Source organism: Sceloporus occidentalis, unplaced genomic scaffold (assembly GCF_023333645.1).
Source record: "Sceloporus occidentalis isolate IW3139 unplaced genomic scaffold, rSceOcc1.0.p SCAF_255, whole genome shotgun sequence".
NCBI lineage: Eukaryota > Metazoa > Chordata > Lepidosauria > Squamata > Phrynosomatidae > Sceloporus > Sceloporus occidentalis.
Window position 1 is genome coordinate 103817 of NW_028317235.1, and position 288358 is coordinate 392174.

The 288358-nt window shown below is 42.7% G+C and overlaps 2 protein-coding genes across 2 annotated transcripts; one reads left to right on the forward strand and one right to left on the reverse strand.

The window, feature by feature from the left end:
- Positions 1 to 29508: 29508 nt before the first annotated feature.
- On the forward strand, positions 29509 to 41821 carry LOC149275957 (queuosine 5'-phosphate N-glycosylase/hydrolase-like). Its single transcript, XM_089504084.1, has 4 exons — positions 29509 to 29845; positions 34589 to 34848; positions 35249 to 35444; positions 41589 to 41821. Exons 1-4 carry the CDS (start codon positions 29509 to 29511, stop codon positions 41819 to 41821), a joined length of 1026 nt encoding a protein of 341 aa, XP_089360210.1.
- A 39330-nt stretch (positions 41822 to 81151) lies between these two features.
- LOC149275958 (hyccin 2-like) lies at positions 81152 to 200118 on the reverse strand. Its single transcript, XM_089504081.1, has 10 exons — positions 200068 to 200118; positions 192480 to 192581; positions 184425 to 184604; positions 183992 to 184072; positions 124361 to 124476; positions 117931 to 118026; positions 117671 to 117787; positions 116189 to 116276; positions 97964 to 98123; positions 81152 to 81744 (listed from the first exon to the last, which is right to left on the reverse strand). Exons 1-10 carry the CDS (start codon positions 200116 to 200118, stop codon positions 81152 to 81154), a joined length of 1584 nt encoding a protein of 527 aa, XP_089360207.1.
- Between the last annotated feature and the right edge of the window lie 88240 nt (positions 200119 to 288358).

The following is a 288358-nucleotide window of genomic DNA, read 5'->3' on the forward strand; positions in this document are numbered from 1 at the left end:
GTTTACATGAATTTACATTTACTGGTAAAACTTTTTTCCTATAGGGTCGTTATATTCAGGCTTTTTAGAAATAAAGGTAAGGCAAGTGATTTTGAAACATTTAGTTTGTAATTAGACAGTTAACTATATTGATTGATTAGTAGCATAAGGCCACCTAATGATGTTACTGCATCCTGGAATGTTAAGAGATGTTTATTTTATGGATCCCATCTACTCCACATCCTGTAATCTCCTGACTAAACCGAATATCTCTGGCAAGGGGTTCTAAAGAAAAAATATTTAAAAGAGGGGCTTCTGACATGTATCCCCAACTAACCCTGTCAAAGGCCTTCTCCGCGTCCAGTGACAGAGTCAGTTGGGGAGCCCCCCTTGCCATCGCCTGTCCCAATATGTTTGCTAATGCTCTCACATGGTTAACAGAGGATCTGCCAGTTACAAATCCCGCCTTTTTTAATCTTTGGGCCAAAATTCCTGTATAAATTTTAAGATCTACATTCAATAAAGTTATAGGTCTATAGCTACAGATCTCCTTTGGGTTTTTTCCTGTTTTCAAATTGGGTATTATATTGCCTCTTAGTAGCTCAGTAGGAACAGTCCCCGTGTTCATGAATTCATTAAAGGCGGCTGTCCATACACATACACTGCCCATACACAGTCACACACACACACACACACACACACACATATATATATACACACACTAACATACGCCTGTCCATAATACACATTTATACTGCCCTCACCACACACCCCTGCCTTTATACACACACACACACACACACTCTATATATATATATATATATATATATATATATATATATATATATATATATATATATATATATATATATATATATATATATATGTGTGTGTGTGTGTGTAAAGGCAGGGGTGTGTGGTGAGGGCAGTGTATAGATGTGTATTATGGACAGGCGTATGTTAGTATGTATAGATATATACACACCAGCTTACAAACACACAAATACCTATACTGCTCTTACACACACCTGACCATACACATACACTGACCTTACACACACACGCAAACACACACACATATATATATATATATACATACACTGCACTTACACCCCTTTCTCCCCATCTCTTACCTTTCTAATCCTCTATCTTCCATCCAGTTGTGGGAGTGTGAGGTCTGGCATTTCTGACCTCTGCTTTACTGCTCCCTTATCACTACGCGCCGGGATATGACGTCATCCCCGCGCTCGGCATCAATAGCCGGCGCATAGTGATTAGGGAGCACGGAAGCTCCCTAATGTTGGGCTAGTTGGGGAGATCATGATCTTACACCTACCTCGACGCGGCCCTGAAGACCGGCCCAGGGGGGGGCATCTTCTCCGCTCGCCCCTCCCCTAGAGATACGCTACAGTTTTAGGGGCTTCGTGGGGAATCGTGATTCTCCGGCTCGGTAAGTTTCAGTACCCGACGTATAAGACGACCCCCGACTTTTGAGAAGATTTTCATGGGTTAAAAAGTAGTTTTATATGCCGGAAAATACGGTAATCTTATTTTTGATTTCTTCAATCTTTTCTATTAAGTGAGTTAACGGTTGCTAACTAATGTATAGTTCCGAGAGAGATGATTCTGCCGCTTTTCTCATTTGAGCCCCCATTTTGATAAAATGTCCTCTAATTACCGATTTATATGCGCACCATAAAGTGCCTGCTGATATCCCTTCTATATCATTCTCCTTAAAATATAACTGTGTGATTTATTTTACATATGCAATATCTGGGTCCCTCCTCATTAAATTGTCGTTTAGTCTCCATTCCGAACGCAGATTAAATGCTAAATCTTCTATATTGACTGTCACTAAATTATGATCAGACCACTTAATTTCGTGAATTCTTGATTTCAAAACCCGAGTCATCAAACCTAAGTCTCTGATCGCTAGATCTATTCTCGAATACGCTTTATGAGATTTAGAAAAACAGGTATAGTCCCTGTCTGTATGATGGATGGTTCGCCAGATATCATAGCGGGAGTGGCATTGTATAAGTGCTTGAAATCTCTTAGCTTGCGACATAACATTTTTATCTTTCGTTGTGCCTTTCTGGGTCATTTTATCAGAACTAGGGTCCAATATACAATTGAAATCTCCCATAAATATAAGGGGTCCCTATTTAATTTTCATTACCTTTTGGAAAAGAGCTATAAGAAAAGGCACCTGAAATCTATTTAGCGCATACACATTAACCAATGTCATTAACTTTTAATTTATTTCAGTTACCATTATGATATATCTACCATCCGGATCTTGTTCTACACCTTTAGCAAATATAATTGCTACTCCCCTTTTTTTTTGTTTTCAATGAAGCCTCAATTAATATTGGGAATCTCTGCATTGTCATGTTTATTTTATCAATTAATCTCCAATGTGTCTCCTGGATACAGAATATTTTTATCTTATCGCTCCATAATCGATTAAAAGTATTGATTGTTTTTGAGGGGAGTTTAATCCTTGAGCATTAATCGTGGCAAATCTAAGCATTACATTCAAATTGATTCATTTTTATTAATATCCTGGTGATGCCTTGTGGTCGACGATTTACCAAAGGGAAATTTATACTAACATATACAACAATTATACAACATTTAAAACATTTAGTATTTATCCCACATTTAGAAAGGGTTATATACGTCCGCATGTGTTTCTCATTGCAGACACAAAAGAGAGAGAAACACAGCGAATGTTTGCATCACACAAATGGCAGTCGGAGGATTTTGGGGTACTGCTAATAGGCATAATTTACCTCGTAAAAGAGAAGCGAACTAACGAGAGGAAAAAATACAAAAACTTGCTTCAAATACTTATTCAAAAGTTCAGTGACATATATCAACAATGAACAGTGTTCATTTATGGTACCTATCCCCTAACGGAAATATTAAATTAAATATAAGTGTTATTATTAATTATACTTAAACCCTTACAATGTATATGTCTTTTCAGTGATTATCTGGTTCTATTACTATTACATCAATCAGCAGTGAACAGTGTTCATTTACAATTCATACCCAAGAAGAGACTAGATTATTACATTCAGATAATTATGCTTTCTGTTACTCACCTGCCCTCGGCTCCCATGTTGCCGCAGCAGCCTCCACGCAGGAGAGGGAGACCCCCCTCCCGCGCATGGCCATCTCCGCAGCAGCCTCCACGAGGGAGAGGGAGACCCCCCTCAAACGCACGGCCACCTCCGCAGCAGCCACCACGAAGGAGAGGGAGACCCCCCCTCCACCGCACAGCCACCTCTGCAGCAGCCTCCACGAGGGAGAGGGAGACCTCCCTCCACCGCACGGCCACCTCCGCAGCAGCCGCCACGAAGGAGAGGGAGACCCCCCTCCACCGCACGTCCACCTCCGCAGCAGCCGCCACGAGGGAGAGGGAGAGGGAGACTTCCCTCCACCGCAAGGCCGCTTCCACTACCTTCCTCTGAAGTGCCGCGCAGGAGAGGCAGACCTCCTGGTACACGGCTTCCTGCTGCTGCGCGCCCTCTAGTGGGGAACTCGCATACTGCGGGAATTTATGAAGGGAGATTACGCCATTCACAAGATGGCCGCGATTCACTGACACCGGAAGTGATGTCATGAGGGGCTGATGGGAGATTCAGACTTCCTCTGCGGTTCTCCATTTAAACCTCTGACCAGTTTCACCTTGCCTTCTGATGGTCGTCTATGCCTTGTGCTAGCACCCAGATAGCGTTTACCTTCTTGATTCCTGTGTTTGACCTCGGCTTGCCTGACTACGTTGTTATCCTGTATCCTGACCTCGGCTTGTTTATCGTTTATCCTGATCTCCTTAATCCTGACCTCGGCTACGTATACCGGCTATCCTGTTCTCCAGAATCCTGACCTTGGCTTGTCTGAACTGCTCTGTCCTGGAGTCCTACCTGACCACGGTGTCTTCAAACCACTTGTATGTGACAGAATCAGAAGGCCATCATGAGACCCGCTTCGGTGGGACTTCAAGGTTCCTGTGAGAATCGTCTGGATGAGATGGATCATCGTCTGGATCAGTTTGCCCAGGTGCTCCAGACTCTTCTTCAGCGCACTGATTCCGGACTACAGATACATTCTCCAGCAGTAGCGTCCCCACCGGTTCCTTCTCCTACTCCAGTTCCTGTGGTTCATGTTCCTATGAATCTTCCACTGCCACAACGTTAGGGGGGGGGGGATCCTGCTACCTGTCGGGGGTTCCTGAATCAGTGCGAAATACATTTTGAACTTTCCCCTTACGCCTTTGCTTCTGACCGGGCTAAGGTTGGGTACATTATTTCGCTCCTCACCGACAAGGCTTTGGCATGGGCATCTCCTTTATGGGAGAGGAGTACTCCAGTAGTTTGCTCCTACTCGGAATTTGTCTCCGCACTACGCTCCGTATTCGACGTGCCAGGCAGGAGGTCTACCGCTTCTTCCTCTCTGTTTAACATTCGTCAAGGGGAGCGTCCTCTGATGGACTATGCTATTGAATGTCGCACCCTTATGGCGGAAGTGAACTGGACTGGTGAGGCACTTATTGCAGCTTTTCTGAATGGATTATCAGAGACTTTGAAGGACGAGATCGCTGCTCGAGATCTTCCCTCCGATCTGGATTCTGTAATTTCATACGTGACTCAGATCGACCTTCGTCTCCGCGAGCGTCAGGTGCAACGGGACAGTTTGAGAGCACGTGAGAGAAGACCTGCTTTGGGTATGCTGGGTCTGTCCTCTGTTTCTAGCGGCACTCGGATGATGGTGCCGATTCGGGTATCCTGGCCTGAGGGATCCGTTTTCACAGAGGCTTTTTTGGACTCAGGAGCTGCAGAGAACTTTATTGATGCCTGTTTTTGTGTACAGCAGCTCATTCCCACCATGCCTAAAGACACGCCTGTCAGTCTTGAGGCCATTGACGGCAGACCGCTTCATCCGGCTCAGGTTACTCAGACTACTATACCGGTGACACTCTCCGTAGGCATGCTTCACAACGAGAGACTTCAGTTCCTAGTTATCTGCTCTCCCTCTACTCCAGTCGTTTTGGGTTTCCTGTGGTTGCAGACTCACAATCCTACCATCGATTGGACGACAGGAGAAATCACTTCTTGGAGTCGAGCCTGTGGGGAACACTGCACCGAACCCATTAGACTGGCCATGGTGTCTACTACGCCGGAGATTGTCGCGACAGCCCTTCCCAGTCAATACCGAGACTTTGCGGATGTGTTTGACAAGAAGGAGGCTGAAAAGTTGCCCCCGCACAGACCTTACGATTGTCCCATTGATCTCCTTCCGGGTACCATGCCACCCAGGGGCCGAGTCTACCCCTTGTCTGTTCCTGAGACTAAGGCCATGGAGACATACATCGAGGAGAATCTGAAGCGGGGTTTCATCCGTCGGTCAACCTTCCCGGCGGGCCCTGGTTTTTTTTTTTTTGTCGAGAAGAACGGGGAGCTGAGGCCATGTATTGACTATAGGGGCCTGAATAGGATTACGAGACGCAATTCGTATCCTATTCCCCTCATCTCCGAACTCTTCGATAGGTTACGTGGGGTCCAGATCTTTACCAAGTTGGATCTTCGTGGGGCCTATAACTTGGTTCGCATCCGTGCCGGCCATGAATGGAGAACAGCATTCAACACACGTTCCGGACACTACAAGTACCTAGTCATGCCGTTCGGTCTGTGCAATGCTCCGGCGGTGTTTCAGGAGTTTATCAACGACTGTCTTCGGGACTTCCTTCAACAATTTGTCGTTGTTTATCTGGACGACATCCTCATTTACTCTGCGGACTTACCCACCCATCGCGAACAGGTTCGTCAAGTATTGAGTCGTCTGCGACATCACGGCCTGTTTGCCAAATTGGACAAGTGCGTCTTTGAGACCCGCAAAGTGACTTTCCTGGGATACGTTATCACTCCTGAGGGGTTCGATATGGACACCTCTAAGGTACTGGCGATTAAGGACTGGGCACGGCCTATAGGCCTCAAGGCACTTCAGCATTTCCTTGGTTTCGCCAACTACTACAGATGCTTTATCCGTAATTACTCAAGGATTGTTGCACCTCTCACAGACTTAACCAAGAAAGGGGCCAATGTCTCAGAGTGGTCCTCCGAGGCCATCTCTGCGTTTGCTCTTCTCAAAGAGAAGTTCACGTCAGCCCCGGTGTTACGGCATCCCAATCCTCTTCTGCCGTTTGTTCTGGAGGTGGATGCTTCTGAGTCGGGAGTTGGAGCTATACTCTCCCAACGGGCTTCCTACAGCGGACCACTGCATCCGTGTGGCTACTTCTCCAGGCACTTTTCCGCAGCTGAACGGAATTACGATGTCGGGAACAAGGAACTGTTGGCGGTTATCCTGGCCTTGGAGGAGTGGCGTCACCTGCTGGAGGGGGCTTCTGTACCTACGTTGATCCTGACTGATCATAAGAATCTCCAATATATGGAGTCGGCCAAGTGTCTCAACCCTCGTCAGGGCAGGTGGGCTCTCTTCCTCTCCCGCTTTCCCTTTGTGCTGATTTACCGTCCCGGTTCAAAGAATCACCCGCTCTCAAGGTCAAGCTCTGGATTCCTTGCCTCCAGGGATTTTGTATGTTCCTCCCAGTTTGCGGCTCCCTATCCTACGCACGCTTCATGGTGCCAGAACCTCGGGACATGCGGGAGTGGCGCGCACCAAGGACTTACTTTCTCGGACCTTTTGGTGGCCTCACTGGGGCAGGGATGTTACAGCTTTCGTCCAGTCCTGTACTAGGTGCGCAGCCAATAAGTCCTCTCATACTCGTCCTGCTGGTCTCCTTCGACCTCTTCCTGCTGGTCTCCTTCGACCTCTTCCTTGTCCCTCGGTTCCCTGGACTCATGTGGCCATGGACTTTATTGTTGAGTTGCCTCCGTCCAGGGGACATACTGTGATCCTCGTGGTGGTGGACCGTTTCTTGAAGATGGCGCACTTCATTCCACTACGGAAGTTACCCAACGCCTCCACCTTGGCTGATATCTTCATCCGAGAGATTGTTCGGCTCCACGGAGTGCCATCTGAAATCGTGTCGGACAGAGGCACCCAATTCGTAACAAGGTTCTGGCGTGAATTTACTAAGTCCTTGGGCATCACCTTGGCCTTCTCCTCGGCTTATCACCCTCAGACGAACGGTCTAGTGGAGAGAGCGAATCAACATCTGGAGCAGTACCTGCGTCTCTTCATCAATGACCATCAGGATAATTGGGTCAATCTGCTGCCGTTCGCAGAATTCGCACGGAATAACACGCTCCAGGAGTCTACCAGGATCTCTCCGTTTTTTTGCCTGTATGGTCTCCATCCACAGTCTCTCCCAGAGACGTTGCCAGTTTCTCCTGTTCCGGATCTGGAAGAGAGGCTTGCTTCCATCCGTGCCACCTGGGCTTCGGTTCACTCTGCACTGGAACGCACCGCTCAGCTCCAGCAACGTCAGGCCAACAAGAAACGTTCTCCCAACCCCTCGTATCAGCCTGGCGATAGGGTTTGGCTGTCTACGTGGTTCCTGAGACTCCGGGTCCCTTCCATAAAGTTGGCTCCACGGTTTATTGGGCCATTTCCGGTTTTACGTCGGATTAATCCAGTGGCTTACGAGCTCTCGCTACCCAGAACGCTTCGCATTCCTCGGGTATTTCACGCCTCGCTATTGAAACCTCTGGTCTGCAACCAGTTTACCCGAGGTGCACGTTCCACGGCTGAGACTGCCAGAAGGGCTTCGGAGGGGCGCACTCCTCAGGTCATCCTCGATTCCCGGCGGCAGCAAGGCAGCCTACAGTATTTGGTGCAATGGAGAGGTCTCGGTCCTGAGGAGCGTTCCTGGATACCAGCGGCACGACTCTCCGTTCCGCGATTGATACGCGCATTTCACGCTAGACGCCCTTCTCGCCCTGGTGGTCGCCCTTTTGAGAGGGGGTACTGTTACTTACCTGCCCTCGGCTCCCATGTTGCCGCAGCAGCCTCCACGCAGGAGAGGGAGACCCCCCTCCCGCGCACGGCCATCTCCGCAGCAGCCTCCACGAGGGAGAGGGAGACCCCCCTCAAACGCACTGCCACCTCCGCAGCAGCCACCACGAAGGAGAGGGAGACCCCCTCCACCGCACAGCCACCTCCGCAGCAGCCTCCACGAGGGAGAGGGAGACCTCCCTCCACCGCACTACCTTCCTCTGAAGTGCCGCGCAGGAGAGGCAGACCTCCTGGTACACGGCGTCCTGCGGCTGCGCGCGCGTGCCCTCTAGTGGGGAACTCGCATACTGCGGGAATTTATGAAGGGAGATTGCCTTCTGATGGTCGTCTATGCCTTGTGCTAGCACCCAGATAGCGTTTACCTTCTTGATTCCTGTGTTTGACCTCGGCTTGCCTGACTACGTTGTTATCCTGTATCCTGACCTCGGCTTGTTTATCATTTATCCTGATCTCCTTAATCCTGACCTCGGCTACGTATACCGGCTATCCTGTTCTCCGGAATCCTGACCTTGGCTTGTCTGAACTGCTCTGTCCTGGAGTCCTACCTGACCACGGTGTCTCCAAACTACTTGTACGTGACACTTTCAGTATATATTCTTTAGAAGAAAAAAAAAAACCACATTATCAGTCAACAGTGAACAGTGTTCATTTATAATACTAATAATATTAATATTAATTTGATATGTGTTCTCATTAATTATACTTCCACCCTTTCGATTTATATGTCTTTTCAGTGAATATCTGGGTTGAATTACTATTACATCAGTCAGCAGTGAAAAGTGTTCATTTGCCAATTCATACCCCATTAAAAAAAAATGACCTTACTATTAAAAAGTTCGTTAACATCGATCCACAGTGAACAGTCTTCATTTATAGTGCCTTTCCCATAACCAAAAGGAAATATTCATTAGAAATAAATATTATTATTAATATACTTAACCCCTTCAGGACCGGCGTTTGCATACTGCGTCTTCCCTTGAAGGCCGCAGTTTTTTAAAAAAAAAATATTTTAATTCCATGCTCGTGATTCGCTTCAAAGCGATCACGTGCATGGAATTGAGGAGGAGTGGCTGCTATGGATCGCTGGGGACACCCAGCGGTCAGTAGCAGCCGCCGCTCCCGTTCCCAGCATTCATAGCGACGCTAGATTGCACATCATCAATGACGTACCTGGTACGTCCCGGTCTGGCGGTGACCTTTGACCAGGAAGTACCAGGTACGTCCCGGTCTTGAAGGGGTTAAATCCTTTCAGTGTAAATATCTTTTCAGTGTTTATCTTCAATTCAATTACTATAGCTTCAATCCACAGTGAACAGTATTTAGCCTCGATTCCCCTGGGAAAAATATCTAACAAAATAATTATTCTTTCAATGTAGACGGGGAAAAAAAAAAAATAATTCCATTCCTGCTCTTATTCCCCTGCTCAAATTAAACAGTGCCTCCATCACTCCATCAATCATTGAGCATTTAGCCAGATTAAATCTTATTTAATAGCATCCAGTTCTTTAGTTTTTCTGGAGAGTCAAAAGTCCAGTTTTTATAGTCAAAAGTTAAAGTAATCTTTCCTGTAGGGAATGTTTTTCTGTCTTAGTGTAGCCGTAAGTTCTACATATTGTCGCCTCTGTATTCTTGTATAATATGATAGATCCAGTAGTATTCTGATGGAATCGTAAGGACAGAGTAAAGTTGCATTTCTTGTCTTTCTTAACCCCTTCGTGACAAAGGCTGATTTTACTTTTTGTACCCTTCGTGACAATGGCCGTTTTAAAATTTCTGCGCTGCTCGTGTTTAGTTGTAATTTTCTTCTTTCCCGTTTACTGAACCCACACACATTAGATATTGGTTTTTTTCAGGACAAGAAGGGCTTTCTTTAGATGACATTGTTTTGATTGTATCATATTATTTACTATTAAAAAAGTATAAAATATGGTGAAAAATTTTGAAAAAAAATTACTGTTTCTAACTTTTAGTTGAAAAATCTTTTACTCATCTATAAAAGGCAATGAAAACACCAGCCTTTGTCAAACTTTATGGTAGTCATTTTTTTTGCATTTGTTTTTTCACACACATTTTACTTTAGGTATGAATAAACAGGTTCTGGTATATGTCACTATCATAAAACACCCCAATATGTGTTTAGCAACATATCCTGAGTACAGCGATACCTCACATGAATGATTTTGCCTGGCTGTTTGGGGGCAAAAGGGCCACATTTGGCACATGCGCATTTTCAATGTTGAACTTTGACATTTGGGGATCCACTGCCCATGCCATATTTGGTACATCTTTGAGCTGGGCCATTTCAGTATGCCCAATAAAGCCATATATTTTTGAAAACTAGACACCCCAGGGTATTTCAAATGCTAGTATTTTAACTCTTTCCATGCACCATATCTACCACCAGTCTTTGTCAAACTTTGTGGTAGTCATTTTTTTGCATTTGTTTTGTCACACACATTTTACTTCAGGTATGAATTAAAAAGTTCTTGTATATGTCACTATCACAAAACACCCCAATATGTGTTCACCAACATCTCCTGAGCGCGGTGATACCCCACATGAATGATATTGCCTGGCTGTTTGGGGGCAAAAGGGCCACATTTGGGGCATGCGCATTTTCAATGTTGAACTTTGGCATTTGGGGATCCACTGCCCATGCCCTATTTGGTACATCTTTGAGCCAGGCCATTTCATTATGCCCAACAAAACCATATATTTTTGAAAACTAGACACCCCAGGGTATTTTAAATGCTGGTATTTTAACTCTTTGCATGCACACATTTTACCACCAGCATTTTTTCAAAGTTTGCAGTAGTATTTTTGTGTGTGTATTTTTCCCACACACACCTACTTTATGTATGAATTTACAGCTCCTGGTATATGCCGCTGTCACACGACACCCCAATATGTGTTCAGCAACATCTCCTGAATGCAGTGATACCCCACATGCATGGGTTTGTCATTTTTGGGGGGAACTAAAAGGCCACATTTGGTACGTGTGCATTTTTTCTAATTGGAAATTAGATGTGTGGCCATCCTTCCCCCCGTGTTAATTGGGACATTGTTGAACCCGGTCAATTCAATTTACCCCATCAAATCATACATTTTTTTAAAGTAGACACCCCATGGGCATTTAATATGCCAGTATTTTAACTCTTTCCATGCGAGAATTGTTTTCAGCTAATGTGCTAATTTTAGGACTTGCTCACAAAAATATATTTTTTATATATATATTTTAATTTTTTTTTGTCTTTTTTAAAACATTTTTAACATTTTTTTTTCAACTTGAAGGTTCCCCTGATAGTGACATCAGAGGGAAATTATTTTTACATTTTACAGTTTTTTTACTAATTATTATTAATTTTATTTTATTTTTAATTTATTTTTTCTAATCACACTGTGATTAGAAAGCTGGGCTCCATTGACTTGCATGGTTGAATGCAGTACCTGTAATCAACCTGCAAGTGGAGCCAGAGTTCTCTAGAGGGTCAGGAGACCGTCTAGCGAACCTTTTCATCTTTATTATTTTTTTTCCTGGGCCGCTGCCATCTTGCTGATGGCGAAGATCACCGGCAGCTGCGGCTGTGACCTCTCTCCGGAGCGGTCACAGTCCATCAAGAGGTAAGTGTTTGGTGTCGCTGGATGCCTCCTGATCGAGGCATTCCAGCGACACCATTTAAGTTTAGGAGGTGATCTTTGATCGCCTCCTAAACGCTTTTAAAACGGGCGTCCGCCGCCATACATTGTATGGCGGATGTTGACGCCCCGGGGAGGGGCCAGACATGGCCCCTGATTCCAATCATGGCGTTGCTGAATGCCTCGAGGTCGATCCCATTACATTTGATACCAAGCATATCCATAAATTTCCCTATATATTCTTGGAAATGTTCATTCATAATTGATTCTTGGATTCCTCTGAATCTGAGGTTATTTTGTCTACGACGATCCTCCTGATCAGCTAGTTTTTGTTCAAGGAATTTTATTTTAGTATCAGTCTGTTTGATGCTATCCTGATGAATTTCAACTTGCATTTCTAAAGATTCCAATTTTTCCTCATTTTGTTTTACTCTTGTTGTAACTGCTGTTAGACTTGGGCACCAGGGGGCTCTTCGTGTTCGTCTTCGGAGAAAAAAAAACCTTCGTATTCCGCGAATATTCGCCCATTCCCGTCTTCTTTTCGGGCGAATATATGTGGACATTCTTCGTGCTCGTTCCATCTTCGTTTTCTCCCGGCTGCGTAGCAGGGGTTAATACGGGGTTAAGAACACATCGGAGCAGCAGCAGCAGATGCGTTCGCGCTGTGAAGGTACGTGTGTGCGACACTATTGGTCGCCGGAAGGGGGCTGGTCTGGCATCAACAAATGAATTGCAGAACTGCAGAATGCACCTCATTCGTTGATGGCAGGCGAGCCCCCTGCCGAAACGACCAATTGAGTTGCACACATGTACAGAGGTGTACTGTACACAATACACATTGGCCGAAACTGAGGGCCAAGTTCCTCCGAGCAGTTGTCTTGTCTGAGACCTAGACAAATGCTCCAAGGAACTTGGCCTCCTTTTTATCATACACAGTCACACATCCATAGATGTTTAATAAAAGAATAGGGATTATTTTACATTTTTAAATTGTAATACATGCCTAACATTTGCTACCTATTTATAATGGCATACTTTGCAACAACCCAACTTTTACTGGACAGGACTGGAAAAAAGCAGGACTGCCCACAAAAATGTTGGGTGTGTTGGCAGGTATGCGAATGGAAAAATGTTGGACAAGAACTAAAAAATAGCTTAGGGTTAATGTATGGTTATTTTTAAGATTATTAGCAGTGCACTGTTTTGGCTAAAGATGTATTATGTCTAAATAATTTAATTTTAATGGGTTTATTTAATTTTATTTTAAAGTTATATTTATTATTATTTAATTTATTATATTTATTTAATGTTGTAGTGCTACCCTACCCAGCTATACCTATGTGCACTGGCATACCTAGTTTAGCTAAATTTGATGGGACAGGAAAAAAGCAGGACTGTCCCTGAAAAAGTTGGGTCTGTTGGCAGCTATGTGGATGGAAAAATGTTATAGGGTGAAGTTTGAGTTACAGTGTTAATGCTAGTGAGTGTAGAAGTGAAGGCCAGGGCAAATAACAGGAGGAAAGGTCCTTGTGATTTGTGAATTGTACATGTGTGTGTTATGTGTGTTATGTGTTATGTCACTGTGTTATATGTGTTATTGTGTGTGTTATGTTTGGTAGGTTGTGTATCAGACGGAAAAAAATGAAATGGAAAAGGAAATGGAAAAGGCGAATGAGTGGGCAATTGGCGACCCACTCACCTATTTCACCCCAGGGCAAAGCATCCAAACAACTGTCAGTCCTAGACGTTTGGCAGCGGACTTCCAGAGCTCGGACACTAGGCCCTAGCGTAAGCTGGCTACTCCGGCGGAGGTAGCAGGCGTTGCCACACCGCAAACAGACGCAGCCAGGGGGAGAAACTACCTTGAACATTTTGGACATTTGAGGCATGACACTAGCCAGGAAGCGAACTGGCAGAGAAGAGACGCTGGCACCACCACCAGCAGCAGCAGCATTGGGAAAGGCGAATGAGTGGGCAATTGACAACCCGCTCACCTGTTCCACCCCAGAGCAAAGCATGAAAGTCTGTCAGTCCATTGCATTTGGGAGCGGACTTCCAGAACTCAGACACTAGGCCCTAGCGTAAATTGGCTACACCGGCGGAGGTAGCAGACGTTGCCACACCACAAACACGTGCAACCAGGGGGAGAAACTACCTTGAACAAATTAACTTTCCAAGCTAAGAGTAGGGTAACCCAACTTGGGCAGATTGAATTTAAGAAAGGCAATCTGCTACATCAGATGAGGTGCCATGCGTGAGCACTGTGGACTCAGTATGTTTCCAGTAATAGAAAACACGCGCTCACTTTGAACAGACTTGATTTGGCGTGTTGGCAGACATGATAGAAACTGCTGTGCAACCCATGAGAGTGCAGGCCACACACTCTTCTTTTCATCCCAGTAGCTAAGAGGATCAACATTAGGTGCAGATGGAACTTCACAGAGGTAAAGTTTGACCATTTCAGCAGCACTACTCTCCTTTCTGCTGCTAGCTCTGTCAGATGGTCCAGCTATACTCCCAAGTGCCTCTTCCCAAAACGCAGCTGCTCCACTCAGCTGTGTTGTTGTGATGCTTGTGGCACTGCTGCTGATGCTGCTGCTAGGAGTAGCAGACCACATAATCTCTTCCTCCTCCTGCACCTCTCCCTCCTCGGACAGCATTCCCATTTTATGCTGCCTGTCACGCACCTTGTTGACCAATTGCTCCCGGTAGCTACTGAGAACATTGAATTTCAAAGCTAGCTTTCCCTTAATTCTTGGATCGCAAAGGCACGCTAGCATCATTTTGGGACTCTCTTCCATGCGTTTGCGAAGGTGTACTTTTAGCAGATCCTTCAGCTTCCTGGCTATGGCTGCTACGTCAGGATATAGAGTGCCACCTTGAACAGCTTCACGGTTTTCAAGGAACACATCTTGCTGCCTAGATAGGAGAACACTGGGATTACCTGGGCCAGACTGGCATTGTTTTGAGCTTAAATTTTCAGTGGCATTTTCCCTGAATGGTTTAAGGACTGCCACTAGCTGGGCGATCACTGTCCAATCCTCCCTATTCAATGGAGATGTAATCCCAATAATATGCTCTGAAGCAAGATTATGGATTGCCCTCTGCTGCTCCAAAATCCTCTCCAGCATGTCTAACGTGGAGTTCCACCGTGTACTGACATCCTGACGTAGACAGTGTACGGGAAGACCTGACCTCTCTTGCTCTTCCCTCAAAAGTTGGCTAGCCTTAACACTATGGTGAAAATGCCCAGCGATCTTTCTGCAGCGGGACAGAACTACTGCTGCCACATTAGTTCCTTCTGACATTGCTGCCTTCACTACAAGATGGATGATGTGGGCTGCACAGCGCACACCAACAATATGACCATCTCGTAGCGCTTTCACCATATTGGCACCTCCGTCAGTTACCACAAAACCAGCTTCAACATTGGTGCCTGCCTCTGCTCCCACCCAAGGCCTAAACATTTTCCTCATCGCATGCAGAATATTTTGGGAAGTGTGCTTTTCATCCATCATTTCTGCATGGAGAAGGAATGATCGGTAGCCTGCTGCAGCAGCTTCCTTGGGCACACCGGGCTTCCACCAGTGTGCTGTCAAAGAAAGAAAGGCATGCCGCCCACTAGGTGCACTCCACAAATCTGTTGTGAAATGAACACACTGACCAGCAGCCTTGGAAAGCTCCTATTTCACTGCTGAAAAACAGGACCGATACAATTAGGGGACAATGTTCCTGCTGAAAGTGGAACGTGACGGAACTGTATATTGTGGAGCCACAGCCGCCATCAATTGTTTGAAAGGCTCCCCTTCAATCAGCAATGAACTGACCAATAAGTCGCGTTACTTTATTGGCCTGCTGTTTGGACATTGACCTTTTGGATTGGAATGCCACAAATTGTTCCAGGGTGGGCTGGACATGCAGTGCTCCAACCTGCCTTGGTCTCTGGCTGCCAGTACTAGCTGCTGCTGCTATTGGCTCAGAAGCAGCTGTTGGGGTTTTTCCACGGCCACCAGCTATGCTGCCTGCACAGCGTTGTGTTGAGTGCTGAGGTGATGCTTCATGCTAGCACTGGTAAAATGGCCAGACACTTTCCCTCTGCTTATTAGCTTCCCACAATGTTTGCACTTTCCATAGCCCTTCTTCAACATTTTCAAAGTGCTCCCAAATTGGGGCGCGCATAGCCTTGGAGTGTGCCTTGGGTGCTGCTCCTACTGCTCGGGGTGGATGAACAGAGGCAGAACTAGTGGTGGTGGGACTGGTGGTAACAGTACTGGCCATAGTGGGACTGCTAATTGCTTTAAATCTAGGTTTGGTAGGTTTTGCTGCTGCTGGTGGTGGTGATGATCGTAGCGGAGAAGGTGGAGGCTCAGGGGAAAATTGTGCACTAGTCATTTGGACACTGCTCCCTGAGGAATCTGATTCCTGACCACTCATCTCCTCTACTTCCTCTGGCTCATAGTCCTAGTTCTTCATTAGCCAGATTGAATGGAATTCCTGCTAGGCTGGAGCTAAGTCTGATATCGTCGTGAGACTCGTGACTAGTAGTAGTGCGAGCAGGAAGAACAGACTCTGCGCTTGGCCTCTCAGTCTCAGGCTCCTCTGCTACCTCGCTAGGTGGAGTTCCACTATGTGTAGCCCTCTGTCTAACTGTCTTTACAAAAATATTGTAAGGACTTGGTGGCTTGCTAGAGGTACTAGGAGGACATGGCGTGGCGGTACCGGTGGGAACAGTAGGCGCAGCACTAGTGGTGGTAGAGGCGGTAGAGGTGGGGGTGGTGGTGGTGGTTTTCCCTACGAAGGAATGAGATCGCTTTGTTTTGGGAAAACCCCTCTGAGTCTTGCTGCTAATTTGGCTCTGCTTGGTACCTTGCATGCTGCTTGTGGATGGGGAAGATGCTGCTTGGGGCAAAAGGCACTTCTTTTTACTCACTGGGCTAGTAGAAGTACTAGTTGTGCTACCCTTTAACTTTGAACGTGCTTCTGGTGCTTTAGGCTTTCCGTAAAAAACCATAGAGCTTGTGGGCCTAGCCGCACTACTACTGCCTGCTTTTGGTGCCTTTACTTTACTTGATGATCCTTCAAGCAATGCTTCCCCAAATGATAAGCGAGAGCTTGGCCTACTTAGCAATACAATAATTGGCCTACTTCCATACAATAATGTATGGAAACATAGCAGATACAGATCAACAGAATTTGACACACTATTTTACATCCAAACAACTATAAATCATTCTTTTTTATCACATTATTAAAATCCCAGAAATCAAAAAAGTTAAAAGGCCCAAATAAATTAAGGAGATTAGACATAATGGAAACTTCAACAAAACTTTTAGCCATTAATGCATCACAACCATCTTAGCGCTGCATCACCAAATGAACACCTCATCACAGATAACACGATGCATACAGATGCATATAACTAAGCTGAGTACAACTTGGTCTGTGAAGGCCTGTGAAACCAAAGGGGAATAGCGTCCTGTATAATGAAATCAAGAATTGAGTTTCACAAACTCTGAACCAACATCTAACTTTTAATAATATATTCAGATTGAAATAACACAAAACCTTTACTTTTCCTCTGATTTCTAGGCCTAGAAAGTTTTGTCCTCTGAAGTGACCACAAAATCTGGATAAATAAAAATTACAAAGTTCTATTTAACCCTCTACAGCAAGTAAAGTGCCAGGAAACAGATGACCAAACACATACACCAGGACAGGCTCTGCTGCCACATGGACCCCCACATCAGGATGGGATAACCATATAAAATGCCTTCCACATTGCTTTGCTGTTTGTGTGTATTGACCATTGTGTATTTGTGCCCCCCCCCAGCCACCCCCCTTTGTGCATTTTTGCAATACACTCTTGTGTATTGATTTATTTGATGCCCCCAGCCAGCCCCCCCTCCCTTGTGTATTGATTTATTTGATGCCCCCAGCCAGCCCCCCCTCCCTTGTGTATTGATTTATTTGATGCCCCCAGCCAGCCCCACCTCCATTGTGTATTGATTTATTTGATGCCCCCAGCCAGCCCCCTCCCTTGTGTATTAATTTATTTGATGCCCCCAGCCAGTCCCCCTCCCTTGTGTATTGATGCACCAACCCCTTGTACTGGTTAATATAATGACCCATGTGTATTAACCCCCCCCGTTTGTGTATTGATATATGTGACATCTTCTAACCACCCTGATGTCTAATTATGTCCCCAGCCACCATCTTTTTGTATTATTTAATTTTTCCAATGCAGCCCCCCTTTGTTAATGTCCCTCCTTCTGTCACCTCCACTATTTATTTAAAATAAAATACTTTAGTTTTTGCTGGCCTTCATTCTTCCACTGTAACACAGCAGACTGCTCTTCTCCCTCATGCTCTTCTCCCTGTCAGGCAGTGACAAGCAACTGTTCCGTAAGAGCCCGCCCCCTTCAAAGGGGCGGGACGAAGAGCCTCAGTCAGTGATTGGCATGCCGGCAATCCATTAAGCAGCCAGCGGAGGCGGTTTTACAGCTGCTTTGAAACTGTCAGCCGCATCGGCTGCAATTGGAGCTTAGTGTTCCGGCACACCGGGTCAATGGTATAGCGTTTCAATTGGGGGGGCACACTGGGGGGCACAGCATAATGTAGGGGGGGCCATGGCCCCCTCTGCCCCCCCCCTGGCGACGCCACTGGGTGGTGGTGGTGGTTGTTGTCGTCACACAGTCAATTTTTCTTGAAAAAAAATTAGAAATAAAATAAAATGTCACAGCAAAACAGTTAGCTTCACTGCTTGCTGAAACACACAGCACTTATGCGGCTGCACTCACTAGCCCAACAAGTTCACTTCACTGATGGACTGAGGTGAGCAAAACACTAAGGGTACTTTTAATAAAATTTAAATAAAATGTAAAATAAATGAGTAAATCTTTGCAAAACAGTTAACGTCACTGCTTGCTGATCAAAAAAGAACACAGCACTTATGCGGCTGCACTCACTAGCCCAACAAGTTCACTTCACTGATGGACTGAGGTGAGCAAAACAAATGAAATAAAATGAAATATTATTAATTAAGAAAAATTGACTTTGTGCTTTGTTTTAGCAACAGCAAGAGACCAACTAAAGAGCTGCAGCACCAGTACTAATAAGATTAGCTGAACTATAAGGTAGTAGTATTTAATTATTAATTTTATTTATAGCTAATTTAATTAACTTAAGATAAGAATTATAGAATTATTGATATTACTGAATGATTTTAGATTAGACACTAGTAGATGTCTTGAATGTCTACAGTACACTCTACACTAGTATACTATTACTAAGTAACTATAGTATATATAACTGACAAATATATATATAATTTTATAATGTATTCAATTATTAATATTACTGATTTTAGATAAGACACTAGTAGATGTCTTGAATGTCTACAGTACACTCTACACTAGTATACTATTCTATTACTATACTAACTATAGAATATATAACTGACATATATATATATATATATATATAATTTTATATGTATTCAATTATTAATAATCTATTAAATTATTTATAAATTCTATTATTTAATTTATTTAAGCAGGACAGGCAGTAGGCACTAGTGCCAGCCCAGGGAAAGGGCACCCCAGTGCCAGTGAGGCACTGGGTGCACTGTCAAATCAACAGCACTACACAGTTGATGACAGACAAATTAAATTAAAAGATTAAATTAATAAAATTATTATTAAATATTAATTCAGTAGAACTGAGTGAACACAGTACACTGTGAGAAATGGCAGGCTGAGGCTTACCAGTCTCACACAGAACGGAACAATCTCTCTCTGTAACGCTCGGATGCAGCACAGCAGTGTTGCCAAAGCAGTCACAGCGAAAAATGAATGGATCTCTCAGGCAAGCTCTGGTCTTGTAAAGGCGGTTTCAGAAATTCAAAAAACAGCAGCACAGGCATTGGACAAGACCCTTAGCGTGACGTCACAAGAGTGAGCTGATTGGAGAGACGAGGATCTTCGATTCTTCGTGGTTGTGAGTCTTAGTCTTCTCCTACCTTTTGCTGGCACTGTATTCTCTTCGGCGTGTCTTCGGCACGAACAAAAAACGGCCTCTTCGTGCTCGTTTACATGTTCGCCCGAAGACGAATGCGCAAGTCTAATTGCTGTTAAATCAACATTTCAGATGGTCTTGTATAAACTGTTTCATGTCTGATGCTGATGATGAGATATATATCTCCATCCGTCTGGTTTAATCCAATAGGATTTTCATCTAGGTTAATCCCTTTTTGATCATGCTTAGGTGGAGGAGTAAAAAAGGACAATCTCTTCTCTGTTTTCTGTTCTTTTCTGTCTTTCCTTGTGGTTTTGTATTTGCAATTTTTGGAAGCCATTATGTAGGACGTACTCCTTGCCAACGTTATCAGGTCTATGTAAGCTAGAGTCCTAATTAATATAGTCTTCATTCTTTGTATCCAAAAATCAAGGGTTTTCAGCGAAAATGTAATATTAACTTCAAGCCAAATATGTACATATATTTTGGAACATCTTTACATTATATAGATAATAATGTCTCTTTTAGAACAACTTGTCCGCCCTTAAAGGTTATAGACTATTCATAGCCGAAATATCATATATGTTTAAAATTATAGTACCGTATTTGCCCGATTATAAGACGACCCTGATTATAAGACGACCCCCCAAAATCTGAATATTAACTTAGGAAAAAAAGAAAAAGCCTGAATATAAGACGACCTTAAAGGAAAAAAGTTTTACCAGTAAATGTTAATTCATGTAAACTATTTTTTTAAATAAAAGCTATGATTGAGAAAAATATTTTTTTTGTTTTTATTTCCTTGTGTTTTCCAACCTGTCCCCCAGTTACGCACATCTGCCCCCAGGCTTGCCACACCAATATGGCACTGTGGTCCATGATATGCCTTTTAACCCTCTATATGCCACTGTGCCCCATGGTATGCCTTTTGACCCCCTATGTGCCACTCTGCCTCCAGAAATGCCTTATACCCCTATATCCCATTCTGGCATTTAGGGGGTTAAAATGCATATTATGGGGAAGAGTGGCATTAAGGGAGTTAAAAGGAATTGAACAGAGCACTCTGCCTCCAGAACTGCCTTATACCCCTATATGCCACTCTGGCATTTAGGGGGTTAAAAGGCATATTATGGGGCAGAGTGGCATATAGGGAGGTATAAGGCATTTCAGGAGGCAGAGTGCTCTATTAAATGCCCCCTTAACGCCACTCTCCCTCCTGAAATGCCTTATACCTCCCTATATGCCACTCTGCCCCATAATATGCCTTTTAATCCCCTAAGTGCCAGAGTGGCATATAGGGGTATAAGGCATTCCAGAAATGCCCTATGCCCCCATTTAACACACACACACACACTTACCGGTGCTTCCAATTTCCTGCTGTATTGCCGGGGCAGCAGGTTGACGTCTCCTTCCGCTGCAGCCGGAAGGAGGTGGAGTTGGCAGCGGGGGTTTGTCTGCGTCCGTCACGGATACCTTCCCCGGCTGTCAGAGATCAGAGTTCCCCGCACCGGTGCGGTACTGGTGCGGGGAACTCTGATGTCTGACAGTCAGGGAAGGTATCCGCGACGGACGCAGACAACCCCCGCTGCTAGCCACACCTCCTTCCGGCTGCAGCGGACGTTGTCTACGCGGATCGCGTAGACGTCAACTCGCTGCCCCGGCAATACAGCAGGAAGCACCGGTAAGTGTGTGTGGGGGGGAGACAGGAGGATCCAGGTCCCCAGCAGCGGTGCGGGGGATCTGGATCTTAGTCTCATAATCAGACCTCTGAGGTCTGATTAGAAGACGACCCCGATTAGAAGACGAGGGGTATTTTTCAGAGCATTTACTCTGAAAAAAACCTCGTCTTATAATCGAGCAAATACGGTACTTCACTTCTAACCATATATATTCATTAATTAGTTTTATATCTAGGAGCCAGCTAAAAAAGTTAGGAGCCAGGACTTTTTTTGCCCCAGCACTCACACTTTGCCCCAGCACTCACACTTTGCCCCAGCACTCACACTTTGCCCCAGCACTCAGCAATCACAGTCCTGTCCAGACATACCCAGGTTTCAGCATGTACTGGTTGACTTGGCATGATAGGAGTACATGCTGAAACCTGGCTTGCTGCTGGCGGGTTAGATCAGGAGACTACTTAACTGCCTCTCCCATTAATAAGTGGAAACAGGTGAGTACTAGGAGAGTATCTGTGAATCTCCGGACTAGATTCCCACCTGCTGTTCTTCGGCTGCTCACAAACTGTGGAGTGGAGCACTGGCCCGCCCTACTCTCCAGGTGCTCTACCCCAGGGACCCAAAATACACGATTAACAAACATCAATAATTTCAGACATCTCCCTGGGGCTGGTAAAAGACTACTGAGGGTAACCCCCTGCAAAATATAAGGGGATATATGCACTCCTTCCATTATTATCCCCTGCTTTCTGTCACAATATATATATGGTATATTTTTTTCTACATGGGGATTATGGGTGGTATAATATGCTTACACATTCTAAGTAACATATTTGACCAGTTTTATAAGAGTGTGGTTATAAATAATTTTTATATATGGTGATTATGGGTTGGATATCATGGTTACATATCCCAAGTTACAAATTTCACCATAAGAATATGGTTAAAATTATTTTTCTACATGGGGATATCTAGTGCCCCTTTTTTTTTTTAAATTGCCACATATCTTTCTCCATCTGTGTCTTACACTGTACTGGAGAGTTCCAGCCTTTTAGTTAACTAGGCAACTTCTCCTGCCAGTCACTGTATTCAGGTGGAAAAGTTCAACAGTCCCAGTGATGTAACAGGAAAAATGGGAGGTGCTACATGTGCTAGAAGCTACCACTAGCTTCCAGTGATACTCCCAGGAAGAAGGGGAATCTGCCTATATTCTAAGCAAACTAACTTTTTTTGTGGCCATTCTAATAAATAATATTATGGCCAACCAACCATTTCTAAGAGACATGCAAGATGATCTTACCAATCAACAGGTTATTGACCTGTGCGATCTGTAGAAATGTCTTGGAGCTCTTTGGACATCCCATCTGTGCCCTGGAAATTCCTGATGGAAAAATTGTGAATTTAGCAGCCGAGGATAGAGCTAGTAGTTACCCAGGTGCCTTGCTGGAGTAATAGGCACCAACAATGCCGTCTTCAGTGACAAAAACTTGAGAGACTTCTTCCAGAGGGTACAGAATAGAGAGTTAGTAGAATCAAAGTCAAATCCCAGGAAGGAAAATGAGACTGGGGGGTTGACGAATAGTTGCCGCCTTAAAGAAATGCCTGATCAGAACATACAAGGCCAAATCCAAAAGGAGAAAAGACAGAGGGACGATACTTGCCCTTTTGAGGTTGAGACATAAAGACCTGCTGAGAATCCGCCTTCCAAAAAACACGAGGACGGAACTAGTAGAAATCAAAAACCCTGCATCGCCAGGAAAGGAATTTCCTCCAAACCCGAAACCTCTGAATAAGGAGGACCTCAGCCATATCTTGGGAAAGTCCATTATCTCTAGGTATAATCCTTGCCAAAGCTAGGCCGTCAATATGACCATCTGAAGGAATTCTGTTCTCCACCAGCTGGGCTGAAACTGGCAGCTCCCAAACTCTTGAGGCCATATTGTTTAGCTCTGAGAACTAAGTCTGTATTGGTCAATATGAGATAAATGTGAAGACCCTCGCCTAGTCCGTTCGAATCTTGAGGAGGACACGTGGGATCATCGCCACCGGCGTAAAAATGTAAGCCATCCTGAATCTCCATATCACTGACATACTGTCCAACACCAGAGGGTTGACCCATGAATACAGAGAGGCTAAAACCCAGAAGCTTGCTGTTGTCTCTGGTTGCCACAAGGTCGATTTTTGTGGTAGCGTCGGATTGGATTCTTACAGCCTTCCCTTTTAGCCAAGGACTGAGCTACTTGAGGGCCAGAAAAAATGCTTTCAGTTCTCGATAATTTGAGGACTGGGTAAGATTGTTAGTGACCACTTGCCCTGCCTAAAGAGGTAACCAAAATGTGATTCCCCCACTCTATTTTTGAGGCATCTGTGGTCAGAGTGATCCACTGACGTTGATGAAAGCAAAGACCCTTGCTGAGATGATCTGTCTTCTTCCACCAGTTCAATTGGGCTAAAAATGTGCTTGGACACTGAAGTTGATTCCAGATCTTCTTTCTGGGACAGATACCTAAGGATGTCCCGTTGAAGTGGCCTTATATGTGCCTTAGAGCAGCTTACTGCAGGGAAACAAGTCATCAGAATGCCCAAGATGCTCATAGCATTTCTGAAGGACCAGGTTGGATTTTGTTGCAAAGCTGACACAACCCTTCTTACTTTTCTGATCTTTGATCATGGAATAAAAAGCCGTAAGGAGTTTGAGTCCACTATCGGCCCCAAGAACTGCATACTTGTGGAAGAAATAAGGTTGAATTTCTCAGTTTATGATCAAGATATGTTTGTATGAACCATTGCAGCCGACTAACAATTCCATCAGAATTAGCCTAGGCTCTTGTTTCTTAGGATGTTAATGAAACATTTTGTCCTGGCCTTGTCTACAAAAATTCTGCACCTTATAAAATTGTTGAAAAGGTCTGGTGTTTTGTATGGGCACCTCCTGTTCCATCTGGTCATCTGGGGAAGCGCACTCTTGCATCAGACATGTGCTTAATGAGCTCTGCCAATGGGGAAACAATGCCGTCCTCATGAGAACGAAGGTCAGAGCTGAAATGACTTAGATGAGCCAGTCGTCCAGGTATGGGATGACCCTGATACCTTATTCTCTGAAAGTTGAGAGACTCAAACTGGAAATGGAGAACTCTCGCCCCGTTCCTTACAGCGAACCTGAGGAATTTACTGGATGCAACTGGTCACCATGCAATCTCCTTGTTCGGTAGTTGAGTGACTGTGAGGATAATTTCCATTCTAAAATGCTTGTATAGCATACAGGCCTAGGCCGTCTTTAAACTGGACTGAAGGATTCATCTGGTTTGGGACGGATTCTTTTGGAAGGGTGGCACATGAGACAAAGTTTTAGATATCCCATGTCTGCAGGTTTAAGACGGTTGAACTGGGCAAGCTTCTCTTGCAACTCTTTCACGTTCACTAACTGGCTTGAGAAACAAAACGATACCAGTTTCAAGTTCTAAAAAAAAAAAAATTCCACAAGAATGTGGCTTGTGTTGGCCGTTAAAGGCAAATCGTCTGCACTTTGTTCCCTACTTGGTGACAATGCGTTTATTGCCTCAGATTATTTACGTCTGCAATGATCTTTAGGATCCAATTGTCTAAACAGCTTATGCCTTACAAATGTTAAATCAAACAAGGCCGACTTAGATGCTTTATTTGCTGTACAAGATCGCAGCCACAAAGCTCTCCTGGCCACTGATGACAGACTCATATTTTGGGCTGAGAGAGCAATTAGGCTCAATTTCCTAAATTGGCTATATACTTCTGTATCCAGTTCACCCAACAGGAAGACCTCCCATCCAAGTGCTAACCAAGCCCAACCCTGCTTGGCTTCTGAGATCAGACTAGATCAGGTGCATACAGGGGGTATGGCCATAGGCTCTAATGCCTGTTACCAGAAGCCTAGAGCTCTAGCCACTGAAGCTCTAGACAATGCTACCTGCACTTGAATCCTGCTTAAAATGCTCAGACCGACTATTCCCTATGTATGCGATCCTGTAGTTCAGGCAACATGCAAAATCCTTTGGATGCTTCTCACGGACTACCTCTTGTAACCGCCTGGAGAGTTCTTTATAAAACTTCCAAAGCTCTTGTGGAGGAAGGGTAGTTTTATCCTCTGAATCCTCACAAGACGAGTCTGAATTAGTAGATTTTTAACACCTTGTATTCCCAGGTGGAACTTAAACAGGCCCAAGCCTGCTTAGCTACCGAGATCAGAGAAGATCAGGCGCATTAAGGGTGGTACGGCCGTAGGCTAACTCCCTGGAAATCTCTCCCGAGGACAACATATTGAGAAACCAACGTGTATGAGACTTATCAAACTTGGGCTCCAAAGCATAAACAGACAAAGTCTTGAATGGTTAAAAGGTTGCAAGGTGCAAGGTTGTCTAGAAGCCAACGCCCAAAACTGCATGTCCTGTTTTCTTTAGCAAAAAGTTAAGCTGAGCAAGGATTGCATAACTCTTTTTTGCAGCCATCCAGAAATGGGGTGGCACACTCAGTGCACGACATATATTTGGATTTAAAAGGATCCTTTATCATTAGACAAAAAAGGGCAGAGGCTTTTTTAAGGTTAAGATAAATAAATCTTACCTTAAAACGCCTTAATCCGTGTGGGGGGCTGGTGCCACGGATATCCAGTACTGACAAGCCTCACTGCTGTCAGACTGGACTGCACAGCTTAAATTTTGTGCCCTGAAGATTGGATCCGCGCATGCTGTGTAACACGATCAGATCTTCGGTGGAATGCAAAGCCTCCCAGGTGTGCGTTCCACCGCTGTGCTCATGCTCCTTCCCTTGCCGGCTTGAAGAGAGAAAACTCATTCTGTTCCGTAACATCCGCCGATGCGGATGTTACTACCTCACTCTGCTCACCACCCGTGGAGAAATTGGAGGAGGGATCCCCTGGACACAACCTGTGTGCCCCCACCAAACTACACGTCCGTCCCTGACAAGGAAGAACTTGCTGTGTTTGGTCCGGTGTGCTCTTATAGGTAAGGAGGAGGAGGAGTTAGGGAAGGGGGAGGGTTTTAACTCTTTGTATTTCAGATCCTTGTCCCTAAGGAAGAACACCACCCATCTGTACTGCCACTATATGCCAGGAAAGTAATTATTACCCTTTTACTATCAGAAACAGGTCAAATGTTTTCCTTAGCATATGTAATCATTACATTCCACCCATAATCCCCATGTAGAAAACCCCTTTTTTGAGGACTCCACTTAGACCTACTTAGACCTACTCTACTCCCAGTGTTTGCAGATGGTAATGTATAAAAGATTTCATAAATGATTAGGAACAATAACAGTGAGAGAGTATATTTTAAAGCCCATTAATATAATAAACTCACGGTTCGCTGAGTATAGTTCTGTGCTTGTGCAGCCAATCTCCAGTTAGTCGTTACAGCCTCTGCAGGACATCTGCACAGTCAGTGAGAATATATCTTCATTAAAACTCACTCGGGTTAGAAGACGATTATTCTGGTCTCCTTGGAGCCTGTTCTGTCTCCTCCCATATATGTCTCCCAGCTTGGGATTTATGGATAGGGATCAACCAAGGGGTTATGCGAATCAGCAGAGAGAGAGCCCACTGTGCAGCCGCAAACACCACCATGTGGGTCTATAACTGCCCCCTTGGGAGCCGCGTCGACAGCCAAGCAGTCGGAATCGGATGTCCACGACTTCGGCAACATCAAAGGGGAAGCCGGAGGGAGAGCCAAGGGTACAGCCAATTTGACTGTTGGAGTTGGGTCAGTACGTAGGTGCCGCGAACAGCCGCCAGTCAGCACGCACACCCCGCTCCCGCATTATACTGGCTGCACTCGCTGGCCCGGCGACACGCCCCAAATGTAGGTAGCTACGTAACTACATCCACCCCCCCCCACCCCTAACTCATCAAATTTTGATGATCACCTCCTAAGCTCTTTTAAATCAAGTGTCCGCCGCCATATAGTATATGGTGGACATTTAAAACCCTGGGGAGGGGGCCACATGGGGCCCCTGTTCCAGGTTTCAGTGTTGCTGAATGCCTCAACATTGAGTTATTACAGCAACACCGTTTAAGCAATCGCTTTCTAAGCTTATTTAATGCCATGATATGCCAGGCAAGTCATTGGTCGTTAAATGGGTTAAGGGTCAGCACATAGAAAGTGCTGGTTCATGCCTGCGCTTTTACCAGTGCTGTACTTGTGACAAGCTTGTGCTTGGTTTTTGCCGAGAATGGGAGTTATTAATAGTGTGTGGTAGGGAGGCTATTCAATGCCTGTTTGAGTCTGGTGAGCAGCAGGAAACACGAGAGCCGCGGGTAGCAGCATGAAAGAGCTGCTGAATAGTCGTCTGCCCTAAATAGCCTTTACGTGCTATTTATTTTATATTGAATGTATAAAAAAAAGTTTGTCATGGCTTTTATTGGCGTGCAAGTTACTCTCTGACTAATAATAAAAACCCACAAATTCTGACAAACTCCAAGCATTGATTATGCAAGAATGGGCTGCCATCAGTCAGGATGTGGACCAGAAGTTAATTGACAGCATGGCAGGTCCGATTGCAGAGGTCTTGAAAAAGAGGGGTCAACACTGCAAATACTGTATAAACGTAATGTAATTGTCAGTAAAAGCTTGTAATTATACTTCAGTATGCAATAGTAACATCTGACAAAAATATCTAAGAACGCTGAAGCAGCTAACTTTATGAAGAACAATACTAGTGTAATTCCCAAACCTTTTGGCCACAACTGTACATATGAATACAGTTCCCGTCTCTGTGCTCTAACTGAACTCTACCTTCCGAGAAAGCAGAATAAACTACGTTATTTAATTGTTTTTACTTAAATTGGGTTTTATACATTTTTGATCCATTCAATGTGGTACCGGGCCGTACTGAAGCATCTGCTTTAAATATAATTTGGTGGGGGCAGCGTATTACCAGTCTGGGGTGGTTTTTTATGGTGTGTGTTTAATAGTTAAGTGAGTGACCAAAGGGCTAGTATCATTAACCCTTGGACCCTATGTGTCCGCACATTATTGATAACACAAACCAGTAAAAGGCATCTGCCACTTAAGGAGTGCTAAGGAGATTTTCTCAAAGGCCGGAGTAGAGGAGATGAAAAGGGAGATTGGCTGTTTTAGTAGTAGATTGGGCATGAAAAGCCTAATATGTGTTTAAAGGTGAAGTGAGGTATTCTGGTTTAATGTGCACATCATGTTTGTTGGCTTCTGAAAACAGAGACCTTTTCTGTGATGTATTAAGCCCCTTAACATTGAGAAAATATCTTTAAGGAGGCCATAATATAGGCGTCAAATGTGAAATTATGAACACGTTAGAAATAAAAATAAACCATATAGTTCTAAAGAGTACCAGAATTTTGGGAGATATTAGTGTAATAAAACTTTTGTTTTTGTAAGTCTATATCATTTATGTGATGTACTATTTGTTATGTCCTATTTACCTGTTGTAGTGTGCTATATAATGTGATGGCACTGTATAAATTAATAAATAATTATGGTAAATTGTGGTATTGAGTGGCACCAATAAGGCATTTCTGGGGGACAGCGTGGCATATAAGGGGGTATAGGGCATATCTGGGTGGCAAATGTGCATATCTGGGTGGTAGGTTGGCAAATAAAAGGCAATTAAAACAAAAAATGGATTTTACTCAATCATAGTTTTTGTTTTTTTTGTTTTTTATTAAATATGAATTTCTTTTTACATGTGGATTAATATTTACTAGTAAAACTTTTTTTCTATAGGGTAGTCTTATATTCAGGCTTTTTCTTTTTTTCCTAAATAGTCATATCGTCATCTTATAATCGAAAAGTACGGTAAATGTAAAAACAGTGGTCAGTATATCAGATTGTAGTGGCAAAGATGTATACTGTGGAGGAGGCATATGCCTTATTGGATCTGACACAGTTGAATGATGCTAAAATGAAAATACATTTTCAGTGGCATCTAGTTATGAATTCATCTTATGTAGTTAATGCTAACTATATTTCTGCTACTTAATAAAAGTAAGCATCTGAAGGGTGTGTTTGATTAGACCACCATGTTAATCATTGTAAAGGTCCTGTATCATATACAGGCAGCAACACTGTAATCCCTGTGTACCTTCTGTATTTGAAGCATGGGTCAGGTAGGTGGCACTTTGAAATCGTTATAGTGCAATAACTGGAATAAAAAGATTTACCTTTTTAAAAAATATTTTTTATTACAGCATTATATAATGTCAGCACCACTTCAACCCAGAGATGCTGGTAAATTCATTGCCGAGAACAGCAAAGATGTATTTGTGGATTCAGAGGGCATTTGCAAGCTTGCAGAGAAATTGTTTGAGAAAATCAACAGAAAAGAAATCACATTGGCTGGTTGGAAGTCCTTGCATGAGCTAAACCCACAAAGTTCTGGAGAAGATGCTGTCAACTGGGTGTTCTTTGCGGACACTCTAAATTTTTCTTTCTGGTCTGAGAGTGAAGAAAAAAAGTATCTAGTCAAGTACAATGGAAAGGAGTACAGTGGATACTGGTCCTTATGTGCAGCTATAAACAGAGCCTTGGATGAAGGTTGGGCAACAAGCAGTAAATGTCATTAGTAAACGCTGTTTTTATCTTTAGCGATGTTACCACAGCATAGATGTATCTACACTAAGTAGAACACTGAATAACGTATTAATTATAGTAAGTGATTTATTGGAAGTAATATGTGAATTGGGGTACTAAGCTTAGGTTGCAAAGGATCACTTAAGCTTTCAAGACCTGTCTATGTCTGTTTAGTATTTTTAAATGTGCCTTAGAAAAAAAAAACCCGTAACTATTTTGTGTACAGTATGCTGAAAAATATAATACAAGCACCACACATGCCCCCATTTTTCTGTTGAGTATATGTTTGGTTCAAAGTGGAAAAGAGAGAGAGTGATATTCAGTGCTTGAAATACAAATGCCAGATATCTGATATAACACAACTTAAACAGGTATAATACCTTGGTCCTGCAGACCCAACACTCTGACCACAAGTGTTTAGTATAGTAGGTTGAAAAAAGACTTCAGTCTATCAAGTTCAACCTTTCACACATACCTAGTTCTAAAGTTGATCCAAAAGAAGGCAAAAAAAACCCTACTTGGGGCAATTATCAATTATACCACAACAAGGGAAAAAAAACCTTTTTGATTCCATGGCAGCAATTAAATTACTGCCTGGATCAACTTTCTAATTACAACTGTCCTTTTAACAGTTGTAGCCCTTTATGTTATGCTTAACCAGAAAAGCATCCAGACATTTCTTAAAAATATCCACAGAGTTATATAATACAACATCCCTTTTGCACCCTGTCACTAAGCCAATTTCTAATCCAAACACAGGCATTTTCTCCAAGACCTATTTGTCTTCGCTTATACAATAACCACTGGTGTGGAACAGTGTCAAATGCTTTTTCAATCTAAATAGACAACATCTACAGCAACACCCTGATCTATATGTTTACCCACAACATCATAAAATGCAATTAAATTGGTCTGACATGATCTGTTCTTCACAAAACTGTGCTGACTCCTACTGATGATATCATTGTTCACAATATATTCCTGTATGCCATCTCTTAATAAACTCTCAAACAATTGCCCCACCACAGATATTTAGCTTACAGGTCTGTAGTTCCCAGGCTCAGATTTGGATGCTTTTTAAAAAATGGGAACCACATCAGCTTTTCACCGATCCTTTGGTACAATTCCTGACTGGAAAGAATCAAAAACTGTGATCTGGCTATTTCTTGACTAACTTCACGTAGTATCCTCAGGTGTATCCCATCTGGCCCTGGAGCTTTGTCTACTTTAAGTTTACTTAAATGTTTAAAAACTTTATCTGGAGTCAGCCATTCCCACGATTGATTTAAGGTTTCTGTAGTGCTGAATTGCCAATCAGCAGGTAGCGGCTCTTATTTGTTATATACAGATGAAAAAAGGCATTTAGTATTGCTGTCTTTTCCTGATCATCACTAATTAACTTACCATCGCCAGATTTCAAAACACTTTCATTGTCACTCCTAAATTTTGTGGCATTAATGTACTTAAAAAATCTTTCTGGATTTGTTTTGCTCTCCTTATGCATCTTCTCATTGTTAAATTTAGCCAGTCTAATAGCCCTTTTGCAGGCTCTGTTGGCATCTTTATACTTGTACAGTTTAAATGCCAATTTCTTTTTTGTATTACCTAACCATTTTATTTATCCACATTGGTTTTAGTTCCTTTCCTATATGTGTAGAAATATATTTTTGATATGTGAGTTTAAATATACTCCACTTGTCCTCTGTATCTCTTTGGACAAAGAGGTCATCCCAATTAATTATTTGCAAACATGTCCTTAACTAGTTAAAATTTGCTTTTTTAAAGTGTCTTGGTGACAGTTAAAAGTCACCACAATATATGTGAAGATTTAACAATACTTAAATTTATCTAAGTGGACTCTTCAGTAGGTTCCTTCAGAAAGCCCATGGAGCCCCTTCTGTGGAATGGAATGGAGCTTCTTCCTTGTACCGGTATAACAGAAGAGGACCGGATGAGAGAGAGTTGAAATAAGTAACAACTTTAATATAAATTTTAAAAAAAAGTAGTATTTTACATAGGAAAATGCTTGAAAGCTCCTGTGGAGAGGACCGGAATCATGCCAAGCTGTAGAGTGACAGCTTGATTCTCACAAAATTCCTTTGTGTCCACTTCCTCAACGGGTATGTTCAGCACAACGTGTTTCGGCTTCCTCAGGTGCATAATCTCTCCTCCTCCAGTCTTCCTGTTTATTGAACCATTAACCCCTTCTATACCAATCACTTGATCAATTAAGTCAATTAACCCCTTCTGTACTAAACCACTCAATTAACATAAAGATACATTTGATAAAACATAAGAAATACCCACAAATACATAATTTAAAAAATACATATATTAAATATTAACCCCATTTAAAAGATGTAATTTAATAATAAAGGGCTGAAAGTTTTATTGTAATATGCTAATGTTAAGATTGATGATCTAAAGTGCAAAATACCTCAGCCTCTATCTAAAATATGCAGTAATTTTCACCCCCCCCCCAAAAAAAAACCCAGAATATGCCTGTAATACATAATTACATAGTTAAAGTGCTAGTGCATACTACAGGCTTCTTGTACAAATAAAAACATATATGGCATATAAGCTCATAAAGTACTGCATAACGTACAAAAGGCCGGTAATTGTTGCAAAGTACTGGTGTTGCAATGGTTAACTTAAAGTGCAAACTACTTCAAGGTCTACCTCAAATGCACATAGCCTCCATACACATAGCAGCATGAAACTTAACTGCTCAAGTTATCATAATATAATACTTAAATCAAAAGAAATGTAATAAAAAAGGGGTGGGGGTTGGTGTTACATTGTTACATACAAAATTTATACCATCATAGCTCTTGCTGCATATTGCAAGACTGCAACATCGAGCTCTGAGCTACAGTTGAACACATCTGTCTAATACAGCAATGGTAACTAACTAAAAAATAATACTGCATAGTCAAATGTATAAATATTATGGGATGAAATTCTTGCAGAAAAAGGGAAGAAGTGGAAAAGGTAGTATCAGAATTCAAAAGATCATAAGAAATTAAACAAATGGATGTAATGTTTTTAACTGGTATTCCCACCACATCTCCTAATAAAATCATTGACAACATGAATTCCCATAAAACTCAGGTCTCTAGGATTGCATTGATGGTAACTGTTAAAATGAGCGGACACACTATGTTTTACCACACCCTTTCCTGATATTTCGCACATGTTTACCAATTCGGACATGTAGTGGTTTAATGGTGCGGCCTACATACTGTAGTCAACGCAACATATAAATAGGTCAAGGTATTTCAGTGCCTGAGATGTAGTTAGATACTGCAAAAACATTTAATACAGTCCGACATAAGAGGCTACTGTACATATTGAAAGGGATGAGAAATTATTACTTACTTATAATAACAATGTTAATTATATATATATATTATGATTAACAGCAATTTTAGGCATACCCAGATTCCAGCATGTACTGGTTGGATGGGCATGATAGGAGTGTGATTGCTGTCAACAATTTTTTTTGTCCAATTTTGGTGTGTTACTTACTTTTAATAAAAGTGTAGTTAACACACCAAAATTGGACAAACAAATTCAACAATATGACTTGGCAATCACACTCCTTTTATACCCAGGCAACCAGTAAATGCTGGAACCTAGGCATGATGGGACTGTGATTGCTGTTAGCAATCACACTCCTATCATGCCAAGTCAGCCAGTACATGCTGGTACAGGGTGGCTGTAAGTGATGTGCAGGCCCCATACTACTGGCAGCATCAATACACAAGGGGGCAGCTAGCCAGGTTCCAGCATGTACTGGCTGACTTGGCATGATAGGAGTGTGATTGCTAACAGCAATCACAGTCCCATCATGCCTAGGTTCCAGCACTTACACATCCATGCTATCATACACACACTCATTCATTCATATACTCATTAATTCACAGATTCATTCCCTCAATCATGCATACTCATTAAAACACCCTCTTCACCCCCTTACCTGCACTGCAGCTCTCTAGATGCCGCTCACAGACTTCAGCAGGGGGCGTTCTCTTGTACTGCACAGAGGAAGCAGGACTGGAGCAGAGTCATGTGATGTCACGTGAACTCTGCTGGGTTCCGCTTCCTCTGTGCAGTACAGGTAAGTAGCAGGGCCGCAGGATCTTGTGATCCCGGTTGCCCTGGCTGCCGATCTCACGCGGGCCGCATGTTGGACGCCCCTGCTCTATTGGGTCCCTCTTTAGATAAATTTAAGTATTGTTTAATTTTCACACATATTGCGGTGTAAATTTTACGCAGCACCTTATTTTTGTATATTGGTTTCAAACACCAAAGCAATTAAGCTCTGTGTTATTTCTTGTGAACCGACATAGTTAATACTAGTAGTAATAAGACAGATATTCCAATGATACATTGAAAGCCATTCTACAGAAATATGTAGAAATTAAGAAATGAATTTAGGACTGGCTTGCTTTGGTGCATTGAACTAAATTAAAAAAATATATTTTAAAAAATGAAAGCTATTGTGGAGCTTTTAATTGGAGCTTTATTTTATAATAAAGGGTCTTATTAGCCAACAAAATTATTTCCATAGCCTGCCATATAAAATGATCAAGAAGCTTGGCCACCATGGTTTTCTGTCTTTGCTGGTTTGTCAAGCAATGGTCTGCAACCTGGCCTAAACTATACTAGGAAAAAAAACTAACCTAATTTATTGTATTGTAGGAATACCAATCACCAGTGCCTCCTACTATTCCAATATTACCATGGACCACTTAAAACACATATTACGCTCCGACTCCGATTTTCCAATTCCGATGATAGAAGAACGGCTGGAAATCCTTCATGAGAGTGGAAAGATCCTTGTAGAAACGTTTGGAGGTTCCTTCCTGAATGTTGTAAAGATGAGTGAAAAGAGTGCAATGACGTTAATGCATTTGGTGGTGAAGCATTTCCCATCATACTGTGATGAGGCGACCTTTCAGGTTATACAGACCTACTTTACTTAATGATGGTATTCTATGACAGGACATGATAGGCTGCTGTACTATAGCTGTTGCGCCAAAATACTACTCGCTCACGCAGTGCTTCATAAACATACCAATTAGACCACACCGTTTGCTACAAAAAAAATTACAATATAAGCAGTTTCCATGGCCACTAGGGGTAGAGAACCAAATGGGTCCCATATATAGAGATGTTTTACTCAAATTTTTATACAGACACACTAAAAATATTCTCTAAAGGTGCCACACCTTTAGAGAATATTTTTAGTGTGTCTGTTTTATTCTACATAAAAAACTAAGGGAATACACAAGAAACTTTTTTTCCAGCAGTGAATGTTCTGTGTTGCCTGTAACAGTTCCTTGTCTGTGTCACCTCCAGGGTGAGAAGGTGGCCTTCTACAAACGTGCCCAGATTCTTGTTGGTGACATATGGGGGGTACTAGAAGGCAAAAGTGATGGCTGCTTCTATGACATTTCTAAAATCACCATGTTTGCAGACTACAGGATTCCTCAAGCCTTGGTTCACTTTGGAGTCATGAGATACTCAAAGGAGCTGCTGCAAAAGCTAAATAAAGGTTTTGTATTTTTCATTTAGTAGTTTATCCTACCCTTCCTCACATTGATATCTTGGTTTATTTGTCTTCATTACTTTACTTTGCTAAAATGCATTTGAAATGTCATTAGAAGTTGTAAAGAAGACAGGGAACTAAGGACAGGGAAATTAATAATTTTGCAGGATTGGTCAATATAGATGTACAGCATTTGCCCTTCTCTGTCCAAGTGATGTGATGTGAGAAATAGGTCAAGGTATTTCAGTGCCTGAGATGTAGTTAGATACTGCAAAAACATTTAATAGTCCCACATAAGAGGCTACTGTACATATTGAAAGGGATGGGAAATTATTACTTATACCTGGATTCAAGGCTTAATGTTAAAGTTCAGAAAGTTGTTAGGTCTCCAGCTGAACAAAAGTGGTAAGCGGAGTACCTCAAGATTTAAGGCATAAATATTGGCCATTTATTGCTCACAACTATGTCAAAATACCTCAAGTTTGACAAGTCCCATGTTATTTTTCATGGCTGTATTGCTTACCAGGTAGTTTATTTATTGGGACTGCATTTTGTTTTAACCTAAAAGATACTCTTAAGCAATTTTAAGCCTTCTCTGGACACCATTAATGAGGCATCTGTGTGACAATAGTGCTGCTCAATCATAAGGTTTGGTCAGAATCTGCAAATATGCACAGTACAAACATACCGTATTTGCTAGATTATAAAACAAGGTTTTTTTCAGAGCAAATTCTCTGAAAAATACCCCTCGTCTTATATTCAAGGTCGTCTTATAATCAGACCTCAAATAAAAGTCTGACTATATGACTAAGATCCAGAGCCCCTGTAGATCTGCAGGAGACCTGGATCCTCCTCTCTAGTAACCTCTGCTCAGAGGCGTATCTACTGAAAATAGCGCCCATGGCAAGCACTGAAATTGTGCCCCTGTCCAAATATCTAAAACCCATCTTTTAGATCACTTTCATACAAAAAAAATCAGCCGAGAAATACAAGTCAAGCTTGTTAATCTTTTATTTTTTTCTTTTAAATTAAATGTTTTGGTTTGTGCAATAAAAGGGTACAGCAAGAAAAAAGGGGGTAGGGGTAAAACATAAGTCAAACATTCCTGCAGATGCACGTAACCACCATACAATTCTGGGAAATATATGAAATGCAGTTCTAAATCCAACCATTCTCCCTAATGTTTAAACAAAACAACTGTACCCTAGGGTATTAGTTTGTTTTATGAAAACTCCCCATATATACGCCTAAGCTCATTAATCTTTTAATTAACAAATTATTGCACTACATGAAAATTACAAGTGCACCTTCCTTGCTTTCACTGAGGCAAATTGGTCTATGATGTGCTCAGTCAGTTTTTTCAGTTTCTTCTCTTTCTACACTCAGCAGAGCAAGATCACAGAGTCTGTCTTGACCCATGGAGGCTCTCAAATATGAAAGCATTAGTTTTAACTTACTAAATGATCTCTCACAGCTGGCGATGGAAACTGCAATGGTTAACATTATCTGAATGGAAATGCGAAGATTATGGAAGACGCTCTCATTTCCATAATGAACAATAAATTCGAGAAGATCTGTAGGACTTGATATCTTCATGTTGGCCCGACTTGACAGCAACATTCTGCAATCTAAAATTTCTTCATATAGTTGCTGTCCATCAACATCACAGCTGTAGAATTCACCCAAATATTCGCACTTCTTTTTTAGGTCGTTATTGCAGGCACCATAACACAGTACCTTGACATCAAGAAGGAACCCAAACTTGGTGTCAGTGTCATGCAGACGGGTAAACTTTTCATCCATTTCTCTGTGAAGACGGTCAAACGTTCCTTTCATGACTCTTTCCATTTCCTCCTTGGCAGATAACCCAGCATCTCTTGAGTTCTCATCAGGCATACGTTTCTTTCGCCTCTGACGTCTTTCAACGTCAATATTCCATTCTTGACAGAGACCAAATCCTTTTTCCAGTAACTCACTGACCAACACTTCTCTTTCATCATCAAAATGATCTCAGAGGGCTTCCAAATCCAGGGCAGCATTGTGGAAGTTCATGCTAGGATCCTGCAGCCTCTTCTGAATACGGTCAATGCAGATGAGTACTTTGTTCCAAAATCCCAGCAACGTCAAAAAATCATAACTCAACATGCGGTTATACAGCTGCCTTGTATCACTTCTTGTTTCACTAGTCTCGTCTTCATTGTCTATCATATCCTGGAGAACTTGAAGAATCTCTTCAAGGTAGTTGTTGATGGGTTTCACTGTTTCTGTCCTTGCACTCCACCTAGTTTCAGACTGCGACTTAACTACTACAGGCACAGATTTTTTGAGTTTCTCCCAGCGCAGTGTTGAACGAGAAAAGAACGCGTAGAGAGCTTCAATGGTGCCAAAAAACGTAACCATCATTGCATCTTGCTTGGCTGCATGTACACCCACCAAGTTGAGTGAGTGATTGATGCGAGGTTGTGATGAAAAGGTTGTTTTTCTCTCTTATTCTTTGATGAACACCACTTCTGTGTCCAGCCATCACAGCAGCGTTATCATAGCACTGTGACCGACAATCTTGTAGTTCCATTTTGTCCTTCTCTAGCTGTTTCAAGATGTCTTTAACCAAGCTCTCAGCATCCTTTTGGTTTATCTGTATAAAACCAAGGAAGGACTCTCGAACATGTACTGTTTTCCTCTCAAAATCAACTTCCACATACCTCACTACTTCTGACATCTGCTCACGGTGTGCCTGATCAGGAGTTGAGTCAAACATGGGACCATAGTACTTGGCTTTATGAATGCTTCTGAGTAAACTCTGGTGAACGGTGGATGCCATCATGTGAATGAATTAATTCTGGACACCTGGTGAAAGATACGATGTGGATCCAGGATGACTTTCCACATGAGTGAGCTGTTCTTTCATGACAGGGTCAAAAATGGCCAGTAGTTTCAGTAAGCCAAGGAAATTCCCCACATTGGAGTCATCGTCCAGGTGAAGTGACTCCGTGTCCTCGTAAAGCCAGGTTTTGAGTTGCAAGGAATTTTATGCAGTGAAGGATTCTCTGCAAGATGTCACGCCACCTCTACTTTTCCTTCTCAATCTGTGACTGAAGTTCCACATTAATAACTCCTCTGTTTTCAGCTAAATTTCTTTCCACTGTGTAAAGCACTCCCGATGATTCTTAGCATTTTCATGAACACTAATCCGTTCAGGTGCTTTCCACTGATTGAATCCACTTTCTTGCTCCAATGAGGATTGATGGTCTGACCGGGAAAAGAGAAGACAGCACATACAAAATGCAGACTTTTTAGAAGGGGAATAGACCAGCCATGGGCGAGTCACTTCCTCACCACAACCATTTTCTAATTTCCTTGTGAACCAAGTTTTGTTCATTGAGCGATTATTTGATGGTTGAAGTGCTTAGAACCCAGCTTTATTACTTCTGTTCTCAATGCGTGAGGCAAAATTGCTTTTCCAGTATCCTTATCAAACTTTAGGAGTCCATTACCTGGCGAAATTGAATCTGATGACACTGAACCTACTGCTAATGCAGTAGGTTCAGTGTCATCAGATTCAATCTCGCCAGGTAATGGACTCCAAGTTTTGATAAGGATACTGGAAAAGCAATTTTCCAGTATTCCATGATGGTGTATGTATGGATAGCTTTGAAGATCTTCACAATGTCATACCAGAAGTGATTGAACAGCATGACATTTCAAATTAAATATGAAAAATATATATACAATTATATATAAGTGATTGTAAATAATGCTGCAAACACTAATAGTATGACCCCAAAATACCAATAGAAATAATAAAGAATATAATAGTGTTGCGCCTATAATTGTAAAAGTGACAATCAATTGATTTACACCAAAATAATGTGCAGTGAAAATAAAAATAAAAAACAATACTTATATTGATTTTCCAATCTCCATTCGTTGTATCAGAATCATGTATCAATATGTAGAAACAAAAAAGAAAAAAGATCATAGTGCTTTCAACAAATATATGTGAATCAGGTGTATCCTCTATATGGTGTTTCACTCACATGGGGATGAGCAATGAGTTTGCTCTGACTTATTGAAATATACAGCAAAGGAGTTCCGGCTCCGTTTTCGTTTATCGGGTTGTTTTGGGAAGTTCTCTCCGAATCCCTTCTTCGAGCGTTTTAGCCGTCCACACAGCAAGAACACGAATCAAGCAGTGCAAGATAGAAAGGCAGGGAGGTGAGATATAAATCCGTATTTAATATTTAAAAAAGATGCAGCATGCTTACATTTAAAAAAACAATCTGTAGCACGTCTGAGTCTCTCCGTTCCTTTCCGAGACGGGCGACTTGCAGGTGTAGCGCAATGACGATCCAACACGCAAACGCGTTTCGCCCAATCAGGCTTCTTCAGTGACGTGTTGGTTTGTTCTCTCCTCCCTCCTTAAGTCCCGTGTGTGATGTGTTAATTGTCTCTCGTTAATTATATATAGTGTCAATTATCTCTCTGTGACGTGTTAATTGGCTCTCGTTACATTGTATCAGGTTAAATTATTTTAACGATTTTGATTTATTTAATTTTTTAGACTAGATTACCTGTTAAAATAATAATTTTTGCCTTTTCTAATATATATATATTTTTTTCTCCTCTTTTATAGGATGTATATTCTTATAAATATACATATGTATTTTATACATCCATATATATATATTTAAATTTGATTAAAAAATCTTTTATGGATATATATCATGGAGAAGAATAGATTAATGTGTTAATTATTGTATTGATTATTATATTTATTTTTATATATATATTTTATATTCTCTTTTATATTTTGATATGTATTTATTGTATATTACAGATATTTATATACATATTTAACTTATATCTATTGATCATATATATATATATATATATATATGTATGGATCATGAAATTAAGGTCTAAAGAAGTTATGAGATTTATAATTTTATATGCACTTTATGATTGTTATGATTTTATATGCACTTTATGATTGTTTTTATAAATTTAAGAGATTACATAAATATTCAATATGTTGGTAGATTAGAATTAATCCTATATTACATATTTTACACTAATGTATAAATATACCCTTAATTGATTGACTAATTCACTCTATTTTATACGGGTTCGCTATATGTACTACCGCTACCTAATCTAATTTAACCTGATACAATGTAACGAGAGCCAATTAACACGTCACAGAGAGATAATTAACACTTGATACAATGTAACGAGAGCCAATTAACACGTCATAGAGAGATAATTGACACTTGATACAAAGTAACGAGAGACAATTAATACGTCACACACGGGATCAAGTACTTAAGGAGGGAGACGAGAACAAACCAACACGTCACTGAAGAAGCCTGATTGGGCGAAACGTGTTTGCGTGTTGGATCGTCATCGCGCTACACCTGCAAGTCGCCCGTCTCGGAAAGGAACGGAGAGACTCAGACGCACTACAGATTGTTTTTTTAAATGTAAGCATGCTGCATCTTTTTTAAATATTAAATACACATTTATAGCTCACCTCCCTGCCTTTCTATCTTTACTAATAAAACCTTTTTCCTTATAGGGTAGTCTTATATTCAGGCTTTTCCTTTTTTTCTAAAATAATATTCACATTTTGGGGGGTCGTCTTATAATCAAGCAAATACAGGTATATACAAAATAGGGAAGAAAGGTAAAAAAAAAAGCTGTCTTTGCTTACACTAGGAAAAAAGGTGGATGTGATAAATACAAATCTGGATGCTGCAAACCATTCTCTGATGACCCATTCATCAATAGCACTGATCAATGGATAGTTGAAAAAAAAAATACTATTACCCAAAAAGAAGATGACTCATGGAAAAAAATTGTTTTCTCTAAGATCATGAAATAATGTAGGTTAGCATTGTTCTATTTGTTCCAACAAACTTCTTTAGTCTGCAGGCCTGGCAGCTGACATTAATTATACGTTGTTGATCCAGTTTGATTGCCATTTTGGAGTCAGGAAATAATTTTTGACCCACTTTGAAGCACAGTTGGAAATTGCTTCAATGATGGGTTTTTAACATCTGGATCAGCAGGAACAGAAACATTTATCTGGTAAATGAAGAGCATGCATAATTTTGCTCAACATCTTAAGACTCAGTTCTTACTGTCTTACAGGTTGGCTTTTCCAAAACGGTGATGTGGAAGAAATAGAGATCCGTGGTTGCTCCATCTGGGCTGTGGAGCTTATCTGTGAACACATACGAGAACTTTTTAAGAAAAAAGGGAAGAAAATGAGCAATGAGATCAACCCTGTTTTGATTGATCACTTCCTTTGGGACAATGCTCGTGATAACAGAGTGGAGATAAACATTATTCCCCTTCACAGGGTGCGCTGCATCTACTATTAGTTTAACCTGAAACATGATCCCACTTATTCAGTGCTTGTGTATGCAAAGTTTGGGATAGTTCTAATGCATTTTTTTCTCTTGTACCAAGAAATTCAAAACTATGCATAGGGAGTGGTTTTATGAAACCTACAGAGCGATGATTATAAATTGCATTTCCATAGCAACCAATGCACTGTTCCTGCAGTTAGCGCCACATTTAGAATTGTTCATTTAAAATTGAAATCTTAGGCTTTTTAGCAGCTAACAGTGGTCTGTGATTTAACTGATCCTTCATTAAAAATAACAAATAAAAACCTTTGTAGTCAACAAATCACTTCACATTGTTCAAATCATTTGCCAATCATACTGCTTTAAAAAAAAAAAAAATCCTTTAAAAGTGTTTTGTAAATTGGCTGGACAAAGGTGAGAAACATTAACAGATAACAGGTTAGTTTACAGTTCTGATAACACAACATATGTTGTTTAACCAGTTTATTTGGTTTGTTGATAATGGGCATAACTACATTCCCCAGTTTATGGCTAGTACCCAATAATAATGCTCCTGATTAATCAATCCGTAAAATACACTGTACTATACCCTGTGAATCAAGTAATTGATTATGGTTAAAATTAAAATGGCTTATAAAACGCTACTTCTTAAGGGTGGAATTGGTCTGTGGAGTTGCAACCGATGGGGGGGGGGGGATACTTCTCTTCTTAGTGGGCGTCAGACTAAATTGTGCTTAAGAAGTCCTATGTGGTTTCTTTTGAGACATAAGTCCAGTATGCTTTCAATACTTAAATGAGCAAAATGTTATCACAAATCATCAGCATTTAATTGTTACCCAGTGTTACATTTTAACTATACTTTTTATTTCAAGTATAATTTTCTAAAATGCACTTAACTGCACTTTGTGTGCAAAAAAATCTGAGCATTCAGGCATTTCTTTGTTTTTTTAATAACAAACTTCTGGTACCAACCGCTTTCACAAACCCAAAACTCTGAACAATTATAGTGGGCTGACTCATAAGTCACAAACCTGCTAATTGTGTCATATTTTAGTGTTATATCTTGTTGCAATAACACAAAGCAAAAACTTTTGCAACCAAAAACTGTACACTATTTACTTGATATACCGTATTTGCTCGATTATAAGACAAGGTTTTTTTCAGAGCAAATGCTCTGAAAAATACCCCTCGTCTTATAATCGGGGTCGTCTTATAATCAGACCTCAAAGTCTGACTATGAGACAACTAAGATCCAGATCCCCCGCAGCTGCAGGGGATCTGGATCCTCCTGTCTCAACAACCCCCCCCCCCCCCCCGCCCCACTTACCGGTACGTCAGAGTCCCCGGTGTGCAGCTGGGGCAGCGCGTAGACCACTTCCGCTGCAGCCGGAAGGAGGTGTGGCTACCAGCGGGGGTTGTCTGCGTGCATCGCGCAGACCTTCCCCGGCTGTCAAAGATCAGAGTTCCCCGCACCGGCTGACTTGGCATGATAGGAGTGTGATTGCTAACAGCAAGCACAGTCCCATCATGCCTTGGTACAAGCATTTACTGGTTGTGCGTGCCCGGGCCGTCATATTGCGGCATCATCTCATTACACCAGGGGCTCTACAACAGGTACAGCTAGAAGGGAGAGAATTGTTCGTAGTCATACATGCTGATGTTTTTTTCCTGTTAGCCCTGCAGATGCATAGTTTAATCAGTGAAACAATCCGCAGAAAAAGCTCATCTGTGTAGGGTCATAAGTTGGTGATTTTAAAACCCCAGTTCAGTGACTATCCTACTTGGAGGTTTTGCAGGAACTAAGCCAGAAGTGTCCAACTTGTTATAAAAATCCCAAAATAAACCTATAGTAATATCAATTTAATCCTGTGTTACTTTTACAGTGATTGTTTTACTGTTAACTGACTGTACAATCTTTCTACTGCTGTACTGACTCGTTTCCTTCTCCACTGACAAGCATTACATAATGAATTAAGTGAAAAATCCATAAAGCTCAACTTTGCCGTTGATCCAAAAGAAAGGAAAAAAAAAAAAACACGTTAAAACTATTTGTAACTGTGCCTCAAAAAGGGAAAAGGGGAAAACAATCTTTCTTGTGTGATTTCTCACTGGATGAACAGCATGAAGAATTTGATAAGTAAAAGGTGCTAAAACAGAATAGTGCTGCTTCCTGTAAAGTTCTTTGCAAGCTGCAAATGTGTGTGTGAAAATATAAAAGAATCCTTGTGAATTGATTTTGATTTTATTGCAGTAATTGCAATTATTTTTGAAATTTCCTTTTCAAGCTGGAGACACCTACAAGATTTTGCTAATGGTGCATGCTAGACATATTTAAAACTGTCTTGCTGGAACCTGTCAAACACTGTTCACTGTTACAATGTTTTCACATGTAAATAGCTGCCAGATACTGTAAATACATGTACACACATCTGAATCATTCAGAATTAACTATACTACCGTATTTGCTCGATTATAAGACGACCCTGATTACAAGACGACCCCCCAAATCTTAATATTAATTTAGGAAAAAAAAGAAAAAGCCTGAATATAAGACGACCCTATAGGAAAAAAGTTTTACCAGTAAATGTTAATTCATTTAAACAATTTTTTATAATAAAAGCTATGATTGAGAAATACTGCCCCCCAGTTATGCACATCTGCCCCAGAAATGCCTTATACCCACTATATGCCACTGTGCCCCACACTGTGCCCCATGATATGCCTTTTAACCCTATATGCCACTGTGCCCCATGATATGCCTTTTAACCCTATATGCCACTCTGGCACTTAGAGGGTTAAAAGGCATATTATGGGGAAGAGTGCCGATCGAGGTGTTACTGAATGCCTCAACATCGAGGCATTACAGCAACGCCGTTTAAGTGAAGAAAGTTATCGTTGATCACTTTTTAAGCTTATTTCATTTAATGACAGTTCAGGACCGTCAAAAGTTGTTAAGTGACCGTTTTTCCGTGACGGCCCTGAACCGTGAAAGGTCGCTAAGGGGTTACTGATAAATGCAACCAATAATAAAAACCTTTTCACCACTGCTCCATGGGAACTGTTGTATTTTTTTTAACTCCTACTTAAAATAGTCTCTTTTGAAGTAAGCTATCTCTATGTAGAAGCAACTCAAGTGAGACAATTCAAATTATTATTCCAAAACACTAACACATGTTGTCTTCTAACAAGAACATTTAGTCAAGCATGGCACAATGCCATCAAAACACTTGCATCAAATGGAATTACAGAAACTGCATTATTTTATATGTGTCAGGTCTGCCCTTATGCAATAGATAGTATATTCTATTGGGCAAAGATTGTGTTCTGCGCTGCAATTCATTGACATTTTTATTTGTTGGGTTTAGTAAATGCATGCATTTTGTTTCTTTTGCTGTATACATTAAATACAAAAATAAATCACTCATCTCAGAGTAGCTTTATAGAATGCATGAATTTTTTGAAAAAAAGAAGACAGAATTGCTGCAGTAAAGACTTTATTTGCAACAGGACATTACTGAAAGATAATTAAAATAAGAAATATACAGACAAAAAAAAAAATCTGCCCGGTCTTCTGCATTTGGCCACATCTTTTTCCAAAGATGTCTCGCAGGTGTGATGTGGATGACATCACACTTGATATTTTCTCTGGCGAGACATCTTTGGAAAAATCTTTTGGCATGCCTTATCCACCCATGGCAGTGTTCAGCTGTTATGTTTTGGCATGCAGCATCCATTGCATCCAGGAGGGACATGTGGTCCTCAATGGGGTTGAGGAAAGGAAAGTTAGGGGCAAGGAAAAGGGACATCATCCTCAGATGGGCATCAAACCAGGCTGTGACTGCACAGGAATGGTGGAATGCCACATTGTCCCATGTGATCACATATATTGGCACGTGGTCTCTCACCTGTCCCATTTCTACCTCTGGCACCAGTCTTTCGTGCAGGTCTTCTAAAAAACTCACATTTATGAAGGAATGCACCAATGTTGGAGCACATGGCGATGTTGGCTCCCATCTGGCCCAGCACAGTAACTGTGGCCCTTTTGCCAATTATGTTTCTTCTGCAAGCCAGCCTTGTCAATGTAGATTATTGTTTTCATTGACCTCCAAATCCATGACTCTCTGAAAGTAATAAGACACAGTGTGTGTAAATGCTTTGCTGTATACCTATTGTATGCCCTACTGTACTCCAGGTTTATAGAGTAGTTTACTGCAAAACACTATCTATAGTACAGTAATCACTGTATTGCATAACCTTACCTGGATTTATTGGCGACGGAGTTCTTTGATGCGCTCACCGTTTCTTTCAAAATGAACTTTGTATGGGTGTTTCATTCTCACTCTGTGTTTAGCTAGAGTTTAAGAAATTGATTTAATGCTGATTGCTGCTATGTTCCCAAAGACAAGATTGTCCTCTAACTCTGGACTGAATGTCCTTCAGTTTTATTTCATTGTCAGCAATTACCATGTTAACAACAGCAAGTTCCTGTTCTTCATTTAGGGGCTTCTCTTTGCCCCCTGAGGCCTTAGAGAGATAGAGAGAGAAAAATATAGTTACATATTAAAGACCAGAAGCATACAGTCACTGTAATACATGGTAAAATTATTTACACTTTGCAGCAGGAGAAGACCTTATCCCATCTGTTTCTCGTAAACTCCGGACAATGCATGCCACTGTGTCCCAGCTGAGATTTTCTGTACTTGTTCATCAGCCGCTGTGTATGATAGCTTGTGGTCTATGATAGTAACACTTATTTCATCAGTTACCCTAGCTCTGGCCCTTCTTTGAGCACTATCCCACATTCTAACTCCTCTCCCTTGTCTTGGGACTTTTCTTCCTCTCCCTCGTGCAGGCATTTTTCTTACTTTCTTTGTGTTGCTCTTTATTGTTCCTTGTTTGTTCCCACACAATATCAGCCCAAAGAGGTCCTCTTTTACTATATACCATAAAGAACCTCAACACATGAGTGAGTTTCCTAGATGGGAATCACCTGTGATTAATTTCCATAACTTCAATCAGCGGTTTCTCTGTAGCAATACAGGGGATATATGTGTTTCAGTTCACAATATGAACAGCTGTTCACTTTGACTTTAGCCTATAAGTTAGGTTTAGAACATGATGTTATCTGTTCTGACATATAGCGTGAAAGCATTTGTAAATTTGGCAGTGGTTGAGGTTGTGTGTAAAAGAAGTTCAAGCATTTTATATTTGTGTTAACTATTTTGTGTCAAAGTAACCATAAATGCATTAATTGTATAGCCTAAATAGGTGAATGTTGTGTTAACTGTGTTAAGTTTAGATAAATTGTTAAAAGTATTGAAAAATTGACAAAGTGATAGTAAAAAAAACCTGTAATTGAGACATTGTTGAACCCAGCCAATTCAATTTACCCCATCAAATCACAAAACCCCGTGGGCTACATGCCAGTATTTTAACTTTTTCCATGCAAGAATTGTTTGAAGATAGAGCGCTATATGTAGGACTTGCTCATGAAAATATTTTATTCTTTTGGCTTTTTTTTTCTCTCTCTTTTTTGGAACTTGAAGGTTCCCCTGTTGGTGACATCAGTGGAAAATTATTTTTACATGTTACCATTTTTTGTTTTATTTATTTTACTAATCACATTGTGATTAGAAAGCTGGGTTCTGCTGAATTTGTGAGAAAATTGTTGTATTGATACGTAAAAAAAAAGTTGACTGACGCATCCACAAATATAATTTGCTATTTTCTATTATGCCAAGTCATATTGCTAATTTTTTTGTCCAATTGTGGTGTGTTACCTACTTTTTAGTCATTTTCGGTTTTGGCTAAGTGAACCGTGAATGTTTTGGTCCAGAATTTTCATTTTGGTGCATCCCTAGAATAAATAGAACTATTTCATTTTTAATTTTCCTGAATTTGTAGTCACAAAACTTTCTAGGCCCAGAAATCAGTGAGAGGAAAAGTAAAGGTTTTGTGTGATTTACTTTATTTTAATCTGCATATTTCATTAAAGGCCATATTTTCTCACAGTGAAAAATGAGTGCGGCCCGCGCACGTATACAATTCTGATGAGGTGGCCCACTGCAGAAAAAACTTGGACACCCCTGCTCAAGACCCTCCTGAGAATCTGGCTCCACTTGCAGGTTGAATACAGGTACTGCATTCAACCATGCAAGTCAATAGTAATTACCATAGTAATTTTTTTTTCTCACAAATTGTAATTTAGTTATGAATATAAAGGTCCTGGTATATGTCACGGTCAAACAACACCCCAATATGTGTTCAGCAACATCTCCTGAGTATGGTTATACCCCAAATGCATAGGTTTGCAGATTGTTTGGCTGGTAAAAGGCTACCTTTGGGACATTTGATCATTCTGCCTCTATCTCCTCTTTGGAACATATTTGAAGCCGGCTACTTCAATTTACCCCATCAAACCATATATTTTTGAAAACTAGACACCCCAAAGTATTTCAAATGCTGGTATCTTAACCCTTTTATGCATGAGATTCTACCACCTGCCTTTGCCAAAGTTTAATTTTGTATTTTTTCACATAAATTGTACTTCAGGAATGAATTCATAGCTCCTGGCATGTGTTGCTGAACAACATGTGTTCAGCAGCATCTCCCGAGTTCAGTGATGCCCCACATGCATGGGTTTGTCGGGTTATTTGGGATTTAAAATTTGGGAAGTGCGCTTTTTTTCTCCATTTTGGTCAGTCTTTGCATAGGCATAGAAATCTCAACATAGAAAGAGTTAAAATAAAAGCATTTCAAGTACCCAAGGGGTGTCTAATTTAATAAAAAATGAATGGTTTGATGGGGTAAATTGGAGTGGCCGGGCTCAAAGATAGGGCATCTTTGAAGCCGGCCAATTAAATTTACCCCATCAAACCATATAGTTCTAAAAACTAGACACCCAAAGGTATTTCAAATGCTGGTATTTTAACACTTTCCATGCACTCATTTTACCACCAGCCTTTGTCAAACTTTATGGTAGTACATTTTTTTTTTGTATTTTTTTCACACACACGTTGTACTTCAGGTATAAATTTACCGCTCCTGGTATATGTCCGTGTCAAACAACACCCCAATATGTGTTCAGTAACCTCCTGAGCGCAGTGATACCCCACATGCATGGGTTTGTTGGGTTATTTGTGAGGTAAAAGGCCACCTTTGTGAGGTGTGTATTTTTTTGCCTTTTAGACATCTGATCCTACTGCCCCCATGTCCCATATTTGGGACATCGTTGAACCCAGCCAATTCAATTTACCCCATCAACTCATACATTTTTTTAAAACTAGACACCCTATGGGAATTTATAATGCCAATATTTTACCTCTTTCCATACGGAATTTTTGTGAAGATAAAGAATTGTAGGACTTCCTCATTAACAAAAAATTTATTTTTTTTGGTGACAGTGGGGATTTTTACATGTTACTATATTATTTTACATTAATTTTTTTTTTTTTCTTCCAATCACTGATTAATGAGCTGGGCTCCATTGAGCTTGCATGGTTGGATGCATGGTTGAGAGTTTTCAAGAGGGTCTGGATAGACCCTCTGTGAACTCATTCAGTTTTTTATTGTTAATGCCATTGTGTGAATGACGGTAACGTCATTTGCATGATGGCACTTGTGGTTGCTCTTCGGAGCAATCACAAGGCTATCCGGGTAGGGGGGTTGTGTTGCTACATAGGATATCGAGGCATGCAAGCAACACAGTTTATGCTTAGGAAGCAATTACGATCACTTCCTAAGCTTTCCTCCCCGGATCCACAGTCAGGCCTAACTTGAGAGGCTTCCGTGGATGCTGCAAAGCCGCCGATCGCGGCAATGCAGCTATTTAACGGCAGCCTGTACGTGGCCAGAAAAGAGAAACAGAAAAACTGCTCAACAAAAATATATATTTTTTGAAAGATGACATCCCAAGGTATTTTAGTTGGGGCATTTTAACACTTTTTATTTAACCATTTTAGTGCCAGTCTGTCCTAAACATTGCAGTAAAATTTCATTTTTTTAATTTTTAACAAACCCATTTAATCCGAACACAGTATTTCAGTATTTTTTTTCCCCTGGGTACATAAAATGACTGAAACAACTTGTGATTTGTATTTAGAAACACCCCCCGAGTACAGTAAACTGTCCAGTTTAAGGAAATATATAGTTTTAGGGGGTTAAAATGAAATATGGGATGTCTACGTGTCTCAGATGAGACCTGGAACCAGCAAACCGATCTGTCAAAATTCCATGTTTGGAAACTGAAATGAGCATGTTCCAATTTTGAACCCGCAGTGCCAAACATGGAATTTTGACAGATCGGTTTGCGCATTTTATCAGATTACTTGTAAGTGACAGGTTTAGGCCGCTGACATTAATCAGGAAGACCAATCAATAATCAGCGACTTAAAATTATGTATTTTTTTTATTAATAATTTGTGTTTTTTCATAATTACCCCAGATGACCCCTCTCTTTGTAGGGCAGGGTCATCCAGGGGCTACCACAATGATCCGATCACTCCTATTGTCCAGGAGTGATCTGTTAATCATCAGCCCAGCCCAGCATTTGACCTGGAAGCACCCTGGACTTTCAGGTCAGTGCTGTTATTTTTTTACTTTTTTTATTATTTTTTAATTTTTTTTAAATTAATTTTTACTATTTTTTTTTTAACTCTTTCAATGCTGATGCTTTGACGCACAGCATTGACTGATATTTAGTCCTCACAATCTTGGGGACAAATATTAACCCCTGCAATGCTGTTATGGGGTCATACACAATCGCGGCATTGAAGGGGTTAATTGAGCAAGGGAGGGGTGGGGGCTGGTCTCCACACTCATGTGGAGACTGAAGAACCCTGTCTCCCTGAAGCTGCCTCTGGCAGATAGGACACAATCTCCCATAGACTGGAGATTTACGGGAGGAGTCTTGTGGGGGGCTCGTTTGTGCTCGTTTTTGGGGATGACGTACCTGGTACGTCCCGGTTAAATGGTGATGTATGACCAGGAAGTACAAGGTACGTCCCGGTCCTGAAGGGGTTAAATAACTATTTTTCCTCAGTATATATTAAGGAGGAACCTATGGCAATGGATATGGCAAATAACTATTGCAAAAAAACTTGCAGACAAATTGGGATTGGATGACTCAGGACAAGGTGCTGCAGAAACTAAAGAAAGTTAATGTCAACAAAGCTCCGGGGCCAGTAATTAAGGAGCTAAGTGTGGAAATAAGTGAACCTCTGTTTTTTTTTGTAACATTTTATTGAGGACCAAGGAGATGATATGATCACATGAAGAACATACGCAACCAGCAGGGGGAATACAGCATATCAGGATCGAAGACATGGAACATAAAAATACAGATCCACAATGGTTTTTGTAGAAGGCATAGGCTGCCCAAGGTAGAGTTACAACGTTGTCGACATACCGAACATTTCGGAGAAAACTCATAGTGGAGGTATTGTAAGGAATTACAAAAAGTGGTCCGGTTTTTACATTTAAAGGCAATGTTGTGAACCGAACTGTAATAAAAGAATCTAAGAAAACAAAACGTATCGTACTCTGTAGTAATGCGTTCGGTGGTGTAATAATAAGAAAAAAAAAAAGTACTAGACATGGCATACCCAAAAGTAAAACAAGTTGGGAGGCGGTTAGAAGTGTGTGGCGTAAACGGAGCTGTGCACCCAGGGAGACCATACCCGGTCATAGATATGTGGTGTGTGATTTGCCGTGTGTGACATCTTTTCCATGATCCTGTGTTTCTCCAAGGTGGAAATGACTTCTAAAAGTGAAGGCGGGGACGATGCCTTCCACTTTTTAGCAATGCACAATTTAGCAGCCAGGAAGACATGGATAACCAGTTTCCGAACGGGAGAGGGAGGGGGATCGTCAAACATATGAAGGAGGGCAAGTTTAGGACGAAAATCTAAATTAATCTGACACAATGACGGTAAGAGGGAAAATATGTTTCCACAGGGGCTGTAATATCGGGCAGCTCCACCACATATGGGTCATAGAACCCACGAGACCACATCCCCTCCAGCAAAGGTGAGAGTGGCCAGGGATGACATGGGACAGGCGTGGGGATACCACCTGCAGCTTATTTTCTTTTGAAGCTCAAGGTGATTTGTGCAAAACGAAATGCCCCTCATCATGTCCTCCGCCTCAAGCCAAGACTCGTGTGACAACTGTAGCTGTAATTCCTTCTCCCACGCCACCATATGGGGAAGCTTACGGGCATAAAAACGTTGCAATATGAGAGAATACCAGCACCCTTACAGAAAGGAGCGACCGCGCACAATGATAGAATAGGGCGAAGTGGCTGTGTATGTTGGGTCAGAGAGCCAGACGAGGAGTTGAGAAGGTGACGGATCTGGATGTATTTATAAAAATCGTGGTGGGGAGGCCATGACGAGATGTAAGGTACGAGAAAGGATGCAGGTCGCGGCCACCATAAAGGTCACCCAAAACCCGGAGAGTGGGCCGGAGCCAGTGGGCAAGCCTAAGGCCAGGTATCAGTAATTCGAGAGAGCGGAGTGGCGTGAGAAAGGTAAGTTTGGTCAAGGAGGGCAGGTGTTTGGAGACGGCGCCCCAAGTTTAGAAAATAAAGTAGGGGAATTATAGGCCTGTTAGTTTAACTTCTGTTGTGTGTAAACTGTTTGAGGGTTTCCTAAGAGATGCTATTTTGGAGTATCTCAATGAAAATAAATGTATGACTCCATATCAGCATGGGTTTACAAGGGATCGGTCCTGTCAAACTAACCTCATCAGCTTTTATGAGGAGGTGAGCTCAAGACTGGATCGGGGTGAATCGCTGGATGTCGTATATCTTGATTTTTCCAAAGCATTTGATACGGTGCCACATAAAAGGCTGGTACATAAAATGAGAATGCTTGGGCTGGGGGAGAATGTGTGTATGTGGGTAAGTAACTGGCTCAGTGATAGGAAACAGAGGGTGGTTATTAATGGTACATACTCTGAGTGGGTGACTGTTGCTAGTGGGGTACCACAGGGGTCAGTTTTGGGTCCTATTCTTTTTAATATATTTATTAATGACCTTGGAGAGGGATTGCATAGTAAAGTATCAATCTTTGCAAACGATACTAAGCTCTGTAACGTGGTTAACACAATAGAGGACAGCGCACGATTACAAATGGATCTGCATAGGTTGGAGGCTTGGGCTGGGATGTGGCAGATGAGGTTCAACACAGATAAATGTAAGGTTATGCACATGGGGAAGAAAAATCCAGGCTGGGAATATGTATTAAATGGGAAAACACTGGGGACGACTGACATGGAAAAGGACTTAGGAGTTTTAGTTAACAGTAAATTTACCTGTAGCGACCAGTGTCAGGCAGCTGCTGCTAAGGCAAATAAAATCATGGGGTGCATCAAAAGGGGCATAGATGCCCACGACAAGGAAATAATTCTACCACTGTACAAGTCACTAGTCAGACCACACATGGAATACTGTGTACAGTACTGGGCACCTGTGTACAAGAAAGATATAGTGGAGCTGGAGAGGGTTCAAAGACGTGCAACCAGAGTAATAAGGGGAATGGGAGGACTACAGTACCCAGAAAGATTATCAGAATTGGGGTTATTTAGTTTGGAAAAAAGACGGCTTAGGGGGGACTTAATAACTATGTATAAATATATAAGGGGGCAGTACAGAGATCACTCCCAGGACCTATTTATACTCAGGACTGTATCTATAACAAGGGGACATCCTCTACGGCTGGAGGAAAGAAGGTTTCTACACCAGCACAGACGGGGGTTCTTTACAGTAAGAGCGGTGAGATTATGGAACTCTCTGCCAGAGGAAGTGGTGATGGTAAACTCAATAAAAGAGTTCAAAAGGAGCCTGGACGTGTTTCTTGAAAGCAATAATATTACAAGTTATGGATATTAGATTAATAGGGACAGAACGTTGATCCAGGGATTTATTCTGATTGCCATATTTGGAGTCGGGAAGGAATTTTCCCCCTGGTATGGGGCAATTGGCATCTGCTTCATAAGGGTTTTTTGCCTTCCTCTGGATCAACACAGTAGGGACACAATATGTATATAGGTTGAACTTGATGGACTTTGGTCTTTTTTCAACCTTATGAACTATGTTACTATGTTACTATGTAGGTGGCAAAGCCGGCAGAGAGGGACGTGAAGGGCCCTGCACCCACAGGAGTTGATCTAAAGTGTAGGGAAATAATATAGTGTTCTCCTGGTGTACCCAAGTCAGGGAGTCAGTGCGAGCATAAAATGATAAAACGTGTGAGAGAGCACAGGCCATGTGGAAGCCCCAAACCCCCTCGCAGCCACACGAGTACGAGCAGCCACCCTGGAGGTGGCTTTCACTTTGAAGTGCATACAAATTTTTTGAATCGTGGTCAATAGATTAGCCGGGGGGTGGACAGGGACAGTACAGAAAACATAAAGACGTTTGGGGAGGGCTGTCATCTTGAGGGCGTTCACACGACCCAACCAAGATAGTTCATACTTCTGCCACCTAAGAATGTCCGCCCTAACACTCTTCCAGGTAGCTAAAATGTTGAGATGATTCATGTGATGGATACATTTGGGCAGCTTGATTCCCAAGTAAGAGATGTGAGAACGTTGCCATGTGAAATCATAGGAAGCAATAAGGTGAGTGCGCTCGACCGGGTCCAGATGGAAACTCATAGCTTGTGTTTTGGGTATGTTTATTTTATGGTAAGAAACATGAGAGTATTGAGAGAAGTGGCGTTGCAGAGCGGGCAGGGATTGGGATGGAGAAGTAAGGGAGACCAGAATATCATCCGCCAAAAGACCCAGGACACATTGGGGTGATTGGGAATGGGAAATCCCGTAATTAATTGGTCCGACCGGATGGAAGCCGCCAAGGGCTCTAATGCTAAAATATAGAGTAGAGGGGATAAGGGGCATCCCTGATGTGTGCCGTTGGAGATACCAAACGGAGAAGACAGGAAACCCAGCATGGAAATGTGGGCAGAGGGAGAAGAATAAAGTGCCATGGCCGCTCGTATAAATTCGGGGGGAAAATAAAATTTAGACATGGTAAGTTCAAGGAACTTCCAATGGAGCCTGTCAAAGGCTTTTTCCGCATCATATGATAAGAACAAACCCGGAAGTTTTTTCCTGTTGGCTTCCCATAAAATATTAATAAACTTACGGGTGTTGTCCGAGGGTTGTCTGCCTGTGACAAAGCCAACTTGGTCAGGATGGAGGAGCGATGGAAGGAGGGGAGACAAATGATTAGCTAAGATTTTGGCATATATTTTTATGTCATTATTAAGGAGGGAAATGGGCCTGTAACTGGAGCAAGCGTCCATGGGTTTACCGGGTTTTGGTAAGGTGAAAATGTGAGCTGTTAAATTCTCACAAGGGACAATTCCAGAAGCCATGTAGGAGCGAAATAAGGAAAGTAAATGAGGGCCTAGTATCGGTAAAAAGGTGCGGTAGTAAATGGTAGTGTAACCATCTGGACCCGGTGCTGAGTTCTTTTTAAGTTGAGCCACCTTAACACACTCAACCTCGCCCAATTCTATGGGAGCCGCCAGAGAGGCAGAGCCATCCAGTGGGAGAGAGGGCAAGGGGATAGGGGCAAGGTAGGAGGCTATGTCAGCGTGAGAAGGATGATGTAGAGAGGTGTCGGTCTGTAGATTGTATAACTTGGCATAGTAGGATGCAAAAACTTCCGTCATTTGAGAGGGATTACTAACATGTAGACCAGAGGGTGCGTTAATGTAATGCGGTCTAGAAATGGCCGTGGTATGGCGGAGTTTACGTGCTAACAAAGTATCGGCCTTGTTACCCTTGGCATAGGATTTTTGCTTAATGCGAAGAAGCATGTGAGCTGTAGTTTGTGCATTAAGGTCCGATAGCTGTAGTTTGATACGTGTAATGTCGCGTGTGAGGGAATCCGTCGTATGTGTTTTTTGTTGAGCATATTTAGGTCATATAGTTTCCTCAATAAGAGGAGTTTTGAGTCAGATCGTTGCTTCTTAACATAAGAGGCTAGGCTAATAAGTCTACCTCTCAGGACCGCTTTGTGAGCGTTCCATAAGGTATCGATAGGAGTGTCAGGGAGGGCATTGTCCTGAAAATAGTCAAGTGTGTGTGGATTTGTGACCTATGGTCTTCGCTGTGTAGGAGGGAGTCGTTCAAGCGCCAGGAGCCGCGTCCTATGAAAGGGGAATCCAGTTTTTAGAGTGAGCAAGACAGGGGCATGGTCGGACCAAGAAATGGTCCCTATGGTACAAGAGGAAACAGATTGTCCAAAAAAATGTAATCAATATGGGAATAAATATTATGTGGGGCCGAAAAAAAGTGTAATCCCTTTCCAAGGGGTGCAGGACCCTCCACGTATCAAAGAGTTAATGGGAATGGATCAAAAAGGACATGTCTGACCCAAGAGTGAGTTTGTGTTTGTCGTGAGTAGTGTTGCTTCGTGTAGTGCAGTCTAATGCCGGGGAGAGAGCAGTGTTGAGGTCACCGCAGAGGACCACCCGACCTTGTTTACAGGCATCTAACTTCCCCAAAAACATACGAAAAAAACTAAGTTGTGATGTGTTGGGAGTATAGAAAGACACGAGAGGCAGAGCCATCCAGTGGGAGAGAGGGCAAGGGGACAGGGGCAAGGTAGGAGGCTATGTCAGCGTGAGAAGGATGATGTAGAGAGGTGTCGGTCTGTAGATTGTATAACTTGGCATAGTAGGATGCAAAAACTTGCATTGTCATTAAGTTTACACACTAATATCAGGTATCTGCCCCGCGGATCCACATGTTAATGAATCAGAGAGAAAGCAAGACGGTTGGAAATTAAAATGGAGACTCCGGCTGTTTTGGATGTTGCCATTGAGTGGAACTGTGTGGTGAAGTGGGGGGAATATAACAGAGGCCTCGGAGATTTTTGTAAATGTGTTTCCCGAACACAGAGAATGCTAGCGTGAAGAAATTTGGCCTCATTCCACAGCAGGGCACGTTTAAGGCCTTTGGCATTTATAGAGAAAATCTTTATGTCAGCCATGGTGCTGAATAGAAGGAGAAAGCAATATCATCAGCCGGAGTTTCAGAGAGAAAAAAAAACAATTTACCATATAAGCAAATTAAAAGAAAAATAACAGGATCCGAGGGGGAGACACCCCACCACTTAAAGAACGCCAAAGAACAATGCATTACAGTGCACAACCGTGGACACGACAGGAAGAGTACTTGCAGAGTAACGATAAAGTAAATAAAAAAAAAAAAATGAACCAGTAAACCAGAAACGGAAATCGGCTCATGGCCAAGAGCAACGTACAGTAGAAAACCGTGCTAATGATATAAATAGCACAGGGGGGGCACTAAACAAGTTGGGGAAATAGGACCCACGGCGGCTAACCAGCCCAAAGTATTAGTGGGTACGTGTGTGGTGTAGTGAGTGAAAACGTGTGAAAATAATAAAAAGAAACTAAAAAAAAAACAAACCATAAGAGCGAAGTGTATCAGTGTAAGGCCGATTAGGCTATGAGGTCGAGAGAAAAAAACACATAAGAGTCAAGAGACCAGGGGTTACCTGTCGACGAACGCCAGCAGATCAAGCGTTAGTCGACCAGTCCCGTTTCAGCTTCTTCAGGGTGGAAGTGGTTTTCAATGGAGTGGTAGCACGAGCTGGATCCGGTGCGGAGGGCAACTCTAGACCCCAAGATTTCACGCGGGCCAGGCCATCCTCAGGTGACTCAAGGACGGTGGTAGAGCCGTTCCGGGATACTACCAGGCGGACCGGGTACCCCCACCTGTAGCGGATCTGGTGCGAACGAAGAATGCTCGTGACAGGGGCGAAGGCTCGGCGTAGTTGAAGCGTGAGCTGGGAAAGGTCCGTCAGGAGCTGTACATCTTGGAACCTGGATGGTAAGGTGGGTTGATTGCGCGCCGCTTGCATGTTCTTGTGCTTGACATTGAAGAAATGAACTCTCGTCAGAACGTCACGTGGAGCGGATCCTGGAAGGTTCTTCGGATGGGAAACACGATGAAGACGGTCCAGGCGAATGTCGGCAGGTAAGGTATCACCAAGAAGAGCGGCAAAAAGGGCTGTGACATATTCATGAATATTGCCTTGATCAATAGATTCCGGGATGCCCCGGAGACGGATGTTATTGCGTCGCGATCTATCCTCCAGATCCATAATTGTGTGACGGAGAAGTTAAAGCTCATTCTGCGTGGACACCTGGCCATCAGCAAGAGCATTATGGGCATCTACAAATTCCTCCAAACTGCGCTCCAAGGCATCCGTCCGGTCTCCCAGGCCATCCAAGTCTCACCGCAGGGAAGAGGCTATTTCATGGAAGTCCTGGCGTAGCTGATCTCTCATCTCACGAAGCAAGTCTTTCATCGTGTGTGAGGTAAGTGGCTGTTGGAGGTCGGTAGGCTCCTCTTGGGAGGGTAATGCAGGAGATGGAGGCCTTGAGTGTGATGCCGAAGCGCGACTCATGGAGGCGTCCGAGTCCTCATGCGTTAGGCCCGAATCTCGCGCGGGAGTTTTCTTCCGCGATTTGGGCTCAAAGAAACTCAGCATTTTAGTCGATTTCCTCCCACGGTGAGTCAACATAGACGGACAAACTTAAAAAAAAAAAAGAAATAGGTGGAAAAGTGCACTAAATCGTGTGGATGTAATGCGATAGAGCTGGCAGGTCACAGAGCACCAGCAAAACACGTCCGATCAGGCCGCCATGCAAACCACGCCCCGTGAACCTCTGTTTTTAATTTTCTGGGATTCTTTTCTTTCAGGACTTGTACCAGAGGATTGGAGGAAGGCAGATGTGGTTCCTATATTCAAAAAGGGCTCAAATTTTTTGCCTGGAAATTATAGGCCAGTGATCTTAATTTCTATGGCTGGGAAAGTATTTGAAGGGTTATTAAGGGATAAGGAATTAATTGGGAAGAACAGTGTTATTAGCAAAAATTAGCATGGTTTTATGAAACATAAGTAATGTCAAACTAACTTAATTGTATTCTACAAAGAAGTTAGTAGAAGTGTAGATCACACAATAGGTTAGTATTCACAGAGTACACAGAGTTGTCATAAATGGCAATTTTTCAAGCTGGACAAAAGTGGTAAATGGTGTCCCTCAGGGTTCTGTTCTGGGACCAACTTTATTCAACATATTTATAAATTATCTTGCAATAGGAAAGTCATGTTTCCGTGTTTACAGATGACTCTAAACTCTGTAAAGTAATACAATGTGAGCAGGATATTACTTTGCTGCAGATGTTGTAGGTGTGTTGGTGCGTCAAGTGTTTAGGAAAATTGTCATAGTGTTCGCAAAAAACTAACACGGGGGAAGGATGACCACGTCAATTTTCCAATTTGAAAAATGCACATGTCCAAAATGTGGCCTTTTAGCCCCCAAACAATCTGACAAACCCATGCATGGGGCATCACTGTACTCAGGAGATGTTGCTGAACACATATTGGGGTGTTGTGTGACAGTGACATATACCAGGAGCTGTAAATTCATACCTAAAGTACAACGTGTGTGGGAAAAATACACTCAAAAAAATACTACTGCAAACTTTGACAAAGGCTGGTGGTAAAATGTGTACATTGAAAGAGTTAAAATACCAGCATTTGAAATACCCTGGGGTGTCTAGTTTCTTATAGGGCACATTGAATCGGACAGGCTCAAAGATGTATCTAATGGGCATGGGCAGTGGATCACCAAATGCCAAAGTCCAACATTGAAAAATGTGCGTGCCCCAAATGTGGCCTTTTTGTTCCCCAAACAGCCAGGCAAACCCATGCATGGGTGGTATCACTGTACTGGGGAGATGTTGCTGAATACAGATTGGGGTTTTGTATCACATATACCAGGACCTGTAAATTCATACTTTAAGTAAAATATATGTTAAAAAAACCCACAAAAATGACTACCACAAAGTTTGACAAGTACTGGTGGTAGAATTAGTGCCTGGAAAGAATTAAAATGCTAGCATTTGAAATACCCTGGGGTGTCTAATCTTCATAAATGTATGGTTTAATGGGGAGAATTGCTTTGGCCGGCTTCAAAGATACACAAAATAGCACACGGGGCAGAATTACCAGATTTGGAGAAACAAATTGAAATAGCAAAATGCTACTTGTGCTTATTGCTCCATAACGTGCAGAAAAAATATATATTGGGTATTTCTAAACTCAGGACAAACAGTAGAATCTATTTGGCATGTTTTTTCATTAGTTTTTATGGATGAGTAAAAGATTTTTCAAGTAAAAGTCAGAAAAAGTCCAATTTTTCTCAATTTTCTCCATACTTTTTTTTCTCATAGTAAATTATATGATACAATGATACAAAATAATGATATCTAAAGAAAGCCCTTCTTGGCCTGAAAAAAACAATATATGTGTGGGTTCAGTAAACGGGAAAGAAGAAAATTATAGCTAAACATGAGCAGCGCAGAAATGTTAAAACAGCCATTGTCACGAAGGGTGCAAAAATATTTTATCTTAACAAGGAATACAAAAAGGAAACAAGGAATCAAAAAGGATAAGGAAACAAAAAGTTCACAAATAAGAAACCTGTTTATTTGAAGAAAAAATATACTCTTTCTTTTAGTTCTATCTGCAATATTACTATACCAATAAATGTATTAGACTCAGATTGTTTAAAAGATGAAAAACAAAGGACTTTTTTCTCTGATCTATTCAACTAAATTTGCTTGATTGTTTCCTGGAAACTAATACAATATAAATTTTAAAATGAGTGTCTTGTACACATGCAAAAATTGACTAAACAATGGGCTTGGTGTGATTTGTTGGTGTGACAAGATGTGCATACAGAAAAGGTCAAATCATAGTGACCTTCAAATCATCAGGCATACAGAAAAGGTCAAATCATTAGAACATCATAAACACGCTTAACATAAAACGCTACCTAGTGTGATGTCCACAGCAACAATTAGAGAGAGTACGGTATTTGCTCGATTATAAGACAAGGTTTTTTCAGAATAAATGCTCTGAAAAATACCCCTCGTCTTATAATCGGGGTCCTCTTATAATCAGACCTGGTCTGACTATCAGACTCTCTGCAGGGGACCTGGATCCTCCTGTCTGGTAACCTCCCCCCCCAAACTTACCGGTGCTTCTGACTCCCTGGTGTGTAGTCAGGGCAGCTGGTAGACGTCTACACGATTCACGTAGGCAACTTCCGCTGCAGCCGGAAGGAGGTGCGGTTAGCAGCACGGGTTGTCTGCGGCCATCGCGCAGACCTTCCCCGGCTGTAAGAGAGAATTCCCTGCAGCTGGGGAAAGTCTGCGCGATGGCCGCAGACAACCCCCACTGCTAACCGCACCTCCTTCCTCCTACGAATCGCGTAGACGTCTACCCGCTGCCCCGACTACACACCAGGGAGTCAGAAGCGCTGGTAAGTTTTTTTCGGGGAGAGTGTTAAATGGGGGATATAAGCCATTTCTATAGGCAGAGTGCTCTATGATATGCCTTTTAAACCCCTTGATGCCACTCTGCTCCAGAAATGCCTTTTAACCCTCTATACGCCACTCCACCTCCTGAAATGCCTTACATCTCGCTATATGCCACTGTGCCCCATGATATGCCTTTTAACCCCCTAAATGCCAAAAAGTGGCATATAGGGGTATGAGGCATTTCTGGAGGCACAGTGGCATTTAAAGGGTTAAAAGGCATATCATGGGGCACAGTGGCATATAGGGGGTATAAGGCATTTTTGGGGCAGTGTGGCAAGCCTGGGGCCAGATGTGCATAACTGGGGGGGCAGGTTGGAAAATAAAAGGAAATAAAAACAAAAAAAAATATTTTTCTCAATCATAGCTTTTATTAAAAAAAATAGTTTACATAGTTTACATGAATTAACATTTACTAGTAAAACTTTTTTCCCATAGGGTCGTCTTATATTCAGGCTTCTTTTTTTCTAAATTAAAATTCACATTTTGGGGGGTCATCTTATAATCGAGCAAATACGGTATATACATACAAGCATACTAATAAACATTAACAGTAGTTTTGTATCTAGGTGCAATCTTACTAGCAGCAATATGCTTGCCTGTGAAGCTGTTTTTGTGCAAAACAATGATGACAGCACATGTTTCCTTGCAGGTAACCATGGTTAACAGAGGAAGAACAATGATTTCAAGCACTACCCTCCTTTTAAAGTTTGAAATGCAGTGAAAATGTTTTTTGGGGATTAAGTTAATTTGCATAGCAAAGGGGCTTTAAAATTAATCTTAAAATAAGATTGCACCTAAATCAACCATTTATCAGATCATCAAGAACTTCAAGTAGAGAGGTTCAATTGTCGTGAAGAATGCGTGAGGGGACCCTTAAAAAGTCCAGCAAGCGCCCGGACCGTCTCCTAAAGTTGATTCAGTTACGAGATTGGGGCGCCACCAGTGCAGAGCTTGCTCAGGAATGGCAGCAGGCAGGTGTGAGTGCATCTGCACGCACAGTGGTGTAAAGACTTTTGGAGGATGGCCTGGTGTCGAGAAGGACAGCAAAGAAGCCACTTCTCTCCAAGAAAAACATCAGGGACAGACTAATATTCTGCTAAAGGACTGCATTGTTTGGAGCATCCTAAAAAAGGATTATCAGGAGAAGACAAGGTGAGCGCTACCATCATTCCTGTATCATGCCAACAGTAAAGCATCCTGAGACCACTCATGTGTGGGGTTGTGTTATAAATATTAAAAACGTGTCTGTATCTTACTGTAATTACTGAATATTTACTGTATGAATATATATATATATATATATACACTGTTATGCTATCAATAACCACTAACTATTGAGTGTAAAGTCCACACTCCTTGTTTTCTGCAATTAACAATATTTATTAAGAGAGGCTAAACAAATTAACAATACATATACAAATTACTATAAATTAGTATATGCTGTTACCAAACTATCTATTCATTGATTGAATGGAAATAACAAAGAAACAGCAGGATAAGCCTGTAAACACGTGATACAATTACCACTCCCTTGTGATCATCTCCATGCAGACTCAGAGAGAGAGAGCGTTGGCAGGACTTTATAAACACAATAAGTCCTCCTTCTGCTGGACACTCCCCTGGTAACCTATCTTCTCCAGTGACCCTTAGAGACCAAGGTGAAAGAAAAGGGAAAGGACATTGCACTGGGGAAGGGAGTGGAAGGTGACCAAATGTCCTAACTGATTTGCCATGTGCTCTGCAGAGAAGAATTTCCATTAATGTTTGAGACCATTTTAAGGTCTTGTATAGAGAGGCTTTGCCCATTGGATCTCCGCATCGTAACACCATTTCACTTCATTGGCATACAGTTGGTTGTCAGTCATGCCTTCCTTTTTACAGGTTGCTTTTCAGCCAAGGGCGTGGCCTCACTCACATTTTTTTTTTTTTTTATTCTCCGTTTATTGAGCAGAGTAAAAATACAGAAATCACTAACAATATACATTCACAAAGATCAGAATGGCTTAGCAAGAGGGCGGAAGGTACATAGGAACAATCCAGATGGCAGATCCAGCAGAATAACCGCCAATAAGAGAGGACACAAAAAGTATACATAGGCAGTCCAAAACAGAAAGTCATCCCCCTATCACATAAACGACGAATCAGATATTGTTACATGAATCTCCAAGTGTGTAGTACAAAGGAAAGGCGCCACCCGTCCAGACCAGCGCAGTGACAATATTCAGAGAGTCGTGCAAAAGTGAACCCGTGGAGCATTTGGTAGCATTCGAGTACACAGAATCAATGGAACCAAAAATAAACAACATAAACGAAGAACCAATAAACAAACAAAAAGCTCCTCTAGTGGTTGCTCCAGGTAAGCATTAATATAATGAGCCAGTGGAATGCCAAATCGACAATGTGTGAAGTGGAGAGACATATTGCAGAGTTACCTTGCTGATGTATAGTGCCGAAAAAGAAAAAGCCGTATATGGAAAAGAAAACATATAAAAAAAAAAAAAAAAAAAGAGACCCAAAATGTCAACTGTCAATTGTCCCTACCGGTCCCAATTGACAGTGTAGAGCAGTCACCGGGAGGATGCGGAAGGGTGGGTGTCTGGGAGGTGCTGACCCAGGATGGTATGTTGGTAACCCTTCCCCCTGGACGTCCACACCATTTCCTCCATTTGTTCAATAAAGGTTATTTTTTGGAGCCATAAAGAAATCGGTGGAGTTGTGGAAGTGTGCCACAGGTATACACAGGTATCACAGCCTTGGCAGCATTTAAAAGGTGTATGGTAAGTGTACGTTTATAAGCCTGTTGTTGGAGTGAGTTAAGGTGCAATAACCGCCTCTGGCTTGCTCAATAAATCCATACCTCCCCACCCACTTCACCACCCTCAAGACTACCTGCCAGAAAGATTTAATCGTCGGAAATAGCCGCCAAATGTGGTACAAAGTCCCCCCTGTCCGCCCCACATCTCTCAACAGACATCAGAGACTGCAGGGTGTCCTGTACCACCTCGTCAAAAGCTTGTGTGAGCACTCCTGGATTCTGCTGGAGATGGAGCCCTTACGAATAGCAAACAAAACTTTATCCCAGTCCTGAGGGGATGGTGAGATAGAGCGATCCCCCTCCCACATGCTCATAAAGTAAGGTTTTGACCTAGAAGCAGAGTCCAACAGGAGAGCCTAGAGGACCGGCAGTAAACGCGGAGTCTCTGAGTTAAAGGAGCATAGAGATTCAAAAGTGGATAATGGTCGTGACATGAGGGGAGTCCTGGGAATTGATGTTATAAAGTGTTGAGTTTGTAAATAGAAAAGGAGTTCGGCAGAGGTCAAGGATTGCTTGCCATAAAGGCAAGTTTGTCGCCCACAAACAGAGAATGAAAGCGAATCATACACCACGGGAGTGAGAGCTGCAGCGGGGATCGATGAATAGACATACTGAGGGGCAAGTTAGGATTGGGAACAATCGAGTAGAGGGGACATGGGCTGGAGGTCAATGTGCCCTCCCTCACAATCCTACTAAAAACCCTCAACGTAGAGGAAATAGTAAGCGAAATCTTAGTGGCGAAGTGTTTCTTGGAGTCCGGCAGCCAAGGAAGACAATAGAGAGAAACGTGTACGAACGACCCCTCAATTTCCAACCACTGCTTGGGGATTGAAATAGACCATTCCGTAATTCTACAGAGGTGGCCCGCTTGCCAATACTTCTCCAGATCCAGTAACCCCAATCCACCCTTAAATTTAGGTCTAATTAAATGTGCGTGGGATAATCTAGGGGATTTAGAGCACCAAACATAGGATCGAAATAGCCAATGACATTTCTTGTCAAAAAATGAACGGGGGAGAAAAATGGGTAGGGTCTGGAACAGGTATAAAAATCTGGAGAGATCCTCCGCGCGCTAATGGACTTCAAAGAGGGCATATTAGTCGTGGGGGGTGACTTCAATGTGGCGCCGGATCCTCGCGTGGATTCCACTACGCGCCCATCTGGGGCCCTGCCGCCTCACGTACGGCAATTTAATTAGGTTCTAAGGAAATATAGACTTGTGGATTGCTGGAGGGCGTTCCACGCGGGGGAGCGCGACTTCACCTGCTACTCGGCCCCACACCGCTCATATGCCAGGATTGACCTCTTCCTGATGGAGCACTACCACCTTGGTCAGGCGGACGGCTGCACTATTGGCTCGGCAGCGGTCTCCGACCACTCCCCGGTGACTTTGAACCTCCGGTCTCTGAGCAACTGTCGCACTTTTTTCGAGAACACGCTGACTCGGAGGTAAATTGTCCCACGGTATGGGAGGCCCACAAGAGCACGATTAGGGGTGTCTTTATCGGCAAGGCTTCCTACCTTAAAAAGCTCCGGCTGCAGGAGATCTCCGATCTTATGCGGCGTATAGCCGCGCTGGAATCGGTTCACAAGCGCTCCTGTGACGAACAGACTTATCTTGAACTGTCTGACTTAAGGCGCCGCCTGACCACATTGCTTAACTATGACGTCCAGAGGACATTTCTGCGTACCCGCTCTCTCTTTTATGAACACGGGAACAAAAGTGGGCGCCTCTTGGCCAGAGCGCTGCGGGCTAGACAACAAACTCTTTATATTGATAGGATTCAAACGCCTGCCGGATTGGTTACCAGCTCCCCCGCTGATATCGCGGAGTCTTTTTGTCATTATTATCGCTCTCTGTACAATCTTCCATGCTCCTCCACTGATGCCCACCGTGCCACCCTTATCCGGGCCTATTTGGACGAACATGTCAGTAGTAAACTGACTGCAGAGCAGTCGGAGGCATTGGAGGGGGAGATTGGGGAAGCTGAGGTGTGGGCCGCGTTGAAGTCAATGGCAACGGGGAAGGCGCCGGGGCCTGACGGTCTCCCATTGAGATATTATTGTATCTTTTGGGAGCAGTTGAAGACCCCCTTCACAACGCTCCTCAATGCTATCCGGACGGGTGAACTTTTGCACCCGCACTCCCTGATGGCGACGATCACTGTCTTACCAAAGGACGGCAAAGACCCGCTGCTGTGTCAAAGTTATCGACCCATATCTCTCTTAAATGTCAATCTGAAGATATTCGCCAAGGTGTTGGCTACTCGACTGCAGGGAGTGTTGGGCTCATTGATACACCCCGACCAATCGGGGTTCATCTTGGGGAGGGAGGGGCGGGATGGGACATATAGAGCCCTCAATACCATACACTTTGCCCAGTCGACGGGCCAGAGGATTCTTCTCCTGTCTACGGACGCGGAGAAGGCGTTCGACAGGGTGGCCTAGGACTTCATGTTTCAGACACTCCGGGTCATGAGCTTTGGTCGATCCTGGCTCCATTGGATTATGTCTCTTTATTCTGCCCCGTCAGCATGTATTCACCTGAATAGGGCCCTCACGGCCTCCTTCCCCATTCGCAATGGCACCCGCCAAGGGTGCCCCTTGTCACCCCTGCTCTTCGCTATCTCTCTGGAGCCCTTCTTGCAGGCTATCCGGAATGATTCCAGCATTTAACCTGCTCCGGCCGCGAGCTTAAGGTGTTCGCTTATGCGGACGATCTGCTTTTCTCGGTTTCTCAGCCGGTTGTTTCGCTTCCGCACATCCATGATGCGTTGGGGGTCTACGGCTCCCTCTCCCATTTCAAGATTAATGCAGACAAATCTGAGGTTCTGGATGTTTCCTTGTCCACTGCGGAGTCTCGGGATGTGGGTGTTTCCTTCCTGTATAAATGGTGTCGAGACCATATCAAATACCTGGGAGTGTGGCTCCCATGGGACCTTTCGTTGACTTACAGGGTGAACTTCCCAAAGCTCCTACAACGGCTGCAGGCTGACCTCACCCGCTGGGCCCTCCCTCACGTATCATGGCACGGACGAGTTAATGTGATAAAGATGAATGTCCTCCCATGGGTTTTATATCTTTATCAAACCTTGCCAGTGACGGTCCCGCGATCGTTCTTTACGGATCTGCGCAAGTTAGTGACTAGATATATCTGGAGGAGCGGCCGCCCCAGACTCAGCTATAACGTACTTATGCATCCCAAGGACAGGGCTGGCCTCTCCCTACCTGACTTCTTCGGCTATTACTGTGCCGCTCATTTGCTACGCTTCCTCGAGTGGAGGTATCATCCTGTTCCTAAGATCTGGGTAGCCATGGAGCAGGCCGATACCCAGATCGGCCCGAAGCTCTCCAGCCCTCCCTTAGCTCCAATCCCTTCGTGAGGGCCTCATGGGGGTTCTGGCGTAGGAGGCGGATTAGTGGCGCTCTATCCTCCTATCCATCACCGCTGACCCCTATCGCTGGAAATCCCGATTTTGTCCCGGGTCTGGAAAGGGGTTACCTTGCTTCCTTGGAGTTGTCTCCTGACGCCAACATCTCTCTGACGTGGAGTGGTTCGGCCCCCTTGCCTTTTGAGCGGGCGATCCCCACGGCCCCACGGCCCGAGGCGCTTTGCTGCAGCACTTTTCGCTACGCCCAGCGTCAAGGCGCTTCCGGGCAAGCACCATCTGTCTAGAGCCTTAACTCCTTTCGAACAACTTGCCAGGCGTGCCTGCCTCCCTAGGGGAGGGATTTCTATCATTTACCGTCTGCTCCTCGAGCAGGACTCATTGATACCTCCTACGTTTATGGGTAGGTGGTAAACTGAGCTCGGTGAAACTCTCTCAAATCGTCAGTGGGAGACGGTCTGCATCCTAGCGCACAAATGTTCTATCGCCTCGCGATACCAGGAGACGGCTTATAAAATACTGACGATGTGGTATAGGTCTCCGGTGGCACTCAGCAGGATGGGACTGGTGGGTGATCCGACGTGCTGGAGGTGTGAGGTGTAGAGGGGTACCTGCCTACATGTCTGGTGGAGTTGTGGTCGCCTTCAGCCCTTTTGGGCTGGTGTGTTCCGTTGCTTGGAGGAGGTCTCGGGGGAACCGGTTCCGCAGGAATGGGTCTTCTTCTTCATTCGGGGAGATCTTTGGGTCAAATGAAACGCTCGGTCATCCGCCATCTTCTCAACGCGGCCCGTAGCCTTATCCCGCTTTGTTGGCAGCGCGCCGAGGTCCCTACTTTGCATCAGTGGGTGTCCCGGGTGGAGGAGATACGGGGCATGGAAGAACTGGTCCACCTGGCCACCGATAGGATGGAGACTTACACCGGGACATGGGCATGCTGGCTGTCCTTCCAATCCTCACCTGTTTTGGCCTCATTGCTTCGGCAATAGATTCTTCGCTAGCTGCTTACCTTTTTCCTCCTTTCCTGCCTGCCTGCTCTCTGATGCTTTCCTACACCTCTCTTGTCCCCTCCTTCTCCCCCCTCCCCTCACCGATCCTCCACTCCCCCCCCTCACCGTTCCCCCCCTCCACCGATCCCCCCCTCCCTCCCTTTGTTTTTTTGTTTTTTTGTTTTTTTGTTTTTTTGTTCTTTTTTCTTTTCTTCTCCCTCGCCCGTCTATGTTCTCCTCCTTTCTGTCTTGTGTGTTACATGTTTGTCTTGGTCTGTCTCCCATACTTTTTTATTTATTTTTATTTTTTTCTCGCGATATCCGGGGCGTGCAGCGACTTGCATTTTGTGTTTACTTTTATGGGCTCACCACTCCGCATTGCTCCACAACTCCTGTTTCTTGTCTCAGAGGAGAGGTGCGGTCTTTGCAAGGCTCCTCTGTATGATCACCTCTAGTCCTCCAGCCCCTACTTGCTTAGGGGACATTGTCTTTTCTGATATCGCCCTGTTTACATTTAGTTTTTTCTATTTGTTTTGATGTTTATTGTACTTTATTCTAAAAAACTTCATAAACTTTCATTTACCTAAAAATCTGGAGAGAATATTCATTTTAATTACGGCCACCCTACCAAACCAGGAAACATGGGTGTAGTCCCACCTCCGTAGGTCAGCAGATATGGTAGTGAGTAAGGGGGCAAAATGTAATGTATAGAGAAGGGAGAGGACCCTGGGAATGCGCAGACCCCGGTAAGTGAGGGCTTGGTCGCAGACCCTGAAGGGGAATTTATGGGTCAAATCTGTCAATAGCTCCGTCTGAACGTTACAGCATAATAATTCAGATTTAGAGCGATTTATTTTATAGTTGGAGAGTGTGCCAAAGATTCGTAACTCCTGTAGCATGTGGGAGAGGGAGTCCAGTGGGGTTGAGTTAAGACAACGCATATCATCAGCATAAATTGCCAGCTTATGTTGGACTCCAGCTATAGGAATGCCCGTTATAGAGACGTTAGCGTGGATAGCATTTGCCAAGGGCTCCATCCCCAGCACGAAAAGAAGAGGCGAAAGCGGGCAGCCCTGCCTAGTGCCATTCGACAGGGTTACCTGGTGAGACACAAGCCCGTTGACTTTTATCAGCGCCGTAGGGTTGTGATATAGGGCCCTAACCCAGCTCAGAAAGTGATGACCAAGCTTTAGTCGCTCTAGCACCCGAAAGAGATAAAGGCCAGGCCACCCTGTCGAAGGCCTTCTCCGCATCCAGTGAGGTCAGGGTAAGAGGGATCTGGTTATGAGTAGAAAGATTAATAAGGTCAATTACCTTGGTGGTATTGTCCCTAGCCTCCCTGCTGGGGACAAAGCCCACCTGATCTCTGTGGATAAATTGGGGGATGTAAGGCTAATAATTTAATATCTGAGTTAAGTAAAGAAATAGGGCGGTAGCTGCCACATACATCAGGAGGTTTATTAGGTTTCAAAATTAAAGAAATAGGGGCTGTGTTGGACCGTAGGTCAAAATGAGAACCCGAGGTAAGGGAGTTAAACACGTTCGCTAGATGTGGACCCAGAACGGGGAGAAATTTTTTGTAATATGAAATGGGAAGGCCATCTGGACCCGGACATTTGCCCTGTTTGGTGGATTTAACGGCGGCCCTAACCTCCTCGAGCGCAATGGGGGAATTAAGGAGCTCCGATTCCTCCGGTCTTAAAGGGCGTGGAAGATGCTTATCCAAGTAAGAGTCCAGAGCCGACATATAGTTGGGAAAAGACTCCTGAACTGGAGGCAAATTGCACATATTGATAATATTTGTGGAAACATTCCGTGATATCAGGAGTGGAGGAGACATGGTTGCCCCTATCGGTGCGGATTCGTGCTATAAAATGTCTGGCAGCTTGGGTTCTGAGCACCCTAGCCAACAGTTTACCGGGTTTATCCCCATATTCATAGAAATGCCTTTTGGTCAGAAGATATTGGCTTTTAAGGCATCTATTCGTGATAGAGGCCAATTGGGATCGTAAAGAATCGAGCTGGGTCAAAATAGAGGGATCACGTTGGAATTTGTGTAGTCTCTCCAGGTCTGTTATTTTCCTAATTAAATCAAGAGTGGTGGCCAACGCTAGTCTCTTAAGCTGAGAACCGATTTGGATAAATTGTCAAATGAGGGATACTTAATGGCTCGCATGTAGGAACATCAGTGGGCCGGACCGCGTGTCATAGAAAGGTGGTGGAGACTGTCGAAAAAGGCGAAATTACTCAGCTGCTTCCCGAATCTGCCTGAATATTCCGTCTGCGACGTTGGTGACGTTGAGGAAGAGATGACCAGCCGGTCTTTGGTAGCGGTGCAATGGAAGACGACCACTCCGGCAGGTCCAGCGGAGGAAGATCCAGGGAGCTCAAGAAGTCAGGTAGGTCTGTAGGATGGCTTGAGTACCCTTTTGAGCGATGAAGGCGAAAGGGAATCCCCACAGCCTCTCGTAGCATGGAGGTGAGTGGACGCAGCAGTGGACGCAGCATCCGCCTGGTTCGAAGCGTGATGGGTGAGAGGTCTTGAAAAATGGAGATGGTGTGTTCCTCATACAGAATAGGCAATTTCGATCTGCATTTTTGTAGAATCAATTCCTTCGTGCGGTATTCAAGAACAATTGGGGTATCCACCGGTCTGTCCAGGATCTTGTTAAAGATGGACGTGAGAGTGGACATTATGTCCGCAGTAGGGATAGACTCTGGAAGGCCCCGGATGTGAAGGTTAGGCCTCCGTCCTCTATTATCGAGGTCCTCCATCTGTCTGAGTAGTTGTATGATCGTATCCTGTTGATGGGAGACCGTTGTAGTGATGTCGTCGAGTGTGTCGTGTATCTTCTCCCGTTCCTCTTCCAATGCTACCACGTGGTCACCAAGTTGCGAAAGATTTTCTTTTATTTCTTGTAGTTCTTCGCGGACCCCAGATGCAGAGCGGAATAAGTCTGACATCTCAGCCTTGGTAGGCAAGTCTTTCATTGCTTCCTGCCATGTCGGGTTCGTCTGAGAAGGGAGCAAAGTGTCGGAGTCGGCCACGGAAAGGAGATCCAGAGCGGGCGCTTCGCGGACTCGGAGGCGGCGACGCCATCTTGTCAGGTAGGCCGCATTGGAAAAAGTTTGAAAAAAGGACCGGACTGAGGTGCTGGAGTGTTTCTTCTTAACCCCCAAGGGTTTGGGAGTATTCACGGCCCTCAAGTGCTTGCCCATGTCCAATTTAAACACCTTTCGGTAGTGTAAAAGAAAGAAAGCCTCGGAGCTCAGCAGCTACACGTGTTGCTCCATTGAGTGCTCGCCACGCTCCCCCTGCCTCACTCACATTTTTGCCATGAATAAAGAATGGTACCAATGAATCCTTCAAGAGCAACTTCTCCCAATCAACAGTTTGGTGACAAAAAAATCCCTTTTCCAGCATGATGGCACTTACTATACAACCTTACTGTAAGGCAAAAGTTACTATAAGGCAAAAGTGATAACTAAGTGGCACTGATTATATAATGTGATGGAGTGTGTGACGGAACTGTCCATCACTGGGGCCCCTGGAGAGGACTGAAAACAAGCCTGCTACCCACAGATTATGGACCCTGTCTCCCTGCCCTGGCGAGTGGGACTGTTGTCCTCATTTGGGACCCGAACTCCCCAGTACTGGTTAGTGGGACAGGTGCGTCTTGCCAGCCCCCTTATTATAAGGCAAAAGTGATAACTAAGTGGCACTGATTATATAATGTGATGGGGTGTGTGACGGAACTGTCCATCACTGGGGCCCCTGGAGAGGACTGAAAACAAGCCTGCTACCTACAGAGGACCCTGTCTCCCTGCCCTGGCGAGTGGGACTGTTGTCCTCATCTGGGACCCGAACTCCCCAGTACTGGTTAGTGGGACAGGTGCGTCTTGCCAGCCCCCTGCATCCACAACTCTAGGAGCTACGGAGCTGTGCTCCCCGACTGAATTGGTTGGGTTGGGTATTCTACATGTACCCGTTTATCAATGTTAATTTATGTTAATGAAGTTCTGTGGATATATGAGTCTATGTTTTACAACAAAAAACTGTTCATTCCTGCTGTACTCAATTCAGGGTGTCTACTTATTGGGGACACATACCAGGGTTCCAAGGTGTGCATGCTGGCTGGTGCTGGAAGTGATTCCGGGGACAACACCTCTCTTGGTGAACCCGTTACACTGGCGGCAGCGGCAGGATTCTCCTTGCAAACGTATACCAGAAGCAAGCTAAAGATGGTTCCAGCACTACAGGATGTGTTGGTGCGCAGCAGAGTCATGGGCTACCTGAATGCCTGGATGGAGGCTCTCAGAATGGACCAGGGTGTCCAGGGAATAGTCCTCCCATCCTCCAAGGCCTGGTACGTGCTACCACTAGATTGGCGAATACTGCCCTTTATTGGCACAGTGGTGTCCAGAGCTGAAAGATGACTACCTGTCAGAGGGCGATGACTTTGGCGGCCCGGGATTTATAATAAAAAGCTTACAGGAGGACCGAGAATTTAGGAGCCCATGGAAGTATTGTTGCGAGGAGAGCCGGGAGTTCAGGGAAGGGATTCTCGCAGATCTGCCCTGTTACCTGCCAGACCTGTGGGCCGTTTTGGATTATTTGGTTTACCAAGAATGGATCCTGGAGCAGGTCTACAGAGAACTATTTGACTGTGCTCAGCGGTGTGCCCCAGAGGAGATGGATCCTGTGAGTATTATGCCCCCATCAGAAGCACAAACAGGCGGGCAGAGTGCAGCAGGCCTCTGCCCGCTCCCTTCCCTCACTCCCTTCCCTCACCGCAATATGGCCCAGAAACTGACCAAGACCACCCCCTGCATGTCCCAGCCAGATCCCCCAGCTGAAATGCTGGCATCGAGGCAGAGCGCTGCCGTTACATACAAGAATGGGCTGCCATCAGTCAGGATGTGGCCCAGAAGTTAATTGACAGCATGCCTGGGTATGAAGGGTCAACACTGCAAATAGACTCTTTACATAAACCTAATGTAATTGTCAATAACACACTTATGAAATGCTTGTAATTTTACTTCAGTATACCGCAGTAACAGCTGACAAAAATATCTAAGAACACTGAAGCAGCAGTGTGAAGACCAATACTTGTGTCATTCTTAAAACTTTTGGCCATGATTGTACAATCAAGAATTTTGATTTGCATAAAGCTGGAAAGGGTTACAAAGTAATCTAAAAAAGAGTTTGCATATTCGTCAATCCAAGGTGTCAAGAATGCGCACTACTCCAAGCGGGCAACTGACTTATTTTAGCTGTAACTGCCTCTCCTTGGACCATGCTGTTCCCTAATGCTCTTGAAACACCTGCCCCTCGTTTGGTCAATTAAGGCTTAATATAAACCAGGCATCAGCCTAGCCTCATTGTGTTCCTGGCCCTGTATACTGAGCTACTGCTTTGCTGCATTTGATCTGTCTCCTGTGTATGACTCTTGGCTACGTCAACGATCCAGTTTTGTGTACCAGACCCCGGCGTGTTCCAGGCGTACCTACCTGTCCAGCTGCTTCCTAGGCGTACCTACCTACCTGCCCTGCCTGAGGGCTTCCTAGCCGCGTGCCCTGCCTGAGGGCTTCCTAGCCGTCTGCCCTGCCAGTGGGCTTCCAGTTTCCTGCCTGTTTTTCTCCTGCTCTCTCTGAACACCTAAAGATGGATCAGCCGGCCTACATCCATGTTCTGAACCTGCCCCTGCATCGAGACTCCTACCTGATCCGGCACCGAGTGCCCTGACAGTAAGAGGGTCTAAATCACTATCTGTCTTCACTAGACCGAAAAATAATGATGAAACCTCCCACTTACACACCTCCCACTCTAATATAAAGACAATGCTACCACCAAATCAAACCTGGTTAAAACGCTCAATTTACATTTAATCTACTGTCCCCAAATAGTTTATAAAAGATACCGGAACATACAGATTAGCCATGATTAGCTATGCAAACTACGGAGTATTAAATAAGTCTCTTTGAGGAAAATGTGGTTCTTATATCAGACAAAGGCAGGAACTTAATAAATGAATGATTAATTATGAAATAAAAAAAAATTCACAGTACATATAAAAAAGATATTACCAATTTAATCACACCAACAGATAAAAATAAAAGGTTACTTTATACCTGTTGCCTGCAGGTCAGATTTCAGGCCGGCCTCTGAGATGAACTGGGCGGAAAGATAGGAGCGGCTACGAGATAGGGCCACCTTTTGGCAAAGGTTTTTTCCATTTACAACACCCTAAATCAAGTAAAGCTTGATATATTGAAGTGTGGATTTTCTATATAAAAGGTTATATTGTCAGATTCAGACTTGGAGATACCCGAACCTTGTTTGGTGTCATTCTGCTAGGAAAAATGGGGGCACCTCAAATGTACATACGAGGACCCCCAGACATTAAGCCCTGGATCTATAATTAATCTTTTAAATAAAACCTTTAGTAAAAAAAGAGTTCATAACTCTCGTTTGTTGAAGGGTTCTTTGCAGGGTCATAACGGTGCCTTTCTGGCTAGGAGAGGTATCAAATATGCCACCTGGTCATGGTTTAGACAAAAGGACTCCCATAATAACATGCCAATTGACTGTATTAAACGTCATGTATGGTTCATTGGGTTCACACCGTATCTCATTTAAACTCTTGCCACTCCACCCTCGTACCATCTCTGCCTGAATGGGGAACCAGTGCATGTATCTACTACACACATAATTACAATTAACTGTCTTCCAAGGTTAGACATATTGTTTATAAATGAAGACAATGTAGTATTCTGGCTACTATCCCTAGAAGTGGGCGCCAGTGTAAATGATACACTGCAGTTGATAAAAATGATGGCTTGTGCACATCTTCCAGAGAGCTCTTTGAATTATATTGTTATCTGATCTTCAGGGAATTTACTAAAAATACAAGTTGCTCCATTTCACCTGAAGGTGTGTAGCCTGCATACGAGGACCCCCAGACATTAAGCCCTGCATAAAAACAACCCCTCAAATAGCCACCTTTTTAACCCCTTCGTGACAATGGCTGATTTTATTTTTTCTACCCTTTGTTTTTACATTTCTGCGCTGCTCGTGTTTGGCTGTAATTTTATTCTTTCCCATTTACTGAACCCACACAAGTTATATATTGGTTTTTTCAGGACAAGAAGGGCTTTCTTTAGATGTCATTGTTTTGATTGTATAATATTATCTACTATAAAAAATATAATATATGGTGACATTTTTTGAAAAAAGGACTTTTTCTAACTTTTACTTGAAAAATCTCTTACTCATCTCTAAAAGCTAATGAAAAAACCTGCTAAATAGATGCTAAATAGATGCACTAAATCTACTGCCAGTCTTTGTCAAACTTTGTCGTAGTAATTTTTTTGCGGTTCTTTTTTCACACACATTTTACTTCAGGTATGAATTAACAGGTCCTGGTATATGTCACTGTCATAAAACAATACGTGTTCAGCAACATCTCCTGAGTATAGTGATACCCCACATGAATGGGTTTGCCTGGCTGTTTGGGGAGAAAAAGGGCCACATTTGGGGCATGCAGATTTTTCAATGTTGAACTTTGACATTTGGTGATCCACTGCCCATGCCCTATTTGGTACATCTTTGAGCCCGGCCAATTCAGTGTGCCCTATAAAACTTATATTTTTGAAAACTAGACACCCCAGGGTATTTCAAATGTTGGTATTTTAACTCTTTGCATGCACACATTTTACCACCAGCATTATTTCAAAGTTTGCAGTAGTATTGTTGTGTGTATTTTTCCCCACACACGTACTTTAGGTATGAATTTACAGATCATGGTATGTCTTTCTGTCACCCCAATATGTGTTCAGCAACATCTCCTGAGTACAGCGATACCCCATATGAATGGGTTTGTCAGGTTGTGGGGGCTAAAAGGCCACATTTGGGATGTGGGCATTTTTCAAATTGGAAATTAGATGTGTGGTCATTCTTCCCCCGGTGTTAATTGGGACATTGTTGAACCCGGCCAATTCAATTTTCATACACTTTTTAAAAGTAAACACCACATGGACACTTTCCATGCGAGAATTGTTTTAAGCTAAAGCGCTAATTTTAGGACTTGTTCATAATTTTTTTTATATATATTTTTTTTATTTTTTTGGCTTTTTTTATTTATTTTTTAAAAAAATTTTTGGAACATGAAGGTTGCCCTGATGGTGACATCAGTGGGATTTTTTTTTTAATTTTACTATTTTTTTAAAATATTTTTTTATTATTTATTTTACTAATCACACTGTGATTAGAAAGCTGGGCTCCATTGACTTCCACCTATCTACCACCTCTGCCCCTTCTCACTGCCTTCCCCCCTCCCCCCCTCTCCCTACTTCTCATTATCCTTACTTACCTTGTTGAGTCCTGCGGGGGGGGGGGGCGGGAGGCGTCCGTCTTCCCGCTCTGCTGTGGTGCACGCTTCACAGCATGAAACGCCGTCACCGCAAAGGAGTCACGGAGAGTGAGGGGCACCGACCCGTTGCTGATAACCTCACGAGCGATCCAGCCCGGGACTTAAATTAAAACATTGTTTTTTTTGTTGTTGTTTTAACTTTATTTAACATCCTCCATGTTAAATAAACTTAAAAAAACAAAAACGATGTTTTCATTTAAGTCCCGGGCTGCCGCACACACCTAAGGCCAGCCCTGGTCATGGCGCGTCCATGGCGCGTTCGGTGTTGCTGAATGCTTCGTAATCGCGGTATTTCAGTGACACCATTTAACTCTTTTAAAATGGGCATCCTGATGTTGATCGCGGTGTTGCTGAATGCCTCGACGCTGAGCGACCGTAGATAACTTTCTGTACCCGTTTGAAGTCATGTCGGTCCTGGCGCGTCAGTTGTCGTTAAGCCTTTGTTTTTGAGTGACGTGCCCGCACCATCAATTGTCATTAGGAAGTTAAATTGTACCTTTAGCTCCTGATCACCAAGAAGCGAAAGGTAAACATCCCAATAAAGCCAGATCCTACAGCTATACACTAATAGAGGAAGAAAAGGGGATGATCAAATCCAATGAGAATAGTGGTGCTTTGAATATCATAACAAGATTTAGACTCCTTTAATCTGTTTAGAATTTTTAATTCAAAAATCTAAAATGTTTTACTTGGTCCAAATATATCAATTCCTTTTGATTGATAATGTTGTACACTAGATAAAATTATTTATGTACCCCACACAAAAAGAATGGTGAGAGATTTACTGCAGGTGTGTTTTATCTCAAGTTGAGTGAGTATCCTCGTTTACATATCAACACCATGAAGAATGTTTGTGCAAAATCACTCATGTGATATAATGTGTTACATTTAAGGGTTAATTCAAAATAACAAAGCAAACCTTAAAGTTATGTGGAAGAATAAAGGATGAACTCTATCCCATATTTTGTTCTCCTAAAAGTACACGTCCACACTATTATCTCATAACACCGGTTCTGGCAGGAACTAGGTACCAGGTTCTTTTGAACAACAAGTATGCATTGCCCACCCTCTGTCCCTCTTATTTTGTAAATATGCTGCTTGTAAGGACATATTAGTATGTGTTGTATTATGATTGGTTTAGAATAGGATGTTATTTCCGGTCTTTGTGATAAGCATATATTTGTATCCATAATGCGCCATTAGATCTTATTATACATACGCTCCTGTGTCTGATTTTTCTCGAGCCGCTCGATAACGATATCTATATAATTTGGAACCCCAAGGTATAGAAGTACTTGGAAATTCTCCAACAGTTATGCCACAGCTCTTAATGGAACAGCTCTGTACACCTATGTATTGCTTCCTGAAACAACAGGCCAATAATTAATTTAGATCATAGTAGAAAATTCAGAAATTAAATTCCTTTGAACTGGCATTTTCATCTGTGTTCTTCTCAAAAGTTCACGTCTATCTCATGTTTGTTTAGTTTATAGCAGGGGTGGGGAACGCAAAATCATTTATTCTGGCCTGTGGGGCAAAAGAGGCAGCAACTGCGGTCGCGGGGGTTTGCAACTGTGACCGAGCTCACCTGTGATCACTTTTGCATTACACTGCTTAACTATGCGTTGCTTGCTTAGTTGGACCGCCCTGGGGAACCAGGAACCGAGCAAAGTTACATCAATTTACGCCACTTCACATGACCCTGCTGCATTCCTGCTTCCCCTGGCCAGTAAAAGAGAAGTTGTTCACACAGAGTGCGAGCAACACAGAGGGAAGCAGCGACCCCTGCGGAAGTCTGCGAGCAGCACAGGGAGATCTGCAGTTCAGGTGTGTGTGTGTGTGTGGGGGGTGAATGAGTATCTGAATGAGGGTATATTTGTGAATGAGTATGTATGGATGAGGGAATTAATGAGTAACCGTGAATGAGCGAATATTTGTGAATGAGTATATGTGTATGCCTCATGCTATCACACACATATTCATTTATTCACAGATACTCATTCATTGCCTCAATGAATGAGTATCTGTGAATGAATGAATATGTGTGTAATAGCATGGATGTGTAACGGGGGGAAGCATGGCACAGTGAAGCAATTGGGAAGCAGGGATGGCACAGGGAGGCTGTTTGAGGCAAAGATCTCACAGAGAGGCTCTTTGGGGCAAATATGCTTCCAGTCTGGGTGCTAGGCAGGTCCTTTGGATGTAATATGGGTGCCAGGGCTGACATGATACTGCGGTATAGTGGGGGCTGGCTGGGTGCCATAAATACACAATGTGGGGCTGGCTGGAGGTATCACATAAATAATAAAAGAGTTGCTGGGTGGTGGGAACAATATGCAATGTGGAGCTAGCTGGGGGGGCATACACAAGGGTGTGGGGCAATGGGGCATTAATTCACAAGGGGGGGTCTGTCTGTGGGCATTACATAAATCAATACTAAATGGAGGGCTGTCTGTGAAATAAATATACATTACGGGGCTAATTTTTAAGTTTATTATTTTGTATGCCCCCAAATGATGTTATAAATATCCAAATGACCCTTGGCAGAAAAAAGGTTTCCCCCCCTGGTTTATGTAAACAGCTCTGTACACTTATTCATTGCTTCCTCAAACAACTGACCAATAATTAATTTAGATCATAGTAAAAAATATAGAAATTAAATTCAATTGAACTGGTGATTGTGTCTGTGTTCCTCTCAAAAGCTCTATATCATGTCTGGAAATCTGATTCAATAGGAAAAGAAAAAAAATGTGTGGCTGCACAATACAGCATTTAGTTTTTTTCTGCATAGATGCATAATAGATTTTTTTATCTTGCTAAATTATACACACATACTTACTCAGTAACATCTCACAAAAAATGTCCTACAGTGAAGATTTTACCTAAATGTATAAAACTAATAATCCTTTGTATGCAAGTTTCTAGTAAAACTGTTTTATAATGGCAGCCATAAGGGGGGGGGCCTTGATGGCACATTTTTGGCATGTGTGTGTGTGTTATGTTTTTGTGCACCTACTGAAAATGCCACAGTGGAGCTGGATCCTAGAAGATTATAGCTTACACATGCCCTTGAAGACTTCAGTGGTCTTTTGGAGGAGAGACCTAGAAGATCTAGCCTTCCCATAATAAAAAAACAAACAAACAACTGCCTTAGAATTCATTTCACGTGTTCTAATTATGCCCCTCTTCTCTTGCAGTACCTCCAAAACATTGGAAAGCTTTTGTTGTGATTAAGCACATATTGAGCATGCAAGAAAATGCTGACTAGTTTTGAACAGATGTCATGATCAAAACACCTGTTACAACAATTATACAGCATTAGGAGCATATAGGTCAATACGATTACATATGTTTCAGCGATCACAGATGATACATAAATTGACACCACATAATATGGGGCAGATCATCTTAACAAGAGGTCAGCTACTGGCAGGACATCAACCATAAACAGTACTAATACCTCTATGTCACCTCTTCAGAGTGACCATACAGATTCACACAAATATTATGTATCCATACCAACAGAAGGGAAATAAACTGGCCCTGTTCTTGGAACCGTCTAAGCAAATATATACTGCCACATACAGAATAGGTTGGTATGTGCCTAAATCTCACAGCTGATTGAGAGGAATTAAGATTAACTTCAGAGGGAGGAGCACTAAACGGCAATAAATTGCAAAATCCGCTAGCTTCCCCCTTCAAGAATCAGGTAAGTTTATTATACTTACCCCTACTTACAAAATAAATAAAGGAAAAAGGGATGTGGAAGAAAATAGTTTGGGAAGACACTTTGTACAACTGCGACACCAGCAGGCTCCCTAATGCATCAGAAAGACTCTTCTGCCAGTTATCCTTGGGCAGAATTTAACCCCCAAAGATAAAGGGTGAAGGAGAGACACATACCATGGGTAATTTAATTTTTTAGGAAAAAATGTTTTGGCAGATAAACTTCTGGTTGGAATAAAAAACAACATACCATTAGTCTAAAAAGCAACTTGACGTATATAGCTAGAACCACTATACTAAACAAAGCTTAAAAAAGATTAACTTAATGGGATCTTTACTCGTATGTGACCCAACAGAAAAGAAAAAGAATCACTGATTTTTGCATTTTTCTATTTCTCCGACAGAATTGAAGATTTTGCATTGCTTTCACTATAATATATATATATATATAAATATATAGATATATATATTATTTATCTAAAAGAAATAGGGAATCAAGTATTTTAAAATAGGAATTATTTGTTTCCGTGCAAAGATGCACCACTTATTCTAGGAGTACAAAATTACACTTGGGAAATTAACTGCATATTAAAACTAGGGGATCGAGACTGTTTGGTCAAAAGGGCAGCAGTAGACAGGAGATCTTTATTCTCTCCTGTGTGGCCTAGCCGGTCCTCCTGAAGGCTAATAGTAGAGAAACGATTGGTACTTCCAGAAGTTAGATTGGTATCACCCTCACTCCCACCACTACAACCAGTTTGACTGCCATTTAAATAGTCAAAAGATTTAGTGGATGAGGTGCTGGAGGTTCTAATTAAACTTAAGCTATTGTTTTTTGGCCCCATATGACCAGCTGGAAAGCTCAAGCGCTTCTTCATTGGTGATAACTCTGTCCCTTCAATTGTGGTATCTGGAGGCTTGGAAATGTACTTTTTAGGAGTTGAATCCCAAAGATTTTCAGTAGGCTTTGCTTGTGTGGATTGTTCTCTCTCTTTGATTGAATACACACTACCACCTTTTCTTGAGCCATTTCCCTGAGTTGATGAAGTCTGTTTGGATCCCATTGGCTGGTTGCTAACCAATACACCAGATGCAAAACCATCATCAGCATCACTCGGGTTCATGAAGTCCTCTCCACCAACTGTGCCTCCCAGACCTGAAAGCAAAAGTATTTTATTGTAAAATGCACTGAATGTTAACCATTGCAGGAAATTTGAACAGAACTTACTACATTGAATTGAATTCAATTTTGTGCTGTGTACTTTATTATGCTAGGATCCTTGGGCGTTTGTTCATCTACAATAGCTTCTGATCCTTTGGGGTTTGTTTATAATGGACAAAGGTAGCCCATGATTTTCAAAACGATAATTATGTGATGACAACCAACTAATTCCCTCAATGGTGAACAAATGTCATTTTTTAAACCTTACTCTTTGCACGCAGACATTCACCACCTGCCAGGGATAAGGATCCAGGTTCCCTGCAGTGCTGCGGGAGATCCTCCTCTCAGTGAACGTCTGCCAGCGGAGGTTTCCAGAGAGGAAGATCCAGGTCCCCTGCAGCGCTGCAGGGGATCTGGATCTTAGCCTTGTATTCAGACCTCTATTTGAGGTCCAATTATAAGACAACCTCGAATATAGGACAAAGGGTACTTTACTCTGAAATCTTAATCGACCAAATACGGTATATGGAAATTCTAATGGCAGCTTGGTGGGAATATAATACTATTCTTAGTTCCACAAAGACCTCTACTGAGTATTAAAATACTCAGGAAGGCCACAATGCATTCCTTGCTTGCTAAAAACTGCTATCTAAAATTAATATCACACACAGAAGCTGTTTTTGCTTTATCCTAATAGGTCATGCTTAAAATGAAGATGCATTTTTCTCTTCAAGTGTGATTGTCTGGTATGCACAGATTAGTAAAAACATCCTGTCTGCCTCTGCCTATGATATGACTTGCTGTGAGGTGCATAATATAGATTTATACAGATATGTTTATGTGATGGGACCGACCTGTACCCCGACTGGGTACACCTGCCAGCGCTGCTTCCTTTTCCCCATAGCCACCAAGAAAACAAAACTTCAATCGTCAGGTGGAACTAGCAGGAAAGACAGCAGGAAAGACCACTCCCCATGAACCTCGGTGGCACTGTAGCATTGCAATACAGTTCTTTACTGTACTGACAAGGACAGCACCAAGACTTACCCCAATAACAAGATAGAACTCCTATTGAGGTAAAACAGGAACTGACTTTATTTGGAACAGCACAGATATTTATACACACAACATAATTGGATCAGGAGTAAAATCCTATCAACTACTACACAGCCAGGCTCCTCCATACAGTTCTATGGCCAGCAATGCCCACCTGACAAAAAGTCACTATTTCAGGGTGATCCTGAGGGAGCGGCCCCAATCCCGGGTATCAATTTAGAGCTCAGGGTCCAAGGATGTTGTGTTCCAAAAATCAACTATCTGGCATCGAGACCCTGAGCGACAGCATCAGAAATGTCCCCGGGAATAGTCTGCACTGTAACAGGATCAGAGTTCCATTGCTGTGGCTGGGTAAACCCGGGTCTTAAAGATGGGTAATAAAACTAGGGTTCACAAATTAGCTCCCTCTCAGTAACTACCTCCAAGTGTTGCCCATCATGAGCATAGAGTAACCCCAAAAGAGTGATGTGGTGGGACAATGGATGTCTGTAGCGACTCGCTTCTAATTGTCAGCATGCATCGCCACAGTTCCTAGCCGCAGTACAGTTCCATGAATTTGTGGCTAGGTCCCGGTCAGGCGCATGGAGCGTTTCAAGCCATATAGAGACCCATAGCCGGCTAGTCCATGGGAGTATGGTTAGGACAGACCAGATGGGGTTTTCCGGTCACCCTGTGCACCCTAATGAGCACAGGTTGACATAGACCCTGGGATTTCCTAGGGTGACAGATTCCCCAGGAATCCATCAGTACCCCCTCCCAACCTCAAACCTACCCCCATGTGTCCTTGGGGTAACCGTGACATTTTAATTCTAGCATAATGATCAGGAACAGTATTACGGATGGAATCCATCTAATTAATTCATGTGGTAAAGCACACAAAACTAGCATTTTTATTTACATATGTTTGTGCTCAAGCAGCAGCTAACAAATAACTACAGTGAAGGAAAAAAATATTTGATCCCCTGCTGATTTTGTACGCTTGCCCACTGACAAAGACATGATCAGTCTATAATTTTAATGGTAGGTTTATTTGAACAGTGAGAGACAGAATGACAACAAAAACAATATAGAACAACGCATTGCAAATAGGTCATAAATTGATTTGCATTTTACTCAATGAAATAAGTATTTGATCCCCTATCAATCAGCAACGTGTCTGGCTCCCAGGTATCTGTTATACAGGTAACAAGCTGAGATTAGGTGCACTCTCTTAAAGGGAGTACTCCTAATCTCAGCTTGTTACCTGTATAAAAGACACACGTTCACAGAAGCAATCAATCAGATTCCAAACTCTCCACCATGGCCAAAATCAAAGAGCTGTCCAAGGATGTCAGGGACACGATTGTAGACCTACACAAGGCTGGAATGGGCTACAAGACCATCGCCAAGCAGCTTGGTGAGAAGGTGACAACAGTTGGGGATCAAATAATTTTTTCCTTCACTGTACACTAGAATGTTAAATTCTTATTTTCCTTGTGTATTCTCCAGCAGCACTAACAGAGAGATGTATGTAGCTCCACTTCCAAGAAGGCTGGAACAAATACTCATTGTAATAACAAAGCCAATTTAAGGTGTATACACCCATCAGCCATAACATTGTGAGCACTGACAGGTGGATTGAATAACAGACAGTCATTATTATCTTATCTTATTATCATGGCACCATGGGATATATTAGGCAGCAAGTCAACATTTTGCCCTCAATTATTAGAAGTAGGAAAAATGGGCAAGCGTAAGGTTTTGACTGACTTTGACAAGGGCCAAATTGTGAGGGCTAGATAACTGGTTCAGAGCATCTCCAAAACTACACCTCTTGTGGGGTGTTCCCAGTATGCAATGGTCAATACCTATCAAAAAGAGGTCCAAGGGAGGAAAAGTGAACCTGTGACAGGGTCATGGGCGGCCAAGGCTCATTGATGCACGTGTGTGGGGGCAAATGCTGGCCTGTGTTGTCAAATTCAACAGATGAACTACTGTAGCTGAAATTGCTGAAACAGTGAATGCCACTGCTGACAGAAAGGTGTCAGAATACACAGTGCCCATGGTGACTCCTGTCCACTGCCTAAAATGGGCAAATGAGCATTAGAACTGGACCACGGAGCAATGGAAGAAGGTGGCCTGGTCTGATGAATCAAGTTTTCTTTTACATCACGTGGATGGTTGAGTGCATGTGCGTCGCTTACCTGGAGAACACATGGCACCAGGAAGCATCCATGGAGGCCCCACCTCGCAATTTAAAGGATCTGCTGCTAACGTCTTGGTACCAGATGCCACAGTACACCTTCATAGGTCTAGTGGAGTCCATGCTTCGATGGGTCAGGGTTGTTTTGGCAGCAAAAAGGGGACCTACACAATATTAGGCAGGTGGTAATAATGTTATGGCTGATCGGTGTACACACACACAAAAAGATTTAGTGAGACAAACAATAAGTACTGCAGGAGGATACACAAGGGAAGGAAATAACATACCCTTGTGATCCCTGGCAACACAAAACATATTAAAGGTGGGAAAAATAAATCAAGGTACCACCAACCGCAAGACTCTTTTGTCCACAACAGGAGACAGACCAAGTCTTTAATGTTTGACAGCTCAAGATGGAACAAAAAGCACCCACCAATTCAGCCCAAGATGTGCCATTTAACGATTCAAGTGAGTTTTAAGTCGGATAGTCCGCTGATGGAAGTTCTCTCACAAATAAATTGACAAGTGAAGCTTGTCATCCAACTAGATGACTTGCATCAGGGCTTAGAAGAAGCTGGCTGATCACTTCTGGTTAAACTCTTGGTGAAAGGTCTATATGGGCTTGTCCTTGTGCTCTCTGAATTTGACACTTATTCTTAAATGAACCAAAACTAGACTTAAATCTAATTGCCATGAACTCTTTAAATAGCCACTCTGTGATCATGATACACAAGTAATGCTCGGCTTGAAATGCCCACGACAATCACCTGGTGACATGGAGAGGAGCCTGCCCAAGGGCGCATACCTTGGTTTTTATAGGCAGCCTGCAAGAAAACTCGCCCAAGATCCTTACTAGTACTTATAAGATGCCTCCCGTTTGCTCAATCAAGAGCAAATAGGGAGACAGAATGTTGTTTTCCCATGGACCTTAGAAAATGAAACGGGCATGACCTCCTCCATGTAGAACAAATCATTTAGGCGAGCAGTTGGGAGGGGGAAATATTTAATGAAGGCAGAGCTTTATATCACTGTCAGTGCTGCTCGATAAATAGTGTTTGCTAATCAAACTTTACAAGACTGGGGATATTCCCTTATGTAATTGGTTAGAAAAAATGGAGGACTTCCGGGAGGTGGGCCCTAGAGATGGCTGCTTTTTAGTCAAGCTCCTCAACCTTGAATCTTATCCGTTGGCATCCTTCTGTCTGTTATTTTTCGTGGAGGGCTCACTACCACGTATCCATCGCGACTATTATTTGGAGTAAAAACTGTTTGTGCCCCTGGGGTACGCACCTCATGTGTTGCACCAGGCCTGTTGTGTGTCTCATTCCTCCGCACCAACTTTTACCCTACATTGTTGGGTTTGAGGATCCGGACTGTGAATCATCTAGGCCCAAATTCGTGTGCATACTTACCTTGGATTACGATCCTTTCGCTCGGAGTCCCTGCCTGCCACAGCCGTTCAGATTGCCCTGCTGGGGTGGATCTTGGCGTTCGCTGCGAGGTCGGTGACAAGTGGAGTTGTGAAGGAGCTGGTCTCGCTGGATCAGACAGAGGCTGGAGGCAGGTGCTATCTGCTGAGTCATCGCTGGCCTTGCGGTGAGGTGCGTGGGGATCCCGAAGTCTGCTGGAGTGGTTAGGGGCTTCCACCAGCTGCCTGCGGCCCTGTGCGGAGGGGAGCGGAGCACGGTGTTTGTGGTGGTCCTCTGCCTTTTCCTGTGCCTGGTTATTATCTTGCACTGCATTGGGGCTCCGCTACATGTGGTAACAGAGGCTGTGGAGATACTGAACAATAGATACGTCTCCTGTATTGCGCTGCAGGCTATCATCGGTGTTGCTGGAGTCATCTTTCTGCACCTGGTGGGGTCCTGCCAGCAACTTGTCAAGGGGCACCATTGTTTGGCAAGATTTGAACATTCTAAGACCTTTGCAAGTCTGGGTGGCGGCCAGGTAGCGCCCGACTGAGCAGTAGTTACTGCATGTGACTGTTGGCATTTCCTTGCTGTTTTCACCATTGGATATCATCATTAGTTAGGCAGGGGTTAAGGCTGGGTGGTCTGGGCAGGGTTTGGGAAGGGTGTAAGGCAAAAAAAAAAAAAAATTTGTTATTTTCTGTCTTTCGGGGTTGTGTTAAGTTTAATCTGTTGCCACCTTGATTGGCTTAATACTTTTGTGTTTATATGTGGTGTCCTACCCTATCAAAGGGTGTGTGGCCTTGATTAATTTGCTTGTCCTTCTGCTTTATTCCTCCTTGTGGTATCCTCTTATTTCTTACTACTGGGGAGGGGTCCTCACGAATAACAGCTGTGGCACAATACCCCTTCACTTTGGTACTCTGTACGGAAATCTTTACTCACACACAGTCTATCAGGCTGCAGAGACGGCTCAGACACGAGGAGGGTAAAATAAAAGGCTGGGCCTGTTTTTATTTTTCACCACAGGCATAACAAAAATAAATAAATCAAACAAAAAGCCTTGCTCTCATGAGCACTAACTTATACAAGGTTCTCCAACCTAACTGAAGTTGGACGGCTACTTAACTGCGTCTCCCATTAATTACTAGAAACAGGTGAGTACTAGGAGAGTAACCGTGAATCTCCGGACTGGATTTCCACCTGCTGGTCTTGGCTGCTCACAAAATGTGGAGTGGCGCACTGGCCCGCCCTACTCTCCAAGTGCTCCACCCCAGGGACACAAAATACACAAATAACAGATATCCAACAGTTCTATTATTAACAAAACATCTCCCTGGGGCTGGTAAAAACTATTGAGGGTAACCACACTGCAAAATATAAGGGGGTATATACACTCCCTCCATTATCATCCCCTGCTTTCTGTCACACAGCATACACATGGAAAAATATATGGTCCCTCTGACTAAAATGTCCACTCGGCAGGGCAAGGCGAGGGATAAGTCTGCAGTGGCACTCAAATCTGCCCCTCTTCCTGGCCCGCTGACGGCTCAAGAATCTTATTAACATCATCTCTCCACTCTTAGATACTAAGCTTGAGAAATTGTCTCACTGAGCTGGTTTCCCAAGGGCAAAGAATTACTACTGTAGAGTCCAGGGTGTCTGACATACAAGATGGCTACATCACTTCGATCTCAAGACAATTGATTGAAACCTTACAGGAACGTGTAGATGATCTTGAAAATCTTAGTAGACGTAATAATCTGCATTTGGTTGGCCTGCTTGAAGAGGTTAAAGCTGCAGCATTGCATGATCTAGTCACGAGCTGGCTTCCTAAATCTTTGGATAAACTTCACAGAATTGGGGCGCAAGGATATGTGGAAAAAACAAAAACAACAATAATAGTGTAGTAAAAAATATACACTTAATAGTGTAGGTGTACAGTGCACTCACAAGTGTAGCAGTATGGGAAGCTCATCAAAAGACCATGGGACTTGAGTTCTTATGATCTGGAAATGTATAGGCAGATACCCAAATGGTGCAATATTTTTTATCCAAGTTTTAATAATAAAAAGTAAAACACTTACAAAATTGGTGGCATAACTCAAATGATGTTATGCAAAGCCAGCAATAAAGTGTGAAAATCCCGAAATTCGAACGATAATCAGACGTCCACAGTTGAATCAGGATCCAGAAATATCATAAAAATAATTGACACTAAAATATGAAAATCTCAATGCGTTTCGCCGTATTAATAAACGGCTTCATCAGGAGAAAAACAAGATAAAACAGTCCGGGGTAAGAGTCCATTTTATATAGTTTCCTGGTGGCGTGGTAACGTCACTCCGTTACGTCGTCCCACTGGTGTAGCCCCGTCAGTACGCTCTGCCGTATCTCTGATTATCCGGCTTGTGTTGCGGCATTTGTAATTGTTAATAAAGCTGTTCCGTTGTTCACATAAAAAAAGATGAGGGAAATGCTTCTCCTCAGACCGCCGCTGTTCCGATCGTGTGAAGGTAGACAAGCCACTCAGGGCCGGCCTTTGGGGTGTGCGACCTGTGCGGCCACACTTCAGGGGGCGCCGCGGGGTCTGCCGCCGCCGCGGGGTCCGACGCCGCCAACGTAGCGTACCGCTGCCGCCAGCAGCGTACCTAGCGGGTAATGTCCGCCGCTGGAGGACCAGGCTCGCAAGGGAGCGGTATCAGAGGTCTTTAACAGACCTCCGGCTCCCTTGAGTGATTTTAATCCAGTTCCGATACCGCTCCCTTGTGATCCGCGCGGCAACAGCTGCTGTGCACTGGGGTTTGTTGTCAGATCCCGGCGCACAACACTGAAGCCGCGCCCACTGCCGTCCGTGCCCTCTGACCCGGAAGAAGACAGAAGAACTGAAGAAGAGGAGCGAAGAGAAGGAAAAGAGCTGTAAGGAGAAGAGAGGAAAGGTAGGAAAGCATTCAGTGAGAGTGAGAGTGGATTGGTATATGTGTGGATTAGTGTATGTGTGGATTGGTATGTGTGTGGATTGGTATGTGTGTGGATTGGTATGTGTGTGGATTAGTGTATATGTGTGTGTAATAAATATAAATCAACTATTAATCTCCAAGGACAACAGCTGGATCCCAACACAATGGGATTCCTCTTGAGTAAACCAGTTTCAAGGAATTACACTAGTGGCGAAACCCAAATGTCCAGGAACTCACAATACATCAAAGAGCTATCTCTCTACCAGGTGGGAACAATAAACAGGAGATACAATCTACAATCTCCTAAAACAAAAGGACTGCAGGAGATAGTATCTGGGCTGGAGACAAGCATGTGTTTGTCCTACAACAAAAGGAGACAATATCAACATTCCAGAGACCCACCCTGAATTTGCCCTGAGGCACTGTGGGGGCAATCTAACTTCATGGACAAGAGCGGTCTCTACAGGCAGCTGGTGCAGGTACAAGATTGTGCCTTCCTAAGGATGAGTGGACACAAACTAAGAAGATGATTGGCTGGGACTGTTTGGGCATAGTGGCTATAAAGGTGTTGTGTGAGCAACAAAGACAAGAGAGAGAACCAGAAAGAAAGAAGGAAGGATAACATCAAGGTGACAGGGACACCCCATCCTTACATGCACACATAGAGTCATTAGCATAGTATAGTTAGTCATAGAGCCTTGTATTTCAGACGCTTCTCTATATACTCATATATATGTATTTGTTATTTTAATAAACCCATTGTTTTAAGCCACTGGTGTAAGTGGAGTTTCATACGACGAGGAATCTGTAGTAGTTATATATCCCGGGATTTAAAGGGGCTTTTCTACAGTGTGGATTGGTATATATGTGTGGATTAGTGTATATGTGTGGATTGGTAAATGTGGATTGGTATATATGTGTGGATTGGTATACGTGTGGATTGGTATACGTGTGGATTGGTATACGTGTGGATTGGTATACGTGTGGATTGGTATACGTGTGGATTGGTATGTGTGTGGATTAGTATGTGTGGATTGGTATATATGTGTGGATTGGTATATATGTGTGGATTGGTATATATGTGTGGATTAGTGTATATGTGTGGATTGGTATACGTGTGGATTGGTATGCGTGTGGATTAGTATATGTGTGGATTGGTAAGTGTGTGAGAGTGATGGGTGTTATGCTGTACCATTTCCAATGTCTTTTTCATTATCTAATTATGCTCTAAAAGTACATCATAACTCCCATCATTCTATACTGTCCATACAGAGCTGGGAGGCAGAGGCCTTGCACCCCCACCGCAGGACTCCTGAAAGGTAAGTGAACTTCAAAGAGGGAAAGGGTAGATAGTTAGGAGGGGGTAGATAGGGAGAAGGGAGTGAGACAGGGGAAAGGGGGTAGATAGGGAGAAGGGAGTGAGAAGGGGTAGATAGGGCAGAAGAGAGTGAGAAGGGGTAGATAGGGCAATCATACTCCTATCATGCCAAGTCTGTGAGTAAATCCTGGAATCTGGGTATGCCTGGGCATGATAGGAATGTGATTGCTGTTAATCATATATATATATAATATTATTTAATTGTTTTGTCCTATTTTGGTGTGTTACTTACTTTAAATAAAAGTGTTAGATTTTTTTGTGGTGTGTGGGGGGTCATATTCGGTTTTGGCCAGGTAAATGCTGCACTTTCGGTTTCAGTCCAGAATTTGTTTCGGTGCATCCCTACTACTAAGCCAGACAATGAAGTGGTTTTGTTACAAGTTTTTATTCCTTTCTTTTTTTGGGATGGGGGGGGGCGCCAGAGGAGTAGTCCGCACAGGGCGCCAGAACACCTAAGGCCGGCTCTGAAGCCGCTCACATAAAAAGAAAAACGGAGTACCGGACGAGAAAAGGGGTTTTAATAAAGCGATTTTAAAATGTTTCAAAGAGTTTGTGGATAATTAATAATATAAACAATAGAATAAGCAGCCCATGACAAAAAGGAGAATGTGGGTGTACATATAATTCTTAAAGATATACACATGATTAGAGGTGCAGACAGGTAAGTGTAAAAAGATAGTAATACAAATGAATAAAAAATAAAAATATATACAGATCTTTTAGTTTTTAATTATTTTAAAATTATATATAAAATTAATTTAATTTTAAAAATAGTGGCTATTTTTAAGATTAAATCAATTTTACATATAATTTTAAAATAATTAAAAACTAAAAGATCTGTATATATTTTTATTTTTTATTCTTCGCCTTTTTCTTATAACAGAAACTGTTACTATTTCAAGATTTTTCTGCAGCAGTGACAGCCAAGCGACATCAGTACTCTGAAGTTTGTACAGAGCTTTACAACAAAAGGGTGAAACTTGCTCTTCTTTATCCGGCAAAGCTCAGAATTACTCATGAGGGACGTGCTTATTTTTTTGACACTCCAATGGCGGCTAAAGAATTTCTTCGTGATTGTGCCAGGTCTTCTTCCTCTCTGCCTGTAGATTCTGCGGTATGGGAGGCCCTCCTTACTCATTATCTTTCTCATTCTAGTTCTCTGTCTCGCTCATCTCGATCTGTCTCCCCTAGGTCTAGGGACTTATAAAGGTAATTGGTATATGGGTATTCATCTTCATGCCCGCCTTTATCTGCCTGTATGCACATTTTCGATGGTTATGTGTTAATTTTCTTTTCCTTTGTTGTTTTGTTGTGTTAATTGGCGCAAAGTCAAATGGCGCCATGTTTTGGTTTATAGATAAAAAATGGGAGAAGCATAGTATTGTACAACTGGTGATGTGCACTTTCGTTATGTACATTGACCGTTGGGCGTTCTGGGGTGCTGGCTGGGACTCTCCTGAACCACAGTTTTTAGGTTTGCAATCTGTTTCATTACTTCAAAAACGAGGCATTGGGTGAGGGCCTGGTTTCGTTTACCATGATGCAATCAGATAGTAGTAATGATATGTTGTCTTCAATGCGTGTTGTATCTTGGAAGTTTTAAACATGCCTGTTAAATGCAAAAAGGTTCTTGCTCATCTTAAGCGTCTGTGTCCAGATGTTATTTACCTCCAAGAAACCCATGGGTGTGACCCTGAAAAAAATACTTTAAAAGCTCCATGGCTTCGTGTTTGTTACTCTGCTAGGTAGACCAGGAAATCTAGGGGTGCCTCTATTTTACTCTCCAAAAGATTGCCCTTAGTTGTTGAGTCTGAAATTTGTGATCCGGAAGGGAGATATGTTATCCTTAAGGTTAAATTAGTTAATGACACTCTGATTTTTGTGAATGTTTATGCACCAAATTCTGATCAGTCTACTTTTTTGGCCAAGGTATATACACTCCTAGTGGGAATTTCAGCCGTCAATGTGATTTTAGGTGGTACTTTAATTTAGTGGCTAATGCAACATTGCATGTATCCGGCTCTTCCTCTCGGCCTGTCGGACTCTCCTCCCTGCCCATGCTGGATCACTTTCATTGATATATTGATATTGATTGGTATATGTTTTACTCTCACCCGCATGACTCCTTTTCTAGACTGGATTACCTGTTGATTCCTGATTTACTTCTGCACAGGCTAAACCTGCATCATGCTCAGGTTGGTCAGATAGTAAACTCTGATCATGCTCCCATATGTCACAACTTACCTCTCCGGAGAAGCCTTGTCCGGGTGCCGTTCCTCGCATTTGCGGCATAGCAGCAAACCTAGTGTAGCTGCTTCTAGCCACACGTCTCCTAGCAACCTGCGTGTGAGTCATAGGTGGGGGCGTGCCCAGGCTGGGAGATGACTGGGGGTGTTGCTGCCTGAGCAATCTCCAGTGCAGTTCCGGGGGCGTGGCTTGGTGTGGCTCCTAATTTAAAAGGCCTGTTGGTCTGCTGCACTTTACCCTTGTGTGGTCTTTGAGTCTGACATGCTGCAATTTGCTCCTACTCTGATTACTACTCTGTGTACCGAATCCTGGCTTGTCTGATTAACTCCTCTGTGTACCGAATCCTGGCTTGTCTGATTAACTCCTCCGTGTACCGAATCCTGGCTTGTCTGATTAACTCCTCTGTGTACCGAATCCTGACTTGTCTGATTAACTCCTCCATGTATCGAATGCTGGCTTGTCTGATTAACTCCTCCGTGTACCGAATCCTGGCTTGTTTTCTACACTCCGTTTTGCAGTTCCGGTGCTACCTCCACTGTCTATGCTACAGCCATCTTCTCCTCAGAGACTGCCTATATTATTTTGCCTTCTGGCTGCTCAATATCTCTTCTGCCCTTGGTGTTCCCTTTGGGCCTTCCCATTCGGTATCACTCAGGGTGAAGTTGCGGCTTTTTCAAGTTTTGGGGTATAGGTACACGACACCATATGGATGGATATTTGTTTGGCTTCACCATATCGGGTTTCCCGGAATTGGAGGTTTCCTAGTCATCTATGTGCTTCAGAAGCATTTAGAACGTTCTTGATTACTAAATGGAATGACTATGTTGATGATAATCATAAGCATATGGAAGACCCCAATTTATTCTGGGGTGCTTCGAAACCAGTTATGAGAGGGCACATCATTGCTTATGTTGTGGGACGCAGGAGGGAGGCTGAAGCTAAACTTGCCCAACTAACCGATGATCTTTCCCGGGCATATGTTGCCCATAAAACCCTTGGTAGATGTCAGGAACCACTTTTTCGCTGCCTGAACCATGGCTTTTTTTTTATACCTGTGGCATTAAGTCTGCTACCACTAGTTGCCACCCTCCGCCCTCTGGAGCACTCAGAATTCTTTACTAGGATCAGGTGTGCCTTGTTACCTGGGTTGATCCCTAGTCAATACATCCAGCTGGGCCTTGTTACCTGGATTACCCTGCCTCTATGAACCTGCCCTGCCCTAACGACCCTGATATAATGCTTCAGGTATTCCAGCAAGCTAATATTCTGAAATTGTCACCTGAGGATCGTGAGCGTTTGGTCGAACCGTTCATGCCTCTTGAAATTTCCTCTGCCATTAAATCCCTCCCGAACGGTAAGGGCCTGGATGGCCTAGGAGCTGGGTAATATAAGTACTGAGTACTACATATTTACCGGCACGTCTTGCTGAAGTTTATAATGGATTTTTGAATGGGAGGATTCCTCCTAAGGAATTTAAGCCTCCCGTATTAAGAAAAGGAGCCCAATATGCAGGATGACCGGAGGAACGGAGAAGCAAAACAGGTATTATACGTATTATTGAACATTCTGCTGAATTTGAGGGAATAAAGGTGGGAAAAATTTGAGCTAAAGATTGCTGCTTTTGCTGCTGATCTTTTATTATTCCTTTCTAATCCCAAAGCGGCGATGCCCCACCTTCTTAATTTATTTCAGCAATTCCATTAGCCTATGGGATTTTTAATTAATTATCTTAAAACTGAAGCGCTTCCCATTTTCCCTCATGCTAAGCAAGGTTGGAGGGGGACGTTCCCATTTAACTAGACTCAATTCCCCACTTTGAAGTATCTAGTCCTTACCATCCTGACGAATTTGGTACAACTGTATAAATTTAATTTTACTCCGTTATTGCGTCAAATGGAGAGCTCCTCTAAATATTTGGTCCAAATTTAACCACTCCTTTTTGGGTAGGTGTCACCTGTATAAAATGGCTTTTCTTTCCCAAGTTACTGTATTCAATTCAAATGTTGCCTATTACCTTGAAAAAGAAAGATATCCAATATCACAATACACTGCTACATAAGTTCCTATGGTGTAACAAAAAAACTAAAATTGCGATGGTTAAACTCCAACAACCAGTCCGTTATGGGGTGTGAACCTTTCGAATTTGCTGGATTATAATCTGGCATCTAATTATCGTTTTGCGGTGGACTGGCCTCGACGCATTTTGGGCCTAGAAGATGTGGTTCCACCCTTTGGTTCATAACCCGCAGTTGCAGCATGGCAGGGAGGATGTTGTCTTTCGACATCTGTACAATTCCAGTCCAAAATATTCACCCTATTCACTATTTTCATCTTTGCAATTATGTTAATACACTCCTTCCTTATCTTTCTGGGATCACCAACACTCTGGGTATTCACTTTTGTATTACTGTGGAATGGGCAATTTTTGGCATATTTCTGGCCATAGTCCCCCTAACAGAGCGAGCGTTAGATCCCTCCTACTCATTCTTTCACCTGTAGCAAAGCGGGCAATACTGTCGCATTATTACCAATGGTCCTGTCCCGCTTACTTTCTATTCCAAATGGATTGGCTTGATGCTGTTCTTCATAAGGAGAGTAAGGTTGTTACTATTTTAAACGTTCAATACAACAGAGCGGTATTGCCTTCAAGTTCTAAGAGGCATCCGTCCCATAACGGGATTTTAATGCCCGTATATGTTTGGGGGTGCGGGTAGTAACCTGAGGAAGGCCAAGGTTTGGGGATTTGAGGAGTTGCAGGCACAATGGAGCAGGTTGTTTTTTGGAAACCACCGATTTGTGGTGCTAGGCTGTCTGGGCAGGGTATTGTCCATCTTTATGTAATCATGCTCTTATCAAGATCTGTGTGTGTGTATATAAGTTGGTGTGCTTCTACCTCAACATTGGTTCTGTCTGATACCTCTGTATTGGTATTGCTGTTTGTTATGCATATACTGCTGTAAATCGCAATATTGTCAATAACATGTCCTTGTTTTTTTTTTTGTTTTCGTTTTACTTTCTTTTCTGTTCTTGCCTTATTGTACTGGATTTGTGGATCTATTGTACATGACGGTATTTACTCTGTCAGTATGCCTTTGTAATACTATATTATTGCATTGTTTGACTAGGGCTTCTCCGAATAAATGTAAAAAAACAACACATGAAACAGCACATATATAGAACAACGGAATAAGACATACAAACCCGTAAATAATGTATGGAAACATAGCATAGCAGGTATAGATCAACACATTAACACACAAACCCAAATTTGCATGTATAGATCAATTGAAATTCACATGTGAAGGTATAGATCAAATAAACAGAATCAGACATACAAATCCTGTATTCGCAGGTATACAGTAATGTATGGAAACATATGGAGCATTGCAGGTATAGATCAACAGAACACACAAACCCAGCACTGTAGGTATATATCAACTGGAAATCACATGTAAACTCAGCACTGAAGGCATAGAGCAAATAAACAACACATGGAAACAGCATTGCAGCTATTGATCAACTGACTAAGACATACAAACCCTGTATTTGCAGGTATACATAAATAATGTATGGAAACATAGCATAGCAGATATAGATCAACAGAATAACACACAAACCCAACTTTGCAGGTATAGACGAATTGGTATAGTTAAACCCCATAAATTACAGGCATAGATCACAGGTTGCACACCCCAAAGCCAGCCCTGGCATCCCGAAACAGCCCAGCATGAGTCAACTTTGTCCCCAAACAGCCTGGTCTGTGCCATCTTTGTTCCATAAATACCTTGCCTGTGCCATCTTGGTCCCCAAGACTCAACACACTGCTTGTGCCATCTTTGCCTTTTTACAAATCAATTATACATCTATGATATACACAAAGCCGTTTACAGTCACTCACTCACACTTTCATTCACATAATTCATTCACACAATCATTTATTCTCTCACTCATTCACACAAATCATTTACACATTCATTAATGCATTCTCACAAATTCATACTCTCACTCATTCACACACTAATTATTTCATTCTCTCACTCATTCACACAATGCATCCATACATGTATTTATTCATACTCTCACTCATTCTCGCTCTTCATTTATTGAACTTCTCTCTCTATCTACCCCCCTTTCTCACTCACCCCTTTTACACTTCTTACCTTGCAGAAGTCCGAGGCCTCTGGCTCGCCGCTCTGCTCTACTGAGCTAGAAGCTTCGCGGAGGAGAGTGAAAGGCACAGAGCGGTTCATGAGTGACCGCTTGGCGCCCCTCTCTCTCCTCCATGTCAAAAAAAAAAAAAGGGCGGCGTTTCAATAGGGGAGGCCACTGATTCCGTGACAATGCATTGCCCTGGATTGAGGCTGCCCGGGACCAGGGCTTTAAAGTCTCATTGCGGGACTGTCCCGGGCATTCCCGGACATGTGGTCAACCTAGACAGCTAACTTCTTTCCATGTTTTCACGGATATAGGGCTGCAAAGATAATTGTCTGGACTCCCTTATTATTTTATCTGTTTATACCAAAATCAGTGACTTTGTGTTGTTCAGGAATTGCTGGCTATGGTGACCGATTTGTGGTGCAGGGTATTGTCCATCTTTATGTAATTATGCTCTTATCAAGATCTCTGTGTGTGTATATAAGTTGGTGTGCTTCTACCTCAACATTGGTTCTGTCTGATATTCAAGGTAATATGCTATAACAGCTATTGTTCAATGAGCTCTGTATTTCAAGTTCCTGTCCTTGGCTTAAGGCACGGCTTCTGACAGTGTATCCGTCACACACGTGATTCAATTTCTTAACACATGAAAAGGTATAAAAATATGAACACTTTGCATAACCTATGTAAATCATGATTGCTGTATAGGTATAATTAATGTAGATATTTATATATATATATATATATATATATATAATATATATATATATATATGTCCTTATCTAGGGTATCTACCAACTTTAAAGAAACAGAGTTTAATAGTTACCTTCTCTCCTCCATCTGTGTCTGCGGATTGAGGCAGTGGTGATAGCTGTTCGAGATATTCGAGGAACTGTTGGGGTAACCTCCACCTTTAAGACTTTCTGACCTTGCTGTGAGGTGTCTGGGGCATCAAACGACAGTGAGTTCTTCATAGCATTTGCAACCTAAGACAACAATATGGAGGTTGTAATGAGAAAAATGTGGTCATTTCATAACAAATCTATACTACAAACAAAAAAGGAAAAAAATATCCCTACTGAATAATAAAACTTAACATTAAACTATACTAAAATACTTTTTTTTCTTCTCCCTCAGCCAGTAATGCCACCACTTTAGATTTTAGTTAGTTTTGTAAAGTTACTTCACTGTAAAACTTGACCTATCGAAGGTTAAGTGAACTCAGTCACACAATTCAAGCAACACCATTAGTTTTCATTTAGATAGGGAGTAAGGGTCTTTAGTTGCAAGTCAAGCTTATTTCTTCTATACACAGTGTCTCAATGTTACTGTGCATTAACCCCTTAAGGACCAGGCTGTGTTTTACCTTTTGTACCATTGGGACCGAGGCTGTTTTAACACTTTTGCGGTGTTCCATGTTTAGATGTAATTTTTTCCTCACTCATTAAGTGAACCCACACAAATTATATGTTGTTTTTTTCAGGACAAGAAGGGCTTTCTTCAGATACCATTGTTTTAATCCTATTATCTAATTTTTCATTAAAACAAAATTATAAATTATAAAATATGATGAAAAATGTAAAAAAAACCAAACACATTTTCTGACATTTACCCCAAAAATCTTTTACTCATCCAAAAAAGCTAATGAAAAAACATACTAAATAGATTCTACTATTTGTCCTGAGTTTAGAAATACCCAATGTTTTTATGTTTTTTTGCTTTTTTTCTGCACGTTATGGAGCATTAAGTACAAGTAGCGTTTTGCTATTTCAAAACCATTTTTTCCAAATCTGGTAATTCTTCCCCCCATGTGCCATTTCGGGTATCTTTGAAGCCAGCCAATGCAATTTACCCCATCAAGTCATATATTTTTGAAAACTAGACACCCCAGGGTATTTCAGATACTAGTATTTTAACTCTTTCCATGCACCATATCTACCATCTTTGTCAAACTTTGTGGTAGTAATTTATTTTGTGTTTTTTATCGCTAAAATTGCTTCTCAGGTATGGATTTAGAGCTCCTGGTATACATCACTTTCAAACACCCCAATATGTGTTCAGCAACATCTCCCGAGTACAGTCATACCCCCCATGCATGGGTTTGTCCGGTTGTTTGGGAGGTAAAACACCACATTTAGGAAGTGCACATTTTTTAACTTGGAACTATTACATCTGGTCATTCTGCCCCCATGTCCTAATAGGACCATCTTTGAAGCCGGCTAATTCTATTTACCCCATCATACTATATATTTTTGAAAACAAGACACCCCAAGGTATTTCAAATGCTAGTATTTTAACCCTTTCCATGCATGAGATTCTACCACCAGCCTTTGCCACACTTTGTGGTAGTATTTTTTTACACAAATTGTACTTTGGGTATAAATTTATAGCTCCAGGTATACGTCACTATCAAACAACACCCTAATATGTGTTCAACAACATCTCTCGAGTACAGTGATACCACCCATGCATGGGTTTGACTGCTGTTTGGGGTTAAAAGGCCACATTTGGGAAGTGTGCTTTTTTTTCCCCTACTTTGGTCAGTCTGTGCCTATGCCCTATATTTGAGCCTGGCCACTACAATTTACCCCATCAAACCATATATTTTTGAAAACTAGACACACCAAGGTACTTAAAATGGTGGTACTTAACCCTTTCCATGCATCGGATTCTGCCACCAGTCTTTGCCACACTTTGTGGTAGTATTTTTTTTGGTATTTTTTTCACACAAATTGTACTTTGGGTATAAATTTATAGCTCCAGGTATACGTCACTATCAAACAACACCCTAATATGTGTTCAAGAACATCTCCCGAGTACAGTCATACCCCACATGTATGGGTTTGTCTGGTGTTTGGGGATAAAATGCCACATTTTGGAAGTGCGCTTTTTTTTTTCCCCCATTTTGGTCAGTCTGTGCCTATGCCCTATCTTTGAGCCTGGCCACTCCAATTTACCCCATCATACCATTCATTTTTTTAAATTAGACACTCCTTGGGTATTTGAAATGCTTTTATTTAAATTTTTCCATGTCAGGATTTTTGGGAAGATACAGCGCTAATTTTAGCACTTGCTCATAATAAACTTTATTTTTTTATTTATTTTATTCTTTTTGGATTTTTTTTTTACATTTTGCTGGAACTGGATAAGTTCTGATGCATACTAATTTTTAAATGTTACCATGTTTTTTTTAAGCTTTTTCTTTTTTTCCTTTTTTTTTATTTTTATTTTTTTAAAATAGTGATTAGAAAGCTGGGCTCCATTGACTTGTATGGTTGAATGCAGTACCTGTATTCAACCTGCAAGTGGAGCCAGAGAAAAAAAATAATAAAGTTGAAAAAGTTCACTAGATGGTCTCCAGACCCTCTAGTGAACTTTTTCAACTTTATTATTTTTTTTCCCGGGCCGCCGCCATCTTGGAGCGGTCACAACCCGCCCTGGAGTAAGTATTTGGTGTCGCTGGATGCCTCCTGATCGAGGCATTCCAGCGACACCATTTAAGTTTAGGAGGTGATCGTTGATCGCCTCCTAAACGCTTTTAAAACGGGCGTCCGCCGCCATACAATGTATGGCGGATGTTGACGCCCCGGGGAGGGGCCAGACATGGCCCATGATGCCGATCTCGGTGTTGCTGAATGCCTCGACATCGAGGCATTACAGCAACACCATTTAAGCTTAGAAAGTGATCGTTGATCGTTGGTACTGTGCAATCTCATTTGCCTAGTTGCTGACTGGCAGTTATTTCCCCAGACTCCGTTGTCACCTGCTAGTCCCCCAGTCTGCTGGCTCTGCCATTTTCCAGGTCTGCTACCAGCTCCCCAGTCAGCTGTTAGTCCTGTTCCTGATGGCACCTAAGAAGAACACTAAAGGTGCAGACAGTCATCTGCAATCAGGGGCATCTTGCCTGCCCCAATCTGACATCTAAGCCTGAACTTGTACCCGGATTCACGATAGAATGTTTCAGCCGCAGGTCCTAGGTCCTAACTCTGTTCTGCTATATTACGGCACCACAAAGGAGCAAAGGTGCTGAAAGATCTGAGATTCCTGTTATCATAGCATACTAGCAAGGGATGGCTTTAACCCAGACCTATGGTATGAAATGCTGGAAGAGAACGCAGAAAAATAGTAGAATGAGCAAACCAATTACGCTCCAAATAAATATTTAAAAGACTAATCTCAATATGTCCACTGTACACCGGCAGCTGAAAAGAAAAAATGCAGGCAACTCTAGCTGTACAAAAAGGCTGAACACAAACAATGAATCTAAACAGCATTCAATGTATGGACAATATAAAAAGATAAACCAGCCTCTAGGGCTGTATAGTACATAAGTGAAAATAAAGCAATTAATCTAAAATAGTATAAATTGTCAATAAAAAAGAGTGGTGTATATAAATAACTATAAATGGATTGCTGAGTGATACAACAAATGATGACTGTGGAGGTAGCATGCAGACTATGTCGGACACCATAGGAGCATTATAACATAATTATATTAAAAATATAAATTCCAGTCATTATGGGTGTAAAAGGAGTTAAAGTGATCTGACATAACTAAACAAAATTTGGACAACTGAATTCACATGCTCACAGAAAGGACAGGAGGAGACATATTTAAGTGCAAATGTAGCCCCCCCCCCAAATCAAAGGGCAATTGTAAATCATGTATTACATTGTCTGTATGGCCAGATTGTAAATAATGTGTGATAGTGTTAGTATTGTTTTTTGATGTTGTACCCTAGGATTGTATCTATAGGATTGTAAATTGTATGTATTTCTTTTGAGATTAGTTTATCCATAGGATTGTAAATTGTATGTTGTGTGATAGTGTTAGTATTATCTTTTGATATTAGTTAACCAATATTAATGTACCTTTGATCCCACCCTATAAGAACTCCCTGTATGTCCTTAGTTTGTTACAATCTTTCCATCCTTGCTGCAGTTAGTTACAATCTTTCCATCATTGTTGCAGTCACAACTTCATTCCCAATGTAACCCAGTGTGTGTTAGCCTTCATAGGCTTCATCACAGCATTAAACCCTCCATTTTCCTATCAAAGAAGCATTTTCCTGTGATTATTCGAGCTATGTGGATTTAAGCTATTTACCCCTAGATGAAGGTGTGTCAGCACCTAGAATCTCCTTTTTCCCCAAATATATCCCATTTCCACATGCTTACAAAGCAACTGCTTTGCAAAATGTGATTCACAAAAAAATGTGTGTGACACAATATGTGAACATACAAGTTAAATCACAATATAATAAAATATAATCTCACTACACCATGAGTCCAGTAAATTTTCCAAAAACCTAAAAGACATTAAAAAAAACCGCCACAGCAACCTAGTGCGGTATGTAGGTGCAAATAAGCAGAATTGGCAAAAACTTGTTGGAACCCACTCACAAGTGAGGCTCCTAACAACAAAGGAGCATAGGATGATAGCCTAGAATGGCATACTTGCCGCTACCAGCGTGATCCGGTACTAATATTCCCAGGGAATGATGCATGTCCATGGTGGGTCTTATTAAATATGTATAATAGAATATAGTGGAGGTAAAACATACACGAAGACGAAGACACACAACACGAAGAATCTTCATGTATGTCTCCGTCGACTAATCTCCCTGGTCTCTTCCCCATCTAGCTTACCTTATCTCCGCAGCATGGCAGGGGTTGACGGAAGCGGAAATCCATAGCTTCGGCGTCAGGGGTTAAGGGGCCATGCGAACGACTTGTCTGGCATCAACCAATTGGTTGATGCCATAGGAAGAGCATGCAGGTGACCAATAGGCTCACTTGCACGGCCTTTTTAACTCCTGATGAGGAACCTATGGATTTCTTCTCCCGTTAACCCCTGGGATGCTGCAGCGATAACGGGAGCAGAAATCCGTAGGTTCCCCGTCAGGGGTTAACTTGGCTGGCAGAGACCACTGGTCTCCCTGCTATAACAGTTGAAGGTCTGTACAAGCGACTTTAGTTGCTGGGAAAGGATTTTAGAATAGAGTATTTATGGTATTAGGCACAGGAGTTTTGGCACTAATTAGAGGTCTCCCACAAAATATTCAAAGTCCCGTTACGTCACTTCCTGTGCGGCCATCTTGCGTGTGGCGTATTCGTAACCTCCCAGTATAAGGCAATGCAGTTTCCAACGGCGCCACTAGGTGGCTGGAAGAGGAGTGAGTCTGGACAACGAAGCAGGAACTGTCTCCTGGCTGAGGCTGCCGGGGTCTCAGTGTAGAGGCAGGAGGTCTCCCTCGCCGTCGCGGCGGCTGCTGCTGTGCACAATTTTTTTAACCCCCTGTAGAATGTTGAAAAATCCCCTTTGCTATGTATTGGGCTGATATTTGGGGCACTATATCTTTAAATGTCCACAGTAAAATTGCACCATATTCTCAGAATAAGAATAAGGGGGGTGAGATATGTGCAGTGTAACTGTATTGGTCCAATGGGGGGAATTTCTTAACCCCCTGTAGAATGTGTAAAATCTAATTTGCTATGTATTGGGCTGATATTTGGGGTGCTATAGCTTTAAATTTCAACAGTAAAAATGCACCATATTCTCAGAAATAATAGTGGTGGGTGTGTGTGAGATATTTGCAGTGTAACTGCATTGGTCCAATGGGGGGATTTTTTTTAACCCCATGTAGAATGTTGAAAGATGACGGTTGCTGTCTACTGGGCTGATATTTGGGGCACTATAGCTTTAAATTTACACAGTAAAAATACACCAAATTCTCAGAAATAATAGTGGGGGGTGTTTGAGATATGTGCAGTGTAACTGTATTGGTCCAATGGGGGAATTTTTTTATATATGCAGAAATGCTAGAAAATGTAATTTGCTGGATATGAGCGGATATTTACCTTTAATTTGTTTAATAAACATATGTAATTTTGCAGGGAGGTATATTTGTGTGAGAACTGCAAAGTCCACTCAGAATTGCAACATTATATGATTATTATCACGATTCCAGGTCGAATGTACCTTTTGCTAATCTAAAGAAAAAGCGTCTGACGGCATGACCACTGATTTTAAAATGTCTGCTAGCTTGACTCCAGTTCTGTCTATTGGGAGGTGAGCCCTCTGTATTGAAAAACATCCGCTGTTTCAGAGCAGCTTATTTATATACTCTCATGGGCATCTTTCATCAGTAATAATGGATGCCTATATCCAGGGTGAGCCCCTGTGTGTTTTTGGGGTGTCTTTTAGGGTGAGCCCCTATTATATATATTTCTCCCAGCCTCCTTTTGTGTACTATGTCTCAGGACAATACTCCCAACCAGGATGCCTTTATGGCGTGGCTGGAGTCTAAGTTCTCCAGTTCTGTGGAGACTCTCCCTCCTGCCCCTGTGGCCCGACCACTATCCCTTTGGATTCTGCCCCCGAGAAATCTGAGGAGGCAGGCCACTCTAAGCGCCCTTGGAAGGGTAATAGTGCCTCTGCTGGTAAAGGCAAGGCCCCAGCAAAGCACCCAAAAACCTCTGCCACCTCCCTGCCCTCGGGATATGAGGGTCCTTTTCAACTCCCACTGTCTATAGTGGATGAGTGGCAGACGGACTCTGCGGATGAGTCAGAGGCTTCTGTTAACCTGGCTTTATCCAGGACCATGGACTCACGCTTCGTCCGTGAGTGTCTGGTGGATGAGCCCCACCATGCCTGTGACAGAACCCTCCATCACTGGGGCCCCTGGAGAGGCCTGAGAGCCAGTCTCCCTCCATCAACTATGGGCCAAGGCCTTGTAGAGACTTCTGTGTGTGGATACAAGGGTTCAGTTTCTGCTGATGTTCCCCATGTTTTAGCACTCAGAGTCTCAAAACTGTAATATAGGAAGAAGGCTGATTGTCTTAGCATTGTTAATTGTATAGGTGTGAAGTGTTTCCCCTGTTATTGTGTGAGTTAGCCCTTGTCGTAAGACCCCCTGTAGATATGACTAGGTGTCACTGCTGCATACCTAATTGTGTAGCTAAGCTTCGGATAGCCACAGTGCAAACACAGCTCTGGTGCAGCGACATCCCCCCTTCTATCTACAACGCTGGTTCTGCCTGGCGCTGAAGGGGTTAATTGTTGGTGTCCCTGCAGGAGGAAGCAACGTTTGGCAGGAGTACCCAGTCGGGGTACAGGTCAGTCTCGTCACAATGCCGAACCCCATTACTCTATGGGAGCATCCATCACCCCCATTCGACAGACCTCCCGGTTCTTGACCCAACTGGCTCCTCTTTATTTGACTCCACCACGATGCGCCATCTCAGGGCCACTGAGTGGGCTACACCAGAGAATATTGCACTATACTTACACAAGTGGCTGCGCAGACCCTTTCCTAAGGAGCTGAGTGTCCCTGCCCCTCACTCCCGGACAAGGTGGCTGTTACCCCGGAGTTACCCCGGTGATCACTCTCCTTTCTTTGAATAAGAGAGATCCTAGGAAGGTTCTAGAACAGGGTCTCAAGTCTGCTCAGGATAAGATCCTGGATTTAGTGGGGCTGGTCACTCAAATCCTCTCCCTGGCTGACCGAGCGTTCCTGCAGGGCCTTGCGTGTGATCTGCCTAATAGGCACCGCCAATGTAGCTGTGGCCACAAAACAGCATAAGACGGCCCTCCTACGGATGGACCCCCATCTGGCAGAGCTGGGTTCAATGGATCTCGTTGCGGCAGCTAACGGGCTGCGGTTTGGGGACGCTTTTGTGAAGAAGCTTAACAGGCATGTGTCCCTGTTGACCTCATGGGACAAGGCGAAGTTCTCCAAGAGAAAGGTGTTCCAGACTGGCCCTCGTTTTTCTGGGGGGCCGGGTTGCTAGCCGCTAATCCTATCAAGGCTCAAGTGCTTTCCAGCAGGCACAGCCGGCTTATCACGGTTCCTTCCAGCACCGCTCTTTCATACCTAGAGGAGGAAGTAGAGGCAGAGGTTCCACCGTTTTCCCCAGGGGTCGCTCTGGATTTGGTAAGTCCAGATGTTTCTTGTCTTTTTCCCCCTCCACAGGTTGCAGGCAGGATCTCGCATTTTTTCCACAACTGGGTTTGGATTATTTCAGACCCCTGAGTCCTCCAGACGGTGCGCGGGTATCCGATCGATTTCGTCTACCCGCCACACCAGGTCCGGAAACATTCTGGCGAATTTTGCCCGGTCATCAACCTGCCGGCTCTGAACGCTTTTGTGGGTTCATCGCCACTTCAAAATGGAGGGTATCCATCTTCTGCGGGACCTTATGTCGGAGGGAGATTGGTTCACCAGGTGGACCTCAAGGACGTTTTCTTCAATTCCGCTGGCGCAGACAAGTATGGCAATTCAAATTGCTCCCATTCGGTCTCAGTTCTGCCTCCTGGTGCTTCACGAAGCTCCTAATGCCGGTGATGGCTTTCTTCTGATCTCGAGGTATCCGATGTATTGTTTATCTTGATGATATCCTTTTTTCCAGCTGTCGGGAAACCCTTCGGGGTCAGACGGATTTCATGGTTCAGATGCTTCATCAATTGGGTTTCGTTGTCAACGCACTCAAATCTGAACTAAACCCCAGCCAGTGCATCCTGTTTTGAAATAGACTCCAGGGCGGCGATGTTGCAGCTTCCAAGGACAAAGATTGTTGCCATCCCAGAAGGAGATCTGCGCCCTGCTCCCTCCGCTTACTCGCGCGGGTGTTGGTCTCCTTGCGTCTTCCATTCAGGAGTCTTCCATTCCCGGGTCCTCCACACTACCGTGTACTTCACTGCCTTAAGGCTCGACATCTACGCAGGTTGCCATTGTATGATCAGCCGGTCCGCCTTACCCCAGAAGTAAGCATGGAATGGACGTGCAATCTTCGGTTCCCAACCAGATTTTGTCCTGGAGTGTGACGTCAGCATGCTGGGCTGGGGAGCAGCTTCCCTCACGGAGGCGACTGGTGGACGCCGGAAGGGCATTCCCTTCACATAAATTGCTTGGAACCGATTGTAGGATACTTCGCAATCAAGAGCCTGGCAAAGGACCGGCCCAATTACTGTGTTCTCCTCTGGATGGACAAGGTCTCGCGGTGCGGTACATCAATCGATTGGGGGTAACTTCGCTTTGGCACGCACAGCCATGGATCCTGGCGCTGCTTGAGATGTCGATCCAGGATCCCCAGGCCTTTCCTTCTTTTCCATCTATCCTTTCGGACCCAGATGGGCAGGCTCATCCCCGCATATTGGGGGGTCAATCATCGCTGGTGGCTTGGACAATTTCGGGCTCGGGTTTATCGGAGACCGCTCAGTCCTTGCTCAGGGAGTCCTGGGCTCCAGGCACCAGGAAGTCTTACCAGTTTGCTTGGTGTGTGGGACAACAAGTGGATCCCCAGTTGGCCCCTGTAGTGCTCATCCTCAATTTTTTTGGCCGATCTTTTTAGAAAGGGTAAGTCATATTTAACCATTAACATTTTTTGTTGGGCGATCTCTTTGGCTATTATGGTTGCGCATGTGAGTCGGTGCGGAGAGAGCTCCCTTGCTTTGTCGGTTGTTGAAAGGCATCTGCCTGTCTCATCCTCCAGCTGCTCGCTATAATTCTTTGTGGGATGTCGCAGTGGTTCTGGACTTCTTCCAGGCTTGGCCAGACAATAGGTGTTTGTCTTTAAAACAGCTGTTGACTAAACTTTCACTGCTGTTATGCCTTTTATAATTTCGCACAGTCTCTGATGTGATGGCTTTCGATGCTCATGCTATCTTTTTCCCCGGAGGGGATTATGTTCCGTGTCCATAGGGAGACTACGTCCCTTTCTACTTCGGTGTCCTATGCGTATTTTTTTGAGGATCCTAAACTATGTCTCGCCAGGTGTGTTTGCACGTATTTGGTGCCTGTTGGCTCATTTAGGAGCATTATATGAATTGCATCGTTCATCCAGTCAGCAGTATTCATTGTTTATTATTTTTTATTAAATAAGTAGTACTCTGTTTTGATTGGTTGTTACTCAATAACAGTGCATCTATGGGTATTTAACCCCTTAAGGACGGGGCTCGTTTTTTCTTTTTGTACCCTGTGGGACCGAGGCTGTTTTAATACTTTTGTGGTGCTTGTGTTCAGCTGTAATTTTCTCCTCACCCATTTAGTGTACCCACATAAGTTATATATTGTTTTTTTCAGGACAAGATGGGCTTTCTTCAGATACCATTATTTTGATCGTATCATCTTATTTACTATAAAAAAAATAAAAAAAACATGGTGAAAAATTGAAAAAAAACACATTTTATGACTTATTTGAAAAATCTTTTACTCACCTAAAAAAGCAAGTAGAAAAACTAGCTAAATAGATTCTACTACTTGTCCTGAGTTTAGAAATACCCAATGTTTTTATGTTTTTTTGCTGGTTTTTGTAAGTTATAGGGCAATAAGTACAAGCAGCGTTTTATGATTTCCAAACCTTTTTTAACAAATCTGGTCAGTCTGCCTGCATCTCCTCTTTGGAACATCTTTGAAGCCGGTTAACTCAATTTAACCCATTCAAACCATATATTTTTGAAAACTAGACACCCCAGGGTATTTCAAATGCTGTTATTTTAACCCTTTTCATGCAACAGTTATACAATCACACTTTGTCAAACTTTGTAATAGTAATTTTTTTTATTTTTTTTTCACATAAATTGTACTTTAGTTATAGCTATACAGGTTCTGGTATATGTCACTGTCAAACAACACCCCAATGTGTGTTCAGGAACATCTCCTGAGTACAGTGATACCCCACATGCATGGTTTTGTTAGATTGTTTGGCTGGTAAAGGGCTACTTTTGAGGCAACACAGACTTTTAGCATCTGGTCATTCTGCCTCCATCTCCTCTTTGGAATATCTTTGAAGCGGGTTAACTCAATTTAACCCATTCAAACCATATATTTTTGAAAACTAGACACCCCAGGGTATTCAAATTGCTGTTATTTTAACCCTTTCCATGCACCAATTATACAACTACACTTTGTCAAACTTTGTAATAGTAATTTGTTTTATTTATTTTTTTCACACAAATTGTACTTTAGTTATAGATATACAGGTTCTGGTATATGTCACTGTCAAACAACACCCCAATGTGTGTTCAGGAACATCTCCTGAGTGCAGTGATACCCGACATGCATGGGTTTGTCGTGTTGTTTGAGATTTAAAATGCCACATTTGGGAAGTGCGCTTTTTTTCTCCATTTTGGTCAGTCTGTACCTACGCCCTATCTTTGAGCTCGGCCACTCCAATTTACCCCATCAGCCATTTTTTTTATATTAGACACCCCTTGGGTATTTGAAGTGCTTTTATTTTAACTCTTTGTTGAGATTTTTGAGAAATTTTAGCACTTGCTCAAAATAATAAACTTTATTATTTTATTTTATTTTTTTAATACTTTTTTTTAATATTTTTTTTTACACATTTTGCTGGTACTGGATGGTTTATCTAGTGACATCACTACATAATTATTTTTAAATGTTAGCACATTTTATTTTATTTTTTTATTATTATTTTTTTAATATTTTACTAATCACATTGTGATTAGAAAGCTGGGCTCCATTGACTTGCATGGTTGAGTGCAGTACCTGTATTCAACCTGCAAGTGGAGCCAGAGTTCTCTAAAGGGTCTGGAGACCATCTAGCGAACTCTTTCATCTTTATTGTTTTTTTTCCCGGGCCGCCGCCATCTTGCTGATGGCGAAGATCACCGGCAGCTGCGGCTGTGACTGCTCTCCGGAGCGTTCACAGCCCATCCAGAGGTGTTTCGCTGATCGCCTCCTAAACACTTTTAAAACGGGCGTCCACCGCCATACAATGTATGGCGGCTGTTGACGCCCCGGGGAGGGGCCAGACATGGCCCCTGATGCCGATCTCGGCCTTGCTGAATGCCTCGACATCGAGGCATTACAGTAACGCCGTTTAAGCGAAGAAAGTGATCGTTGATCACTTTCTAAGCTTATTTAATTTTTTGACTTTGAACTGGCAAAGGTCGTTAAGGGGTTAATAAGACCCTTCCCCCTGATGAAGTCTGAGAGAGGAAACGCGTAGGGTTTTTGGACGGTGACTCTGAGACACCATACGGAGTAACGGGTGACATCATACCCATAAGTTTCAGACCAGCTTCGGTGCGATCAAAGGCTGGCAAAATAGGACATTTTTCTGGTTCGGAGGTTCAGTGCTGTATTTTACCCCCTACTGTTTGTGGATAGATGAATAATATTCCTTTGCACAAAAGCAAGAAGTCTGTTTTTCGTCTGTCCTTAGTGTCCAGATTCTCCAGGCGCATATACACTTGCCTTTCCAGTTCTAAGCCTGAACTCCAGAAACTACTACCCTACAACTCCTACACAGACAAGTTACATGTGCTAACTGCCTAACCCAGGCAGGGTTATACAGGTTAAGCATGTTAATAATCAATTGATGTCTATGCAGCTCAAAATAAACCTCAAGGCTAATTGAGAACCAAGTTCAAACGGATTCAATTATGCTACAATAGCCAAAAAAAATGTATCCAGATTTCCTTGACAAGAACCATAACATTACACTGGTTTGGCATATACAGTCGTGGCCAAAAGTTTTGAGAATTACACAAATAGTAATTTTCACAAAGTCTGCTGCCTCAGTTTAGATTATGGCAATTTGCATATACTCCAGAATGTTATGAAGAGTGATCAGATGACTGGAAATCAATTACAAAGTCCCTCTTTGACATGAAAATAAACTTAACCCCAAAAAAACATTTCCGCCGCATTTCAGCCCTGCCCCAAAAGAACCAGCAAAAAGGTACAGGGATTGGACTGTTGAGGACTGTGGTAAAGTAATTTTCTCTGCTGAGTCCCCTTTACGATTGTTTGGGGCATCTGAAATAAACGTATCTGGAGAAGACAAGGTGAGCTCTACCATCAGTCCTGTGTCATGCCAACAGTAAAGGATCCTGAGACCATTCATGTGTGGGGCTGCTTTTCAGCCAAAGGAGTGGGCTCACTCACAATTTTGCCTAAGAGCACAGCCATGAATAAAGAATGGTACCAACACATCCTACAAGAGCAACTTCTCCCAACCATCTAAGAAAAGTTTGTTTTTGACAGAAGATTGTGTGCATTATAATAACCTGAAATTAATCAAAAATAAGGTTGCAGACATGTTAATGTTGTAAATGACTATTGTAGTTGCAAACGATTGATTTTTTAATGGAATTTTTTTATTAGCAACCACCACTCATATGTTCCAGTAGGACGTTGAGTTAGCTAATCTAGCTTTAAGTTTAAAGGGTTAATTGTTCATTAAAATTTTTTTTTGCAATTATGTTAGCATAGGTAGCAATGTCTTTGTTTTCCATGAAAAGATCTAAGTGACCCGCCAAAAAAGATGGTGGCATGTTTATAAAGAAATGTATCTATCTATCTATATACTGTATACAGTAGTGGCCAAAAGTTTTGAGAATGACACAAATACTGGTCTTTTGCTGCTTCACTGTTTTCAGATATTTTTGTTTGTTACTATGGTATGCTGAAGTATAATTACAAGCATTTCATAAGTGTCAATTACATTAAGTTTATGCAAAGAGTCAATATTTGCAGTGTTGACCCTTCTTTTTCAAGACCTCTGCAATCCTACCTGGCATGCTGTCAATTAACTTCTGGGCTACATCCTGACTGATGGTAGCCCATTCTTGCATAATCAATGCTTGGAGTTTGTCAGAATTAGTGGGTTTTTGTTTATTCACCTGCCTCTTCAGGATTGCCTCCTCTCAATGGGATTAAGGTCTGGGGAGTTTCCTGGCCATGGACCAAAAACATTGATGTTTTGTTCCCTGAGCCACTTAGTTATGATTTTTGCCTTATGGCAAGGTGCGCCATTACGCTTGAAAAGGCTGTGTGGACCTTATGTCGTGGACCCAGCCCATTAAGGAACGTTTAAACAAAACATACATCCAAAACTGCCGCCCTCCAATTTTCTGTTTCTTTGTTCTTCATGCTGACTGCCTCAGCCACAGCCTGCGCATTTGACACCTTGAACGCGCTGGCTACCCCACAAAGCCACCGCCTTTTCTATGCCAAATCTAACATTAAGCAGCCAGATATCGTTCCCAATATCGTTTAAGTGCACCCCGTCCCCCCCGGAACAGCTTACTGTTACTGCTTCTAACTCCGGGTGTGATACCACAAAACCTCCCAAACGGCAGACAAAACTGTTACCCCATAACTCCATGGATAACACTATAGGGAATAACTCTAAAAAGACAAGATTCTTACAAATGTCACTTAATTCCCAGGCCTTTGGCCAAACCTCGACGCTCCATTGTTCTTGAAAATAGGCACCGTCCCCAATTGCACCTGCTGCGTCCGTAAAAAGCTCAATTTCACTGTTAAAAATGGAATCTTCCATCCAAACTGATCGTCCGTTGAACTCCTGCAAAAACATGTCCCAAACAAGCAAATCATCTTTAAGCTCCCGACAAACAAATAAAATGGTGAGGTGCCCGCACTCCAGCCGTAGCCATCCCCAAACGTCTACAAAATATACGACCCATTGGGATGATTCGGCAGGCAAAATTCAGCTTGCCTATTAAGGACTGCATTTGCCGTAAAGTAACTTTTTTAGCACCCCTAAACAAACTCCCCCAGGCCCTTAAGTCCTGCACCTTCGCAGTCGGGAGCCGAAATGTCATTGTAAGAGAGTCAATCTCAATCCCTAAAAAATGTAACCTCGTGCAGGGGCCCTCCGTTTTGTCTGGAGCCAGAGGAACACCAAAACGCCCAAACACATGCTGTACTGTAGCTAATAACATCCCACAAACATTAGAGTCAGGTGGACCAACACACAGGAAATCGTCTAATGTATAATTGATGGGACTCCCGCTTCGACACGCACTACCCACTCTAAAAATGAACTAAACATTTCAAAATAATGACAAGAAATAGAGCAACCCATGGGGAGGCACTTGTCAACAAAATAACTACCCTTCCAAAAACATCCTAATAAGTGAAAACAGGGTGTACTGGCAATAAACGGAAGGCCGCTTCTATATCAGTTTTAGCTAATAAAGCCCCCTTTCCACACTCTCTCACCCACCGTAGAGCAGCGTCAAATGACGCGTAAGTAACACGACAAAGATCCTTATCGATGCCATCATTCACTGACCCCCCTTTTGGGTAAGAAAGGTGGTGAATAAGCCGAAATTTACCGGGTTCTTTTTTTGGGAACAACGCCCAGCGGGGAAACTCGAAGGTTATCTAAAGGGGGGAAGGATAAGGGCCAGCAACTCGCCCTAGACTGACCTCCTTGAACAATTTTTCCCCTGTGAACTCCAGAGCCGACTTCAAATTTAGTAAAACAAGCTGAGGAGGAGCATCCTTAAAAGGAATCCTAAAACCCTCTTTAAAACCGGACTCAATTAACACAGCCTCATCCCTTAACTTATACTGACTTGAGCCATGGAAGCATCCTTTCCCACATCACCGGAGTCTTCCCCTTTACTGCTAGCTCCCTGGGCCTTACCGACCTTCCCTTTTTTAACACAACGGGACAAAGGGTGGGAACCGGAGCATCCTGAACATTCATGTTTGAAACGACATGAAGCCCCCAACTTACATGACCCTGCATTAAACTGCCAGCAATATCCTTTTCTATTAGCTGCCGATGAAGCCCCTGCTGCCCCACCGGCAGCCCCTGGAAAGGACTGCCCGGCCCGTACAGGGGCAGAGACTTTTAACCATAAGGCTATGTCTTTATGATCCCAACGAATAGAAGGGCGAAGGGCTTTCCTCTGCCGGAATTGTTCATCATACCTAATCCAGGCCTGACCCCCGTAGACCCTGTAAGCCTCTCTGATACTATCCATATAACAGAACAAAGATGAACAACATTCAGGGGTTTTCTCACCTATCACACTAGCAAGTATGGCAAATGCCTGCAACCAATTTGAGAATGTGCGGGGTATCAGGCGGTAACTCCGCTTCTCCTCTTCCTTTTTCTTTTCTTCCAATTTAGCTGACCTATCCAAGTTAAAGCGCTCTAGAGGAAGCAACGAAAAAATCTCCACATATTCACCCTTCCAGATCCGTTCCCTGACCTCTTGTTTAAGATGAGCCCCAAGGGGCCCCTCAAAGCAAACATAAACCTCACATCTAGCTGAATCTGACAACCTAACCTCTTCCCTACTTTTTACAACTTCGGTACTGCTTTTTTCAACTTGAGGACTGGCAGCCTCAGGGGCAGTAACCGCTGGAACAGACGCAACAGTTCCAGACGAACCCTCAATTTGTCTTGTGCCAATCGAATTCTCCCATACTGCTACAGGTGAAGGGGATAATGATGCTGGGGCAGCCAATGCAGCACACTGACCCAAAAGATCCCTGACCGAAGCCAACAATGATCCCAGCTGACCCTGACTGCCAGACAATACAGCACTGCTTGTATCCCTAACTGAACCCACAGACCTTGTGTCACCCCTATTAGCATTAAAAGTGACCAGTGTCCTCAATAAACTCACCGAGCTGTCTCTCAGCCTGTGGAGCAGCCGTTCCTCCTGCAGATGCTTCCTGTCTTGCTGGTTGGGAAGATGCCGTTGAGTGCAGGATCCCTGGAGCTCCTGTCGCGCCGCTAAGTGCCACGCCATCCTGGCACGAGACGTGGCGCCGTTCCCGTCGGTCCGATCCTCGCCTGCCTGGAAAACGGTCTGCTTCAACCTCTTGCTGCGTAGCTGCGACCGTCGAATGCTACTGCATCGATCCGGAACCTTTGTCTCCTATCCGTTGTTGCACCCGGTCCTCAGGAGAGACGTCCCTAGATGGCGTCCGCACTACGTCATTGCCGAAACGCGTCGCTGAAACCGGAAGACGCTAGAAGTAGGATAAAGTTCGCCGCCATCTTCAATCTCGGACTGCGATCCTGAAGTTCTATGAACCCGGACACGAACAGGATGATCCATCCGCGCTGCATCTCCAGATCCGCGATCAGCATGACTTTTGCGGGACCTGCTTCCATCTCGAACACCGGCTCCACTGCTCCAAAGGCGACGACGGGTCTCATTTCAACTTCTGGACTCAGCCGTACCGGAGGTCTGGAAAGCCGAGCCTGAGGTGTCCGTGCCTGCAGCGTAGGTATAGGAGGACAAGATGGTCCGGCAGTAAGTTCTCCCATGTGGTCCAAGAGCCAGGATGTCCCATTCTCTAAAGCAGAGGACCTTATCCGCTTAATCAGAGCCTCAAGGTCTGCCATCAGGTAAGATCAGAAACATGCCGATGCTGTGTGTACTGTTTATATAATGTTCCCTAAACACCTCAGATGCCAACACACCAATCAGTGAGGATGGGCTGCCCAGCAACAACCAGTGTCCCCTAGCTGACCCCTCTGCCCTCTCATTCGCCTATCTCAGGCCATGTCATGCCGCTCTATCTGCCTAGCTGTCTCCAGGGCTCCCTTTCTGAATACATAGACATTAATATGTAGTTGGTCCCCCTTAGTATGCTGAAGGAGACATACCTAGACATTTTGGACAATGCTATGTTCCTAACTTTGTGGGAATAGTTTGGGGAAGGCCCTTTTCATTTTAGCATGACTGTGCACAAAGCAAAGTCCATAAAGACATGGTTGGATGGATTTGGTGTGGAAAAACTTGACTGGCCTGCACAAGGCCCTGACCCCAAACCCATGCAAGCCAGGCCTTTTCGGCCCACATTAGTGCCTGACCTCACAAATGCTCTACTGGATGAATGCAAAAAATCCGTCAGGAAACCCTTCAAAATGTTGTGGAAAGCTTTCCCAGAAGGGTGGAAGCTGTTATAGCTGCAAAGGGGGGACCAATTACATATTAATGTATATGTATTTAGAATGTAATGGCATAAAAGTCCCTATTGGTGTAATGGTCAGGTATCCCTATACAACATATTCTGAGACAGTAAAAAAAGGATTTAAAAATAGTCCTTGAAATTTGGCACCCTTTTACCTTTTACAATAACTTAAATACAGACAATAATAACTTAAATTATGACAATAATAATAATTAAAAACTAATCTTTAATAAAATAGGTGGTTCAGCATCCCACAAGGATTTATTTGACTTCATGCATGTGGTCAATGCTTTGACATTGTGAGGTTCCATACTATACAAGTAACTCACCAACAAGGGCTGCGAGTAAAGTTCAAGTTGGGCTCTATATATTATGTCATCCAGTACCTCCTGTCCCAGGTCCCACTCACCATTGTATCTGGAGAAAGACAAGTATAAGACATTGTTATTTATGGTCTTAATCTCTTAAATAAAGCACTCCTTAGAAAGACACTTCTTTACTCAAGGATGTGTTAAGGCCGCTGCATGGCATCCAGGCACCCTAGTAGCCAATGTGGGGGTGGCAGCTCACATGGAGATGCAGTGAAGACAGGACACCATGTGAGGTATGAGGAAAGGATAGAGTGTGGGAAAACTGCTTATGTTGATAGTAGAGAGTGAGTGTGTGTATTTGTGTGTATATGTATATAAGTGTACGGTGTTAAGAGTGTGTGTGATAGGGTACATTGTTGGGGAGTGTTTGCACGTGTTAGTGTATAGCATTTGCATGTGTGTGTGTATGTATGGTATTTGCATGTGTATATGCAAATACCGGCCACTATATTAGGTACACCTCTTCAATTGCTTGTTAACACAAATAGCTATTCATCCAACCACATGGCAGCAACTCAATGCATTTATGAATGTAGATGTGGTCAAGACAACTTGCTGAAGTTCAAACCGAGCATCAGAACGGGAAAGATAGGGGATTTAAGTGACTTTGAACGTGGCATGGTTGTTGGTGCCAGACAGGATGATCTACTGGGATTTTTACGCAAAACCATGTCTAGGGTTCACAAAAAAGATGGTCCAAAAAAGAGGAAATATCCACTAAGCGGCAGGTGTGTGGATGAAAATGCCTTGTTGATGTCAGAGGTCAGAGGAGAATGGGCAAACTGATTCGAGATGACAGAAAGGCAACAGTAACTCAAATAACCAACCAAGGTATGCAGAATACCATCTCTGAACGCACAACACATCGAACCTTGAAGCAGATGGGCTACAGCAGCAGAAGACCACACCGGGTGCCACTCCTGTCAGCTAAGACCAGGAAACTGAGACTACAATTCACAACAACATGAAAGCATGCATCCATCCCGCCTTGTATCAACGGTGGTGATGGTGTAATGGTGTGGGGGACATTGTATTGGCACGCTTTGGGCCCCTTAGTACCAATTGAGCATTGTTTAAACATGGCAGTCTACCTGAGTATTGTTGCTCACCATGTCTATCCCTTTATGACCACAGTGTACCCATCTTCTGATGGCTACTTCCAGCAGGATACTACACCATGTCACAAAGCTCACATCATCTCAAACTGGTTTCATAAACATGACAATGAGTTCACTGTACTCCAATGGCCTCCACAGTCACCAGATCTCAAACCAATAGAGCACCTTTGGGATGTGGTGGAACCTCCCGTTCGCATCATGGATGTGCAGCCGACAATTCTGCAGCAACTGCATGATGCGATCATTTCCATATGGACCATAATCTCTGAGCCCTGACCAGGTACCGGCAAATGTCTTGTCGAAAAGTAAAACAAAACTTTACATGGCATGATAGACTCCTGTCAGTATCTGCACCATGAAGCCAGGGTCAAGTAGAACTCTGCCACACAGATCCTTCCAGCGCTTCTCTTGTTGCCTTGGGAAGCCACTGACACACAGCCTAGAGCAAGGGATAAAAACAATATTTGTTTCAGTCACAATAGATGGAATCATGTTTTACAAAATAAACTGATTTATATAAACTCAGCTGATCATAGTTTTCAACTGTAGCTTAGATGTATTTACCCCAAAGACAATTCTCACCTGGAAACCATCCTGCATAATGACTGGTATGAGGAAGGTGGCATATAGACAATGGAAGAGTTGTAACACAGCATAAGAAAGCTTAGAACTTCAAATCTGCAAAGAGACACATGTGTAAAACAATACCCTAGACTATATTTGGAAATGTTTTTCCCACCCTGAAGTTCTCTTCAATTAACCAGTATAAAAAATCATGGAGTTAGCCTTAGAGTTTGGAAGATGATGTAACTATAGGTCATTGACATGTATGCAGTTTGACATCTTAAAATCTCCAACCTGTTTAACCCGCTAACAACTATAGGCGTAGGGGATACGTCATAGAGAAATTGTCCGTGTGTCATAAATCAAGTACTTACCCCCGCCATCGTTCCCACGCTGAAGTCTCCGTTCCTTCCCGGCTTACTGACACAGCAGCAAGCAGGGCCTCTCCAGCTACACTCCCACGCAGCTGCAGCCGGAGGTTAACAGGAGGGAGGGGGCGCTCGCTCCGTTGCCAGGGAGACGCGTCTCCCTCTAGCTGCCGGCAGAATCAAGTTAAACGTAGGACACGCTCCACCGTTGCCATAGCAACACGTTTCAAATACTGACGTCATTTTGGCGCCAAATTTGAACGTATTTAGACGCTTCAGTCCCAGTATCCTTTGCTGAAGTATCAGTTGAAGTTTATTTCCTATACTGAAGCGTGCTCTGTGTTTTGACCCTTCGTGTACCAGTTCCTATTCTCGCTTACCGACCATTATCTATTTTGCTGCCTGCCTTTGACCCTTGCTTATTTTTGACGCTGCCTCTGCTTATGCCCTATTGTACCTCGTCTGGATTTTGTCCTGTGTGGATTGGTGTTTTTGCGATTAGGAACCTTTCGCTTACCAGCTCACTTACGGATCGTGACAGTATACTTCAGCCATGCCTATGGTTCCTGCAGGACTCCAAGCCACGCTTTCAGATATGAACGAAAAGATGGAGAAGCTGGCCCAAATGATGATGGACATGCAAGCTCAATATGGAAATCTTCATAATGAAGTAGCGGACCTAAAGAACCAAGTTGCTGCTCCTATTAACCCTTCTCCACCACCTGCTCCCCCCGTTGCAGCACCTGAGTCAGGACCGTCGTTTGAACCCCAAGTTCCTTTACCTACCAAATTCTCCGGAGACCGAAAGACCTTCCGTACGTTTATTACGAATTGCGAACTCATATTCTCTGTTAAACCACGTACTTATAATTCTGACTCAGTGAAGATTCGTTCAATAATTTTGTTAATGGAGGGTGAACCTGCCAGTTGGGCACATCGTTTATTATCTTCAAATGATCCTGTTATTCATAATTATACCTCCTTTATTGCTGCTTTGTCCTCATTATACGATGACCCACACCTCCACTCCTCGGCATGTTCAGCTATCCGTACCCTATCGCAAGGCCGCCGTCCAGTGGAGGAGTACATTACAGAGTTCCGATGCCTCGCTGCGGATACTAAATGGAACGATTATGCCCTCGCTGACCAATTTCGCTTAGGACTTTCGGATGCTGTGCGTGACGAATTGGCTCATGGCCAAGTTCCCGATTCACTTGAACCTCTCATGGCTTTGGCTCTTTCTATTGATCGGAGATTGCGAGAACGTAGGGCCGAGAAACATCGTTCCTGGACTCCCTCATGGAGAACATCTATGCCTCGTTCACAGGATCCTACTCCTACATCCTCACCTCTATCAGAGGTGGAACCTATGCAGATTGGACTAGCAAGATCTTCTCTGTCCACTCAAGAAAAGAACAGACGTAGGGACAATAATTTATGTTTATATTGTGGAGCGGATTCCCATCTCCTGTCGGCCTGCCCTATCTGTCCTAAATCACCTAGAGGTGAGTCCAGAAACAGATCGTATTGTATTTCGTCCATACTTCTGGAGACCGCTACTCACCTATCTGTTCCTCTGCGTTTACAGTGGGGGTCTCATCAACTTCATCTCCAAGCCATCATCGACTCCGGGGCAAGCAGCAATATAATTGATAAAGAATACCTCGCCAAACAGAAGATCCCTACCTCTTCTAAGAAACATGAGGTATTTATCCAGACCATTGATGGCTCACCTGTGTCTTCCGGACCAGTGCATTTAGAGACTGTCCCACTCACCTGTTCTATAGGGAATAGGCATACAGAAAAAATAACCTTTGATGTCATCAATTCCCCTCTATTTCCATTAATCTTGGGCCTGCCCTGGCTCAAGCAACATGATCCCGTCATTCATTGGACTACAGGACAAGTTACATTTTCCTCTCCGTTCTGCATCCGCCATTGTCTCAGTACTGCACATATTACTCTTCAAACTTCCCCTACTGTATCCAGAACCTCCATCCTGGGTTTGCCTTCATGCTATATGGAATTCCAGGACGTGTTTGATGAGAAGGGAGTTGATTGTCTTCCGCCACACCGTTCATACGACTGTCCTATAGATCTCATACCTGGATCTAAAATTCCTTACGGCCGTATATATCCCTTGTCGGAATCTGAATTGAAAGTACTACGAGATTACCTCGACGAACACCTAGCCAAGGGTTTTATTCGTCCATCCACCTCGCCAGCCGGGGCAGGGATATTCTTTGTAGGAAAGAAGGATGGGGGTTTACGGCCCTGTGTGGACTACAGAGAACTAAACGCTATAACCATAAAAAATCGTTACCCTCTTCCTCTCATCCCGGAATTATTCGAACGTTTAAAACAAGCCGCTATATTTACCAAACTAGACCTACGAGGAGCATATAACCTTGTTCGTATCAAAGACGGTCATGAGTGGAAGACTGCATTTCGCACTCGTTATGGACACTTCGAATATTTAGTAATGCCCTATGGACTATGTAATGCTCCAGCTACCTTTCAAAACCTTGTCAACGATATTTTCCGGGATTTATTAGATACGTTCATGGTCGTCTATCTAGATGATATATTGATCTTTTCCACTACCCTCCAAGAGCACCGCAGCCATGTCCACCAGGTTCTTTCACGTCTTCGTGCCCACCGTTTGTTCGCCAAAATAGAAAAATGCAAGTTTGAAACTAATAATATAGACTTCTTGGGATTTCACATTTCATCCAAAGGCATCGAAATGGACAAAACTAAAGTTAAGGCCATTGAACAGTGGCCACAGCCTCAATCACGTAAAGATGTGCAACGATTCCTTGGATTTGCTAATTTCTATAGGCGTTTCATTCATAATTTTTCCAGAGTCGTCCTTCCTCTCACAACCCTCACATGCAAAACTACCAAGTTTTTATGGAGCACAAAGGCCGAGGAGGCTTTCGCAATGCTTAAACAAAGATTTACCTCTGCTCCTATACTGGTACATCCCAATGCTGATCTGCCTTTCATTGTGGAGGTAGACGCCTCTACAGTAGCGGTGGGGGCTATCCTTTCTCAAAGACAAGGACCTAAAAATCTACTTCACCCTATAGCATTTTTCTCTCGCAAACTCTCACCGGCTGAAAAGAATTATGACATAAGCGATCGTGAATTGCTATCAATAAAGTGTGCACTAGAGGAATGGAGACATCATCTCGAGGGGTCTCGACATCCGTTTGTTATCTTTACCGACCACCGCAATTTGGAGTATCTTCAACGAGCCAAGAGACTACGACCTCGTCAGGCGCGCTGGTCTCTCTTTTTTACAAGATTTAATTTTCACATAACTTACAGACCAGGAAGTAAAAATGGCAAGGCTGACGCTTTATCTCGCCAATATGTCAATGAACAGGATGACCCCAACACCACCCAACCAATAATTCCCCCGAGACATTTTTTGGTCACCAAGAAAGATTTTATTAGCTCCCTGAGGGACTACTTCAAATTCAGAGTTCATCGTCCTACAGTCCAGCCGTTGCAGAGGAGAGGAGGACTCTTTTATCATCAAAATAAATTGATAATACCTCCACCTTTTGTGACCGACGCTCTCCGCATCTGCCATGACGCTCCGTTGGCAGGACATCCAGGGATCTCAGGAACGCTCAGTTTGCTTCGCCGTCGTTTCTGGTGGCCTAACATGGCAATGAATGCAAAAGACTATGTGAATTCATGCCAAGTTTGCGCAAGGAACAAGACCTCACACCAATGCCCTCCGGGATTGTTACAAATTATTCCCACTCCCCAATCGCCATGGTCCTCCGTATCAATGGACTTTATAGTGGAATTACCCTTATCTAACGAATATAATACCATCATGGTTGTTGTAGACAGACTGACCAAGATGGCACACTTCATACCACTGAAACACCTCCCATCAGCAACTGAGACAGCCGACATGTTCATAAAAGAAATTGTTCGCTTACATGGAGTTCCTCTTCAAATTCTGACTGACCGGGGTTCTCAGTTCACTTCAAAATTCTGGAGGTCTTTTTGTAAAGGGTTGAAGATTGAACCAGCCCTATCTTCTGGTTATCACCCTCAAACTAATGGTCAGACGGAGCGAATAAATCAAAGTCTAGAACAATATATTCGTTGTTTCACATCTTACCTCCAATCGGACTGGTCATCTTTGCTGCCTATGGCAGAATTTGCACACAATAATATTAAGAACTCATCAACACAAGAAACCCCGTTCTTTCTGCTATACGGTTACCATCCTCCTGACTTGCCTATATCCATAACCCCAGTGATGGTGCCCGAAGCGGCGAAAAGACTACGAATAATACATAAAGCATTACGCATGGCAAAACAAAATCTGACAATTGCTCAACAACGATATAAGGGTCAAGCGGATAAACATAGACGTAATGGCCCTGACTATCAACCTGGGGATAAAGTATGGTTGTCTACTCGAAATATGAAACTAGCCATACCCTCTTTAAAGTTGGGACCCCGATTTATTGGTCCATATACCATCACTCACCGTATTAACCCAGTCACTTATCGACTTGCGTTACCGCCATCTGTCAAAATCCATCCGGTTTTCCACACCTCTCTGCTTAAACCAGTTACTACCAATAGACTGGCCACACGGTCTTCCTTACCTCCTCCTCCTATCATTGTTGAAGGTTATCCTGAATATATCGTTCAAGACATTTTGGATTCCCGTCTTAGGGGAGGCCGTTTGTATTATTTGGTGGATTGGGAGGGTTACGGACCTGCTGACCGTTCCTGGGAACCGGCCTCTTTAGTTCACTCACCTGCCTTGGTTCGTCGATTTCACAGGAGTTACCCCTCTAAACCTGGTCCTATCGGTTCCCGGAGGTTACCGTTCGGGAGGGGGTACTGTCATAAATCAAGTACTTACCCCCGCCATCGTTCCCACGCTGAAGTCTCCGTTCCTTCCCGGCTTACTGACACAGCAGCAAGCAGGGCCTCTCCAGCTACACTCCCACGCAGCTGCAGCCGGAGGTTAACAGGAGGGAGGGGGCGCTCGCTCCGTTGCCAGGGAGACGCGTCTCCCTCTAGCTGCCGGCAGAATCAAGTTAAACGTAGGACACGCTCCACCGTTGCCATAGCAACACGTTTCAAATACTGACGTCATTTTGGCGCCAAATTTGAACGTATTTAGACGCTTCAGTCCCAGTATCCTTTGCTGAAGTATCAGTTGAAGTTTATTTCCTATACTGAAGCGTGCTCTGTGTTTTGACCCTTCGTGTACCAGTTCCTATTCTCGCTTACCGACCATTATCTATTTTGCTGCCTGCCTTTGACCCTTGCTTGTTTTTGACGCTGCCTCTGCTTATGCCCTATTGTACCTCGTCTGGATTTTGTCCTGTGTGGATTGGTGTTTTTGCGATTAGGAACCTTTCGCTTACCAGCTCACTTACGGATCGTGACACCGTGTGGGCTAAGGATGTATCCCTTAAGTCATTGATTTTTTGCACTGGTATTGCTAAATCCTTGTCTGCAAATAGAAGATCATGCTGTTAAATGATAGCCTGGTCTCCGTTCTGAAAGCTATGGCCAAAATGTATGGCCCTGAGCTGTTATATTACAGCGGTCTGAGCATTGTTACATTCAACAGCGATTTAAATGCCCAAATGGAAGTCATCACTGACATCTGATGCAGCAAGGACTTGGGGAGTCTGTAGCGACTCTGATTGGGTCTCCTGCCACAGTATCTCACTGTGATTATACAATGTGAACTACCATGAGGCTGCAAACAGCAATCAGAGGTTTCCCCATAGGATCCCCCTAATTTATGTGCAGTGGAGCCCTAACAGGCCATTCCCCTGTGCTAACAGAGACTTAAAGTTGTATTCATTCAAAATAATACCTTAGATGTATGAATATTGATTCAAGCCCTACTTGTGCTAAAATTAGTTAAGAGTTTGTATGGGTACACTAATTTTTAAAAGATGGACATTACGGATGAACAGAGATATAATAAAAGCACTGGTCCTTAAGTACTTTAAAGATACAGATAACATACTATTAAATTTACATTTTTCAAAATGGGCTGACAATGCCTTACTCACCTGTTCTGCGCAGTGAACATTTCCCTCTGTGGGTGAAGATCACTGTAAACTACTCTAATAAGGTCATGCTGGCTTAACGCCCCTTCTGTCAAAGCCATGGATCCTAAGGATGAGGGCTGCAGATATACACAGAACAAAAAGAAGTTTATGAAGGAGAGATCTCACTAGGCAAAGTGTGTTTGAGTAAATGTATTTATTAAGATTATAATAAATGTGTGTATCACACTCTTTAACACAGGCCATTTTATGTAATATACACACGCTGTTCTGAATCAATACACAGTTCTTCTACTTGGAGTAGATGCAGTGTTTACAAAATAACAACGGTGCAAAGTAACAAGCTCGAGGTATTAGGAGATGGAAGCAAAAAAAAAAAATTAAATACAAAGACAGGGTTTTATTCACATTTTCTTTCTCCTTTTCTTTATCCACTTGTTTTGTTATGTTAAGCGGAACTAATACAGATCCATGCTCATGTGAATATTGAATATGTGCCTTCAGCTTCTCAGCGGATATTTTTATGTTAACCCTGAGTGTCCTTTTATGTGTGACTCTATGTGCAATGAAAGGTTAAGAGTGGACAGGTGGTTGGCTATTTCTTGCTCCAAGTATGTTAAAAGAAACTAACCAAGTCTATTCAAGGACCACAATGAGGGGGGTCAGAAGTGATTGATCATCTCAGCTGCAAACATGGTCTTTGACATAAACTGACCATAATAGGATGAATGGTTTTCTGTATCTTTCTGTATGTATATTTCAGGACACTTGCTATGTAGACAGATCATAGCACGTAGCTGTCTTGTTTGTAAAGGTATATAAGACATGCGTTGTTTTCATTGAGTGAGAGTAGTCTGGCTGATGACACTCCCTCGTGTGCACAAGCAATAAAATCTGCTTATTCAACTCTTTTGGGAAGAATCTGTGTCTCAAAGTTATTGATCATTCACAGTTGGGGGCTCGTCCGGGATCCCACATTGCGGACTCAGGATCCAGACGGTGCAGACTCACGATCCTTTACCCAACATTGAGCTCATCTAAAAAAGGTAAGAGGCACCTCTTTTAAAAGAAAGCCTTTAGTGTAAAGTATTGGGTAGAGGATACGGGGGTCGGCCACTGGGTACCTATCTGAATGACGGGATCCATAAGAGTTGAGTAAGTAAGATGCATGCATGTTGTTCTATTTTGTATGTTTATAAGAAGTGAGTTATTGTATTGTATTGTATTGTCAGAAGTTGCAACTAAGTTGAGTACATAGCCTTACCCGCTATTGTAGAGTACATAGCCTAACCCTCTATTGTAGAGTACATAGCCTAACCCACTATTGTAGAAGTACATAGCCTAACCCGCTATTGTAGAAGTACATAGCCTAACCCGCTATTGTAGAGTACATAGCCTAACCCGCTATTGTAGAAGTACCTAGCCTAACCCGCTATTGTAGATTTGTGTTTTGTGTAGAGGAGAATAAGATTGGAAATCATTTCTCCAGAGTTACCCCGGAGTCCCCTCTAGAAACCATGATTAAGAAGCATGGCAAAGAGATGGGAAAATATATGTATAAATGGAAATTAGCCTCAGAATCCGATGAGGATAATTTTTATTGTTGACCCTCACAGGGATCTTTAAATAAATTAAAAGGACTCCGTATGACTTTAAAGAAAGACATGTCACATGTCTCCAAAAATGAATGGAGAGTGTTTTGTATGTGGTTTAGGGAAGGTTTCAAAATCTGGAGAAAGCATAATGAGTCTGCTCCACTTGAAAACGCCCAACACCCTCAGGCGGCCGCCAGTTCCCTTTATCCTTTTATGCAGAAAGAATCTCAGAATGAAGTTATTGTTTATAAGTTAGATCCTCCATTGCTTACTAACAATGATATGACTTTTGATGATTTAATATTTAATCCTCCCCTTATAATCATGTTGCCCCTGGAGCAGATGCTCCTGTCCTCATTCCTGAACCTGTTCTCACCCCTTCCCATTCTGTCCCAACACCCTTTTCATCCCAATCACCCTTATCCCAATCTACTGCTTCCCCTCCTGCTCTGCACCCAATTTCCCCTCCTCCTTCTATTGATGTTAAACACCCCTATGTTTTAAGAAATGCAGTTGTTCAGCCTATTTCCCTGTTGTTCCTGACCCTACTACTATCCTGTCCTCTATACCTTCAGAGGCCAAATATTTCACTGTAATTGATCTGAGTTCTGCTTTCTTTAGCATACCTTTGCATAAAGACAGTCAGTACCTATTTGCATTTATAATGTGAATGATTTACTTGTCACATCCCCTACTGAAGAAGTGTGTGTTGCAGATTCCTTTCATCTGTTGCAGGATTTGGCTAGGAAAGGAATAAAGTGAACAGAAATTGCAGTGGTGTCTCCCTGAAGTTAAATACTTAGGACAGCTTAGGTCTTAGGCTTAGGACAGGATAGGTATATCTATCCTGATAGGTTGACCCCTATTATCAATTGTCCAGTGCCCGTACAAAGAAACAGTTACGTGCTTTTCTGGGAATGGCAGGATACTGTAGACAGTGGATACCTTTTACAGATGCTGATCTAAATTTGTTTGTAGATGGCTCATCCTTCATTGACCCAAAAGGACAAAGAAGGACTGGGTACGCAGTTGTTGACTGTTTTCAGGTGATTGAGTCAGGACCTTTACTTGCTAATTTTTCAGTACAGGTGGCCGAGTTGGTGACTCTCACTAGAGCATGTATATTAGCTAAAGGAAAGAAAGAGAACATATATACCGATTCTAGATATGCCTTTGGAGTTGTGCATGATTTTGGTGCCATCTGGCGATTACGAGGTTACCTTACTTCATCAGGTTCCCCTATTCTTAACCATACACATGTGAAAGCATTGTTAGATGCTCTCATGATGGCTAGTGCAATAGCTGTAATTAAAATTGCAGCTCATACCAAGGGTACTGATGCAGAATCGAAAGGCAATGAGTTAGCTGATAAATCAGCTAAAGAAGCGACAGGCTTGCCCTGCACAGAACTTTTTCAAGGAGCTGCTAATGCAGACTCTACCTCACTAACAATTCCTATTGATTTAAAGAAATTTTATTCCCAAATTGATGAGAAAACTCAGCAATATTGGGAACAAAAGGGAGGAGTGGAAGAAAATGTTTGTTTTTTGGCATGGCCCTCAAATTTTTCAACATCTACCAGCTTTACCTCCTGATTTGGCTCCCTACATTATCAGACTAGCGCATGGCCTGAGTCATGTGTCTAGTAAAGCAATGGTTAAAGCTATACAAGCTGATTGGTGGGCCCCAGGTATACGGCCCCTTGTTAAAAAGTATTGCGGACAATGTGTTATTTGTCAACAGCACAATGTGGGTAAGTGAGTACAAATACAAGGGCATGGGAGGATTCCGTGTCCCACGGGACCCTTTAGAAGTTTGCAAATTGACTTTGTTGAAATGCCAAGATCTTTGCATTATAAATATGTCCTTGTTATAGTGTGTACATATTCCCGCTGGATAGAAGCTTACCCATGCCAACGTGCAGAGGCAAGAACAGTAGCAAAGAAACTACTACAGGAATTTATTCCTAGATATGGTATACCTCTGCACATCTTTTCAAAGGAATGCTCTTTACTGCTGATATAGTACAGGATCTTGCTAGAGTTTTAGTTATTGTGTACCATCTGCATTGTCCATATCACCCTCAGAGTGCAGGAAAAGTAGAAAGAGCTAATGGAGTCTTAAAAAATAAGATTAGCAAAATATGCACAGAAACCCATATGCTCTGGCCAGAAGCTTTACCCTTAGCATTAATGTCTATGCGAAACTCAGTTCATGCAGCCATAAAAGTTACACCTCACAAGCTCATAATGGCACGTCCTATGCTAGCAGCTAATTCACTAGAAGTATTAGTGCATGATCATGCTGATAGATGACACAATTAGCGTGTATTGTAAGACTCTAATGAAGTCCTTTAAGTCTCTCAAATCACAGGTGCAATCAGTGTGCACGGACACAGGACGACAAACCAATTCACCAAATCCAACTAGGAGAATACGTATTGTTTGTCAAAAGTTTTCAAAGAAAGGAAGTTCTTCAACCTTCAACCATATCAAGTCTGCTTGTAACTAACAGAGCTGTAAAGGTAGCTGAGATTGCTTCTTGGATACATTGGAGCCATATAAAGCTTTTCCTGATTCCAAGGAAATCAAAAAGTTAGTCCTCCAACAGGCACAATAATCCTAGCTGACTAACCTACGTGGGAAAGCCGAGAAAGGCCATGAGGCCACTTGTGAAACCATGCAGCAAAATATTGGAAAAGCCAAAAGAAAGATCTAAATGTTTTTTTTTGCATGTCTTGTTAGATTGTTTATGGGATTGTGCATGTTGGTAGAATACTTGTATCAATCTAATACAGAAGTGGTCAACTCTATTGTCAAACACAAAAGGGAGGAGATTAGATACCATGGGAGAGGGATGGTTTGTATTTTGACATAGGCAGAATGTTTTGTGGAGCTTCGGGTGTGATCAGTCATGTTGGGTGTGTGGGTTTGTTCCACATGCTGCGGGTGCTCCCTGTGTTGGGTGTCCCTGTGCCAGGTCGGGGGTTTCATGGGAACTAGGTAATGGGTTTAGTTTTATAAAGCGATGAGGAATGGGATCCATTTGGCCTTGAAAGATGGTTCGGTTCACTTGGAGCAAAGCTGGTGACTGGTATGATTGTGGCTTTGTTTGTTATTGTATGTGTGTGTATGTTTTCTTTCTGCTAATTAAGTCGCCGAGTATAAAGTGTACTGGCACTAGCCACGTAATGCCTTTGTTGGAAGGTGAAGAATTCCCCCTTGTTTGTAAAGGTATATAAGACATGCGTTGTTTTCATTGAGTGAGAGTAGTCTGGCTGATGGCACTCCCTCGTGTGCACGAGCAATAAAATCTGCTTATTCAACTCTTTTGGGAAGAATCTGTCTCTCAAAGTTATTGAGCATTCATACTCATCAAGGGGGTCTGCAATGAAATGCACTGTAGTAAAGATGTTTTGTCCACTCTTTGAGATCCATATTAACAGTATGCAAACAGATCGTGTAGCAGCTTACACTATGGAGCACAGCAATCATGCCATAACAACTAAAGATTGGGGAGGTCTAAGTGATTTGTAAATGGCCGGGAAGATAAAGGGGTGATTCTCATCTTCACTCAAACATTTCATTTGCTGGATGGAAGAGACAGAGACACTGTCACCTTTAAACCATTTGGGAGACTCCAGTTATTATCTGTGTGCCTCATTGGGGGCACCTACATGCATTATCTGAATGTTTGTTATGGGAAGGGGAGGCTATTAACCCCTTTAACAACAATCATGGAAAAACATGTAGTTGAGGACAATAACCTGCCTGGTACGTCATGAGGATAAGGGAGCTTACTTCACCCGGCGTTGCTGCAATGCCTCAATATCGAGACATTCAGCAAAACCAAACGTTTGACGAGGTATAGTGTGATCGCTCTCCGAAGCAACCATATTCGTCATATTGAAAGGCAGTATGACCGTCACATATGACAGTGCCCTGCTGGTGTAAAGAGCTCAGCCTATGCTGATTTTAAGGCATTCAGCTAATGTAAAGAAAAAAGAAACAGGGAGCCGGATGATCGCTCTCCAGAGAGCACAATATTGGAAGGCAGCATTGCGAATTGAGAAGAAAAGCACTCTATATATACTCCAACTGACTGCACATAAGTATACATTTTTATTATTATAAATTTAAAGTGACAGAGCTCCATTGTTTTTTCCTTGTCCTATTTTGTAGTGCTAGCGGTATCTTTAAGGAATCAACATCTTGTAAATGTTGAGCAGCTTGTAAATAACTTATTAGATATTACTATAGCACCTGAAAATACACCCCTCCCAAACTTTTATATCTGACAACATATAACACAGGTCACAAAACAAAAAACATAAATATAAATCACCATGGGGAGAGCACCATCCTTTTTTTTTTTGCCTATATCAAACTTCTATAAAACATTCTTTACAGGATGAACTCTAATCCATATTTTGTTCTTCTGAAAGTGCACGTTCACACTATTGTCCGATAACACCGGTTTTGGCTGGAACTAGGTACCAGGTTCTTTCGGATGCAACAACAAGTATCCATTGCCCAGGGGTGTACCTAAAGTATTTGGCACCTGGGGCGGATCCTGTATGTGGCACCCCCCACACACACACTTTAAAACTGCATAGCTTCTATCGTTATATACTGGCGCAGACACTGAAGGTGGTACAGCATAACACCTATCACTATATACTGAGGCAGGCACTGACGGTGGTACAGCGCAATCCCTATCACTATACATTGAGCCAGACATTGACAGTAGTGCAGCATAACTCCTATCACTATATACTAAGCCAAACATTGATGTAGTGTGGGCCTACCACTTCATTGTCTGGCTTAGTAGTAGGGATGCACCGAAACAAATTCTGGACTGAAACTGAAAATGCAGCATTTACCTGGCTGAAACCGAATATGACCCCCCCACCATAAAAAAAATCTAACACTTTTATTTAAAGTAAGTCACACACCGAAATAGGACAAAAAATAAATAAATAACAATATTAATATATATATATATATATATATATGATTGTTAACAGCAATCACACTCCTATCATGCCCAGGCATACCCAGATTCCAGCATGTACTAGCTGACTTGGCATGATAGGAGTATGATTGCTAACAGCAATCACACTCCTATCATGTCCAGGTTCTAGCATGTACTGGTTGCCTGGGCATGATAGGAGTGTGATTGCTGTCAGCAATCATATATATATTAATATTGCTTTTTTTTTTGTTTTTTTTTTAATTTTTTATTTTAGATACAAAAGGTACAAAACATATAATAAGACAATAAATTACAATATATTAGCAGCATATGAAATTGCTTATTGCTGGTCCTCATAGAGCTCCATTATAAGTAGAGGTCTATATAGTTTCTTCATTCATTGTAGCTACAATTTTCCATGCATGCATATTACAAAAAAAAAAAAAAAAAAAAAAAAAGGACAAAAATAACTTATAGTATCTGTAAAGTCCTTTCATGTATGTATCTCCAAAGTGGGTTGATCTTCTCTCCTCTAATTTTTATAGGGTAAGTCTTCCCCATATTTCCCAGTATTTATGCATAAGCCCATTAGCTCTATAATAACCATATTCCATATTCTTTTGATTAAGAATTAGATTTTTGACATATGTCCAGGAGATTATCTTTTTTTGCCTCCAATTTCTAGCTATAACTACCAGCATCGCTAGGATCACATGATCTATCAAGTTTTTTTGTTTTACCGGAATCATCTCCCAATCTTGAAGTAATAATGCTCTAAGCGGTGACTTATCTATCTGTTTCTCCACTATACCAGATATGATATTAAATATCTTGTCCCAACATTCCGTTATTTTAGTGCATGACCACCAGATATGAATCCATGTTCCCTCGGCTCCTTGACACCTCCAGCATAGATTTTGATTTGCTGGGTTTATCTTATGGAGCCTTTCTGGGACCATATACCATCGATTGATAATTTTAAAATAAATCTCCTGTAGGTTCAGGCAATGGACATTTTTCATAACTTGATTCCAAGCTTTTATCCAGCGATCTGCTGTAAGGAAGGCATTATCTATATTTAAATCTCTCTCCCATTTTTTCCAGGCAGGTGGAGCTTTAAGATCATCTATATCCACAATTAAGTCTGAACAAAGTTTTAAAGATTTCTGTTTAGTCTGGTTATCAAATATTTTGATGAACTTTATCACATGTTCATCTTTATTTTCCTCAACAAGAGAGTGAGATAAATAGTTCTTAATTCTCATGTAATTAAATATTTCTTTATTAGTAAGACTGAACTCGATACACAAGGTAGAAAAATCTTTAAGTTTATTTCCTATCATAAATTCCTCTATTCTTTTTATCCTACATTTTTCCCACTCGTTGAGGTTTATATCCTGAATATTTTTATTTAGAATCTGTAGCGGGGCCTTTTTGATTATAAGATCATTTAACCCAATTTTCTTCTTAAAATTCTGCCAAAATAATAGTATTGAATTAAGTAATGTCCCTTTGAAATGTTTCGTATATTCCTTTAAATCTCTTTTCTGCAGCCAAAGGGCTATTTCTAGATCTTTCAAGCCCAAAATAGTTTTTTCAATTAGATACCAGTCCGACTCCTTAGATTGCAACAGTTGCATTTTATATATATGGGATAGCATAGATGCATACCAATAGTTAAGTAGTTTAGGAAGGCCCAGTCCTCCCCGACTCCTAGGTAAAAATAAAGTATTTTTTTGAATTCTAGGATGTTTATCCCGCCATATAAATTTCATTAATTTTGATTGTAATATGTTAATCCAATCTTTAGTCAGCATATCCGGGATCATTCTGAATCTATATAGCCACGCTGGTAATATATATGATTTTATAATATTAATTCTCCCCATCCAGGATATTGGAAGAGACTTCCACTTATTTAGTTTCTCTTGTGTCTGCTTTAAAAGAATTTGAAAGTTTCTTTCCAGTATTTTAGTGCCTTCTGCCGAGATTTTTATTCCTAGGTAATCTATACCTGTATCTGGCCACAAGAATTTGAACCTAGATTTTATTAGATTTTTCTCTTCTTCTGACATTGCAATACATATTGCCTGTGATTTCTCCATATTTAACTTATAATTAGATATAGTACCATATAATTCAATCTCTTGTAGTAAAAGTGGAATCGAAACATTAGGTTTATCTAAGATAATGAGAATATCATCTGCGTAAAGAGACATTTTCATTTCTAATTGACCAATTATATCTTATTCTAGAGGCAAAAGGTTCTAAAGAAATAATATATAATATAGGGGCAAAGGGACATCCCTGTCTTGTGCCGTTAGATGTTTGGTTTCCAAACATTGAAAAAATTCAGCAATATATCCATCAGGGCCCAGCGATTTACCCTTTTTTAATTGCTTTATTATTTTTATCGCTTCATTTTCTTCTATAGGGTGATCTAAGATTTTAGCTTGGGCTGTCGATATTTGTGTTATTTTAGAAGATCTTAAATACTTCTTAATTATATCTCGTGTGTGGCTATTGTCATGAATATTATATAATTCTGTGTAGTATATACGAAAAGCTTCTCTAATATGTGCTGGAGAAATGCAATTTTTATCTTTATAAATAATTTTATGTATTCTAGAGTTAGCTGTTCGTATTGATAATTGGCGAGAGAGAAGCTGATCCGGACAGTTCCCCAAATAATACCATTTTTGCTTATATTTGGTTAATATCTTATTAGCCTTTTCCATCAGTAGCTCATTACTTGTTTTTTTTGTTAATTCCATTTCAGATTTTAATTCCGAATCTAACCGTATCTTATTTCTCCTATATAGATCTTCAAGATGGATATATAAATCAGAAAGTGTTTTAGATTTTGTTTTATTCAGATGTGCTGTTCTACTAATCAAGTGTCCCCGAATAACACATTTATATGTACACCAGGTATTTGCAAAAGACGTCTCAATAGGATTATTTTCCTCAAAAAATTGTTTAGTCATTTTTTCCAGTTCCTTCTTATATAATGCATTCATTATAGATTTTTATTTAATCTCCATGGAGGTTTTATACTTCTATTGGTTCCTTTTAGTATTATCATAATTGAGTCGTGGTCCGACCAAGGGATTTCTTTTATCCATATTCGCTTACATTCTCTTATTAATGGTGCATTAACCAGAACCAGATCTATTCTGGAGAATGATTTATTGCAGCTTGAATAGTAGGTATAATCTCGATCTTCTGGATGTAATGATCGCCATAGATCATATAATCTGTTTCTCCCTAAGAAATCATTGAAAGATTTAACCTTTTCTAATCCCATCCGGTCTTTTTTTTATATTCAGTAGTCAATTTATCCATATCTAGATCTACTACACAGTTGAAATCGCCTGACACTATTAATGTACCTTGAATATATATATGAATTCTTTTCATAAGGCTATTGAGAAAAGGAATCTGTTTGCTATTTGGAGCATATATATTTATTATCGAATATATTCTATCATTCAATCTACAAATTAAAATTAAGAACCGACCTTCCTTATCTCGCTGGACATAGATCTTCTCATATTTTATCTCTCTTGCAATAAGAATTGCTACTCCTCTCTTTTTCTGATTTCCTAATGAGGCATATTCTATTACCGGATATTTCCTAAAGGAGAGTTTCTGCACAAATGCATTTGTCCAATGAGTTTCCTGGATTATTGCAACCTCAATTTTATTCTCTACAAGATGATTAATTAGAGTAATTCTTTTTTGGGGAAGATTCATACCCTGCACATTTAATGAAAAAAACCTTGAAACCATTTTTTCATCAATTGATTATAATACTTTTTGATATTCTTTATGAGGAGAGAAGAAAAGTTATCATAGACCCACTTTGGATTTAACATATTACAGTACCATATACAACATATAACATAAATTATACAATACATAACATATCTATATTTATCTCTATTGTGTAAGGTAAATATACCCTTTTGCCTCATCACAATTAGATTAAGGCGGGGCGGGGCGGGAGGGTGAGACAGGAGGATCCAGGTCCCCTGCAGCTGCGGGGGATATGGATCTTAGTCGTCTCATAGTCAGACCTATTTGAGGTCTGATTATAAGACGACCCCGATTATAAGACGAGGGGTATTTTTCAGAGCATTTGCCCTGAAAAAAACCTTGTCTTATAATCGAGCAAATACGGTACTTACTACCCACCTTTCCCCCTTTTCTACCCCCTTCTGCCCTATCTACCCCCTTCTGCCGTATCTACCCCTTATCATTCCCTTCTGCCCTGTGTACCCCCTTCTGCCCTATCGACCCCTTATCACTCCCTTCTGCCCTAACTACCCTGTCTCACTCCCTTCTGCCCTATCTACCCTGTCTCAATCCCTTCTGCCTATCCACCCCCTATCTCACTCCATTCTGCCCTATCTACCCCTTCTCACTCCCTTCTCCCTATCTACCCCCTCCTAACTATCTACCCTCTCCCCCCTTTGAAGATCACTTACATGGAACAGCATAGAGTGATGGGAGTTATGATGTACTTTAGAGCATAATTATAGAATGAAAAAGACATTGGAAATGGTACAGCATAACACCCATCACTCTCACACACATATTATAAGACGAGGGGTCTGAAAAAAGCCTCATCTTATAATCGAGCAAATACGGTAATTTGGAACCCCAAGGTATAGAAGTACTTGGAAATTCTCCAACAGTAAATTGGTGCCTAAACCCGGGACTTGGCAACATCCACGGCATCCGGACCTAGAGGAGGGATGACCACGCAGTGACAGGGAAACAAAATCAGCTGCAGCACAGTAAGAAGCTTTATTCTTACACCACTTTGTTTCGCCCTCACTGTGAGGTCACCTTCATTCCGGGTGAGTGTTTGGTTAAAAAGGCTTGGTCCTGCGAACTAGATGATACCTATACCTTGTGGGCACTCTTGGTATGAGTGGTTTGGGTGATGACGGATGTTTGACTTTGGAAATAGTGTGTATTGTCCAGACCGTGGTATTAGCATGTGTCTTTCTTACCTGGCTGTTTAAAATTAATGTTCAAAAATGTTAAAAAAAAAATAAAAATATGGTAACATGTAAAAATCCCCACTGTCACCAAAAAAAATAAAAACGTTTTTAATGAGCAAGTCCTACAATTCTTTATCTTCACAAAAATTCCCACATGGAAAGAGTTAAAATATTGGCATTACAAATGCCCATAGGGTGTCTAGTATTAAAAAATGCATGAGTTGATTGGGTAAATTGAATTGGCCGGGTTCAAAGATGTCCCAAATATGTGACATGGGGGCACAGTAGGATCAGATGTTTAAATGGCAAAAAAATACACACCTCACAAAAGCAGCCTTTTACCTCCCAAATAACCCATGCATCTGGGGTATCACTGCGCTCAGGAGGGGTGTTGTTTGACACGGCCATAGGAGCGATAAATTTATACCTGAAGTACAACGTGTATGAAAAACTACCATAAAGTTTGACAAAGAAGTTCAAAGATGTCCCAAATATGTGACATGGGGGCAGTAGGATCAGATGTCTAAATGGCAAAACAAATACACACCTCACAAAGGTGGCCTTTTACCTCCCAAATAACCCAACAAACCCATGCATCTGGGGTATCACAGCGCTCAGGAGATGTTACTGAACACATATTGGGGTGTTGTTTGACACGGCCATAGGAGCGATAAATTTATACCTGAAGTACAATGTGTGTGAAAAACTACCATAAAGTTTGACAAAGGCTGGTGGTAAAATTAGTGCATGGAAAGGGTTAAAATACCAGCATTTCAAATACCTTGGGGTGTATAGTTTTTAAAAATATATGATTAGATTGGGTAAATTGCATTGGCCAGCTTCAAAGATACCCGAAATGGCACATGGGGGGAAGAATTACCAGATTTGGAAAAAAAAAAAGTTTTGAAATAGCAAAACGCTACCTGTACTTATTGCCCCATAACTTGCAGAAAAAAGCAAAAAAACATAAAAACATTGGGTATTTCTAAACTCAGGACAAATAGTAGAATCTATTTAGCAGGTTTTTTCATTCGTTTTTGCAGATGAGTAAAAGTTTTTTGTTTAAAAAGTGAGAAAAGGTAATTTTTTAACAAAAAATCCCCATATTTTATCATTTTTTTTTATAGTAAATTAGATGATATGATAAAATTAATGGTATCTAAAGAAAGCCCTGTTTGTCCTGAAAAAAACCCCAATATATAATATGTGTGGGAGCACGAAATGAGAAAGAAGAAGAACACAGCTAAACAGCAACACTGAAAAATGTTCAAAGAGCCATTATCCCACAATATACTACGAGTAAGAAACAGTATTGTCTTTAAGGGGTTAAATGTGCACAATATTTAAGAATATTTTTTGTTTTGTAGTTATTGTATTTGATTTTTGGGAGGCTGTTAGGCGTTCTTCATGGTTGCTGCACCTGAAATCGGTACTTATTTTAATTCTGGATTAACTATGGTATTTTGGTACCATATTTCTAGTAATTAGCACAAGAATGCCTAATGTATATGTTAAAAGTGGAAATAAATATAGAGATATATGTCCAAAGGGGAATTGTTAGTAAATGTAATATACCGTATCGGCTCGATTATAGGCCGCTCCCTAAAAGTTAGGTGCTTTTTTAAAGAAAATTTTAGATTTTTTGAAAAAATACACATTAGTGGAATAGTGAAACAGTATTCTAACTAACACAATGTATTTTAACATTTTTGGTATCTAATATGCAGTTAGTCAATATATGTTACATACAAACAGAAAACCAATAGCCATTTGAATGCACCTTTCTTATAGATATGCCACTCTGCCCCCAGATATGCCTCTCTGCTCCACCAGGTGTCACTCTGCTCCCCCAGATATGCTGCCACTCTGCCCCCCGAGATATGCTGCCAGTCGCCCCCCCCACCGTGATATGCTGCCATTCTGCCCCCGAGATATGCTGTCACTCTGCCCCCCCCCAAGATATGCTGCCGCTCTGCCCCTCCAGATAAGCTGCCCCGAGATATGCAACCACCTCCGCTGCAGGCACGTCTGCACGATGTGCTTTAACAATCTTCCTTGCCGGCACTCCTCCCGTGTGAAGTCCCGGCAAGGGAAATTGTGCCACTCTGCCTTCAGAATTGTGCCACTCTACCTCCAGAATTGCCTTATACCCCTATATGCCACTCTGCCATTTAGGGGGTTAAAAGGCATATTATGGGGCAGAGTGGCATATAGGGAGGTATAAGGCATTTCAGGAGGCAGAGTGGTGTATAGAGGGTTAAAAGGCATTTCTGGAGGCAGAGTGGCATTAAGGGGGTTAAAAGGCATTTCACAGAGCACTCTGCCTCCAGAAATGCCTTATGCCCCCCATTTAACACTCCCTCCCCCTACCTCCTCCAAACTTACCGGAGCTTCTGAGTCCCCGGTGCGTAGTCCGGGCAGCGTGTAGAGCTCTACGCAATTCGCATAGACAACTTCCGCTGTAGCCAGGAGGAGGTGCGGCTAGCAGCGGGGGTTGTCTGCGTCCATCGCGCAGACCTTCCCCGGCTGTCAGAGATCACGGGGAACTCTGAAGAGATAATGAGAAGTCCTGCAGGAGTAATTAGTACTCTTGAAAATATTCCGTTCAGAAATCAGCTTACTCACAAAAGGGGGGGACTGTGGAAGAATACAGGATGAACTCTAATCCATATTTTGTTCTCCTGAAAGTGCACGTCCACACTATTTTCCGATAACACCGGTTTTGGCTGGAACTAGGTACAAGGTTCTTTTGGATGCTACAACAAGTATCCATTGCCCACCCATTTGCACTGTTATTTTTTAGATAAGCTGTTTATAAGGGCATACTGCTACTTTATGTAAAATGATTGGATTAGAATAGGGTGTTATTTCCGGTCTTTGTGATAAGCATATAAATACAGCCATAATGCGCCGTAATAAACAGAGATCTTATTATACATACCCTCCTGTCTGGGTGTCTGATTTTTCTCGGGCTGCTCTATAAATATAGCTACATAATTTGAAACCCCAAGGTATAGAAGTACTCGGAAATTCCCCTACATTTATTTAAGTGTCTGTCAATTTAATGATCCAGTTTGTCCAATTTTTTATATTTATCAAAATTTGCCTATTTTCCTCTTTTTTTCTTTTTTTTTTACAAAACAAGACAATAGACTTGTGTCAAAGCAAAAGTAATATGTAGCAGTTATATAACTTCTCACACAAATTTTACTTGATGCTTAAATTAACATTTACTGGTAAAACTTTTTTCCTATAAGGTCGTCTTATATTCAGGCTTTTTCTTGTTTTCCTAAATTAATATTCAGATTTTGGGGGGCTGTCTTAAAACCCGTCTTATAATCGAGCAAATACGGTAATTCTGACGATCCAAGAAATCGGGAGAGTCATCCATCTTCCCAGGTTAGCTATTGTCTCTCTATGTAAATTATGGGTATTCAACTCCATAATATTAGTTCTCTCCGATGGGATTTGAATGCCCAAGTAATCTTATTTTTTCACCACATAAATGGAAATTTTTGTTCAATGAATGCACGTTCCTCATTTGGTATTGATATACAAGTTGCTTGGGATTTAGTTACTGTAACGGGTTCACCAAGAGAGCTGTAGTAACTCCCAGAGATCACCCAGTATCCTCCTGTTTTCCCTGGAATAACTACCAGCACCAGCCGGCATGCACACCTTGGAACCCTGCTATGTGTACCCAATAAGTAGACACAACTACATTGAATTGAGTACAGCAGGAATGAACAGTTTATTGTTGTAAAACATAGACTCATATAGCCACAGAACTTCATTAACATAAATCAACTTTGATAAACGGGTACATGTAGACAACCCAACCTTTAATCCCCTTTAGCTACTGAATCTCCCCCTGGCAGCAATGCTGTTAATGGGATAAGGTTACACAATGGAGTTCCTGCCTGTTTGGCAGCCAGGCAGGAGCCATCTTTGAGTACCTTGGGGCCCTGTATGACAGGTCATTCTGTCACAGTTACGTTTAGTCATTAATTCGATAGGGCTCCATATAATTCCTCAGTAGCAGCCATAGACAGATGGGAGCTAGGAGTGTGCAACAGTCAGTGAGAGTAACACTGTTGAAGGTGAGATTGAGGCTCATCTACCATACTCCAAGTGCCAAGAGTGTAGTGCAGAAAATTTACTGAGTGGGGTGGATTAGAAAAGCTGTACAACTATAGTTAATTTTATTGAATTAGATCCCGCATTACCATTTTTAATCTTTCGGCTAGAATTTTTGAAAAGATTTTAATGTCCAAATTTATCAAGGAGATGGGACGATAATTTGTCACCTTACTTAGATCCTTCCCTGATTTAATATAATGTATTTTTTCAAATTTAATTTTGTCACTTATAAAAATTACAACTCCTCCTTTTCTCTTAAAATCTAAATTCCATTCAGATGTCGATCCTTTTATCCAATGTATTTCTTGTGAAAAACAAATATCAATATTTTCTCGAATCAACGTGTCATATAAAAAACCTCCTTTGTGCGGAGAATTTAAACCTTGGCAATTAATAGACATCAGTCTAAGTGTTATTTAAGTTACTTATCTTCCTCCCCATCAGCCTTTTTTGCCATCTAATCTTACATACACATTCAAAAAAACATCCATTCTTACAATTAATACATGTAAATAGTTCATGCATTTTTTTGCCCCGTCAAATGTGAGTACACCAATTCAGCTCTATCTATAATCTATATAAAATGTGGGAAATATGTGATATGTATTTTAACCCCTTCAATCCCCTATAGACGTACCGGGACGTCCAAAAAATGCCCACTAAGAAACCCCTATGGAGGCAGTCCCCCAGTGCCACACATCCGGCAGCAATGTCACACGATCGCTGTGATGAGTAATCACAGCGATCGTGTGACCGTTACTGCAGATGCTCTGCCTCTCCTCCATCTTAGAGAGAGAGAGACAGAGCATCGTGCAGAAAAAAAATAAAAAATCAGTACATAACCCTAACCCTAAATTAACCCTTTACTCCCCACGATCTTCAAAAAAACCTAAAAAAAAAACCAAAAAAACTTTGGGTTTAGTTGTACACTTTAGGCTGGATTTCTCTGCCGTAACAAATACCCTGTGCCAAAAATCCTCAGCAACACAGAAGTGTTGGTGAAAAAAGTGCACGAAATTAGAGCAACGGCTGACTTTGGCAGTGATTGGCGGCCAAATGATTGCATGGAAATTATCCAAATGCTCTTGATGAGATACTCTGGGTTGTCTGCTTTACAGAAATATATACTTTTATGGAGGTATTTATAATTAGGGGGGTGCTAAGCAGCCCCAAATGAAACATAGGTCTACTAAAGCAAAATGTGAAAATTTCATGTTTGGAATCTATAACCCGCATGGTCCCGTTTGTGCCCTGTAAAGTCCAGAAAACCACAAAAAAACTAGGCATGTGGGGTATTTCCGTAATCAGGACAGGCGGCTGTACACATACACTGTACAAAAAATCCTAAGAATACTACGAAATACTAAGACGCGTTGGTAAAAAAAGTGCAGGAACTAATTTCTGTGGCCACCTTTGACAGTGATTGGTGCCCAAATACCCCTGATAGGATAGCCTGGATTGTCTGCTTTACAGAAATATATACCTTTGTGGGTGTTTTTGTTTTATTTGTTTAAAATTAGAGTTGCAGTCCCATCATACCTAATGTAAAAATGTAACGGCTTTGTATAAAGTAATGTACACCTTATAGTATGTTTCCTATATGTGCTGGGAAAATATGGAAAATCTATATAAATTAGGTATTTCTGAAATCAGGACACCTGAATTGATAAATCTGGATGGAATTTTCTGTCTCTTTACCTAATTTTGTGAGGATTCAGAGGGAAAATGTAAAAAAAACTTAATGTTTTTTTCTAATTTTTGCTAGTTTTTACTAAATTTCTAATTCTACATTTTCAGCTAATCATCCAACTATGGTATCAAAAGAAAACTCTATCTCTCCTTGAAAAAACAATATATAGTTTATATGAGTACACTATTCACAGGAAAAGAGAATCATCGCTGAACCGACATAGCGCAAAAATTGCAAAATTGCTCCGGGCTTTGAGGTACCAAAACCCCCTGGGATTGAAGGGGTTAATTGGATGACTAGTATTATGTAAATATATAAAATTAGTAGTTATGCGTGTCAAGAATGGAGAGAGAAAAAAAAAAAAAAGGAAGGAAGTGTCAAATGTAAGTGTCAAACTATCTAATTAAAGAGTAAGAGAAAGATTCTAATGTTTAGTTTGGTAAAGAAATGAGATCAAGGGTGCATCAGTTCAGCTCTATCTGTGTAAATTATGTGAGATGTGTGAAATGTGATTTAATTTGATACTATTTTATAAATATGTAAAATTAAATAATTGTGCGTGTGGAAAAAAAATTTCTTTTTTAGAGTGAAAAAAAAGGATTCTGATGTTTAATTGGTAAACAAGTGTGAACAGAAGCTGCATCAATTCAGCTCTATTTGTGTAAAATGTGTGAAATATGTGAAATTTATTTTAATTTGATGACTACTGTTATGTAAAAATACAAAATTTTAAATAATTGTGTATGTAAAAAAAAGGAAAAAAGCATGATTATAAATATTGTCAATGCGATTTTACTAATGTGAAATGATTCCTTTCGAGAGTCTATAATAGAACTATATATAGGACTAAAGCCTAAGCAGTGATATACAGATTTCTTCATCCTACATTAGGTAACACTAAAGAAGATATAAATTCCTTCGCTTCTGAAGAATCAGAAAATGATATAAACTTTGCATCGTGGAGGATTAGAAATTTAAGAGGGGAACCCCATTTATATTTGATGTTGGCATCACGGAGCATCTTAATACAGTCACTAAATTGACTTCTGAAAGACCTTGATGCAAATGATATGTCCGAAAGAAGGAATAAGTCTTTATATTTTTCTTGTCGTAGATGTTTTTTTCTAAATTCCAGTATAAATTAGTTTTTAGTATGAATATTATGGAAACGGACAATAACGTCTCTTGGAGCTTCTGAGTTCTTTAGATTTATGCATCCTATGGAATCTTTCGAATGGTGAAATCCCTATACAATCTTCTTTAATATAAGTCAATAAAAGTTCAATTAAATATGGTTCCAGATGTGAGTTTGTACTTTCTTCGGGGATTCCTCTTATTCTCACATTTTTACTCCTAGATCTATCTTCAAGTTGAATTAGCTTAAATTCCATTGTCTGCATATTTAATCTAAGGTCCTTATTCTCCTTTTTAAGGGCCTCAATTTCTGATTGTAATCCCTGCATTAGGGTAGGTTGAGATGAAAGTTTATTTGAAATATCATCCACTCCTTGTTTCAGAGCATCTGTGTTACGTTTCATCTCTGTACTGAGTTTAGAATATAACTCATTTATGTTTAGAATTCTAGTATGCTGAGGTAACTCAGATTGTGAGAACTCCAGTTGAGGAATTATTTAATGGATCTGAAGCAGGTGCTTGCAGCAATTTGGAAGGATTATTCGAAGATTTTGGAGAGTAATAGTTAGTCAAAATTTTAGACTTATCGACGTTTAGCCTTTTTTCCTTATCTGTCGCTTTTTCCCTCTCTCTATCTTTCTTAGGCGCCATCTTGATAAACTAGAGTAGCTCTTCTTTTAAATTATATATCTTGAGATTTTTTTTTATTGTGTATTATTTGCAACAGTAGGATATAAGTCGAGTTCAAGAAAATAAATGTGCAAGATACGTCTTAGGATCTGTAGTTGTAATTAAAGTTTTAAATCTTCACACAGGTGTTATGTAGTTACCATAGCAATATGGACGGCAAATATTACCGTATTTGCTCGATTATAAGATGTGGTTTTTTTTCAGAGCAAATGCTCTGAAAAATACCCCTCGTCTTATAATCGGGGTCGTCTTATAATCAGACTTCAAATAGGTCTGACTATGAGACGACTAAGATCCAGATCCCCCGCAGCTGCAGGGGACATGGATCCTCCTGTCTCCCCCCCCCCTCCCCGCCCCACTTACCGGTACTTCTGATTCCTCGGTCTGTAGCTGGGGCAGCGTGTAGATGTCTACGCGATTCGCGTAGACAACTTGCGCTGCAGCAGGAAGGAGGTGTGGCTAGCAGCGGGGGTTGTCTGTGTCCATCGCGCAGACCTTCCCCGGCTGTCAGAGATCAGAGTTCTGCTAGCCAGTGCGTGGGATCTACATGCTGCCCCGGCTACATGACAGGGAAGTCAGAAGCACCGGTAAGTTGGGGGGGGCGGGGGAGTGTTAAATGGGGGGCATAAGGCATTTCTGGAGGCAGAGTGCTCTGTGAAATGCCTTTTAACCCCCTTAATGCCACTCTGCCTCCAGAAATGCCTTTTTAACCCTCTATACGCCACTCTGCCTCCTAATTGCGTTAAACCTCCCTATATGCCACTCTTCCCCATAATATGCCTTTTAACCCTCTAAATGCCAGAGTGGCATATAGGGGTATAAGGCATTTCTGGAGGCAGAGTGGCACATAGGGGGTCAAAAGGCATATCATGGGGCACAGTGGCATATAGGGTTAAAAGGCATTTAATGGGGCACAGTGGCATTTAGAGGGTTAAAAGTCATATCATGGGGCACAGTGGCATATAGGGGGTATAAGGCATTTCTGGGGCAGATGTGCATAACTGGGGGGCAGGTTGGAAAATAGAAGGAGATAAAACCAAAATATTTTTCTCAATCATAGCTTTTATTAAAAAAAATAGTTTACATGAATTAACATTTACTGGTAAAACTTTTTTCCTATAGGGTCGTCTTATATTCAGGCTTTTTTTTTTTTGCTAAATTAATATTCAGATTTGGGGGGTCGTCTTATAATCAGGGTCGTCTTATAATCGAGCAAATACGGTATATAATCGGAATAGAGATCTAATCAGCAGAGTTGAAATAGATTCAAAAAATGTTCAATCGCATCGGGGTCCAGAATCGGCACCAGCCGCCAACGTATTACGCAGCTCGTAGAACGTGCTGCGTGCTACGTCATCTCTCTCCATTCCAAGACCTAGCTAGTTTTTTTTTTGTAAGTGAGTAAAAGATTTTTCAAATAAAAGTCATAAAAGGTGTTTTTTTTTTTTTTTTTCAAAATTTCACCATGTTATTTTTTTTCATGGTAAATAAGACGATAATAATGGTATCTGAAGAAAGCCGATCTTGTCCTGAAAAAAAACAATATATACCATGTATACTAAATGGGTGAGCTCCTAAAATGTTTAAATTTTAGTGACAATTCCCAATGCCCCCCTAGAGAGCACCCCCAATTTGTCCGTTTATATAAATTGAGGCCCATTATTAATTATTTTTCCAGTAAATTCCCTGAAATTTATACCCCCGATAAAAATGTTGCTATAGACGAGTCCCTGGTCCTATTCAAGGGTAGACTGAACTTCAAACAGTATATCACGTCCAAGCGCTCAAGGTACGGTGTAAAGTTATATAAACGTTGCGAGAGTGGGACGGGATATACTGTTTCCTTCAGAATCTACGAAGGGAAGGACAGTCAACTTGATCCCCCTGGCTGCCCTCAATCTGTGGGTACTAGTGGGAAGATAGTGTGGGACCTGCTGTCCCCCTATTTGAATAAGGGCTACCACCTCTGCTGGATAACTTTTATAGCAGCCCAGATTTGTTTCATTTTTTATTTTTAGAGCAGACCCCAGCATATGGCACTGTTAGGCCAACCCGCAAGGGTTATCCTAAAAACCTAACATACCCAAAGCAGAGGCGCGGCACTACCAGTGCTCTGCGCAGTCAGGAGCTGTTGGCCCTCAGGTACACTACAGGAAGGATGTGTATATCCTCTCCACTATACACAACGAGAAGGTGGTACCTGTCCGTGTACGTGGGGAAGGTGATACACAGGTGCTCAAGCCTCAGTGCATCACCAACTACAACAGGAACATGGGGGGTGTAGAGGTTTCTGACCAGTGTCTGCAGCCGTACCTGGTGCTGCGTAAGACCAAGACCTGGTATAAAAAGGTGGCCATTTACCTCACCCAGGTTGCCATGTACAACACATATGTTTTGTACAAGAAATGTGCCACTGGGAAGATCTACACCTTCCTAGAGTTCCAGCTCAAAATCCTGAGGGATATCCTCTTTGAGGAGTCAATCCCTAACGTGCAGGATGAGAATGTCCTGCGTCTTACCGGCAGGCATTTTCCTTGTACAATACCCCCCACTGGCACCAAACAGAAGCCTCAGAAAAGATGCAGAGTCTGTTACAAAAAGGGTATTAGGAAGGACTCCAGGTACCACTGCCCTCCCTGACCCTCTTTGCCAGGACTCTCCATCGATGAGTGCTTCATGATCTGCCACACCAAGGTAGATTATTAAATTTCCTTTATACTTCTTTTTTTTGTGTGTTAGGGTGAGCCACAAGGGGATAAGGGGGGTATTTTCAATTGGCACAATTCCATAAGTTTTTTCCCTGCAAATTAAAAAAAACCCATAAATAACCATATGCATAAACAACCTATGCGTGTGGGGTATTTCCATAATCAGGAGAGGCGGCTGAACACTTTAGGCTGGATTTCTCTGCCATAACGTATACCATGTGCAAAATATCCTAAGCAACACAGATGTGTTGACGAAGAAAGCGCATGAAATAATTGCTACAGCTGACTTTGGCAGTGATTGATGGCCAAATGGTTGCATGGAAAACGTCCAAATGCTCCTGGTGAAATACTCTGGTAGACTGCTTCCCAAAAAAATATACATTTTTGTAAACATGTTCTCCTGTGGGACTTTTAAGCTGCTTCATAGATAGCATTGGCTTGGCACACACCGTGATCCAGTATGCCGGCACGTTACAACTTATGCCCTGTAATGTCCAGAAAACTACAAAAAAACTAAGCATGTGGGGTATTTCCGTAATCACATACCCTGTACAAAAAATCCTAAGAATACTACAAAATACTAAGACGCATTGGTGAAAAAAGTGCAGGAACTAACTTCTGTGGCCACCTTTGACAATGATTGGTGGCCAAATACCTGCATGTAGAATGGCCAAATACCCCTGATAGGATAGCCTGGATTGTCAGAAATATATACCTTTGTGGATGTTTTTGTTTTATTTGTTTAAAAGTTCCAGTCCCATCATACCTAATGTAAAAATTTACGGGTTTGTATAAAGTAATGTACACCTTATAGTATGTTGCCTATATGTGCTGGGAAAGTATGAAAATTCTATATAAATTAGGTATTTCTGAAATCAGAACATCTGAATTGATAAATTTGAATGGAATTTTCTGTCACTTTACCTAATTTTGTGAGGATTCAGAGGGAAAATGTAAAAAAAAAAATTTTTGCTAGTTTTTACTAAATTTCTAATTCTAAATTTTCAGCTAATCATCCAACTATGGTATCAAAAGAAAGTGCTATCTCTCCTTGAAAAAACAATATATAGTTTACATGGGTACACTATTCACTCTACCCTCGAGATCCACTCCCGAAGGGAGTGTGGTGAGACCTTGTTCCAGTGCAGGGGGATCAAGGCCTTAGCCTCGTTAAGTAAGTGCCGCACTATCGATTTTTTATATGAAACAATAGTGTTAGGAGTATGGTCCAACAAGTAGATAACTGGCTGAAACGGAAGCGGTGAGTCAGTGAAAAGACAAAATAATATCATGAATCTCCCTCCAAAACGGAACAACAAGGGGACACTCCCACCAAATATGTAGGCCTGATCCCACTGGATTTCCACAACGTCAACACACACCAGGGTGGTCAGGAAACATGGCATGCAAACGTGATGGCGTATGATACCACATCGTGAAAAGTTTATAAGAAAACTCCATAGTATTCATGGAGGATGCATGTGTTAATCGAAAGATCTTTTACCATTCTGACTCAGACAACAAGATTCCCAAGGCTTGTTCCCACTTCCCCAGAAAAGTGGGCAAGGGGTCATCCACGCCCTGATTGACAATCCCATATAAGAGAGAAATCCCATGAGGCGGCATGGCATTCCCTTATGCAGCAATTCAAACGGAGTAAACCTTCGCAGGAGATTTTGTTTTTGTGGGATCAAATTAATAAAATTCTGCAGTTGTAGGTATTTAAGGGAATGTAAGGCAAAAAAAGAGCGGATCAGTGGCTTGTGCATATAAGAGCTCAACGGCAGGAATTCCCCAGGCTCCTTCAACAAGAAAATCCCACCATGCATGCCCAGGGGAAAGTCTGTATTGTGTTGAACAGGAGTCAAGGGCGAGGGATATGTCGTCAAGTTTTGTTTATGGTGTGCAACATGCAAAGTCACAAGGGTGGCCAACACAAAAGCGTTACCACCGGCCGCCTGTCAAGCCGCACCCGGTTCCAACCACGTGAGAACACGCTTAGGAACAGAAGCTGTAAATGCCTCCAGTTCAATCCTCAACTTATGAGATGGACGGTAACTTCATTCCACTGTCCTCAGTAAATGACACGCAAGATCATAGGTATAGAGACACGGCAAACCTAAACCTCCCACCGCCTTTGGCTTTTGTAACAGAGATATCCCCAAGTGCGGAGGTCTCCTTGCCCAAATAAACAAGATAAACAGTGCTTTAATCGAAGAAAAAAAGACGCGTGGTAACTTGATAGGTAAGGCCTGAAACAAATATAATACCCGAGGAAGCATATTCATTTTAAGAGCGTTGACTCTCCCGACCCATGAAACATATAGGGGGCCCCATGCCAAAATATCTCTCCTTATCGTCCCAAGAAGGGGAGAAAAGTTAAAACCATACAGAAGGGAAACGTCATCCGTTATCCATATGCCCAAGTGCCGCATCTTCTGAGAACACCATCGAAATGGGAACGCAGAGGCCAGGGAGTCCACCTCAACCCGGGGGAGATAAATATTTAACATTTCGGATTTGGAGAAATTGATCTTCAAATTCGACAGCAAACCATATTAATGAAATTCGTCCATAAGCACTGGTAAGGAAACTCGGGGGTTCCTAAGGGCCAATAGCATGTCGTCTGCAAATGAAACCGTTTAATGGTGAACAGTTTCTAAGAAGGGTTCCAGACAGAGAGAGAACAAAAAGCATAGGGGACAAGGGACAACCCTGTCTAGTACCGCTGGTTATTGGAAACAAGCCTAGAATAGAGGGAGGAAACCCACTTAAGCATATGGGGACCAAAGCCCAACCCCTGGAGCACTGCGAGCATAAACGACCAGTCAAGCCGGTCAAATGCTTTTTCAGTGTCTGTGAAAAGAAGTGCTTAATAAAATGAATGAGATTAATAGCACTCCCTACCCAAAACAAAGCCAGATTGCTCTGGATGGATCAAGGCCGGTAGGAACCTGCCCACCCGCAAAGCCAGCTTGGAGAACAGCTTGAGGTCCACATTCAACAGTGATATGGGTCGATAACTCCCGCACAACACCGATTTTTGTGGCAACAACGGTATGTGGGTGGAAAGAAGCCCCCTTCAGGATAAAATTATATACGTCCGTTAGGTGAGTTCCCAAAATCCCGATTTTTTTTTATAATAGACCAAAGATAAACCATCGGGCCCAGGGTCTCCAGCTCCCCAGGCGAGACCGGACACTCAGAGTCCTTAGAGGCTAATTTACGGGTTAAGTGTTTCGACAGGTATTGAGGAAGAACCAACTGACGAACATACACGTTGAGGATCACCCTCAGGATACGTCTGCGTAGTGGAATGGTTGTAAATGTCTGAGTAGTAAGAAACAAATGTCGCTGCAATATCAGAAGGGAGATGACACTAAACACTGTTGGACCCACAAATTTTAGGAATATAGGCCTCCTGCCGTCTCCCTCGCAAAGCCCTAGCCAAAAATTTCCCTGGTTTATTGCCATGCTCATGATAGAGGGCTTTAAGTCTAGTACAGTGCTTCCGAGCTTGGTCATTAAGGATACAAGCAAGCTCCTTGCGGAGAGCAGCCTGATAAAGTCAGCATCTCGCAACGTGTCCTTATGGAGCTTCTCCAACTGCTCTATCTGGAGGTAGAGGTCACTCAATTTACGAGAATTAGCCTTTTTCTTCTCTGAACCCAATCTGATCAGCTGCCTGCGAATTACACATTTGTGTGCCTCCCAAACCGTAGGGAGGGGCACCTCCAGTGTCAGATTAGTGTGGAAGTAATCCCGAAGGGCAGTACCAATGGAATCACAAACCAGCGTATCGGAAAGTAAGGACTCATTCAACCACCAAGTGAGTTGCGTAGGTCTATGTAGCGAAGAGCGAAGGGACAGCATAAGGGGAGCATGATCCGACCAAGTGATAGAGCTATAGTGAGCACCAGTCAAGGACAAATTGTAATGTGGGAGAAACAATCAATCAGGGAATATCGCCTATGAGGAACAGAAAAAAAACTAAAATCTCTGAGGGGTGTAAAGCTGTGGCTCTCTCAACATGGCCTGTATCTTTCGCAACACAAAAGCTCAGGTTTGAAACAAGCCAGTAGATGAGTCTAGCTTCAGATCTAGGGCAACGTTAATATCGCCTCCAAAAATCAGAACCCCTTCCTGGAAGTCTCACAATCTTCTCAAAGTTTTAGATAGCCACACATGTTGCCTGACATTGGGAACATAGACGTTGGCAAACGTGTACATTACCCCAGCCACCTTCTCCTTAATGAAAAATCTACCCTCTTCGTCAGACAAAGACGTAACTTCCGACCAAGCAAAATGCTTAGAAATCAGTATAGCCACCCCCTTTGATTTAGACAGAGGGTTCGTACTGTAATATGTGAAGGGAAAGTCCAGATTGATCAACCCCGGGTGAGAGGAACTCCCTAAAATGGGTTTCTTGAATAAAGGCTACAGACACGTGATGATGCCTCAGGTCTCAGAATAGAGCAGAACGTTTCTCCGGTACATTAAGACCCTTAGCGTTAATAGAGAACACCATGAGATCCACAGGACGAAAGGCCATATTCTCCAAGCGAAGATGTGAGAAGAGAGAAAGAAAAAAAAAAGGGGGGGTGCACCAAACACTACACAGGAGAGTGAGGGCAAGGAAAGGAACACAAGGAAAATGGAGGGGAGAAGGGAAAATCAAATACCTAGGGTGTCAGCTGGAAATTTAAAGTATGTATGTAAAAATCTCCTTAACATCTCACCAGCGGAACAATGACACCTACGGTAGGGGGACTATAGTATCCGGGAAAGACCGGACTAACAAAACCACAAACTTGTCAACAAAACACTCCAAAACGAGGAGTCTCCTCCTCCCGCAATGCTCCGCCCCCCTAAACCCCAGAATACGACCCCCCCAACAACCTCCACTCCCCAAATCCCTCATCCCCCATTCCCCAAATCTAACCCCCACCCCCTCCCAGACAAGGTGTTTTCAAAATGTTACACTCCCAAACTTGCAAAAGGCATGATCTGAAGATCAGCCGTATGAACAATAAACATTTTCAACCAATTAAATGCTGATCAAAGCACTCGGCCACTAGATGAGGCCTAAGTTAGAGCCATTATGAGCAATATCATTATTATAGGTGGAGGGAGCACTGATGGCTCTCAATGCTTATTTGTCCGGGGGTAGGGTGGGCAATACAAAGATCCCAAGCTCAATGAGGACATGTATGGGAAGGCAGAGAACTGAAAATTTCTGTCAACAAAATAAGACACAAGTAAAAAAAAAAAAAAAACCCTCCCCCACCCTCTCAAAGCCATGTGCTTCACAAGTAGCCAGTATTACCTATATATAATTGGACACAGCAAAGGGAAAGTAAAAACGATCCAAAACAAAAAATAACACAAATCACCTGCAACCCCCCCCAAAAAAACAATTATATAAAAATATGTCCATGTGTACAAATCACAAGTAAAGTTCCCAATGCAATCCACACATGGTGTCTCCACTCCGATGCATTATAGCATTAACTCTGCTTGTCCCGAGTAGTGCTCTAGATCTTCGGGAGAAAGGAACTAAGGTAACCCAACTCCCGTAGCGGGTACCTGCAGACATGAAGAGATATACCAGCGTGAATATAACCGCATGCAGAGCACACAATCATTCCTTAGCCGCGGCGGAATCCCAACTCCGCGTCTGGAGGCCCCGCAGCAGAGCCATCACCTTGTCTCGATGCTCCTAGCCCTTGGGTAGTAGGTCCAACACTCTTACGCAAATCAGGTAGACTTCAATCCTCCACAGGAAAGCAGGCAGTTCATGATGGTAGCGAAGTGTAACGGTGACACCTCCAGACCGCACATTGAGGCTAAAGGGATACCCCCAGAAATACTGTAATCCACATCGCCGTAACTCCAGAGTCAGCGGGCGCAATGCTCTGTGGGCTTGGAGGGTGAGATCTGATAGAGCCTGAAAAAAGGCGATGTCATGACCCTCAAATCTCCAGGAACCCACCTCTCTAGCCCAACGCATAATTTGCTCCTTGACCTGATAATCCATCACGCAGCATATCACATCCCGGGGGCGGGATGACTGAGGGCCCCTAGGCCTGAGTGCCCTATCTAGCCATGGGATCGTATCCAATGGTTGCCCCAGGAGGTCATTAAAGAGTTGCATCACCAGGCCTCCGACATCTTTCGGCCTCTGGAGATCCGCTTCAGGCAGGCCCGTTTATAAATGTTATGGTGGCGGCCTCTGTTGTTGAGATCCTCCAGCCGCTGACGGCATTCCGCCAGGTAAGTCGTGTGGTGCGTAGAGATCACGGTTAGGTCTGCGGTTTTCCGCAATTGTTGCGCTATTTCTTCCTCCTGTCGGGACACCTTCCCTTCCACCTGAGCCAGATCCGACTTGAGGCCCGCAATGGCGTCGGTCACCATCTGCTTCAACTTGAATAATAGAGTGCTGAAACATTAAGTTCTACTTACCGAGAGCTTCTTTTCCCTGCCAATCCCTGGTGACACTATGACAGACTCCTCCTCCGTACCTGAGATAGGGCAGGACTCAAACAGTTAAAAGGCCCCTCCCCTCCTAGCACCCTCAGTGAATATCAAAGACCACACAGGAAAACAGAATCGCTGCAAAAATATTTATTGAAAGGAAGGGAGGGAACTAAACGTGTCACCAGGGATTGGCAGGGAAAAGAAGCTCTCGGTAAGTAGAACTTAATGTTTCAGCACTCTATTATTCAAGTTGAAGCAGATGGTGACCGACGCCATTGCGGGCCTCAAGTCGGATCTGGCTCAGGTGGAAGGGAAGGTGTCCCGACAGGAGGAAGAAATAGCGCAACAATTGCGGAAAACCGCAGACCTAACCGTGATCTCTACTAATGCTAAGACCTCTACTGGGACCAGAAGAGGCTACAAACAAACCAGAGGATTTGCGCAGAGGCTGCGTGCGTTCCAGATAAATTGAAAGACATCTTTTTAAGTCCAACGTATGGAGCGCTTCCTCTTCCGCCGATTGAGGGGACGAGAAGAACGTAGGCAACACAATTTCTTGGTCCCTGTGAAACGCCGTCTGTACTTTGGGTGAGAATTCAGGGGGCAAAGCGAGGATGACGCAGGAACGGTTCCTTCATTGAAAGGGCCTGGAGTTCACTGATACGCCTCGCAGAGGCCACCAGGAAGGCCGTCTTCAGAGACAACAGGTGTAGGGAAACCGATTGAAGAGGCTCAAAAGGTGGCAACGTGAGCCTGCGAAGGACCAGGTTCAGGTCCCAGGGCACCATCTTGGAGACAGGGCGAGGACGAATACGCACCATAGCCCTGGAGAAACGCCTGATGACTGAAACAGAAATCAAATCAAAGCCAAGTAAAGCACTAATGGCAGCAATCTGGACCTTGATGGTAGAAGGCTGAAGTCCATGGTCAAACCCCATCTGTAAAAATTCCAGAATGGCAGCCGGAGAACTGTCTGAAGGAAGGATTTTCCTGGATCCACACCAGCTACAAAACTTCTTCCACACTTTAATGTATCTGAGGGATGTGACCTTCTTACGACTGCGAAGAAGTGTTTCCGTAACCGACTCAGAGAAGCCTCGAGACCTCAGAATTCTCCGTTCAACCTCCAAGCCGTCAGCTGAAATACCGCAGGATTTGGATGAAGGAACTGACCCTGGTGAAGCAGGTCTTCCCAGGCCGGGAGCCGTAGGGGCGGTGCGTGGCTGAGTGAGACTAAGCCCGCGTACCAGACACGTCTGGGCCAGTCTGGGGCAACCAGAATAACCGACGCCCGGTCGAACTTGATCTTCTGCAGAACCTTGGATATCAGAGGAAATGGAGGGAAAACATAGGCGAGGCTGAAACTCCAAGTCTGAGCGAAGGCATCCACTGCCAGAGGCTGGTCCCGAGGATTGAGAGAAAAGAACGCTGGAACTTGAGCATTGTCCCTGGAGGCCATAAGATCTATTTCGGGCATTCCCCACCGTTGGACAATCATGTGGAAGGCTGCCGGATGCAAAGCCCATTCGTTGCTTTGAACGGGAGTCCTGCTCAGAAAGTCGGCTTGGGAATTCAAAGCCCCCTGAAGGTGAACCGCAGACAAAGTCATTAGACGAGATTCTGCCCAAAAAGAAATCCTGAGAGCTAGGCGCAGCAGGCGAGGACTTCTTGTACCCCCCTGCTTGTTGATGTAGGCGACTACCGCCCGATTGTCGGAACGAAGCAGGATGTTCTTGCCGAAGAGCTGCTTTTCCCAGTGATGTAGGGCATTCTCCACCGCCAGCAGCTCCAGGCAGTTTGAGGGTAGGAACTGAGTGGCAGGCGACCAGAGACCTTGAACAAAGCCGTCCCGATAGGTGGCTCCCCAGCCTGTTCTGCTTGCGTCCGTGGTAAGGAGCTCTTTGCATGACCAGGCCCATCGTCTTCCTGAGGCCAGAGTGTCTCATAGGAGCCACCAGGAGAGGGATGCCTTGACATGCGGAGGAAGACGAACCAGTCTGTCCAGGGCGAATGGGTTCTCTTCCATTAGATGAAGAATATGGTTCTGAAGAACCCTCATGTGAGCCAGGGCCCAGGGAACTGCATACCTTGCTGAAGTCATCTTGCCGAGAAGAGACATACATTGCCTTAGTGGACTTTTGCGTGCAGCAAGCACCTTGCATGTTAGAGAATAAATACCGCTGATCTTGCTTGAAGGAAGAAAAGCTTTTCCTTCGCCGGAATCCAGGCGAAGGCCGAGGAACACCAATTGTTGAGAAGGAACCAAATTGGACTTCTCCCAATTTAGAATCCAGCCGAGATCCTGAAGCGTCTGGACCACCCGGGAAAGGTGAGACTGAAGGACAGCAGCTGAATGAGTGTGAATCAGCCAATCGTCCAGGTAAGGGATGACCGAAATACCCTGACGTCTGAAATGGGCCACCACCACTGCAAGGAGCTTTGTAAACACTCTGGGGGCTGGAGACAGTCCAAATGGAAGGACTTGAAATTGAAAATGACTGATTCTTGAACCCCAAGGAATAGCTATCCGCAGAAACCGTTGATGGGAGGGGTGCATAGGGACATGAAGATACGCATCCTTTAGGTCTATGGAGACCATGAAGTCTCGACGATTTAGAGAGTCCAGAGCTTATCGTACGGTCTCCATCTTGAACCTTAGGAAACGAAGATGACGGTTCAGGAAACGTAGGTCTATAATGAGACGAAACCCCTTTGGTGCTTTTGGAACCAAAAAGACACGAGAATAAACCCCTTGACTCTGTTCCTGCAGGGGCACGGGAATAAGGACTTCTGTATCTATAAACTGTTGGACGGCAGACAACAGGAATCCCCGCTGTTCCACGTTCTGAGGAAGGTGGGAAATCAAAAACTGGTCTGCAGGCTTGCTTTCGAATTGTAGTCGATAACCCTGGGATATGATGGATCTCACCCAGGAATCTTGGGTGATGAAGAACCAATAGTCTATGAAATGCCGAAGTCTTCCTCCCACTGGGATGCCTGCTGAGTCATGCAAAACCTTTGGGGTCCTGGGCCGCTTTGGGGAAGGCGAACCTGTCATATCTACCCCTTTCACGATGAAATCTGCCCCGGAAGGCATGTTCCCTTGCAGGGCGAGAGACAACCGGACCTGGACTGGCCTGGAAAGTATGGACGAAAGGACTGCCGCCTCCTGGAAGCAGTTCTGCGTTGTGGCATCCAATGTTTATCACCAATCGTTTTCTCAAGCAGGGACTCCAGTTCCTCGCCAAACAGAGACCCTCCTTTAAAATGGATATTAAGCAGTCTGTTCTTTGAGGCATTGTCAGCCCCCCAGGCTTTAAGCCATAAGGCCCGTCTGGCCGCCACAGAAAGTGCAGAGGCCCTGGCTGACATCCTGACATTTTCAATTGAGGCATCGCAGAGAAAATCCACTGCCAACTTGAGAGCAGCAATGTTCTTGAGGATAGTTTCTCTAGGCGTTTTTGCTGCAACCTCTTCCTCGATCTGCGACAGATTTTAACAGCTCGAGACACCGAGGCAGATGCTATGCCAGGTTTAAAAGCAGCGGTGGAAGCTTCAAAAGATTTCTTAACGGCTCCTTCAGCCTTCTTTTCCATAAGATCCGAAAAATGAGAGCCATCCTCCAGCGGCAAGGCAGTCTTTCTGGAAACTTTCATCACTGCGGTGTCAACCAGCGGGTTTGCACAGAATTTGACAAAGTCCTCCTCAAACGGAAAAAGGCGTTTCACCCGCCTGGACAGGTTAATTCTCCTCTCTGGATGGTTCCATTCCTGCTTAATGATGTCGGATAAAGCAGGGTGTACAGGAAAAGACGGTGACTGCTTGGAGAAGCCGGAAAAAAAGTGATATTTTTTAGGTGTAGCTGTATCCTCCAAGTTCATGGCCGACTTTACAGCAGAAGTGTCAATCTCTTCCACCGGAAACAAAAAGGAACTTTCCTCCTGGATTTCACCTTCCTCTGAAGAATACTCCTCCAGCTCAGGGCAATCGAACTCGGAGTCAGAAAGCTGTTGATAACCCAGGAAAGATGGTTCCCGTACTGCCGGAAGATGGGGAGGAGCAGGAACTGACTGACGAAAGGCAGAAAAGGTAGACTGCATCTCTTCCTTAAGCCAGGCTAAAAATTCTCTCCCACCAGAGGCTTCAGAATCCGCCACAGACTTTAGACAGGCAGAACAGAGCTTTTTCTTAGAATCCTGCAGAGGCTTGCGACAACCAGAACACTGCGCATGCTTAGTCTTAGATAAAGCCTTTTTAGGTCTTTGCTCAACAGAGGGAGGCTCAGAATTATCTGGCGCAGACATAATTAAACAGGATGCAACAGCACCGTAGAAAATATATATATATATATATATATATATATATATATAAACAGCTCTCAACTCACCACACCGCTTAAATAGCTTCATACCAGGCTACAAACTGCAACAGCAGCAAATTTGGCGCCAAAATTTTGAATTGACCCGAAAACGAGCCTAGGAACGCATACCGGACATGCCTAGAACTCCTCGCCGGAAGAAGCAGGGACGCCATATTGAAACACGCCGAGACGCCGGCACCGCGGCGTCTAACACAGAAGACGCCGGCAGATCAGCAAAGGAAGCCGCGGGAGCTGAGGGAAGGAAGCCGGACAGACCACCGCTCAGCCACGGTGAGTATGCGCGGGGCAGCGCGGCACCAGCCACCCGGCTATGGTGCAGGCATCCCCCACCCGGGGGGCTTAGCCCTAGGGAGAACCGGCTCAACCTAGAGCCGTGAAAAAATAACAAACGGGAGACGAGTCCTCCCTACCTGATGTAGGGCAGGAAAAAACACTGAGGGTGCTAGGAGGGGAGGGGCCTTTTAACTGTTTGAGTCCTGCCCTATCTCAGGTACGGAGGAGGAGTCTCTCATAGTGTCACCTGGGATAGCAGGGAAATCCGCCCTCCACGGTGCCGATGAGAACAAGCACATCACCTCAGCCGAGCAGGTAGGTATGTCAGCTGTTTCAGGCGGATGATCAGGGCCTTGGTCATCGGAACAAGGCGCCTGGGAATCCAGCACCACTGGGGCACGGAAATATGCACGAAGAGACAGTGCCATTGACGAAGCACCGTCTCAGTGAAGACGATTGGGATGAAGACTGCCGCTTGTTGCGTCCCATGTCGGGAGATGGTCACGGATTATAATTCAATTAGCTAGGTTACCGGCGGAGCTCTAGCCTCAGGCATCCATATCTCTCAGTGGCTAACAACGCCCCCCTCCCCATTTTGCTATTAAGTTGTGCCTTAGTAGTACACTTAAACTAACAGCAAAACCTTTTATGTTTGGACAACATATAACAAATTCTTTATACTGGTCATAAATTAGGCAGGGCACGGGACTGTGCAATGTATGTAGTGGGTTTTAGTTCTTCAGTCTCTCTCCCTGCTCCAGGGAATCATTTCTTCTTCTTCTTTTCTTCTAATATTGGGGGCAATTTAATCCTGGATGTGTCTGTCTGCCGCTGCCTGTCCTGTACCCTGAGCCTCAATAAACTTCTTTTTTCTAACATTAGGAGGGAATTCTAATATTATGGGAAATGTCCCACTGCCACAGGTGTATAAAATCAAGCACCTAGCCATGCAATCTGCATTTAGAAACATTTGTTAAAAAAAAGGGTTTTTCTTAAGATCTCAGTGAATTCCTTTGCAATAAGTAATTTCATGAAATTTCATCCATGCCCAAATATTGCAGTCAACTGTAAGTGCTATTATAGGAAAGTGGAAGCAGCAAAAGGAGCCACAAAACAGAAAACCACATAATGTCACAGTGCAGGTCACAGAGTGCGGAAGCCACCAACATTCTGTGCATTCCATAGCTGAAGAGTTACCTTCGTGTTAGCTTCATCAGAGGAACCATACCAAGTGAAACCAAGCAAGGGGGGAATAGGAATCAACTATCCACATTCCTAGAGGTTAATTTAAATAAAAACTAACTTTTAATCTATTCATAAATTTTCTATCTTTCGTATTCTTTTATTGACATAGCTGAAGAGTTCCAACCTTCCACTGGCGTTAACATCAGCATGAAAACTGTGCAGTGGTAGCTTCATTGAATGGGTTTCCATGCCGAGCTTTAAAACCTCACATTACCAAGTACAATGCCAAACGTTGGTTTGAGTGCTGTAAAGCACGCCGCCTCTGTGGTTCTGTTCTGTGGAGTTACCTGTCTGACTGCATTGTGTCAACTGTAAAGTGAAGCGACCTGGGACGATTGGTGTCGCTTCTATCAAGCCCACTTGAGGCTACTGGTGCTCTGTAGAGGTTTTTGGTGCCTTCTGGCTGGTTTCATCTTCTTTTTTTCCTTTTTCTGTCTCTCTTCTTTCTTTCTTTCTTTCTCTCTCATTCTCGTCCCTCATCTGGGCCACTTGCTATCTCATATAGGCCACGTGCTATGAAGCCGAATCTGTTCACTCTTGCTTCTAATTTAATTTCGCTGTGTTCATCATTTGTTGTTTGGTTTTCCGCGGTGTATTGCATAAACCATGGCCTGTATTTCTTTACTTTGTTTTTGAAAACCCAATAAACTTCAAGTGATAAAAAAAAAATCCCACAGAAAAACTCCAAAATATTGTGGAAAGCATACCCACAAGAGTAGAATCTTATAAAAAAAAACAACTAGCTTATATAGATATACCCTTGATATAAATCCTCGATTGGGAGGCTGGATTAAAGGCTATATCTACAGGGTTGTCCATTACCCAGGATTTCACACCTCTTATAAACTCTGAAGCATAATATTTTACTTGTAGGTAATCCAGATATGTTTGTCAGGCAGATCGCATTTTGTTTTAATGAACAGAAGGGAATGGCCTCTCCAGTCAAAGGACTAAGTAGGTGCACCACCAAATGTAAACCTCTCTGGTCCCCAGTTTTAAACCTAGCATCTGCTAACTAATTTTGAAAATTCGGGTTTCTAGTGAAAGAAATAAGGAAACTTATTTATTCCATAAATCTTATTGCTTGCAATGCTTTAATAGTAGAGTAAATTAGGGCTGCAACTAACGATTATTTTCATAATCGATTAGTTGGCCGATTATTTTCTTCGATTAATCGTTTATAAAAATATGCACATTTTTCGTTTATTTAAAATAAAAACTTATAATTTACATTAAGATGTCATTAACACTTTTTCACAAAGGCATTTCTCTATTTGCCTTATTTTACTGACATAATAATTAAAGCGATATTTTAAAAGGTACAAGAACCCAAAACACATTATTTCAAAAACTACCAAAATACCAAAAAAGTTTCACTAGTAAATATTTATTCATGTAAACTATTTTTTCATATTTAATAAAAACTATGAGAAAAATGCCTCTTGTTTATATTTTCTTTTATTTGCCAACCTGACCCCCAGTTATGCACATCTCACCCCCAGAAATGCCTTATACCTCCTATATGCCAGAGATGCCCCTGTGCCCCCTGATATCCCTTATACTTCCTATATGACACTCTGTCCCCTGATATGCCCTTTACCCCCGATATGCCACTGTGCCCCCCCGATATGCCTTATAGCCCCTTATATGCCACTCTGTCCCCTGATATGCCTCCTAAATGCCACTGTGCCCCCCTGATATGCCTTATACCCCCTATGTCACTGATATGCCTTTCACCCTTGATATGCCACTCTGTCCCCTGATATGCCTTATACCCCCCTATATGCCACTGTGCCCCTAATATGCCTTATAGCCCCCTATATGCCACTGATATGCCTTATACCCCCTATATGCCACTGTGCCCCCTAATATGCCTTATAGCCCCCTATATGCCACTGATATGCCTTATACCCCTTATACCCCCTATATGCCACTCTGTCCCCTGATATGCCTTATACCCCCCTATTAGCCACTGTGCCCCCCGGGCAAACAACATATATATATATATCCTGTAGAACTTAACAACAATATGGTAACGTGTTATCCTCTCTTATGGTTTGTGGATATCAATACTAGAGCCCAAAGACAGACTTGGATTATGAATATTTTAATAACAAACAGACAAATATTACACAGTGCCACAATTACAAAAAACAAGACATACAAAAGAAAAATAAAACTGGCAAACAGTTCTTAAAAACAATGGGACTTAAACACAGGACCCTCACTCACGAGTTTCTCCAATAAGTAGGTCTGTGGGAACTCCTTAAGTCCAGATGGTTTCTTATGATGTTGTTCCGATCAGAGTATATCATGGAGTTCTGCTTTGAGGTCGCTGCATTGCCCCTAAATCAGACTCTTTTTCAAGAAAAACGCCCCTCTGACCATGTGGTCAATTATATGACACCTTCCCCAAGAATTGGTTCCCATCTTTGATCTGCAAATAAGTTATGGTGGGGTAAAGGTGATGGAAACCCCTCCATTTAACATAGGAACGGAATTCCTATAACTCAGGGTCCTTATCTGTTAGGCCGTGAATCACCACAGGGGTCCTTTGGGAAGATGACACCTCTTGCCAGAACAGATACAGAGGGTATTCACAAAGAAACACATTTAAATCAACCTCAGATTAACTCATGGCATGCTAATACAAAGGAACAAACCACCTCTGCTAGATTACCCTTCCACTACATTATATGAGTTAATCATGACACCCCCTATATGCCACTGTGCCCTCTGATATGCCTTATAGCTCCTTTATGCCACTGTGCCCCCCTGATATGCCTTATACCCCCAGATATGTCTTATGCCCCCCCAATATAAGAAAAACTGACAGCGCTAAAGTAGGTATAAAAATATATGCTTTAATAAATAGACAAAAAAGAATAGATAATACACAATAAAAGATAAATATATATATAGACAATACAAACAATAAATCTAATATTACAGCAATCAAAAAATAAAAAACCACAAATTGAAGAATGCACATAATTAATAGATCCCGAAAGAATTCTACCTGCCCCACCAGGGGTTAATATATCAACAGAAGACACATGGGGCAAATAAGCATAAAAATAAAGATAACACTCCAGGCTTAGCTTACCCAGTGGTGCTTATTTGCCCCGTTTTTCTTCTGTTGATATATTAACCCCTGGTGGGGCAGGTAGAAGTGGAAGTGAAGGGAAGTAGCGGAGGTTGCGTACATCGTGCACTAAAACCCAGGAGAGTGTTATCTTTATTTTTATGCTTATCTGCATAAAAAACTATTTTTATAAATCGATAAAAATAGATTCAACTAATCGATAATGAAAATCGTTGACAATGATTTTCATAATCGATTATTATCGATTTTATCGATTCGTTGTTGCAGCCCTAAAGTAAATTATGAAAACAATGTACCAGGACCTGCATTAAGCAAAAAGGTTATGGCTTTGTACCACTCTTTTCATGTATTTTTTTTTTACAGAAACACACACTAACAACGTTCATGCATACGCCTGCTAACAAGATACACGTATACAGACTCAGTTGTTACTCCTAGACACTTCGACTACTGCTAATGTTTGTCTAAGGAGATGACATTTTATACACCTGTTAGCAATAAATGTGGCTGAAACACCTAACCTCAATAGGAGGTTAGGGGTGTTCATATACGTTTGGTCATATCGTGTATCTTCACAGGATATCTAAAAACAGATGTCACACAATGACATTCATACATGGGACAGCATATTTGGTGTATGTATTATGACGGTAAGTGCTTGTGCAGGTCAATGACTGAGGGTGATGGCAGTCTCTGAATAATGTACCAGTACAGAAAGCAAAGAAACATGGCAACAATGCAAACCCCTTAACACAAAGATAGAAGGCTTTTTAAGCTTGGGAGACTCGCCGGGAGATAATGATGTTAAGAGGCACGTAAGTCGGCAGAAATACTGTTAAAATATTATTAAATCAATACTTTGTCATCTCTCAAAAACTTTGTCTGCAATACTGAACTTTCCTGAGTGATGAGAAGATAATATTACTTATTGTTCCAGCAGAACATTATCTTTTCTCTCCTCGTCCTATTTATTATATATTTATAGACTTTGCGGAATTTTATTTCTGTGGCACATAAAAGGAGCATGGAAAGCAAAGAAAGTTCCAAAAAAAAGTAGAACCTGGAAAAGATAAGAAAACTTAAAAAAAAAAAATAAATAAAAAATGGGCATACAGGATAAATCCCCAGGCCACAGCATAAATGCATCCAGTGAAACAGACAGACATAACTACAACACATCTTAGAAGCCCTACTGTAGAAGTAGAAGGCTCAATTACACACATGGAAATGCAAAAACGTTTGGATGCACAATTTAATTAAAATAAAAGCTGAATTAAAAAATCATTTTCAAGATATTAAGGAAGATTTTCACTCCATAAATGAAAGGCTAACTAAATCTGATTTGATTATTGAAAATTTGGAGTTCAAAAACAAAAAAGCCCATGATAACATAAAAGACCTAAATGTTAAGCTAGCAGACATTAAGTTAAAAATTGCAGACACATCCATGCTATCACACTTATTAATTAATTTACTAATTCACAAACATTAATTCACTCATTTACAAATACTCAGTCACACATTCAGATACTCATTCATTTCCTCAATCACACATACTCGTTCATACAACCTCCCCCACCCCCTTACCTGCAATGCAGTTCTCTTGGTGCCACTCGCAGACATCCACAGGGGCCCCTGCTTCCCTCTGCATTGTTTACACTCTGTGCAAGCAAATTCTCTCGTACTGTACAGGGGAAGCAGGAATGGATCAAAGTCATGTGACATGACGTAAATTCATGTGACTCCGCTGGGTTCCTGCTTCCCCATGGCGGTTAAAAAGACACTGGTCGCACAGTGTGCGAGCAACCCACAGGTGAGCAGCAGGGCCCTTGCGATCCTGTGATCACGCTTTCCCTAGCCACAGATCCCCCGGGGGCCGCATGTTTGATGCCCCTGAACTAGGGTATAGGGAGAGTTGTAGATAGCGTAGTATTACCTGTTAAAACAGTGTACATTTACATGTAAAGGGCGACCTCCGACGGTCTGGGTGTCAATTCTCTCATTATGGTGGGTCCGACCACGGGTTCAGTTTTAGGCATAGGTCTAACATGTGTGGTGTGTGTTTAGGAGGGGGGGGGCATCTATATACCGCATTTGCCCGATTATAAGAGGAGGTTTTTTCCAGAGCAAATGCTCTGAAAAATACCCCTTGCGATTCGCGTAGAGCTCTACACGCTGCCCGGACTAAGCACTAGGGACTCAGATGCAGGGGACCTGGATCCTCCTGTGTTATGCCCCCCGCCAACTTACCGGTGCTTCTGAGTCCCCGGTGCTTAGTCCGGGCAGCGTGTAGAGCTCTACGCGAATCACGTAGAGCTCTACACGCTGCCTGGACTAAGCACCGGGGAATCTGATGCAGGGGACCTGGATCCTCCTGTGTTATCCCCCCCCCCCAACTTACCGGTGCTTGTGAGTCCCCGGTGCTTAGTAGAGCTCTACACGATTCACGTAGACAACTTCCGCTCAAGCGCGTAGAGCTCTACATGCTGCCTGGACTAAGCACCGGGGACTCAGAAGCTCCGGTAAGTTTGGAGGAGGGAGAGGGAGGGAGTGTTAAATGGGGGGGGCATAAGGCATTTCTGCCCCATAATATGCCTTTTAACCCCCTAAATGCCAGAGTGGCATATAGGGGTATAAGGCAATTCTGGAGGCAGAGTGGCACATAGGGGGGTCAAAAGGCATATCATGGGGCACAGTGGCATATAGAGGGTTAAAAGGCGTATCATTGGGCACAGTGGCATTTAGAGGGTATAAGGCATTTCTGGGGCAGAGTGGCAAGCCTGGGGGCAGATGTGCATAACTGGGGGGGGCAGGTTGAAAAAAAGGAAATAAAAACAAAAACAACATATTTTTCTCAATCTTTTATTAACAAACAATTGTTCACATAGTTTACATGAATTAACATTTACTGGTAAAAAATTTTTCCTATAGGGTCATCTTATATTCAGGCTTTTTCTTTTTTTCATAAATTAATATTCAGATTTTGGGGGGTCGTCTTATAATCAGGGTCATCTTATAATCGAGCAAATACGGTATATAGCATATCCAAATGTACTAAGTGGTCTCTGTTGGGTACAGACATGGAGAATAAAAATATCAACATAGTGAGCAGTGTTGAAGTCTATGTAAGTTATGTAAGAGTCCTCTGTGTCCACAAAAGGGTTACTCACTGCAAAAAAAAGCGTTATTCGCAAGCAACTCTTGTGTCTCCAACAATGTGATTCTGCTCTACAGCTGCCTTTGAGGATGTAGCTGGTGCCGCTCTTGGTGGTATGGAGTGTCATGTGGTCTTTTCCTGGAAGGCTGTGTTGTTGGGCCGTTGGCCCTGATTTTCTTTCTTTTTTATTGGTACATTTTGCTCCATGTAATGTGATTAAAGATTGAGCTGCATTATTTCTCTTGAGATTTGCCAACTAACACAACACCACAACAACAGGGTTCTTTTCTGGGACCAATTTTATTCAACATATTTAGAAATGATCTTGAAATCAATGAGGCATTGAAAGTCATGTTTCCGTGTTTGCAGATGACACAAACTCTGTAAAGTAATATGTGAGGAATATATTACTTTGCTGTAGAGTGATTTAGATTAATGCAAAGTTATGCACTTTGGGGTAAGGAATGCACAAGCAACTTACATGGTAGTGAATTGGGGATAACAACAAATGAGAAGGATTTGGTAATACTTATAGACAACAAACTAGGCAACAATGTGCAATGTCAGTAAAGTATTGTCAGGGCCGGCCCTACAATGGAGCCGAGTGGGGCAATTGCTTTGCCGCCCCGCGCGTTTTTTTTTTTTGTTGTTGTTTTTTTTTGAAGCGGAGTAGAGAGAGGGGCGCCCAGTGGTTTTCGCTTACCCGCTTGGCGCCCCTCTCTCTCCTCTGCGAGCCCTTTAGCTCGGTCTCGTTGCCGGCTTGTAATGCTGAGCGCCGGAAGCGACGTCAATTTCCGGCGCTCATCATTACAAGCCGGCACCATGGCAGAGCAGGGAGACTCTTCTAATGTGGTATACCTTATTATATGTGCAAAGTGTAAAACAGCCCTCTATGTGGGTGAAACAGGCCAGTATTTGCATAAAAGGTTTAATTCACACAGATTCAACATCAACAACAAGAGAGCAGAGACACCAGCCGGAGATCATTTTTGCCAAAATGGACACAGTATCAGGGACATCAGACTGGCTGTATTAATGGGACTGTTAAAAACTCAGAGGGAGAGAAAAATATGGGAGGTTAAATTAATACTCAAATTTAACTATTTAACCCCTTAATGACAATTGCCAGTTCTGGCACGTCATGTACTAACATCCGGTTAGTGACAATTGACGTGCCAGGACCGTCATGACTTTAAACGGGTGCAGAAAGCGATGTACGTTCGCTTTCTTCACCCAAACGTTGTTGCTGTAATGCCTCGACCTCGAGGCATTCAGCAACGCCACGATCGGAACTAGGGGCCATGTCTGGCCCCTCCCCGGGGAGTCAACATCCGCCATACATTGTATGGCACCGGACGCCTGTGTTAAAAGCGTTTAGGAGGCGATCAACGATCACCTCCTAAACTGAAATGGTGTCGCTGGAATGCCTTGATCAGGAGGCATTCAGCGACACCAAATACTTACCCCAGGACGGGCTGTGACCGCTCCGGAGAGCGGTCACAGCCGCAGCTGCAAGTAATCCTCGCCATCCGCAAGATGGCCGCCGCCCGGGAAAAAAATATTTATATTTCATATATAGATGAAAAAGTTCGCTAGATGGTCTCCAGACCCTCTAGAGAACTCTGGCTCCACTTGCAGGTTGAATACAGGTACTGTGGGAGATTTTAATTACCCAGATATATATTGGAATAGTGGAACTTGTTCCACTAAGGGCAGCAAGTTTCTGAACCTGCTTAATGACCAATTTATGTCGCAATTAGTAGAGACCCCAACCAGAATGGATGCCTGTCTAGATCTGGTAATAACTAACAATGAGGAACTGATCTCAAACATTAAAGTAAGAGAACACTTGGGAAATAGTGACCATAACATGGTTTTATTTGAGATTAATTCCAAAAAGCAAATGGGTAACTGCTCTACCAAAACTCTTAGTTAAGGCTAAGGTTTACCATGGAATGTATAGACTGGGATGGATTGTTCTCTGGGTTAAACACAGAGGACAAATGGAATACCCTTAAGCACATATTGCAAAGTTACACATCCCAATATACACCTATGGGAAACAAATACAAAAGAAACAAATCAAAACCAATGTGGCTTACCTGGAAAGTAAAACAGGAAATAAGGAATAAACAATTGGCATTTAAGCATTATAAAAGCGAGGGGTCGGTAGTATCATTTATGGCATACAAAGATGCCAACAAAGCGTGCAAAAAGGAGATTAAAATGGCTAAACTAGAAAATTAGAAACGTATTGCCAAGGAAAGTAAAACCAATCCCAAGAAATTTTTCAAGTATGGGAATGGAAAAAAGTTAAAGGTAGAGAATGTTGGTACGTTATTATCTGAAAAAAAAGGGATCGATCCAGCATTTGAAAAAAAAAACTTCCAACTTTATTTTACTTAATGATTAAAAAGCATAGTTCACACCTGTGCATCCAGTACGTTATTATCTGAAACTGGAAATTTGGTTAGTGAGGACAGAGAGAAAGCCGACATCTTAAATGCTTTTTTTTCTTCTGTTTATACCAAGGAAGAACCAATGACGGAGCCCCTGCTGGCTAATTTTAAGGAACCGTTGCAACAAACATGGGATTGGCTGACGCAAGAAAAAGTGCTCAAGCAATTAAATACTGTTAAGGTAGAAAAGGCCGCTAGACCGGATGGTATACACCCAAGGGTACTGAAGGAACTAAGCCTAATTCTGGCCCAGCCACTATTGCTAATCTTTAGGGATTCTTTCAGCTAATTTTAAGGAACCGTTGCAACAAACATGGGATTGGCTGACACAAGAAAAAGTGCTCAAGCAATTAAATACTGTTAAGGTAGAAAAGGCCCCTAGACCGGATGGTATACACCCAAGGGTACTGAAGGAACTAAGCCTAATTCTGGCCCAGCCACTATTGCTAATCTTTAGGGATTCTTTCAGCTCGGGCATAGTTCCATTAGATTGGCGCAAGGCAGATGTTGTGCCCATATTTAAAAAGGGATCAAAATCTCAACCGGGCAATTACAGGCCAGTAAGCTTAACTAACGGTAGTGGGGAAATTATTTGAAGGGTTGCCAAAGGTATACATGCAAGATACATCCATAATCCAATTAGTAGAAGTCAACATGGATTTGTGAAAGACCGGTCTTGTCAAATCAACCTATTAGCATTCTATGAAGAAGTGTCACGGCCCCAGCGGTTAGACCTCCCGGTCAGCAACCGCAGCAGCCGCGAGGTAGGGGGAGACCCCCCGCTTCGGTCCGGCGGCCGCAGCTGCCGCGAAGAAAGGGGAGACCCCCCGCTTCGGACCAGCAGCAGCAACCGCCGCGAAGAAGGGGGAGACCCCCCGCCCCTGCACGGCAGCCCCAGCCGCAACTGCCGCGAGGAAGAGGGAGACCCCCTGCCCCCGCACGGCAGCCCCAGCCACCGCGCAGATGAGGAAGACCTCCCTCATCTACCCAGCAGCCGCAGCCACCACGGAGAAGGGGGAGACCTCCCGCTTCTACACAGCAGCCGCAGCCGCCGCGAGGAAGAGGGAGACCACCTACCTGCACGAGATCCTCCCAGCAGCTGCAGCCGGGAGACGCGTCCTTCTCTGGAGTCCGGACTCGCTCTTCTGTACGCCACCTAGTGGCGCCAGCAGGTACTACCCCAACCTATATGGGAAGATTACGGAATCGCCAACCACAAGATGGCCACGCAGGAAGTGACGTAATGGCACTTTGAAAATTTGGCGGGAAATCTCCAATTAGTGCCTAACTTCCCGTGCCTATTTAAGAGACTTCAGAACTCTGAGACTTTGCCTTCTGATGGTCGTCTATGCCCTGTGCTAGCACCCAGATAGCGTTTACCTGCTTGATTCCTGTATTTGACCTCGGCTTGTTCCTTGACTATCCTGATCTCTGGTATCCTGACCTCGGCTTGTTCCTTGACTATCCTGATCTCTGGTATCCTGACCTCGGCTTGTTCCTTGACTATCCTGCTCTCCGGTATCCTGACCTCGGCTCTCTGGACCATCCCTGCCAGTCCTACCTGACTACGGAGTCTCCTCTGTACGCTGTGTCGTGACAGAATCAGAAGGCCATCATGAGACCCGCTTCGGTAGGACAAGGGTCCACTGAGGCTCGACTTGACGAGATGGATCATCGTCTGGATCAATTTGCTCAAGCTCTTCAGACCTTGCTTCAGCGTACTGATCCTACACAGCAGGCACCTCAACCTGTGGCGGCTCCTACTCCACCGCCGTTACCAGTAGCCACGGTTCCTGCTCACCTGCCTTCACCCCAACGTTACGATGGTGATCCAGCAACCTGTCGGGGTTTTTTGAATCAGTGTGAGATACACTTTGAACTGTCTCCTTATGCCTTTCCCACTGAACGTGCCAAGGTGGGATACGTCATTTCACTCCTCACGGATAAAGCCTTGGCATGGGCTTCACCGCTTTGGGAGAGGAACGTCTCTACGGTGCGCTCCTATGCTGAATTTGTTTCCAGTCTACGTGCTGCGTTTGATACTCCGGGTAGAAGGGCCACCGCTTCTAATTCGCTCTTTACCATTCGTCAGGGGTCCCGTCCGCTTCTGGAGTATGCTATAGAGTTCCGGATCCTGATGGGAGAGGTGAACTGGACTAATGAGGCATTAGTGGCCGCCTTCCTGAATGGACTTTCTGAGACCCTCAAGGACGAGACTGCTGCCAGAGACTTGCCCACGGAACTAGACTCCGTGATTTCGTATGTTTCCCAGATTGATCTGCGTCTCCGCCAAAGACAAGCTCAACGTGAGAGTCTGAAGTTATGTGACAAGGGTGGGAGATCTACTACACGTGTCTCGCCTCAGTTTTCTTCTGCCGCACCCTCGAACGAACCGTCTGAGGAACCCATGCAGTTGGGAGCCACTCGGGTCTCCGAACGAGAGAGGAACAGGCGGAGACGGGAGGGATTATGCTTTTACTGCGGACTCTCGGGTCACTTCATCGGACACTGTCCTAGCAAGCCGGGAAACGCCCGCACCTAGGTAGGCCAGGGGAACCTACCATAGGTGTGGTCAATTATTCCCCTAACGTGTTCACCACCCGCATGACTGTTCCGGTCTGTCTGGTCTGGGATGCTGGATTCGTTGACACTGAGGCTTTCCTGGATTCCGGCGCTGCCGGCAACTTTATTGATTCGGTATTTTGTGAGCAGCAACGCATTCCCACCCTATCCCTGCCCGTACCGTTAGCTGTTGAGGCTATTGATGGCAGACCGCTTCGTCCTGACCAGATTTCTCGCTCTACAGCTCCACTCAACCTTGCCGTCGGGATCGTACACAAGGAACGATTACAACTTCTCGTCATCCGCTCACCCTCCATTCCCATTATATTGGGATTTCCGTGGTTACAAGTACATAATCCTGCTATTGATTGGACTACGACTCAGATCACGGCCTGGAGTGCGTCCTGTAAAGCACATTGCCTCACCCCTCTTAAGCATGCCACGGTTACAGCTTCTTCGAGGGAGACCTCCTCTCTGCCTGCACAGTACCGGGATTTCGCAGACGTCTTCAATAAGAAGGAGGCTGAGAAGCTACCACCACACAGGCCTTATGACTGCCCGATTGACTTGCTTCCTGGGACCATGCCACCCCGGGGGCGGGTTTACCCACTCTCCATTCCGGAGACCCAAGCTATGGAATCATATATAGAGGAGAATCTTCGCCGAGGATTTATCCGCCGGTCTGTCTCCCCGGCGGGCGCAGGTTTCTTCTTCGTGAAAAAGAAGAACGGGGAGCTTCGTCCTTGCATTGATTATCGTGGTCTAAACAAGATCACCAGGCGTAACACGTACCCTATTCCTCTAATCTCTGAACTTTTCGATAAGCTACGTGGGGCCACTATTTACACCAATCTGGATCTCCGGGGTGCGTACAATCTCGTCCGGATCCGTGCGGACGACGAATGGAAGACTGCCTTCAATACTCGTTCAGGACATTACGAATATACTGTTATGCCGTTTGGGCTGTGCAACGCCCCGGCAGTCTTCCAAGAATTCATCAATGATTGCCTCCGGGACTTTCTCCAACAGTTTGTAGTGGTGTACCTGGATGACATTCTGATATACTCTTCGGATTTGCAGTCTCATCGTACCCATGTTACTCGCGTTTTGTCCCGACTACGGCTCCATGGACTATATGCTAAACTCGACAAATGTGAGTTTGAGATCCAGAAGGTGACATTCCTAGGATACGTCATTACACCCTCTGGTTTCGAGATGGACCCATCCAAGGTCCAAGCCATCAGAGACTGGCCTCAACCCCTGGGTCTGAAACCCCTGCAGCGTTTTCTGGGGTTTGCGAACTATTACAGACGCTTCATCCGTGACTACTCCAAGGTTGCGGCTCCTTTAACGTCCCTTACTAAGAAAGGGGCTAACACCCTGGAGTGGTCTCCTGAGGCCACTTCCGCTTTTTCTTGGCTCAAGACTAAATTTACCACCGCTCCTGTGTTGCGTCATCCTGATCCTTGGTTGCCATTTGTTCTGGAGGTCGATGCATCTGAAGCCGGAGTCGGGGCTGTCCTGTCCCAGAGAGTCTCATACAGTGGTCCTCTCCATCCGTGCGGATTCTTCTCCAGGAGATTCTCCCCGGCAGAGAGGAACTATGATGTGGGGAACAAGGAGCTGCTGGCTGTAATCCTGGCACTGGAGGAGTGGCGTCATCTTCTGGAGGGTGTTCAAATTCCTACGTTGATTCTAACGGACCACAAGAACCTTCAGTACATAGAGAATGCCAAGTGCCTAAATCCCCGACAGGCCAGGTGGGCTTTGTTTCTCTCCCGATTTTCCTTTGTATTGACTTATCGTCCGGGTTCCAAGAACGTCAAGGCTGACGCCCTCTCCCGGATACATGTGCTTCCCGAGGAGGAGGGTCGTGCGCCGGAGCCCATTATACCTACTACCAAGGTTCTCGCTGCTCTAGACCTTCGTTGCCGGACTCCCTTGCTTGACCGCATTTCTGGTTTACAAGCCCAAGCTCCAGCTTCGTTGCCGGTTGGGAAACTTTTTGTTCCTGCTAACCTCCGTACCCGCGTGCTTCGTCTGTCCCATGGCTCCAGAACTGCAGGCCACCCTGGGCTAGCATGTACCAAGGACCTCGTGTCCAGGACATTTTGGTGGCCAGAATGGAGCAGGGATACTGCCCTGTTTGTCCGCTCCTGCCTCAAGTGTGCTGCCAACAAGTCTTCTAGAAATCTCCCTGCTGGGCTGCTCCATCCATTACCTCGTCCTTCAAGGCCCTGGACTCACCATGCCATGGACTTTATCGTGGAATTACCCAACTCCAAGGGATATACTGTCATCCTCATGATCGTCGATCGCTTTTCTAAGATGGCGCATATGATACCCTTGAGGATACTGCCCACGGCTTCGGTGTTGGCTGACTTATTCATGCGGGAGATCGTCCGCCTCCATGGAGTCCCTACTGAGATTGTCTCCGACCGTGGCACTCAGTTTATTGCACGTTTTTGGCGCGAGTTCACTAGAGCCTTGGGTGTCACCCTGGCCTTTTCCTCCGCATACCACCCACAGTCCAACGGCGCAGCAGAGAGGGCTAACCAGCACCTCGAACAGTACCTGCGCATATTCAGTAACCATCATCAGGACGATTGGGTTGACCTGTTGCCATTGGCTGAATTTGCTCGCAACAATGCGGTACAAGAGTCCACTGGAGAATCCGCCTTCTATTGTGTGTATGGTCTTCACCCACAACCCTTTCCTGGCGCCTTCCCTACTTCCACTGATCCAGTACTGGAGGAGCGGTTGACGACTATTCAGTCTACGTGGGCTTCGGTGCGGAGGGCTCTGGAATTGGCTGGTGAGCGACAGGAACTCCAAGCCAACAAACGGCGTTCTAGGAATCCTGCCTATTCTCCTGGGGACAGAGTGTGGTTGTCTACGAGGTACCTGCGACTCAGAGTACCCAGCATGAAGCTGGCACCACGTTTTATCGGTCCTTTCTCGATTGTCCGCCGGGTGAACCCTGTCGCCTATGAACTCTCTCTGCCTAGGACACTCCGTATTCCTCGAGTCTTCCATGTCTCCCTATTGAAGCCGCTGGTTTGCAACCGCTTTTCGACCAGATCCTCTGTTTCGGAGACTTCGGCCACAGATATTTCTGGACGTACTCCTCAAGCTATCCTGAGGTCTCGCAGGCAACAAGGGAGTCTCCAATATCTGGTTCATTGGAGGGGACTTGGCCCAGAGGATCGTTCCTGGGTACCGGAGGCTCGATTTCATGCTCCCCACCTTGTGCGTGCATTCCTGGCTAGAGGGCGGAGTTGCTCTAACAGGGGCCGCCCTGAGGTCGCCCCTTTGAGGAGGGGTACTGTCACGGCCCCAGCGGTTAGACCTCCCGGTCAGCAACCGCAGCAGCCGCGAGGTAGGGGGAGACCCCCGCTTCGGTCCGGCGGCCGCAGCTGCCGCGAAGAAAGGGGAGACCCCCCGCTTCGGACCAGCAGCAGCAACCGCCGCGAAGAAGGGGGAGACCCCCCGCCCCTGCACGGCAGCCCCAGCCGCAACTGCCGCGAGGAAGAGGGAGACCCCCTGCCCCCGCACGGCAGCCCCAGCCACAGCCACCGCGCAGAAGAGGAAGACCTCCCTCATCTACCCAGCAGCCGCAGCCACCACGGAGAAGGGGGAGACCTCCCGCTTCTACACAGCAGCCGCAGCCTCCGCGAGGAAGAGGGAGACCACCTACCTGCACGAGATCCTCCCAGCAGCTGCAGCCGGGAGACGCGTCCTTCTCTGGAGTCCGGACTCGCTCTTCTGTACGCCACCTAGTGGCGCCGGCAGGTACTACCCCAACCTATATGGGAAGATTACGGAATCGCCAACCACAAGATGGCCACGCAGGAAGTGACGTAACGGCACTTTGAAAATTTGGCGGGAAATCTCCAATTAGTGCCTAACTTCCTGTCCCCAATTTAAGAGACTTCAGAACTCTGAGACTTTGCCTTCTGATGGTCGTCTATGCCCTGTGCTAGCACCCAGATAGCGTTTACCTGCTTGATTCCTGTATTTGACCTCGGCTTGTTCCTTGACTATCCTGATCTCTGGTATCCTGACCTCGGCTTGTTCCTTGACTATCCTGATCTCTGGTATCCTGACCTCGGCTTGTTCCTTGACTATCCTGCTCTCCGGTATCCTGACCTCGGCTCTCTGGACCATCCCTGCCAGTCCTACCTGACTACGGAGTCTCCTCTGTACGCTGTGTCGTGACCAGAAGTTAGTAAAAAATGGAAATCTTTTTACTCACCGTAAATTCCTTTTTCCTTAATACAGTGGCAGTACGACTGGGTAGTGTTCTCTCCTGTGGACAAGATGCTTAAAAGAATAGAAAGGGTTAAGTCACGGAGAACTCCTCCTATTTACCCATAAAACCCGGCTTCCCCTGCACAACACCAGTAAGTAACAAGAACACAAACTGCTTGCAAAAATAATTTATTAGAAACAAAGGGAGGGAAATCCGTACTGCCACTGTATTAAGGAAAAAGGAATTTACGGTGAGTAAAACAAATTTCCATTTTTCCTACCATACAGTGGCAGTATGACTGGGATGTAACAAGATCCCGAAAAAAAAGGGGAGGGCAATAAATTCCTTAGGAAACAACAGCTTGGAGCACCTTACGCTCAAAAACCGCTGCTGAGGATGAGAAGACGTCTAGCCGGTAGCGACGAACGAATGTATTGAAAGACGACCACGTAGCTGCTCTGCAAATATCCTCTGGTGAAGCGGAAGACTTCTCAGCCCAAGAAGCAGATGGTTGAGTGGGACATGATCGGAAATAACAAAGGTAGGTCAGAGACATGGTAGCCCATGTGAATCGTTTCCGTGATCCATCTTGACAAGGTAGCCTTAGTGGCCAGACCAAGACCAAGACCAAGAAACGAAAAACTGGTCGGTGGAACGGATGGAGGAAGTCCTAGTAATATACAACTCCAGGGTTCTCTTAACATCCAACATGTGCCACTTAGCTTCATCTGGAGAGGAAGGAGACGGAAAAAAAAGATGGAAGCACCAAGGGCTGATTAATAGTGGACTTTGACAAAACCTTCGGAAGAAAGGAGGGCTGCAGGTGGAGAACAACCTTATCCTGATGAAAGATGGTAAACTTGTCCGAGGATGAGAGGGCTTGGATTTCACCCACACGTTTGGCGGATGTAATCGCCACTAAGAACACAGTCTTTAACGAGAGGAATTTAAATGACACTTCTTCCAGAGCAAAACATAGGGCATTAAGAACTACGGTAAGATCCCAGGACGGGAAGTGAGTTTTTCTCGGAGGACGTTGAATAGTAATGGCCTTAAAAAACCGTCTAACCAGTACATGAGAAGCCAGGTCTTCAAGAAAAAAATGACTTAGAGCCGATATCTGACCCTTTAGAAAAACCATCTTTTAAAACCATCAAAATGGAGCTGATGGAAGGAGGAAAAACCGAAACATCCCTAGCAGGAACTTCTTCCAGACCCGAAAATAAATTCTTGAAGTAGAGCCCCTGAGAGATCGCAACAGCAAGTCAGAAAGATCCTCCGTAACACCCTGATCACGAAGAATCATCCTTGCAGTAGCCAGGCCGTCAACTTGAACATCTGGAGATGATCTGGAGGAAGATTGCCGCAATTGATCTGATGGAGGTAGTTCCCAATACATTAGACTCAGTTGACTGAGGAGGGAGAACCAACTGCGGTTCGGCCAGTATGGGATAACGGCTAATACCCGAGTCCTGTCCGAACGAATCTTCTGGAGGACACGGGGAATTAATGCGACAGGCGCAAACACGTCCTCTCGCCTGGACCAACCCTGAAGAATATCCCACTGAAGGGGACGAAGTTGAGATCTTGCCCACCTGACTGCTGGGATGGAGGCTGTCAGTAGACCTAAGACGCTCATGGCCTTCCTGATAGAGCAAGTCGGATGTAATTGAAGCGATCTGACTTTTTTCCTGATATTCCTGATTTTTTCGGAAGGTAGAAATATACGTTGGGAAATCGAATCCACCTCTAGGCCTAGGAATTGGATCCTGGTGGAAGGTATGAGGTTGGATTTGCTGTGGTTGATAGTCCAGCCGTGCACTTCCAGCAATCTCATTGTGGTGACTAGATCTGCCCGGAGCTCCCTTGAAGATTCGGCCTTGATGAGCCAGTCGTCCAGGTAAGGAACGATGGAAATCCCTTTTTCTCTTAGAGAAGCCGTCAAGGGACACAAAATCTTTGTGAAGAATCTTGGGGCCGACGACAGACCGAACGGAAGGGCCTTGAACTGGAAATGATGAATTTTTCCTTTATACGGATTGCAAACCTGAGAAACTTCCTGGAAATCTCCGCAATTGGGACGTGAAGATAAGCGTCCTTCAGGTCCAAAGTTGCCATGACGTCTCCCTTCTGAAGAAGGTGGGTGACTGAAGAAATGATCTCCATACGAAAGTGGCGATACTGGATGCAGCTGTTGACTCTTTTTAGATCCAAAACGGGTCGAAAGGATCCGTCCGGCTTTGGGACTAGAAACAGTCTGGAATAGACTCCTTGGAAGCGTTGAGAAATCGGAACTCTCTCTATAACCCCTTTTGATAGGAGAGATAGGCTCGCCAAATGTAGAGCTAAATTTTTCACCGAGAAAGGATATGAAGAGATCAGGAACTGACTTCCGGGTAGGGAGAAGAAACCGATCCCGTACCCCTCTGAAACGATTTTCCGAATGCAACTGTTGTGTGTAGTCTGATCCCAAATATGCTTGAACTGCTGCCGCCTTCCTCCCACTTTGTCAGAACTTTCTTTTCTCTTGTGTTTTGGGGCGGCCTTGAACTTTCTGTCTCCGTAGAAATTCCAAAAATTCTGCGATTTGGAAGACGTCTGGAAAGGCCTGGTTGTCTTGTAAGGATATCTCCTATCCCATCCAGGACGTCTATCAAAAGGTAAGTCACATAGGAGATGCTTTGGAGGCTGAATCCGCTGTCCAGGATCTCAACCATAAGGCTCTACGAGCCACAAACGATAACCCCAAATTCTTGGCGGATATCTTCACCAACTCTTGAAAGGAATCTGTAAGAAAACTGTTGGATAATCGCAAATTTTTTTAGTAGTCTGGAGATTTCGGAATCTTGATCATCCGGAAAACAGTCCTCCAGGGCCTGTATCCAACAATTATGTGCTCTAGACACTGCTGTACTGGCCACTGCCGCTCTGCATTGCGCACCTGCTTCCTGAAATATGCGTCGGCAAGAAGTCTCGACTCTTCTATCCGTAGAGTCTTTCAGACCTGAGACACCTCCAATGGGAATGGTCGTCTTTTTCGACAGCTGGGCTATGTGGACATCCACCCAGGGGGGTTCATCCCAATGCTCTTCACTTTGAAGCCGGAATAGATGCTTAAAATGCCTGGAGAGAAAAGCCCTCTTCCCTGGGTATTTCCATTCTCTTTCCATTAGCTGTCTCAACTTGGGAAGTATAGGAAAACCCTTGATTTTATCAACCTCTTTGTCTGATAACATGCAAGCCACCTCCTTTGTGAATCTGCAAAGTTCCTGGTGAGTCAGAAGATTGCGAAATTTCCCCTGATGAAAGATCTGATCTGGAGGAAGACAAGGATCTCCTGCGTTTACGGGCAGATTTACCCGGAACCCTCGACTGAGCTTGAGCCGCAGAGACCTGGAAGGTCTGTGCTAGGTTTTTCCGAAACCATCCCAGGAAGGATTGCAAGTCCTTTTGTTTGTCTTTAGCGAGTTGCTCTGCCGAGCAGGCATTACACATCTTTTTTCTGCATCCATCCGGCAGAGGAGCAGCACACTCAGAGCAAGCACATGCTTTGATTTAAAAGTGGACTTTCTAGGAATAGGAGCAGATTTCCTGTCTTTATCTCCGGGAGCAATCGGACTAGACATCTGGTTAAAGACAAAATATAAACGTAAATAAAAGATATATAAAATTTTTTTTTCTCTCATATATATATCTTCTGGAGGAAGAGAATATTGAAGGAAAAGATAAAATAATCTTACCTCCAAATCCTGAGAACCGTGTGGGGGGGCTGGTGACACGGTATCCTGTGCTGAGAAATGCCCATGCAGACAGACAGGAACGAAAAACAACCTTTATAGGTTTGAATTTGGCGCCCTCCAGAAGATCCGATTCGCGCATGCTCAGTAGCACGATCGGATCTTAGGTGGAACGCAATGCCACCCGGGCCTGTGTTCCACCTACCGCGCATGCTCCTCTGCCAGCCACGAAGAAAAGGAACTCCGATACAACCCTCCGTAACCCTCTGCTCACCACCCGGGGAGCAATCGGAGGCTGAAAACCCTCAGGCAACAACCCGTGTGCCTCACCAGCCTTCTGATCTTCGGGGAAAATTCCCCAGCACAGCATCAAGTCCGTCCCTGTACGGGACAAGAAGAAAACTGGTGTTGTGCAGGGGAAGCCGGGTTTTATGGGTAAATAGGAGGAGTTCTCCGTGACTTAACCCTTTCTATTCTTTTAAGCATCTTGTCCACAGGAGAGAACACTACCCAGTCGTACTGCCACTGTATGGCAGGAAAATATAGACCTGGGGTTGGCTGTAGATGTGATTTATCTGGACTTTGCCAAGGTGTTTGATACGGTTCCGCATAAAAGGCTACTCTATGAATTAACAGAAATAGGCTTAGGGGCAAATGTCTGTATGTGGATAAGAAATTGGCTAAAAGATAGAATGCAGAGGGTTGTTGTGAATGGATGTTTCTCAGCCTGTACGCAGGTATTAAGTGGAGTGCCTTAGGGATCTGTCCTCGGTCCTCTTCTTTTTAATTTATTTATAAATGATCTCCCAAGCTGCATTAAGAGCCATGTCACAGTTTTTGCTGATGACACAAAATTAGGCCGTTTAATTCAGACTAATCTTGATGTTTCTTCATTGCAGGAAGATTTAGACAGAGTTGGGGACTGGGTGTGCAAGTGGCAGATGAGGTTCAATATAGAGAAATGCAAAGTTATGCATTATGGTAAAAATAATAAAAATGCAACCTATTCTTTAAATGGAATATCCTTGGGGGAAACTACCAATGAGAAGGATTTAGGAATAACGGTTGACAATAGACTTGACAACGCAATGCCAGCAAGCAAGGTGTTGGCATGCAAAAAAGAGGTATTGATTCAAGGGAGGAGGATATCATCTTGCCTCTTTACAAGTCATTGGTAAGACCTCACCTTGAATATGCGGTACAATTCTGGGCACCGGTCCTTAAAAAAGACATTATGAAATTAGAAAAAGTGCAAAGGAAGGCTACGAAATTAATAAGGGGATTGGGAGATACTAGTTATGAAGAGAGACTAAAAAAGTTAAAATTATATACACTGGAACAACGGCGTCTCAGAGGGGATATGATAACATTATATAAATATATGCAGGGCCAATATAAAGAGCTCTTCGGTGACCTGTTCATTAACAGAAATATACAAAGAATAAGAAGTCACCCTCTGAGACTGGTAGAGCGCAGGTTTCATAGACGACAAAGGAAGGGATTCTTCCCAGTGAGGACAATTAAGGTATGGAATTCACTTCCAAGGGAGGTAGTGTTATCCAATACATTAGATACCTTCAAAAGGGGCCTCGATATTTTCTTAGAAAGGAATGATATACAGGGATATATATAGAATAATATTAATATTTTAGAGCTTCTTGATCCAAGGAGAAATCCGATTGCCTCTTGGAGTCGAGAAGGAATTTTTTCCCCTGATGGCAGAATTCGAAGTAGCTTAATTAGGGTTTTTTTTTGCCTTCTTTTGGATCAAGAATAGAAAGGTTAGGTAGAAGGGTTGAACTTGATGGACTTAGGTCTTTTTTTCAACCTTATGAACTATGTAACTATGTAACTATTGACTGACCAAAGAACCAGCGTTCTATTTAATATTTAAAGAGACTGTAATTCACTAATTATTTAATTTATTCAAAGAAATAACGGAGGGATCTAATTTCCCACCCGAAATGTTTCAAGCGTCAATATGCCCAATACTAAAACCTAATAAAGATCCAAACTATGTAACTAATTATAGACAAATCTCATTGATTAACATAGATAACAAGATATACTCAAAGATCTTAGCCGAAAGACTTAAAATATATCTCCCGGAAATCATCCACCCAGATCAAACAGGATTTATAAAAGATAGAGCGCTAACAGACAATACCAGCAAAATAATAAATCTTATCGATTTGTCTAATAAAAATTGTACGCATACAGCCTTTGTGGCATTAGATGCAGAAAAGGCATTCGATCAGGTGGATTGGTTATTCCTAGCAGAAACATTGGAAGTCTTTGGTATTTCAGGACAATTTAGAAATAATGTTCTAGCTTTATAGAAAAACGCTTCAGCATTAATAACTGGACCTATGTTCACTTCCAAAGGCTTTAAAATTAGCAACGGTACGAGACAGGGATGTCCTTTAGCCCCATTACTCTACATCTTAACAATTGAACCATTAGCTCAGGCAATTAGGAATTTTCAAACAGAAGAACAAGCTAAAACTTTAAGAACATACATAAATGTTGACTGGAGCAATAGTTCTCTGGGCATACAAATAAAATACAATGTCAAAGAAATGGTTAGAGATAACTACTTAGAATTAATAAAATGAGAAAGAAATTATTAGACTGGAAAGGACTTGAAATCTCGTGGCTAGGGAGATTGAACGCAATTAACGCTTACTATGTTCCTAATATTCTATATATCTTAAGAGCTTTACCACTGAGAGTCCCTTATTCTATTCTCTCCAAAATTCAAAAGTTATTTAAAAAAATTATATGGCAAGACAAGATCCCAAGAATTTTACACAAAAGAGCATCTAACAGTACACAAAAGGGAAGTTTTATCCTTTCCTAATCTTAAAGAATTACACGAAATCTGTATGCTCACTCATTTCCTTTTGTGGGATAGACCTAAAAAAGACAACACAGTATGGTTTAATATCGAGATGGAAAATATTAATTCTCCACAACCATTTTATTTGATTTGGATAAATTATGATTTAACTAAGAATATTATAACCGATAATTCAGTAATTAAGGATTTAATAATTTCTCTAGATAAATGTAAAAAGAGTATGCAAATTGAGAAAGGAGTTCAATATTCTGCTCCACTAGAGGTACTGACAAATTACATCAGCGACTTAATTATAAAAAGTTGGAGACAAGCCAATATACAATATATATCAGATTTATATAATTTACATACTCTTTTACCATGGACTTCTTTGAAAGAATTCTACACTTACTTAATAAAACATTTCATGTACCATATGTGGTGGGAATGCGAGGAGATAGGAAATATAATTAAAATCCTGTTTACGGTAATTAAAGAGATATTAAATCAAGAAATTATCCCATCACTCCAAATATTTCTGTTCCACATTGTTCAACTAAATTACAAAATATGCAGAAAATTCTACTAATTCAACTATTATTAGCCAGTAAACTGGTTATAGCAAGGAATTGGAAGAACCAGGAAAAATTTCCTGGGAAGAAATACACTCACAAGTCCAATTCCAATGCAAAATGGAAGAAGGTTATTTTTTAAGTACTGGAAATAGAAAGAAATATTTGGAGATATGGTCTCCTTGGATTACCCATGCACATTCTAAAGAAACCGTATAAGACTAAGTCAACAACTAAGATTAATACTTTATAATTTAACAGACGATACCATAAAAATCAGAAGTATGACTGATGTTGAAAGATTGTACAACACTTATTTATTACACAATTTGTCTCTAATCTCGCGATAATAAAATTTATTAAAGCTATTATTAGAAGTAGCGATAATAAGAGTCATTACCATCAATATATATCTGTTGAGACTGTATGTATATGTGTTCAGTTGAACTGTGATGTATTTGTGTAGCATTTCCACAATATACAAAGTACAATACAAGTTACACAAACTCATTTATAACAAAAGTAAGACTATTGATAATAAGTAATATTACAAACTGAATGGACTATATTGCTATGTATTAACGATATATTTATTTTTGTATGTTTATGTTTGTATGTTATAATGTATATTTATTGATGCAAAATAAATTTATTAAAAAAACAAAAAACAGACAACTGGCAAGATATATCATTTTATACATGTTGTTGATACTGATTTAAGTTTTTACTGTATTATATTGTATTGTATTATATTGTATTAATAAATTTCTAATACTTGTATAAATAATAATTGTATTTTGTGCTCCTTTCACTCTTTATATGTTTTTTGTTTAAAAAGTAGATTGGGTGTTTTCTACTTGAATAAGTAGGCTGCATTAAATTATACACCTTTTTTTATATAAAGCACCTGATCACCCTCTCTTACTCACTTCTATACATATACATATGTTTCTCCATAGACTTTTATTAGTCAAGTATCCAGTTGGGTGATGAAGAACAAATTATTCTATTGTTTACCACAGAATGATAAGGAGGTGCTCCTTAGAGGGAAGGGTGGCCACTAGTGGCTGTAGGTAGACATGACAATGTTATAATTATCACATAGCCTAGGCTAGCAGGGTGGAACCCTGACAATTTTTGAGATCAAAAACATGGGTTTACTTCAGGAAGATCATGTCAAACTAATCTTACTGATTTTTTTTTTTATTGATCAATTAGTTTAGTCACTCAATATGGTGCAGTGAACATTGTGTCTCTAGATTTCAGTAAGGCTTTTGACACTGTTCCATATGTCTTTTTGACATGTTCTGAGGGTTTTCCCAGCTGAGTTGCGAATTAATCAGCCAGAGGAGTGATAACTACTTTGCTCGGTGATGTATTACTGTATTGACATTTGACACTATAGTATTGATAGCTGTGATATTGATTGATTGCTTAACTCGTTTTACACACACATATAATTTTATACACATAACTATTTTCTATCGGCTGTAGTAAGAGTTCTATATTAAAGTTTTGCTTGATCAGATTGCTGTGTGTTGTGCTGCCATTCCGTATCGTCATTGATTGGGCAAAACACCCACCCACTGAGAGGAATCCATTCTTAGAGTTCATAAACAAGAATGTTGATCCAACTGCCTTGGAGTCAAGAAGGAATTTATTTCCCTTTGAGATGGCATTCCTGTCTTATTGGAGGCTTTTGTCTCATTTTAGATCAACTTATATGGGGTTGTGAAATGGATGTACCTGATGAATTATATGTCTTTTTCTACCTAATTAACTTTTAAAGCTTAAAGAAACACAATCAAATGACTGGTGGTGTATCCCATCATGGATGTCCACTCTCATAATACAGGACTGTATGTAGGAGAACCTATCCATATCTGAGGAAAGTGGATGAATTTATATAGACATAATTTGAAAAAAAAAAAACACCTGTGGGAGAGCACTGCAGCAGAGTGGACAGGTTATAAAACATTTTGAGACTCACTGCATTAATGGGAAATTTATAGATAATACAAAAGAATAATACATGTGAATAAAAAAACATATATAAAACAACTACATCTTCAATTCTGATAAATTCTGATGCTGTATAAATGAATGAGCAACTCAAATTTGAAGTGTATAATATATGATATATAAGTAATGTTGGAAGATTGCAATTTCAGTTAGCCAGTAAAGGAATACTTTTTACCAAACACAAGAATTCAGGCATGACTTCAATGAGAATCATCCTTTCAACAGCAAGTTTTACCTTTTAACATACTGTATATTTGATGTGTTTTACAATGTTCTGGGACGCCTAGTTACTTCTGTTATTCGAAAATCACAAACTGATGATATGCTTACGGCATCTCAGTATTGGCACAGCTAGTTGATAAGTCTGTTAGAACAAATTTTCATGCAACTCAATCAAAGACTTAAAGTTGAAAAAGCACTACTACAGGCATGTTTGCAATAACAGATTTCACAGTCTGAACTGAAAAATATTTAAAATGTCCAAAACTTCATCATAAAAAGGAATAGGTGCTGGAAGATCACTGCTCACACAAGGGTCAGTTCCATCCAGGAGGAGAAAATGTTAATTTATCAAACAGGTAGTGTAGGTCCCTTGGCTGAGCTACTTACCTCATGATATACAGAGGGCTTGGATAATGAAGGTATGGTGAAAGATAAAACCTTATTATTTCCGTCTTTGTCAGCAATCTCCTGTGAGTGAAAGACACCTAAATTATTACTTAAATATATTTTTGTACCTCTTGATCTTTTACAAATGGACATTCCACTGGTAGCTAGGATGACAGTTTGGACAAAAACTATTTTTTATAGCCATCCACCATTATTGTCTGGTTCAGACTAAAGTCTGCTTGTATAGTTACTGGCTTCTTCCACAGGAAAAAAATTTTTGGAAATGTTTCTAACAAACATTTAACATTTTATGTTTAAAACTGAACTGAAAGTAATTAAAACAAGGGAAGTGGCTAACAAACTTAGTAATATGTTAGATGGTTTATACGCTGGACAGGGTGTACATAGATGACTAGAGCTGGCATACGCTTACCAGGTTGTAAATGCCTAGTAGGAGAGCTTCAATGCACCCATTGCTTTGTCGGTCACGGCTGGAAGTGTGACGCAAGTAAATGCAAATAAGAGCTGGCAGGAACTGCATTGTAAATCTCTTTAGTCGTACTTCAGAGCTACGGTAGAGCTCAAAGAGCTGGTGGCATATTGGTTCTAAAAGCTGCAATAAAGATAGAATTCAGGTTCAGCTGTTTTATGAGAAGTGTAAGAGAAGATGCTGATTACTAAAAAAAAGCCAGTTGTTTTATCAGATATAATACCCACAATTGCTTCACACAGAATAAAAGAGTAGATCATTAAATCAAAAACAGTAGGGGGGGGGGGAACTGACACCATTTATAAGGGAGTCAGGTATGTCTGTGTGTAATTAACTAGTTGCTATACAGGAGATAGAAAGATAGAAAGTGACGGCAGATAAGAACCATTCAGTCCATCCTATCTGACAAACCTCAGAATACTTTCCTTGCCTGGCCTTATCTTATATCTAGCTTAGCCTTACGCCTATCCCATGCTTGCTTAACCCCTTAATGACAAGACTGTTTCTTACTCGTAGCACACTTTGGGACAAAGGCTCTTAACATTTTTCAGTGTTGCTGTTTAGCTGTAATTTTCTTCTTTCTATTTTTTCAGGACAAGCAGGGCTTTCTTTAGATACCATTATTTTTATCATATCTAATTTACTATAAAAAAAAAAAAAAGATAAAATATGGTGATTTTTCGCTAAAATGTACTACTATTTTTCCTGGGTTTAGAAATACCCTATGTTTTTATGTTTTTTTTCTGCAAGTTATTGGGCAACAATTACCAGTAGCGTTTTGATATTTCAAATCCCCAAATCTGGTATTTGGTACATCTTTGAATGCTGGCCAATGCAATTAAAATACACCCCAGGGTATTTTAAATGCTGGCATTTTAATCCTTTCCATGCACTAATTCTACCATCAGCTTTTGTCAAACTTTATGGTAGTATTCTTTTCACACACATTGTGCTTTAGCTATGAATTTACCACTCATGGTATATGTCACTGTCAAACAACACCCCAATGTGTTCAGCAACATCCCCTGAGCACAGTGATACTCCACATGCATGTGTTTATTAGGTTGTTCAGGCACTAAAAGGCCACATTTGGGAGGTGTGCATTTTTCAAATTGGAATTTTGACATGTTCAAAATTCTGCCCACATATCCTATTTGAGAGATCTTTGAACCCATCAAACCAAATATTTTTGAAAAATATACACCCCTGGGAATTTAAAATGCTGGTATTTTACCTTTTTCATGCACACATTTTACCACCAGCCTTTGTTACAGTTTTTTCCTGTGTGTTTTTTTCCACACGTATTTTAATTCAGGTATGAATTTACCGCTCCTGTTATATGTCCCTGTCAAAAAAAACCTCAGTGTGTGTTCAGTAATATCTCCTAAGTACAGTGATACCCCCATGCATTAGTTTGTTGGGTTATTTGGGAGGAAAAAGGCCACCTTTGTGAGGTGTGCATTTTTAGGCCCATGTCCCATATTTGAGACATCTTAAAAGCCAACTCAATCTACCCCATCAAATCATACATTTTTTAAAAATAGTTGTCAGGCTCCATTCAGGCTGCGGAGCTGCTTCTCTCTTGTTCCCCCCATCTAGCTAGAGTTTCCCTCTGTCTCGCTAGAGTTTCTCCTTTGCTGTAATCAATTCCTGGATTTCCATATGGTCTGTTCTGTGCTTCTGATTCATTGATTCCGGTTTTGCTCTTTGCTTCAACTCTGTTTTCTTTATAAGATGTGCCCCACCAGTTTGTTATGTTTGTCTCAGTCTGCAGGCTAAAGGTATGTCCTTCCTGGTTCTGTGTTTAGATTCAATGTTTAGTTTCAGCTTATTTGTGATTCAGTTTTGTGATTCAGTAGGCAGGGTTTAGCATTAGGACCCACCAAATATTGGAGTACTTTGGCGTAGTGGTGGGCTAAGCATACCATGAGCATATGATGTGATGGAATCTCCAATTATTATCACACAGTCCTAGGCTAGTTCCTGTATTCATGTTTGTCTGTCTCTTATGTACCTTTGCCCTCCTTTCCCTGAATCATCTGAGGATTTCGGTTCCTCTCCCCATGTCCCAGTTAAGATGTCCTATCGTTGCTCCATCCCTTGTGTTCCTTGCCTTGTTTCCTGTCCTTTGTTGTGCTCTGTATCATGTATGTATTGTCTGGCTATGTTTCTTGCTCGGTCTCCCTGTCCCTTGCTCATTCTCTTCCCCTTGCTCGCTATGTTTCAGCTTTTACTCTGCTTAGCTTCCATACTCCCCACCTGCAGCATCCTGCACATGATTCTAGTGCTATGCTCCAGGGTGCCTGCCGGATATCTCCAAGTTCTGCTTTGTTCTGGACACCATCAGCTACTATGTCAGGGCCCTGGTATGTGGCCGCACAACCCTAGATGCCCACGCGGGTGACTGCAGTCGCCCTGCACCAGGCCCTGTCCAACTCTACTACTGCATGATAACTCCTGAACACAATCTTTGGGCGCTCTGGGTCATTACAGTCGTCTGTATGGACCCAGTTCCTGACACTAGACACCCCATGGGCATTTAAAATGCCAATATTTTAACTCTTTCCATGTGACAAGTTTTGTGAAGATTTGAGCCTGTGACTAGCTTAGCGCACCAACATTTTTTCTTTTCCCTGTTAAGAGGTGCAGTAGCCAGATCACTACTCATGGACAGCTGTTTCGTCCTTAATGGGACTCGTCAGCATGAGGTTGTGATACTGGCTTACTATTTGAGGCTTGGAGAAGCACAAGAAATAGGAGAAAAGTATAGTTAAAATGATACCATTTATTGGCTAACAGAGTTTAATTGCGAGCTTTCAAGACCAAGTTGTTAGGTCCCTTCCTCAGGAATTAATGAAGCTAACACAGACTTTTCTAAATATAAAAGCATAATTCACACATTAACAAAGACTTTAGAGGTATTGGGGAATTTGTTCAGCAATTCCCCAATACCTCTGTTTATCTAAAGTCTTTGTTAATTACGCTCTGCTACAATGTAAAGTAGCGAGTGTACAGCCTGTATAACAGTGTAAAATTGCTGTCCCCTCAAAATAACTCAAACACACAGCCATTAATGTCTAAACCTAAATGGAAATGTCCAAATTGGGCACAATAAGCCATTTTCCATCCCCAGTGTCATGTGACTCATGTTACACGGTCCCATGTGTGAATGTGGAGCAGGTGTGTTAAAGTTGGTGTTATCACTCTCACACTCTCTCATACTGGAAGTTCACCATGGCACCTCATGGCAAAGAATTCTCTGAGGATCTGAAAAAAAGAATTGTTGCTCTACATAAAGATGGCCTAGGCTATAAGAAGATTGCCAAGAACCTGAAACTGAGCTGCAGCACAGTGGGCAAGACCATACAGCAGTTTCACAGGACAGGCCTCGCCATGGTCGACCAAAGAAGTTGAGTGCACGTGCTCAGCGTCATATCCGGAGGTTGTCTTTGGGAAATAGACATATGAGTGCTGCCAGCTTTGCTGCAGAGGTTGAAGGGGTTGGGGGGTCAGCCTGTCAGTGCTCAGACCATATGCCGCACACTGCATCAAATTGGTCTACATTGCTGCTGTCCCAGAAGGAAGCCTCTTCTAAAGATGATGCACAGGAAAGCCCGCAAATGGTTTGCTGAAGACAAGCAGACTAAGGATATGGATTGCTGGATCTCCTCGCACCGATACTTCCATGGGCTCCCAAATTCTCGGTCCCCCTGTAGGCTTTTATCAATCCCGGGTCAGTGTAATATAAAAGGTATTTCATTAAAAAAAAAAAAAAAAAAAAAAAAGCACATAAGTATTAAAATAAATATTAAAATAAGGAAAAATCAACCAGATTGTCCTCAATGACCACCTCCGGATCAGAGCTGCTGGAGTCTGGATAAAAAAAATCTAGAGGAATGTCCCAATACATATAGGCCAATAAAAATATAAAGTACCAAATGTTCAGTCTGTTCACTTCATGCTGCCACACCAATGCATTTCACTAAAATCCACTTAAAGAAAAAAAACACGTCACCACAAATCAGTCTACACCTGGACACAGACCACTCCTGGGAAGATTATCCAAAGACCTCTTGAAGGTCTTATCCCCCTCTATGTGAAGATCAAGTTAAGTTGTTCTCTTTTTTTTTTCTATTATCATGTGGTGCGTCCAAGCCGCAGGAGGCCTCGTTGGCTGAGCCCTAAGCTTCCCTACATGCAGCTGGACAGAGTGTCACAGGAGGGAGACCTGATGTGCGGCGGGCATAGGAGTATCTGCTGCAGAGAAAAGTTTAATTCGTGACCTTTCCCTATGCGCGACCTCCCTGCGATGGAGCGGCAACGTGGCATGCAGCGGAGGTTGCAGGGGGAACTGGAAGCTGGGGATGTGGCCTACTCCACAATGGAGCAGCGTGGAGTGCTGCAGAGGTTGAAGGGGGAACTGGAGGCCAGGACTACCCCGCGATGGAGCGGCAGCGTGGCGTGTGGCCGAGGTTGCAGGGGGAACCGCAGCAGGTAGGGAGCTTAGTGGAGCAGGCCTGGGAGCCTGACAACAGTATTATAACCCTGCGATGGAGGTAGCTTGACTGAGGTCCATAGTGATGTCTTCCAAGGGACAGGAAGGAACCTGAAGTTGCTGTCGAAGGACTGCAGGGCGTAGGCGAGTATTCTTGCATGTAGCGCATACAGGGCAGGAAACCACATACTCAGTGACATCCTTTGGTAACCGAGGCTACCAAAACAAGACGAGAAACTAGTTCCTCAGTTTTCCAAACACCATCATGTCCTGCTAGTCGAGAACCATGACAGTACTGAACGATGACTAATCTGGCACGGGAGGGAACATAGATATATTCTCAACAGTAGGTTAAGTAGCGGGTTGTGCTTCGCTTCCATCAAGGCGGGACAGAGCATTTGCCCTGGTATTCTTGGAGTCCAGCAGATAAATCGAGCTGTAAGGATTTAATCAAGATTTCGATGGTCTGTCAATACCATTATTGGGTGAACAACAACTTCTAAAACGTGCTGCCATTCCTTCAGAGCACCCTTCATGGCCAGCAATTATTTTTTCACCCACAACATAGTTGATTTCAGCTGGGGATAATTTACAAGAAAAGTATGCAATGGGAAGTAGATGGTGTTTGGGCTCCCGTCTTTGGAGAAGAACAGCTCCTACTGCTCGGTCAGAAGTGTCAACTTCTGGGAAACAAAGGAGAGATGGATCAAGAGCAGAGAGAATAGGAGCAGTAATAAACTATTACTTTAACCCCTTAATGACAATTGCCGGTTCTGGCACGACACGGAAAAACAAGTCGTTTACGACAAATGACGTGCCAGAACCGGCACGTCTTTAAACGAGTGCAGAAAGCGATCTACGTTCGCTTTCTGCACCCAAACGGCGTTGCTGTAATGCCTCGACCTCGAGGCATTCAGCGACGCCACGATCGGCACCAGGGGCCATCTTTGGCCCCTCCCCGGGGCGTCAACAACCGCCATACATTGTATGGCGGCGGACGCCCGTTTTTAAAGCGTTTAGGAGGCGATCAACGATCACCTCCTAAACTTAAATGGTGTCTCTGGAATGCCTCGATCAGGAGGCATCCAGCGACACCAAACACTTACCTCTAGATGGACTGTGACCGCTCCTGAGAGCGGTCACAGCCGCAGCTGCCGGTGATCTTCGCCATCAGCAAGATGGCGGCGGCCCGGGAAAAAAAAATAATAAAGATGAAAAAGTTCGCTAGACGGTCTCCAGACCCTCTAGAGAACTCTGGCTCCACTTGCAGGTTGAATACAGGTACTGCATTCAACCATGCAAGTCAATGGAGCCCAACTTTCTAATCACAGTGTGATTAGTAAAAATAAATTAAAAAATAAAATAAAATTAATAATAATTAGAAAAAAATAGTAAAAAAAACAGTAAAATGTAAAAATTATTTCCCACTGATGTCACTATCAGGGGAACCTTCAAGTTGAATTTTTTTTTTTAAATTTTTTAAAAAAAAGGCAAAAAAAATAAAATATATATATAAAAAATATATTTTTGTGAGCAAGTCCTAAAATTAGCACATTAGCTTAAAACAATTCTCGCATGGAAAGAGTTAAAATATTGGCATATTAAATGCCCATGGGGTGTCTACTTGATTGAATTGGCCGGGTTCAACAATGTCCCAATTAACACGGGGGAAAGGATGGCCACACATTTAATTTCCAATTAGAAAAATGCACACGTACCAAATGTGGCTTTTTAGTTCCCCCAAAAAATGACAAACCCATGCATGTGGAGTATCACTGTACTCAGGAGATGTTGCTGAACACATATTGGGGTGTCGTGTGACAGCAGCATATACCAGGAGCTGTAAATTCATACATTACATAGGTGTGTGGGGGAAAAATACACACAAAAGAATACTACTGCAAACTTTGAAAAAATTCTGGTGGTAAAATGTGTGCATGCAAAGAGTTAAAATACCAGCATTTAAAATACCCTGGGGTGTCTAGTTTTCAAAAATATATGGTTTTGTTGGGCACACTGAAATGGCCCAGCTCAAAGATGTAACAAATAGGACATGGGCAGTGGATCCCCAAATGCCAAAGTTCAAAATTGAAAAATGTGCATGTCCCAAATGTGGCCCTTTTGCCCCCAAACAGCCAGGCAAAATCATTAATGTGAGGTATCGCTGTACTCAGGAGATGTTGCCGAACACATATTGGGCTGTTTTGTGATAGTGACATATACGAGAACCTTTTAATTCATACCTGAAGTAAAATGTGTGTGACAAAACAAATGCAAAAAAATGACTACCACAAAGTTTGACAAAGACTGGTGGTAGATATGGTGCATGGAAAGAGTTAAAATACTAGCATTTTAAATACCCTGGGGTGTCTAGTTTTCAAAAATATATGGCTTTATTGGGCATACTGAAATGGCCCGGCTCAAAGATGTACCAAATAGGGCATGGGCAGTTGAAAATGCGCATGTCCCAAATGTGACCCTTTTGCCCCCTAACAGCCAGGCAAAATCATTCATGTGAGGTATCGCTGTACTCAGGAGATGTTGCTAAACACATATTGGGGTGTTTTATGATACTGACATATACCAGAACGTGTTTATTCATACCTGAAGTAAAATGTGTTTGAAAAAACAAATGCAAAAAAAATTACTACCATAAAGTTTGACAAAGGCTGATGGTAGAATTAGTGCTTGGAAAGGGTTAAAATACTAGCATTTGGAATACCCTGGGCTGTCTAGTTTTCAAAAATATATGACTTGATGGGGTAAATTGCATTGGCCGGCTTCAAATATACCCGAAATGGCACATGGGGGGAAGAATTACCAGATTTGGAAAAAATGGCTTTGAAATAGCAAGACGCTACCTGTACTTATTGCCCCATAATGTGTAGAAAAAAGCAAAAAAACATAAAAACATTGGGTATTTCTAAACTCAGGACAAATAGTAGAATCTATTTAGCAGGTTTTTTCATTACCTTTTATAGATGAGTAAAAGATTTTTCAACTAAAAGTTAGAAACAGTAATTTTTTTCTACATTTTTCACCATATTTTATACTTTTTTTAATAGTAAATAATATGATACAATCAAAACAATGATGATCATCAAAAGAAAGCCCTTCTTGTCCTGAAAAAAACAATATATAATGCGTGTGGGTTCAGTAAACGAGAAAGAAGAAAATTACAGCTAAACACGAGCAGCGCAGAAATGTTAAAACGGCCATTGTCACGAAGGGTACAAAAAGTAAAATCAGCCTTTGTCACGAAGGGGTTAAAGAGCAACATTAGTTATGCTAAAGTGCATTAACTCTCAGTAAGAGCAAAACTCACAACTAAGAACAGGTGGAAGATGGGCTACACATTTTGTGTTAATGGTATATTGTAATATTAATACAATGAACTATATTAACACAAGATTTGATAAATATATCACCGAGATTAACAAATCTAGTTGAAAAACATCAACATCTGAAAAAGTTTGGGGGAAAACTGCTATAGGAAAGCTTACCTCATTATTTGGTTCTTGGATTACTTTATATAGAGCTGCCACAATGGATTTCTTGCGATGAAGGGTTGCAGCATATGCAATAAGGTGGGTTTCGGGTAATATCTGTTAAGTATAATAAAATGAATGAACACAAAAAATTCCGAATATTGAAGTTCCAAAATTTTATTTTATTTAAAACCCCCACAAATTTTTTATGACTAGTATTAGATTAACAATAGGTTTTCAAACACATTGGACTACTTTCTGTTTTTTTATTAAACAGTTATAGTTTTGTGTAATACGTTTTCATGCAGCTGCATTGTAGCCATTTGTATGTGTACTAGTTTTGTACTCTTAGCTTGGTCTGCTAGACAAACACTGATGTTTTCCTGATACCTTATACGCCTGTGAATGGTTCACCTAGCTGGACCCTCTGATTAATGGAGAAACAGACTATATTTGAATTTCCATAAGGATGTTTGAGCAGAGAAGATCACCCAACATATCACATAAGTGACAACAAAGGCAGGCTCCATGACCAAGGATAATGAAAGGAGTTGGAACAAATTTAGATAAATCAAGGATTGTGCCAATGCTAACCCACATAACTGTATACAGCAAGGAGAAAAACTTCCACTTTAAATGTACAGCAAGGGTCAAAAGCAATTGTAGGTGGAAATTTTACCCAACAACTAACACGCACCTAAATATGGTTAAGCACCACCAAATACATTCCTAAAGTAAACTCGTTCATGACCAAGGGTTTATATTTCTGTAAATAACTCAGATTTTTGCCCTTTTAACATAAGTTTGTTAAACTATGACTCCCCTTTGACAAGCAGGGACTTCTTTTAAAACCATAGAACTACACAAAGATCTTGAAAATGGAGATAGCACAGAAAGGAGAAGGGTTTCAGATCAGAACAAGGGGGTGGAGATGGGGGGAGGGGCAAGATCAGAACAGAGGAGGTATGTATTAATAAAAATTCTCATAAAATTCAAGAGACTCAGGGTAATATTAAATGTATGCTTGCTAATGCAAGAAGCCTAAATAACAAAATGGGAGAACTAGATGCAATAGCATACACTAAACAATATGATATAATAGGCATAAAAGAAACATGGTGGGATGAGACCCATGACTGGGCAGTTAACTTAAAAGGTTATAAAAAGCAGGAAGGGAGGAGGAGTATTCTTGTATGTTAACAACGAGCTAAAGTCAAATATTAAGCATCTTGAAGGTGACAAGGGAAATATTGAAGCTTTATGGGTAGATATCAACTTGGGGCAAAAAAAGGAAAACAGTTAATGGTTGGGATATGTTATAAACCACCTAATGTTAATAATGATGAGGAAGAGCAGCTGTTAGAGGAAATTGAGAAAGCTGCACATCTGGGTAACACGTTAATTATTGGAGATTTTAATTACCTGGACATAAATTGGGATAGAGGGACTAGTAGTTCTGCAAGGGGATTCAGGTTTTTGAACCTGTTAAATGACACCTTCATAACACAACTGGTACAAGCAACAACTAGAAAGGATCTGGTGATAAACAATGTTGATCTTGTGTCTAACATTCAAGTGGGGCAGCACTTGGGTAATAGTGATCACAATATGGTCTCTTTTGAAATAAACTCAAAAAAAGAAATTGCCCATGGGGAATACTAAAACGTATAATTTTAAGAAGGCCAATTTCAATACGATAAGGGCAGCTTTACAACTTATTGACTGGCATAAACTCTTCAGGGATAAAAACACTGAGGAAAAATTGAGTATTTTCAAACAAATATTAGCAGGGTACACTTCTCAGTATGTACCACTAGGAAACAAATATAAAACAAACAAATTGAAACCAATGTGGTTTAGTGGGGACGTTAAGCATAAAATTAAAAAGAAGAAAATGGCTTTTACAGCATTTAAATCAGAGGCATCCTATATAAGATATAAGGAAGCCAATAAAGCATGCAAAAAAGGTGATTAGATTGGCTAAACTAGAAAATGAGAGGGTGATTGCCAAAGAGAGCAAAACTAACCCCCAAAAAGTACATAAATTCTAAAAAAAAACAAAAAATGAAAACATAGGTTCATTAAAAACAGAGAGGGGAGTGTTGGTTAAGAAGGACTAGGAAAAAGCAGAAACCAGTTTAAATAACTATTTTTCCTCAGTATATATTAAGGAGGAACCTATGGCAATGGATATACATAGGACTACTGAAATTTTTTTTCAGTCAAACTGTGATTGGATGGCTCAGGACAAGGTGCTGCAGCAACTAAAGAAAGTTAATGTTAACAAAGCTCCGGGGCCTGACGGTATTCACCCACGAGTACTTAAAGAGCTGAGTCAGGAAATAAGTGAACCTCTGTTCCTAATCTTTCAGAATTCTTTTCTTTCAGGAATTGTACGAGAGGATTGGAGGAAGGCAGATGTGGTTCCTATTTTCAAAAAGGGTTCAAACTCTGTGCCCAGAAACTATTGACCTGTGAGCTTAACTTCTGTGGTTGGGAAAGTATTTGAAGGGCTGTTTAGGGATAATATTCAAGAATTCATTGGGAAGAACAGTATTATTAGCATAAATCAGCATGGTTTTTATGAAACATAGGTCCTGTCAAACTAATTTAATTGCATTCTATGAAGAAGTAGAAGTGTAGATCAGGGTGTTGCAGTGGATGTAATCTACTTGGATTTTGCCAAGGCGTTTGACACGGTTCCACACAATAGGTTAGTATTCAAACTGAAGGAAATTGGTCTAGGTGCAAATTCTTGTTCTTGGGTAGAACATTGGCTTAGAGATAGAGTACAGAGAGTTGTTATAAAAGGTAAATGTTCAAGCTGGTCAAAAGTGGTAAGTGGCGTCCCTCAGGGTTCTGTTCTGGGACCAATTTTATTCAACATATTTATAAATGACCTGACAATAGGTGTTGAGAGTTATGTTTCTGTGTTTGCAGATGACACTAAACTATGTAAAATAAAACAGGGGGAGCGGGATATTACTGTGCTGGAGAGGGATCTAGATAGACTGTGGGAATGGGCACACAAATGGCAGATGAAATTCAATGTAGCTAAATGTAAAGTTATGCACTTCGGGGTATGGAACGCACAAGCAACCTACACCCTTAACGGTAGTGAATTAGGGGTAACGACAAATGAGAAGGATTTGGGAACTGTTATAGACAACAAACTAGGCAACAATGTGCAATGTCAGTCTGCGGTTGCTATGGCCAGTAAGGTATTGTCGTGTATAAAAAGGGGCATCAAGTCGCGGGATAAAAATATAATTTTGCCTCTGTATAAATCAATGGTAAGGCCGCACCTTGAATATGCTGTGCAATTTTGGGCACCTATTCTAAAGAAGGATATCATAGCACTAGAAAGGGTGCAGAGGCGGGCTACAAAATTAATAAAAGGAATGGAGCACTATAGTTATGAAGAAAGGTTAACAAATTTAAATCTGTTTAGTTTAGAAAAACGGCGCCTCAGAGGGGATATGATAGCATTATTGTCAAGGGTGAGTTAGGGGTCGGAGCACAGCACATAGAGACACCGGGTGCAAGGGGGTAGAGTAAAGGGCAGTCCAGCAAGCAGAGTCCAGTATACAGCCAAGGGTCAGAAACTCCGTACAATCCAATAGAGATATGCAGCACAGCAAGGGTTAATCCAAATAGCAAATCCAATAATCCAGCCAAGGGTCAAGAAGTCCGTGAAATCAAAATGTAGAATAAACAGCAACAGGGTATACAAACAGGTAGGGAACTTGAACAACCAAGTACTGAAGGTACAGGGCTGCAGGTTTAAATAGCCCGCCAAGTTGTTACTCCTCCTCTAACCCCTCCTTCCCCCTCCTCTCCCTGTGACTGCCTGTTACTTCCTGATCCCTCCCCTCTGCGGTTAGCCCGCAGGACACGCCCCCCCGGCTGTCTGTAGCGGTCTGGGACCGCGAGACATGCCCCCCCTGGCGGTCTGCAGCGGTCTGGGACCGCAGGACCCGCCCCCCCACCATTCTGCTTGTCACGGAGACCGGGGACGCAGCCCGGAGATGCAGTGCCGCGCGGCCGAGGGTGCTCGGTGGTGTCGCCACCGGGCGAGGACCACCGCCGGCGACGGGTAGGGACCCGACAGCCACGCGGCCGAGGACGAGGGCGCTCGGCGGTATCTCCGCCGGGCGAGGACCACCGCCGGCGACGGGTAGGGACCTGACAATTATATAAATATATTTGGGGCCAATACACACCATTGTGTGGAAATCTATAAACAGATAGGACATGTGGTCACGCGTTTAGACTGGAAGAAAGGAGATTTAGTCTAAGGCAGAGGAAAGGGTTTTTACAGTAAGGACAATAAGGATGTGGAATTCTCTGCCTGCAGTAGTTTTATCGGAGTCTGTACAGACGTTTAAACAGCAACTGGATGGATACTTGGAAAAACATAATATTCGGGGATATAATCTTTAATTATGGGGAAACAGCTTATTGATCCAAGGAGAAATCTGACTGCCATTTTGGGGTCAAGAAGAAATTTTTTTTTCCCCTGGTTGGTGCAAAATTGGAAAGAGCGAAACTGGGTTTTTTTGCCTTCTTTTGGATCAACAAACAAATTAACAGATATAGGAAAGGCTGAACCTGATGGACGCATGTCTTTTTTCAGCCTATATAACTATGTAACTATGTAATTGTCTTCTGCCTATCATCCTGAAACCAATGGGCAAGCCGAACGGACTAATCAAATGTTAAAACAATACCTTCGTATGTATGTCACTAAAGATCAGTCCAACTGGGCATCTTTAGGCCATCTGGCTGAAATGTCTCATATCATGAAGTTCTTAAGACCTCTCCTTTCTGCACAGCTATGGGATTTGAACCTAACTTATGGCCACTCAACAGTCTCCCTTCTGATGTTCCGGCCACCGACTCCCATCATAAGTCTTTGCAACAACACTGGAAGGAAGTTTCAGAGGCTATCATTAAAGCTAAGATACTTCAAAAAAGGTCTGCAGACAAACGTCGTTCAGTAGGACCACCATTATCTCCTGGGGACTCTGTCTGGCTTTCCACACAGCATTTACACCTCAGACAGAACACAAAGACCCTAGGTACCAAGTACATTGGTCCTTTTAAAGTCCTGGCAAAGATTAATGACGTCTCTTACTCCCTGGAGCTTCCACCCAATATGCGTATACATAATGTCTTCCACATATCACTGTTGAAACCAGTGATTCATAACCGATTCTGTCGTCAGCTGGCTCCGCCGAAACCCGTTTTGGTCCAAGGTTCTGATGAGTATGAGCTTGAGGCCATCATCGACTCGAGAATATGCAGATTACAATATCTCTTCCACTGGTTGGTATACGGACCAGAAGAACGATCCTGGATTGATGCGCCCCGTCTGATTCGTGCTTTTTTTTTTAATCATAGTCATCCTACCAAACCAGCTCCTGGTCGCTGGCACGCCTCCCTGTTAAGGGGGGGTAGTGTAACTACGGGGTACTTACCTTCCGTCCCCCTAGAACCGTCGTTCTACTGAAGCCCCTCATTGTCTGTAGCCGCTGGCAGGTTTCCTGAACGCAGACTGCACGCGTGCCACCATGTGGCCTCTTATAGACACTACACTTATGCGTTCCAAGCCTCCGTTTCATGCGGGGCGGGAAATACAATTAGTCTGTCTATTTAAACCTGGCTGTTGCACTAGCTCAGGGGCGTCCAACATGCGGCCCCTCGAGGTGCGGCCCGCGTGAGATCGGCAGCCAGGATCACAAGAGCCCTGCTGTTTACTTGTGGGAGGGGCTATTCTCTGCTCCAGTCCTGCTTCCTCTGTGGGGAGAACGAGGGAGGCCGCGCCCCCTGCTGAAGTCTGTGATCGGCATTGAGAGAGCTGTAGTGCAGGTAAGGGGGTGTGGGAGGTTGTGTGAATGAGTATGTCTGATTGAGGGAATGAATCTGTGAATGAATGTGTGTGTGATAGCATGGATGTGTAAGTGCTGGAACCTAGGCATGATGGGACTGTGATTGCTGTTAACAATCCCACTCCTATCATGCCAAGTCAGTATATGCTGAAACCTGGCTAGCTGCCCGCTTGTGTATTGATGCTGCCAGCAGTATGGGGTCTGCACTTACAGCCACCCTGTACCAGCATGTACTGGCTGACTTGGGATGATAGGAGTGTGATTGCTAACAGCAATCTGCTAACAGCAATCACAGTCCCATCATGCCTAGGTTCCAGCATTTACTGGTTGGCTGGGTATAAAAAGAGTGTGTTTGCTGTTAGCAATCACACTCCTATCATGCCAAGTCAGCCAGTACATGCTTGGGCTGATAGGAGTGTGATTGCTAACAGCAATCTGCTAACAGCAATCACAGTCCCATCATGCCTAGGTTCCAGCATTTACTTGTTGCCTGGGTATAAAGAGTGTGTTTGCTGTTAGCAATCACACTCCTATCATGCCAAGTCATATTGTTGATTTTTTTGTCCAATTGTGGTGTGCTACCTTTAATAAAAGCATGGTTACACACTAAAATTGGACAAAAAATACCGGTACAATGCCCAGCCAACCAGTACATGCTGGAATCTGGGTATGCCTGAGATTGCTGTTAACAATCATAATATATAATTTTTTGTACAATTTTGGTGTGTGACTTACATTTATTAAAAGTGTGTGGGGGGTCATTTTCAGTTTCGGCTAAGTGAACCCTGAATTTTCGGTTTTGGTCCAGAATTTTCATTTTAGTGCATCGCTAAAATAAATAGAACTTTTTTATTTTTACTTATACAGAATCCTGCATTTGTAGTCACAAAACTTTCTAGGCCCAGAAATCAGTGAGAGGAAAAGTAAAGGTTTTGTGTCATTTAATTTATTTTAATCTGCATATTTTATTAAAGGCCATATTTTCTCACAGTGAAAATTTCTTTGCCCGCGCACGTATACAATTCTGATGAAGTGGCCCACTGCAGAAAAAACTTGGACGCCCCTGCACTAGCTCATTGCCTGTGATAGTGCCTTGTGCATGTTGGCTGTGCTTATTAAATTCCTTACTTCGTGATTTTGGCTTTTGACCTTGGCTTGTTTTTGACGTTCCTGTCTATCTCCTGTGTTTGACCCGGCTTGTTTTGATTATCCTGTCCCCGCCTACTCCTGACCTCGGCTCCGTGTAACGACTACTCTTTTGCCTGTTGCAACCAGTATACTGCTCTGCTCCTGTACCGGTGGATGATACCAAGTTCCTGCACTGCTGGTCCTCTAGCCGTGACAATTAAAAGGCCAACATTTTTCTTTTCTTAACCTACAACCTAAACCTTAAGAAATTCTCTGCTAACCACCATCCACAAATATTAACTTATTAAACGCAATGAGCTATTACCAACTTGCCAACTTCCTTTCTCCCTAAAAATAAATCTAATGTCTGAATAAACCTTACTAACATCTAAGAGACCAGAAAATAAACACATGTACATCAGTAATTTGCTAAAATATAATAATTGAGGCTCTGCTCAAGTCTCCAGGCAGCAACATCAATATATGCAGATAACAGCAAGTGATTCCTCTGAATTCATTTACATTGCTGAATAATGAAAATACAAAAAAACAAAACCTTTTGAAATGCATAAGTTAACAGTCACCTTGTATTCTGAAAGCCATTCTTCCACTACTTCACGTTCAGATCCCAGCATTTTCTTCTTACCACAGCCACTGCTCTGTCACTTATAGGAGGGAAAAAATCCTGTTATTTGTTTGTTGCCCACAGCAGCTCACTTTGTCATAGAACATTTTGGAAGAGAAAGAGAACCCATCTAGTCCATGTCTGGCCCCTCCCCGGACTTCAACATCCGCTATACACTGTATGGCGCTGGAGGCCGGTTTTAAAAGAGTTTAAGCCTCCTAAACATCAATGGTGTTGCTGAAATGCCTCGATAGCGCCGTGACCGCTCCGGAGAGTGGTCAAAACCGCCACTGCAAGGCACTTTGCCATTCGCAAGATGGCAGCCTGTCATTTAAAAAAATAAAGTTGGGAAAGTTCACTGGAGGGTCTCCAGACTCCAGACCCTCTTGAGAACTCAGGCTCCACGTCCACGTACTGTGGACCATGCAAGTCAATGGAGCCCAGCTTTCTAATCACAATGAAAGAATATTTTTATTCCAAAAAGAATAAAATAAATAAAATAAAGTTATTATGAGCAAGCGCTGTATCTTCCCAAAAATCTTGACAGGGAAAGAGTTAACGTAAAAGCATTTCAAATACCCAAGGGGTGTCTAATTTAAAAAAATGAATGGTTTGATCGGGTAAATTGGAGTGGCCGGGTTCAAAGAAAGGGCATAGGCACAGACTGACCAAAATGGAATAAAGTACACTTCCTAAATGTGGCCTTTTAGCCCCCAAACACCAGACAAACCCATGCATGGGTGCTATCACTGTACTCGGGAGATGTTGCTGAACACATATTGGAGTGTTGTTTGACAGTGACATATAACAGGAGCGGTATATTCACACTTCAAGTACAATGTGTGTAAAAAAATACAAAACAAAATTACTACCACAAACTTTGGCAAAGGCTGGTGGTAGAATGTCATGCATGGAAAAGGTTAAAATACTAGCATTTGAAATACCTTGGGGTGGCTAGTTTTCAAAAATATATGGTTTGATGGGGTAAATTCAAAGATGGCCCTATTAGAACATGGGGCAGTAGGACCAGATGTAAAAGTTCCAAGTAAAAAAAATGCACACTTCATACATGTGGCAGTTTACCTCCCAAACAACCCTAAAACCCATGCATGGGGGTATGACTGTACTCGGGAGATGCTGCTGAACCCATATTGGGGTCTTGTTTAAAAGTGACATACACCAGGAGCTGTAAATCCATAACTGAACCGCAATATTTGTGATAAAAAAAAACACACAAAATAAATTACTACCACAAAGTTTGTCAAAGGGTGGTAGTAGAATTTGTGCATGGAAAGGGTTAAAATACCATCATTTGAAATACCTTGTGGTAAATTGCATTGGTCGGATTTAAAGATCCCCGATATAGCACATGGGGCAGAATGACCATATTTGAAAAGAAATTGGTTTTGAAATAACAAAACGCTACTCGTACTTATTGCCCAATAAGCAAAAAAAAAAAAAGCAAAAAAATTTTCTAAAAACATTGGGTATTTCTAAACTCATGACAAATAGTAGAATCTATTTAACAGGGTTTTCATAAGCTTTTTTTTGATGAGTAAAAGATTTGTCATCATATTTTTTTTTTTTAAGGAAATTAGATGATATGATCAAAAATGGTATCTGAAGACAGCCCTTCTGTATATATATAACTTGTGTGGGTACACTAAATGGGTGAGGAGAAAACTACATCTAAGCACAAGCACTGCAAAAGTGTTAAAAGAGCCTTGGTCCCAAAGGGTCCAAAAAGTAAAAAACACCTGCTCCTTAAGGGGTTAAAATGACCGAGTGCATGATCGGGTATTCCCTTCAGTGTCACGTCTGACGTCCTCCTGCCTGTATGACCAATATTATTGGTTCTGATGGCAGGATTGCGTAAGTTGGTGTTGGTTGCATAATTTGCATATGATCTACATATTGCATTTTACATATGGTGCGATGCATGCTGGTCATAACTCACCGCCAGTCTATTGAAAGGCTCTTGGAGGCTGATGGTGATTGTTTCCCCAATAAAGTTAGTTCCTGTTTTACCTCAATACGAGCAATCGGATATCCCAGCAGGGTCTGGATATTGAGGTACAGCCTCCAGGCGCCCCCCAAGTCACGGAGGCTTCCAAGACAGCCGGCACTCCAATTAACCCCATCAAAGTATTCATTTAATAAAAACAAAGTAGACACCCTTGTGTATTTGAAGAGATAGTATTTTAAATGTTTCCATGTCATGACTTTTGGAAAGATACAGCACTAATTTTAGCACTGAAACTCATAAAATAAACTTTATTTTCATTTTTGTTTTATATTTTTGGACTTTTTCTTAAAATGACATTTTTATTTATTGTTTTTAACTATTTTTACCATTTTAACATTGTGATTAGAAAGTTAGGCTCCGTTGACTTGCATAGTTGAATGCAATTTATTTTTTTAAAGGACGCTGCCATGTTGCGAGTGGCGCTGGTGATTTCTCTCCTGAAAGGTCACAGCACGCCCTGGCATGAGTTTTCAGTGTTGCTGAATCCCTCGCTATCGAGGCATTTCAGCAACACCAAGCTCTTTTCAAATGGGCATCTGCTGCCATACATGTGATCTCGGTGATGCTAAATGCCTTGACATGGAGGCGCTACAGCGACACTGTTTAAGCGAAGATCCCTTTCTATGCTTGTTTAATGCCGGGAACGTGATTGGCATGTCACTGGTCGTTAAGAGGTTAAAGTCACCAATGATTACCAATTTCTGCCTTATTGTCATTTTCACTATTTCCTCAATTAGCAGACTATCTAGCTCTTCTACTAGTCGGGGGGGGGGGGGGGGGGGTTATAAATTACATCTACAGGAGTTACTGTATGCTTACCTAATTGTAATGTAACCCAAACTGACTTAGACTTAGGTGTTAGGTTAGCTTTTATGTTCTCTTTTACATATAGGGCCACCCTCACCCTTTCTTGCCCTTCCTGTCTTTTCTATATAAAAAGAGTACCCTGGTATTCCTATGTCCCAGTCCCATGCGGCATCTGAAACAAATCTAAATGTCTAGTGACGTCTGAGGGCTAATTACCATCTGTATTTTGCCTGGCATTAATTCTGGTATCTGACTGACCAGGTAGAAATGAGGATGGTTCATGCATTGACCCAGATAAAAAAAACAAAAACAAACATGCTTGTAATGAACCAGTAGTCCCGGGGGCGTGGCCGACCGTTGGAGAAGATGGCTGCTTGAGACCTGAGCTCTGTCGGTCCCCCGGTGATATTAGCTTTTATTAGCCAACAATAGCCACCATGGTGCGTAATAGACGGCAGTCCTCTGCCCCGTCGGTGTCTGGGGAGGGTGCCGGGTCGTCAGTGACTTCCCTTAGGGAGTACTTCCGTACCCCAGCGGCGCTGGCCTCACAGGCGCCTGAAGACCACGAGGTAGCATCGCCCGCGAGTTCCCGCGATTCTGGAGACAGGCGAGAGGGAGCTGATTCCGGAGTGCCGGGTTTACCTACCTGTTCCGCGGAGGTTCGCCAGCTCTTTTCCTCTGCTCCGTGGCGGGAGGACTTCAGCACGCTGCTTTCGGAGCTTAAACAGACCGTGACCGAGGCCGTGGCGGGCCTTCGGGCGGACTTGGATGCTGTGGACCGTCGCCTCACGCTCCGGGAGTCTGAATCGGCTCAGCAGGCCCAGAGGACATCTGCCCTGGAGCTATCCTCCGCTCGCCACGACCATTACCTGGCCGACTACAGGAGGCGTCTGGAGGACCTCGATAACAGAGGCCGACGGCACAACATTAGGATCCGAGGCCTTCCAGAGGTCACTTCTGACTCCCCTGAGGATGTTCGGGGCCTGGTGATTCGCCTGTTCAACAGCCTCTTGGGGCGGCCTCCTGAGACTGTGCTCTCCCTGGATCGAGCCCACAGGGCTCTGAGACCTCGGGGTCCCTCGTCGGCGCCCCCGAGAGATGTTATTTGTTGCGTGACCGACTACCAGCTGAAGGAGCAGCTTATGCGACGTGCGAGAGAAGTGGGCTCCTGGACTTTCGAAGGCACTGTGATCACCCTCTTCCAGGATCTGTCCGATATCACCCTGCAGAATCGGAAAGTGCTGCGACCCCTTACAGCCGAGCTCCGAGGCCGTGGAATCCCGTATGACTGGGGCTACCCCTTTAGCCTTAATGTGAGATCGGGGGGATCTGTTCTCTCGCTTCGCTGTCACCGGGAGCTGCCTGCTTTCTTAAGGGACCTCCGCCTACCTGCTCTTCGGATTCCGGATTGGAACCTGCCCGCCATACCGGTGGATCGTGCGGCTCGCCCTGGAGGAGCTTCTCATCGTCGGGAGCGGTCGCCGGGCCACGCGGGCCGTCGCGGCAGATTGCCTTCCGGAGGCTACGGACCCGGAGGAATGAACTTCGGGTGGTGCGTCCCTGCTGTTTCTCCGCTGTTGGACGTCCGTGTTGGCCTTGGGCCCCTGACTTACCATCTCGGGACCTGTGTGGTGGCTCTGGCTGGGTCTTCCTGGGCCCTCCTGCCGCTTTCGGGGACGCTATCCTGCTCCTGGACACCTCTGTCATTGTGCAGAGTTTATGATCGTATCGGCGCGCAAGTTTATTTTTATTTTTATTTATGTTTTGTGGGGTTATGTTTGTTTTCTTTAACTTTTTGTGCGGGTCGTGGGGGAGTGTTTATTTTCGGTGCTGCATCCGCTGCCGTCAGGCTCTCACGTCTGTCAATGATTGGGGCCCTGGGCTTATGCCTTGAGTGTTCATATGCTGGCTCTGGGTGTGGTTTCTTGCGACAGGAGATCGGGTTCGGCTCTTTTGGGTGGGGGTTGGGTCGGGGGGGGTTATGTTTTGCCTTTATGTTTTCCTTTGCGCTGATAATTTGATACTACCTCTAGCCCTTTGATATGCCGTCTCAGTGGGAGTGAAGCGTCCTGCGCTAGCTAACTTCTTATTTTTTACTTCTAGACGACACTCCCGCTTGCATTTCTGGGTATTGGTTGGGGGGTTCGGCTCTTTTGGGAGGGGGTTGGATGGCGGGGGGTTTGTTTTCCTTTTTCTTTTTTGTTGCGCTCATGTACCACTACTGTCACTTGCCATCTGCTCGGTTTCCTGTGGGGGGGTGCTGCGAGCCGCGGCTGCTCGCTCCTTTCTCCTTGCGGGCAACACTTCCTTTTCTGCGCGAGAGTGGTTCTTTGTTGGGGGGGGGGTTGTTTCTCGTTTTTATTTTCTTTGCGCTACACTATAGAGGTCCTCTGTTTTGCAGTCCTGGTGAAGGGCGGCGTGCTGCGTGGTCCCCTTCTGTCTGCTTCGTGGTTACACTTGGTCTCGTTTCTTTATCCTGGCGGGGCTGTTGCTGTGTCGCGCTACTTTACAGGCCGGGGACCGAGGAGTGGTCTCATGTTTGTTGTTCCTTTCGCTGTTTTTATTTTGTTTGATTTTGTCCGGCTTCTTCTTTTTCGGCCGTTCCTTCGCCTCTGACCGTAGGCGTCGTGCCGTGCTGGTAGTCCACTGTGGTTCTGCTGTTTTTGGACCTACAGTGTTTTCTTTTCCAGCTGACGCCCTTGGTACTTTTTTGGGAGGGAGGGTTTTGTTCTCCCTTCGTTTCCCTTCCTCTTGTTTGTTTGTTTGTTCGTTTGTGGGTCGGTTTATACCTGCTCCCTCCCCTCTTCCTTGTCTCCCTCTCCTAGTGTTTCTCCCCTTCCCCCCTTGTATTTTGTGGACACCGTCATGGCTTATCGGCCAGCTGATCTCGCCGTCCTGTCCCTTAATGTTAAGGGCCTTAATGTGCCGGAGAAACGGTCGGCCCTGCTTCGTGATTTGAAGCGTCACCGTATCTCGGTGGCCTTTGTGCAGGAGACTCATTTTCGGGGCTCGGCCCACCCTAGTTTGATGTCACGGGATTATCCTGTGTCCTTCCTCAGTAATAACCCTCAGTCAAAGTCGAAGGGGGTGGCGATTTTGTTTTCAAGACACTTTCCGCTCACTGATGTTGAGCACCTGGCTGATCCGGGCGGTAGATTTATTTTCGTCAAGGGGTGGGTGGCCGGTCAGGCCTATACCTTCGCTAATGTTTACGTCCCTAATGTGAAACAACATACGTGGCTCTCTAAGACGTTGCGGGTGCTCCGTACCTTTCAGGAAGGTTTATTGCTTTTTGCGGCGACCTCAATGTGGCTCTCCACCCTAACCTGGACTCCTCCACGGGTGCGTCCCAGACCCCCCCTGGGGTTTTGCGGAGAATTCATGCTTTACTCACTGCTGACCAGTTGGTTGACTGTTGGAGGGCCCTTCACCCGACGGACAAAGACTATAGTTTTTACTCCGTCCCTCATAAACGTTACTCCCGTATTGATTGTCTTTTTCTCTCGCACTACCATTTGTCCCTTTTGAAGGCGGCCAGCTATGGTTCCATTACATGGTCGGACCATGCCCCTCTGACGCTGACCCTTGCATCCCCGTTGACCCGTCCTACTCAGACTTCGTGGCGGTTGAATGAGTCCTTGCTGTCTGATGAGGGGGTGCGGGACTCGATAGCCACGGCTCTCCGCGACTATTTTCTGACCAATGTCACCCCGGATGTGCCCCTTCCTACGGTTTGGGAGGCTCATAAATGTGTGGTGCGTGGCCGGTTTGTCCAGATGGGTGCTGAGAGGAAGAGGGCCTATGCTCAGAAGCTTAGTGATCTTACTGTGCAGATAGCTGCCTTGGAGACAGTTCATAAGGATTCTTTGCGTGATAGCGACTTTAACCGTTTGCTTGTGCTTCGGGCGGAACTCGCCGATATCCTTCATAGTCAATCCCAGAGGCATTATGATAGGCTTAAGGCCATCTTTTACGAGCATGGAGATAAGCCTGGGAAGTACTTGGCTCGCGCCTTGCGTCGGAGGAGGTCCCCGGTTGGTAGCTGTGTTTAACTCCATTCTGGACGGTGCGGGCTTCCATCCCCACACTCTGGCCGCTACGATCTCTGTGATCCCGAAAGACGGTCGGGACCCGGAGCTTTGTGGGAGTTATAGGCCTATTTCCCTTCTCAATGTGGATCTGAAGCTATTCTCCAAGGTTCTCGCTATGCGTCTTGGGCGCTTCCTCCCTGGTCTGATACATCCTGACCAGTCGGGGTTTGTGCCTGGCAGGGAGTGTAGGGACGGGACCTTGAGGGCGGTGAACTTGATCAACTTGATTAAGCGGTCGGACGCCAAGGCTGTTTTATTATCTACGGATGCCGAGAAGGCCTTCGATCGGCTTGATTGGACTTTTATGCTTGAGGTGTTGGGGGCGGTGGGCCTTGGCCCGCATATGCTGGGCTGGGTTTCCGCGCTCTATACTTGCCCGTCAGCTAGGCTGCGTATTAATGGGGCCCTCTCGGACCAGTTCCCTATATCTAATGGCACTAGGCAGGGTTGCCCGTTGTCCCCTATGCTCTTTGTCCTCTCTCTGGAGCCTCTTTTGGAGGCTGTTCGAGTTAATCCGGACGTTACCGGTGTGGTGGGTGGGGGCGTGCACCATAAGGCGGTGGCTTTTGCGGATGATATGTTATTCACCCTTGTGAACCCGCGTGTGTCCTTACCTGTGCTGATGGATGAGTTCAAGAAGTACGGCTGTCTTTCTAATTTGAAAGTCAACTTGTCCAAATCTGAAATTTTGAATATCTCCCTTCCTGTGACTGAAGTGGAGGCGTTGGCTTCCTCCTTCCCTTTCCGGTGGTGTGTGGGTAAATTGCGGCGCTTAGGGGTCTGGTTGGCGGAAGATGTCTCCCTCTTATATAAATTTAACTTTCCCCCTCTGCTTGATGCGATCCGGAAGGATCTTCGGTCTTGGGGTTCTCTGTTTGTTTCCTGGGTGGGTAGGGTGAACGCTCTTAAAATGAACATCCTCCCCAGGGTGCTGTATTTGCTCCAAGCCTTACCGATTGCTTTGCCGCGTGCTTTCTTTTCCTCCTTGCGGGCGCTGTTTCTCTCCTTTATCTGGGCGGGGCGGGCTCCGAGGTTGGCTCTGTGTTCGCAATTATTACTTTGCTTGCCATCTGTTGCGTTCCCTGGAGTGGACCTACCGCCCTGCCCATAAGTTGTGGGTGGCTCTGGAGGCCGACGCTGCTTCAGTGCCGATACAGGTGCTTTTGTGGCTTGAGCCGTCTGTGGCTAGGAGGCAGACGGGGGGTCACCCCTTCCTTTTGGCTACTCTGGCGGTTCTCCATTCTGTTTCCCGTAAATCCCGGTTACTTACCTATTCGTCGCCACAGACGCCGTTGCAATATAATCCTGATTTTCTCCCGGGTGTGTTGGGAGGCTCGTTTCTGGTATCGGCTCCGGGCGATGCGTCGACATTGGGGTCCTATATGGAAGGGACGCGACTCCGTTCCCTGTGTGCCATTGTTGGGGGCACTGCCCCGACTGCGCTGCAGACTCTGCAATATTTGCAACTCAGGGCTTATGTTATGTCTATCCCTCAGAAACCCAACCTTATTAGGGACCCCACGCCTTTTGAATCACTGCACTTGAGGGATGCTCTTCCTCCTCGTGGGATCTCCCTGCTTTATCGGCTGCTCTCGAGCGTGGGGGATGGGGATTTGCCGGCCTATGTGGGGAAATGGGAATCGGATCTCGCGGTGTCCCTCTCAGCGGCGCAGTGGGGGAAGATTTTCTCCTTAACGCATGGTTGCTCCCTTAGTACCAGGTCTCAGGAGCTCTCCTATAAGTTACTTACGCGCTGGTACCGTACGCCCTCTCGCCTGCATGGCATGTTCCCTGACCACTCGGAGTTGTGTTGGAGGTGTGGCTTGTCAGTGGGGTCGATCCTTCATATCTGGTGGGAGTGCCCCCTTATTGTTCCTTTCTGGAAGGCTATCGAGGCTGTCCTCCCGCGTTTCACTGGTTCTCCGCCCCCTTTTCATCCTGCCAGTTATTTGCTCCATCATACCACCACGCCTGTTGCGGTGTATAAGAAGTCAGTGCTCCGTCACTTGCTGGGCGAGGCTAAAGCCTTGATTCCCTTCCATTGGGCTTCTGTCACCCCACCCTCATTTAGGGAATGGATTCTACGGGTGGAAAGGGTGCGCGCTTTGGAGGAGCTGGTGGCCCGTTCTGATGGACAGGGTGAGCGCCATAGACGGACCTGGTTCTACTGGTCCCAGTTCTTTCTGGACCCCTCCACCCGACTTTTGCTGCCGTGATTAGGCTGGGGTCCTGGGATTCCTTTGTTGGAGTCTCTGTTTCCTGTCATGTTTCTACTGCTTGGGATATGTCACTGTGTTTAGCCCTGCTGCGTCAGGGTGTCGTGATGTGCTCCTGCGGTCATGCGCTGTCCATATTTAATTTTGATTTTGTTTTGGTCTTCCTTCCCTTCCCCATTGTTTTGTTTTTTTTTTGTTTCCCCTTCTCACTTTGTGTATAAACTGTTTTAAAAACCAATAAACTTTTGATTTACAAAAAAGAACCAGTAGTCCCCTTTTAGCACACATCCTTTCCCTGATGTAATAGCCACTCCAGATATGGAAACCTCCTCCATTGGCTCTTTATATCTCACCTGTCGCTGGTCAAAGGTTTGCAGAGATGTACGTTCAAAATGAAAATACCTGCATTGAAAAAATGTGAATTAATTTTATGTGAAGGCTGCAGTATAGACAATACATACCATCCAAACATGCCAGATACAATTTTAAAATTATGTAAATGTTAAACAGGCTACACCTACTGAAGGCATAGTAATTTACTTTCCCATGCAGGGTTACTTCAACTACACCATAAACAAAAGGGTGCTGCAGAGATTGCAGCAAAAACGGTATCAGAAGAGACACAAAGTTGCTTCACTCTACTTGTCCTTCTATACTAGGCCTCTGTACTGATTGATGGATGCAGGGCAGCAATATGTAAATATCTGTCTTGGAAAATATAGCCCATGTGGTCACCCTAGTCAGTATGTGATTGCATGTGTGTGTGTATGGGTGTGTATGTATTAGCATCATTAAGTATATATAAAAGTGTGAGTTAGTTTGAGTGTGTATATGTGCTAGCATAAACGTGTGTCCCTTGTAAACTGTTTGAGGGTTTCCTAAGAGATGCTATTTTGGAGTATCACAATGAAAATAAGTGTATGACTCCATATCACCATGGGTTTACAAGGGATCGGTCCTGTCAAACTAACCTGATCAGCTTTTATGAGGAGGTGAGCTCAAGACTGGATCGGGGTGAATCACTGGATGTCGTATATCTTGATTTTTCCAAAGCATTTGATACGGTGCCACATAAAAGGCTGGTACATAAAATGAGAATGCTTGGGCTGGGGGAGAATGTGTGTATGTGGGTAAGTAACTGGCTCAGTGGTAGGAAACAGAGGGTGGTTATTAATGGTACATACTCTGAGTGGGTTACTGTTGCTAGTGGGGTACCACAGGGGTCAGTTTTGGGTCCTATTCTTTTTAATATATATTCATTAATGACCTTGTAGAGGGATTGTATAGTAAAGTATCAATCTTTGCAGACGATACTAAGCTCTGTAACGTGGTTAACACAATAGAGGACAGTGCATGATTACAAATGGATCTGCATAGGTTGGAGGCTTGGGCTGGGATGTGGCAGATGAGGTTCAACACAGATAAATGTAAGGTTATGCACATGGGGAAGAAAAATCCAGGCTGGGAATATGTATTAAATGGGAAAACACCGGGGACGACTGACATGGAAAAGGACTTAGGAGTTTTAGTTAACAGCAAATTTACCTGTAGCGACCAGTGTCAGGCAGCTGCTGCTAAGGCAAATAAAATCATGGGGTGCATCAAAAGGGGCATAGATGCCCACGACAAGGAAATAATTCTACCACTGTACAAGTCACTAGTCAGACCACACATGGAATACTGTGTACAGTACTGGGCACTAGTGTACAAGAAAGATATAGTGGAGCTGGAGAGGGTTCAAAGACGGGCAACCAGAGTAATAAGGGGAATGGGAGGACTACAGTACCCAGAAAGATTATCAGAATTAGGGTTATTTAGTTTGGAAAAAAGACGGCTTAGGGGGGATTTAATAACTATGTATAAATATATAAGGGGACAGTACAGAGATCACTCCCAGGACCTATTTATACCCAGGACTGTATCTATAACAAGGGGACATCCTCTACGGTTGGAGGAAAGAAGGTTTCTACACCAGCACAGACGGGGGTTCTTTACAGTAAGAGTGGTGAGATTATGGAACTCTCTGCCAGAGGAAGTGGTAATGGTAAACTCAATAAAAGAGTTCAAAAGGAGCCTGGACATGTTTCTTGAAAGCAATAATATTACAAGTTATGGATATTAGATTAATAGGGACAGAACGTTGATCCAGGGATTTATTCTGATTGCCATATTTGGAGTCGGGAAGGAATTTTCCCCCTGGTATGGGGCAATTGGCATCTGCTTCATAATGGTTTTTTTGCCTTCCTCTGGATCAACACAGTAGGGACACAATATGTATATAGGTTGAACTTGATGGACTTTGGTCTTTTTTCAACCTTATGAACTATGTTATAGCAAACCAAGACATTGTGGACAATGCTATGTGCTGTTTGGGGAAGGCTCTTTTCTATTACAGCATGACTATACCCCAGTACACAAAGCAAGGTCCACATCTATGGTTGAATGAGTTTCATGGTGTGAAAGAACTAGCCCGCACAGAGCCTTTTTTTTCTTCTTCTAACATTTTTATTGTTACACATGAAATGTTATGTATTTTTTATATGGACAAAGAATACACTTTTTCAATGGGAAATCTGATTACACTTCATCTGCATGCATTGCACATTAGTAGGACATTTACTTTTTTTTGTATTTATTTTATTGGACATATCGGTTTACATGTATGTGTCACATTTTACATATAAATTACATTTAAAAATATATTCATCTTTAAACTTCTTATTTTACCTATTCTGCAGGGGTTCTTGCTGGTTTCATCAGGGATTATCTATCTTTAACCCACTATGTCTGCCTTCCTCCTGAATTAGTGCCTTATAACTCTCTTCTACGCATTTCTTCTACTCATTCTCCTTTATCTTCACTGACTTCTTTTGATTAATTGCTTTTTCCTTATTCTTCCACTTCCTTAGAGTAAAAGTATACTCTAGTTCTCCATTACAGACCGATATTGAATCTGATTAAGGATTTTGTTCTAATCAATTGGCTCATTCTGTCTAGCAATAGATATTTTTGTTGCCAAAAATACATGAATAGCTAAGGATTTTTGATTCAAATGAAAATGACATTTCTGGCAGTAAATAGCATTCACATTGAAAAAGGTTCCAACATATTTAGAGCTGGACACTCCCACCAAACATGGGAAATAGATCAGACTGTGTGAAAACATTTCCAACATGTGTCTGGGATTGATGGGTCCATCTTATTAAGGATACTTGGGACCAGGTACCACCAAAATTGTATTTTATAGTAAAGTTCTAATGGGTATATGGAATGTACATAACATTTTGTTAGCTGGGAGGCTCAATACCATTCCTCAATAGTATAATCTTAGTATAACTCATAGGATTTGATTTAGTTAGTTTTTTTTAATTGATTTTAGATTAACCCAAAATAAAGAGTAAAGATCACAACCCCTGGTCTGTGCCTGTTCAATCTGTAGCCATCATGGGAGGTTATTAGTTTGTTTATCCCAGGCTAGAAAATTTGTTAGCATTACTGCCTCATGTAGGCAATAAATATCAGGATATAATATTCCTCCCTTATTTTTTTTCATCAGTGTTTTTTGTGCAACTCTGTTTTTTTTATGTTTCCAAATGTACTCACCTATCACCCTTTGAAATTGATGTAAAATATAGACAGGAACTCAGAGGAATAGTCCTAAAAAAGTATAGAATTTTGGGGATTAGTTATCCATTTATCACATTTATGCGACCTAACCAAGATGTCTTTAACCCCTTCAAAAAACCCTTTTGGTACCTCAAGTCCCAGAGCAATTTTGCAATTTTTGCGCTGTCGGTTCAGCGATTATTCTCTTTTCCTGTGAATAGTGTACCTATGTAAACTATATATTGTTTTTTCAAGGAGAGATAGAGCTTTCTTTTGATTAGATGGAAATTTAGAATGAGAATGAGAAGTGATAGAAAATCCCCTCCAAGTTTATGATTTCATGTGAAATACCTAATTTATATAGATTTTCCATACTTTCCCAGCACTTATAGGGAACATGATAGACGGTGTACATTTTTTGTAGAATTTTAATGCTTGTGAACGGGAGCAGGAGGGTTATACTGGGTAGATGTTGTGCTAGGGCAATGCGATGTAAAGTTTGTTTACATTTTTTTATATATTTTTTTAAATTGTATTTTATTTTCTGTATTTTTTTTTTTTATATATATATATATATATATATATATATATATATATTTATTTTTTTTTAAATGGTTAGAGGTCCTCTTAGGGACCTCTTGAACATGTTATTAATGCCAGAGATGTCACAATGACATCACTTAGCTCACTTTATTTTTTATTATTTATTATTATTATTTTAATAATTTTTTTATTATTTTTTAAAATGACTAACCGTTTTTTTTTTTCGTTTTCAGCAGTGACGCAACCTGGAAGGGAATGCCTGATCTGCATTTAAAAATGTAACAGCTTTCCGGCTTTTGTGCCGGAAGCTGTTACAGGAGATCCAACAGCAGAAAGCCGGCTTCTGCTTCAGGGAGATGCGTTTTTTGGACGTACATAGGGGACTAAAGGGGTTAAGTTTCTCCATTTATTAAGTTGTGTCTTTATTTTTGAGTGTAAACTCGCATAATTACATACCGTAAGCGAGGATATTTCTTTAGTAATTTTTATTCCCAAATAGTCGGTCATACCCTCATTCCAATTAAATTTATACAAGGATCCAAGTCTATTCAGCTCAGCTTGTGTAAGATACATAGGTATTACTTGTGTTTTATTTAAATACATTTTATAGTTAGAAATTATTCCAAATTGTCTAATCAATTCAAATATTTTAGGAATAGAAGAGAGTGGATTCATCAAAGACAGGAGAACATTGTCCATGTAAAGCAAAACTTCCTTCGAATGTCTCACTAGTGCAGCTAATAGCACTATAGTTAATACGTAAAGTAGGGGTAACCCTGATGGGTTCCATTCCTAATAGTGAACCAGTAATAGTGGTCCCACTACCTTTGCTGAAGGATTAGAATTTAGGGACATAGTATATTCCATAAATGTTCCTACAATACCAAAATTCGTACTGCTTTAATATATATAGCAAATGCTCTGAAAAATATCCCTTGTCTTATATTCAAGGTCATCTTCTAATCAGACCTCAAATAGAGGTCTAACTACAAGACTAAGATCCAGATCCCCCGCAGTGTTGCAGGGGACCCGGATCCTCCTCTCTGGCAGCCTCTGCTGCTGCTGGCACTTCCTCTGGGGGCTTCTATGACAGAGCGCCGGCATCACATGACCTTCCGGTGCGCCACCATAGAAGCCCCGGCGGAAATGCCGGTAGCAGCGGAGCTAGTCTGTGCGCATCCCGCAGCCAGTGAACGTTTGCAGAGTGGCATATAAGTGGGCATAAGGCATAACTGGGGGCAGTTTGGCAAAAAAAAGGAAATAAAAACAAAAAAAAAATCATAGTTTTAATATGGTATATGTGTAGAGCATAAAAACCCAGTAAGTTATACAGCAACGTACACAGAAGCAAAGCAGAAAAATGCTTCAATTGCAACTCGTTGCTGTTGAATCCCATTAGCGTAAATAAAATGTAATGGTAACAAGGGAAATACATTATTGGCCAACAAATTGAGTAGACAAACATTTTACAGTTAATAATGTCCAAAAGCTAATGAACCGTGGAGACACCAATAATTATTTTGCAGCCTATTACAGTAAATTGGATAAAATGAGTGCCTGTCCGGTGAGCCCAACTGTGTATGTCCCCTAATCAGGAATTTTTGGATGAGATTCAGGCTCTGGGACTATCTCAGGAGCAGAGTATTGACCTGGTTGCACTAGTAACGGACTGAGAGTGGATGGGTTCTCCAACTCTTTGTACAAGACACTGAAAGATCTGCTAGCATCCTAGAAAAGGTACCCTTTCTGCATATTTTGTATTGTTATGCATGTTTTCCTGTATATGTTTTAAATATGTATTTTGGGTACATTGGGTTTTTTGGCCAAATGCTGATATTTACCTTCTTAAATGCACATATGTTCTGATCCCCTCCCCCTCTAGGGGAACTCTAGAGAGACCATCTACACTCCCTTGGTCTATATCAGCTACAGAGAAGTTAAATGGAACCACCTGGCGTTATTTTCCAGTTACAAGTTTGAACCTTCTTCCTAACGTATAATACTTAAGGGACTCAAGTGCCCACTTAATAGCCAGGCACTCAACCACCCTGATGTTAGGATTTACCTGCACGACAGCAGGGACTCCCAATGTCAACTCCGACATCCATTCGCTCCCCAGGCAACGCAGGTATGCCTAATCTTGCCTTCTATTTTGTGATTTAAATTTGATTTCTGCTCCTGGTTCCTGACCATATCCACCATAAGGGATCCTACTACTTTTATCATTACACTTCAGGCACAACCTCTCCCAGACCCATCAGACACGTCCGCTAGTACCACAAATTCCTTTGTAAAATCTTGGACAACCAAAAGGGTTCAGGGCTCTAAACACATTTTCCGCTTGGGAGGTCTATTTTACCATGACTGCGTCCTTTGTCTCTGCTAGGATTGCAAACCCTTTCATGGACGATAAACCCACGGCAGTAGATTGTTAGGTCTAAACAGGTCTTAACTTGTCTCTGTCACAGGATGCAAGAAATCTCAAATAGCTTCTACTTTACTTTTCTGTGGTTTAACCCCTTCAAGGGGTTTGTAAATAAATGACCAGAGCAGTTTTTGTGCTTTTGCTATGACTTTATTCAACTCTGATTGCTCACTAACTCATTTAGTGTGCCCACACACATTATATATTGTTTTTTTCAGCACAAGTAGGGCTTTCTTTTGAAATGTTATATATATATATATATATATATATATCATTTAGTATAGAAAATATCAAAAAATTTGGGAAAATTAGGAAAAAATAGAAAATTCAGTTTCACCTATAAAAACTAGATATAACCAGAGCAAATGGAAAAAAAAAAAACAACTCCAAAAGTGTATTAACCCCTTCCAGACCGGGACGTACCTGGTACTTCCTGGTCACATGTCACCACCAGACCGGGACGTACCAGGTACGTCTTCCCCAAAAAACGCCTCCACATCGCCACAATCGCATGGAAGCCTACAGGAGTGATCAAAGAGACTCCCTGCAATCGCTGGTCTATAGACCAGCAATTGCGTCCCAACTGCCAGAGGCAGGGGGAGAAATTAATTGTAACATTGAAATTTATGCGTTAAAAACGAAATCAAATAAATTTTCCGTGAACTTTGGCAGACATCAGTGAAGAAATGGCTGCCTGAAAACTGTCAAAATTATATAAATATATACATTTATAGGGTAATTTACAGTGGGGGGCTTCCAAAATGTCCCAAATGGGATATGGGCCCAGTAAACCAATTTCTGAAAATTCCAAATTTGAAAATTAAAATGCGCATGTTCCAGTTTTGCCCTCATAGCTACCTCAAAAAATGCATGAAACATGCATGTGAGGCCTTGTTGGAACCAGGGGATGTTGGCGAATTTGGTGTTTTTTCTGCAGTTGCACATATTCTATACAAAATAATATGAAATCTAAAAAACCCCCACAAAAATATAAAAATACCTCAAAATTTGGCAGCAATTGGTGATAAAATCCCTGTTGGAAAAGTGTCAAAATTACCCTAGTTGTACACCTTGGCTTATCTACTGTTCATAAACATATAATTTTTGGGGGATAATCAGTATCTGTGACAACTATTGCAGTTATTAGCCTACCATGCCAAATTTGAAAAAACGTGACGCATGCCTTGCAATATTTGCCCTATACTGGTCAAAATAGATGAAAATCCTGGCTTTATTGGGTGGTTTCCAAATCAGTTAATGAATATATTTTGGAGAATTTTTTCCCATTGCTTCAATGTGTGTACAATTTGTATGTATACAAAACTGTAAAAAAATTTTTTTTCATTTTTTCCCACCTTTTCACGTTTATTTCAAACAAAACAATATGGTTTCAAATTAAAGTCCTACTTGTGCTTAAAAAAACAATATATGATTTGTGTGGGTGCACTAATGGATAAGAGGGAAAGTTGAAGAAAGACATAGCAAAAACAGCTCCAGTCTTTTAGAACCACCTTAGTATGAAAATCCCGGTCCCGAAGGGGTTAAGGCACTTTGTCCTGTTTTTAGTTATTGCGTGTTGAGCCTGCGGAATCGCTCCTGTGGGAGTGATCAAAGACTTGGGGGAGGGGGCTCGGGGCGGCTGTGCTAGTCTGCCCACCTAGCAGTGCCCCCGTGATTACCACGATTATGGCGACGTGGGGGCATTTTTTTTTAGATGATGTACCAGTAATGTCACAGAACAGATGAGCCCACTTGGGCATGGCGTACCTGGTACGTCACCAGACGCAAAGGGGTTAAGGAGACCTCTCCTAATTTTGTAGCCCAAACTCTTGGCCTCTTTAAACTCTATGAGTTGGCTGGATGGCAGTTAGACCTGACTCCCGGATTCCATCTCGCACAGCTTGAACTCGGGGAAGGTGAGTTTCCCAAGGTGATAACCACATCATCAAGGAAGGCAGCTGCATATTCAGTATGGGGTTTAAGGATCCTGTCCATCATGTGTTGGGGTACCATACAACCCAAATGTCAATACCTTGTAGTGAAACAATCTCTCTGGTGTTGAGAAAGCAGTTTTCTCTTTGGCTCTTTTTCTCTCAGGGGAATCTGCCAGTAATCTTGTCAAGTGTAATGTCATCAAATAATGAGACCTTCACATTCTATTAAGTCATCAACCCTGTCAAATATAGAAATCTCATTTAATTTACAGAAATCTTTACAAAACCTAACTTCACTATCTGGCCTAGACACCAAAACAATGGGGTTATTCCACTCACTTTGTAATTCTTCAATAACCCTTAATTCAAGCATCTTTCTCACATCCACACTATCTGCTTCCCTCCTGGCCTTAGTAATCCTATAAAGTTTCAAACCTTTTTTGTTTAATGACAAAAGTCTGTCCTGGTACTGGGGAGAACACCTCCTCTGTTTTTTAATACAAACTCACTGACCTCACGCTTCTGATGGTGGGCCAACATGTCAGATACGTTTACCTCTGGCTCCTTCTCGGGGTTGACCGAAGGAGCCTTGTTTACTACCCCAGGACGTAAGCAAGTTAGCATGGTAGGTTGGCTCTGGTGTCCTACCGGTCTACCGCACTTTACAATTGACTCCATTGACTTACTCAATGATCTCATAGGGTCTCTGCCAACATGCCTGGAATTTACTCTCCACTGTGGGGACCAGGATCAGTCTCCTGACTGAAAGACAGGCCTGTACTACTTATTGTAATTCGCCTTCTGCACTTCCTGTGTCCTCTGCATATATTTTCTCTTACTATAGGCATTATGGCTTCAATGTGGTCCTCCATCTGTGCCACGTATTCAACAACACTGCGGTACGGGGTATGCCCCTGTTCCAATGTCTCCTTGGCAATATCAAGTAAGCCTCTGGAATGTCTGTCAAAGTAGCTCAAAGGTGAAACCCACGTGGAGGTTTGGGGCACTTCTCTAATGGAAAATAGCAGACAATCCCAATTCTTCTAATCTGTATCAACCACTTTAAACAGCATAGCTTTTCGAATTTTGTTCTTTTAAAATGCCAATCAGTCTGGGCCAATTGAAACATTGTCCTTTTTTTCTGTCCAGCAGCAGCGAGAAAGCACTGATTGACACGGAGGAGAGAGAGGGCTCCTCACTCTACTACGGAAGGCCTCTGTCTTCAGAGTCTTGGTCGCAGGGCCGGCATTTCATGCTGAGTGCCGGAATATGACGTTATATACCGGCACTCAGCAGTACAGCAGATCACACCGTGGCAGAGCACCGAGACAGAGGCCTTGTGCTCCCACCGCAGGACTTCTGCAAGGTAAGTGAACTATAAAGGGGGGGAGAGGGTAGATAGTAAGAAGGGGGAGGTAGATATTGAGAAGGGGGAGAAAGGGGGGAGGGGGTAGGTAGTCAGAAGGGAGAGGGGGTAGATATTGAGAAGATGGGGGAGATAGTGAGAAAAGAGAAATAAAGAGTGAGAATGAGTGAAAGAATTAATGAATTATGTGTATGAATTGTGTGAATGAGTATGAATTAATGTGTGTATGAATTGTGTGAACGAGTGAGAGTATTAATACTCTTAGAATTAATGAATTTGTGAGAATGCATTAATGAATATGTATAAATAATTGTGTGAAAGAGTGAAAGATTTAATGATTGTGTGAATGAATTGAGTGAATGGAAGTGTGAATTAGTGAAAGTGAGTGACTGTAAAAGTGTTTGTGTGTACCATAGATGTATAATTGATTTGTGGAAAGGCAAAGATGGCACAAGCAGGGTGTTTAAGCCTTGGGGACCAAAATAGCACAGGCAGGGTGTTTATGGGACAAAGATGGCACAGGTAGCGTGTTTATGGGACAAAGATGGCACAGTGCGGGCTGTTTGGGGACAAAGTTGACTCATGCTGGGCTGTTTGGAGACAAAGATGGCAAGTTCATTTGTGTGTAATTTGGGTGCTGGTCAGGTTCTATGTTGGCAATGTAGACGCCAGGGCTGGCCTTTGGGGTGTGCAACCTTGGGGGTTTTATCTATACCTTTAATGCAGAGTTTTTCTTTGAATTCCAATTGATCTATACCTGCAATACCTGTTATTCTGTTGATCTTTATCTGCTATGCTATGTTTCCATACATTTTATATATATATATATATATATATATATATATATATCTGCAAATACAGGGTTTGTATGTCTTATTCAGTTGATCAATACCTGCAGTGCTGTTTCCATGTGTTGTTTATTTGATCTATATTTTCAGTGCTGAGTTTACATGTGATTTCCAGTTGATCTATAACTGCAATGTTGGATTTGTGTGTTCTGTTGATCTATACCTACAATGCTATATTTCCATTCATCATTTATGTATACTTGCAAATACAGAGTTATGTCTTATTGTTGATCTATACATGCACGTGCTGTTTACATGTGTTGTTTATTTCTTTTACCCACTCCCTGTAGTTCAGGTATAGATCAATCTATACCTGAACTACAGGGAGTGGGTAAAAGAGGTGTGGTTTAGTGAATGAGGGGACAAAGGGACTCTGGCAATGACCTCTCAGAGGGAGAGGACCTCTCAATGTCACGGTATGGTCAGAAAGAGGGTAGACTGCACTGACTCTGTCTTCCCCTAATCTATGGTCAGTGCTGCAAAAAAAAATTTGCGTGGCAGCGGACGGAGTGATTGCATGGTAGGGAGTGTGGAGCGGGGCCCAAGGAAATGCTTTCATGGGATCCAAGTTTTTCAATATAAAATATATTGGCAGAAGGGTCTAATATTTTTTATATAGTGGCAGCAGGGTCTCGCGTTTCTCCAAGTAACTTGTTGTCTGTAAGTGGACAGTTTGTGTGCAGCAGCAGAGAAGTGGTATTGTAAGTATACCAACATTAGGTTTGTATCTCAACCAGCAACAAGAAGTATGTTTTTTCTTAACTGCCCCCCCCTTTCTAGAGTGTAATTAGTTAAGGGTGGGGCTTATAATCAATTAACTGTGTTGCTCTGTATAAAGGAAGTGGTTAAACTCACAGAGCTTGCTCATAGTAAGGGGCTTGCATTTCTCCAAGTGACTTGCTTTCTGTAAGTGGCCAGTTTGTGCAACACAAGAGGTGTAAGAGAAACCAAGGTAAGCTAGATATTGTTTAAATTCTGTAAGTGCTCACATCTCCCCCTAAAGTATGAGCAACTTGGAGATCTCACTCAGTACACATCATGCCAGATGTATGCATGCTTGGAACAGCAGTTCCTGGGTCCATATCGCTGTGGCAAGTGTGAACAATCGGTCTCTCTGGAAGCTGAGTTGGAGCTCTAAAGAGGCACATTTTTTTTTTTAATTTACATTTTTTCTTTATTTTCATCTCTTTTTGTTGTTTTCAATACATTTTACAAGTATAAGAGAACATGCTTTCACAGCAAAGCAGGCATGAAGAACAATACAGCATAAATTGACCGAGGGAGCAGTGCATGTACATGACTAGATAAAATAAAATAGAATGTATCACAATGGCATCAAGTACACACAAAACCCATCAACATGTCAGTATGAGCCGGTGAGAAACCAAAATTGTCAGGAGGACATATACAGCAGCATCTCATAGCATAAGACGCTCGGCAATCTTCATACAGCTGGAAAGCGTTAATGATGGAAAACATCAGTGGTAGCAAAGCAACTCTCAACAAAAGCCACATTCAAGAACTTGTATGGATCAAGTCAGACATAGTGGTATACCAGAAATAGCTAGGATCAGTTACAGCATATAGCTATCAAGTAACCCCAGAAAAAAGAAAAAAAAAAAATACAATGAAAGATAAGTAGAGACCAGGCGGGACACACCAATATCTCATATCTCATCAAGCATGCCATAAAGGCGAGAGTCAAAGTTGGCACCAGGGGGCCCACATTTTTGTGAACAAAGGGATAATTTGATCGTTTTGAAAAGAGAGTTTTTCTAAAATATGTATGCGTTCAAGATGATGGAGGATGTCAGAGAGACGAGGAATCGTGGGCGATTTCCAATTGCGAGCAATCGTTAATTTAACAGATAAAAACAAAAAGTGAATAACCAGTTCCGGGGGGGGGGGAGGAGCGATGACGTAGCACGCGGGTGTGCCACACGTGCGGTTTGTCGGAGCTCGGTGTCAAGAGCAGTAATCAGGAAGGACAAGTTCAATAGGGAGCAGAGCTCAAAATGAAGGCAGAGGCGCTTAGCAGATAAGGCCAACAACGCAGTCAGGATAAGCCGAGGTACGGTACACAGGCGGGCCTCGAGGTACAGGAGGATCAGACAAGCCAGAGTCAGGATACAAGCCGAGGTACGGTACACGAGCGGGCAACGAGGTACAAAAGGGTGATGCAGAGCCGTAGTCAAAGGAGAGCCAGGAATCGCGAACCGTTTAGTGGATAAGGGTCAGGCAGGAGCGTGGTCAAAGGAAAGCCAGGTAGGTACACGGAGAATCACTAGAAAGGCACACTCAGGATGTAGCAGGGAAGCACAACAACTGAGCACTGAGCAAAGCTCAGTGCTCGGTTTTAAACTTGCCGCTCGGGGGGAAGCTCCGCCCCCGAGTGGGAGGCTACAGCGAACTTTGTTCGGGGAACAATAAAGTTAATAGAGGGCGCGCGCCTAGCAGAAGCCGGTCGAGTGGGGAGACCGGTAGGAAACCTGCTGGATCCGATGCCCGCGGGCAGCGGGCATCCAGGTAAGAGACCGCATCGGGTCGCCGGACCCCGGTGGGTACCGCATCGGGTCGCCGGACCCCGGTGGGTACCGCATCGGGTCGCCAGACCCCGGTGGGTACCGCATCGGGTCGCCAGACCCCGGTGGGTACCGCATCGGGTCGCCAGACCCCGGTGGGTACCGCATCGGGTCGCCAGACCCCGGCGGGTACCGCATCGGGTCGCCGGACCCTGACACTCGGGCGCTTAGATCTCCAGGTCTCTCCGAATTCGGTGTCTCCCTACCGGCGCTCGATGGCTGCAACCTCGGCCGTTTCCAAACCGGCGTCTCGGCCGTTAATGTGACTCCCTGCTTGGGAGTGCTGCAATCTTGGGCTTACTCCCCGCTGGATGCCGGCACACAGGCTGACGCTTCCTCTGCTCCCGGCACGTAGCTGGACATCTTTTGTATGCCCTCCACACGGCTGCATAGCAGACACCCAGGTGCATGAGGCATGAGGCTAAGGAGACACCAGAGTGCCGTGACGATTTGAAGAACTTACCGGTGAAGAGATGGAGGGGTAGAAGTAGTCCCAACACTGTTTATCCAAGATTTACCGGCAAGAATATCAGATAAATCCTTAAAACTATTATTTATGGGCTAAATTTGTTTTTGGTACTTGCTTTTCGGCTTCTGAAAATACTGGTGGAAAAAAAAACAAAAAAAAAACCTTGCATATATTTTGGACTTAAAGAAGGGGCAAATGTTGGATAAATGTTGAAATGTTGAAAAAAAGAAATCTACAAAGTAATTGGTGATTACACTTTTAAGCTAAGTTGTCCACACCTTAGTTAAAGGAAGATCTATATTATCATTTACTCCCCTGGGCTAATTGGTCCAAGGAGATTTCAAGACTTGATTTACAACCTTTTGATACCTAAGTGGAATCCCCGAATATATAAGGCTGTTATGAAGAACTCTATTTAATATAAATATAACTCCTGAAAGAATATGGCATCAAAAAAACTTAAGACAAAATGCCTAGGAAAGATCGTAAAGATCAGAAATCAGAAAAGATTGTCTTTTTTCACCCCTCCACCTAAGCAAGACCGAAAAGACCTTGACTTAGAGGATAATTCTAATATAACTAATCAAACAGAATGTGACACTTTACAATCTAGCCCAGCAACTTTTGACATGAAACAACTGATATATAACCAGTTATCTGAAGCCTTAAAAGTTCAACTTGAACAGATCAAACAAGTTATAGAGATCAACATACAAGATTTAAAAATTGATTTAACAGCTATGGCAAAAAGAGTAAATCATAATGAAGAAAAGCTGGGACTACTGGAATTCAGAGAGAACTTTTACGGGACACTATAAAACAAAATTCAATTAAAACTGAATTGCTTGAGCAGAAGTTGGCAGACCAAGAAGATCGTCTTAGACAGAACAATCTCAGGTTTAGAGGGATCCAAGAAACAATTACAAATGGAAAACTTGAAGAATTTCTGAAAAGCTTTCTGGACGCAATGGGCATTAAACCTGAAATAAATATTCAATTTTGGAATAGATGCCACAGAATAGCCAAACCCTCCAGTATATCCTCAGAAATCCCAAGAGATGTTTTAATTCATTTCATTTCCTCAAGGTTAAAAGATACTATCTTAAAAAAAGCAAGAAATACAACACCTCCTAAACCATATGAAGGTATCAAAATTCTACAAGACCTCTCATATTACACCAGAGCCAAGAGACGTCAATATGCAGAGTTTATGGAGACTCTGAGACAGAAAGGCATTCGATATAGATGGGCCATGCCGCTGAAAATCTTATGAATAACTAGCTGAATAATTTATGATTATAAATCTTGGTCTCACCGGATAAACTGAAAAAATGGATGTTACTAAATAAAATCTATAGTAATACCCAAGACGCCTAATCCTCTAGAAATGTTGAAAATGAGGAGTAGAGACTACACGAGACAATGAAATGAAGGCCACAATTATTACGCTTATTCATCACTAATTCTTCTTTTTCTTCTTTTTTTTTATTTTAATTCTATTGGTATAATATATTAAGCTTGACGATTACACGTGACAATGGAGGTCACAATTATTACACTTTAGTACCACAAACTTTTTTTTTATTTTTTTATATACACATTATTCACACTAATTTATTCCTTTTATATTTGCAATATATTAACCCTGAAGATTATACGAGATAATGAAATGAAGGCCACAATTATTATATTTATTCATCACTAATTTTTTTTTTTCTCTTTCTATTCTGTTTGTATAACATATTAAGCTTGATGACTACACGTGACAATGCAGGTCACAATTATTAGACTTTATTACCACAAATTTATCTTTTTTTTTTTTCTCTCTTTCTCTCTTTTTTATATATATTATTCACACACACACAATAGTTGGGTGGATACATGACCCATTAGACGCACCACAGACTTTGGTCTTTCCTAACGTTATATGAAATATATTAGCTTAGAGTTATATATCTCAGGAGAATCTTAAGAGTATATGAATTCACTTTTCTATACATTATTATATATATATATATATATATATATATATATATATATATATACACACACACACATTTTATATATTTATCTATTTATTTTTTCTCTCCTTTTCTTGGTCTCTCTCCCCCCTCGTATTACATGAGACCAATATTAAGAAATATATATATTATTGCCCCTTGGAGGCTCCGACGGCCATCGGTTAGATGGCAATGTCCACTCGGGTTTCCTGGAGTTACACAGGTGGAAGTATGCAATCACCTATTCAAAGTGGTTGCCTACAAATCTATGTTTTATGTTTTGGTTTGTGGGATATGAATGTTATTATTTGTGTATGTAGATTTCCCTTTGCAAACGACCAATTGTATGACCTCACCAGGATATTATTATCTAATGTTATATAAATAATGCTGAGATTTGCCACAATTAACGTGCAGGGGCTTAATTCTCCGCAAAAACATTCAATATTGCTAAATCGTTTATGGTCAGAGAATATAAAAATTTGTTTCTTACAAGAAACTCTTTGGAGGCTCCTAGATAAGATCAATATGAAAACGCAGAGATTTCCCCTTTCGGGATCATTAAAGGAAAAAAAAAAAAGAGAGGAGTGGCAATTGTGTTTGCCAAAGGGTTAGACATAAATGTTAAATTTGTTGACTTAGACCCCGACGGTAAATTTATTATAATGATTGTAGAAATAAATAAGAAATTGATAACTTTGGTAAATGTCTATGCCCCAAATCAGTCTTCGGTCCCATTCTTGTCATCATTAACTCAGAAAATAATGAATATAAAGCAGGGTTCACTAATATGGATGGGAGACATCAACTGCGTCCTTGACCCCCATCTAGACAAAATGACCTTAAAGGGTAATACAAAAGACAAGAATGTTATCTCGCAAGCTAAAAAATTACAAGCTCTTCTACGACAGCATTCATTATATGATATTTGGTGTACTATCCATCCTACAGATAGGGACTATACCTGCTTTTCCAAATCACATACAGCCTACTCAAGAATAGATCTCGCAATTGCCGATATAAATGATCAGGAAGCATGTCCTGGGTCGAAAAATCTAGAATTCACGAAATTACGCGGTCAGACCATAATCTTCTAACGGTGGATATTAAGGATACAATAACTAAGTTACAACCAGAATGGAGACTTAATGATAAGCTAATGAGGAGAGACATAGACATTGCACATATAAAAGGAAATAACACAATTATATTTTCAGGAAAACGATACAAAAGACATAATGGCTAGCACTTTGTGGTGCGCATACAAAGCCGTTGTTAGGGGACACTTTATTAAGTTAGGAGCCCGGGCAAAAAAAATGGCAGAAGCTCCTCTCTCAGAACTATACATTATTTTATATCAATTGAATGCCGAGAATAAAATAGCACCTTCTATTCAATTGACAAAAAAAATTGGACATCTTAAAGAAAAGATAAATCAATTACTTATAGAAAAAAAACAAAATTCTTAGCTCCTTAAAGGTAAAAAGATATTATCAAGGCAATAGAGCCAGTAAAATGCTATCTAACCTAATAAAGAATAAAAGGACTAAAAAAAATATAACAAAGATAGTTCAGAACGACAAAACTTTGATGTCCCCTAGGCAAATAGGAGAGGCCTTCAGCGAATTTTACTCCTCACTATATAACATTCCTCAGAAAGCCTCAGAGGTTGAGATAAAGGATTACTTTAGTCACAAATCATTCCCTAAGCTAACAAAAGAGAGTCTAAATGACCTGAACAGAACTATAACTTTAGAAGAAGTAAAAGATAGAATCAAAACATTGAAACCTAATAAAACACCAGGTCCAGATGGATATAACGCTAAATTTTATAAACTTTTCATAAATGAAATAGCTCCACGACTGACTACAGCCTTAAATGAATTTATGGACATAGGAATAGTTCCAGCTGAACTATTAAGGGGTAATATTATACCCATCTTAAAGATAGGGAAAAACCCGGAAGAAATTTCTAGTTATAGACCTATTACTTTATTAAACCTAGATATTAAGGTATATACTGGAATATTAGCACAGAGGCTAAAATTGGTTCTCCCCAAGTTGATCCATAAAGACCAGGTAGGATTTATAACCGGTAGGTCTCCGGTCAACCATATAAGAGCTCTTGCCGACATATTTGTGGAGGCGAAGATAATGGCAGTGCCCCAGATGACCCTGTCATTAGATGCCGAAAAGGCCTTTGACAGGGTCAGCTGGAGATATATGTCCGAAGTTTTATCATCGTTTGGATTTATTGGAAGAATCCATCAAGCAATTATGGCTGTGTATACAACCCCTATGGGGAGAGTAGTGGCCCAGGGAATAGAACCTATATGGTTTCCAACATCTAACGGCACCAGGCAGGGCTTCCCTCTTTCCCCTCTCCTCTACGCGCTTTCCCTAGAACCTCTCGCTAGGGAGATCAGACTAAGTAGAGGGATTTCAGGCTGTGGTATAAAGGGTACTTATAAAATTCAATTATATGCCGATGATATCCTTCTGACGATGCGGAATCCTGTTGACTCGCTGAGAAATCTTATGATTTTGATTGATCAATATAGCCTATTATCTAATTATAAGCTGAATGTTTCAAAGTCAGTGATACTTCCCCTATTTTTAGAACACTCACAAAAATTACAAATCGAAAAATGTGTTTTTTCGTGGACAAAAAAATTCATTAAATTATTTAGGATTAAAAATTGTAGCCTATATGGGTTTTTTTTTTGTTTTTTGGGGGGTTTTTTCCCCTCTCCCTCCTTTTTCTCCCTTCCTTTCTCTCCTCTTCCCCCCCCCTTTTTTTTTTTTTAAATTTTCCCTTCTGGGACACACGCGCCTCTCTCCTTGGCATGCCCCGCTCATACACTAGTATATCGTATCTCTAGTTCGGCGTCTGCCTGGTTCTTTCATGTGATGTACTGGTATGCTGTGTTATCTCGGCACTTGCTTCATCTCAGCACTAGGTTTCATATATGCTTATTTTGATGTGCTCTTATGCCCTGTTTTTCTATCTGCGGGGGCTTCCCCCATTCTATATTCATGTTCCTACCACTGATGGGGGTCATGACCGAGTGACTATGCTCATTTGGCATGTTTTTGATGTACTCCGCATGACTACTGGTTATTGCACTATTGTATGCCGCCTTGTCATCCTCCTTACATGCTATATTGGAGTGTGTGTTCCCTTGTTTACCTTCCCTGATTTTTCTCTTCTGTATCCCTACAAAATTTGAAAATTTCAATAAATATTGATTTACCCTAAAAATTGTAGCAAATCCATCGGACTGGATGGAAATTAATATTCTTACATTAATAAAAGAAATGAATCAATCTTTTAAAAAATGGCGAGCTTTATATATTTCTTGGATGGGCGGACTGAACGCAGTCAAAATGTACATTTTACCAAAATTTACTTATATCTTTAGGATGATCCCATTTATGATATCTACAGCTTGGGCAGACTTAATTCAAAATGCATTTTCAAGATTTATTTGGGCTTCTAAAAGACCAAGGCTAAATTCTTATTTATTAGCTAAAAATAGACAAAATGGCGGCTTGGGAATGCCAATTATAAAAGATTATGCTTATGCTGCGCAACTGTCTCATATTCTATTTACCCTAAATGAAAAGGCAATTCACGAAACCTGGTATGACTTGGAATGTAAAGATATTCCAGTTAGAGATCTTTAATCTCTTTTTTGGATCTCCAGAATGAAATTTATAAAAACCACAAATAATCCAGTTCTCTTACAATTACTTAAGAGTTGGGAATATAAAAAAAAAAAAAGATTAGGCTTGGAGACAAAATTATTGTTAAAGATAATTCAAAATCTAAACAAAGATCTAAATCTCTCAGACTGGGAGAAAGCAGGCATAAACACGATAGCAGACTTATACCAGGGCTTGACAAATTTGTTGTGAATCTAGGCGCCAGGTAAAAAAGTTAGGAGCCAGGATTTTTTTAAACTAACAGTTGGTCAGGAGTGATCTGATCATCATCAGCCCACTTACTAAAACCACAGCATTTGACCTGGAAGCACCCTGGACTTTCAGGTCAGTGCTGTTTTTTTTTTTTTATTATTGTTTTTTTTAACCCTTTCAATGCTGATGTTCCATTGGAGCACAGCATTGACTGATATTTAGTCCCCACAAGCTTGTGGGGACAAATGTTAACCCCTGCAATGCCACGAATGTGTCATACACAAATGTGGCATTGAAGGGGTTAACGCTGCACTGTCGCTCTCAGGGAGCGATCAGGCAGCAGGGGGGTGTTGGGGCTGGTGTCCACACTCATGTGGAGACCGAAGAACCCTCTCCCCCTGTCCCTGAAGCTGCCTCTGGCAGCTGGGACGCAATTGCTGGTCTATAGACCAGCCATTGCAGGGGGAGTCTCTGATGACTGCTGTAGGCTTCCATGCCTACAGGAATCATCAAAGGGCTTGTGGGGGGCTCGTTTTTGCTGTTGCTGGGCTGCCTGGGCTTCCAGGCAGACCACCAGCAGCAGAGCCCCGTACAAAACGGGAATTAACCCCTAAATGCCGCGATCGCGGCATTGAAGGGGTTAAAGCTGCACTGTCGCTCTCATGGAGCGATCAGGCAGCTGGGGGGTGTTGGGTCAGGTCCCCACACTTGTGTGGGGACCCAATCAACACACAACCCCCTTCCCTGAAGCTGCCTGTGGCAGCTGAAAACACGATTGCTTGCTGGTTTTGCAGCAACCGCGTTTTCAGCCTACAGGCTCACTCCGTGGGAGTGATCTCAGGCTCGGGGGCGGGCTCTGAGTGGCTGTGCTGTCTGCCCAGACTGCTGGGCAGACAGCAACAGCAGCGCCCCCGTGTGGTGACAGCCTCTTACATCCACAATTTTTTCTGGATGTAAGAGGCTGACAAAACCTAGGCGCCAGGACAAAATTCTCTGTCGCCATGGCGACCTGGCGCCTGGGATTTGTCGAGCCCTGACTTATACGATAACAAATATTAAAAGTTTTGCTACACTAAAATTACAATTTTCTTTGTCTTCAGTGAATTGTTTTAAATACTTGAGGGTAAAACGTTAACTATCCAACTCACTATATATAGAGGATAATAACAAACCCATAGGACTATTAAAAGCCAAAGACTATAGGAAAATCTATAGTCTATGACGGTGATAAATTCATATAAAAAAGAACTAATTCCCCCAGCACTTAAATAATGGGAAAAAGACTTGAATAGGGAAATCAATATATCAGATTGGGATCAGGCTTTGAATCTTACTAATAAATATATTCATAATCTCAATTTGAATGAACTACAGTTCAAATTAATGAACAGGTGGTACAGAGTACCAACAATTCTAACAAAAATGTATAAAAACAATATTCCAAACTGCTGGAGGTGTGGAGCATCGAGAGGTGATGAGCTCCATATCTGGTGGAGTTGCCCCCCTATTTATAGATTTTGGAAAAGGATTTCCTTCCATTTGGAAGGGATTTTTGGTTCCGAATGGAGATTGACTTCAGATTTGGCATTATTACATTTAAATCCCCCTAATTCAAATAATACAAATCTCCGATTTCTTTTACATTTATTACTACCTATTAAAACAGAAATTGCAAGAAATTGGAAGAACTCTGAAGGGATTACCTGGAATAAAGTTAAAACCCAACTGATTTATCAACTCCAGATGGAAAAAGGAATTTTATCCCAATCAATCTGGAACCAAAATAGATATCATTTTTGGAGCCTATAGATAGACCAAATACAACAAGGCAGGTTAGACTGATAGACTGTCTAAATTAATAATGTTGATGGCAAACTACTTAATAAATAATATTAAATATAAATCTTGGTGACATTATTTAAGTATAATTAAGGACATGGTCGCAACAGGGGAATTTTTATCATGTCTGATATGTTTTTGTATTTGTATGTTTTTATTCGTTGGTCTAGTGATAACAAACGAATATGAAACAAATGTATTTTTGTACTTTGTTATAAAAAAAAAAAAAAAAAAAAAAGAATAACCAGTTTCCGGGTGGGCGAGGGAGTATCATCCGGAAACAAATGAAGTAATGCCAACTGCGGGGTGTGAGGGAGAGGAATGTTTAATTCGGACTCAAGTTAATGAAATACTTTTTTACACAGCTCATAAATAGGGGAACACGACCACCATACGTGGAGCATAGAACCAACATCTGAACATCCTTTCCAACATAGAGGGGAGCAAGAAGGGAACACATGTGCCAGCCTTTTCGGGGGGTGAGATACCACCTACACGCCAATTTCTTTTGTAACTCAATGTGATTAAAACAATGTGAAACGCCCCTTATGGACTCCTCAGAGTCTAACCACGTTTCCAGTGAAAAGGAAGATTGTAAGTCTCATTCCCAAGCCAACATATGAGGGATTTTTTTTCCCCAAAAACGCATCAGTAGGGAAACATTGCATTGTGAAATCACACCCTTAAAAGAGGAGGTTTTGTTGCACATGTGAATTATAGGGTCGTCAGAAAGAATGTTAATTGTGTAAGAGGAGGATTGTGATTGCAAGAAATGCCTGATTTGTAAGAATTTATAAAATTCAGAGTTAGGTATCGCATAAGCAGAGCTGACGTCAGAACGAAGATCTCCCACCCGCAGGAAAAATTTACTATGCCATCGATTAAGTCGCAGTTCCGGGATCAGAAGTTCCAAGGAACTAAGTGGAGTAGCCTTAGTAATTTGAAATAGAGAGGATCTGTGTTTAGCTAATTCAGTCCATATCTGGAACGTGCAAAGTGTGGTGGGAGGGAATGCCAGTAATTTCGGCCGGTAACGTGGTTTAAGCCATAATAATTGGGGAACCGAGAAGGGGTGGACATGGATATTCTCTTGCTTGACCCATTGAGGAAGGTCATCGCGATAACGAAACAAAATCGTTTGAGAAAGGATATCGGCTCGATGGTAAGTTAGAATATCCGGGGCTCCCAAACCTCCTTTAAACCTAGGGGAGTAGAAGGCACCCCTAGAAATGCGTGGCCTGCCTTTGATATTGATAAAGGTGGTCAAGGTCGCCTGTATGTGTAATAGAAATGAACGGGGAATACTGGTCGGGACTGCTCTAAAGACGTACATTGGTTTGGCAAAACCACCACTTTTATTGAGGAGATACAGCCAAGCCAGGAGAGGTCAAAAGAACGCCATCTCTGAATATCGAGGAGAATTTGCTTCCAGAGAGATCGAATATTGAAATCATTCAATTTAGTTAGAGTGCGAGGTAATTTAATACCGACATAGGAAAGATAATCTTTCCTCCAGTCAAAGGCATAAGAGTTTTCGAGTGAGGTAGACAATTGGTTGTGTAGGTTAAGAGACATCGTTTGAGTTTTATGCACATTAATTTTGTGATAAGAGATTTCAGCATAATGCTGGAATTGTTGAAGCAGCGATCAGAGTGAGGTTGAAGGGTTTGTGATGGAGGCCAAGATATCGTCAGCAAATAGCCCCAAAGTAATATCCTCACCCTCTTTAGAGGGAAAACCTCTAATCTGGAGATCTGAACGAATACGTTGAGCCAATGGCTCCAATGGTAAGGTGTAGAGAAGTGGAGAGAGTGGACAGCCCTGGCGCGTCCCATTAGAAATTAAAAATGGGGAGGAGATAAATCCCAAAAAAGAGACCGAGGCCGAGAGAGAGGAATACAGAGCCATTATTGATCGAATCAGGGGGGGTAGAAAAGCAAATTTAGAAAGGGGCGACGATAAAACCAGCCAATGAGGACGGTCAAATGCCTTTTCCACGTCAAAACACAATAAAACACTCGGGATCTTATCATGGGAAGCTTTCCATAGTATATTAATAAATTTACGGGTATTGTCATTTGCTTGTCTATGGCATACAAAACCAACTTGGTCAGAATGAAGAAGGTAAGGGAGTATTAAAGAAAGCCTATTAGCAATAATTTTGGCATAAAGTTTGACATTATTTAGCAACGAGATAGGGCGAAAATTTTCGCATTTATCTGTAGGTTTACCCGGTTTAGGGATTGTAACGATATGGACATATAAGTTTTCGGAAGGAATATGGCCTTTGGACATAAAGGATTGAAATAAGGAGAGAAGGTGTGGTCCCAAAACTGGAAAAAAAAGGTTTTATAATAATAACTTGTCAAGCCATCAGGACCTGGAGCCGAATTTTTCTTTAACATGCGAACTGTGGATTGAAGTTCATCTAGATCTAGAGGGGCTTCTAACTGAGAAATCATCTCTTTTGTAAGAGTGAGCAAAGACACGGAAGCAAGGTACGTGTTAATTGACGCCGCTGTGGGCTGAGGTGTAGAGGTATCGTCACAAAGGTTATATAAGGAAGAATAAAAATTTGCAAACCTATCAGCTATATGAGAAGGGTTTTTAAGTGGGACTCCTTGAGGTGATAAAACAAATTGGGGACGCGCCAGGGCCGCCGAATGTCTAAGCTTATTTGCCAACATAGAGTCGGCTTTGTTTCCTTTGGAGTAGAAGCGCTGGCGTAAGCGTAATAGCATTTGAGATGTGTGTTCAGCTTGAATCGTGGACAGCTGGACTGTAGCAATATCAGCAATAAACTGGTCAGAGGGGTTTTGTTTATTAAGGGTCTCAAGGTCAAAGTCACAATAGCAGGAAATCTCTATCATCGGCTTGGGCTTTTTGTTTCTTTAAATGGGAAGCAATGCTGATAAATTTGCCTCGAATGACCGCCTTATGGGCATTCCACAGTGTCTCTATCGAGGTATGTGGGTTTTGGTTTTCCGTAAAGTATAGGTCCAGATGAGATTGAATTTGAGACTTTAACGTCTCTTCGGAGAGAATGGAATTATTGAGGCGCCAAGATCCGCAAAGAATGAGCAACTTGCAACGTTAGAAACACAGGCGCAAGATCCGACCAATTGATAACACCAATAGAGCAGTCCCGAACCAGTTGGAGTGTAAGTTTATCAACCAAAACAAGGTCAATTCTCATGTATGATTTATGCATCGTCTTTATCTTGTTGATTCCCTTTAAGTATTTAAATGTTTCTATCATATCCCCCTTTGCACGTCTTTAACATCCTTTATAGGGCTGCAACAACTAATCGATAAAATCGATAATACATAATGAAAACCGTTGCCAAATTTCATTATGGATTAGTTGAATCGATTTTTTATTATAAGATGAGGGTTTTTTCAGAGCAAATGCTCTGAAAAATACCCCTCGTTTTATAATCTGTTTCATTCAGTGTGACTCACAGCAGCAGTGACTACTTACAGTCCCTCCCTGCAGTCACATTGATGATGGGCCCCGCCCATTTGCTTATAGCGTCCACATGCTTAGCAATGCTTATAAAATTAATATTTGGGCTGCTGAAAGTTAGGGGAGGTGGGGGTTAATTTAGGGGCAGTTACGGTTAATGGGGTGTTTAGGGTTAATTTAGGGGCAGTTGTGGTTGATGGAGTCTTTAGGGTTAATGTAATGCTGAGGACTGAGGGTTAATTTAATTAATTCATAAAGTTAACTTAAGGTGCAGTTAGAGGTAAAGGGTGGGGGGGCAAACTAAGGGAAATCTAAGTGAAGATTAATCCTGTATTTATTTATAAACGTATTGTGTCAGTGTGCTGTGAACGAGTCTGTGAATCTATGAGGGCACTATGGGATATCCGGGGATATAAGGCATATCAGGTGGCACAGGGGCCTATCAGGGGGAATAAAGCATATGTTGGGAGGGCGGAGTGGCATATCTGGGAGTATAAGGCATATGTGGCATGCTCAAATGTGCATAACTGGGGCGGCAGGTTGGGAAAGAAAAACAAGAAATGTATTTTATCAAAGTTTTTTTTATTCTGCCGTTTGTTTTTAACAACCTGTTTATTAAATTATTTTAAATAAATTAAAAATTTAGATTAATTTTTTTTATCCAATTAATGGAAAAAATAAATCGGCCAACTAATCCTTTATGAAAATAATCGTTAGTTGCAGCCCTAGTCCTTTAATCTGTCCTGGTAAGGTTTATCCTGGCAATGCCAGTGGCCTCAGCTCTGACGATTTTTCCAGTTTACATAAATAATTTGCCATTTGGCTTCTCCCTCCAGGAACATCAACCCTGTTGCAAATTTTTGTGTCGTCAGCAAAATTACATACCTTTCCATCAAGACCATCTGCAATATCACTAATAAAAATATTAAAGAGAATGGGTTCAAGTGCAGATCCCTGAGGTAGCCCACTGGTAACAAGACCTTGCTCTGAATATATTCCATTGACTACAACCCTCTGTTGTCTGTCACTCAGCCGCTGCCTAATCCATTCAACAACATTGGCATCTAAACTCAGAGATTGCAGTTTATTTATAAATCTTCTATTTGGCACAGTGTCAAAGGCCTTACTGAAATCCAGATGCACAATGTCTACTGGACCACCTTGATCAATTACTTTAGTCACCCAATCAAAAAAATCAATAAGATTAGTTTGGCATGATCTTCCTGAGGTAAACCCATATTGTTTTTGATCTTGAAAAAACCTGCTAAATAGATTTTACTATTTGTCCTGAGTTTAGAAATACCCAATGTTTTTATGTTTTTTTGCTTTTTTTTTTTTTTACAGGTAGCGTTTTGCTATTTCAAAGCCATTTTTCCAAATCTGATAATTCTTCCCCCCATGTGCCATTTCGGGTATCTTTGAAGCCGGCCAATGCAATTTACCCCATCAAATCATATATTTTTGAAAACTAGACACCCAGGGTATTTCAGATGCTAGTATTTTAACTCTTTCCATGCACCATATCTACCACCAGTCTTTGTCAAACTTTGTGGTAGTCATTTTTTTGCATTTGTTTTTTCACACACATTTTACTTCAGGTATGAATTAAAAGGTTCTGGTATATGTCACTAACATAAAACAACCCAATGTGTGTTCAGCAACATCTCCTGAGTACAGCGATACCTCATATGAGGTACCCTCACCATGCATATGAGAAGGTCATATGTTTTAGCAAGAAAAACTCAGGCATCAGGGGGATAGGCTGTCCAGTATGGGACTATTCGCGGGCAGGACCACCACAGATGAATCAAAGAGCCTGGTGAGGTACCACATCGCCAGCATGCGTCTGCAAATGAGGGGTCGTAGCGTGAAACCACCGCTGGGGGCCGATACCACAAGGCCAGCAATTTATAGGCCATTTCTTTATCCCTGTTGCTTATAGAACAATGGTGCGTCAAGATACAGATCTTCCTCCATTGTGCACCCGTAAAGGATAACTGTAAAGAAGCCTGCCACTTACCCATGAAAACCGGGGCAACAGTGTTTAAGACGGATAACAGCAGTCCGTATAGTAAAGACACACCATGGGGCGGGAGCATAGAAGAAACGCATATGCCTCAAAAGTCGTAAGGTCCCGCAGGATATGGTGCCGCCTATGGAATGAGCGGAAGAAAGCGGAGAGTTGAGCATAACGGAACCTGTCAAGGAAAGTGGCCCATCTCCCCTCTAACAAGTCCTCCAAAGGACAGAGGCCATCAGCCGTCAGAAAGGTACGAAGGGTCCGGTCGCCTCTCGACATTGCAACAGGAAAGAGGTTGACTCCCTGCCCTGGGGGAAAATCGGGATTATCACGAACCGGGGTGAGCGGGGAAGGCACTGTGGATAAGGTTGTGGTCCGTAATAAAGAATGTCAAACCCTGAGCGTAGCATAAATGAAAGGGTGGGGGGAGGCGTGATATTTAGCCGTGTTCACAGCTAGCCAGGGCAGGGCCCTCACAGAAAAACCAAGTAAACCATTTTCAACGCCAACCCACTGCTTCTGCAAAGGACAGTGCATCCATTCCACTACCCGCAACAGGTGGCAAGCCCTGTAATACGTGTGGGGACATGGGAGCACCAGGCCCCCTTCTGATTTGGGAAGAATCAGGGTGCTGAACAGGGTGCGACGTCCCCAAATATAGCAAAGAAGAGCTGAGCGAACCAATGTGAAAAAGGAATGAGGGCCATGGATAGGGAGCGTCTGAAAAAGGTAAAGTACCCTGGGCATAACGTTCATCTTTACGGTATTAATTTTACCGAGCCAAGGGACCTTGAGACCTGACCCATCTACGGAAATCAGATTGTATGGCATTTGGGGATCCACTGCCCATGCCCTATTTGGTACATCCTTGAGCTGGGCCATTTCAGTGTGCCCAATAAAACCATATATTTTTGAAAATTAGACACCCCAGGGTATTTTAACTCTTTGCATGCACACATTTTACCACCAGCATTTTTTCAAAGTTTGCAGTAGTATTTGTGTGTATTTTTCCCCCACACACCTACTTTATGTATGAATTTACAGCTCCTGGTATATGCCGCTGTCACACGACACCCCAATATGTGTTCAGCAACATCTCCTGAGTACAGTGATATCCCACATGCATGGGTTTGGCCATCCTTCCCCCCTGTGTTAATTGAGACATTGTTGAACCCGGCCAATTCAATCTACCCCATCAAATGCAGTACCTGTATTCAACCTGCAAGTGGAGCCAGAGTTCTCTAGAGGGTCTGGAGACCGTCTAGCAAACTTTTGCATCTTTATTATCTTTTGTCCCGGGCCGCCGCCATCTTGCGGATGGTGAAGACTGCGTGCAGCTGCGGCTGTGACTGCTCTCCGGAGCGGTCACAGCCCGTCCTGGGGTAAGTATTTGGTGTCGCTGAATGCCTCCTGATCGAGGCATTCCAGCGACACCATTTAAGTTTAGGAGGTGATCGTTGATCGCCTCCTAAATGCTTTTAAAACGGGCGGATGTTGACGCCCCGGGGAGGGACCAGACATGACCCCTGGTGCCGATCGTTTAACCCCTTCGTGACAAAGGCTGATTTTACTTTTTGTACCCTTCGTGACAATGGCCGTTTTAACATTTCTGCGCTGCTCGTGTTTAGCTGTAATTTTCTTCTTTCCCGTTTACTGAACCCACACACATTAGATATTGTTTTTTCAGGACAAGAAGAGCTTTCTTTAGATGACATTGTTTTGATTGTATCATATTATTTACTATTAAAAAAAGTAGAAAATATGGTGAAACATTTAGAAAAAAAAAGTTTCTAACTTTTAGTTGAAAAATCTTTTACTCATCTATAAAAGGTAATAAAAAAACCTGCTAAATAGATTCTACTATTTGTCCTGAGTTTAGAAATACCCAATGTTTTTATGTTTTTTTGCTTTTTTCTGCATGTTATGGAGCAATAAGTACAGGTAGCGTTTTGCTATTTCAAAGCCATTTTTCCAAATCTGGTAATTCTTCCCCCCATGTGCTATTTCAGGTATCTTTGAACTCGGCCAATACAATTTACCCCATCAAGTCATATATTTTTCAAAACTAGACAGCCCAGGGTATTCCAAATGCTAGTATTTTAACCCTTTCCAAGCACTTATTCTACCATCAGCCTTTGTCAAACTTTATGGTAGTCATTTTTTTGCATTTGTTTTGTCACACACATTTTACTTCAGGTATGAATTAAAAAGTTCTCGTATATGTCACTATCTCAAAACACCCCAATATGTGTTCAGCAACATCTCCTGAGTGCAGTGATACCCCACATGAATGATTTTGCCTGGCTGTTTGGGGGCAAAAGGGCCACATTTGGGGCATGCGCATTTTCAATGTTGAACATTGGCGTTTGGCGATCAACTGCCCATGCCCTATTTGGTACATCTTTGAGCCGGGCCATTTCAGTGTGCCCAATAAAACCATATATTTTTGAAAACTAGACACCCCAGGGTATTTTAAATGCTGGTATTTTAACTCTTTGCATGCACACATTTTACCACCAGCATTTTTTCAAAGTTTGCAGTAGTATTTTTGTGTGTGTATTTTTCCCACACACACCTACTTTATGTATGAATTTACAGCTCCTGGTATATGCCGCTGTCACACGACACCACAATATGTGTTTAGCAACATCTCCTGAATACAGTGATACCCCACATGCATGGGTTTGTCATTTTTGGGGGGAACTAAAAGGCCACATTTGGTACATGTGCATTTTTCTAATTGGAAATTAGATGTGTGGCCATCCTTCCCCCCCGTGTTAATTGGGACCTTGTTGAACCCGGCCAATTCAATTTACCCCATCAAATCATACATTTTTTAAAAGTAGACACCCCATGGGCATTTAATATACCAGTATCTTAACTCTTTCCATGCGCTAATATGCTAATTTTAGGACTTGCTCACAAAAATATATTTCTTATGTAACATTTTTTTTCAACTTGAAGGTTCCCCTGATAGTGACATCAGTGGGAAATTCTTAACATTTTACTGTTTTTTTACTATTTTTTTCTAATTAATTTTATTTTTAATTTAATTTTAAAAATCACACTGATTAGAAAGCTGAGCTCCATTGACTTGCATGGTTGAATGCAGTACCTGTATTCAACCTGCAAGTGGAGCCAGAGTTCTCTAGAGGGTCTGGAGACCATCTAGCGAACTTTTTCGTCTTTATTGTTTTTTTCCCGGGCCGCCGCCATCTTGCTGGTGGCGAAGATCACCGGCAGCTGCGGCTGTGACCGCTCTCCGGAGCGGTCACAGTCCATCCCAAGGTAAGTGTTTGGTGTCGCTGGATGTCTCCTGATCGAGGCATTCCAGCGACACCATTTAAGTTTAGGAGGCGATCAACGATTTTAAAACAGGATGTTGACGCCCCGGGGAGGGGCCAGAGATGGCACCTTTGTGCCGATCATGGCGTTGCTGAATGCCTCGAGGTCAAGGCATTACAGCAACACCGTTTCGGTGCAGAAAGCGAAAATAGATTGCTATCTGTGACAAATAGTGACAAAATTGGGCCCTGCTTCACGCTCCTTAGCATGCAATCACCTCTCCGCTTCAGCACCACAAAATAGGTATGGATCAAATAAACCACAAATAAAACAGCACATGCATGTATAGTAAACATGCACCGAAATGAAAATTGGGGACCGAAACCAAAATTTCAGGATTCACTTGGCCAAAACTGAAACTGACCCCAACCTTTAAAAAAAAAAAAAAAAAAAAAAAAAAAAAAAAAAAAAAAATAGCCGGGGGAGTGGCTAGCCGCGGGACAAGATGGCTGTGTAGTCTGTCTGCTCTCCCTGCAAGCCCTGCATAAGCTTCTATTTTAGCGCCTTTACCTACCTCTATCTTCGCCGAAACCCGAGCAAGTGCTACAGCATGCCCGGCGGCGCTCGAAAATCGGTTAAAAAGCCTGCGGTGCTGGACATTTTCCAACGGAAAACATCTCCTTCGGTTCTTTCCGCGCCTACGCCGTCTGCGCATTTGGGCCTACTCGAGGATATGGCCGCAGAGGCAGCGTGCTCCAAACAGGACATTGCCGATCTTAAGGACTTGGTTCTCACGGTAAAGCAAGATATTATTGACCAAATCCGTGATGAGCTGAAAGACCTGCGACATTGGACAACGCACTGACACACTCGAATGCAACCAATCCTCGATGCAACAGGTGCAGCACAAGTTGCAGACGGACATAGTGTCCCTGCGCCAGGAATTACAAACCCTTCATGATGACCACGAGGATCTTGAGAACCGGTCTCGTAGGGATAATATTCGTGTCCGTGGAGTACCGGAGACCTACCTCGACGTTGAAGAGGTTCTGGCTAGCCTGTTTCGGCAACTCCTTCCTGACACACCGATGGCTCAGATCGCGATTGCACGTGCTCATAGAGCTCTACGGCCTAAGCCTTCTCCCAGAGATAGACCGAGGGACATCATTGTAAAATTTCGTGATTTTCCCATCAAGGCCGCTCTCATGAAAGAGGCTAGGGTCAAGCCCCCTACCCTCGACAATGTGGAGATCCAGTTTTATTCGGATTTATCACCCAGGACACTACAGCGTCGCAAAGAATTCAAACCGCTCACCGACCATCTCAGGTCGCAGGCGGTCTCTTACAGATGGCGGTTCCCGTTCGCCCTACAAGCCTCTAACGATGGCAGGAGCATCACCATTAGAACCAATGGCGGAAGCTGACGCACCGCTTCGGGAACTGGATTTACCACCGCTGATAATCGGCCGTAAGAGAACCCGACAAGAGGCACTCCGACGTTCCGGGAACCTGGTCGACGATACCATCGCTTCATCCTTCGCGAGACCCTACTGACACCGCGATCGACGAGGCGTTACCCTAAGGGAGGTCGTTACACCGGACCCAAGTTACCTGTTCGCCACCTAGATTGCCAGGTGCCTGCGTCATTGCGCCTTTACACGCCGCCCGACTTCTCGGTTCACCCGGTCACTGATGTACTCTCTTGCGGGACTTTTTCTTCATTTGGCGACATCTGACGCCCCGGACAGATAAGTTTATCATTATACACTACATTTCGGTTGTTCAATTTGCCTTGTTTTCGATTTTTGTTATTCTCTGGGACATTTGCCGACAGGCGACACATACCCTGCTCGGTTTGAATGCACACGTGGGTTGCAAATGGAGGCCACGGTCACATACACCGTGGGGCGCCTTATTGCTGAGAGGTGGTAGTCTTCCTTTATTTTGGTATGCGGGGAGGCCGTTGAGTCCCGCGAGTAGTTGGTTCCCCCTTTTTTACCTTTATGGTCCTTCTATTGCTTGACGGTGGACCGGCCCGGCCTTCGGGTCTGGTCAACACCTGCTGTCAAGTGGTAGCCAAGTTCTACAAATATTGTTGTTTTATTTTGTATTCTGTTTTTCTCCTTTTCTTTCTTTTCCCCTCTTTACCCTGTCCCTCTCCGCCCCTTATCTCTATCTCTGGGAGATGTCGACGACTAATACTGCTACCATCCATTGTACCTCACCTGGCACCTCTAGGCCCTCACTTCTCCTCCTGTCATGATGTCAGGGCGCATTAAGATAAATTCACACAATGTCAGGGGTCTCAATTCCCCACACAAGCGGAAAATGGCCCTTAGATACTACCAGCAACATCATTGCGATATCATTATGCTTCAGGAAACGCATCTCCGCAAATCCTATATCCCAACTTACTGGCATAAGTCCTTTGGGACTCACTTCCACGCGACTCACCTGAGGCAAAAAAAGAATGGAGTTAGTATTTTCCTCAGATCCGTTCAGACAAGTGGGGTCGCTTTCTATTGTTGATAGGAACACTACGCAACCAACCCACGGCTATTTTGAATCTATATGCCCCCTCCGCTAATGATGTTTCCTTCTATACTCGTTTAACTGATATTTTATTACCATATCGATCACATCATATTATCGTAGGCGGAGACTTCAACTCGATTTGGGATCCTTTCCTGGATAGAAGGGGACCTACCAACGCATCGACCGCATCGCCAAACTCGAAGCACCTCAGAGATTTTGCTCGGACGTCGGCCCTGGTGGACATTTGGCGGCTGCTTCATCATAAAATGTTAGACTTTTCTTTTTTCTCCCACCCCCATAATTCATATTCCCGCATTGACTATTTTTTTGAGCCAAAGCATGGTCACGTCCGACATGTCTTCCTCCATCCACCCCATCACGTGGTCAGATCACGGTGCGGTGGAATGCTCCATTGTGCTTCGGGCCGCTCCGGCTACTCGTCCCACCTGGCGGTTGGATGAATTCTTACTGTCCGACCCATCGGTGCTAGCAGAAGTTCAAAGAGATCTCTGTGAATACTTTCGCTTCAATGAGCTTCCTGACGTCAATCCAACCTTGATCTGGACGGCCCATAAAGCTGTTATCAGTGGATCCTTTCTCAAAATCGCCGCTCGCCGCAAAAGGACAAGACATCTGGAGGAGGCGACACTCACGGCAAAGCTCGCTCGCCTCGAAACCCTACATAAGCAAAACCTCTGTGAGGCGACGCTTCGGGATATAGTACAGACTCGGGGCGAATTGAACCTTCTACGCAGTCAAGCGATACTCCACTCCCTCAACCTCACGAAACAAACATTTTTTGAGAAAGCGAACAAGCCGGGTGCGATGCTGGCACGACATCTACGCTCACAGAGGAAATCCCAAAATATATCTAAAATCATCGACAGCCACCAAAAATCCTGGGTAAACCCAGTTGACATCGCGAACAAATCGCTCTATGATAGCAACAAAGCTCCCATTAATCAGACTGGCAACGTACATATTTCTAACTTTCTAGACTCCCTATCTTTACCATGCTTATCCCCGAATCACAGGACTTTTTTGAACAGCCCCTTCACTGAGGAGGAACTCAAGCGTGCGCTCTCCTCCATCAAATCCTCTAAGGCTCCTGGACCGGACGGGCTTCCGGGCTCGTATGATAAGAAACTTTCCTCGACGCTGAGTCCCAGGCTACTCACCCTTTTTAACGTTTTTTTAGATGGCCAGCCGATGCCTCAGGAAATGCTTACGGCCAGGATTATTGTTATTCACAAAGAGGAAGTACTGCAATCGTTTGGATTCGACGGTCATTTTCTCCAGGGCGTTCAAGCACTATACAACTCCCCGATGGCGACAATAGCACTTATGGGCCACGAGTCATCTCCTTTTCGGGTGCTGAATGGTACCAGGCAGGGATGCCCATTATCGCCTCTCCTTTTTGCCATTTGTCTTGAGCCACTGGCGATCGCGATCCGATCTCACAGATGTGAGGGGTGTGGAGGTGCATGGCAAGCAATATAAACTCAGTCTGTTCGCGGATGATATCTTACTCACGGTGACGAACCCTCTCATTTCGCTTCCGAATTTGTATTCGACCCTCCAAATATTCTCCAGTATCTCAGGCTATAAAGTCAATGACGCCAAATGCGATGCCTTGAACATTAACTTGGCAGACCCGGAGCTACAATCTATAGCGACTACTTTTAAATTTTCCTGGAAATCTTCTTCTCTCACCTATTTAGGAATCCATATCACCAACTCACCTGCAACGATGTTCCAGACGAACTACACGCCACTACTGTGCTCCTTACGTGCGGAAATTATGCAAGGGTCAAACTACTCCATCTCTTGGTTCGGGCGCATTGCTGTAATCAAAATGACCACTCTACCCAAGCTGCTATATCTATTTCGAGCTTTACCTACTCACATTCGTCAATCCGACCTGGAGGCCTTTCAATCGTTTCTATTCAGGTTTGTGTGGAATTTTAAAAGAGCCAGGATCAATAGAGAAACGTTATACATGTCAGCACGCAAGGGGGGTCTTAATGTGCCGAACCTCTACCTCTACTATCTGGCGGCCAAAGTGTCGCAGTTGGAATCTTGGTCCCTCCCGGAAGGTACCCTTCCATGGGTAGACATTGAAAGGTCCTTTGTACCGCACGGTCAACTTCGCCACCTTCTTTGGGCGGACTTATCGGTGCTACCTCTCGCCACTCCTCTATCATCAATGCAGGCTTCCATCTCTGTTTGGAAGTCATGCCGGGCTGCTTTGAAACTAGCAGGGACTACATCCCCCTTGATTCCAGTGTTCTATAACCCGGCGTTTCCGGCGGGATTGGCTTCCAGTGGTGGTTGGAGAGGGATCTCGTGTGCTTGGGCCAGTTGATTCACCAGAATTCAGTCATTTCGTTCAGATCATTACGGGAGACGCAGAATATCCCCTCTACGGAACTGTTTGGTTACCTCCAAGTCAGACACTTTTTGCTTTCATTACTGTTGAGACACCCAATGGACGAAGCTACTCTATTTGAGAAACGCTTTCTCATGCGGAAGTGCCTGAAACATGCTATCTCTTCCTATTACGGTCACTTTCTAGAGTGTCGTTATACACGTGTCTCTATAGCGTATACAACTTCCAGTGCCGGCACATCCGGCCAAGAATTGGTTCCCATCTTTGATCTGCCAATAAATTATGGTGGGGTAAAGGTGATGGAAAACACCTCCACTTAAGATAGGAATGGAATTCCTATAACTCAGGGTCCTTATCAGTTGGGCCATGAATCACTACAGGGGTCCTGGGAAGAAGACACCTCTTGCCAGAACAGATACAGAGGGCATGTACAAAGAAACTGATTTAGATCAACATCAGATTAGCTCATGGAATGCTAATACAAAGGAACAAACCCACTCTGCTAGATTACCCTTCCATGCATCCACTACATTGTAGGAGTTAATCATGACAATGGGAGTCGTCCCAAGGGATTGTGCCTATTCACAAAAAAGGCAGTGGGGAGGAGTTGGGCAAATACAGGTCAGTAAGTCTTACATCTGTAGTAGGGAAATTAATGGAAACTATGTTAAAGTACAGGATTGTCACATGGGTTTAAAGATCAAAAACAACATGGGTTTACCTCAGGAAGATCATGCTAAATGAATCTTATTGATTTTTTTGATTGGGTGACTAAAGTAATTGATGAAGGTAATGCAGTCGGTATTGCATATCTGGATTTCAGTAAGGCCTTTGACACTGTCCCACATAGAAAAGTTATAAATAAACTGCAATCTCTGACAGAAAACAGAGGGTTGTAGTCAATGGCGTACATTCAGAGCAAGGTCTTGTTACCAGTGGGATACCTCAGGGGTCTGTACTTGGACCCATTCTCTTCAATATTTTTATTAGTTGATATTGCAGAAGGTCTTGATGGAAAGGTGTCATTTTGGTGACGACACAAAAATTTGCAACAGGGTTGATGTTCCTGGAGGGAGAAGCCAAATGGCAAATGATTTAGGTAAACTGGAAAAATGGTTAACATCAGGAAATATTACTTTACGGAAAGGGTAGTGGACGCAAGGAATAGCCTTCCAGCAGAAGTGGTAGATGTTAATACAGTAAAGACATTTAAGCAAGCATGGGATAGGCATAAGGCCAAGCTAGATATAGGATAAGGCCAGGGTACTAAGGAAAGTACTCAGGTTGTGCAGACTGGATGGGCCTAATGGTTCTTATCTGCCATCACTTTCTATGTTTCTATATATCGGCAGCAGGGTCTAATATTGAAGAATGACAACTAACTGCCAGTATATGCGTATATGTGTATATGTAGCGTTTTATAATTACTTTGGTCCCTGTCCCCCCCCCATGAGCCCCCCCTAAATATGAAAGCTGGAGATGCCACTGGTTTTAAGTGGTTTATTTTTAAACATCTTGAACAACTCTTTTTAGGGATTACCGTATTTGCTCGATTATAAGACGACCCCCCAAAATCTGATTAATTTAGGAAAAAAAAGAAAAAGCCTGAATATAAGACGACCCTATATACCCTTGTATTTTCCAACCTGCCCCCCAGTTACGCACATCTGCCCCCAGGCTTGCCACTCCAATATGGCACTGTGGCCCATGATATGCCTTTTAACCCTCTATATGCCACTGTGCCCCATGATATGCCTTTTAACCCCCTATGTTCCACTCTGCCTCCAGAAATGCCTTATACCCCTATATGCCACTCTGGCATTTAGGGGGTTAAAAGGCATATTATGGGGCAGAGTGGCGTATAGGGAGGTATAAGGCATTTCAGGAGGCAGAGTGGTGTTCAGGGGGTTAAAAGGCATTTCATAGAGCACTCTGCCTCCAGAAATGCCCTATGCCCCCCATTTAACACTCCCCCCCCCACACACTTACCGGGGCTTCCAATTTCCTGCTGTGTACCGGGGAAGCAGTCTTCCTTCTGTCTCCCCCCCATTTAACACTCCCCCCCCCACCCCACACACACTTACCGTTGCTTCCAATTTCCTGCTGTATACCGGGGCAGCAGTCTTCCTTCTGTCTCCCCCCCATTTAACACTCCACCCCACCCCACACACTTACCGGTGCTTCCAATTTCCTGCTGTATACCGGGGCAGCGGGTTGACGTCCACGCGATCCGCGTAGACAACTTACGCTGCAGCCGGAAGGAGGTGTGGCTAGCAGCGGGGGTTGTCTGCGTCCATCGCGCGGACGTCAATCCCGCTGCCCCGGTATACAGCAGGAAATTGGAAGCACCGGTAAGTGTGTGTGGGGTGGGGGTGTTAAATGGGCGGGGGGGAGACACAAGGATCCAGGTCCCCTGCAGCGGTGCGGGGGATCTGGATCTTAGTCTCATAGTCAGACCTCTATTTGAGGTCTGATTATAAGACGACCCAGATTAGAAGACGAGGGGTATTTTTCAGAGCATTTGCTCTGGACAAAACCTCGTCTTATAATCGAGCAAATACGGTAATTTCTAAAAACATAAGCATTAACTTTCTCACAATACACTTGGGGGAGGTATTTCTTAAGAGGATGGCCTCCATATAATGGGTAGTGTGACAGAATGACCTGTCATACAGGGCCCCAAGGTACTCAGAGATGGCTCCAGCCTGGCTGTCAAACAAAGATAGTACAGGTAGGAACCAATGTTCCCTCTAATTTTTCTTGGATGGCGTGCGAAGAAAATTTCTGTTGTGCAAAATTTTTCCCAGAGCCAAAATTTTGGGCGCACAATATGCTTCTACAGTCCATATAAATCAAAGTTGGTGGATCTGAAAAAAAAAAAATCACATTGGAAGGGGGTGGAGCTATATATTTCCAACCCTTTTGACTCCATGGTCTATTTTAAAGGTGAAATTCTCACTGCAAAAGTTAATTATGAGCTAATCACGAGCAGGGGCTCCAGGTTGCATAAAGGATCAATGTTATATATATAAAAATTATTTGGAAAAACTGCATAGCTTCTGTCGTTAGGCAACCATTGACAGGGGTACAGCATAACACCTATCACTATATACCAAGGCACACATTGACTGGGGTACAGCATAACACCTATCACTATATACTGAGGCAGACATTGACGGTGTTGCAGGATAACTTCTATCCTTATATACTGAGGCAAATATTGACAGTGGTGCAGCATAACTGTTATTATATACTGACGGTGGTACAGCATAACACCTATCACTACATACTGAGGCACAGCACAACACCTATCACTATACATTGAGCCAGACATTACCAATAATGTAGCATATCCCCTATCACTATATACTAAGCCAAACATTGATGTGGTGTAGGCCTACCGCTTCAGTGTCTGGGTTAGTATATAGGGATGCACCAAAATGAACATTCTGGACCAAAAATTCAGCATTCACTTGACCGAAACTAAAAGTGACCCCCCTTTAAAAAAAAACACCCTACTTTATTAAAAATAACACACCAAAATTGGACAAAAAAAGCAACAACATTATAATATATATATATATATATATATTTAATTGCTAACAGCAATCACACTCCTATCATGCCCAGGCAGCCAGTACATGCTAGAACCTGGGCATCATATTAATGCGATTACAGCCTCCCTATGCCATGCTTCCCCCCCCCTTACACATCCATGCTATCACACACACTCATTCACAAATATTCAGCATAAACTACAGCATAACACCCATCACTCTCACACACTTAATAATCCCTTAATGTTTTCCTACCTTTCCTTTGTTAGTTACTTTTCGTCCTCCTCTTCGTTCTTCCTCTGGCCTCTTCTTCTTCTGTGTCCTGTCCTTCCGGTGCAGTAAAGACGGTGGGTGTGGCTTCAGTGCTGTGCGCCGGGATATGAAATCAAACTGCAATAGTTGTCACAGATACTGATTATCCCCCCAAAATTATATGTTTAGGAACAGTAGATAAGTCAAGGTGTACAACTAGGGTCATTTTGACACTTTTCAAACAGGGATTTTATCGCCAATTGCTGGCAAATTTTGAGGTATTTTTATTTTTTTTGCATATGTTGCAATGTTGCTTTAGATTTCATATTATATTTTGTATGGAATATGTGCAACTGCAGAAAAAAAACACCAAATTGTGTTCACCAACATCCCTCGGGTTCCAACAAGGCCTCACATGCATGGTTCATGCATTGTTTGAGGAAGCTATGTGGGCAAAACTGGAACATGCGTATTTTAGTTTTCAAATTTGGAATTTTCAGAAATTGGTTTACTGGGCCCATATCCCATTTGGGACATTTTGGAAGCCCTCCACTGTAAATTACTCCATACAAGTATATATTTATGAACAGTAGACAAGTCAAGGTTTGACAGTTTTCAGGCTTGTTAGTGACAAGTTTAGGCCACTGACATTGACCACGTAGACTGATCAATAATCAGTGACTTAAAATGTCACCAACAAGCGATCAGGTAATAATTATGTATTTTTGTTATTATTTTTTTTTTCCCCCACAATTACCCTAGATGACCCCTCTCTCTCTAAGGGTCATCCAGGGGCTGCCATAATGATCAGATCACTCCTATTGGCCAGGAGTGATCTGATCATCATCAGGCAACTTACTAAACTCACAGCATTTGACCTGGAAGCGCCCTGGACTTTCAGTGCTGTTACTTTTTTAATTATTATTATTTTTTAACTCTTTCAATGCTGATGCTCCATTGGAGCACAGCATTGACTGATATTTAGTCCCCACAAGCTTGTGGGGACAAATGTTAACCCCTACAATGCCGCAATTGTGTCATACACATTGCGGCATTGAAGGAGTTAACGCTGCACTGTCGCTCTCATGGAGCGATCAGGCAGCAGGGGAGGGTTGGGGCTGGTCTCCACACTCATGTGGAGACCGAAGAACCATCTCCCCCTGTCCCTGAAGCTGCCATTGCAGGGAGGAGTCTCTTTGATGACTCCTGTAGGCATGGAAGCAAAGGGCTTGTGGGGGCTTGTTTTTGCTGTTGCTGGTCTGCCTGGAAGCAGACCACCAGCAGCAGAGCCCCGTATAATGTTAATTTATGTTAATGAAGTTCTGTGGATATATGAGTCTATGTTTTACAGCAATAAACTGTTCATTCCTGCTGTACTCAATTCAAGGTAGTTGTGTCTACTTATTGGGTACACATAGCAGGGTTTCAAGGTGTGCATGCTGGCTGGTGCTGGAAGTTATTCCGGGGACAACAGGAGGATACTGGGTGATCTCTGGGAGTTACTACAGCTCTCTTGGTGAACCCGTTGCAGGTAGCATAGTCTTACACAACCAATATGTATTGGTACCCCTTAGTGGACTTAAGCAAATGACCCACCAAATCCATACCAATCTTCTCAAAAGCAATCTCTTTGATAGGAAGAGGAATAAGGATGTTACAGAAAGCTTTAAATTGTGCCTTTCTTTAACATTATGGGCACAACTTAAACCTCTCTATATATATAATATATACCAGACCAATAACACTTCATCAGAACCCCTTAATACAGGCATGTACAAGTTTTTTCTGCAGTGGGCCACTTTATCAGAAATGTATATGTGCGTGGGCCGACCTCATTTTTCGTTGATAGAAAATACGGCCTTTAATAAGATATACAGATTGAAATAAAGTAGATAACCTTTACTTTTCATCTCACTGATTTCTGGGCCTAGAAAGTTTTGTCCTCTTAAGTGACTACAAATTCAGGAGAGCGTTTTATCTCTGGATAAGTAAAAATTAAATAGTTCAATGTATTCCTACAGTAATGTAAAGTGGACACCAGGATAGGCTCTGCCACGCCCACACGGACACCAGGACTGGCTCTGCCACACAGACACCCAAACACACATACACCAGGACAGGCTCTGCCATACCGACATGCACACACACCAGGGCAGGCTCTGCCACACCGCCACCCTAACACATACACCAGGAAAGGCTCTGCCACACTGCCACCCAAACACACACACCCTTCCATGGTTCCCTACTATGAGTCCATACTGCTGGTCAGCATTTTATCTGGGCTGGTCAGCAATATGTAAAAGTTATATGGAAAACATGGCCGATGTGGTCAACCTAATGCCCCCATACCCTTGTCTTTTGCCCCCAACTAGCCCCACATTGTATATTTATCCAACCACCCTCTCCCATATTCATTCATTTATTCATTCACAAACATTTATTCACTCATTTACAAATAGGCACATATTCAGATACTCATCCATTCACAGATACTCATTCATTCCCTCAATCATGCATACACTTTCATACATCATCCCCCTGTAATGATTTGGTGAGGTAGGACCCCGGATGGCGGAGTGAGCCAGGCCAAACAGGAACCAGAAAATCAGAGAACCAGCCGGGTCAAACAGGTAATCAGGATAAGCCGAATCAGAATCCAGAGACGAGGTCAACAAGCCGAATCAATACCAGACGAGCAGGAGCGAGAGAGACAGGAACGAGGTCAACAAGCCGAGTCACAATCAAATGCACAAGCAAGTAGCAAAATACACCAACCAAGGGTGACCCAGAAGAGGATGTCCAGGTTTAAATAGGGAGAGGTGGATGTGTGTCCTGCATGAAGAGGTCACCAAGGTATAAGAGCATGTTACAGAAGTTTTGACCACACAATGGTGCTGTGCTACCAGTTTGCCAACGTGGTGAAAACGCCGACTGGGTAGCAGTGGTACTCGCTGCCCGGGAAGCCGTCTGAGGAGGAAGCATCGCGGGAGCGGCAACGTTGCGGGACCCCCACCCCCTGCACTGCAGCTCTCTTGGTGCCACTTGCAGACTTCCACAGGGGCCCCTGCTTCAGTCTGTGTTGTTTACACTCTGCACGAGCAACCTCTCTTGCACCACACGGGGACGCAGGAACTGATCTGAGTCATTTGCTTCTCCTGGGTGTGGGCTGCACCTCGAGGTCCAACGGGCCGCATGTTGGATGCCCCTGCCCACATGACTATATGCCAATTTCCTTTAAGGTTGCGGTCTAGTAGTTGTTCAATCTCTTCAATCCTTTTTTTCTAATTTGTACAACAAATTATGTACTACAAAAAAGGGGATAATAGTAGGGCTGCAACTAACGATTATTTTCATTCGATTAGTTGGCCGATTATTTTTTCAGATAAAAAATGTTTTTCTGATAAATAAATAAATGTTAATTTTTTGCTTACTTAAAATAATTTCATAAACAAACTGGATGTTAAAAACAAACAGCAGAATAAAAAAACCTTGCGAAAAATGCATTTTTTTTGTTTTTATTTCCCAACCTGCATCCCCTGTATGCCTTATACCCCCAGATATGCCATTCCACCCTCCCCAGATATGCCTATCCCCTATATGCCTTATACCCCCTGATATGCCCCTCTGCCCCCCTATATGCCAAAGTACCCTCTGGCATTCCTTTTACCCCATATATGTGCCCTCTGATATGTCTTATACCACAGATATGCCACTCTGCCCCCCAAATTTGCTACTCTGCCATTCCCTTATACCCCCTATATGCCACTGTGCCCCTGATATGCCTTATAACCTATTATATGCCACTCTGCACCCCTCCCGAACTACCCCCCCCATGCTCCAGATTCCTTGGTGTCTAGTAAGGGTAGCTGGTGAACGTCTGCGTAATCCGCACAAACACCTGCTGCTGGCCGGCACTTTTGCTGGAGCTTCTATGACTGAGCACCGGAAGGCCATGTGACGCTGGTGCTCTATCTTAGAAGCTCCAGCGGAAGTGCCGACAGACACCCACCGACTGCCAGAGAGGAAGATCCAGGTCCCCTAAAGCGCTGCAGGGAATCCACCTCTCTGGCAGCTGGCGAACAGTGCGCAATGCGCGCAGAAAACCTCCGCTGTGCAGAGTGGGGCAGAGTGGCAAGCCTGGGGGCAGATGTGCATAACTGGGGGGGCAGGTTGAGGAAAAAAAAAAAAAAAAGGAAATAAAAAAAATATTTTTCTCAATCATAGCTTGTTCACATACTTTACATGAATTAACATTTACCGGTAAAACTTTTTTCCCATAGGGTCGTCTTATATTCAGGCTTTTTCTTTTTTTCCTAAATTAATATTCAGATTTTAGGGGGGTCGTCTTATAATCAGGGTCGTCTTAAAATCCTTTCTGCCACCCGGTGAGGGTCTGTGCAAAACGCGCAGACATCCTCCGCTTCTCCCCTCCCCTTCCGCCGGGGCTTCTATTACTGAACCCGGCGTCACGTGACCTTCCGGTGTGGCTTCCATCATGGAAGCCCCAACGGAAGCGGAGGGGAGAAGCGGCGAGGATCCAGGTCCCGTGCAGCGCTGCAGGGGATTTGGATTTTAGTGCGCAACCTCCGCTACTTTATCTCACTGCCACTTCCACCTGCCCCACCAGGGGTTAATATATCAATAGAAGAAAAACAGGACAAGTAAGCAGCACTGGGTAAGTATTTTTATGCTCATTTGCCCCGTGTTTCTTCTGTTGATATATAACCCTTGGTGGGGCAGGTAGAATTTTTGCGGGATCTATTAATTATGTGCATTCTTTAATTTGTGTTTTTGATTTTTTTGATGTCTGCAATATTTGATTTATTGTTTATATTGTCCATATATTTATATATTTATTTTTTTGTCTATATTTAATAAAAGTAAATATAAAAAACCTATTTTAGCGATGTCAGTTTTTCTTATATCGGGGGGGAATAAAACATATCAGGGGGCACAGTGGTATCAGTGGGGACAGTGGCATAAAGGGGATATAAGGCGTATCAGGGGGGACAGTGGCATAAAGGGGCTATAAGGCGTATCAGGGGGCACAGTGGCATAAAGGGGCAATAAGGCGTATCAGGGGGCACAGTGGCATAAAGGGGCTATAAGGCGTATCAGGGGGCACAGTGGCATATAGGGATAAACGGCATATCAGGGGGCATGGTGGCATATCAAGGGTAAAAGGCATATAGGGGCTATAAGGCATATCAGGGTGCACAGTGTCATATCAGGGGGTATAAAGCATATAAGGGGACAGAGTGGCATATAGGGGGCTATAAGGCATATCAGGAGGGGTATAAGGCATATCAGGGGACAGAGTGGCATATAGGAGGTATAAGGGGGGCACAGTGGCATCTGACATATAGGAGGGTATAAGGCATATATAGGGGCAGAGTAGCATTTAGTGGGGTATAAGGCATTTCTGGGACAGAGAGGCAAGCTGGGGGTGAGATGTGCATAACTGGGCAAAAATAGTTTACATGAATATTTACTAGTAAAGTTTTTTTGGTATTTTTGGGGTTCTTGTTAAAATATAGCTTTAATTATTATGTCAGTAAAATAAAAAGGCAAATCGTGAAATGACATTGTAAATTATAAGTTTTTATTTTAAATAAACGAAAAATTAGCATATTGTTTTTTTAATCGAAAAAATAAATCGGCCAACTAATCGATTATGAAAATAATCGTTAGTTGCAGCCATAGTAGGATGCATATGGCGTACGGTTTGTTGTAAATAATGCTTAGCTTGCATATACGGCCATATATGTGAAGGAGGCAAGGAGTACTTTTCCTTGAGGAATGGGAATGTATGACAATCCCCGGAAGATGGGTTGAAAATGTCTGCTGATAGTTATTCCCTTGGCCCTCCAACTCTTAAATCTGATGTCTGGATTCAGCCTCTGAAATTTGCAGTTGCTGGTTAGGGGCAAAAAGAGCAAGTAGGCAGAGTTGCCATAGAGTGATCTGCGGGCACTACGCCAGGCTTGTATGGTAGCCATTATAAGGGGGTTAGAGCAACAGGAGACTGGGATGTCCCTTGTGGGAGCGTGTAAGAGATAATTTAAACTCCACTCTAAGCAGAAGATTTGGTCTCGTCTCCAATCAGTGTAATTGTCAGTGTGAGAGATCCAATCTTTCGCAAACCGAAGGAGACAATCAACGTTGTATAATTTAATATTGGGAAGGTTTAGTCCACCATTGGACTAATGTTTCTGAAAGCTAATTCTGCTGGGCCTCTTTCCTCTCCATATAAAGCGAGAGAATGCATTGTTTATTTTACTTATATCACGTGGGGGTATTAGTAGTGGTAACATGCTGAGGCAATATAGGAATCTGGGAAAAATAACCATTTTTTTTTTTTATAAATATTTTACTAATCACAGTGATTAGAAAGCTGGGCTCCATTGACTTGTATGGTTGAATGCAGTACCTGTATTCAACCTGCAAGTGGAGCTAGAGCTCTCGAGGGTCTGGAGACCATCTAGCGAACTTTTTCAACTTTATTTTTTTTTTTACAGGGCGGCCGCCATATTGCGGTTGGTGAAGTCACTCGCAGTGGCGTCCTGGGGTGGGTGTTTGGTGTTGCTGAATGCCTCCTGATCGAGGCATTTCAGCAACACCATTGAAGTTTAGGAGGTGATCGTTGCTCGCCTCCTACCTTTTAAAACTGGATGTTGACGCCCACGGGGAGCGGCCAGACATGGCCCACGATGCCGATCCCGGTGTTGCTGAATGCCTCGACATCGAGGCATTACAGCAACACCGTTTAAGCGAAGAAAGTGATCGTTGATCACTTTCTAAGCTTGTTTAAAGACTCATGATGTGTCAGGCACGTCATAGGTCATCAAGTGACCATTTCGCATGACGTGCCAGACCCGTCAATGGACGTTAAGGGGTTAATTTTGTCAACAATGGTTAAAGCGTAAGGAAATAGATACACGGTGAGAGTACCAACCTTCAGCATGTCAAGCATAGATTTTATTCCATTTTTAACGTTTTTATTTTCTACTGGTTGTATTCTAAACACTATGAGACATGAATTAAAGAGGTCAGGAAAAAATACTTGATCTGTTCCAAGACTATTGATAAATATATCTTTGTAAGAGAGGCTGGAGCCTTGTTTTAACCTCTTAATGACAAGACTGTTTCTTACTCGTAGTACACCTTGGGACAAAGGCTCTTAACTTTTTTCAGTGCTGCTGTTTAGCTCTTATTTTCTTCTCTTTTCTCATTTTGTGCACCCACACACATTATATATTGGGTTTTTTTTCAGGACAAGCTGTCACGTTCTGCCCAGGCTGCGGAGCTGCATATCTGTCTTGCTTTAGTTTCTCTGTTTTGCTTCGATCCATTCCTGGATTTTATTTTGCTCTGTTCTGATCTTCCATACCTTGCTTCTGCTTCAGCTCTGTTTCCTTTATAAGGTGAGCCCCACCGATGTGTTCTGTTTGTCTCAGTCTTTAGTCTAAGGTATGTCTCAGTAAGTGATTACTGATCGCTTCCTAAGCTCTGTTTTAGCTGGCCGTTTTTTTTGGGGGGGGGGGGGGCTTTCCTTCCATGACCAATGGCCAGCCTCACTTGCGAGGCTTCCGTGGATGCTGCAAAGCTGCCGATCGCGGCTATGTAGATATTTGACAGCAGCCCGTACGTGTACAGGCTTTGTCACAAATGCATTGCATTGTGAGCCCGTACATGTATGGGGTTTGTCGTAAAGCGGTTAAGAAAATTATCGGACTGTAATTTTGTATTGATTTCCAGGGGATCAGGTTAGTCTGGTGCCATTGTTTTCTGTGTAACCACTGCCATTGTGTTTGTTCAACTGTTCCAATTGCATCCCCTGTTCAGATAAATAGTGTGTTCTCTTTTATTACCTTGAGATTTGGTGCTTTTTTGCCAAAGTTTTTTCCCCTTCTTCTAGCCAGCTCTCTCCACAAGGAAGACAGCAACGTCAGTCAGGGTCTACTTGGTTCCCGTTACACTGATGGTAGCGGTAGGATCCGATACTCCTTGTAGATAGTAAACACAACCACCTGGGTCACAGACAGAGTCAGATTGGACACTCATATCTCCAATACTGCTACTTTTGCCAAGAGGTCCTGAAACACCTCAACCAAATCAAACAGTAACTCAACAGGGGTCGAAGCTCTCACAATTGTGGACAATGTTAATGAAGAACGCAAAAGAGAATGGGTAAAGGTAAAGGGATATGGGACAAGAGAAATGTCATCTCCTTAAGACAAACTGGGATTCAAAGTTGCAGAGTCCTATTCACAGATACAGATATAAGTACAGTGGTACAGGGCAGGAGAACCCCATCAAAGTCAGAAGTACTGAAATGCAAAACACCAGAACCCTTTCCAAGTTGCATGCCTATGTACCCTCCCCTGGCAATGTGACTTTATATACGATGTCTAGTACCAATAAGGTTTGTGTTCATTTGCATTTCCGACTGTTGCTTTTCCTGCAGATACCAATCCTGCAGCCAGCTTTCACTAATAGTAAAGCGACAACCAGGGACTCTCCAGTCTACCCGGTTCCCTTTGCAACCTTACTATTCATGCTTGGAGAAACAAACATTTGACATACAGATAGACAGTACGATTTAACCCCTTCAATCCCAGGGGTTTTTGGTACCTCAAGTCCCAGAGCAATTTTGCCATTTTTGGGCTATGGCGGTTCAGCGATTATTCTCCTTTTCTGTGAATAGTGTGCCCATGTAAACTATATATTGTTTTTTCAAGGAGAGATAGAGCTTTCTTTTGATACCATAGTTAGATGATTAGCTGAAAATTTTTAATGAGAAAATTAGTAAAAACTAGCTTAACACCTAAATCCCCTCCAAATTTATCAATTCAGGTGTCCTGATTTCAGAAATACCTAATTTATATAGATTTTCCATACTTTCCCAGCACCAGGGAACATACTATAAGGTGTACATTTTTTGTAGAATTTTTATGCTTATGGCCTAATGGGTTTGGAGCTTGTGAATGGGGGCAGGAGGGTTATACTGGGTATATGTTATGCTAGGGTAATGGGATGTAAGGTTTTTAAATTTTGATTCTTATTATCTTTTTTATATATTTTTAAAAAATGTTTTACATACACATATATATATATATATATATATATTTATTTATTTATTTTAAAGGGTTAGAGTTCCTCTTAGGGACCTCTTGAACATGTGATTAATGCCAGTGATGTTCGATTATAAGAAGGTAACCATTGTCTTATATTTAAGGTTGTCTTCTATTCAGACTTCAAAATAGAGGTCTGACTACAAGACTAAAATCCAGATCCCCCGCAGCACAACCTCCGCCAGCAGCACTATAGGAGGTTTCTTATAATCAGGGTCGTCTTATAACGAGCAAATACGGTAATATATACATTCAGATCCCATTAGTACCTTAAGCTTTTACAAGGATATTGAGACTCGGAACACTCATTTGTAAATAAAGGTGACACCAAGGCCCTGCTTCTTAAGATCAAACATGTTTGATCTTTCTTTACTACGGTTGTAGATACAGGAAACATATTGAGTGTGGTGTCCCTAAATGTAAACAGGTAAGCTAAAAAAGGAAGCTAATCCTTTATTCTTAAAAAGAGAAAATAAAAATTATGCACCAAGATGTTCCTTATTCAACTGGTTAAAATTACATGCGGATGGACCTCCCAACTTCCGTATTTGCTCGAATATAAGACAAGGTTTTTTCAGAGCAAATGCTCTGAAAAATATGCCTCGTCTTATATTCGAGGTTGTCTCATAATCGGACCTCAAATAGAGGTCTGACTAAAATCCAGATCCCCCGCAGTATTGCAGGGGACCTGGATCCTCTCTGGCAGCCGGTGTACGTCTGTGCGATGCGTGCAGACAGCCTCCGCTGCTGCTGGCACTTCCTCTATGACTGAGCGCCGGCGTAACATGACCTTTCCGGTGCTCCACAATAGAAGCCCCGGCAGCAGCGGAGGTTGTCTGCGAGCATCACGCAAATGTTCACCAGCTGCCAGAGAGAATCCTTTGCAGCGCTGCAGGGGACCTGCAGACAACCTCCACTGCTGCCGGCAGTTCCGCTGGGGCTTCTATGACGGAGCCCCGGCGTGACACGTCCTTCCGGTGCTCAGTCAAAGAAGCCCCGGCGGAAGTGCCACACAGACGTCCACCGGCTGCCCCCACTAAACACCAGGGAGTCTTGAGCACGGGGGATGCAGTGGTAAGTCGGGGGGGTTAGAGCGGCATATAAGAGAGGGAGAGTGGCATATAAGGGGAGGCAAACAAACACACACAAACACTTTTACAGTCACTCGCTAATTCACACTTTCACTCACATAATTAATTCACACAGTCATTTATTCTCTCACTCATTCACAAAAATTTACACATTCATTAATATATTCTCACAAACTCATTATCTCCCTCAGACAATTCATCCACACATTCATTTATTCTCTCCCTCGTTTCTCACTACCTACCCCCCTCTCCCTCGTTTCCCACTCTCTACCCTCTCCCCCTTTGTAGTTAAAGGTTTTGGACTTACCATCCAGAAGTCCTGCGGTGGGAACGGGACTCCTCCGTCTTCCTGCTCTGCCGCTGCGCTGCTTCACTGCCGAGTGCCAGAATATGACCGCGACGGAGTTAGAGGCCTCACGAAGGAGACCAAGGGGCACTGAGCGGTTGCTAGGCGCCCCTCTCCTCCGCGTAAAAAAAGGTGACGAGGCTACCAGGGATCCGGGCAATCCGGTCACCCAAGCCCGTGGAACCCACCTGATGAGCGGGACCTGGGGCGGACGGCCACCCCCCGCTAGGTACGCTACTGCTAGTACTACTATTATTGATTTATTTTTGATCAGCAAATTTGTCTCCTGAGGAAGCCAGGACAGCACCTGGCGAAACGCGTAGAAAGGCTGATTTTATCTTCATCCATTCATATCATCACTTACCAGTGGACTGCTTGTGGATTGCCTTTGCTTTTATGCTGTTACAGCTCACTTTGTGAGCCATCACTTCTTGTAAGTAGCTCCAATAAATAGGGGCCACACTTTTCTACTTGCTATACTGCGCCATGGTATTATTTATTTTACACAGATCATTGGAAAGGGTAGTCTTATATTCAGGCTTTTACTTTTTTTGTAAATTAATATTCAAATTTTGGGGGGGTCGTCTTCTAATCAGGGTCGTCTTCTAATCAAGCAAATACAGTACTCTTCTTTCACTCCTTCCTCTATCTGTCCTCAAACCTGTTATGATTTTACTAGATACTAGCTTTCGGTATCTATCAAAATGTTTAAAAATTTTACAAAAAAAGTAATAAAGCAAATAAAACAGAACACAGTCTCCATGGATGGACTGCAAGTGTGTCACACAAATGTTGGAATAAACAATGTACATAAACAGTATATTGTAAATGCATGCCTGTACACAGATATAACCTTAAACAGACAGGCAGGATAAAGCAAATCAATTGAATCCACTCTGTACAATAAATTAAAGCTGGACGTTTATCAATTTATTTAAAAAAAATCTTACTAAATATAGACTGTTGTAATACAAAGGTTATCGTCTAACCTTGATGACAGTTAAACGAACAAAAGCTAAAATACATCAAAAAAGCTATAAAATATTATACCAAAATTGTTGTGAATATTAAAAAAAAGTTTTTATTACTCATGTCATTAATTTATTCTTGGAAACGCAAGGATTCGCGTAGAATCAACTCCGTCCACAGCATCTAGAACGAGTATACCTGATCAGCTATAGCGCTTCTGTCCAATAACATGGGGTTATTTGCAGCCTTAACATATAAATACTTTAAAAGGAATGGAGGCATAATGGAATACCGTACCTCTTTACCTACACCCCCTCTTCCAAATCTCCGGTCATGTCTTCCCTTCAGCTCCTTCCTGACAAGCAGACTACCAACGTCACCTGTCATAGGACGATACCGCTCCACAATCAAACACCCCCGTGATTGGTCTGCTATTGGATTCCTACGTCAACGTATAGCTAAACGTTTGCGTTGCAAGCCTCAGTTTAATTTCAGTGGATGCATAGACAGCCTGGGGTTCCTCCGTTCGAGTTGAAGCAGAATGCGTGTCAAAGTTAATTGGGCTGGGACAAAATAACGTTGCCGATGTTTTGTTAATTACATTAACCCTGAATGGACTGGGAACTTTCCATAATTGAATGAAGGGACGGGGACATACTAAAAGAAATGACAAAATTTAATGGAACGCCCACCGAGTAATGGTGATGGGAGAGAGAATAAAAAGTGAATGTTCATAAAACCTTAAGACATCACATAGATCATCATATATAGATGGAATACTCCTCATATTCCTCTAGTACAGTACGTTTTGTGAGTCAGATTAAGTGGAATTATGTCTGTTTTCTAGGGGATGACAGGCAAATTAGTTTTGCGTGAATGCCTATGGGATTAAGTGGAAGAAAAAGACAGTGGACTACAGTGGATGACTGAATGTATGATGTGACTGGGCATAGACAAAAATGAATGGGAAAATAAAAAAAGTTGTTAAAAGTCTGAGACATATCTTTGGTGCACATAATCTGATAGTATAGTTACAGAGCCTGGGAGATGTAGCTTCTGGGCTCCTGGGGGCCCACCTCTTTCCTACAGACTATGTTCCCTGGCCTTGGAAGGGTTTCTGTTAGGGATGCAACAAAATGAAAATTCTGGATTTAAACCGAAAATTCAGCATGCACTTGGCCAAATATGACCCCCGTACACCTTTAAAAAAAATAACCACATGATAGGAGTGTGATTACAGCCTCCCTATGTCATGCTCTCATCCCCCACCCACTTACACATCTATGCTATCACACACACACACTCATTCATTTACTCATTCACAAAGATTCATTCATTGATACTAATCATTCACATATACTTATTCATTCCCTTAATCACGCATACTCGTTCATACACCCTCCCCCAGCCCCTTACCTGAACTGCAGATCTCTCACTCGCATACTTCCTCAGGGGCCCCACTGTGTGTACTAGGGTACATCCCTAGTTTCTGTTTTTGGGGAGGTGGGTACAAGGGGACAACATCTGCCCCTGCCCCCTGGTACAGAGTGCCCTGTTTCCACAATTACTAGAGACTCTAAAGACTGTGGAACTTGGACACAGATTTGGGTACTCCCTTCTCGCTATCTACCCCCCATTTCTCAGTATCTACCCCCTCTCCTCCCCTTCTCACTATCTACCCTTTCCCCCCTTTTAAGTTAACTTACCTTCCAGGAGTCCTACGGCGGGAGCGCGAGGCCTTTGTCTCCCTGCTCTGCCGTGGTGCGCGCTGCTTCACTGCTGAGCGACGGAATATGACGTCACATGAAATGCCAGCACCGTGACCGAGCTAGAAGCCTCGCAGAAGAGACTAAGGGGCGGAGAGCGGTTGCTGAAAACTTCATGAGCTCGGCTCCCCTCTCCTCCGCATTGTGCCGGATTGAGACTGTCCCATGCAATCCGGGGCATGTGGTCACCCTACTCCCGAGTACAATGATACCCCACATGCATGTGTTTGTTGAGTTGTTCAGGGATTCAAAAGCCACATTTGGGAGGTGTGCATTTTTCAAATTTAAAAAATCTGCCCACTTATCATTTTTGGGATATCTTTGAACCCGGCCAATTCAATTTACCCCATCAAATCAACCATGTTTCTCACTCTTCTCCCATGCTGAAAAATGAATCAGCAAAAAAAAAAAAAATACAGGAAAGAATTGATAGTGATTTTAAAATAAAGACATTAAAAAAAATCACTTAAATAATGCAATAAATAATAATTAGAAAAATAAATAAAGTGAGCTTGTAGAGACATCCAACAACAATTGGATGTATACTTGCAAAAACATAATATTCAGGGATAGAATTTTTAAATTATGGGGAAACAGCTTCTTGATCCAAGGATAGATCTGACTGCCATTCTGGGGTCAAGAATGAATTTTTTTCCATAGTTTGTGCAAAATTGGAAACCACCACAACTGGGTTTTTTGCCTTCTTTTGGATCAACAGCAAGAAATAAACAGATATGGGAAAGGCTGAACTTGATGGACACATGTTTTTTTTCAGCCTATGTAACTATGTAGCTAGGTAGTTGTGACATCACTGGCATTAATAACATGTTCAAGGTCCCTAAGAGGACCTCTAACCAAATATCAACAATACAAAAAAATAAAAAAATATATATAAAAGATAATAACAATAATAAAAAAAAGAAAAAAAACCCTTACATCCCATTGCCCTAACACAACATCTAAAAAGTATAACCCTCCTGCCCCCGTTCACAACCCCCAAACCTGTTAAGCCATAAGCATAAACATTCTACGAATAATGTACACCTTATAGTATGTTCCCTATAAGTGCTGGGAAAGTATGGAAAATCTATATAAATTAGGTGTTTCTGAAATCAGGACACCTGAATTGATAATTTTGGAGGGGATTTTCTATCACTTTACCTAGTTTTGTGAGGATTCAAAGGGAAAATATATATAAAAAATTAGGTGTTTTTTAAAAATTTTTGCTAGTTTTTATTAAATTTCTCATCCTACATTTTCAGATAATCATCTAACTATGGTATTAAAAGAAAGCTCCTTGAAAAAACAATATATACATGGGTATACTATTCACAGGAAAGGAGAATAATCGTTGAACCGACATAGCGCAAAAAATGGCAAAATTGCTCCGGGCTTTGAGGTACCAAAAACCTCTGGGACTGAAGGGGTTAAAGGATAGGATTGTTGAACATCTGAAGTCACATTGGTTTCAAGATCAAAAACAACATGGGTTTACCTCAGGAGGATCATGCCAAACTAATCTTATTGACTTTTTTGATTGGGTGACTAAAGTAATTGATCAAGGTGGTGCAGTAGACATTGCGTATCTGGATTTCAGTAAGGCTTTTAGGGTAACTCAAAATTTCTTTATTTTTCGGTAAAAAAGGGGGGAACAGAAGTAAAAAGGGGTGAGGGGTAAAACGGAAAGAAAGTATCGTAGTGAGAGACCTGGAGTAACACATCACAATATATGAGAGACAAGTTGCATAGTAACAGCTCACATGTGTATGTAAAAGAGCCTTATGTCAAGAGGCAATGAGATTCAATTCGATAAAACAGAGAGAAACGGCTCGCAGGTTACAGCAAAAAAGCACTTTGTTGTTACAAACACAGTGGCGGGAGAAGTTCCCATTCAAATGTCCCCCAACCTGAAGGAGAATTGCGGAGACAGGTGAGGGAGGGGAGGAAGCACAAAGAGGGGGGGTGATTGGGGAGGAAGGGGAGAAAGAGAGACAAAAAGAAGTAGAAGAAGAAGGGGGGGGGAGAGAAAAAAAAACAAAACACAAACCGCCACCCCACCCGCCCCAGCCACCCTAACCCAAACCAAAATAAATGCATCTCATTGAAACTAATCCAACAAGTGGGCTGTTGACAAACTCTAAAAAAAAAGTGTATATATTCTGTGGAGGTTGAAGAATTTTTGCTAATTGTGGATGTCAGCACAATAATCTCTTTACCTCATTGCTTATTCTGCTGATAGCAGATAAGATAACACTACAATCACCTGTCTACCTCATTTTTTAGTTTACTTATGTCTTGTTTGTGTCTTGGAAGAATGCGTACATATGGTATGTTTTCGTGTGGTTTTTTTTGCTCTATGTGCCTTGTTGCAAAAGAATCAGAGTCTGCCACGACAAAGGACAAGTTGTCCCTTTCTTGACCTTCTGTAAATAGAAAACAAGAAAGAGACACCTCCACAAACTGGTGAATACTAAAGATTATAAAAATTATTAAAAATACCCTACAGGTCCTGCTGCTGCCCGAGAATAACACTCCTCATAAGTGTTAACAGGAACGATATATCAAAATACCGGGGCGCAAAGACATGTGGGGAAAAATAAAAATAATATAGTGTAATAAAATCTCAAATTTAAAAAATATAAAGTGAAATAATTGCACTCACAAACGTGCTCAGGTTAAGCGCTCATCAATGTGATGGAGTCTGTATATCCTTAGAAATTCTGTGATAGGGAACAGAGACCAAAAATAGTGCAAATAAACGTTGATATATTTATTATAAAATAAAGGTAAAAAACTCACAAGAGTATATGCATAACCAAGGTGTCATGCATAAAAGCAATGGAAGGATGTCCTTTTCGGTAGTGTAAAATGACGAATATGTCCGTGTCAAGAAAATCCGAAAGGTCGATGGTAAGTATAAAAGTTTCTCAAAGTCTCTCAACGCGTTTCGCCGGCTATGGCGTCGGCTTCCTCAGGAGAATTATGAAAAGTCAATGTGTGTTCTGTCCGTAAATTCCCGTTTTTTTTAAAGGTCCCGCTCTGCCGTCTTCTTCTATTTGCATCATCACGCATCCTCTTTTTTTCTTTTTCTCTTTACTTTATTTAACTGTTTATTGTCTTTTTAGATGTCTTTAACCCAAAAAATCCACTGCATCGAACGAAGAAAAACAACATGGAGCTCCTCATTTCGTCTCGTCGTGGTCGGTAAGTATATAAAGTAAATCAAACAAAATGTTTTAAAATCGAAAAAACATAGTATATAAATATGTTAATTGCTTGGTTGTTTTTGTTCGCAAGAGTACCATCCGACCAGCGGGGAGCCCATAGAAGAAATTAGGCAGAAAAGAAGATCAAGGTAAAGGACTTGAGTGAATAATTAGACACTGATGTAAATGTGGTTACATTGTTAATTAGTATCAATTCGGTGTGTGGTAAAACTAATTAAAAGATTAGATGGTGTATCTGATAGATTAAATATATTTAATTTCTCTTCTTTTTAGAAATGCAATATGATGAACTGGAAATCCACATGAAGAACAGACGTGGAAGGCAAAAGGATAGATTATAATTGTAGTAACTATGTTAATTGATAGATATAACCATACCGCAACAATGTTAATAATGTGCATCTGGCATGTGTAGAAACGATTAACCCCGACGATGTAATGAAAATCTATGAATGATGTATGTAAAAAAGTGTTTATTATGTGTAGCGAGTGACAAACATGACCTAGTATGAAAAATAAAACTTAATAAAAACTTAATAAAAAATAAATAAAAATTAATATATTACTATGAATTCGTGTATTATTTAAAACAAATAAAAAAGTAAAACAATATATATGGAAAAATTAGTATAAAAAAGTGGCTATATCTAGTTCTACATTCAGGCCATCTTTCTTAAAAGTCTGAAACTTGTATATCCATTCAGTTTCTTTTTTTGTTAAAATTTTACATCTCCACCCCTCCAGTGAGGGGATACTAAATCAATACCTATTACCTTAAAATCAGGTAACGAAAACTCGCTGCATTTTAAACAGTGTCTAGGGACATTATGTTTAGTGTTATTATTTCTTATTCCTCCTAAATGTTCAAGGCCTCTTACTTTTAATTCCCTGGATGTTCGTCCTATATATTGGATTCCACATTTGCACTCTAATAGGTACACTACATTTTTTTAAGTACAGTGTATAAAATGACGAATATTATATTCTTTTTTCGTTATGGTACATTTAAAAGAGGTGATCTTCTTATCTTGCAAATAGCAGGTTTTACAGAGTTTACATACGCCACATCTATGGAAGCCTACCGGTTTATGGGTTAAAAAATGATCTTTATTTATTTTTTCTTTTGGGAGGGCGCTGGGGGCTATTATATTTTTTAAATTATTTAATTTTTTTATATATAATTTTGGGTTTTCCTGGAAGGTAGTTCTGTAATACATTGTCGCCTTGTAAGATTGGCCAACATTTTTCAAGTGCCTTTCTTATCTTAAACGCTTTGTCGTTGAATTGGGTGATAAAGGCAAAAAAAAATTCATCCGTTTTTTGTATTCGTTTTTCTCTATGTAGCATCTCATCCCTTTTCATATCTTTAGTTTTTGTTAAACTGTCTTTTAGTAATTCACCGGGATAATTTTTCTCCTCGAATTTTTTAATTAAATGTTCACTTTGATTCGTGAAATCTATTTCCTGGGTACAATTACGGCGTATTCTGGCTAATTGGCTCTTTGGAATATTTTTTAACCATTGAGGGTGATGTCGGCTAGAATAGTCTATAAAGCTATTCCCATCGGTTGGTTTAAAGAAAGTCTTAGTGATGATTTTTTCGTTATCTTTACCTATTAATGTGAGATCCAGAAAATCTATTTTTTCTCTATTAATACAAGAAGTGAATTTTAAATTGTATGTATTTTGATTAATGAAGTTTATGAATTGTGTGAGTTCCTCAGAAGATCCCTGCCAGATTATGAGCACGTCATCTATATATCGTTTCCATAGGACCAGATTTGCACCAAACGGATTATTAGACCAGATCTGATGGTATTCCCAGTCGGCTACATAGAGGTTAGCGTAACTTGGCGCAAATCTGGTCCCCATGGCTGTACCGCACTTCTGAAGGTAGAATTGATTGTTAAACAGAAAGTAATTATGAGTGAGAATAAATTGAATACATTGTGTGATGAAAAGATTTTGTAATGGCTCAATTTTAGTGTCATTATTTAATACATTTTTTATAGCTTCCACTCCCTGTTGATGTGGAATCATTGTATATAGGGAAGAGACATCAACAGTAACCCATGTATATCTGTCTGACCAAATTATTTCTTCAATTATTTCCAAGATGTGTGTAGTGTCTTTAATATACGAAGGAATTAAAGTCACATATTTTTGTAAAAAATAGTCCACATATTGGGAGACATTATTTGTAAGAGAATCTATTCCGCTAATTATGGGACGGCCTGGAGGATTCTTTAAATTTTTGTGTATTTTCGGTAAAAAATAGAAAATAGCTATTTTTGGGAATTCTCTATATAGGAAATTAAATTCCTTTTAATTCAATATATTGTTATTTTTACCCTCATTTAAGAGATCAAAAAGTTCTTTTTGAAAAGATTTTGTAGGGTCTCCCAACAGTTTTTGATATGTAATTTCATCATCTAGTAGGCGATGTGCTTCTTTCATGTAGTAACTTCTATCTAGAATTACTGTTGCACCTCCTTAATCAGCCGCTTTGATGACTATCTGGTTATTTTCTTTTAATGCTTTGATACTTTCCTGTTCCCTTTTAGTTAGGTTATGTTGTCTTTTTTTGTCCTTCTCTAATTTATTAACCTCTTTTAGAAGCATATCCGAAAATACTTCTAAATGTTCTCCTTTTTCTTGTTGGGGAAAAAATTTCGATTTGGGTTTAAAGCTAGTATGTACAAAAGGATCGTTAGTTATTGTTTCGTTAGTAGGTTCTTTTTTTAGAAAAAATCTTTTCACCGTTAGTTTTCTTACATATTTTTGTACATCTATGAATAAATCAAATCCGTTTGGTCCCTTATTAGGGGCAAATTTTAAACCCTTATTTAAAAGTGACAGTTCTGCTGTATTTAAATTATGAGCCGATAAATTAATTATTTCGTTAGGGGAATGGTTACTTTGAGGGGTTAATGATTTTCTCTTTCCTCTGCATCCTCTGAAAATCTTGTAATTCTCCTTTTCTTTACTGGGGAGTGTGATATCTGTGGAAGTCTTTGTTCCTGTATTATATGGGAACGATATGATGGGTCTTTTTGTAAGGGCCTTCTTTTTGGGGATAGCCCCCTGTCTAAAAAAACCTTATTGAACTCATTTGAAATTTGTGACTGGTTTCTTGTTAGAATGGGGGAACGTGTAGGTGGGGAATTGGGTTTTCTTTTGGGTATGGTTTCAATTGATGTATTTTCATGTTGTTTCGTGTATCTCATATTATATCTTTGGGGTGATTTATAATATGTATTTGACCTTTCTCTATAGTTTTCAGAAGGACTTCTACCTCTATAGTTAATAGAGGGAGTTCTCATCCTGGGTTTTTGGAAGTTTCTACCCATGTTTTGTCTGTATGTATGGTTGTATCTATTTTTTGTTTCGTTATACTTAGTTTTATTTGTATAGTTATATATGTGGTTATATCCATTTTTGGTTTCATTATAATTGGTTTTATTTGTATAATTGTGTAGTCCCCTTAGGGAATCACTTTTATCTCTTTTTAATTTTTTGCTCTTTATTCCTATAATTTTTTCTTCTTTTTTTTGTATCTTTCCAGTTAAAATCCTATTTCGCATTTCTATTTCCGATGATTCAAATTTCTGATGTATATTATCCTCTATTTGTCTAATATCTTCTTCTAACGAATTGAGGCTGTCTTTTTGGAATGTGACTAATAGTTTCATTAACTCAACGGAACAATTGTCTAAAATGTTGTTCCATTTCTTTAGGAATGCATCATTTTCAGCCCCAAAAGCTGGAGTTTTTTGTAATCTTAGACCTCGTGGTATTAAATTATTATTAATATAATGTTCTAGGAAGGTGACTTCCCACCATTTTTTAAGTTCCTTCTCCGCAAGTTTTTCCAATTTATTAAACAAATTCGAAGAGGTATGATCCTCTTCTATATTTTGTGTAAATATAGTGCTCATTTTTTGAGACCTCTGGTCTATGATATCAGTGTAGTAGCTTTTAATATAAACCATCCCAAATATGTGAAGGTGAAAAAATGAGGAAATAAAGTGTCAATAGAAAACAAGAAAGAGACACCTCCACAAACTGGTGAATACTAAAGATTATAAAAATTATTATAAATACCCTACTTTATATACTTACCGACCACGACGAGACGAAATGAGGAGCTCCATGTCGTTTTTCTTCGTTCGATGCAGTGGATTTTTTGGGTTAAAGACATCTAAAAAGACAATAAACAGTTAAATAAAGTAAAGAGAAAAAGAAAAAAAGAGAAAAAAAGAGGATGCGTGATGACGCAAATAGAAGAAGACGGCAGAGCGGGACCTTTAAAAAAACGGGAATTTACGGACAGAACACACATTGACTTTTCATAATTCTCCTGAGGAAGCCGACGCCATAGCCGGCGAAACGCGTTGAGAGACTTTGAGAAACTTTTATACTTACCATCGACCTTTCGGATTTTCTTGACACGGACATATTCGTCATTTTACACTACCGAAAAGGACATCCTTCCATTGCTTTTATGCATGACACCTTGGTTATGCATATACTCTTGTGAGTTTTTTACCTTTATTTTATAATAAATATATCAACGTTTATTTGCACTATTTTTGGTCTCTGTTCCCTATCACAGAATTTCTAAGGATATACAGACTCCATCACATTGATGAGCGCTTAACCTGAGCATGTTTGTGAGTGCAATTATTTCACTTTATATTTTTTAAATTTGAGATTTTATTACACTATATTATTTTTATTTTTCCCCACATGTCTTTGCGCCCCGGTATTTTGATATATTGACCTTCTGTAAATAAATATTTCACATGTCTGGGGGGGGGGCTATTTTTTTCTTGACCTCTTTAAACCGTGTGTGTCAGCAAATTAAAGTAAATATACCAACAGATGGCTAGACAATATGCTAATAACTGTTTGCGCTTCTTTGCCTATATATTGTTAGAAAATTAAGGAGGGGGAGAGAAGAACTGGACTCTCCCCTGTGCGCACTTGAATAAAGAAGCTCTTGCTTACTCAACTCATTGAACTGGTGTCGTGAGATTTCTTGCCGACATTCACAATACATTATAAGTATATATAGTGTATGAGAAAAAACAATATAAACCCAAAGTGACAAATGTGAAATAATAAGTGGATAATTCCAAAACAAAAGGAATATATATATATATATATATATATATATATATATATATATATATATATACGTATACTTCCTCCTTCTTATAGCTGCCACCCAACAACACTCTCCAAATACTGAGCAGTACGAAAGAAAATCCACTTGGGGGCGCTCATATAAGAAAAAAGGAAAGAAGACAGACCATAATAGTGTAGACTGTTTTCAATTGTAATTCAGTAATGAAATCAATGGTTGCACTCACAAAAATAGTGTGGTTTTCCACCATTTTCTTAATATATCTTGTATTACCAGGCAGGAGCTAGAAGAAAAAGTCAAAGACCCAATGGTGCAGTATCAGATGTAAAGTGAATAATATAACAATTGCACTCACATGGAGTTTTGCACACCAGAACATGTGCAAACAAGCTTGTTCATCTCCCAGTGGTTTCCTGTCTGTATTCTTCTTTTTGTAGGTTCCAATAAAGTGCCAGTGGATAAATAATGTAATTAAAATGTATTTATTCCGGGACTAGCCCAACTTCCATAAATAAATAAAGTTATATCTATTTAAAATCGTAGATAAAAACAATAAAAGTACATGTGAAGAGCCTCAACGCGTTTCGCCACCAAGGCTTCCTCAGGAGATATTCGTAGTCAGTAGTTTTCTTCTTGGTGTTCCTCCTTTTATGCAGTTCCGTCCCTTTATCATACTTCCGTATGCGTCATTACGTAATCAACGTTGTATGTGTAATTGCGTGGAGGTAAGGGAAGTTCTAATGTCTCTGATGGACAGCATCCACCAGGGGGAGCGTCTCGCCATGGAGACGCATATCGTCCGAAAACGGCATCTGCTATAGTCTTCGTTACGGACATCATAGTCCTTCAAGGTAAGTAATGTACAGCTCGGAAATAAAAAAGAAACGAGTGAGAAATGCCGTAGCTACGGTCATATTCTCCAACATCACTATATCTGGAGACAAATAAGGGCGGACAAAAAAGAGACTTGGCCTAGATATTGAACCTTGCAGTGACATATTCACCCAGTGGAGTGGTGCAATATAATCAAAGAAAAACGAGTGGATCAAAAAATGGAAATAGAAGGATGACTTCCTCAGAATACAGAGAGACATGTACATAAGTGCCTTCTAACGGATAATTCTGTACATGTGTATATCCCAGCTATATATATATAGAGAGAGGTATTTAGATAAGGGATGCCTTATCTAGATTTTATAGATATATACATATGTATGTATTAACTGTCTGCATCTGCATTTCTATATATGCCTTTATCAGTCTATATTTTGTGTTCCAAGTGTACATCCAAGTTGCATGTATATACCGTGTTTCCCCGATAGTAAGACACCCCCGATTGTAAGACATATCGGGAGTTTCAGAGAGGTCAGCTAATATAAGCCGTACCCCGAAAGTAAGACATATGTCTTACTTTCGGGGAAACACGGGGGGATTTGCCTCCAGTGCCCTCCCCCTCCGACTGAAGAGACAGCGCCGTTTTGATCAGTCTGCCGACAGGTGTCACTGGCTCTGTGTCCTCCCGGAAAAAGGTCAGTGCTGGTCATACAGAGAGAGACCAAGGAGGGGGAGGGGGGTGTGAAGAGATTCTCTGCAGCTCTTATTGTAACCGCAAGATGCAGCTGAGGAGGACTACAAGTCCCAACATACCGGGCTGTGTGGGCTTACAGTTCTCCTCTGCTGGAGCAGCAATAATGTTTTCCGTGGTCCATCCATGTTAATTTTATGGTTAAAACAAAAAATTCGACAATTTTTTCCCAATATAAGACATACCCCGAAAGTAAGACATAGTGGGGCTTTTAGGGATAAAAAGAAAGTAAGACACTGTCTTACTTTCGGGGAAACACGGTATTTAAATTAAAAATAATATATATATATATATATATATATATCAATTTATATCTGTATATGTTTGAATAAACAGTCCACATCTATGTGTATGCCTATATTCAAATAAAGGATAATATATCCATATCTGTGTTTAAACCTCCTTTCTGGTGCATTTTTAATTTAAAAATCCACTCTGTTTCTTTTTTAGAAATATTTTCTATAGAATTCCCACCTCTCCAATTTGGTGGCGTTACATCAGTCCCCATGATCTTAAAAGTTTCTATTGAAAGTTTTGGGCACGAATTACAATGTCTTGGTACACTGTGTTTTAAATTTGTGTTTTTAATGTTGCCTAGATGTTCTAAAATCCTCTCTTTTAGAGGTCTTATAGTCCTGCCCACATATGGTAGTCTGCACCCACATTGTAGTAGATATCCCACATAGTTAGTGTTGCAGTTTATACATTTTTTAATTTCATATATTTTCCCTGTTTTTGTACATGAAAAATTTATTGTTTTTTTGGTAAGGGTTTACACATCTTGCATCTCCCGCATGGGAAAAAGCCCATCGGTTTGATGCCTAAAAACGAAGAATTCATATTCTGTTCTTGTTTTATTCTTGGGAGGACACTTGGGGAAAAAATATTTTTTAATGTGTCTGTTCTCTTATATATAATTTGTGGTTTTTCCAGTAGTATTGGACCCAGAATGGCATAATTTTTTAAAATGTGCCAGTGTTTTTGCATAATCCACCTAATCTGATGTGCTTTAGTATTGTATTTTGATATGAAGGAGTAACTGAAGTCTTCTGAGATGAGGAGTCTGACCACTTTAATCACACTCACAGATACAGATATCCTTCTACCACACTCTTCACTCACTCCCCCCACTCAGATGGAGAATAAGGAGAGAAAAAGAGAAGTTTTTTTTAGACAGAGGGCCATCCCGAAGGGGTGGCACAAACAGGAAAGTCACACTACCACGCAGGGAAATATTAGAACTAAGGAACAGATTCATTCCATTATATCACAGCCCAGGAAAGAAAAGAAAATTAAAAGATCCAGAAGAAAGAGAGGAGGAAAGAAGGGGAAATCACATATAGAAAAAACTCCAGGACCCAGTGCCAGACCTCAACCTCTGTCTTTGAGGGAGTACTTCCATACTCCGGCTCTCTTACAGTCCCAGCCGCTGAACCCAACATGGCGCCGCCCCCCACAGGCCTCCAGAGTCCGTAGGATGATCCTCCCCATCAGTACCCGGACGGTTCTCCGGACCCTGCCTCCAAGGACTGGCGGCGCATCTTCTCTTCCCTCCCCACGATGGATGACTTCAGCCTCCTTGTCTCGGAGGTGAAGCACACGGTCCGAACGGAAGTTACGGCCTTGCTCAGTGACATGGCGCGCCTGGACACGAGGCTCACGGCTACTGAAACCAGGACGCGGGAAGTGGATCACCGGCTTACTCACCTTTATCGCTTTTACTACGCTAAACTGGCCGATTTATTCTACCGTCTGGAATATCTCGACAACCGCGGCCGCAGATCAAACATCCGGGTGCGGGGTTTGCCTGAAGGTGAAAATTCTCAACATCGTCCATAGGGCTAAGAGGGAGGCACGCCAGATAATGCTCCTGTCCACTGAGGCTGAAAAAGCATTCAACAGGGTGGACTGGTCCTTCTTGCGAGCTACCCTGGAACACCAAGGCCTGGGCCCCTCTATGTTGGCATGGATTGATGCTTTATATTCAACACCCACTTTAATGGCGTCTTATTGCGACCAGTGGCGATACGGAACGGCACCAGACAGGGTTGCCCCCTATCGCCGATTCTATTTGTGTCAGGCTGGTAGGAGCGAGGAGAGGAACCCAGTACGCAGGCTACCTTCCAGAAGATTAGGGAAGGTTTAGTGGAGAAGGCAAAATCAGAGACGGTCCGAGGATCAGGGCGGGAGAAAGCAGCGAAGTCCGTAAGACGAGCCAAAATTCGGGGTCGGAGAGATCAGGATAAGCGAAGTACAAAGCCAAGAGTCAAAACCAGAAATCACAATATTGGGAGCGCAAACTAAATAGCTCTGTCAGGGAAAATAACTGAGCACTGAATGAAACTCAGTGCCAGTTTATAAATCCTCCACTAGATGTCGCCCCTCCTCCTTGCGTGGTGCCGTTGACGTGCATTCCCCAGGCTATGTCGTGCAGGAAACTAGAAGAGGCAGGAGGGGGAGTGCGCGCGCCCCTAAACACAGTTTGAAGGAGCTGGTTCCAGGAAGACGGAGGTTGCGGCGTGGGAGACAGTACCCACTATCGGCGGATACTCAGGTGAGTTACTGCGGCGAGGATTCTCTTGCCGCGGACCCTGACAATTTGTGCTATCTGTCGAGCCCTTCCTGGAGGCCATTAGGTCCAATGTAGACATACAAGGATTTTGTGCTGGGGAGGTGCACCACAAAGTGGCGGCCTATGCAGATGACCTCCTTTTTGTAATTTCCAACCCAAGCGTTACATTGCCGAACATTATGCATGAATTTAAACTATACGGTGAATTCTCCAACCTTAAGATCAACTATTCAAAGTCTGAGATCCTAAATATATATCCATCCCACCCACACAGACCCCGATGCTTAGATCCAGTTTCTCCTTCAAGTGGTGCTCGAACCAGTCGAACCCCGCTACTCACCGCTCTGTCCGCTGACCTGCGTAAATGGTCTCCCCTCTACCTTTCCTGGATAGGTCGGGTAAATTCGGTTAAGATAAATCTGCTCCCGAGGGTGCTGTATCTGTTCCAAACGCTACCGACCCGTGTCCCGGGGGCTTTCTTTGCTCAACTTCGCTCGCTCATCACCAAATTTATCTGGGGTAATAAGAGCCCGAGACAGACATTCACACAGCTTACACGTTCGAAAAGGCCGGGGCGGGCTGGCTCTTCCCGACTTTCGGAAATACCTTCAAGCTGCAAATGGGGGACTCTAGGGGACGAGTGCTCCGTGCTTTGTGGGGCCCCAGAGCTTGCTGCGGCGTGGAACAGCACCCTTTAATTTCCGCTAGCCTGGCGGTGTGGAGATGCTCAGGGCGTCGGCCCAGCTCTTTACGTCGCCATCCCCATGCTTTCCCTTTGGTGGAATCCAGACTTTGCACCCGGACGGGATCGGAGACGTTTCTTGCAGTTTCTTGGCGCCCCTCTCCCTGTCCGCTTACATGCACTCCTTGGGGAACGGGGGGTCCTGCCTTTAGCAGCCCTCCACACTTCTCCTCTACCCTCCTGGCGGGACCGCTTCACGTACCACCAGATAACCCATTATGTTGCCACTCTCCCCAACCAGCCATTTCCTTGCTTTACGCTATGTTTCTGACAACTTCTTCCGACTCCAGACCCCCCTTCTGTTCGACTTGGTAATCTTCTTGTGCGACGCAACTCTCAGACGCGGACTGGACTAAGATCTTTACCCTCACGCATAAGAGCTCTAGGGCGACTAAATATCAGGAGACGAACAAGTATTACTTACAATTATGTGGTACGGCTATGGGGACCAGGTTCACCCCGAGTTATGCGAATATTTTTGTAGCAAGATGGGAACAAGAATATATTTGGCAGAATAATCCCTATGGGGCGGACCTGGTCCTCTGGAAACGCTTTATAGATGATGTCCTTATTATATGGAAGGGTAGTTTAGCAAATCTCAATTAATTTATAGAGTATAAAAATAACAATCAATATAATTTGAATTTCACCTCTAATATACAGGAACAGGGGATAGCATTTTTGGACCTAGAATTATTTACAGAAGGTAAAAAAATCTGTTCAAGGAATTATATAAAACCCACAGATGCTAATGGTTATATCAACTATACCAGTTGTCATCTTCCAGCCTGGTTAAACAATATCCCAAAAGTGCTTTTTCAAACACAAACATCGAAAATAAAAAATATATTTATAGAAAATAAATACCCAATTCAACTGTTAGAGGAGAGCCTAACAGAAGTGGAACAGATGAATAGGCATGTATTACTAAAAGGAAAACCAAATACTCAGGAAGAAAACAAAAAAGACTTCAGTTACTCCTTCATAACAAAATACAATACTAAAGCACATCAGATTAAGAGGATTATGCAAAAACACTGGCACATTTTTAAAAAATGATGCCATTCTGGGTCCAATACAACCGGAAAAACCACAAATTATATATAAGAGAACAGACACAGTAAAAAATATTTTTCCCCAAGTGTCCTCCCAAAAATAAAACAAGAACAGAATATGAATTCTTCTTTTTTAGGCATCAAACCGATGGGCTTTTTCCCATGCATGAGATGCAAGATGTGTAAACACTTACCAAAAAAAACAATTAATGTTTCATGTACAAAAACAGGGAAAATATATGAATTTATAAACTGCAACACTAAATATGTGGTATATCTACTACAATGTGGATGCGGAATACAATATGTGGGCAGGACTATAAGACCTCTAAAAGAGAGGATCTAGGCAACATTATAAACAAAAATTTAAAACACAGTGTACCAAGACATTGTAATTCATGCCCGAAATTTTCAATAGAAACTTTTAAGATCATGGGGATTGATGTAACACCAACAAATTGGAGAGGTGGGAATTCTGCAGAAAATATTTCTAAAAAAGAAAGAGTGGATTTTTAAATTAAAAACTACCAGAAAGGAGGTTTAAACACAGATATGGATATATTATCCTTTATTTGAATATAGGCATACACATAGATGTGGACAGTCAGGGCCGGCCCAAGGCAAAATGCCGCCTGGGGCAAATTTTAAAATGCCGCCCCCCCCCTTTATCTACCCTTCCTCTCCCTCCGTCCCTCCCCATTATCTACCCTTCCTCTCCCTCCGTGTGTCCCCCCCCCCCCTTGTACTTACCTTTCAGCAGTCCTGCAGCGAGTCTCCCTGGTCGGTCTCGGTGCCGGCTTGTAATGCTGAGCGCCGAGCGGGTACTGAGAGCTTGGTAAGCGAAAACCACTCGGCGCCCCTCTCTCTCTTTCGCTTTAAAAAAAAAAAAAAAAAAAAGGGCACTTCAAAAGTGCCGCCTGGACCGGTTGCCCCACTTGGCTCCATTGTGGTTCATTCACTTATCATTTCCCGTCTTGACTACTGCAACACTCTTCTGGTTGGCATTCCACTGTCTCGACTCTCTCCACTACAGTCTATCCTTAATGCCACTGCTAGGCTCATCTTCCTTGCACGTCGCTCCTCTTCTGCTTCCCCCCTCTGTGAAACCCTCCACTGGCTTCCGATTACCTTTAGAATTAAATTTAAGATCCTGGTACTGACATATAAGGCCATCCACAATACCGCTCCTCCGTACATTTCTGACCTCATTAGCAAATACTCTCCTACTCGATCCCTACGTTCCTCCCATGGGCTAAGGCTCTCCTCCTCACTCATCACCTCTTCCTTTTCCCGTCTACAAGATTTCACTCGAGCTGCCCCATATCTCTGGAATCTGCTCCCAAGGAACCTTCAGAATTCACCCTCCCTCCCGACATTCAAGAAACATCTAAAAACCCACTTCTTCAGAGAAGCATACCATCTTAGCTGCTAGAACATCCTTGTCATTGATACCCCCACAATACCTCTCACCCTTTCTCTATGCCTTATGTTTATCACCCCATTTTCCCTCTAGATTGTAAGCTTGCGAGCAGGGCTCTCTCCACCAAATGTATCGGTTTGTCTTAGTCTGTCAATTCTTGTCTTGTCATATCCCTTGAATTTATGTATTGTATTAAGCGCTGCGTAAACTGTTGGCGCTATATAAATAAAAGATAATAATAAATAATAATAAAAGGACAGTTTATTCAAACATATACAGATATAAATTGAGATATATAATTATTTATAATTTTTTTAATTTAAATATGTACATGCAACTTGGATGTTCACCTAGAAGACAAAATATAGACTGTAATATAGGCATATATAGAAATGCAGATACATACATATGTATATATCTATAAAATCTAGATAAGGCATCCCTTATCTAAATACCTCTCTCTATATATATAGCTGGGATATACACATGTACAGAAATATCCATTAGAAGGCACTTATGTACATGTCTCTCTGTATTCTGAGGAAGACATCCTTCTATTTCCATTTTTTGATCCACTCGTTTTTCTTTGATTATATTGCACCACTCCACTGGGTGAATATGTCAGCTCAAGGTTCAATATCTAGGCCAAGTCTCTTTTTTGTCCACCCTTATTTGTCTCCATATATAGTGATGTTGGAGAATATGACCGTAGCTATGGCATTTCTCACTCGTTTTCTTTTTATTTCCGAACTGTACATTACTTACCTTGAAGGACTATGATGTCCATAATGAAGACTATAGCAGATGCCGTTTTCGGACGATATATGTCTCCATGGCGAGACGCTCCCCCTGGTGAATGCTGTCCGTCAGAGACGTTAGAACTTCCCTTACCTCCACGCAATTACGCATACAACGTCGATTATCTACTGACTACGAATATCTCCTGAGGAAGCCTTGGTGGCGAAACGCGTTGAGGATCTTCACATGTACTTTTATTGTTTTTATCAATGATTTTAAATAGATATAACTTTATTTATATATTTATGGAAGTTGGGCTAGTCCCGGAATAAATACATTTTAATAACATTATTTATCCACTGGCACTTTATTGGAACCTACAAAAAGAAGAATACAAACAGGAAACCACTGGGAGATGAACAAGCTTGTTTGCACATGTTCTGGTGTGCAAAACTCCATGTGAGTGCAATTGTTATATTATTCACTTTACGTCTGATTGACATACTGCACCATAGGGTCATACAAGATATATTAAGAAAACGCTTGAAAACCACACTATTTTTGTGAGTGCAACCATTGATTTCATTACTGAAAACAGTCTACACTATTATGGTCTGTCTTTTTTCTTTTTTTCTTATATGAGCGCCCCCAAGTGGATTTTCTTTGGTAACAAACTCTAGCCGGTGGAACCAAGTTTTCCTGTATCTCTCCACCGCTCCCATGGCAAGTAAATGTAATTCCTCTAGGATCCTTGTTTGCTCAACCCATTCTTTAAAAGTCGGCGGAGCGGGTCGCCCCAGTACAATGGGATGAGCGCCTTAGCCGTCATAAGGAGATGGCGCATGATAGACCGGCGGAACCAACGCTCTGAGAGGGGAGTATGAAGGAGAAGACAGAACTCTGGTGTGAATGGAACTTTGCTGTCCGTGAGGTGTTACAACTGGGTATGAATGGATTTCCAAAAATGAACTATGCGAGGGCACTGCCACCACAAATGCAGGAGAGAGCCCGGGGAGGCGTCATATCTCCAACACCTGTTCGGCACATCAGTGCGGTATAAAGATGTCAAGGCTGGGGGTCGGTACCATACAGCAAGTAGTTTGTAGGACATTTCCTGGTCATTGGTACGCCTGGAGCAGCAGTGAGTGAGGACGCATATCTTTTTCCCATTGCTCCGTCGTAAAAGCAACCTGCAGCTCAGATTCCAACCGCGCCATGAACACAGGTGGCACCAGGTTGAGTGCCTCAAGGAGTAAACCATAGAGCAGCGAGATGCCATGGGGTGGGATCTCGGCAGGTATACAGAGGTCTTCAAACACTGTAAGTGCACGCGATAGATTGTGTCTCTGAGGTAGCGACCGAACAAAGTTGCGTAGTTGAGCATAATGGAACATGTCCAGAAAAGAGGGGGTGAGCGGGGAGAAAGCTGGTCCAGGGGCTTAAGGCCTTCGCTGGAGAGGTTAGTGCGGATCTCTGACCTCCCGGCCACAGATGCAACCGAGAAGAGGGCACCGCTCATCCCAGGGGAGAAATCCGGCTTATTCCTAACGGACGTCAGAGGCGAGGGCACAGAGGATAGTTGCGTCTTCCTAAGAACTTGAAACCAGACATCAAGGGTGGCCCGTATGAAGGGTTGAGGCAAAGCTGCTCCCCGTGCAGTCGGGACCGAGAGCTATGGCAAGGAGCGTGCAGGAAGTCTCAGCAAAGCCGTTTCGACAGCCACCAATTGTTTATGCGCAGGGTTGTGTGACCATTCCACCACACATAGCAGGTGACACGCCCTGTAATAAGTGCGAGGGCAGGGCAAGGCCAGACCGCCTTTAGATTTGCGGAGAATCAGTGTGGCAAGGAGCCCCTGAGCCTCAAACAAACCTCAGAAACGCTGCACACAAAGAAGGGAAAAAAGAGGGGGGACAGCGACAGGGAGGGTCTAAAACAGATACAAAATACAGGGCATGATGTTCATTTTTAGCACATTGATATGACCCAACCAAGAGATCATCAATGACTTCCAGGACATCAGGTCAGACCGAAGGGTGGTCAGTAAAGGTGAGAAATTATAATGTTATAGTTGGGAGAAGTCAGGCGACAGCCAGGTCCCAAGGAATTTGAGCTTAGGGCTACACCAGGCAAAAGGGAATGAGGCCTTCAGGGGACAGACCACCATTTATTTTAAAGTTGGTAAGGGCACCATATATAGAGAATTCCCGGAGGATATTAGGGAGAGAGATCTGAGGGCGAGTGATGATGAATAGGAGGTTATCTGTGTAGCTGTCACGCCCATCGCCGCGGCGCATACCTCTCCCGCACCGGCAGCCCCGCCTCCGTCTCCTCTGCCACTCACGCCAGCTCGCACACCATCGGCAACTCCGCCGTGAACACATGCCTGCGTCACAGCTCCGCCTTCGCCGCAAACGCATGCCTGCGTCGCAATCCTGCCTCCTGGACCTCGGCTGCGGCCCTATAGCCATGTCCTCCACCACGCACGCCGGCACCACAGTGGCGACGTACCGACGGGCCGAGCCGCTTGCGACGACCGTCTCTTGAACTTTCTCTAGCGGTGCTTATCTGCATACTTGGATCCACCTCTGCTACCTTACACCGTGACAGTAGCCCAGTATTTTATGATGCGTGCCCCCGATTCGTAACCCACAGATATCCGGGTTCATCCATACTGGTTGAAGGAAGGGCTCAACAGAGAGCACGAAGAGCAAGGGGGACAGTGGACAGCTCTGCCTTGTCCCATTCCGAATAGCAAAGGAACCCGAAAGAGATCCATTAACACGGACTAGAGCCGAGGGAGTGGAATACAGAAACCGAATAGTAGTGCATGAGTGCAAGGGCTCTGGTAAAGCAGGTCCCTGGCCTCGCGTCTGGGGATGAAGCCTGTTTGATCCGGGTGAACCAGAGAGTGTATGAAGGGCTTAATTCAATTAGCCAAGGTCTTGGCCAGTAATTTCAGATCCATGTTCAGCAATGAGATTGGACGATAGCTGCCACAGTGCTCCGGATCTTTGCCTTCTTTGGGGATTAGAGTAATCGAGGCCGACAAAGTGTGATCCGGCCTCGAGTTGAAGGCACATACAAAGTGAGGGCCCAAAACATCTTTAAATTCAGAGTAGTAATGCAGAGGAAGCCCATCAGGGCCAGGGCCTTTCCCAGCTGGGGAGGACTTAAGGGCAAGCAAAAACTCAGGCAGCATGATTGGGGAGTCTAGGGTGGCTGCTTCATCTGCTAAAATCGTCCGTCTAATGGTCCTATCTAGGTATGACCTGATTTCTGCAGATTTACTGGGAGATGCAGGACTGGGAGGATCTGTGCGGAGATTGTATAGTCCCTCATAATATCTCTGAAAGCAGCGAGAGATATCAGAGGGGTGCGAGTGAAGGAGACCACTCGAGGAGCGTATCTTGGGCACATAGGTAGGTTTCCGCACAGCCCATAAAGCTCTAGCCAGGTATTTACCCGGCTTATTGCCATGCTTGTAATATATCGCCTTGGTTTTCAGAAAGGAGGTGTGCAGTCTGCGATTGAGAAGGAGCTGCAGGTCGCTTCCCGACATGGAGGTTTTGTGCGCCTGTTCTGCTGAGGCTATCTGAGCATAGAGCTTGTCTATCTTCTCCAGCTCAGCGCGTTTGCGCTTAGAGGACTCTTTGATGAAATGTTGCATTTATGCACCTCCCAGACTGTCAGCTCAGGGGTACCCTTGAGTAGGTTATCCTGAAAATAACAGCAGAGGACCTCAAGCGACTCGGGGCGGGACACCGCCGGAACCGCAATGCTTTCCAAGGCTCGGGCCCCACTCTCGGTGCGAACCCATTCCATTCCGTCTGATAAAACGTATTCGTTGAGACACCATGAGCCCCCAGTAGGACGGGGGAGGGGAGAGGCCAGGGAGAGAGACATAGGGGCATGGTCTGACCAGGTTGCTGACCCAATGGTAGAGCTGCGTAAAAGGTTGTCAAAGTGGCAAGGAAGAAAGAAGTAATTGATGCGGGAGTACGAGTTATGATGCGTGGAAAAGAAAGTGTAGTCCCTCACACTGGGATGGACGGGGGGTCTGCGTTGTCCCTGAAGAGGTGTCGAAAGCCGGATACAACCCCACGTTAAAGGCCCCTCCTAGGACTAGGATCCCTTCCTGAAAGCCATTAAGCTTTTGCAGGACAGAACGAAGGGTGAGGTGTTGGCCTCGGTTAGGGAGGTAGACATTTACCAGCGTATACGTTTGATCCCTTCACCAATAAAAACCTCCCCTCTGGGTCAACTATAACGTCTAAGGCTCGGAAGGGTACCTGGGCAGAGAAAAGGATCGCTACTCCCATAGACTTTGCCATTGGGTTATTGCTGAAAAAACTGGTGGAGTAGGAGCGCAGGAGAGCCTAGGAGCCCGAGACCCCAGGAAGTGAGTTTCCTGAATAAAATTGATGTCTACTCGTCCCCTGCGTCTCGGAAGAGGGAGGAGCGTTTCTCAGGGGTGTTGAGGCCCCTGGCATTGAGCGAGAACAGATTAAGCCCACGTGTAGGTGAAGTCGACAGTGGACAAAACAAACAAAAAAAAGGGGGGAGAAGGGGGGAAAAGAAGCGAGAAGACAGAGCAGGAGGGAGGAAGAAAAGGGAGGAGAAACGAGAGGAGGGGAGGACCTCGGAGGGTAGGGATCAGAACAGGAAAAACACCAACTACGCCCGACGGGTACTATACACCGGGCAGCAATTGGGCGTCTCTGTGTAGGGGAGAAAACAAAACCGCGAGAAAAGGTGGAACACCAAAATTGAGTGAACCAGATTCAGGCCACCGCACGCAACTCTAGATCAATAATAGCGATAAGACCGCTATGCAAACCATAACACAATATAAAAGGAACATAAAGTCTTGAAAGTTGTCAGTGTGGAGTGGAGAGGCCAAGTGTCGTGGATTTGTAAAAAAAATAAATATATATATTTATATATAAAAAGTGTGTAAATATATACATATGAGTGTGATGTGGCATGTTACATAGTTCATAAGGTTGAAAAAAGACCTAAGTCCATCAAGTTCAACCCTTCTACCTAACCTTCCTATTCCTGATCCAAAAGAAGGCAAAAAAAAACCTAATTAAGCTACTTTGAATTCTGCCATCAGGGGAAAAAAATTCCTTCTTGACTCCAAAAGGCAATCGGATTTATCCTTAGATCAAGAAGCTCTAAAATATTAATGTTATTCTATTTATATCCCTGTATGTCATGCCTTTCTAAGAAAATGTCGAGGCCCCTTTTGAAGGTATCTAATGTATTGGATAACACCACCTCCCTTGGAAGTGAATTCCATAACTTTATTGTCCTCACTGTAAACAATCCCTTCCTTTGTCGTCTATGAAACCTGCGCTCTTCCAGTCTCAGAGGGTGACCTCTTCTCTTGTTCTATGTATATTTCTGTTAATGAACAGGTCACTGAAGAGCTCTTTCTATTGGCCCTGTATATATTTATATAATGTTATCATATCCCCTCTGAGATGCCGTTTTTCTAGCGTATATAATTTTAACTTTTTTAGTCTCTCTTCATAACTAGTATCTCCCAATCCCCTTATTAATTTTGTAGTCCTTTTTAAGGACTGGTGCCCAGAATTGTACCGCATATTCAAGGTGAGGTCTTACCAATGACCTGTAAAGCGTCAAGAATTATCTTGCCGCTTTACAGGTCATTGGTAAGACCTCACCTTGAATATGCGGTACAATTCTGGGCACCAGTCCTTAAAAAGGACTACAAAATTAATAAGGGGATTGGGACATCCTCCTCCCTTGAATCAATACCTCTTTTTATGCATGCCAAAACCTTATTGGCCCTCACAGCTGCTTGCTGGCATTGCGCACTGTTGTCAAGTCTGTTGTCAACCGTTATTCCTAAATCCTTCTCGTTGGTAGTTTCCCAAGGATATTCCATTTAAAGAATAGGTTGCATTTTTATTATTTTTACAATGCATAACTTTGCATTTCTCTGTATTGAACCTCATCTGCCACTTGCACGCCCAGTCCCTAACTCTGTCTAAATCTTCCTGCAAAGAAGAAACATCAAGATTAGTCTGAATTACCCGGCCTAATTTTGTGTCATCAGCAAAAACTGTGACATATCCCTTACGAAAAATTACTACAGTTTTACTGCAGTATTACTGCACATTTACTGCAGTTTTACTGCACATTTACTGCAGTTTTACTGCATTTGTACTTCACTGTACTGCAGTTTTACTGCAGTTATTTTTGTAAGGAACCCAAATGCAATAAAGCTGCAGTACATTGAAGTACAACTGTAAGTTTGCAATATAATGACGTAAAAGTGCAGTAAACGTGCAGTAAACGTGCAGTAAATGTGCAGTAATACTGCAGTAAAAGTGCAGTATTGTAGTTTTTTCATGTCCAAAAAACTGCAGTATTACTTCAGACAAAACTGCAGTAATTTTTCATAAGGGATATGGCTCTCAATGCAGCTTGGGAGATCATCTATAAATAAATTAAAAAGAAGAGGACTGAGGACAGACCCCTGAGCACTCCACTTAATACCTGCATACAGGCTGAGAAACATCCATTCACAACAACCCTCTGCATTCTATCTTTTAGCCAATTTCTGATCCACATACAGACATTTGCCCCTAAGCCTATTTCTGTTAATTTATAGAGTAGCCTTTTATGCGGAACCATATCAAATGCTTTACAAAGTCCAAATAAATAACATCTACAGCCACCCCCAGGTCTATATTTTTACTAACTTCTTCATAGAATGCTAATAGGTTGGTCTGACAAGACTGGTCTTTCACAAATCCATGTTGACTTCTACTAATTGGATTATGGATCAAGATATGATCTTGGATGTATACCTTTAGCAACCCTTCAAATAATTTCCCCACTACCGATGTTAAGCCTGTAATTGCCCGGTTGAGATTTTGATGCCTTTTTAAATATGAGCACAACATCTGCCTTGCGTCAATCTAATGGAACTATGCCCGAGCTGAAAGAATCCCTAAAGATTAGCAATAATGGTTGGGCCAGAATTAGGCTTAGCTCCTTCAGTACCCTTGGGTGTATACCATCCGGTCCAGGGGCCTTGTCTACCTTAACAGTATTTAATTGCTTGAGAACTTTTTCTTGTGTCAGCCAATCCCATGTTTTCTGCAACAGTTCCTTAAAATTAGCCAGCATGGGCTCCGTCATTGGTTCTTCCTTGGTATAAACAGAAGAAAAAAAAAAGCATTTAAGATGTCGGCTTTCTCTCTGTCCTCACTACCTTTAACTTTTTTCCCATTTACATACTTAAAAATTTCTTGGAATTGGTTTTACTTTCCATGGCAATAAGTTTCTCATTTTCTAGTTTAGCCATTTTAATCTCCTTTTTGCAGGCTTTGTTGGCATCTTTGTATGCCATAAATGATACTACCGACCTCTCGCCAGGGGCGTACCTAGAGTATTTGGCACCCGGGGCGGATCCTGTAAGTGGCACCCCCCCCACCAAATGTAAAGACATCTACAAAATTATGTTAAGAATATTTATTGCACCAATTTGTAAACTGTATGTCAACTGTAAACAACAAGAAATCTGAAAAAATAAATGAATAACTTATAAGTAAAATAAATATGTTTAAATAACATTTACTGAACATATAATAGTGCTTTCTTTAATAACCCTCCCAAAAAAAACAGCGTCCACATTACCCACATAGAACCTGACCAGCACCCAAATTACACACACACATAGGACGTGCCATCTCTGCCCCCAAACAGCCCAGCATGAGTCAGCATTGTTCCAAAACAGCCGAGTGTACGCCATCTTTGTCCCATGAACACGGTACCTGTGCCATTTTTGTCCCATAAACACCCTGCCTGTGCCATTTTTGTCCCATAAACACCCTGCTTATACCATCTTTGCCTTTTTGACAAATCAACTATACACCTATGATTAACACAAACACTTTTACAGTCACTCACTAATTCACTTTCATTCACACAATTCTCCCTATCTACCCCCTATCCCCCCGTCTCACTCCCTTCTCCCTATCTACCCCCTCCTAACTATCTACCCTCTCCCCCCTTTGAAGTTCACTTACCTTTCAGGAGTCCTGCGGTGGGGGTGCAAGGCCTCTGTCTCCCAGCTCTGCCACTGTATGGAACAGTATAGAGTGATGGGAGTTATGATGTACTTTAGAGCATAATTATATAATGAAAAAGACATTGGAAATGGTACAGCATAACACCCATCACTCTCACACATTTACCAATCCACACTTACCAATCCACACTTACCAATCCACATTTACCAATCCACAGATTCCACGCATACCAATCCACACATGCCAATCCACAGATTCCACACATACCAATCGACAGATTCCACACATACCAATCCACAGATTCCACACATACCAATCCACAGATTCCACACATACCAATCCACTCTCACTGAATGATTTCCTACCTTTCCTCTTTTCTTACAGCAATCAGCTCCTTTTCTTCCTCTTCGCTCCTCTTCTTCTGTCTTCTTCCAGTTCAGAGGGCACTGACGGCGGTGGGCGCAGCTTCAGTGTTGTGTTTCCCGGGATCTGACAACAAACCCCGGCGCACAGGAGCAGTTGCCGCGTGGATCGCGAGGGAGCGGTATCGGAGGTCTTTAACAGACCTCCGGCTCCCTTGAGTGATTTTAAGCCGGTTCAAGGGAACCGGCTTAAAATCACTCAAGGGAGCCGGACGTCTGTTAAAGACCTCCGATACCGCTCCCTTGCGAGCCTTCTCCTCCAGCGGCGGACATTACTGTCCGTCTCTGGAGGGGTGCTGGGTGCCAGCAAGTTGGCACCCCCTGATGAGCGGCACCCGGTGCGGACCGCCCCCCCGCTAGGTACGCTACTGCCCCTCGCTTTTATAATGCTTAAATGCCAATTGTTTATTCCTTATTTCCTGTTTTACTTTCCAGGTAAGCCATATTGGTTTTCTTTTGTATTTGTTTCCCATAGGTATATAATTGGGATGTGTAACTTTACAATGTGTGCTTAAAGGTATTCCATTTGTCCTCTGTGTTTAACCCAGAGAACAATCCATCCCAGTCTATACATTCCATGGTCGACCTTAGCCTGTCAAAGTTTGCCCTTCTGAAATTGTGTTTTGGTAGAGCAGTTACCCATTTGCTTTTTGGAATTAATCTCAAATGAAGTAAGAGAAATGTTCTCTTACTTTAATGTTTAATGTGCATGTGGGTGCGCCAACGGTCACCCGCAGGTACAGGTGCATGGTCATCGCATATGCGGAGGCTCTAAATAGCATGGATGCCAGAAGTAGCTCATAAAATTATACATACACAATAAGCAGAGGCGATGTGTCCGCGCAGGTGGAGCAACATATGCCGGCCCGGGGAAAGATAGCCATCCCATATGGGATGGCGCTGGGAGCAAGTTGTCCCCCGTCCGTAAAAGTGGCGGATCAAAAGGAGAGCAAAAAAAAGTATACATAATTTAATACGGTTTCCAGCAAGCATGAGCAACAGAAGGTACTGCACGGACACGCCACCCTCTCTTCCCTAACCCCCCCCACCCCTCAAAAAGAGTGGATGTGGTGTGAGCGTGTGGTAATAACAGTAAGCAGCACATAGTCCGCCCAAAAGAAAAAGGGGGGGTGTAATTACTCCTACAGTGTAGTGAGGTATGTGTGTGTGGGTGTGCCAAGGGATGCCGGTGGGAGTGTAGTCACTACGTGGGAAGCGCAAGGAACATGGAGTGCCACCGTCCGCAGAAGCGGCGCATCAAGATGAATGTCAAATTACACATAAACAATAAACAGAGGTGATGCGGGCCTGTAAGTATAGTGACACATGCCGCCATGTATAACCACCACCACCACAAAAAAAAAATTATATAGGTGTTTATGTAAGTACACATGTGCAGAAGAGTGTGATGAGGTAGATGTGCGAGTGTGCGCCAACCTATGCGCACAAGGCAAGGGCAGCAAGGGCAAAAAGCATACAGGCCTAAGGGAGGTTAATGGACATATACATCTCTTATACACAATACAGCATCCCGGCTACTAAAAGAAATGCAGAAAGATGTCCACATAGACCTGAGTTATGAAAGTCAATGGAGCGGGTAGGTGGAGTACTGACCGGTGTGGACAGGATGCAGTGGGGAAATATGAAGCCGTGGAGAAAAAAGAATGCATTTAGGCATGTAGATGTCGTCAAGACAACTTGCTGAAGTTCAAACCGGGCATCACAATGGGGAACAAAGGGGATTTAAGTGACTTTGAACGTGGCATGGTTGTTGGTGCCAGACGGGCT

Coding starts and splice junctions, on each gene's coding strand:
- LOC149275957 (XM_089504084.1), top strand. CDS start 29,509: ATGTCAGCACCACTTCAACCCAGAGATGCTGGTAAATTCATTGCCGAG. Junction 34,849..35,248: donor GTGATGAGGCGACCTTTCAG/GTTATACAGACC, acceptor TGTCACCTCCAG/GGTGAGAAGGTGGCCTTCTA. Junction 35,445..41,588: donor GCTGCAAAAGCTAAATAAAG/GTTTTGTATTTT, acceptor ACTGTCTTACAG/GTTGGCTTTTCCAAAACGGT.
- LOC149275958 (XM_089504081.1), bottom strand. CDS start 200,118: ATGCTGGGATCTGAACGTGAAGTAGTGGAAGAATGGCTTTCAGAATAC. Junction 116,277..117,670: donor ACAGGAGTCTATCATGCCAT/GTAAAGTTTTGT, acceptor GTCTTTCTCCAG/ATACAATGGTGAGTGGGACC. Junction 98,124..116,188: donor TTTACTCGCAGCCCTTGTTG/GTGAGTTACTTG, acceptor TTGTTGTCTTAG/GTTGCAAATGCTATGAAGAA.